The 257644-nt window shown below is 39.5% G+C and overlaps 13 protein-coding genes, 6 long non-coding RNA genes, 1 other non-coding gene and 6 pseudogenes across 66 annotated transcripts; 11 read left to right on the top strand and 15 right to left on the bottom strand.

The window, feature by feature from the left end:
* The first annotated feature begins 6893 nt into the window (after nucleotides 1-6893).
* On the top strand, nucleotides 6894-10228 carry LOC112174184 (B3 domain-containing protein Os01g0723500). Of its 16 annotated transcripts, none has more exons than XM_040509019.1 (6): nucleotides 6894-7068; nucleotides 8485-8599; nucleotides 8764-9179; nucleotides 9286-9390; nucleotides 9490-9578; nucleotides 9832-10228. In XM_040509019.1, exons 2-6 carry the CDS (start codon nucleotides 8532-8534, stop codon nucleotides 10072-10074), a joined length of 921 nt encoding a protein of 306 aa, XP_040364953.1. In that variant the 5' UTR covers nucleotides 6894-7068; nucleotides 8485-8531; the 3' UTR covers nucleotides 10075-10228. The 16 variants fall into 16 exon arrangements, with proteins under 16 accessions (XP_040364953.1, XP_040364957.1, XP_024167684.1 ...); XM_040509023.1 differs by having other exon boundaries at nucleotides 6898-7068; nucleotides 8789-9179; XM_024311916.2 differs by lacking the exon at nucleotides 6894-7068 and adding an exon at nucleotides 7399-7554.
* A 3901-nt stretch (nucleotides 10229-14129) lies between these two features.
* LOC112170889 lies at nucleotides 14130-14974 on the bottom strand (annotated as a pseudogene).
* A 742-nt stretch (nucleotides 14975-15716) lies between these two features.
* LOC112168789 (B3 domain-containing protein Os01g0723500) lies at nucleotides 15717-17971 on the top strand. 2 transcript variants are annotated; one of them, XM_024305705.2, is made up of 4 exons: nucleotides 15717-15990; nucleotides 16849-17134; nucleotides 17226-17374; nucleotides 17623-17971. In XM_024305705.2, the coding sequence occupies exons 1-4, from the start codon at nucleotides 15895-15897 to the stop codon at nucleotides 17869-17871; spliced, it is 780 nt and encodes a 259-aa protein (XP_024161473.1). In that variant the 5' UTR covers nucleotides 15717-15894; the 3' UTR covers nucleotides 17872-17971. The 2 variants fall into 2 exon arrangements, with proteins under 2 accessions (XP_024161473.1, XP_024161474.1); XM_024305706.2 differs by having other exon boundaries at nucleotides 15732-15990; nucleotides 17232-17374.
* A 13221-nt stretch (nucleotides 17972-31192) lies between these two features.
* On the top strand, nucleotides 31193-34589 carry LOC112173714 (B3 domain-containing transcription factor VRN1). The gene is made up of 4 exons (XM_024311394.2): nucleotides 31193-31451; nucleotides 32915-33587; nucleotides 33670-33869; nucleotides 33959-34589. The coding sequence occupies exons 1-4, from the start codon at nucleotides 31392-31394 to the stop codon at nucleotides 34280-34282; spliced, it is 1257 nt and encodes a 418-aa protein (XP_024167162.1). The 5' UTR covers nucleotides 31193-31391; the 3' UTR covers nucleotides 34283-34589.
* A 2835-nt stretch (nucleotides 34590-37424) lies between these two features.
* TRNAD-GUC lies at nucleotides 37425-37496 on the bottom strand. Its single transcript has one exon. It is a non-coding gene; the product is annotated as a tRNA-Asp (tRNA).
* Nucleotides 37497-37930: 434 nt separating this feature from the next.
* On the top strand, nucleotides 37931-38623 carry LOC112172415. Its single transcript, XM_040508305.1, has one exon. The coding sequence runs from the start codon at nucleotides 38108-38110 to the stop codon at nucleotides 38483-38485; it is 378 nt and encodes a 125-aa protein (XP_040364239.1). The 5' UTR covers nucleotides 37931-38107; the 3' UTR covers nucleotides 38486-38623.
* Nucleotides 38511-44405, bottom strand: LOC112172413 (pentatricopeptide repeat-containing protein At2g15630, mitochondrial). 2 transcript variants are annotated; one of them, XM_040508303.1, is made up of 3 exons: nucleotides 42367-44405; nucleotides 41548-41627; nucleotides 38511-39178 (listed from the first exon to the last, which is right to left on the bottom strand). In XM_040508303.1, the coding sequence occupies exon 1, from the start codon at nucleotides 44355-44357 to the stop codon at nucleotides 42483-42485; it is 1875 nt and encodes a 624-aa protein (XP_040364237.1). In that variant the 5' UTR covers nucleotides 44358-44405; the 3' UTR covers nucleotides 38511-39178; nucleotides 41548-41627; nucleotides 42367-42482. The 2 variants fall into 2 exon arrangements, with proteins under 2 accessions (XP_040364237.1, XP_040364238.1); XM_040508304.1 differs by lacking the exon at nucleotides 38511-39178 and adding an exon at nucleotides 40336-40466.
* On the bottom strand, nucleotides 39920-41537 carry LOC112172414 (transmembrane protein 45B). Its single transcript, XM_024309744.2, has one exon. It carries the CDS (start codon nucleotides 40951-40953, stop codon nucleotides 40063-40065), a length of 891 nt encoding a protein of 296 aa, XP_024165512.1. The 5' UTR covers nucleotides 40954-41537; the 3' UTR covers nucleotides 39920-40062.
* A 786-nt stretch (nucleotides 44406-45191) lies between the features above and the next one.
* LOC112174149 lies at nucleotides 45192-46695 on the bottom strand. The gene is made up of 2 exons (XR_002925865.2): nucleotides 46281-46695; nucleotides 45192-45393 (listed from the first exon to the last, which is right to left on the bottom strand). It is a non-coding gene; the product is annotated as an uncharacterized LOC112174149 (long non-coding RNA).
* Nucleotides 46696-52400: 5705 nt separating this feature from the next.
* On the top strand, nucleotides 52401-62494 carry LOC112170891 (annotated as a pseudogene).
* Nucleotides 62495-63915: 1421 nt separating this feature from the next.
* Nucleotides 63916-152338, top strand: LOC112169292 (disease resistance protein RUN1). 27 transcript variants are annotated; one of them, XM_040507527.1, is made up of 14 exons: nucleotides 63977-64971; nucleotides 65228-66341; nucleotides 66511-66792; nucleotides 66917-68192; nucleotides 68307-68379; nucleotides 68531-68688; nucleotides 68910-68956; nucleotides 69039-69072; nucleotides 69151-69248; nucleotides 69468-69742; nucleotides 69847-69915; nucleotides 70002-70198; nucleotides 70286-70466; nucleotides 70621-71265. In XM_040507527.1, exons 1-4 carry the CDS (start codon nucleotides 64220-64222, stop codon nucleotides 67457-67459), a joined length of 2691 nt encoding a protein of 896 aa, XP_040363461.1. In that variant the 5' UTR covers nucleotides 63977-64219; the 3' UTR covers nucleotides 67460-68192; nucleotides 68307-68379; nucleotides 68531-68688; nucleotides 68910-68956; nucleotides 69039-69072; nucleotides 69151-69248; nucleotides 69468-69742; nucleotides 69847-69915; nucleotides 70002-70198; nucleotides 70286-70466; nucleotides 70621-71265. The 27 variants fall into 27 exon arrangements, with proteins under 27 accessions (XP_040363443.1, XP_040363442.1, XP_040363445.1 ...); XM_040507509.1 differs by lacking the exons at nucleotides 66917-68192; nucleotides 68307-68379; nucleotides 68531-68688; ... (6 more) ...; nucleotides 70286-70466; nucleotides 70621-71265 and adding exons at nucleotides 145850-147205; nucleotides 147320-147392; nucleotides 147544-147709; ... (5 more) ...; nucleotides 149650-149708; nucleotides 152113-152338 and having other exon boundaries at nucleotides 63916-64971; XM_040507508.1 differs by lacking the exons at nucleotides 66917-68192; nucleotides 68307-68379; nucleotides 68531-68688; ... (6 more) ...; nucleotides 70286-70466; nucleotides 70621-71265 and adding exons at nucleotides 145850-147205; nucleotides 147320-147392; nucleotides 147544-147709; ... (5 more) ...; nucleotides 149301-149495; nucleotides 149650-149771 and having other exon boundaries at nucleotides 63916-64971.
* LOC112169306 lies at nucleotides 71315-78267 on the bottom strand. 3 transcript variants are annotated; one of them, XR_005800968.1, is made up of 8 exons: nucleotides 78182-78267; nucleotides 75083-75091; nucleotides 74266-74733; nucleotides 74097-74147; nucleotides 73671-73817; nucleotides 73536-73592; nucleotides 71647-71713; nucleotides 71315-71548 (listed from the first exon to the last, which is right to left on the bottom strand). It is a non-coding gene; the product is annotated as an uncharacterized LOC112169306 (long non-coding RNA). The 3 variants fall into 3 exon arrangements; XR_005800967.1 differs by lacking the exons at nucleotides 75083-75091; nucleotides 78182-78267 and having other exon boundaries at nucleotides 74266-74847; XR_002924615.2 differs by lacking the exons at nucleotides 75083-75091; nucleotides 78182-78267 and having other exon boundaries at nucleotides 71647-71727; nucleotides 74266-74847.
* On the bottom strand, nucleotides 78352-79442 carry LOC112170892 (annotated as a pseudogene).
* Nucleotides 96897-97819, top strand: LOC121049653. Its single transcript, XR_005800969.1, has 3 exons — nucleotides 96897-97012; nucleotides 97108-97186; nucleotides 97273-97819. It is a non-coding gene; the product is annotated as an uncharacterized LOC121049653 (long non-coding RNA).
* Nucleotides 110925-111623, bottom strand: LOC112169304. The gene is made up of 3 exons (XR_002924614.2): nucleotides 111567-111623; nucleotides 111157-111223; nucleotides 110925-111058 (listed from the first exon to the last, which is right to left on the bottom strand). It is a non-coding gene; the product is annotated as an uncharacterized LOC112169304 (long non-coding RNA).
* Nucleotides 152339-156656: 4318 nt separating the features above from the next.
* On the bottom strand, nucleotides 156657-157226 carry LOC121049951. The gene has a single exon (XM_040508442.1). The coding sequence runs from the start codon at nucleotides 157224-157226 to the stop codon at nucleotides 156657-156659; it is 570 nt and encodes a 189-aa protein (XP_040364376.1).
* A 1757-nt stretch (nucleotides 157227-158983) lies between these two features.
* Nucleotides 158984-164149, bottom strand: LOC112169309 (annotated as a pseudogene).
* A 49-nt stretch (nucleotides 164150-164198) lies between these two features.
* On the bottom strand, nucleotides 164199-169727 carry LOC112169300 (annotated as a pseudogene).
* An 814-nt stretch (nucleotides 169728-170541) lies between these two features.
* On the bottom strand, nucleotides 170542-173282 carry LOC112169299 (diphthamide biosynthesis protein 3). The gene is made up of 3 exons (XM_024306320.2): nucleotides 172999-173282; nucleotides 171588-171879; nucleotides 170542-170698 (listed from the first exon to the last, which is right to left on the bottom strand). The coding sequence occupies exon 2, from the start codon at nucleotides 171842-171844 to the stop codon at nucleotides 171596-171598; it is 249 nt and encodes an 82-aa protein (XP_024162088.1). The 5' UTR covers nucleotides 171845-171879; nucleotides 172999-173282; the 3' UTR covers nucleotides 170542-170698; nucleotides 171588-171595.
* Nucleotides 173283-175049: 1767 nt separating this feature from the next.
* LOC121049952 (protein FAR1-RELATED SEQUENCE 5-like) lies at nucleotides 175050-177890 on the top strand. The gene is made up of 5 exons (XM_040508443.1): nucleotides 175050-175087; nucleotides 175260-175500; nucleotides 175702-177534; nucleotides 177619-177699; nucleotides 177852-177890. The coding sequence occupies exons 1-5, from the start codon at nucleotides 175050-175052 to the stop codon at nucleotides 177888-177890; spliced, it is 2232 nt and encodes a 743-aa protein (XP_040364377.1).
* Nucleotides 177891-179246: 1356 nt separating this feature from the next.
* LOC121049902 lies at nucleotides 179247-179734 on the bottom strand. The gene is made up of 3 exons (XR_005801594.1): nucleotides 179638-179734; nucleotides 179451-179507; nucleotides 179247-179326 (listed from the first exon to the last, which is right to left on the bottom strand). It is a non-coding gene; the product is annotated as an uncharacterized LOC121049902 (long non-coding RNA).
* Nucleotides 179735-180635: 901 nt separating this feature from the next.
* On the top strand, nucleotides 180636-181382 carry LOC121049953. Its single transcript, XM_040508444.1, has one exon. It carries the CDS (start codon nucleotides 180636-180638, stop codon nucleotides 181380-181382), a length of 747 nt encoding a protein of 248 aa, XP_040364378.1.
* A 2667-nt stretch (nucleotides 181383-184049) lies between these two features.
* Nucleotides 184050-184790, bottom strand: LOC121049954 (annotated as a pseudogene).
* Nucleotides 184791-198682: 13892 nt separating this feature from the next.
* Nucleotides 198683-203530, top strand: LOC121049771. The gene is made up of 6 exons (XM_040507883.1): nucleotides 198683-199006; nucleotides 199099-199212; nucleotides 199413-199543; nucleotides 201879-201971; nucleotides 202513-202782; nucleotides 202879-203530. Exons 1-5 carry the CDS (start codon nucleotides 198718-198720, stop codon nucleotides 202747-202749), a joined length of 864 nt encoding a protein of 287 aa, XP_040363817.1. The 5' UTR covers nucleotides 198683-198717; the 3' UTR covers nucleotides 202750-202782; nucleotides 202879-203530.
* Nucleotides 203531-206617: 3087 nt separating this feature from the next.
* LOC112169291 (disease resistance protein RPV1-like) lies at nucleotides 206618-211118 on the top strand. 2 transcript variants are annotated; one of them, XM_040509612.1, is made up of 5 exons: nucleotides 206618-207256; nucleotides 207509-208613; nucleotides 209181-209462; nucleotides 209568-210914; nucleotides 211026-211118. In XM_040509612.1, exons 1-4 carry the CDS (start codon nucleotides 206748-206750, stop codon nucleotides 210891-210893), a joined length of 3222 nt encoding a protein of 1073 aa, XP_040365546.1. In that variant the 5' UTR covers nucleotides 206618-206747; the 3' UTR covers nucleotides 210894-210914; nucleotides 211026-211118. The 2 variants fall into 2 exon arrangements, with proteins under 2 accessions (XP_040365546.1, XP_024162073.1); XM_024306305.2 differs by lacking the exon at nucleotides 211026-211118 and having other exon boundaries at nucleotides 209568-211017.
* Nucleotides 211119-233376: 22258 nt separating this feature from the next.
* On the bottom strand, nucleotides 233377-235297 carry LOC121050267. Its single transcript, XR_005802515.1, has 3 exons — nucleotides 235094-235297; nucleotides 234487-234636; nucleotides 233377-234313 (listed from the first exon to the last, which is right to left on the bottom strand). It is a non-coding gene; the product is annotated as an uncharacterized LOC121050267 (long non-coding RNA).
* Nucleotides 235298-257644: the final 22347 nt, after the last annotated feature.

Here is a 257644-nt window from a genome sequence, read left to right on the forward strand (position 1 = left end):
CTAGTAATATCTTTTTTTTCATCACTTAAAACTCAGTTCATAGCCATGACTTAACACCATTCACCTTTTAAGCTTGGATACTCTTATGAACATTCTTCTATTTGTTAATAATCGTGCAATTTACAATACCACAGGAGAACTATTATCAAAATCAATTTCCCTAAACCCAAATCAGGCTAGCAACATAGTCTACTCTAGCAAAAAACAAAAACAAAAAAAAAAACACCATAAAAAGAGACCAAGATAACAATTAACGATCAATTCCATGAAGTGAAGCAATTAAGCCAAACTAAAAAGAAACAAAAAGAATAGGAAATAGAAATTGATTTTCGATCATTATTTTCTCGATTGTTCTTCTCTATATTTTTTTGTCCTTTATTCCATTTTGCAATCTTTAACATTCTACCTTAATCAAAGTTGCCCAATAATATAGGGACGAGTGGGGGCACCTGCCCCCAGTGGCTTTTCATTTTTTGGGAACTAGCTTCATATTTTATTGAGAGCAAACTCAGACCAAGCAGAGGATGCTTCCTCCGATACAAACTTATAGTGGGAAAACAGACCATCATGTCACTTCAAGTCTTCAATAGAATTTTTGATGCGGGAAGCGTGAACACGATAGTAAGAGGCTCCGTCAAGCATCGAAAGCCATATGAGATGAGCTAGAATCCACTAGCAATTAGTGGCACAACCGTAAGAAACATAGAGAAATTTCTCTAATATTTGCTTTTTTATTGATAACTTGCATGAAAATTACAGTCTAAGAGGTGCCTTATATATGGCACATAGCATAAACCTAATACAGCTAGAAAACATAAAGAACAATTTATTGTAGACTAAAACTAGGAAACCTAATCAAACCTGATTAAATAAAAATCGGAAATAAAATCCTAGATACTAAAGAATATTACGTTTGGAATCTCAGTCAAGATTTTGCTCGAGAATCCCGATATATCCAAAAGAGTAATTTATGATTAATTCCATCATTAAGAAGCCTATTTGAATACTAATTTCCAATATTCAAATTATTCTTCTTAATGTGAAGACGCTTCTTTCTTTTCGAGATTCTTTATTGAAATTGGCTAAAATCTCGTCCTACATCAATTTTAGAGCCACATTATCACCCTCTCTCCAACATTGGAGCATTCATTGAGTTTCCCCAAGAAAGAAGCCACAATCTCAAACTGTACTTATTGAACAATAATTGCAGCTCACATGCACGTTGTGGCTTTAGCTGGAGTCTCGAAGATCCTACTTTTCTTGTACTATATATATATATATATATATATATTGGAGGCTGCTGTTTCTAAATTTAAGCAAACAACCAAAAAAAAATGATGTTCTTTTCACTATTTCCCTTTGCTAGTTACACTGAGGAAAAGCTGTTTCATGAGACATGAATCCTGCAGACGAGGTTCACATTTGATGTATTATTTTGAGGGGAAAAAAAAAGCTTTAGTTGCTAATTCTACCACTAGGGTTGGACCCATTTTTTCCCTTCGTTAATTGTTCATCCTCTTCCTACTCTTTCAACGATTCTACAAAATGCTCCTTGGAAAAATCTAGAAAAAGATCAAATCAATTCCAAAATTAAGAGGAAGTTTAGACTTTATATTTCCTCATGCGATCGGATTAGTTGGTTCTAGGTTATTGGAAACTGCTGCCATGATCTTGCTATACATATACTCACTGAAATTTTTTGTATTCGTCATAATTTTATTTTGGGGTAGTTTATTTTTTTCCGCCCCCATAGCAAAATATTTATGCGTCCGCCACTGGCTGTAAGAGAATGAGGGAGGGGGAAGGGGGGAGAAGAGAAGGTGTAGATTTTATTTAATTTTTTTTATCTTTCATTTTGTTCAATTTTTAGAAGGGCAAAGTTGAATTTAAAAACTTCCAAAAATTGTTAGAGGTCCAAATATCATTTTAGGAGGTATGAATATAATTTCCCTTTTAGTTTAAAAATTGCCAACTTGCTCCACTAAGAATTTTTTAACCTCATTTACCCTATCTAACATATATTGACAGTATTGGTCTCTCTCTCTCTCTCTCTCTCTCTCTCTCTCTCTCTCTCTCTCTCTCTCTCTCTCGACTTCCCTCAGCACTCTCACCATGAATCCAATCCTTCTCCTTCTCCTCTTCTCCCTTGTGGCCACCCTCTCCCACGCCACCACAGCCTACCCTTCCATTCTGGGCGCCACCCCCGTCGACGTCTCCTCCGGTGCCATCGCCACCAACCTGATCCCTCGCCGCGAAGTCCAAAGAAACAGCCAAATCTTCGACATCAGCCACCACTACAGCCCCGACATGCCGGCGTTTGACTCCGTCGACGGCGTCGACCAGTTCCTCTAGCTCCCCAACAGCATGAAGAACGACACCATTGCTAAAAACTCTGAGATGAAGCTGCCCACCCACACCGAAACCCATGTCGATGCCCCCGGCCACATCTTCGATCACTAGTTCGACGCCGGCTTCGACGTCGATACTCTAGACTTGGATGTCCGCCATCAGAGACGATCTCAACCGTCATGGTCCCCCAAGCTAGCCCTAAGATCGGAGCACTGCATCTGGATTCCACTCCCTTTACAAACCACTCCCTGACCACTCCTGCACCGGCCTTACACTCCAGAGGGTGCCCATAACACTTTTTTTTTTTTTTGGTATACTGTGAGCTTCCGGAATGGGGAAGGGAAAAAAAGAAAAAAAAAGTGAACGTGTACAATTGAACATATAAGTTGATCAATTGTGTCTGTAGTGTATTCATTTTGGTTTTGAGAGTTTATGCAATTCACTTGAGAGCAATAATATGATTATTGGAGAGCAATAATAAGATTATTGGAAGGCAATAATAAGATTATTAAGGGGCAATAAAATGTTTATTGGGGCAATAATAAGATTATTGGGGGGCAATAATAAAATTATTTATTTGGATAAACCTCTGAAAGCTTTCAAAATTCAAAACATCTTCATTTTTCACTAATCATTGATCCCCAATATACTTGTTATTGGGGAGCAATAATATGTTTATTGGGGAGCAATAATATGATTATTGGGAGGCAATAATATGATTACTGGGTATTATTGGGGGGTAATAAAATCAGACGCCGGAATCCGGTCACCGGTCCGGTAGCCGGATTAGGGATTCCGGTCACCGGTAGCCAGATTCTGGTCACCGGTCGCCAGATTCCGGTCATCGGTCGCCGAAGTCCGCGGCCGGCCACTGGTCATTGGAGCCCGGCAAGGTCTCTAATCACTTCTCTCACTAAGTGACAGAGAAGGAGAGGGCAAAATTGTCCCAAAAATAAATAAAAAAGAATAAAAAAGCATTTAATTGGGTATTAGGGAAATAATCTCTTAGAGTGTTTGGGTAAATGGGCAATCTCTTAGAGTATTTGGGTAAGTGGGCAATTTTTAAGCTAAAATTGGGTAAATGATCATTTCCCATTTTTTCTATTTTTTTTTTTTTTTACAAAGTTTGGGACTTTTGGGGTAAATCGAACAAAATTGCTCCGCCAAAAGTGAAATTTTTGAAATTTATAAGGAACATTGATAACTTGGTATCAACCACGTACACAATCATTCGAACATTTAGACCAGGGATTTTCTCAGGGAAAAAAAAGAAAAAGAAAAAAGAAGAAGAACATTTAGACGAGGGGCGAGTGCTAGGAGCCAACAAATAGTAGTGTACCCTAAAATTTGGGACCAAAAGCAGTTAGCGGTGACCATGGAATGTCAGCGGTGCCGGTGACCAGGAGTATGTTTCTTCAGCTTGAGTCAAAGCATGGAATGTATTTGCACGTACCCTCAACATTTTCCGACGTTAGCCTTAATTATGAAAAGAGCAACGGCGGACCACCCGGCAAGTCCCATTTATATGAAAAGAGTTCGTTGTCCAATAATATGAAATCCTTGAATATGAAATATAGCCGCTACATTCTATATGTGCTTGAAACTATCTTGTCCTTCACTTTTCTTTTCTCTCTTTTTGAAAAATTATATAGGAGTGAACTCAAAGATCCACAATCGGCATTCAAAGATAAAACATTTATATCAAGATGCCAAAATGGTACACTGTTTTTGACCAAAATGACATTTTTGAAATTTTCAAGAGACTTGGACAAATGTGGGGAGAGGATAAGAGGTACCAATGCCATGATCGTTCTAGCACTGGAATTCCATTTGTACTGGGATTGACCTTTTCCAACGACTTTGTCATCGAAGATATTTTACTTGTAACTTTGGAAAGTGGAAACCCTCAGAAGTCCTATTAACAAACTCTGAGCAAGAATTTGGGGTGAATTGCTTGACATTAGAGTAAAGAAATAATCGAGTAAAATTAAAATGCTAAACCAGTTTACAGATACTGGTATGCAATAAGTGACTAATAATGGGGTACCGGTCAAACAAGAACAGCTAGCTATCTGTTCCTGAAAACAACATTCAAGAAAAAGAGACCTACCTCAACTTTAAGTATATCTTTGAAAAATATATTCATCCTATTAAAGGAGGTTGGTATTTGCAGAGGATAATAATAATTACCCCATGATAGCTTACATGAGTGTGTGAGAGTTTCCTTTCTGGGAAAAGTGACAAATTAGCAAAATGGTAATGTAGTCTCCTCACTTTGATGATACTCAAGTAGTGCTTCTTGGGCAACCTGAAAGAGCGGCCATGTGACACATTTACTAAACCTTCTAGCAATCTGTTCAATCATAGCCCATTGTCTTTTTCAATATTGCACAACCACATGCCTCTTCAGCTGGTTTGGTTTGGAGCTCAAAAATCTTCAAAATCCAAAGCTATCTGCAATAAATAAGAGTAATGGCAGAGAATTAAGAAAGGGTCACATGCATAATTGCATAGCTAGAAAGCATTTCAATCAAATTATGCTTTCTTTTTTCTTTAGTTGAGTTAGTATCCTAATAAAGGTCTATTACCTAAATTCTAAGCAGTTTTAATCATCAGAGAAATCCATTGAAACATATAGGTTAACATAATCAATGTTATCTTATAGATTTTGAAGGGCTCAATTTTCACTTGAGTATCAAATTTTTTGGCTTGCAAGTAAAAGTAAAACCTTAATTTACTTGAATGCTTTTCTTCAATAGATGTGCCCTTCTGATTCAAATTCTGCAATATCTTGTTCTGATCCTTCTGTATAGCTTATGGCACCATTAAGTTTTGTTTTTTTGTTTTTTGTTTTGGCTAAAATATGATTGGAGAGAGAGCCTCCCAACCTGATTTATTAAAAGAGCTGGATAATACAAACAGTATAAGGGAGGACATCGCTCAACCACTAAATTATACATACTCCCTGTGGCTAGTTTACTAGCAGCTTGAACATGACCCATAATTAACCTCTTCATGGCCTCCACAGTAACCACACAATTATCATGCTTCATTTTGTTTCTAGCTCTCCATATAAACCACAAAGTAGTGGTAAAGCAAATAAGCCAAACTTCCTTTACTTGGGAGCTACGATGGCACCATTAAGTTTGATCACACACACACACGCACATACATACACGAAGATATGTATATAAGCACTCCATGTAATTCATACATTGACTTTCACAAAGTTAGTGTTTAGCCTAAAACCATAAATAAAATAACAGTAATGTTGTGTTTAGATGTCATTGGATACTCCTCAGTATGTGTCTTTTCCTTTATTTTCTTTGCTGTATTGATATGTACCCAAAGAAGTTGACATAATGTAAAAATAAATAAATAAATAAAGGTGTCTAAAGAAGGGGACCTGACCATTTTGATCATGATAGGACTGAAGCTTACGACAGGATGAAATATCAAGTTCAAGGCTTTAAGCTCCGGCTCTTGCTTGACAAACTAGTCATCGATCTCGAAGCTTGTGACGTTGTTATGTATTTGGTCTACCCGGTTTTTTTAAGTGGTTTCTTCTAGATTGATTTTCTTGTTCTTTGATTTCAAGTGACCTGTTAGCTATATTAAAGTTGGTTCCTTACTTAGCTGGAGAATGTGTTAGCCTTTTAGATTTCATTTCAAATATTGCTAATTATGAAGACCATTGAGATGACTTGCTTAATTGGCTGTCAATTGGTATAGCTATCAGGACGTACTTTTGATGATGATCATGTATTTGCTAAAATGCTCAATATGTTCACTCACTATACCACTCTATATAGGCTTAAGTGGGTAGTAATTATATAGACATTTCTGCTTGGTACATGATTCTAAATTTTCTCCACTCTCCCCATATGGTACCTTGGCAATTACAGGTGGCATGGAAGAATTGTGTGCATCACATTTCAATGATGCAATTTCGTTGCTCACATATATTTCGTGAAGGTAACCAGGTGGCTGATGCATTGGCCAATTTTGGCGCTTCTGGTACGGGCTTTACTTGGTTTGATTCATCTCCTAGTTTCGTTAATCAATTTTGTTTAAGAGATAAATTGGGTCTCCCTAATTTTCGTTTTAGATGATTTCTTTTGTTTTGGAAGGTAGGATGTTGTCTGTCATTCTTCATCAGTAGTACTTTACTTCTGGAAGGTGCAGGATAAAAAATAATAATAATAATAATAATAATAATAATAATAATAATAATAATAATAAAAGTGGGGTTAGTTTCATCTTGTTATCTTGGGTTCGGGTTTGCAATAATTTAGGCACATTAATCTCCCACTCAAATTGAAGCAAAATGAATTTGAAATCTCATGGGAATGCTATGTTACTTGCGGCAATTCTAGCTGTCATCTGGAGTCTTGGGACCACACACACACTGTGTGATAGAGTAGGTTCATACAATTTTTCCATGTATCCATATATGTACACTTACCCTTGAATAAACCATACATTGATACATAATAATAGTAATGAGGCATGCTTTTCGATCAGGACTCTGCCCTTTTTCTTTTTTCGCTTTGCTTTATCGAAAACCCAATGACCGTACGTGACATTTTGTGCCATAATGGAAAGGAATGGGTAAATGTATTCTGAGAAAATCAAGTATACTAGTGTAGATGTATCAGACACTCTCTCTCATTCTCTCATTCACAAGTTCAAGGGCTTGAAACTGCTGTCTCAGATAATGTGAGTTTAGGATTTCTTCATCTGCCTGATTTATCATTCCTTGGTTATTTTTGGTTTCAGGTGGTCTGCTTTCCCCTGGTGTTTGATTTGTTGTTAATTTCCCCCAACTTAGCTGCAGATTATGTTAAAGCTTTTTATTTTCATGTTAGACAAGCAAATTGTAAAAACTCACCACTTAGATAAGACCTTTTTTTTTTTTTGAATAAGAGAGGAAAATTTCCCCCAAATTTATTAATAAAAGAAGAAAGAAGAAAGACTAACTAGATAGGGTGGGACATGAACCTAACCCCTCTAGTAAGAAAGTTGAAAGACAACTGACCAAACAACCAAGCAAAAAACTACCGAAAGCGAAAATTAGGAAGCCCCATAAATCTCTATTGCAAAAAGAAGCAACAAAATCCGGGGGCGAGTCCCACCAAACCACTTAGATAAGACCTTAGCTAGCTAATACTTTATGTATATGCAAGTTTGTCATGGATCATGTTGGTAAGTTCTGCATAGAATTCAACTCCAGTAGTTGAAGCTGTTTTCTCTTGTTCATATTTGCTATCCGAAGTATGTTGATTACCTTCTTTGGTCCATAACAGCATCGAAGTTTAGTCCCCATTTCCTCGGACCTCAATCAGAATCTAGTTTTCCACTTCTTTCTTTCTTGAAAGCCTGCCTTTTTGTTTCCTTATCTGATGCACAACATGTGGCTCTGCTGCTGTATTCCTTTCCTCTTGTTACTCATTTTGGTCCTTATGGATATCAAAATGAAACCACTGAACAAATTTTCATGTCTCTGGTCATCCTTGTGTGTAAATGCATCAAATTCTATCTCTACCCGTTTTATGTTTTTCAATTTATTTATTTGTTTTGTGTACCGAATCAATTATACAAGTATGAACGTATCAGATGCTATCTGTACCAAGTTTCTGCTTGTTCTTTGCTTAATTTCAAATGGTCTGCTTTTGCTGGAACTTAATTAGCTGCAGGCTATGTTATGCCTGTTTATTTACTTCTCTTTAACTCTTTTAGTGTTAGAATAGCAAAATGTTGAAATTCACGATGAGATCCTTAGCTAGGTACTAGTACTACTTCATGTACACGCAAATTTCATCTTTGATCATGTTGATAATTTCTGCATAAGAATTCAAGAAGTATTCTCTTGTTCTCTTTTGCTAATGCAATTTGGATATGATTAATTTGCTCTTGGGGTGTCCAATTTTGTTCCTACGTTTTCTCATAATCTAATCTAGGACTTCTTCCTATAATTCCTGTATGATTTTACTCTTGAGTTTGCTGTGCCACTTTGGACTTTGAAATGAAGCCATCAAGCAATATCACCCGTATCAATTTGGTCATCCTTAGTGTGTATGTGCTCAGGGCTGGGGTTATCTAATTGTTTTCTTACCCATAATGTTTGCTGTACAGAGACTCACTACTGATTTGACTAGGGAGAAAAATGGTGAGACCCAAGAATGGTATCAAAGAAAAGCGGCCTTCATTTTTCAAGGTTATTATTCCAGGCTATTCCACTCAACATTTGGTAATCAACTTTAACCACCTACTGTGTCTTTGACTAGCTTTTCGCTTTGTGTTAACTGCTGCTCTCTGTTACTGTTTAGTTCATAATCTTTTCTGTGGGTTCCTTATGTTCTAAGCATATTTAAATCCTCTATCAATTGCATATTCACAAAATCTAAGTTTCAGCCTCCTTTTTGTTGTCTTATTGAAGAGGATCCCACCACCATTCTTGGAGTTTATAAGGAATGACCTATCTGATGAAGCAACCTTGAACTCGAACACTTGTTCAGAGAGGTCTTGGAATGTTAGAGTACGTAAAACAAAAGGAGGTGTGTATTTCAAGGATGGGTGGCAGGGGTTCTTAAAAGATAACTCTGTGGAAGATGGTGACTTTTTGGTATTCGAGTATGAAGGAAACATGCATTTCAGCGTACAGATTTTTGACAACAGTTGTTGTGAGAGAGACTCTTTTCCTGACATTGAAACACACACAAAATCCACCTTTGCTGAGTGTAAGAAAAGGCATCCTGGTAGACAGAGGAAATCAGATATCGGTTGTTCTAAGCGTCCCCTCGCATTGAACTCTAGAAAAGACAATTCAGGTAAGTGGACTACAGTTAGATGTTGCTAACTTGCTATATACAGATACTGGATGGAACTCGCATAACAATGTCTAATATGCTATTTTTTTTTTTTTTGTATGGGAAGTTGCAGATAACATAGCTAAGAAAAGGCTTCCTGGTAGACCAAGAAAATCCCATATCCGTCGTTATAAGCGCCCCTGCCCATCAAACTCTGGCGAAGACAATTCAGGTAGCCGACTGGGGTTATATATACAGATTAATACTGGATGGACATCAAATAACAATGTCTGATGACTCTGATCTGCTATGTTTGGTTCTGTATGTGAAGTACCAGATGACATAGTTGAGGAATCTGCAAAATCTTTCAAGTCCAACTATCCTCATGTCAAAAAAGCCATTAAAGAGACTTTTTGTGTGGTAAATTCCTTTGACTTTGTTTTCATTCCGTTTAGTTAGAATTGAGGCCATCATAACTTTTTTGTGACTGAGGCCTAATAGGGTTAATTCAATCTCCATTATAACCGAAACACATAGTAGACCTATTTGATGTCACTTATCAAATCGTCTCTATAAATCTTCTTATTATGAGATTTTTTTTCCCTAATTTGATTGATCGGTGTTGCTTAACCATTTGAGCTTAGTTCCCTCTCTCTGTGACTCATGCATGCAGTACTCATTCCCCACATCCTTCTATAGGGAGCATCTCTCTGGGGGCAACTATGAAGTTGTTTTCCTGAAAATTGCAGGGGGGAAAAGATGGTACCAAGTGAAGCTTGTACGATCCCTAAGAACGGCATACTTGTCCAAAGGGTGGTCTGAGTTTGCATGTGCTAACCAAATCAAGGTCGGAAATATTTGCGTATTTGAAGTTGTGGAAGAAAACAAATTGGTGGTTCACGTAGTCCAGCAGTAATCAATTGTTAAGAATATCTTAAGCTTTTCAAACTATTTAGACTTGCCTTGCTTTGCTTGTGGCGTGGCTCTGATTAAATTGTCTGTTGTATTGGATTGCCTTGCACTTTCCTTTAGTATTATGTCGGATTTCTAAGAAGTTGGATATTGGTGCATGATTTATGCTTCAATGTTTGTATATTTTTTTTTTTTTAAGGAAATCAACCTCTCCTCTTCATCTCTTTCTTTAGACAAAAACAAAGTCACAATTAACAATGCTTAAGTAACCATTAGATAATGCTATAGAAATACATTGTCAAACGACAGACAACACTTCAGCAACAGGCGCTTCTGAGCAAGATTAATTTCTAGCAGAACTATAGGATTGCCATGATGGTTAAGTATAACATCTTCATGTGAAGCTTTTTTTGCTTTCAGCTGCTTGATATCATGACTCAGCATGCTTTGGAATTGCTTTCCATTTGATTGGGAACTCATTTAACTCATGAGTCATGATCATGTGTGAACAGGTAGACACATTTGAAGTAGTGAATCAGATGAACTCATAGCTAGAGAATTAGAGATTATGTGCGAGGAAGAGAACAAAACTGAGGAATCAAGCACCTTACCATGCATATATATATATAGATCAAACAGCGCGATAAAATTATTCGTGATTTTTCTCCAGGAAAGTATAATGTTGTTTTCTTGAAAATTTTGAAGGGAAAACATGGTATGTAGTAATCATGTGTAAATTAAGGGTGGTGTGCTTTATGCTAATTGCTTGCTGAACAAGTGAAGTTTGAGCTTCACATTTAAACCAAGTAATCACATGAGGAACTGAGGAAGGAAATTAAACCATCATACTGTACTTGGATTGTTTCTGTTTTACTCAGCATGGAAATTGACAAATTAAGGGGTGGATTCTAGATGTCAGATATTAATCAAAAAATTGTTTGTAATGCCTGCCTTCTGTGGTGTCAATTAGAAATTGGCCAAGAAAAAAAAAAACTCGGAATACATTATGCCCAAGACAATGGCAGGCCTTGTGAAGTTGTAATTAGCAGGCCTTGAAAAGTTGTAATTAGGAATAACCTTGGGTTGTATTACTATTCTAAATTTCTATAGGTGAATCAAAATGTGCTAAAACGCACAAAATATTTTTGGTGTCAGGTGGCAATTATGGATTTATGGGTTTAGATAAAAAAAATAATTACTGCTTACCCATTACTCTACTGTACTGCTCAATGCATTATTAGCTAGCATAGGTCACAAATCAGAACCGTTTGACTGGGCTGGACCGCACTCGGGATGCCCAAAGTCTGTGGCTTTGTTTCTTGTATACTGTTTCTCAGTTCACATGCTCCTACAGTCCTACGTACTGCCTTGACTGCTGAAAAAGTCTGGGTCTTGCGTACTGCTTTAGACTTCTCAGCTTTATTCAGTTTGGCATGTGAACCTTTCATATTCTATATTTCCTGCTTTGTATTACTCTTTCTAGCGACAGCCTATATAAATTGGGTATCCCCGGCCCCTTCCCTTCGTTCCTATCCATCTTCGTTTGCTACTCCAATTTGAGACCAGTTGGAAATGGAGAGAAGAACATCCAACAAGAAGGGTGTCTTGCCAGTTTTTGTGATGTTCTTCTCCCCATTTTCCAATTGTTCAAGATTGGTATATATAAATCTACCATAAATGAAATCCAACCTTGAAGCCCTACCATTATGTCTGTCTTGCATTCTGAGTTTTCAGTCTTCTTTTCTTTCTTGGTTTTTCTTGCTGATATCTGAGAGACCTTCCTACCCTAGGGACTAGGGTATCTTACTAGACATGGACTGCTTGGTCTGAAACAGAACATTGGAGTTGAAAAGGGTGGTTCGTATTTGAGCTTCTCATCAAAAAGGAAACTTTTCCGGTTGTTAAGTACCAGATCCCTGTATTGGTATACTTCTCCTTCTAGAGGTCTTTTAAGGAAAAGCAGTTAATAGTTTGGTAATTGATGTTGTGGCAAGTGTGCGGAAGAAATGTGAAGATTGAATTAGCTTGCTGGTGCAAGATTCGCTGTTACTGTTCCAATCATGTGAACGAAGTTTTTCCATTACTATCACAAAAGAAAAAGGTTAGAAGTGTAGGAATTGACTGTGGATTTTATGAGACAATTTGGATTCAAAGGGACCAAACAAAATATGGGTTAGGCGTTTAGCAACATATCATAGAATTAATGTAAATTGGATTTAACCTCGTTTAAAATGTTTCAATCAAGACGAAATCTAAGGTAGTGATGTTAAGAGTACCAATCCTCCAGTAGCTCCTGTTTCTCCGGAGCGAAATCGAAACTTCGCGTAGCAAGCGGCGACGCTCCAATTCCGTCTGCAGCAGGGCGCTCCGGCGCTGCCAGTGGAAGAAAGACGAGGCTTCACCTCCTCCGTGGGTTGCGGAGGTGGTTTGACGGAGGAGAAAGCCGAAGGTTCAGATTGCTTCGGGTTTGTACACGCACCTGGTTTTGTTCTGGGGCGACTCTCAGGCTCGACGAGGAGAAGGCAGCTACAGGCTTCGAGGTCTAGAGGAGGAGCGTGGCCGGAGACGTCCTTCAGGCGAGGAGGAGACGTCCACTAAGGCTTTGGTTCATGTTTGCAGGGCCAGATAGTTGCAGCGAGCAGTTTTGGTAGGCGGTGTGATGGTTGCTATGGCCCCCTGCTTGGGGAGGCCACCAGACTGACGAGGGGATGTTGGGCGGCTTCTTGGAGGTTCCAGATCCGGTCGGCAAGTAGACCTGTAAATGGACCGGATTTTGATCCAGACCCGCTCCAGATCCGTGACTATTGGACGGGTTTGGATCGAACATTTTGATCCGTTGATCCGTTAATGATCCGAATCCGTTAACCCGTTTAATAAACGGATCGGATTTGGATTTAGGTCGATTCGATCCGTTAATGATCCGACCCGTTTTCGTAATAATAACATATTATTTTTTATTAATATATTATTATTTTTTAAAAATATAAAATATAATGTAATTTTACTTTTGGTGATACTTTTCATGTAGATCATATTATTTTAATATTTTATTAATATCTTATGAGGTATCATGATATAAATTTAATATTACTATTTAAAATTTAAAAATATTTGAAATTATAAACGGATCGGATTAACGGATCGGGTATCCATTAATCCGACGGATACAGATTTGGATCGAGGTATCAATGATCCGTCGGGTTAACGGAGCGGGTTTGGATCGAATTTTTTTTTTTAGTAAACGGATTTGGATTTAGGTCGATCCGATCCAAACCCGGTCCATTTACAGGCCTATCGGCAAGGGTTTGGGAACGTAGGGTTTGAGCAGCGGGTCTTGGGCCTTTGCCTTCATGGGCTGCCGAGTTGCAGTCCAGTGAATTGGGCCTAATTAGTCCAATTCCCCTATTTTCTCACTCTTGGTCGGGCTTGGGCTTCTTGGGGGTGGTCTGTCAGTCTGTCCTGCACCTGTTCCTAGCATGTTGCCGTGGGTGTGTTGCGACGTACACCAGAAGGGTCTTAGGCATCAAGATGTTCAGGACATTGGTTCAATTTTAGGCAGTGTAGAATTAGAGGGTTTTTACTTTCTTTTTTTTTCAACAGTTCATTTAGGATTTTAGTCTTTTAGACTTTAGTTTTCTGGATTTCTTTCGGATTTAGTTCTCTTCGTGAGCATGCATTGTAATATGAGGGGTGTTCTGTACTCTTCATCAATGGATTAGTCTTCCCTTGCCCTCAAAAAAAAAAAAAATCAAGACGAAATCTAATCTTTTGGCCAATTTCTGTTCTTTTAACATTGTCTAACAAGTACATTCCTGTATAAAGAAATAGTAACATGCATGTCCAAAACAAAACAGAGAATAGCATTGCGGTTCAGGTATATGGTCTGAGGTTGCACATAAAGATAAGAATCAACAGAGAATAGCATATCACTAGTAAAAAACTTAAAATTCATCATAAATCATAATCATCCTGCGAATTAATCACCAAACAAAACTAAATAACATGGATATAAAAATCAACCAAAACTGTTCCTAATAAGTCTGCCTTGACCTCTCTTTCTCACTGATTTGTGGAGTCAGCTTCTAAAGTAGGGCAAGGTTCGATATGAAGAGTTCTCCCATCTGTAATCTCGCCCCAAGCGATATGACACCGGGGCTTATGCTGCTCGACTCTTTGAATGATCGCCACTTTGTCACCTATGTTAGTGCAAACTGGAGAGGTGATGAGTCGCAACTTCACCCTACTATCCCTCACAGCAACAACCTTTGCTTCTGTGGCCTTGGATCCAATATTTAACATCACAATGTCATTCCTGTTTAACTTTGATACCCCTTTCTTCTCTGCTGATCCCCTGGTCATGTGGTAGTGCTAATAGTGCACCTCAAGTTGTGCATACACATCAGGGAGTGAGCCAACATCACCAACAACTTGACCCACCAATTTATCGCCTCGAGTCAAAGCAGGATCCAAGGTTGTGCCGACCCCAGACCTCCTGGCACAGCAAACTGCAACTCATTTTCCTCAGCAAAAAAGGAAACTATTCTAGAATACAATGGCGTGCACCTCAAGAAATTTCCTCTCTCGTCTTTGACAACAAGACCGGGACGAACCTCGACCAATTGGTTAAGTTTCAAAACACCCCTAAGAAGGGTTCCACCAGCCACAGCACCTTCTATGTCATCAATCCCAAACCCAGATTTGTTGACATCAAACGAACGTATGATCCTCATATAAGGAGGCGAAGCAATGTCCCTTTCCGGAATGGGGATTTTCTTGACAATGTCACAACACTTGTCACCGCAAGTTCGAAGAAGAAAATCCTCATTCCGGAAAGGGACTTTGCTTCGGTAAACACTTGTAAACAATTGGCCCAATTTTCTTGACAATGTCACAACACTTGTCATGCAAAGTCCCTTTCCATGGCTTCTGTGACAAGGTCTTGTTTGATCTTCTAGGTAACGTAATGAAAGCCATGTAGAGCTATGGGTAAAAAGGTTACACGAGCTTCATCTTTCGTGATCTTGTGTTCTGATTTTGTAGGATGGTTTGTATTTTACATTCAAGTATGACGATGTTTATATATAGCCAACCAAAATCTAAATAAAATTTAATTAGGAACCCTTAATACCTTGTGCAACAAGAAACAATCCAATTCTTTAATTCTAATTAGGAATCCTGAAAAAGTACTTTTTGCATCTGTTTTTATTGCTCCTAAACTTCCATCTCCCTCAGCGTTCTTTAATTACTGGTACTTTTTGCAACAGAAAATGTATTTCTACTTGTACTAGTGCTTATGGTATAAATGTATATTTTGAGACCAATTCTAACGAGAATGTGCTATCCCTAAGTTGGGATTACATGTTTTTGAAAAATCATCCAAAGGGCTTGTTTTGTGATATCCATTATCCCTGGTTACAATCTTCACGAGACACCGGTTATTTAATTGCATTTCCATTAATGAGTTTGAGTTCTTTAATGTAATAGAAGATATGCTCAGACAGTTCCCCAAAATAAAAAGATATGCTCAGATATGTACATATGATATACTGACATACATAAACCAGCTGAACTGATGGGTCAGTCCTTAGTAATTTCTGGGCAGTACTTTTTGCAGTGCCAGCTGTTAGAGATCTATGCTATTGCCATTGGGTGATACAAAAGCATGTCCTCAGTCTTTAAATACTTTCTGATGAGTGGAACCGTGTGCCTTTCTTTAGTCTCCAATAACTTTACAAGTTCTTATTCTGAGAGGTTGTAGTAACTAGCATATTCAAGTCCATCTTCAGAGTGAAGAGAAACCTCGAGTCTCACAGAGCATCCAAGAATGGCGAGAACAACATTCAACAATGGTGGTATGGAGGAAAAAAAGGGCCCTACGTTCTTCAAGATCATAAAAAGCGGTTTCAACACTGAGGATTTGGTAATTTCAACCCCTACTACCATGCCCATGTCTTTAATTTTGTTCATTATTCTCAAATATTGATTTTTCTCTGCAACTGAGGTTTTTACCTGATTATATGTCCTTGTATGTGCCTTTATAGGTTCTAGATAACACTATCACATTCAAAATAAGCTTAAAATGGATGTTCTCTTCTTTAGCCTGCAATCATAACTTTTTTTGTTTCCCTTCATTTTTGATGCTGTTGTAATAAGAAATCTGACCGTGCTTGCCATTTGATTTCTAAAACCATTGTAATTACAAATTATGCTTAAATACTAAGAAATCTGAGGAAAAAATAGTAGCAGCTAAGAAACATATGGGGACTCATAATATTTCTGTGTTGGTTTTACTTACACTGAAAACTCAGTTCTTTTTTGGGCCATGGTAATGAAACTCACTTTGCATACCAATAGTTATAAAATGTTTTAACTAATTCTTTCTTGTGAACTACTTGGATATTTACAACTTTGCAATACCTTTGAAAGGGGATGGTGGAAAAGGACTAAAGTTCTAACAGATCTTGTAGGGTTCTTTATAATGATGTAATTCATAGGGCGATGGGGTTGAACTAAATTAACTTCCATATCAGTCTGTATAGGCTTAAGTGAATCTAAGTAATTCAATTAATTTATAATCTCATTTGCTGGATAATTTATTTTCCTATTGTTAAGGTTGAACATGTGCCTCTTGTGTAAGTTAATACTGTATTGTGAGTTTGTGACAGGCCTAATGAACATTTTGTATTCATGTATGGTCATTTTGCTATTTGCTAATGCACATCCTCCAATTGCATAATCTGAAATTTTAGTTTCTCTTTCCTTTTTATTGTTTTTGAAGAGAATCCCACCCAAATTCCGGAGACACCTGTTGAATGAACTCTCCGACAGGGCAACTTTGAATTTAATGGATTCTTCAAATAGTTCATGGACTGTTGATGTGAGCCAAACAGAAGGGGAGATATATTTCAAGAATGGATGGCAGAAGTTTGTAAGAGATAACTCCTTAGGTAACTTTGAATTCTTAGTATTTAGGTATGAGAGCGATATGCAATTTAGCATTGAGATCTTTGACAGAAATGCGAGTAAGAGGATCACGTTTCCAGATGTCAGAACACACAGACGAGGTGAAAATTCAGTTTTTGAGTAGAATTTTTATACATACATATTACTGGAAACAACCTTAGTCTCTTATAATATTTCATTTATGTATGGAAGCTGCAGGTATACACACTCAAAGTTGTCAATCCAACAAACTCAAAGAGGTTAAAGAAGAGGAGGAAGATTACCAAGATAACAAAGAAGAAGAAGCTGCCACATTGCACAAAACTTTTACAAGCATTGTTGGACAAAACTTTTATAATTTGGTAAGCAAGCCAACCTTATACTTTCTTTTCAACTTTCCTTAGTATTCAAGCTGCAAACAAATTAACTGGCAACAAGTGGTCTACTTAGTTTACACATTACACATGTCGCATAATCTAGACACAGTTATCTCTCCCTATTCAATGCCATCAATTTAATCATACATATTTATCCAGATATATTTTATATTCTTTGTGAACTTCTTGCTCTAGTTGTTTTTGTTTATAGTTTTAGCTTCAAAATCATGCAGGCAGTTCCTACAGACTTTTCTGTGAAGTACTTTCCTCTGGGATACTACACCATTGTCCTGAAAAATTCAGAGGCAAGAGAATGGGAAGTAAGCGTTGTGCCTAATGGGAAGGATGCTTCCTGTAATACGGTTAAACTTTCTGCAGGATGGGCTGCTTTTAGACGTGACAACCAAATCAACTCCGGAGATACTTGCACATTTGAGCTTGTGGAAAGCAAAACAATGTTGGTTCACATTGATCCTAAGTGATCAGTGTGTCAATTCACTGTTTTCTTGCTGATTAGACAAACCTAGTATGTAGTTAGTGGCTTGAAAACTACTTCTCATACTGTATTCAACTGGTTGGCAATTTCAGTATGATATATGATTAAGCTGTTTTTAAAATACTATATATCTAATTGCTTCTCTATTACTTTAATTGCACATCTATATATCGTCTATGGTTGGTTGGATTAGACTATATATATACATATACAATGGTAAACTGCTCTTTTTTTTCTTTTTTTTTTCAATATACAATGGTAAACTGCTTAGCAAACTATTGTCATTCCATGAGTAATTTTCAGCTTTTTCACCTTTTCCCTGTTGATAATCATTTTAGTTCTTAACCAAGTCCATTCCAAATCCAAATTTGTCATGCTCATTGCTTTGGTTTTGGGATACTAATATCAAACAGGCATCATCTCATAACAGTGTGGGTGAAGTATTGATAACTTCTAAGAGAGTAAATATCTAGTTCATACATATATGTATCTGAATATCTGATTATACTGGACCAGTGTAAACCACTCGCCGAACTTGCTTTGTTAAACATTATAGAATTCTCCAATAAGTTTCCCCAACCAAAATAAATACAAAATTCTCCAACAAAACTAAATACCAAAGGATCACACACACACACACACACACACACATATGACGAGGCTATAACAAGGCTCATGAGCTCAGCTTGCTTTTAATTGCTACTGCCTTGTACATCCTGCAACACCAAGATTTTTGTCACAACTACGTCCAAACTGTGAATGCCAGTTCTGATCAAATTGATGGTTGCTTAAAACACAAACCTTTTTTCCTTGTACTTTTCATGAGTCGTGGGCTCATGGGTGCCCTTTAGAACTAGAGAATTATTTCCTGACGTGTGTTGAACTTGCATATAAGATTTCAATTATTTCCTCTGAGTTCTTGGAGTTATGGATGGTATCAATACTCTGATATATTTACAGTTGTTTGTTCGGCTCTGAGGACATTAAGACCAACATTTATAGTGCCACCCTTTACTTTCTTCTCTGCAACATTTTACTACCTTCTGATTTCTAGGAGCTTGTTTGGCTGAAAATGGCGACCCACATTCATTGCCTCCTGCTCTGGGATTCTTGCAATCTGGACAGCTGATTATTAGTCGGCCCCCTTTTTATTTTCTTTATCAAAAGTGTTACTCAGCCTTCATATTGCGTATTACTCGATCCCCTCTTTACTTGAGCAAGTTTTCCATTGGAAACAGTTGCAACTTTGGGTCAAGTCTTCGGGAGAAGCACTAGTTGGGGAAACAATGGCAAGAAGAGCATCCACATCCCATGATGGTGGTGTCGACGAGGAGGAGAAGTGGCCTACGTTCTTCAAGATCATAAGGCCTGGATTCAATACTGAGCATCAGAGGAATTTGCGGTTACCAAATTAAACTTCACATCAGAGGAGTGTTCGGTCTTCTCTTCGAGCAAGGAATTCGCATATAAATTAAAACAGTCAAAACCAATACATTTGACCAGTGGGGTGCGAACTATACTTATTATATGTTATTGAATATACGTGTAAATTAATTAGGTTTATTACCAATCTTATTGTTCACACTTCACACGTATACTTCTGTAAATATCATCCATGTCAAAAGAATAAGACACACGATAACTCAATAATTTGCTTTCCCGTATTCTTTCACTTGATATCAAAGCAAATATCTGTTTTTGAACATTAACCAGGGTTTAGGAGTAAGATTGGCATCGCTTTACAAGTTCCTAACTTTATCGGGGTTACTTCTGGATTGTTGATTCTGGTGTTTATAACCATATGACTTATCAATGTGATAATCGTACAACCTGTTATTTCTTATTAAGGTTGATCTAGTAGTAGAACCTTTCATAACTAATTTCACAAGTCAAGTATATGTGATTTGTATGCTTCAACTTGAGGGTGAGTGTTGAGGTGAGTCATATTTAACATATATAATTAGATCTCTTTTTGCCTCATTGAGAAGCACGAATAACTTCCTTAAAAAAAAATAATAAAAAATAAAAAATAAAAATAAATAAAAAATCGCTCAGTAAAGTTGGAGCTGAGTATATCGAAACCCTAGGGTTTTGGTAGCAGGGCGGTGGTGAACTCAGTCCTCTTCCTACTTCTAGGCTTCTTCAGCGTTGCTCTTTTTCTGTGAGGCGCACGGGTAGCGGTGTTCTGGCCTCGAGGTTTTGTGCTTGCATCGGTTCGGCGTCGCTTCTTTTGGCGGCGAGTATTGGTCGTTGGTGTCATTAAGCATGAAGTGACCGGCGAGCGGTGGTGAGATCTGCTAGGTCGGAGACGAAGGTGGTTCAATCATCAAGGTCAATCCAAAGCGGACTTGCTTTGATTTTTCAGCGGATTTTGGGTTTGCTTTCCAAGATCGACCCAAGGCGGGGTCTTCTCTAGTGTGCTCTAATGGTGGAAGGCCACAGACGCCCGCCGGAGCGGTGATGGGTGGCGGTGGCTTCTCACAGGATCAGTTCCGCTTAGGGGTGTAAATGAGCCGAGTCGGATCGAATACCAAGGTGGTCATGTTCAGCTCATTGGCTTTTTATCGAGCTCGAGCCTGGCTAAACCTTGAATTTTTTTTTCCATGCTCAAGCTCGGCTCGGCTTGGATATTTTTCTTCAGCCCGAGCTTAGCTCGGCTTGATTTATTGGACGAGCTCGAGCTTGAATAAACTTGGCTTGGCTCATTTGACTTTAAATTTAAAAAATAAAAAAGGAAGAAAGAAAATTTAAAATAATAATCTAAATTTTGTTCAAGTAAATCCAGAATCTGTGTCTGGCCCAAACTCGAGGTTACTTGCTCTAGTTGAAATAGGGTTTATATTAGAGATATTCTCGAAGAATCTTAGGAGATATCCAATCAATGTACGATTATGTTTTCATGTACAACTCTATCTCTATGCTTGTAATCCTCTATATAAAGAGGCCCCTATTATCAATGAAATGACGACTCAATTCTCTCCCAATTCAGTTTTCCTTCAACACGTTATCAGCATGAAGCCCTAATCCTAAAACCCTAAAATAGTAGCATTCAAACCCCAGCAACCACTGACCCCCACCTTAAAGCTCTCAATCCCAGGAGCCCAGAACCGCCGACGGCGTCACCGGAACCTACCAGAAAAGTACCAAACCGGCCTCCAGAAGATAAAAACAATCCCTGCCCGGTTCGCATCCTCCCACGCCGCCTTCAACCTTCAAACTTGGTCACCATCTACGCCTTGATTCCAGGATCCAGGAACCGGAGTCATAATTTCCAGAACCGGTCAGATAATCACTGGACCGGCCAGTCAAAGTTGCTGCAACATCACGTCAGACCGGCCAGCCCAGTTGCTGCATCTGCCCAGTTGGCTGCCCTGCCCACTTCCAGCCTAGCCTAGTCACCGGCCACCACAGCCCCTTAGCGCCCCCTGCTCGCTTGCAGCCTCCGGCACCGACGCAGCAGCTTCGCCTTGAACCAGAAAACCAGAAAGAAAGAAAAAACCCAGAAATGGGAGAAGACGTCTTCAGCCAAGAGGAAGGGAAGAAAGAAAAAGAGGCGGCCAACCAAGTGGCGGGGCCCAGTGCTAGAAAAAAAAAACAGAAAGCTTGTGGCCCACTGCAGAAGAAGAAGAGAAAAAGAAAAAAAAAAAGGGCCCCGCGGCCCACCTACTCCCAGAAAGCGTGCCCAGAAGAAGAAAAAGAAAGAGAAAAAAAAAGGAAGTCAAAGTCATCTTTTGGTCAAAACCCAGAAAAAATGTATTTTTTTCTTTTAGTTTAACTCTTTTGCTTTCGTAATTTCAATTTCTCTTCTTTTCTCGGGGACTTACAAACTCCCTTCTTCTACCCCCCTTTCTTCATCATAGGGGAGACCAAATTAAGCCGAACTGTGGGGGTTCGTGCTCACTTCAAGCCTAGAGCTTATTGAGATCTCCAAACTTAGAGTTTGTAGATAATTTATGATCGACCACTCACGTCATTGTTTCGATCTAATCCAATATCTCTTGGAATCGAATTGCTTGGAAGTGGCTACGCTCGGAAATTCCTAATTTCTTGGAAACGACTACACTCAGAAATTTTATTTGTTTTCGTGGTAGCCTTTTTCGCTCCGAAACTAACCCTAATTTCTTGTTCTCTTTCAGGATGAGTAACCTGAACAAATTGGATTTTGCTCCATTGGGAACAACTGGCTCTGAATATCACAGGCGGGTTCGTGATGTTCGCCAACATCTTAAGGCCGATGGAATCCTGGATATGATTCTCGAGCCTAGCCAGGACGTGCTAACTGTTGAGCAAGCTCAAGCTTTGGAAGCAAATAGAGCATCCTTAGAGGCAAATAAGGCTAAAACCATCATCCTAATGACTCGTCATATGGATGATTCGCTCCAGTATGAGTGTATGAATGAAGAAGACCCCAGAAGGCTGTGGGTCTCACTCGAAGAAAGATTTGGCAACTTCCGTGACTCCCTGCTTCCTGACTTAGAAGTGAGATGGCATAGTCTCCGCTTCTGTGATTTCAAGTCAGTTTTTGACTACAACTCGGAAGCACTTCGCATTAAATTCTTAATGGAATTCTGTGGTAAAGAGATCACAGATGCGAAGTTGATTGAGAAAACTCTCTCTACCTTCCCTGTCTCTGCATTGATGGTTGCTAAGAACTATCGAATTGATGTTACTGCAAGACGGATTACAAGGCTTCATGAGCTCATTAGAGCTATGAATGTTGCTGAAAAGCATAACAACATCCTTGTGAAGAACTATAATTCGAGATCCGTGGGAACAGAGCATATTCCGGAATCCAATTATAGTCGCGCCCCAAAGAGAGGGCGCCAAGAGCGAAACCCTAATCTTAGGGATACATTTGGACGTTCTGCTCCATATAATCGCTCTATTTGGAAAGGTAACCGCCAAAATAGGTGAACACGAAACCGAAGAGGTCAACTTGGAAAGAGAGAGGGAGGCAACGCCTCTGGCCATGTTGGTGGCACCACCAACACTAAGAGCCATCTAAATGACGCTTTCAAAACACCTCAATCAATGGAGTTCGAGCAAAAAGATGTATGTTCTCGATGTGGAGTGTCTGATCATTGGGCACACATTTGTAGAGCTCATGAAGAACTAGTCACCGCCTACAAAGCATATTGTGAAGCAAGAGAAGCTCATTATGTGGAACAAGAAGATCAAGAAGATGATCTAGAGTGAAGGGTTGAAGACTACAAATCTGGCTGGGATCAATTGATCGCCAATTCTGTTTAAGTCTTTATTTTTCCAAGAGATGTAATAGGCAATTGCCATATACTTTGTAGTAAATGCCAGTGGCTTAGTCTTTCTTCAAAGTAGGCTCACCCACAGTAAGTGTAATGTCTAGGAAGGTTATGAGATTAGTGGTACTTAAGCGATTCTTGCTCCACCGACATCTCTTTACTCACCTGATCACATTTATTTTGGAATTACCGAAATAAGTTAGACGACTACCATTGTTTTGCATTAGCTAGCATTTTGGATTAGATTTTCTTTGGTTAAAGAGGCAATGATGTAACTCCGTTGGCTTATGAATAAAATTTCGAGTTCTTTTCATTATGACTCCATTTTGATTCTGAGCATATAACTTTGTGACAATGATGGCTGGGACATCAATATTAATTCAAGGACATGGAATAGCCCAAGTTCCCCTTGCCAAAAGGCACCTTGATTACTGTCGCAAAAACTCTATACGCTCCTAGGACAAATCACACCTATGAGTAGTCAACGGATTTCATGCGAAAATGCATGTAGAGAACGGAAATGAGTTCCTTTGCAATACCTCTAATGATTGCTAACAAAGGCGCATCTTAGAGAAGTTTATGTGTCTCTCTAGAGGACTCTATGTCACTATTCGAGCTATTAATCCAATAAAAATTATGAGAGAAGATCTCTTGGATTTAGACACATATTGGCTTTGTCACGACATGATAGGTCATCCTGGTCATGATATGATGATCTGTCTACTAAAGACTTCACATGGACATCTTTTCTCTCGAGCAAAATGAAGCATGAATCAAAAGTTGATTCCTGGACTAAGTGTGACCGACGCTGCTGCCTAGGGCACCACCTCCGTCCACCACCAGCTTAGGGTTGGCGCAGTCCCTATCCATAACGCCATGGATGGTGTCTATCATGGTGATGGCGCCCCAGGTGATGCTACAATCACCAACTTGCTTCAAAATAGCGTTTCAGACGCTCAGGCCTAACTAAAATTCTCATTGGTTGCTTCTAAAGCATCTCGCTCGTTTTACAAAGCCCATTCCTTAGGGAAATTAGGACTGAGACCGTCCTATGCAAAGGATATGAAAATTCTCATTATGTTCTTACATAGAATCCATGGGGATTCTATGGACTGATTTAACCAACTTGCGGATGTTTAAATATCTCATGATATTGGTTGATACGCAAACACGCTGGTCACCTGTTTTGCCATTGTCCATTTGTAATGCTGCTTACGCTGCACTCCTAGCAAATATCATATGACAACGGGCTCACTCCCCGGATCATCCTATTCTGTCAATTGGACTTGACGATGCTAGCGAGTTTACATCAAAAAATTTCGATGGTTATTGCATTGGGACTGATGTTGGACATCACATTCTCATGAATTCACCTAAATGGTCTCGCATAAATGTCTACGATGGTAGTCTGGACATTGGTAATGCGCACCAATCTCCTTATATCCGCATGGGGTGATGCAATATCGCATGCAGCTATGCTAATTCGTCTACGACCTACCGCCACTCAATCTACCTCTGCGTTACAGCTAGTGACTGGGTACAAGTATCGTACCTACGCACATTTGAGTGAGCCATTTATGTGCCAATTGCGCCGCCGCAGCGCACTATGACGGGTCCTTACAAACGAATGGGCAACTACGTTGGATTTAAGACTCCAACAACCGTCTGTCACTTAATGCCCTTGCTAGGCGAACTCCTTACCGCTAGATTTGCAGGTTGTCACTTTGATGAGACAGTCTTCCCGTCGTTAGGGGGAGATAAGAACACAGATGTTCAGTAGGAACGACAGGAATTGTCGTGGCCTGTCCCCACTATGTCTCATCTCGATCCCTACTAAAGTGACGAGATCACACAAATATGCTGCAAACATGCCTGCAAGGAAGGATGTCCCTACGAGAGGACGTAGCGCCACCCTACATGGAGGTAGGCATGGCGCCAACGCCAATGAGAGTGGCACTCTGGCGTTACAGGTCATGGCCCCAGCTAGTATGCATGGGAGGCCCGTGGGTTCGAAGGATGCTTTGGCACAACCTAATCCTTGGATCATCGACACTCAAAATCCGTCTCATGAGAATCTTCCTGGTTATGGTTATCGTTGGGGGACGCCTTAACGTCAGAACCTATTCATGAGAATATAGAGCTCTATGAAAATTACACTAGTGTACATGAGACGTGGGATAAAAACTCCATTATAATTGATGATGTAGTCACGCACTTCGTTGCATATGAGTTTGTTGAGTCCGATGATATCGAACCACGCTCCGTTGATAAATGAATGCCAATGTAGAGAGATTTGGCCTAAATGGAAAGATGCGATCTAGGTTAAGTTGGATTCTCTAACGAAGAGGAAGGTTTTTTGAGCCAGTGATGCCAACACCTCCTAACATAAAACCTATTGACTAATGGGTCTTCGTTAGAAAGCGTGATGAGAAAAAGAGATGGCAATCTTGCCTTATGGCGCAAGGCTTCTCACAAAACGCCCTGGAATCGACTACAATGAGACATATTCTCTCGTAATAGATGTCATTGCACTCCACTACCCTGTTAGTTTGGTAGTTTCCGAATAACTGAACATGCAGCTTACAAATGTGGTCACTACGTATCTCTATAGGGATCTAGATATGAAATATACATGAAGGTTCATGGTGAACTTCATTTACCCAAGTCAAGTGGCTCTAGACCAAGGAGCGCGTTTACAATAAGGTTGGAATGCTCACTAAAGTGACTACTTGATTGGAAAAGGATATGCCCACGCGTTTCCATAACAAGTTTCGGATTCTATCGCGGTTCATGTTGGACATGATCTTCATTAGAAGCCCTTAAAGAGTTAAGGGAAACCGCTGAATACTTGAAATCCGATTTTGAGATGAAGGATTATAGGAGAACACGATTATGTCTCGGTTTGGAACTTTAGCAGCGTATCGATGGATGCTTAGGCATTTTGACAAGGTCAAGACTTCTGATAGGCTATTTCTATACACCTAAATAGATGCACAAAAATGCCTATAACTTAACCCTACAAGAATGTCGAAAATAGTATAGGTAAGTAGGGATCGTTCCCGCAAGAGATTGTGGTCTAATCACTAATCTAAAGACTCAAAACTAAATACACCTAAACTGTCCAGTTATAAAGATCTGACTGGCAGACGACTCTAAACTATTCTAAATGTCACGAAAATTTACAGACAGACTCTAGACATGATAAACTAACTACTGACAAAGTTTGATAATTTTTGAAGGTGTTTTGGTTGACGAACTAATTAAATAAAAACGAAACACTGAACGACTCCGAAAATAAAAAGACTTGATTCAGGGTTTTGAAAATCAAAGATAAAACAAGTTAGAGGAATTGCATCCACCACTAATCAATCAAGTAAACGAATCATGTTCAACCTAATTTCATTTATTTATGGATGAAGATGCTCAAGTTAACCCAACGCCTGAATTAACCTATTGTTCTTCCTTACTTGTATGCTAGGTGAGAGACGCTCTACACCTAATCTATTTTCTAAAATGCAACCTAGGTTGACGCAACTCTAGATTTAACACAAAGAAATCATTAAGATTAAGAAAAACGAGACATCACAAGACATCATGAGTACGACGCGTCTCAATTAATCTAGGAACCTAATCACTCGCCTTATAGACAATTTACTACTCTAGAACTCTCAACGGAACCCTCGAAGCAAGGCACAGGCAATGATCATTCTTAGCAATAGAATCCTAAACATGCAATCTAAGTTGCGCACCAAAGAAAACATGCAAAGGACTCATTAATGTGAAAATAGAAATTAGGTTCTCATCCAATAGATAAACAAAACTAATTGAAAGTCATAATAAGTTTACAATCATGATTTGGGGCTTCAAGCCCTAACTAAAGAGTTAGTTCAACATAGAAGAAAACAAAACAAAGAAGGGGAGGAAGAGAGAGGAGAAGAGAGAAGAGAAGACAAGAGCTGCTGCAGATTGATCTCCTTTTATATCCTTAGAGGTTGCCTTCATCTTTCTGTTGTGTAGGAAATCCAAAACCTAAAAGAATTAGGGTTCACGTGCTTAGGTGGAGTTCTCCTATTGGCTCTTGAACTTGATGACTTATTCCAACCATTCACATCGCCCATTAAGTCAGAATATGATGCACAAGCCCGTCCTCGGGCTTTTCGGTGTGATTTGGGCTTCAAAACATAAATTCCCGTTCAACCTCAGATTCGCGCGCAGCCTGACCTTCTTGTACTAAATCGGCCATAACTTCTTCTAGAAAAATGATATTGACGAGCCGTAAAAAGAACTGGAAACTAGACATCTGGTGCTTTCCATCAATATAAAGATCAACATCTGGTTCATTGTGAGCTGGTCTCATTGATCTGTCAAAGTTGATTTGATCTGCACAGGCAGATTTGCCGATTTTGCCTTTCAATCCCTCTTTTACTTCTTTTCTCCTTCTTTGCTTAAAATACCTATAAAACAAGTAAACAATGTAAATAACTAGAAAATATACTAAACTAACAAAGAAAGTATAGAGATTAACGTTATTAATATCGCATAATTATGCTCCTATCACCTTCAAGCACCCCCATGATCGTCCGTAGTCTTGATCCTGAAAAGGATCCTCTTCATTGAAAGGATGATAATGAAGATGTGCTGGAGGCAGTAGTGCCTTACTTGAGTACAATAGGCGCATTATTGTACTTAGCTCAATGCACAAGACCAGACATCTCATTTGCCATGAACTTGTTAGCTAGATATAGCTCTGCGCCAACGCGACGCTATTGGATTAGTGTAAAAGATATTTTTCGATACTTGAGATGTATGATTGATATGGGCTTGTTCTATCCGTACAAAGAGATGATGGATTCAGACTCATCACACACCAGGAACGCCGCCAATACTGGCCTGCGTCCACTATCCCCATCCCAAAACGACATGTGTTTTGGAAGGTTTTGTTGATGTTAGGTATCTCTCTGACCCATACAAAGGTCATTTCCAAACTGGTTAAGTGTTCACCATGGGTAAAGACTGCGATATCTTGGAGGTCTACAGAATAGACTCTAGTCGCTATATCTTCGGACCATGCAGAGACTATTGCTCTTCACGAAGAGGTTCGTGAATGTATATGGATTGGATCCATAATTACGCATGTTCGAATAATTGTGGTTTGAAGTCTACCATAGATGAGCCTACGAGCATTTAGGATAATGCTGCTTGTTTTGAACAAATGAAGCAAGGCTACATCAAAATGACAACACCAAGCTTAATTAGCAACAACAGACTCTCCTCAAGATCAAAGTGAACTAGGTTCGATCTGAGGACAGTGTGGCAGACTTGCTCACTAAGTCATTGCCTAAATTCCACTTTCGAGAAACATGTTGGTAACATCGTTTGCGGAAGTTATCCGAACTCTCATGACCGTAGTCATCAGGGGGAGATGCAGACATCAGGGGGAGATGTCTACATATATGGTCTCGAAAAGTGAATGGTGTGTTGTGCTCTTTTTCCCCTTCGACCGAGGTTATTTTTGTCCCACTGGGTTTTTGTTACTCGGCAAGGTTTTTAATGAGGCAACGAGAGGAGCACCACGTTTGGGCGACACAAGGGGGAGTGTTCAAGTAAATCCAGAATATGTGTCTGGCCCAAACTCGAGGTTACTTGCTCTAGTTGAAATAAGGTTTATATTAGAGATATTCTCGGAGAATCTTAGGAGATATCCAATCAATGTACGATTATGTTTCCATGTACAACTCTATCTCTATGCTTGTAATCCTCTATATAAAGAGACCCCTATTATTAGGGATGACAATGGGGCGGGTTGGGGATGGAGATCACAATACCATCCCCATGCCCAGGGTTATTCTCTACCCCCATCCCCGCCCCAATTCCCAATAAAAATATATTGGGGATTCCCCATCCCCACTGGGGACTAAGCCTCCAAACCTGCCCCAAATCCCCAATAAGAATTTAATAAATAAAATAATTTTTTCTCATATTGCCTTTTTTAAAATCAAAATTTACAACAAATAAATTTAAAACATGATTAAATTCATAAATCATAATTCAGTGAGTTCGAAAGTCAAAACACCATTAAAGTAAAGTAGTAAATATATATATATATATATATATATATATTTATGATTTATATTATAAAAAATAAATTAAAATATATATAAATTAAATATATGTATATATTATTGGGGCGGGTTTGGGGATGAGAATCACAATACCATCCCCGCCCCATCCCCAATCTTAAATAGCGGGGATTGGGGATCCCCATCCCCATTCCCCATTTGTCCCCAAATTCTCCCCCCATTAGGGGCGGGTATCCAATGAAGCTCCGCCCCGCTGGGGATTTTGCCATCTCTACCTATTATCAATGAAATGACGACTCAATTATCTCCCAATTCAGTTTTCCTTAAACAAATTTGAATTTATTGGAATATATTTTACTTAAATTCTCATATTCTCTTCCAATTGAAAAGAAGGTAATTAAAAGAATTAAAGATTTGAGATTAGAAAAATTATATTTTTATTTATACTATAAATTTTCATGAGTCGAGCTTGTTAAAGCTTGAGCTACCCATGAAAAAACGAGCTACTCACGAGCTAGGTGAGCCGAATATATCCATGTTCAAGCTCGGCTTGTTTTTTTGTTGAGCTTAATATTGAGCTCAAGCTCGGCTCATTTATCTTACAAACACGAGTCGAACGAGCTAAAATCGAGCCGAATACGAGTCGAACACGAGCTGTATCTAGCCTATTTACAGCCCTAGTTCCGCTTGGCATGAGTTTGGAGGACAAAGGATTTAGGCAGTTGGCCTTTGGGCCTTTGGCTTTCTGGGCTGTGGTTGTAGCCTGGTGAATTGGGCCTAGGCTAATCCAATTCCCTTTTCTTCTCTCTCACTTGGGCTAAGCGTGATTTGGTCCTCACAATGATCCTAATTCAAGGCTCTTCCCTGCAGTGACTGGAGGACTACACTAAGATGGTCTCTAAGCCCCAAGCTAATCACGACAGATGTGGAGAGTTAGGTTGCACGTGTTTCGAATAAAATTGAGTTGTTAGTTTTCTTTGCATTTTCCTTTTGGATTTTAGTTGTTGCATTTTCTTTTTTGGACTCTAGTTTTTCATTCCCATTTGGATATTAACTTGACTGACTGGTTGAGCCGTGAATGTAATGGGTGATATTCGGATTTCCTAGCTTAATTTTGTACGGTCATTATGATATTTTGATCACAAGAATATACATTCTTTTTCTCTTTAAATAAAAAATAAAAACTTCTAAATGGGTAAATTTGCTAGCTTGTTTCATATATTTAGACGACTTTTTGCCCAACAGAAGGGAAAAAAAAAAGGAAAAATATTCCCCCGCAAAACAAAAACATATGTATTGAAAACGACAATCAAGGAGCTGTTGGATTTGTATTAAGAGATGATCATGGTCTACCTATCTTAGCTTCTGTCAAAAAAGTTGGTCACTTAAATGTTCTGCTTACAAAAGCTCTAGTCCTCAGAGCTGGCCTCCATTATGCCCTAATTTATGATCATTCCAAAATTCATGTAGAGAGGAGATACGAAAATTCTAAATGACTGAATAAATAATGCTACAGGTGTAACTTATCATATCAAGCTGCTTGTTCATGACATCAAGTACCTGTCAAACCGATATCAATATATTGAATTCAAGCATATTTGGAGAGAGATTTGTTGCAGACATTTACCAGCTTAAGACATTCAATTAAAGCTGGAACACATTCAATTAAAGCTGGAACAGAGATCTACCACTATTTGCTACTATGACTTTTAAATTTTATTTTTTTACGGTATAAGTTGTATTAGAGGTTTTTCTTTGTAAACACTTTTTCACTAATCCGAAAAAAAAATAATAATAATAAAGAAATCGAACAAAGAAAAAGAAGAAGAAGAAAGTACATGAGTTTTGATGATGACATAAATGAGTTTTGTCAATTGTTAACCCGACCCGTACGAAATGGACCGAGTCAGGCGATGGACATGGACCCAGCTTCGACTGCTTCAACTATTAGGTCAAGTACTAGTTTAGTCTTAGTGTAGTTATAGAAGGCTCTTTTTTTCTTCATTCAAAAACCAAGGGTTTGACTCCTCTCACGCTCAGATCTGGTACACCCCCTTCCTTTCCTCACCCTAATTTCTACTCAATTTCAATGCTTTGCTTCTAATCCCCAAAATTCTCTTCGCCCAAAAAATAATCCCAAAATCAAAAACCCCCCAAGAGATAGTGAAATGAAGCGCCCTTATTTTGAGAAGCTGATTCTCTCTTCTACTCTCAAAGCGAAACAGCTGGTACCCTCTTTCTCTTTCTCACTATCAGTCTTCTTTTTGTTAGTGGGTTTTTGTTATTGGTAATTGTTTGCTGATTGTAGTTTGATATTTTGCTTCTTTTGGTTACTGGGAAAATTGAGGGAGAGAAACCCAGATAGGAAATTAGGAGAATTTCTTCCCTTTTTGCAATTTTTCAAGAACCCATCAAGGGAAAAACCCTTAAAGATTTTAGTTTTTTTTTTTTTTGGTTGGATATAACGTAAAGGTTGAAGCTTTGGTGTCCTTTTTTGCTGAGATTAGGTAAAACAAATTGTCATAATTGGGGTGTCAAACTTGTGGGATCATTTTATTTCAACTATTTGTTTGGTTGCAGTGACAGTAGTTGAATAGTAAGTTTAACAATAGTTTCTAAAGCTCAGTCAAAGTAATTGTGTATAGGACTGAAAAGATGAGATAAATTTAGATTTTGATATGTTCTTGTACTGTTTTGTTAAATAGGAAGTTATTCTGAAATTGAAATTACTGGCACCAAGAAATTGAAAATTGATGGTTTGGTCAGAGAGGAATTTTAATCAAGGTAGAAGGATTTTGAGCATAGAATCGTAAACTAAAACAGGGGTTTTAGTAAACTCTACATTGAAACAAAACCATACCCGGGGTTTTTCAAGTACTTTTGTCAAGCTCTAAGTAAACATGTTATTTATTTATTTTTATCCGCGCCCCCCCCCTCAAACATGGATTTTTCAAAATAAATAAAGTGTATATAATTTATATGGTCAATGCCCTGTTTAGTGGAATAGTGGCAGTGATCTTACTCTGTTTCTAGTCAATCTATGTGATTGTTTAGAAGCATATCTAAACGTGAACAGCTGCAAATAGTAGTTAGTGCTGCAACTTTTCTTGCCAGTTATGTCTCTCAGAAATTTGCTGGTTTATTTTGTCAATCCAAATTTGAAAAAATAAAAAAACACAGCTTTGTGTCTGTATTACTGTGTGGTCTTTTGCTGTGTATATGAACACTTGTGGTTTTATCATTGGCATTTTTGAATTGTTTGGACATATTTTGTTCCTAGAAAAAAAAAATATATAATATATTTTTGCAACTTTTCTTTTATCACATTGGACACTTGATGCATATTCTATGAAAAAATTGTAATGATTCCTACCTACAAAATCATAATTACATAATTGGAGGATGACATGCAGTCTATCAAGTTGGGGTATATGTGTTGGTCCCCTTGCCCCTCTTTGTATGACAGTGTTCATTATTTTTGCTGTGTGATTCATAACTGATAAATAATTGTATCACTTGGAAGAATTCTAATTTATTTATGCAATGCTGTTATATTGGATGATATATCTGCTCTGCATGATTATTGGCTGAACAGATACTGATGTAGCATATTATCTGTTGACATCTAAAATTTTACCTGATGGTATGTTTTATTTTAGCAAAAGACTAAATTTGATTTGTGTAATTGTAGAAAATACCAGAAAATTTTGCCAAGAAACACAGAGATGAGTTTTCGACATATGTTACGCTCAGTGTTCCTGGTGGTCATGTTTGGCGTGTAGGATTGAAGAAGGCCGACAATAAGTATTGGTTTCAAGATGGTTGGCAGGATTTCATTGAGCGTTATTCCATCCGCACTGGATACTTTTTGATATTCAGATATGAAGGGAATTCATCTTTCACTGTTCATATTTATAACCTGACTACTGCTGAGATTAATTATCCACCTAATACTCTCAGTGGTGGTGGAGGGACTGTTTACGGTAACCATTATCAAGTATTTGAAGAAATTGAAGATGAGGACTCAGTTGAAATCTTGGGTTCCTCTCCTTCATCCATCGTTACTAGTTCTATGAGAGACAGGCTCTTTGGGGACAGTGCAAATCAACTGACTCCTGGAAAAAATTATAGTCCTCCATCGCTGCAGAATTTGTTCAATGGTGCTAAGCATAACTGGACTGATGCTGGGAAGCTTCATACACCGAAGGTTGCTGCATTACAAGAAGGTAATAATTCTACGCAAGATAATGGTACTCAGCATAAGAAGAGTAAAAAGACTCTGGACGAAATCAAATCGTGTACTCCAGGTGAAGGTACAGAAAGCGTAAAGAAGACTGTCAGAAAAAGGCGGAAACGTGATCCTAGTAAGTTCATTGAACTCATTCATTTGAATACATTCTATTGATGCGGAATTTGACTCTGGTTATTGTTTCGATAAAATTGCAGATGCGCAGGAGTCATCTGCTCAACATGAACAGGATGTAGAAATCCGTTTCAGATTTTATGAAAGTGCATCTGCAAGGAAGAGAACTGTGACAGCTGAAGAAAGAGAGAGGGCTGTAAATACTGCCAAAACATTTGAGCCGGTTAATCCTTTCTGCAGGGTTGTCCTTCGACCATCATATCTATATAGGGGTTGTATAATGGTGAGTATTTCAGTACGATGCATTATGACATTGCTTGTTGATTTCAGATTGTTACATCTTGGCTTACAGTGTATTCTTTTCCTATGCAGTATTTGCCATCCTGCTTTGCTGAAAAGAATTTAAGTGGGGTTTCAGGATTTATAAAACTTCAATCTGCTGACGGTAAACAGTGGCCTGTTCGATGTCTTTACAGAGGAGGGAGAGCAAAATTAAGTCAGGGATGGTATGAGTTTACGGTGGAGAATAATTTGTTAGAGGGGGATGTTTGTGTGTTTGAGTTGCTCAAGACGAAGGAGATTGTGCTGAAAGTTAATGTATTTCGTGTCCAAGAAGATGCTGGATTTGTAACCCAATCATTTGTGAACCAACCTTCAGGGCAAAATATAATTCAGGCTATACCGCTTAGAAATTAGTGACCACTGGGCTGGTAACGTGGGATGTCTAAAGTGTATCAAATATCTCTTTGCGTTTGGAGTAGTGATCTGATTTGTTCTTGTGGAACTTAGATCTATTTAGTACTTGGAACTATTCAGGATGACTTAGTGTAACTTTTTTTCATTGTTTAGGAGTTTCAAGTCAATTTTTTCTTCACCAGCACTGTAAATAGATTGTGCAATACTATGATCCTAATTGGCCCTTTTCTTTCGTATGGTGTGTATGCTCGCCCTTCCTACTTGCTCATTTGCGAGTGTGCCTAGGGGAGAGCTTTTCTTTATCTCATTTTGCTTCTTAATTCAAGATACTATTCTGATTTTACCAGTTCTTGATTCGACCACATTTTCTCCTCTCTTTTTTTTTTTCATCCTAGAATTTACAATAGTAAGGGTTACTAATCAAAATTCATTGTTTTTTGTTTGTAGTTTCACAAACCAAGAAGAATGTCTTCGTTCTTTCTCCTCTTTTTTTCAGTTCCAAAAAAAAAAAAAAAAAAGGAAGAAAAAAGAAGGCTGGTGCCACTTGTTTTGGTCCAAGTGCATAACATTATACTAATTCATTAGCTGCATTCCACGAACGTATTAACAACATGCTTAGCTCTTGGGGAATATAATTTAGATTTCTGCTGGTAATTGTAAGCTCAACTTTGACAGAAAAGGAGTTTGTAATATGGTCAAAAAAGATTGAGAATCTCTTTACCATCTTTCTATTTCTTTATTATTTTTTATTCAGACCCACATTGGCAGATCGCAGATCACTTTACACCCCAGTATTCTCAATGACTAAAGGAAAAAAGCCTCCTATTTTCTACTTGAGGCTAAGTTTTGTTTTGGGGCAAATTTTCCAGTGTTCATAAGTATTTGGTAACCTCTTCTTCTTTTTGCCCTTTTTGGTTGAAATAGTTATTTTGTAATTAACCACATGATGGTAGATCCCTCGAATTAAAATGATTAGATGCTAGGATGGGATTTCTATTAAGAACATATTAACCTTTTTGGTTGCAGAAAATTAAACTACAGAAAAGGGAAAGGTTTCATCTGGGCTGAGTCAGCTGAAAATGATGTGTACAAGTAGTTTGTTTTCACTTCATACTTTTGTGTTTTGTTTTCACTTCATACAATTCAGATCTAAACTTTGTCAAGGACTGCAGCAAAAAGCAAAATGAGTGACAGCTTGTTTGGATTGTGGGACATTGAGAAAAGAAATCTGAGGTTAAAACTTTCTGTGTGCCACTCCATCTTAAATTACTGAAAATTTTTCTGGCTTGTAGTTTGTACATAATATATCAAACCATTGTACACTATTTGATCATCTTAGCATGGAAAAGAGTACCTAAAAATCGGTTTGGTAGGTTTGAAAAGTTGGTAATGCAACACCAGAATTCTGTTCTTATGTCCAACAGCTGTGCTCTTTAAAGAGGTGGTAGGCTACTAAACTGGACTTAATGATAGTCACATACAGGTCCTCTTTTTAGTCTTTTGAGTTTGTCTAAAAAGAGAGGTTGGCCTTAAGTAGAAACCTGAATTATCAAAAACATTTGCACCAAAATATTGATCATAACATCTGTTATAAAATATCTATTCACATTAGTTCCATCAATCATGTTACCTCCGTAAGAGATGAGATCAGTGATATGGTTATACGTCTAATATTAATCAAAATTCATAGGCACACATTTGCATTTGAGACATTGGAATAATGAAAAGATGATATATTTTGGGTGATTTACCTTTTTATTTATTATAATTTGCCATTGCTATCCTATTCGAGTAATGTGTGAATGCTTTTAATGTGGTTTAGCTTTCCTTCTCTTTGCTTTTTTATTTTTTATTTTTATCTGAATGTTCTTCTATTATTTTTCTCTTGGGGCTCAGATGCTTTTCTTCCTTTTCTCTTTCTTTTGTTTAAGAATGCTTTTGTTTCTCTGGAAATTATTCTATGCACCGACGGTGTAAGTGACCCAACACTTATAAAATAATCTCAACCCTTGATATTTATTATCAACTTTATTTTTAATAAACAAAAAGTGTATTTAATGAAATCTAACCATTCATTTATGTTGGTGCAAGTGCACGAGTGTTTGTATATAGTTGTAAGAACTTGCCCTTCTTTGGAGTTATGAATGGATTTCTTAGGAAACATAGTAACAAGTTGAGAGGGTCCATCATAAGTTCTTGATCATGACATTTTGTAAGTATATAATAACTAAAAAGTGACTTGCTGCTATATGTCATACTCAATATTATTCTTGAAGATCAGCAGCATTAATAAAATTTCCCTCCCAGGAAAAAAGGAATCAAAACATCTCTAACACTGCAGAAGATGGCATTTATTTTTTGCTTCTGCAGAATACCCATCACATCTTAAAAGCAATTGTAAGGGTTTCAGGATTCATCATCAACCCAAAATTGCCTCCTGCAATTTACTTTTGCTTACCCTGTGCATTTATGAAAGGCATCAGGCAAAAAGTTGAAGGGCAGATTTTTTTGGGTATTTGAGCAAAGCAATAATGTCAAGTTGTTGAAACTGGTGAACCAATACACACCGACCTTCAAAGAAAAATTGGCAAACCATATTACTAGTCATTAACTTTTTAGTCAAACACTCAAAACTAGAACTCTTAACTGGTTATGGAATATATGATTTGAAGCCTGAATACTTCAGCCACAAATTAATCCTCCTACCCTAGTCTATAAAAATGCATTGTAAGATTGAAAACTGGAAATTGTTTGTTGAGTTGGGTTTATTGCCTATAGGGAGACCAACTGAACCCAAACATGGCCTTAAGCCTTAAGGTGAAGGATACTTACCCTGGTGACCATAGACCTTTCTTCTGATTATGACATTTTGCTTCCACATTGTAAATATCTACTCTTTCAAGTTTCAATCACAAAAGTATTAGGTGAAGAAATATAGTTTTATACGCTATTATTTATTCAAGATTTGTTTATAAATCATTCGTTTATAACATGGCGGGTTTCTCTTCTGGGGTGCATGGTTTTTCGCTGATTGATCGGTCATCAAATAGACGAGAAGAGACGAAAAACAGGAAGAGATTGCAGAGCTGAAAAATATATATTTTTAAAAAATAAAAATAAAAATAAAAAGTGAAAAAAAAATCGCCGTTGCCGGGGATCGAACCCGGGTCACCCGCGTGACAGGCGGGAATACTTACCACTATACTACAACGACTTGGTTGTTCATTTCTGTCCATATTTCACTTTTCACTTATTAAAAAAGGAATTTTTTTAATTTTTTTGTTTTAAGAAAGAGTAAAAGGGAAATTTTTGTGTTATTTGGTCATTAAATTCATTTGATGAAGAACACACAATTTCAAGCTTTGGTCATTTAATTTTTTCTATACTCTTATAAGTTAAGAATAGGAAATATGGTGTTGTGTTTGAGTTTTGGAAGCTGGGGAAAATTAGACGATATTGCTGCACAATTGATGATGGATGGCAGGCTACATCGCTCTAATTTGTAGGCTCATAGTAGTCCAAATTTGGGCTAGCCCAATAACGTTTTGCTGCACACATCACATCAAAGAAAATGAATTGTATTTGCCTTTTGTAGATAGAGTAATACAGACCACCGGTGGATTATCAGTGTGTTCTCTTTTTTTTTTTTTGGTCAATATCAGTGTGTTCTCTAATCCACTGGTTTTCCAACACACACTGCAGAAAAGGAAAAAGGGTTCCTCATACCATTACTTCTTGCTTCCTTCAATTTTCATTACCAAATTGAATCTTTTTGTAGCGTCTAAATCCTTGTATTCTTTGTCTATTCCTTTCAGAATTTTCACAATGGCAACAGCCTCAGTAACACTCTCACCAGCCATGTTGAACACCACAGCCACAGTTGCTAAATCTGTGAGGAAACCAGCAAACCAAGTCCACTATATTTCAGGGCTCAACTCATTTTCTGGACTCAAAGCTCACAACACTGTTGCCTCTCTTGGTCTTCCTCAGTGCACTGACCAGTCCTTTGCCAACATAGTGAGCTCCTTGAGAGCTCCTTCACAGAACCGAGGCAGAGGTGGAGGTGCACTCTCATCTACCTGCAATGCAATTGGTGAGATTTTCAAGATTGCAGCAATCATGAATGGACTCACTCTTGTTGGAGTTGCAGTGGGATTCGTTCTTCTTCGAATCGAAGCCTTCGTGGAGGAGTCAGCTGAGTGAGAATTCTCAGAGACCCTTTAGTTGGTTTTATCAGTTGTTTATCAAGATTCTATCTGTGTATTATTTCATTTTCATGTGATGTAACAAAGGCTTTATATTTTCTTCTTCTGGTAAACTGAGTTGGATATCTCAGACAAACTAGCAATATGCATCCAATCTAACAAGAAGTCATATGAATAGCATTTTAGTTGGTGTCAAGAATCATATCCTACCTCTATCACACTATGAATACAATTCCATTGGCTACACAAACCAGTAAAATAAGATATGAAACAAATTTATCTGTCATTCTTGTATATGCTTGCATCTTTAAGCTTGAGATGCTTCAAATTGAGCAGCTTTCTAGTAAGTCAAGACCCTATAACTGAATGTTTACACCATAGGAGGGGCTGTATTACCACTTTTAGATTCATCTTCTTCCCTTCCAAGCTTTCTTCCTTTGTTTGGTTTGGTTTGGTTACAAAACTGTTGCCAATTTCTCATTATTTCCTGGACTGTTCTGTTCACTTGTTTCCCCGCAACAAAAATCACTTGACAATTTCAAAACCCCATCAGCATCATCTCAAGCTTTTGTTTGTCATCTTGACAACCCGTTCAGATACCTATATCTTCTCTTTCAACCTCTTAGGACAACCCACTTCACCATTTCATAATTTCTTGCAAGAATGACAGCTCTTCACATTCTATCCATTGCTGCACAAAAAGCACAGTAAGGAATGAGTTCTTGATTATATTAGCAATCCAAGGTTTTTTATATAGATTTCTTAAGGAACAAACAAGTAGAACCTGGCCATTAGCCAACAACAACAGAGCATAAAGCATACTAAAACTTAAGCTACTGTCATCTGTTTAAAGAAATAACAGAAAATATCATTTAGGACAAGGCATGCTCCACTGCAAGTAGCCTCGAAATTTTATATTGCTAGTCAGATAATTCATCCATTAGTGGCATAAGTTGGTCCAGTTAGGAGAAATTCGATAGTTTAAGCATTTGAGCGTGACATTTTTGTATTCTTGTATATGGTTTTGTAATATCAGCCAGCAAGTTGTGTTATCATATCTTATTGGGGACGAAGGCATGCCAAATTTTCTAGTTCACTCACAAATCCAAGTCATCATAGGCTTTAATATTTTGTTGAGAATATATACATCCCACATGGGAAAATGTATATATTCTCAACAATATTAGACTTCCATCAAGTATTGCTCAGCATTTAGCTAATATACCAGTAAAATAAAGACCACTACTTAGCTGCAGACAAGATTGGGACTCATATAAAGTTATTTTTCTCAAAGAATGGCATTTGCAAACCTCCTGCAGTGTTCATGCATGTAGGGTAGTTACTTCTACATGCGGTTCATGAAGGTACAATGCTACTTTTCAATTTCTCCATAAACGAAAAGTCATAGATGTTTAGGATAAAATATATCATATAGTGGGAAACTATCAAAGGTTTATTTCTCTCATTAAAGCTCAAGGAGACATAACCAGCACAGTTTTGATACATTATTCACAAGTCAAGAGTCATTATTGTCGTAGAAAGGACATGAGCTACCCACATTAATTACTAAGTTTTCTAAGGATGAGCTTCCTTGAAATCATTTATGACTATAGGGACATCTGCTCCTCTGCTAGTATGGAGTTGCTCATACTCTATTGATACTCTTGGAATGCATTTGCCAGCAAACTTCAGGCATGTACATGCTGTGAATATCAAAATCCCAGAAAGTATCCAACTAAATTGCAAGTTGGCCAATGCCCTTGCCCTAAATTCTGACTCACTTGATCTACAAGTAACTGATGATCCAAGCATGTTATCACTGCTACCCTCGATGAGACTGACAACACAGCCCTTCGGAACAAACTTAGGAACCCAGAGCATGAATCCCATGTTCATAAACCAGCAACCTTGGAATACAACTGAAATAGACAGAACAAGTGCTGCAGGAAGACTGGTTTGGCAACAAGTTGCTGCTAAAGCTGCCATGACAGAAGCAAACACTATGAGCTGTAATAACCAATGGTAATGCCCTTCAAGACCAACATGGTCAGTGGAGTGGAAATGGAGAAGGAAAAGCTCTTGGCAGAAAACAGAGGCCGTAAGCAATCCAACGACCCCAGATAGGATTTGAAACGAATTAATAAACTCAGCAGAAAGCGTAAACCCTGCAAATATGGCAAGGTGGAGGAACATGGTTGCATGCTCCAAATTATGGAGCTTGAAGGAGAAGTTAAGAAAAGGGAAGTCTAGAACTTGCATAATAATCGCAAATACAGAGAAAGATAAGATGAAAATGAGTTCCAGGTGTTTAATAATGGAAAAAGGGCAGTTCAATGGGTACCAAAACCTTACTCTAAAGTTACTGGGGCCTTTGAGAAAATAAGATCTGATAGTGTTGATGGTGTGCCATAAACCAAGAAGGGTGAGGGCAAAGCCAGGTACTATGTGCCCAATGAACGTGCCCATCGCAAGCTTTTCTCCACAGATCAGGGTTTCTGGTACATGATCTGGAGATGCTTAATTCACAATCTCCGAACAGAGCTTAAATACATGAAGCCATTGCAGGTGGCACTGAATACTAAAAGCAGAAAACGTACATTCTGGAAAATTTTCAAAGCATTTGGTGCATGATGCATGTATTTCCACACACATAATTGCACAAGACGACACTCAGCTATGAGTGACACTCCAAACAATGGATATCCTAAATGGAAGTGTCACCTCATGAAGAAGATTAATGGTATTACTGTTACTTTCAACTGTCAAGACCATTGAATGGAGTTGTTTGGATTCCAGGCTGATTAATTTAATTTGTTTCTTATAATAACTTGGTTTTCTTTTGAAGCATGTAGACTATCCTTGGTATTTATGAATTAAAGGTCCAGAATCTTCAACAAAGGACTATAGGAGTGCAAGTAGTGGAGTGTGAAGTGGTTTCAATATATGAGTATGGCAAATAAGATATTCCCACTTGTTCAAGATATGTCATTATCTTGTGGACTTATTCAACAATACAATAGCATAATGATAGCAAAAGTTGTAAGATTCCTGGTATATTACCTTGCCACAAAATGAGTGTACCAAAGATGATTGATTTCTGAGTCCAAAACGCACATAGTAAAAGCTAAACCTCTTAGCACCTGAAAAAACAAAAACAAAAAACAAAAAAAAAGTTTTAAGCTTGGGAGCATTATCGATGAAAAAGTCGGGACAATTAAGAAAGCTGAATCAAAATCACATTACTGAGTTCATTTTTAATTATGTTAACGCTTGCATACACCCTCTATTCTAGTTCTTTTTTGTTGGAAATGTTAGGAACTCTTAGGATTCCCCTGTTTTTACCAGGTAACAATCCGGAGGCAATTAGAAATCATGATTATCATTGAAATAGTTTAATTTGTTTTGAGTTATAACTTGATTTGAGTCATTTTAAACTAATCTGACAAGAGTCATATACTCATCGCAATTAATCCAGTTTATCTTCTTTTTGAAGTAGTTATGTGTTATTAGAGTTGGAACTGAAAGGAAACAAGCGACTGGATATGCCTGCTCTAAAGCATGTATCAAGATCTATAAAAGTTATTGAACTACAATTAAATAGCAAAAATACATTCACTGCAGAAAATGGCTGATTCTCCGGCTGTAATTAACTTGGCAACATTACTCTCTTTATGGAGATTGCCTTATTTTCATCAATTCCAATCATATCGAAACTCAAGTATAATGTGTATGCATGGTGTAGCTCAGTGCCAACAAAGAAATAAAGAACTACACAAAAGAGGCTACATAATCTAAAAGTAAGATGTTCTTCATAAACCCAATCACAGTTCATTCTGAATCAAGTTCAACAATACTATTGAATGCGATACTGATAGGTACCTGAGCTGAGCTTGTCAGGTCATCTTCAAAAAGTAACCAAAAGAATCTTCCAGAACCAGAATTTGCGTTCGAGAACACCACTATCATTAGAAGTACAATACACGGAGAGAGCCACTTCATGAATCGCCCTTTTTGAGAAATTCCTCAACATTCTCAATTCCCTCAATCAGAGAGTAATATGTGCTGTCATCGGGAGTAATCCCTCTGCTCACCATTTCTTTAAGGAGCTCTTGAGCAAGATCACCTTCTTGGTTTTTGCATAGACCCTTTATAAGAGCATTGTAAGTTAGAAGTGTAGGATTGAAACCTCTACTCAACATCTCGTCTCGAACTTTGAAGGCATCATTCATATCACCTCGTTTACTATGTCCACTAATGAGGGTGTTGTAACTAATGTAATCAGGCTTAATTCCTCTTCTCTTCATCTCATCCAGAAGTTCCCGAGCGTCCTCAACTTTCCCTGTCCTGCAGCGCCCTTGCATTAGGGTATTGTAAGTGACTTCATCTGGATTAACCTTCATTTTATCCATCTCCCTCAAAAGCGAAAATGCACGCTCCATATTCCCATTAGCACAATGACCATCAATCAAGGCATTGAACATCACAAGATCTGGTAGAACACCCTTACGCAGTATCTTCTCAAACAAGTCATCTGCCTCATTCATTCTCTTCCTTTTACTCAAAACATAAATAAGTGATGTATAAGTTTCCTTAGTGGGCTCTATCCCTTTGCTCAACATTTCATCGTGAAGGATAAACGCTTTCTTTGCATTCCCAGACCTGCAATAGCCATTAATCAGGATATTATACGTAATGGCATCAGGAACCATTCCCTTCTCTTCCATTTCTCTAACCATACAATCAGCTTCATTCACCCTACCTTCCATAAACAATTCATGAATCAACAAATTGTAAGTTGACACCGTCGGCATTATACCCTTCTTCACCATCTCATCTCTATAACCGTAGGCCCTATCCAGATCACCCTTATTGCAATAACCATCAATCAGGGTATTATAAGTAACAGCACTCGGAAGCAACCCAATTTCCAGCATTTTATCAAAAAGACCAGACGCTTCATCAAGCCTTCTCTCCTTACACATCCCACTAATAAGCAATCCATACGTGTAAGAATCTGGCTTAACTCCTCTCCCTTTCATAGCACTAAAGATCATCTGAGCCCCTCCAACTCTTCCTCTCAAACAAAACCCATGAATGATAGTATTATAAGTAACAACAGTAGGCTTAATCCCCAAAATCTCCATAAACCCAAGAAACTCCTTTGCCTTCTTTAACTTGCCTTCTTTGCACAACACATTAATCATGATGTTAAAAGTACAAACACTGGACTTGATTTTCAACCTAAACATGTCAGCATACAAAACCCAAGCCCTCTCGGTTCGATTCAATTTCGAAAACAAACTCAACAATTCATTACAAGTCTTAGTCCTAGGCATAACATTGTCACTCGTCATCAAGCTAAAGCACTCAAAAGCGTCATCAGCCCTCTTCAATTCACAGCAAGCACTTACCAGCAAATCCAAAACGACGCCGCTTTGGGCACCCAAACGCACTCGGGCACGAGCCAGCGAGTCGAAAACGTCTCGAATCGGAGCAATGCCGCTGCCGACGAGTTGCTTCAGGAGCCCCAGGGAGGATTTTGGGGAAGGCAGGGCGGCGAGAATGGCGACAGCGAGGCATTGGGTTTCGATTTCAAGGCGGAGAAAGTCGATGTGGGATGTGAATTGATGGACAAGGTGAGGGGTTTGGTGGAGATGGAAGAGGGTTTGGGAGACTAGAGAGGAGGGAAGGTTGGGGGGAAGGTGTTCGATGAATTGCCACTGACAAGTTTGGATGGAGTTGAGGAGAGAGTGGTGGGTGATGGGTGGAGGAGGGTCTGGTTGGGTGAGTGAACAGAGAGATTGGGTTTGGATGGGTCTGAGATTTTGGGGTTTAAGGGTCTGAGGGTTTAGGAGTTTGTGAGATTTCATTGTTGGATAAGTCTGTGATCTTTGTGAACGGGGAGAGATCGTGGGGGAATGGATTTATGCTCGAGGTACATGTGAGGCGGTAAAACGATATTGGTAATATGACCAATCCCAAAGGTAACGCGGGGTAACTCCCAAGTAAAAACTGATTTTTGCAGATTAAACAATTGTGGCTGTTTTTCTGTAGAAGATAACGTGTATATATACAAATTGTCGCGAAGAATATAAAAATAAAACATTGTTTACAGTTAGATTTATGGTACAAATTCTAATCCTAAAATCGTTGTCAACCGATCTTTCAAACAATTAGAAATACAGTTAGATTTGTGAAAAAGAGTTATCAGAAGAACCTCTAATTGCCATTCTTTCAAAGTCTTTTTCACAATACTTTGAAAGAAAATAGAACTCATGTTCTACCTTAAAAGTTAAATCTAAGCTAATGAAGGACAAATGTTCTAACCGTCTCATCACCGACCAAAAATGTGAGTTAGGTTTAGGCAATCATGAGACAAGTTATATTGACTTTATTGATGATCGTATGACAGAAGTAATTCAACCTGACGTAAATGATTCGAAATTTTTTTACTTTACTTTAGCATTATTCATATTCAAGAGATGTAGTGGAAGTCAGGTATCTACATACAATCCCTTTAGTTTACACTTCAGGGTCACCACTACTCTTTCCACCAGTGTTCTCATTCAGGATTTCTATTGACTGCAAATAAGGAAAGATAACTAGTCCCTTGCAATTCCATCTTACATTGAGATCTAAAAGCATTCGCAGATAGTGACTAAAGTGATACCTTTCTTATATTGGCATCACATTACGTACATGTATTCAATAAAATATATGTCAATCAATCAGGTTAAGCTCAATAATTATTATAAGAATACCATCCATGTATCTCAAATAAATTCCCTTTCATGTTGAATACAAAATTTCCCACTCCTAACTTGCACACTTAATATTGAGTTAAAATCTAACAAAACTTGGGAAGAATCCTTCCACCACTTGGCCACCTCCTCCATACAAAGCCATCTGCAATACAAAAAGCTTGCACAGAATTAGTACAGTGCTTGGTATGTATACCAAATTTTGAACTTGCATGAAATCCAATGAGTAGAGCACCAATGACCTAAGTTATAAGTTCCACTCTAGAATAATGACTTCCGGTTTAGTTTTTTTTTCAACATCAGCTTAAATTTTCCGATCAAACTCAATGCTGCAGCACAACTTAAAAGGGAAAAGAAAAAAGTAATGGCTACTTGGGGTGCTGATATAATAATTTACATGTTATAATAATTTTTACCCAAACAACATTCTAAATCATTTTGTTTTTGGTGAAGGATTTAGGGAAATAAAATACTGTAATAAAAGAATGCCAAAGTATACCTCCCCGGCGTGCAAATTATATCTAGCAAATAAAAACATCCGGTTCAACAGTGAATAGACCAAGACAATTCTTAAAAAATAAAAACATAAAAAGCAAATTCAAATTGCTTATCAATTCAACTGTTAAACGCTACATCCAGAAAAAGCACTAATTTCATTACAAGGACTACTTCACTTCCCCAAAGTTCCAATCACACATTCCATATAAGAAGAAACAAAAAAGGAGCTTCTTAGGGATATTTATAGCATATCGGCCCATGTAAGCCAAACAGAAAACTCTTCAAAACAACACCAAATCATCATATTCTGCCCATTCATCCCAGCAAATACGAATTAAGCAATACACTAAACTGCCTTACTATAATCACCAAATTCATTCTTTGCACACCCATTTAAGCTCAAAACCAGTAGTGATGTCAAACTATAACACAAAATTAGCAAAGAATCCATTGTTTATTTGATGAACGGAGTTAACAACAGTAAATGCAATACAGTACGGGTAAAACTGAGTGTCGTAATAAATAAAATTTAACCTGAAATCCTAAGCGACGGTGAGGGATTGTTGCTTGGAGGGCTCAAAGGGTTTGGTGGGTTTCTTATCCATGAAATCTTCGATGTTGTAAACGACGGTGATGTAGAGTGTACAACTAGGACACCGAGCAATCTCTTCCCCCAATTTCAGGTCTTCCTTGGTAATCTGGAACAAGTCTCCACATGGGCATGGGTTATGGGTATGTGTATGCCTGGAGCTCGTCGTTCCACTCATGTTAGTCTGCCAGGTGAATGCGGCTTTCTCAGTGATTTCATCTGCCTGATCGATAACGAATGGTTTCTTGGATGCCATTTCTAGGTCGCAAGGAACACTTCTCTATTACACCTTGATTTATAGCTCATATATTTTTGGAGATTAATTTATTAGCTGGGCCAGTGAGTGGCCCTAGTTGATAATTAATGAATCATTATTTCATCTTGAGAATCGCATCTAAGGCGACAGTAAAGATACTTCTCTATCACACCTAGATTTATAGCTCAGATATTTTTGGAGATTAATTTATTAGCTGGGCCAGTGAGTGGCCCTAGTTGATAATTAATGAATCATTATTCCATCTTGAGAATCGCATCTAAGGCGACAGTGAAGATATTCCACCTTTTCCTACCACCGCAGGGCCAGCATAGTGGCCTGATGTTTTTTAAATAAAACATGATTAAAACTGATGCTGTTTTAGATGCTAAAGTTGCAGCAGATATGGTGGTTTCACTTGGTCACACGTCATGATGTCAATAGCCATGATCCAATCATCCTCTTCGGCACAAGACTCGCGAAGGATTAAATGACAGCAAACAGTTTGCTATTTTGCATCTGATTTCGCCAAGTACTATAGGCCTTGATTTAGCCAGGAAAGCGACTCCAACACCTACATTTGAGAAAATCAACAGAGAGCCAGCGAACAAGGCAGATACTTGTTGCTATACACATGGCGAAGCTACCACCAAGGAAGAGAAGGATCTTCATTCGCGATCAAAGCAGTCTCCTTCGCATGGGGGGCACGCTAAAGTTCTGATCTCCTACAACCTGCCCAAGTTTCGCCAGATCCATGGGAGGCAATAAAGTTGGCAAAGAAAGCGTCAATTCATAACAAAGGCAATTCAGATTATGGCATTCAAGCTTTATGGCCTATTTAGAGGCCTATATGGAAACAGTCAAGCCAATACAAGTGGCTTTGGAACAACAACATTATAAGAGTAGTGCTGATTCAAGACCTCTTCAGTCAAGATGAAGACCTTTGACTTCGAGGTTTGGGGGGCAATGTTTGGACCCAAAATGAGCATTTTGGCCTAACAAGGTACGTCTTGGAGAAATTGGGCCAATGTCAGTGGCTCAAGCTATATATTGTCGACAAGTTCGAAATATATATTTAGAGGCTAAATAAAGCCTACTATGGAAGCATGAAAAGTCAACTTTAGCACATTTTCCTACTTCGACTAGGAGAAACCGAGCTAAACAAGGAAGGAGGGGCGGAAGACTAATCAAATGAAATCCAAATGAGCTAAAACTGTCCAAATTAATTCTAGACATCCCAAGGATAATTTCTTATGAAGAGTTCTAGAGCTAGTTATGAGTGGTAGGCATTCAAGCAATCAGTCCAATTTTCTGCAGAAACAAAACTGGAAAACTGGACCTGTAAGAGGTCCAGCAGCTTTTCCGGCCCAACCACTATACCAAAAGCTCTGAAATTTTACCAGAATGATCTACACTCATAGTGGAACATTTGTTATGAAGAAGTCATGGTCAAAATATGAATTATTGATAGAGATATAATTGAAGGAATAAAGGAGCCGAAAGTGCTTCCTTATCTCCAAAATTCATCATTCCTTATCTCTGAAATTCATCATTCCTTATCTCCAATTATGCTTCCTTATCTCCAAAACTCATCATTCCTTATCTCCACTATCATTTGTTTAAAGCCAACTACTTTGGCATGGTAGCCTATAAATAGAGGTTACAATGAAACACTTCAACACAATTCATCAACAACAATCTCTAAGATTAGCCAAGCCTCTCTAGAGCAACCCCTCTCTTTCTCTTACCGGTGATCACACTCCAGTCCTAGTCTTCTCAGAAGCTGATGGTCAGTGCCACCAAACCCTCTGTTAAAGTGCTTCGGTCCTAGTCTCCTCAGGAGCTGACTGTAGTACCGCGACCACAACGGTTACGGAACCAGCCAAGCAAGGGTAACGCCCTCGCAAACCAGCTAAGCTAAAGTCACGCTTTAGCAAGTTCTCCTCACTTCCTAGTGGTTTTCACTCTGCTCTATCTACAACATTGAGTATTGATTGTGTGATATTGAAGAAACTAAGCAAAAGTCCTCATCACGAGGCACAAAGACCCCAGCGACGAGGTTGGTGCTCTCCTCGTCTACAATCACTTAAAAGAAGTCAGGTCAAGGGACACCCCCGACGACCGCACCCAAACGGTGCTGGCACACCCGCGCAACAAAAGAGACTGTTGACCAGCTGCAGCAAAATTGGAGCCAAACAATAATAACCACCAAAGAGACTTAAATAGAGGAAGTTGGGTTTAAACTCACTGGTTCCATAATGGTGTCATAGGTGTCAACCCCCTGAACTTTGGGCCTAAAACTAGACCGGTCCTTAAACTTTTTTTTTTTTTAATCATATTGGTCCATGTACTCTCAAACAACATCACCCGAGTTCAAATTTTGAATCCGGGTCCAAAAATGACGTCATTTACTGAGTTGGAGCCGACATGGGCGCCCAGACTTCAGCTTTTTAAAACCTGAAGGAGGACAGAATGGACATTTCTAATTTTTTTTTTCTCTATATTCTCTCTCTCTATCTCTCATCTTCTCTATATCGGAGACTCGTGAATTGGAATTGAGGTGGGACAATTGAGGTTGCGTTGCCTCTGCGCCGTTGGAGGACGAATTGACGACGTTGGGGTCGTCCTTCCTCATTCTGACGGCGTTGGTTTCTCATCTCTCAATTTCTCTCTCTCTCTCTCCCTCTCTCTCTCTGTTTGAAATCAAAGCCCCCTCTCCGCCTTTGAGAATCGATCACGAAATCAAGAAGGTGAGGTTGAATTTGAGGGACGCGGAGGCGGTGGTGATCAGTGGTGGTGGTCGTCTCTCACGTTTGGGCTTCAGAACCTAGAAACACAAATCATCATAACCTAATTGATGGGGTCGGGAAGCTACGTCAGAAACGGGTTGTGGGGTAGGGCCGGCCTGGTTGTCGAGGCGCTTATCCGGGAGCGTTGAGGTGCTGGGCTCGGAGCGGGTTCAGGCTTTATGGGAGCAGATCCAGAGTTTTGTCATGACGAACTGGGTTTCTGAGAAATCCAATTGGGTTTTGTCATGACTAAATTCAATTTCAGTGAAAGCTTTGTCTCAATCTGGGTTTGTGATTCAATTTTAGAGCCCAATTTCTGTGTTTCAGGGTCCAGTTTCGAGTAGCAACAGTGGGGTTTCGAGCTCTACAAGAAGTCCTCCGATGAGAATTGTTTATAGGTGCATAGTTGCAGCACAAGATTTTCTATGAAGAATTTGTTATCAAGGCTTTCTACGAGGCTGAGAAAGCACATAGAGGGTAGTTAATTTTGATTTGATTGCTCTGAGTGGTTTTTATTTTAGTTTGGGAATTTGGTCAATTGGATTGAGAAGTTATGTTGCATCTTATTTGCAGCATTGTGTTGAAACAGTGGTGTGCTCGCATTGATCGGCGCCAATTAGAAATTTGAGAGGGTGTAGAATTTGGTTGAGAATTTCATTGTAGTGGGTGGTGGGAGCTTGTGAGGTGTGAAAGAGAGTTGGGTCACTGAGTGGGGAAGAGAGGATCAAAATTCAAAGCCTAGTCGGAGAAAGAAATCGAAAATAAAAAAGAACCAGTGTTTCTGGCGGCGGTGAGGGGTGAGGCCAAATTGGGTTTGAGTTTGGTTGTTGATGGGTTCGGAATGGCGTGGAAGAAGAAGAAGGAAAGGGAATTGAATGGGTTAAGAAGAAGAAGAAGAATGAAATCCTCTGATTTTTTTTTTAAATCTTTTTATTGTGAGAATGTCCAATCTACCCTCTCTGGGGGTTTAAAAATCTAAAGTGTGGGCCCACATGTCGGCTCCAACTCAGCAAGTGAAGTCATTTTTGGACCCAAATTCAAATTTTGGACTTGGGTGATGTTGTTTGAGAGTACAAGGACCAGTCTGATTAAAAAAAAAGTTTAAGGACCAGTCTGATTTTAAGCCCAAAGTTTAGGGGGGTAAAATGAATTTAATCCAAAATTAAATCTGCAAGATACTAGAGCTAAGTGTTGTCTTTTCCTTAAGCTTTCGTACATAATTTTTCTTGGAGGTTAGATATGATCAGGTTTAGTTCATCAAACTCAACTTCTGTTAATTATACGTTCACTATCCTCTCGAAAGGGTGTTCAAAATTTCAAATCAAAATGCATTTATACTTATGTGATCAAACCAACCCTATACCTTCATAGCAGGGATTTGGGATTTTAAGAAGCTTCATCTTTGATGGTAAGAGGGACTTGAAGAAAACATACATAATATGCATTTTTTCTTTCGTGCCATGTAAGATGGATTGCAACCACATTTACGACAATGTCCATATGTGAAATGTCTTTTTCAAAAACAAAATTTGCACGCGCGAACATAGCCCTTCCACACGCATGTACGCGTGTGTAGGAAGGCTAGTATGAAATTAAACAAATGAAAATATAAGATAGAGTTTAAGATGAGTGAGTAAGTAATACATATATATTTTTTAGAGTTAAATACTGTTTACTCCCTATACTTATAGGGTTTCATCGTTTCAGTCCCTCACGTTCGAATTTCACCTAAAAACTCCTCGAACTTCCAATTTCCTCCCAATTAGTGTCTGCCGTCAAGCTCCGTCTAAATTGTCCGTTAAATTGCTGATGTGACATCAATTTCAGGCCAAAATGTCTATTTTACCCTCACGATTTTTTTTTCCAGTTTTTTTTTTTCTCTTATTTTTTTCTTTTTTTCTTTTTCCTTTTTCCTTTTTTCTTTTTCCTTTTTGTTTTTTTCTTTTTCCTTTTTCCTTTTTTCTTTTTTCTTTTTTCTTTTTTCTTTTTTCTTTTTTCTTTTTTCTTTTTTCTTTTTTCTTTTTTCTTTTTTCTTTTGACCTGTTCTTTTTTCTCTCTCTCCCCCTCTCCGTCTTTACCCAACTCTCTCTTGATCTTCTTTCAACTGAAGAAGGAGGAGAATCTGGACTTGCTCGCCATAACCTCATGGAGCTCGAAGATGTTGGATGCTTCACCATCCTCATCATCGACGATTATGAAATCAGCGAAAATCCAAACCAAACCATCTTCAGATTCTTACCTTCCCCTAAACCAAATCAAATCCCTATCAATACCAACCTCAACCTAAACCAAATTGATCAAATCCAACAAAGTCCAAATCTTTACAACTCCTCATATTCTTATCTTCATGAATCGGTCCAGCCCAATCTCAATTCCGACATGTGTTTGTAGGGGAGGCGACCGAAGAGATTCGAGTCGCGGCGGGGGATGTGGAGGTCGTGGTGGAAAGACTAGAGTCGCTGATCGGCCATTTGCCTAGAGTTTCAAGGTGGACATTGACTCGATCCACACGGCCGGTGCCTGAGCCGGTTGCCGAGAAAGCCTCATCCTCACCGATCTGGGTTGTGAGATTTGGTTAAGAATCTGGGTTGTGGGATTTGGTTAAGAAAGTGGGTCAAGTACTGCGATGTGGATGTTGTTGGTTTTGGTGTTGAGCTTGAAGAGGTCGAATCAAAGAGTAATGAGGTCGAATTACAGAGAGGAGATCAGAGAGGAGCAAGAGAAAGTCTTGGCCGACGACGTTGTTTGGGGTCCTGGGCCGCATGCGCTCCGACAAGGGCTGGTAGTGGGCCGCGGTGGTTGCGGGTTTATTCGAGGTAATGGGCGGCGGGGTTTCCGGGACGAGAAGTTTGCGGCGCTTGGGGAGTTGGGAGGTTGGGGTGGACTGTTGTTCTTCTGGTTCTTGTTTGTCTTGGGATTGTGAATTTGTGGATTGGGAGACAAAGAAGCGATCGAGTTTAGGTTGAGAGGTGGCGGTGGGAGTGGAGGTGGTAGTGGAGGAATTGCGGTTGAGAATCCAATCGATGGTTTTGAGAGCTAAGTTGCCGCAGGTGGCAGCGAAGGCTTCGGTGGCGAGGTTGTTGGGAAGCCCATGCTTAGCGGCTGCTTCATTTGCATCTCCACATGGTGGAAGAGCAAGGGTAAAAAGAAAAAAGGAAAAAAAAACAGAGAGAAATTAAAAAATAAAATAAAAATAAATGCTGAGGGTAAAATAGACATTTTGACGTGAAATGGACGCCACGTCAGCAATTTAACGGACAATTTGGACGGAGCTTGACGGTAGGGACCAATTGGAAAGAAATTAAGAGTTCAGAGACTTTTTAGGTGAAATTTGAAGGTCAGGGACTGAAACGACGAAACTCTATAAGTATAAGGAGTAAATAGTAATTAACTCTATTTTTTAACATAAAAATGTGTGAAGGTCATTTTTGAATTAAACAGCGACTAGGCCAAAATCAACCTAATAATTTGATTAATGGGATGACTTTGTATGTGATTTAGATCATATGAAAAACAAATAAGGCTTAATAGCATGAAGCATGGTGTGGGAGCTAGAAACACACTGCGGTGAGAGAATTTGATAGTTTTTGGATTTGGGGTTTCTAGAAAATTGGTTTGACTGAGATTGTGGAAGAAAGTGGCTAAAAGTTGGGTTTATGCTTGAAGTCTTGAATGTGTGATTGTTGAAGGTGTTTCAAAGTTTTCTGAGTTTTGCTCGATTGTGATGGATTCCCTTTACATTGGCAAAACTGCCTTTTTAAAGACTCCATTAGATTTGATGTTTCAGAACACTTTGATTTCTGGGTAAAGAAAGGTCTTCTTAATCTATGCATAATATTTGCCTTAAATTTAGGAAAGAGATGCTTTCTTGGGAGATGAGGATTTTGAATAATGCAGGGGTTATTGTAGCAGTCGACATATATTATAGTAGAAGCCACCGTAGTGACAAAAAACAGGGAACGAGGTATATTGAAAGTTGGAGTTCTTTGTTTAAGGAAGGGGGAACGATTCCCTTAACTGGTCACAAGGTTTCTTTTTCAATGACTAACAGAGGAAATCAATTGTACTTAGGAATTTTGGCTAACTTTGTGTATCAGGTTGTTGCGGGGAAGAAGGTGAGTTTAGAACGAAGAAGAAAAAAGGAAGTTGGGCTTTTCTTATATGGGCTTTGGATGAGAGGTTGGCCCAATTCTCATGTTCACCATTTCAGTCATTGGGCTTGGATTTCGGGCCCAAAATCGAAATCACCAACGACACTATATCAATAGAAGAGCATTATGTGTTTCCATAACCTACCACACCACACCCACTTCTGCAAACCCCAAGAGTGTAGTTGCTTGGGTCCACATGCATGACATGCGGTTCTTCTTGATATGTAACTTTTTGTCTTTCTGAATATGGTTTGCATGTTTCCTTTTTAAAGTTGAAATGTGCGTACGGCATGTCTCGTGCTTTTTTGTGTATCAACCAAATGATATTTAAAAAATTATTTAAGGGTCAAATAAAACAAAGATTGGGAAATTTTCAAAAAAAAAAAATAAATAAATAAAAGAATAAACTTTTTAGTCTTTGAATTTCGTATTTGCCGGAAAACAAAAGCAAAGCGGCACTTTGAGAAACCAAAGAGCAGAAAACAAACCAAACCAGTAAGGCCAGACAGAGAGAGATTAGAGAGCAGAGCGAAAGAAGAAAGAGAATGAGAGATGGTAAAGCAAGCAGAGCGTGATGCAAGGCCTCCACCACTAACAGCAGCAACTACCCGCTCTTCTCTCTGTCGCTCTTCCCAAGGACAATTCTTCTTCCCCAGGGCCGGCCCTGTGAGTTTAGAGGCTCAAGGCGGGAAAAAATTTGAGGCCCCAAAATAAATGCTCAAACATTACAAAAGAAAACACTATCCCAATTTCAAAGTATCACTGAAATATGACTCGTCTTGCATTTTTAGATGCAAAGGTACTAATCAAATTTACATAATCAAGTTTTCCAACAATATCTTTTTCAATAGATATCATAACCAAACCACTCAATCTCTCTTGTGACATAGTAGACCGAAGGTAAGATTTGATCAATTTCAACTTTGAAAAACTTCTTTCTGCAGAGGCAACTGTGACTGGTATAGTTAGCAAAATCCTATAAGCAATCCAAGCATTTAGATAACAGCCATCAACTTCTTTTATATAATTCAACACATCAATAGCTCTTTTTGTTTCATTGGGTAAATCTTCACTCAACATTCGTAAGTCATGATATAGATCATCTTCATTAAGATCAGAAATCTCGCCATGCTTCAATAAATTTGTAAGGTTAGCACAAAAACTCTTCAAACTATCTCTATCTGCAGACCTTAACTTGTCCAAATCAAACAAAAGCCCAAAATTCTCTTCAAAAGTCTTAAATTGCTCAAACCTGGTTTAGAAAAAAAGAAGAAGATGAAGTTCAATAAACTATATAAACATGTCACACCCAAAACAACGGCTTCTCTGCTTGGATTCTTTTTGCTATAATCTGCTTAGATATCATTAAGTTGAATAAATCAAGTGGTAGGTACAGAGTTGTTCAATTTGAAGAAACTCACAGCTATGATCTTGTAATACAAGAGTGTGCTCACAGTTACTTGGTCAGTGACATGGTCAGTTATGTGACCAGTTATATGACCAGTTACAGTTACTTGGTCAGTGACATGGTCAGTTACTTGACCAGTTACATGACCAGTTACAGTTACTTGGTCAGTGACGTAGTCAGTTACGTGACCAGTTACATGACCAGTTACTTGGTCAGTGACATGGTTAGTTAGATGGTCAGTTACGTGACCAGTTACATGACCAATTACTTGGTCAGTGACATGGTCAGTTACGTGACCAGTTACATGATCATCAGCTTGCTCAAAACATCATGCTCATTAACTGATTATATTAAATTTGAATGAAATTGTGCTAACCTGGTTTTGAATAAAGAAATAGCTTGATCAACTATGTAGAGAAAATAGTTGACTTTAAAGGATTCTGCAGCTAATTGTGTCACCGCTTCGCTAGAGTTTTCACCAAATTGTCTCTTTTTGAATTGTCCGTTTTTCCATGAATACCGGTTCAATCCCCATCTCACTTGCAATCTCTTTAGCTTCAATCAAGGACTCCTCAAATCCAATTTCTCTAAACTTTTGAAGAAAGGAAAGAAGACGTTCCAATTCTTTGATGGCAGTATCAACATGCATATCTTCAGTTTGCAGAACTTTGCTGACATTGTTAACAGCATGTAACAATTCATACCATATAATCATACCGAACAAGAACTCAAAATTCTGAAGATTATATGTTGCTAAAGTCTCAGCATCACTTTTTGTCTTGACATCTTCTTTACCATTCACCAAGTGAATCAAAGCTTCTCTTATTTCTGGAGCTTAAAACCATCTCCTCTCTGCTGCTTTGCGTCTCAATCTGATGGAACTATGGAAGTATTGATAACAGAGGGTCATGTTGCGTGTACGAAGACACAAAGTGGTTTAGATTGATTTTTTTTTTTTTTTTTATTGCAGGCCTACATAATAAAATTTTTATTGCCGGCACTGCTCTTCCCCCTCTAAACCCGACGACGATGACTCCGCTCGACTCGCCGCCCCAACTCCCTCCACCGCGCCATTCTCTACCCTCCCAACTCCCTCCTCGTCACTCACTCCGCCTCTTTCCTCGCCCAGGGCTTCTCTCAGCTTCTCTCCGACAAGTATAACCCCTTCCCCTTCTTCAATTTCACTCTCTCTTAGGGTTTACTCTATATCGTTCATTCTTGCTTTATTTATCTGTTAAACCTAAATTAGTGATGCTGTTAGTGTTTTGGTTACTGTGTTGAAATTGGAAGCATGTAACTTCATACTATGCCTCAATTTATATTTAGGATTAGATTTTAAAATGGCTATGCTTTCGATTCGAATCATGCAAAATTCATGTGTTTACGATTGTGAACACATTTGAAAGCTATGTAGTCTAGCCGGAATTATTTTTGTTTATGTTGTTTGTCTGGAAATTGAATTGCAGATGTTATGGGGTGAGGCAAGAGGCTGCGGTGGCATATGGTGCTCTTTGTGCTGTGGTTTGCTCAATTCCTATAACTTCAAATGGAAGACAGAACCATGTTATGCTTGGGAGCTTGGTTGACCGCTTCATTGGTTGGGCGCTGCCGTTGCTTAGCAATATCAGCGCCGGAGATGGGACCGCGGAATTGGCATTGGACGGCCTGCGAGAGTTTCTTAATGTTGGGGATGTTGGCGGGATCGAGAGATATGCTTTGTCAATTCTTAAAGCGTGCCAAGTTCTTCTTGAGGATGAGAGAACCTCCTTGAGTCTGTTGCACCGCCTTCTCGGTGTTTTGACTTTGATTTCATTGAAGTTTTCTAGATACTTCCAACCTCATTTTCTTGACATTGTTGATCTGCTTCTCGGGTGGGCGTTGGTACCGGACCTTGCCGAATCAGATAGAAGAATTATAATGGATAGTTTCTTACAGTTTCAGAATCATTGGGTGGGTAGTTTGCAGTTTTCTCTGGGATTGCTGTCGAAGTTTGTAGGAGACATGGATGTTTTGATTCAGGATGTAAGTCATGGAACCCCACAACAATTCCGAAGGCTGCTCGCGTTACTTTCATGCTTTTCAACAGTATTGCAGTCCACTGCTTCTGGGTTGCTGGAAATGAATCTACTTGAACAAATTACTGAACCCCTTAACAGAATTATTCCTCGGTTGTTGGGATGTTTATCTATGGTTGGAAGGAAATTGGGTGGTTGGAATGGATTGGGGATTCATGGAAGTGTCTGACTCTGCTGGCAGAAATTTTTTGTGAAAGATTTTCCACCTTTTATGCACTCGCAGTTGATATTTTATTTCAAAGTTTGGAAGTGGACAATAGCAACCAAGCAGTGGGAACTGGAAGAATTACCTCCTTCCAAGTTCATGGAGTTTTAAAAACTAATCTGCAATTATTATCCTTGCAGAAGTCTGGGCTTCTCCCAATCTCTGTGCAGAAAATACTGCAATTTGATGCTCCAATCTCTCAGTTGCGTTTGCATGTAACAGGCAGTTCGGCTGCCACTTATATATTCTTGCTTCAACACGAGAATAATGAAGTTGTTGAACAAGCACTGACTTCGTTAACAGAGGAGCTGGAGTTATTAAAAGGGATGCTGGAGAAAGCCCTGGGCCATGATGATGGGGTTCTCGAATGTTCTAAAACATATTCAAAACATGAATTGTTTGCATTGATTAAATTTGATTTGAAGGTTCTGCTGTCATGTGTTTTCTTAAGTGGGGGTAATAATTATAGTTTGATTGGCCAACCAGACATTGCAACCCTATATCTTATGAGGTCAGAAAAGTTGGTAGGGTTTATTATTGAGAAATTTAATCCTTTTGACTTGCCTATTATGGAATATGTGGATTTGCAAGTCAATGTTTTGAGGATGTTTGACAGGCTAACAGTAGTTAAGAAAAGTACCTGCTCTTTGTCATATCAGAGTAGTGGCAAATCATCAATGGATGGTACCTCTGATAAATTATTTAATAGTGAGTCTTTGACCAATGAACATTCGGTTGTGGTTGTTGAGAATCTGAGAAATTACAGTCTGTTTTTTGTGAAAGCTCTCCATGCTCTTCTCCTCTTGCAGTTATTTAAAGTAAATGTGCTGGATTGGGTACAAAGATTTTGTGAGAATGTTATTGTTTTTAATGAGAAATCAGACACAGAAACTTGTTTCTATGAAGTGTATGGTAATGATAGAATTATTGGGAGCGTGCTTTACTCAATTCTGGATGCTGCATCTGATAGGGAACCAAAAGTGAGGTCACATGTTGCAATAGTATTGGAGCTGTTACTACAGGCAAGGCTTGTACATCCTCTTTACTTTTATTGCATGGCTGAAGTGGTGTTGGGTAAACTCGGTGATCCTGATAATGATATAAAAAATGCATTTGTTAGACTGCTTGCTATTGTTGTACCTACTACATTGTATGCATGTGGGCTTCATGATTATGGGACATCTTCTTCATCTAGGGCCGGTGCTGTTCAGGTAGGCAACAGTTCGAACCTGCAGTGTAAGCAAGTGTTTTCCTTGAAGCAGCTCCCTCAGCAACTTCACTCGCAACAACTAGTGAGCATATTGAGTTACATATCCCAAAGATGGAAAGTTCCTCTTTCTTCTTGGATCCAATGGCTTATTCATAGCTGCAGAAGTTCAAAAGACCTTGTTCCACGTCAACTGGAGGAAACAGGAAATGTTGCCACTGGTGTGTGGTTGGACATCAAAATGGATGATGGTTTTCTTGAAAAACATTGCTCAGTAAATAATCTGGCTGGTGCTTGGTGGGCTGTCCAAGAAGCTGCTAGATATTGTATTTCCACATGGCTTCAGACTAACCTTGGTGGGCCAACCCAGACTTCTGCAGCACTAGAGCGAATGCTTTTGGACGTTGCGCACCTATTACAGTATGATAGTGAACAGACCTTTTGGAACTCGAGTATGATAGTCTTCTGGTGCTCATTTGCTACCAGTGGTTACTTTTACATTCATCAGGTCCTTGCAATAACTGAAGATCTACATGATGTTCACAGTCTAGGAAAGGAGGCTGCTGCAGTTCATCGTTCTCTTGTGGAAGACCTTTCAAACCTTTCCCTCATCCCATATTTAATGTTTTAACATCTTTGTTTTTAACTTTTTATGTTTTTTCTTTTTTTTTCTTGTTCTTTTTGTTTTTTGGTTTTTGTTTTTCTTTGGTGTTTGCTGATTGTAGTTTTATTTGTTCCTGGTGTTCAGGATGATAATTGTTTCTACATAGTATGATTTACTACGTATGTTGATAGCCACCTCTATTAGTAATTTCCGTATAATATGCGAATAATACATGCACTGATATATTTTACGTACTTCATATTTTTGAACGGTATTCATTAAATTTTCCATACTTTTCATTAAAAAAAGTAATATAAATGTATTATAACAATTTTTTTTATACTTTTTTTCCCTTATTTTACACATCATAACACAAAAATGATATTAAATTAATATTTTAGAATTTAAAAATTTGTTGATTAATGAATTAAAAATGCTTTGCTGAACTTTTCAGTGAACTATTCAATGACATTGTCTGATAATACACATGTATTTTTCTTGTAGTATACAAGTCCCGTACTTTATTAACTATGACCGCCATATATGCTGTTTGTTTACATCTTGGGCAGGCAGATGCAATTCTTCTTCCACTGGAAACAGTATTGTCCAAAGATGTAGCGGCTATGACTGATGCTATGTGTAGGGAAAGAGACACCAAGATGGAAATATCTCCGATTCATGGACAAGCCATATACCAGTCTTATTCTTTAAAAATCAGGTATTCTTTAAAAATCTGGGAGGCCAGACCTTAGATCCCTTGGTGCTCTCACTTACTTCATCTGTGATGGGACTCTATTCTATGTTGACCAGGCTTGCACGAACTGCAAGTCTCCATTCTGGGAATCTTCATAAAGTATATAGTCAGCCTTGTCATATATATATTGATATCAAATAGAATAGCATGTTTAGCTAAAAACAAACTCTTTCTCTTTTATCTCTTATAGGCTCTCTAGGAGAAAGCCAGGAAGTAGAATTGCCAGTAACTGATGTATCAAGGCCAGATCTTGCTGCTGATGCTGCTGGATTTGATGACAAGGAGAGAGAGAACCTCTCCGTGTCAAATGGTGAGAGTACCAAAGATTTCGTTGGCGTTGGACTTCCTTTGGAAAATAAAGATGGTTATCGCCACCAGATAGTATCTGCAGTAGTAGTACAGATTCTGGCATTACCTTGGCTGAAATGAGTCTTCCAGGTAGCTTCAATGATGAATAAGATATAAAGCAACAGCTTTTGCATGGACCTAGTAGCAGAGATGCTATAGATTTTCCAAATATCACCCCTTACTCTCAAGCTGATAGCCAAGAAATGTTGGATTCTCTGCACAGATCAAAATTTACAGAAGCAGATAACACTCGTATTGGTTCTTTCAAGTCAACACCTAATGAATATCCACTGGCTCCAACATCACCAAGTGATGAACCTGTCCGTGTCTGTCCTGATACTTCACGTCCTTCTAACAGGAACAGAGAGGTGGTGTTTGGGGGTAAAGATGAAATATCCTCACTGAACAAGGTTATAATTAAAGATGAAACTCGTGACGCTACACATGCTTCGAGTCGAGTGGGCAGGGGTAAGCATGCTTATCCCATAAAATCTTTTACCTGCACTGTCTGTTTTTCCGTTTCTCGTTAGTGTCTATATTTGCTGTTTCTATCTAGCCCTTGCTCACCAAAAGTGCTTACCTTGGTATTATTTTGCTCACTTTTTTTGTTTTTTTAATTTATTTTTTCTTCATTTTTTACATATATTTGGAATAAAAAACACAATTAATCGGTTAATTAAGTGGCAAAGATGATTATGGAGTATTGGATGGCATCAAGTGCTAAACTAGTATGCGCATTACGAGATTAAAAATATTCGTCAATGAGTTGAGAGGGAAGGAAGTGGACAGCAGTTCTTTCTGTTGTCGGGTTTGAGAAACTTCAGCTCAATGATAAGGAGCAAGTATAATCCCAATGTTCCAGTTCAATTAGCCATTCAAGGGGTAGAAGGAGAATTAATTTAACACGGGGTGCAACAGTAGATCACTTGGTTTACGAAGGCTAACTTTCCTTGTCCAACTCTTCTATGCTTACATTTTGTTCTTCCCTCCGTGTAACAAATTGTGGAATACTTAATTTAAATCAAGATTCCATCTCCCAGGACATGAAATTAGTTGTGAAAACTTTTTGGTATGTAAATTTTACATTTACAGGGCAAAATGTATTCCGCTGAGAAAATAGAAAATGAGGATGGGGGAATGATAGTTCTATTGTAATGGGACATGATGAATATAACTTTATTTTTTGGGCGAAGTGTAAATATTCTGCGTCAACTTTTAATCTATGATGATGCATAATTGCTCTCAAGTCAGTCTTACTCTTGCCATACCTTATGTGTGTATATTTTGGTCTTTTTACTAGGTAAAAACCCTTGTGCAATGTCAGTCTTGAGACTAGTTCAGATGAAACTAGATGGTCGGGATATATCTGAAAACAGGTAACTGCTTCTTCTGGAGATCTTATTATGTTAGATTGTTGGTAAATGGTAATAATTGATATGACTGTGGACCTTTGTGTATTCTCAGAGAAATCAGTATCTCCAAACAAGTGGACTATCTACCTAAGCAAGCCACTAGTGCAGACAATCTTTGCAACATGTATGAAGGTTGGACACCATGGATTTGAACTTGTGAAGCTGCTGCCTTCTATATGTATGAGGCGTATTAATTTAGAATGGGGTTGGTTAATTCGTTTTTGCCTTGCAAAATCAGAGAATTGAGAATGGAGCTTCTTACACTGGGCAAGGCATTAATTGCTTCAGCAATCCCATCTCTTTTGGCTTCACATCTCCTGTTCATTTAAATGAGCAATGGTGATTCGTAAGAAATGGCCGTCAATGTCTAATAGCTGCAGTTGTTGGTGATATCTGGTTCATTAAACCTTCCCCTTTCTAGAATGGCCAGCTATGTCTTTAGGTGGAGGATAACTTGAAATTTTTCAAGTGTTATCTTCTAAATTGTGGTACCTTGGGTGAGATTATACATGTGGCTTGAGAAGCAGTCTCGTGTGGAAACTCGTGTTAGTTTGTATTTGGTGGTTGCTAAGCTGTCTTCCCTGCTTTAATGCCCTATAAAGATGGAACAACTTTCCAGACACCATTGTGGCAGATGGCAGGAGAATGCCATGTGAAGCACTTCGAAGAAGATTTCGGATTTTAGCAGCAAGCTGGCTTAGGAGTCTGTATCACAAGTTTACTACCATTGTGAGTGATTACTGTTTGTCCTCTTCTACCATGCTTAGTTATATTTTCTGGCATTGTTCTTTAGTGTTCAATGGGTAATACATCTTTAGCCAGGTTGTCCGGTTCTTTTTGGCAATTACTGATCTGAGGATGTCTTCCTCATTTTGTCGGCAATCAGCTCACTTTTTCACAGGTTGTATTTGGTTTAGAAGATCTTACCTCGCATGGAGGAATATCAAAAGTATCAAAATCCACAATATAGGAAATTCTTAATTTCGTCAATGGCATTTGTCGACCAGCTCTTCCTTTTCGCTCTGGGAATCTCTTTTTTGATACTGGCCGGGAAAGTTCAACATCTTTTCTCTTTCTACTTTTGGAATAGTAAGTTAAGAATGTAGCTCTTATTAAAGAGAGATCAATTGCTAAATAAGGTTCTCTGATAAACTAGTATTCAGTCCTACTCTGTGATATACCTTTTACATTTTAAGTTAATGGAACAAAAACGGATTTCAGCTGCTCGATCCTCTGCTACTTAATATATAAACTTTCTATACTAGTGTAGTTTTCTCTTCTCCAATATAGATTTACTGTTGTCCCTTATTATCTGCAGAAATTCAAACTGCAAATAAAAATAGACTAATATATTTTCGGTCCAATTTATTACAACTGATATTTTAGTCTCAAGTATGTCCTAGGTAAATTGGTAAATCCAATCCGTTGGTCCAAAAAGAACTCTTTATCTTATTGTAAAGGAATTTTTTTTTATTAGTCTTGGACTGGAGGGCAGTGAAGAAGTAAAGTATAACTTTCTTGGTAATGACTAATGCCACTGTTTTCTCCATTCATTCTTTAAAAATGGTAATACTACTAGCTTGCTGTGGTTTCGGACTTTTTAAACTTTGGATAAGAATCAAGAAACTAGACACATCACGAAACCGACCAATGTGGCCGGGAAATACATATTTCTTCTTGTGCCTGTACTGTGTGCATGCTTCTTATATAATTATCGACGATAACTAGTTCCTATATCTTCAAAACAATCCAAGTTTCAGAACAATATCTCGCTCTCTAATTTCAGAAGTACTTGAAGTTGAAGATTTCTCTATCTTTGATCTACACTTGATGAAGATTTCGAGTCATGTCTGTGCTGGTGGATATATGGAGTAAAGAGACCAAGGAGCAGAGCCAGAAGGATCAAACCCTTTCGTGGAATGCCTCGGCCTCATCAAGCACTGATGTTGGGGTTGACCAAGAGAAAGGAGGGATGAGCTCGTCAACCTTGTTAGCTCCTGTTTTCTGCCGAGTTGTGCGTGTCAACTCACTTTTGACACGCTGTTCGTCTGAAGCCTTTGTTACCATGCTTGTGGAGCGGTTTAGCCCTTGAAGATGTGAAGTTGTTTCATTTTTGCTCGACTTTGTGCTAAGATTTGCAACAATGAAAGTACATATGGTATGTTTAAGACCCCATAGAACGTCCCAGTGTGATATTGTGGAATTATTGACTTGAGAAAACCAGTCTGAACTATGTAATTAAGTCAACACTACTCTAACAAACCAATTAAGCTAGCTAATTACTGGAATTATACAACTTCACTTGACAGAAAACTAAAAACAAACAATCCAGTACTATAAGAAAAGTAAGGCAGAGGTGGCTCGTGGTAGACACTTCTGTTTAAGAATTAAGATAGGGACCTAAACAATTGCATTCTTTACAAAAAGCTGCATTCTTTACAAAAAGTTTGCGGCCATTAGCCATTCTTTACAAAAAGCTGTTCTTTACACTTGTGTCTGTCTCCCACTTTCGCTGAAGGTGCCAGGAAACTGCTTTGCACATTGCCAAACCGAAAGGCCGGATCCGATATATATACATATAACAAGAGATATAGTCCTTAACAGAACCACTGTGCCAGGAAACTGCTGTGCACATTGCCAAACCGAGAGGCCTGATATATATACATATAACAAGAGGTATGGTCTTCGACAGAACCAATACCATCCACCCATGTGGGTTTGGCCGAATGTTAGCAGGCTCCTCAGTGAGGTCCTGCGTTCGATGCTCCGCATGTGTAAAGAACCCGATGGGGAAAGCTTTAACCTTAACCCCTCTCCGGCTCGGAGAGGTGACACTCCCTGCCACCTTTCTTCTATCAAAAAAAAAGAACCAATACCATCCTAAATTCTTTCAATTCAGCCTCCTCACTCATCCTCAATCAAACACCATGGATCTGAGCAAACCTCAATTCGGAGCCTCTTCCTCTTCTTCTTCCACCCATTCGTTCACACACGATGTCTTTCTGAGCTTCAGAGGTGAGGATACGCGCTACAATTTCACAGGCCATTTGCACAGCAATTTGGTTAACAAGGGAATTAAGACCTTCATAGATAATGAGCTTACAAGAGGAGAAGATATAAGAAAGGAGCTCCTGGAAGTAATTGAAGGATCAAGGATTTCCATTGTTGTATTTTCTGCCAACTACGCATCTTCAAAGTGGTGCTTGGATGAACTTGTCAAGATCTTTCAATGTAAAGAATCCAAGCAACAAATCGTTTACCCAATATTCTACAAGGTAGATCCGTCGGATATACGACACCAGAAGGGCCAGATTGGTGAGGCAATTGCTCAGCTTAGCAAATACAAGGATAACTTAAAGAAGGTGGAGAATTGGAAGGCAGCTCTAACACAAGCAGCAACTTTGTCTGGGTGGCACATCTTGGATGGAGGGTATGTATATTCAATCTCAAGCATCTCAACTTTATAATGCAGATTTTAACACATTCCGCCTTTAGCAGATCGTTAACTTACTTAACAGATTACATAATGTCTAATCTTGCCCATGCCTCAATTGTTTCACTAACTAATGGACTACAATTAGAGTATAATCTTGAATATGATTTAGTCCGTCATTGATCCGTCCCCTAAAAAACTAGACATGTAGGAAAGTTTAAACTAAATGTTTCATATGCTTTTACATTTGCAGACTTGAAGCGAATGTCATTGATCAAATTGTTAAAGAGATAGCAACCAAAATAATGAAATGCACCCCTTTAGATGTGGCATCATATCCTGTTGGAATAGAATCTCGTGTGGAAGACATACTTAAACTGTTAAATGTAGAGAAAGACGCTCCTCACATGGTAGGGATATGGGGAATTGGCGGACTAGGAAAGACAACACTTGCAAAAGCTGTTTACAATTCAATTTGCCATAAGTTTAAACATAGTTGCTTCCTGGCAAATGTTAGAGAAGAATCACTTTCATATGGAGGTCTTGTCAAGCTACAGAAAAAATTTCTTTCTAAGATTATAGAGAGGAATCCACCTAATGTGACCGATGTGGATGAAGGAATCACTGTGCTGAAGCAAAAACTAAGCCAGAAAATGGTTCTCTTAGTTCTTGATGATGTGGACCAATTGGAACAGTTAAGAAAACTTGCTGGAGGGTGTGATTGGTTTGGTCCAAGAAGTAGAGTTATCATAACAACAAGAGACATGAATTGCCTAAGTGCACATAAAGTCAATTCAATATATGAGGTCAAGGAATTAAATCATCAAGAAGCTTTAGAGCTCTTTAATTTCTATGCCTTCAAAAAAAATATATGTCCGGATGATTTTTCTAAACTTGCAACTGATGTAATACGTTATGCTAAAGGGATTCCGTTAGCTTTGGAAGTTTTGGGATCAGATCTATGTAGTAAAAATAAGGATGAGTGGAAAGATGCATTAGAGTATTACAACAAATATCCTAACCAAGACATTCAACAAGTTCTCAAAAGAAATTACGAGGCATTGGAGGATCAGATGAAAGAAGTTTTTCTTCATATTGCATGTTTCTTTAAAGGTCAGAAACAAGGCTATGTGATAAATGTCCTACAATGCTGTGACCTCAATCCTATGTATAGTCTCAAAGTCCTCGTAGAAAAGACCTTAATTAAAATTGTGAAAGACAGTGACAATGACGATGAGATTTGGATGCATGACCTTCTAGAAGACATGGGAAAAGAAATTGTTCGACAAGAGTCTTCTGATGAGAAAGGACAACGCAGTAGACTGTGGCTATATGAGGATGTTCGCTACGTCCTTGAGGAAAACACCGTAAGTGATATTTAAATTATTTAGCTTTATGATATTTAATACATCATCCCTTATAAAATCTTTTTTTTTTTTTGTGAAAATCCCTTATAAAATCTTGAAGAATTTTAAAATTGAATGAAAATATTTATTATGAGAAGAAGTTGCTTAATTTAATGCAATTGTTTATTAGGGAACGGAGAAAATTAAAGGCATCATGGTAAGACGTGGCTATTCACAACTGATAACGTTGAACGCCGGAAGCTTCACAAACTTGAAAAATCTTCAAATTTTTATAGTCGTTGATCTGACATTTCGTGGAGATGGCGTGGATTATCTACCCAACCAGTTGAGGGTCCTCGACTGGATGCATTGTTCATTACGATCGTTGCCAACGAATTTTAATCCGACGAAACTTGGTATGCTGCACATGGGTGGGCCCTGCACGACTCCACTAGTGAACGAGGGATTGAAGGTATTTGAAAGAATATATTTGATCACTTTTTATACATATTTTAACTTATCGATCAATTCAACCTTTTTTTTTTTTTTTTTTTTTTAAATTTTATTTTTGGGTTCTCTTTCTCCCATGCAAACAGAATCTGCGAAATTTGAAATCTCTCAAATTGTCGGACTGTGATGGCCTAACAAGAATTCCCGACTTGTCTGGATTAACAAACTTACAGTATTTGGAGCTATTTAATTGTGATGATTTAGTTGAAGTTCATCCTTCGGTTGGCCGTCTCGATAAGCTTGTCTTTTTGGAACTCAGCAGTTGTGCAAAGCTGCAGATGTTTCAAGAGAGGATCAACTTGAAATCTTTGCAAACTCTGAATCTCTCTGGTTGCCCGCTTAAGTTCTTCCCTGAAATCGAGGGAGACATGAAGTCTTTGGCATTTCTGGATCTCAGTAAGACTGCCATCAAAGGCTTACCTTGCTCTGTTGGAAACCTCACTGGCCTTAAATTCTTGATTCTAAATTGGTGTCGTAATCTTGAAAATGTACCATCGAGCATCTTCTATGGATTGCAACGTCTGGAGTATCTTGATCTTGGGGGCTGCTCTAAGCTTGTTACATTTCCAACAAAGTCAGAATCACTTCCTCCTCCACCGGTCTTTCCAACTAACCTCACTTATGTGTGAGTTTTTGTTGGTCATTGGAAAGAATTTCAAAGCTGTCAAGAATTTTGGAGGGTAAAGATTCAAAAATGTTCGGTTGGTTGGACTTGACTGATTGCCAGAGATTCTGCGACAATCTGGCTCGTGGAGTGGTATCAGAGGTCGAAGTTGACAAGCGACTATTTCATCTGGCCAAGAAGAGAAAGAAGATGACATCATCACCATTCGCGGGAACCAAAGAATTGATGGGAGAGGAAGAGAAATTGACGGCTCTGTTGACTCTTTTTTTCTCCTGTGCGAAATCTGAAGAATTCCAAGTAGAATTTTCTGCACGTGCTCCGCTTCCAAACTGGTTCACCTGCCGTCAGGATGTGAATTGGGATGTGAATAGTGAAGTGATAAATAAAGAGCATGAGTTTTGCATTGAAATTCCTCAAAACTCCAATTGGGACAACAAAGGGTTGGTTCTCTGTATTCAATGGCGTTCTTTGGCGCGCTCTCGTCATTCTGTTTACATCAATGGAATAAAGTTTGATGAGAAAATGATGTGGCCTTCTACAGTGTGGGTGCACTATATTCCATTCGTTACAGTAATAAGGAGGTTGAGTGACTGTGGGATGCCGCCACCTGATATGTTTCGAGTTATGTTTCGTCTTGAATATGAATATACACGCACAAGCCCTTCGGGGAGAAGCTGGGGAGTCCACCTGATCGATGATTGGTGGGTGTAGGCCGATGGCAGTCCAGCTGACTTCCAGTAGGGCCATTATCTTTCTCTTTTTGTGTGTTTTGAGGCTTCTTTTATAGCCTACTATATATCATTCTCAAAATCAAAATCATATTTGAATCAGAAACGCATTCTGTTGTCCAGGTACAAAACACTTACCTCGGAAGAACTACTCCTTTGAAAACATGATGCTCGATCATCATCATACAATGTTAAGGTACTCATTCCCTGTCCCTGAGATAATGGCACGTACATATGGTGTGTATATATCATATATTGTTTCTAGTTCTGAACTTGCCATGTGTAGCAGAACTAGTCTAGTTTGAACACTAAAACTTTTCTGAATTTCCTCGACTTACTTGGTTCAGGAGTTCAATCTAGAGAAAATGATTGAGTGAGTCTTTGGAATCAAACCGCAATGGAGTTGATGAGACCTACACCGAGGGTCTCTATGTCTGAATTCCTTGTCTGTTCCAGAGCAGTAAAGACGCACACATTGATCAATATTTCAGAAATAAAAGCAGAGGTACGCAAAAAGCCTTACACTTGAACCGATCTTTTGGTTGAAATCACGTTTTAGCTTGGCTTAATTTAGATCTGCTAGTAACAATTATTAAGTGGGCTGCTTATAAATTGCTCAAGATTGTATTTGGTAATTGGACCTACTCTGCACTATGTTTGTAGCCTTTGATTTTTGATTGTTTCTTTTTTTCTGGGGAAAAATCCTTATGCAATGTCTGTATTAAGTTGAGTTGCGAAGGAACTCGATGCTCCAGATATGGCTGATACAATAGGTAATTGCTCTTTTTGGGTGAATTAGTTAGCTAGTTGCTAATAGTGGATTTTATTAACACTGGAACTTTTGTGCGTATTCAGAGCAAGTGGATTAGGTACTTCATTAGCAAGCAAGGTTGGACATACCATGGATTTCATTCAGTTTTTCCATGCATAGTCAGACAAAGCTCAAGAGGGTTTGGTCTCTTTGCAGCTTTGGTAGCATAGTGAATTCAGGTCCTCTTCTCTGGTCAATTGTCACTATCCCATTCACGAGTGTAATGGATTCTGCTTCACAAGTTTACTTCCAATGTGAGTGCACAGTTGGTCTTTGTTCTGTTTATCTTTAAAAATAATACTGGGAAAGAAAAATTTGCTAACTAAAGTCAGCCTTTGTTCAACCAGGTTTGCCAGACCTTCTGGGTTCTAATGTCTACCTGAAATTAGTTCAGCACGCTTTTTGCTTGTTTTCATTTTCTTTTAGTATAGAAAATAATGTTTGTGAGTTAATTTACCTTTGTTACTGTGAAGTTCTTGATGAATAATCTGATTAAGATGAGAGGAAAACAGCATTTGGGCATCCTAAGAAGAAGGCAATACATGCCTGTTGCAAGTTTGAGTCATCCTTGATAAAGAGGTTCAAAGGGGTAGAAGAGTTGAGGAAAACAGCATTTGGGCCTCTTAAAAATGTCTGCCCAGATTGAGGAGGACATTGATGCAAAAGAGTTGCAGGCGGGCGGAAGCATTTCAGCAAGAGCTTATATTGGAACAACATGGTGATCGATCAACATATATAAAATGCTGAGGTGAACCATATATTCCCTTTGAATTAACAATTAGCGATGGTTTATGAGTTGCTATCATCTGATTAATTATGACTAAATTCTTATCTTTATCTAAGCTGGTACAGATTTTTAAGGGCCCAGCAAGTGTGGATGATATGCTCAACTTGAGGAAGTAATTTTTCTGTTCAACTGTGGTACAGATTTCTGCTTCCATTGGAGCTTTTAGTGGAGACAGTCTCGTTTGACAACTTTTAAACTTCTTTCTTTGTTTATTTTGTAGACAGACAGATCTAATTAGTGGGATGCCAAACTCATCGAGATTTGATTAGTTTAGGACTGGGTTCTACTCTACACTCATCTTTGCAACTCTTGATATTTGACAAGGTGAAAATCAGCAATGTTGTCCTCTTAATGCAAGCTAAGATGAATCTAGATCTCTGGTTGAGAGTCGAGACAATAATGAATCACTGAGTTTAGGTAACTTCTTTTTCTATAAGTGACTACTGCAGACAATCTTTGCAATATGTATTAAAGGTTGGTCTTATGGGATTTGAACTTTTGAAGGTGCTGTCTCCTAATTACATGCGCACAATGCACTGTAAAGTGCTTTCAAGAAGATTTTGGATTTTTGCTAGCAGCCTTGCCTGGTGTATTACATCCCGACTTTTCCAGTCAATTCTCAGCATTACCGGAAGCAGTCTGGAAGTGCCAACATGGATTCTTCATCGTACATCTGCATACCAATGTGAGTAAACTGTTTTTCTTTGTTCTGTTGCAGTTTGTCATTGCAATTCTTTCTTCCACAATCACTTTAGGTCTTTGATTACTATATATGTTCAGCAAAGTTGTCCAGTCCTTTTGGCAATCGTTGATTTTAGCTGTCTACCTCATTGCTGTAGGCAATCAGTTTGATTTTGCACAGCTCGTGTCTTAGAGAGACCATGATCCTACCTCTGCAGTAAGAATACGAAACCTGCACGACTACTTTAAATACTCAATATAGCCAAAACCTCCAACACATATTGTCCCAACTGGTGCAAGGTTAACAATTTACAGAGTGTTGCAGCTCTATCTCTGGAAGAATTGGTGCAGGAGAATATTATGATGGAGTTTAGCGACTGGATCAAAGGTTTTCTATAAGCCTTGCTCTTGGTACAATCATGAATGCTGAAGTCTCTAAGGGTCTTCTTATTCAAGCTTAGTTAGTCCGCAAAGAGCCTATTCTGTGACACCAGCCGGGACATCTCAATGACTCATGTCTAGCTACAAGGAAGTTAATGAAACAGCAGATAACTCGCCAAGCTCGATCATCCTTAGCCATTGATTTATAACTTTTGGCTAAAGAAGTCTTACGGATTTGTAAAGACTGGGATTGTGCAATATTGTAAATGCAATGCTAGTTCCGTTCGCGCTTAGGTGCCAGACTTCATGAAAGAAAAGAAAGGGAAATGCACCCTATGTAGTTGAATTTCAGATGTTGCAGCTTTCTGTGCCACATGAATTTTTTTTTATATGAGAACTGATTCCTTTTCCTTTCTTCCAAATTATTGTTGTATATCTGGGGAAAATGTTGAGACTTGAGAATTCTAGAGATAGGTTAAATAAACAAGGTATAGATAGTATACTCTTACAGTTCAATGTGTCAAAAGGAAACTAAATCTGTGAACTTGATATATATACTACTACCAGTGCTATTGGACAACGTTCATAACACTACATTTAAACATTACTCGACCATATATGTGCATAATAACATAAATCCACTCCATTCTTCAGCATTTAGTGGTCTTCAGTCCTAGCAACTCTCCTAATATGGTACTCAATCTCCTGGATTCAACAAAGCAAAGCATCAAGGACTGAGGAAATCATGCATTTTATAATTGATTCAACCAAACTGAAGCTATGATAGATGATGAAAAACAAACCTCTTCCGCTTCATCTTCTTCTAACCTCTCTCTCCATCGTCTTTAAAAACATATCGAGGTTCAAAATCTGAAAGAACACAGCTTTAGAAGGTCTCAGCCAATCACGCAGCTAGTAATAACTATTTGATGTACTGAGGCATTTTTTTTTTTTAGTAGAAAGAAGAAAATTACAACGAAAAGCCCCTCGGGCAACCAAAGCTAAACTTGTCCCAATAAAGGGCAGAGAGTGCCAAAACAGGGAGAAACTGCAACCAAACTCTAGGAGGTTAAGATGAAGAGTGAAGATTCATCCATTAGTCAGACTCAAGGTCAACCAGATCAAAGTACAACTTTGCAATCTGATCAAGAGACTACACGTGTTACAAGTTCAAGTCATGACTCAAATGATGGAAGCCAGCTAATGATGGGAGCCAGCTAATAGTACCAGTTGCGTCAACGAGCCAGTAAACACATGTTATACTAATCCAACCATTCAGTTAGGAATTAGTTAGTGGAAATTAGGCAATCTGTTATGCATGAATAGTATAAAAGCCAATCAGCATTTTGTAATTAGATTAGCTAAGCATTTTTTCCTGTAACAAACACTCAGTGAAATACTCAATATCGTTTAGCTCTCTCTCTCTCTCTCTTCCTTCGTCTTCTTCCTCTGTTCTCAGGTTCTAGGGTTCTCAGTCGTATCTTCACAACTCCATAATTTCCTGATCCCGGAGACGTAACAGCATCAGCTAAGAAGTTCGCTTCCCGAAAAACATGAGAGAAGGAGCTACTGTCGAAGGAATTAGCAATAGAAGCTATGTCTTGGAGTAGAGATTTTAACATCCAGGGAGCTTCACACTTGAGGTTGACACAGTTGATGATTAGGGACGAGTCACCCTCCACTAAAATATGGTCTAGGTTGAAACGCTTAGCCGCTAACAGGCCATTCTTTAGAGCGGTACATTCAGCCAAAGGAACCGTTGAAGATCCAATTGTCCTCGAACCAGCAACAATGGGGTCACCAAAGTGGTTTCTAATAACAAAGCCCATAGCAGCAAGGTTGGAAGAAGAAACAGACCCATCAAAGTTGAGCTTGACAAAGTTTTCAGGCGGCGGGTGCCATTTAATGACTTCACTTAAGCTATTGGAAGTCGTAACAGAACGGGGGTTATGGGTCCTATAGGCAGCACAAAAGGAGGCTGAAGCATGCACCACAGAAGCCGGACTGAACCCCGAGTCCCTGAACAAAACATCATTACGCTGTTTCCATATTTGCCAACAAAGAAGCAAACATTTTTCCAAAGCATCCATTGGAGCATTTTGAAAATGTAAACAATCCAATCATCAAAACAATTAAAGGTAGTAGGGCTTTGATTCAGATTAGCCATAGACCAAACATCCCAAACTTTTGGGCACGATCGAAAAATATGATCTAAATTTTCCACATCATTATTACACAGGCCACAAATAGGATTGATACCAGCATTGAAGCAAGCAAGTCTAGCTCTTCTTTTTAGTCTATCTCTAACAAGGAGTGAAGCAAAAATTTTTGCTTTGGGGGGAATATTGAGCTTCCAAATTTTGTTCAGCAAATTAGTCTTAGGGTGAACATTCTGATTGCATTGAAACCAGGTGGCTGACTTGATGGAAAATTTCCCATCAGAAGTCGGTCCCCAAACAAATCCATGAAGTTTATTAGAGGTCCCTTTTATGATAGTTCAGAAATCAATCAAATCATACGCATAATTATTCTGTTTGATAGCCATATTCTTTCTAGTACTGCAAACATCAAAACATAAGCATAAGAGTAAAAAGCCACATTTTTTCTGGTAAGATTCAGCCCCAATTATTCAGTTTCAGTTATTCAATAATATGCTCAAATATGAAAGAAAGAAATATAGTATTATTTTTACCTCCATTGCAATAATCCATTGGGAGCAATTTGATCCATATATACCACAACGATCTCTCTGCAAGCATTGAAACATATAAAAATCTAATATTTTTCCTTTTGTTTACAAATGTAAGTAACTAGGGACTTGACTTACAGGACTCAGAACACACATACGTTCTTCTGAGGTTTGAGCATCAACTGGTTCATACATAAGCAACACGGTATGTGAGTCTTTCCACAACCAGTTTCTAGATACACAGTTATGTTCTCCAAAGCTTTCTTACACAGTTCCAATTGATACCTTCAAAACCAACACATAAAAATCAATAAACAAAACAAAAAGACTCCACCTTTACTTCCATTTTCAGTAATCAAATTTCAAATGAACCCAAGCCAATATCTGATTAATTGAGCCAAACTTTTTGTCAATATTGAGTACCAGCTGTCCAATGTGTGAATATATAGTTCCAAATGATACCAAATACTATCAACATGCAATGTATATTCGTTCTGTTTGAACCATTTTGGCCCTTGAAATCAGGCATGATTGGGTTTTGCAACTAAAAGCGACTAAAATCACCTCCTTCTCATTGCCATAGAGTGGAGCACAATCAATATGCCGATATCCTGCCTGCAATTAGAAGAATCACAAAAAGACTGAAATTTGATCTCATTCGGGTACAAAACTCAACAATCCTAAGTTTATTTTCTTCAATCTCTGAGAAGACTGAGTAAAAGAGGAGGAATACCTTGATGGCGGTGGCGGTGGCGGTGGCGACGGCGTCACCGACCAAGCCAGGGCTGGACTGCCAGGTCCCTAAGCCCAAAGAAGCATCTTAGCTCCAATTTTCAGAGCCAGACAGAATTATGAAACTCTGGTAGAGCTGAGGGGAGGAGAGCGAAAGGAAGAAAAAAAATGGGCACATACTAAGGATTGCCTCTTATACCTAGGGGAATGGCATTGGGTAATTTTAAAAAAAATAAAAAATAAGGGGGCAAAATCGCCCCAACAGATGAAGGCAGATGTTCTTGTATAACATTCATTGCACTTTCAAATGAACCGGTTCTGCAGAAGGATCCTTCAAGATATACTTAGATTCGACAACTTGCTGCAATTGTTGCTCTGCATAGCTATAGTTATCAACTTGACCATTTCCATTAGCATCAGGCACCACAGTCTCTAGTATGAATTACTCTACTCACCATAGAATTAGCCACTGCAAAACCATGAGTATCATAAAATGATCAGTAAATGGAAAATACTAAATTTTACATTGTTAAAAAGAAAGCTCATCTACTCATCGCAAATCAAGTTGCTAAGAACTTGTGGTTTTTTTGGGGTGTGGGGGGGGGGGGGGGGGGGGGGGGTGGTGGAATGCTATTTTAACCAAAAATAGCTCAAAAGAGGGCTTTTTCTTATGAGACCATAATCAAGTACGAACATAATTTTAAGTCAAAGCTGCTAAGCACTCAAATACTAAACACAAAGTAGAAACCAATAAGAAAAACACTTTCCATTACTAAACACAACATCATCACTTTTCTGATGCTGTCAGGATAGCTCACCTCATCAACCTGCAAAAATATAGCTGTCTATCATCAATCTTGTGCATTTCCATATATTTCTCCTTATGTAAGAGCATCTTTAGCAATGCTTGTAACGTCCCGAACCTGAATTTACCGGTTTACTAGTCATTTGGACGGTAAACAGCCTTTACTTTCACTTTTACTTTCGGTTTAGTACTTTTTGTGGCCCTAAAAGTTGACCTTTTGTTCGGGTCAAAATTTGAGGAAAGGTTCTTCATGGAAGTTGTAGAGGACGTTAAACCGAGCGCGTGCATATGTGGTACGTAAAAATCGGACTTAGTATGCGAGAGTTATGGCCAAAAATGTAAAGTTACTGTTCATGGTAATTTTTGATTAAAATAGAAAGTTACCTAGGGTAGGTTTCCATTTCCGGAAACCCACCCTTCCCCTTTCTCTCTCCCCCCCCCCCCCCCCCCCCCGAGCTCTCTCTTCTCCGGTTCGACCATTTCCTTCCTCCCTCCGATTTCCGGCGATTCCGGCCACCAACCGGCGTGACACCGGTCACCAGAGGAGCGCTTCCTCCCTCCGAGCACCCCAGCAGCCTTGGTTTTCCACGATTTGGCCGGAAAACCACGGATCGAAGCCTAAACCACTCCGGCTGCAGTTTGGGACTTTTGCCGATTCCCGGCGATTCCGGCCACCTCCGGTCCCCATTTCTTCGTCGAAGGTTTGGTTTTTACCACTGATCATTTCCCCTATGGTCTTGTAACGCGATTTGAAGTGTAGAGGCCGGATCGAATTAGGGTTCTTGAAATTTTCTGGGTTTGTGTTCTTGGATTGATTTCGACTGTTTCTAGTTGTTATTTGGGAATGTTGTAGTTGAGAAGTTGAATCAGTGTGTTGAGTAGGTGCTGCTGCCAAAGTTTGGTGGCCATCGGAGCTGGTGGCGGTGGCGGCGGTGCCGCCACTGTGGGCGGCGGTAGCGGCGGCTAGGGAAGCTTTTTAATTTCATTTTCTGGCTAGTTAAATTCTATAATTATCATAGGGCATATATGTGAAGTTTGGTGAATTTTGGAGGAGTTTGGAATTGTTTGTGAATTTTCGAAGTTTGGAGTTTTGTGGTGGAATCATGGGACATCCGGCCGTCGGATTTCCCTCGTTTTCATTATTGGAATATGTAAATTGAGGAATTGGAATTGTGGAAGAGATTTGGGGTGAATTTGAGAAGTATTGGAGATAGAGATTTTCAGGTTTCGTTTAGGTTCGTAATTATTTTATCGAATTGCCGTTTACGGAAATTTAATTGTGTACAGGGCAATGTTGCGAGCTACGGCTAGATAAAGGAACTCGTTTGTGTGGTCACCCAATAGTACTGTGAGTGGACCTTTGATTTTAATTGATGCATGCAAATTAAATTCCGCATGTTTTAAGATATTGATTTATCAACTTATTTATCGAGCATTTTATTTTGTTTGGTTTATGATTGATTTATTGGTTTGAACATTTGAATTAAATTTCGTTATGCTCGATTTGAGGACTTTGACTCATGCGGATCAATTTATACTATTTATTTATTTCTACTCGACGATTTGAGATTATTAATGAGTTTCGAGGAAGTATAATTTTATACTTATTTATACCTTACTTATATTTGAACCTGAGTTGAGCTTGGCGTGCGGGGTCACGTCTTTATACATTTGGATTTTTACTTTGTGAAATAAGTGGGGAAATTATACAGTTTTGCTTGGCTTTCGACTATCTTCTTTTTCACCATACGCGGGTCATGTGTTTAGGTCTCCTCCTCACTTACTTTGTGTTTGTGGGTGGCAGTGAGGTAGCTTTCTCCTCCTCACGTGGGTGGTAGTCGAGGTTATATTCTCCTCCTCGCACAATCTATGTGCGAATGGTAGTTGAGGTTATTAGTTCTCCTCCTCGCACAATCTATGTGCGAATGGCAGTCGAGGGTAGGTAGAGCCTGAGGGGCTCCATTCCCGTATGGTGAACCCATTTCCCCTATGTTCTTTGATTGTTGTTCTTAGCTAGCGGGGCTAGCTCGATTTTCATTTAACCAGCGGGGCTGGTCTTGTTTTCCTTGAGTATCGGAGTTCCAACTTTTTCTTTTAAATCATATGGGACTAGCGGGGCTAGTCGGTTTTTATGAGTGGAATTTCTCTTGTTTTGTTTTCGTTAATCATTGCATGCATCGGGAATTTCCAAAAGAAATAAATGTGGGAAAGTATAAAATCCATTTGGTTTATATTTGTTTATTTTTGTCCACTCACGCTAACGTTTTTATGTACTTTCCCCTGGGCCCTTCGTTTTCAAATGCCCAGTTTGCAGGCGTTATTAGTTGAGGTCGGGCGTACGTGGTTCGAGGCATAGTTGACGAATAGCTTCCGCACTTCTTTGTTTGGCTCTGATCTATTGTGGGTTACTGTTTTGGGTAGTCCACTTTAGGGGTGACTCGACCAGTTCTCGGTAGAGTTATCACTAAGGTGGGCCCCGCAGGGCCACCTCGGGTTCCAGGGTGGAATCCGGGGCGGGTCCTGTCAATGCTAGCCATTTTTTAGTCAAATTTTAGCTAAAGTAGCTAAAAAGTTATTTTAGCTAGCCACTTTAGAATTACGTCTGCATCAATGCTCTCTATTTTAACTAGTTTTGAATTTATATTATTTTTAAATGAAGATTAAATAGTTTAAATGTATTTATAAATTACATAAAATAACTTAAAAGGAATGTTTTAAATTATAGAGAGCCTCATCCCGCTCTCTATATTTAGGAGCGAGATAGCTAAAAGTTATAATAGAGAGCCACTTAGGAGTCTGGTGCAGCTGCTAAAATAGATAAAAAGCTAAACATGCTCTCCAAAATAGCTAAGGAGTCAAAATAGAGAGTCTGCTAAAGATGCTCTAATAGCAACAATGAATTTGACTAAAGCAACTGAATGTTGTGCATTATGATCCCCACCACTAACAGTAACATCAAAACCCTTTATATCCCCTCGTATAAAAAAAAAACAAAAAACAAAAAACAAAAACCCTCTATTTCCCAATCTTTCTAGAGACAGCAATATCAGAGTTCACCGAAACAAATGCATATAACAAATTCCAAGCATCAACAGCCATTTACAGAACTCACATCTTGAGACATTTGAGTAACACTACATGCCAAGCTTGGAGCCAGCTCTTGTTGGAGAACTCCACTGAATCCAAAGAGGCTCTACACGAACCTCTTTGGAGAGGCTCTACACTACCTGCCAAGCTTGAAGCCAGCTCTTGTTGGAGAGGCTCCACTGAATCCAAAGAGGCTCTGAAGAAGCAATTCTCCACGAACCTAAAGCAACCAGAAGCACAATTCAGATATTCAATCAAAAAACTCCTCCATATGTGTAAACACAATCACAATCTTACTGAAAAAGAAAAAACCAAAGGCTTTCTGAGCTTCTCTGCAATCAGATTATACAACAAACACAGCAGACAATTATGAGCAAATTGAAGAAAACCCCTCAAAACTATCAACCCTAATCAAACTTCAAAGCTGTTAACATCAATATAATTGTTTTCAATAATGGACCCATATCAATTTCTGTACTAAATTCAAAGTCGGAAGTTGATCGATACCATAGAAAAAATAAAAAAATCCTACCCAAGGTGGTGTTCTTTGTCAAGCCTCCGATGAATATCTTTCTGCACAAAAAGATTGATGGAGCAAATTGGATCATTCGCAAAGCAAATGGTGAAGCACCAACCTTGTCGCGAAGCAAACACTATGAACTGCAATAACCAATTGTAATGCCCCTAGGAACAAACTTAGGAACCCAGAGCATGAATCCCATGTTCATAAACCAGCAACCTTGGAATACAACTGAAATAGACAGAACAACTGCTGCAGGAAGACTGGTTTGGCAACAAGTTGCTGCTAAAGCTGCCATGACAGAAGCAAACACTATGAGCTGTAATAACCAATGGTAATGCCCTTCAAGACCAACATGGTCAGTGGAGTGGAAATGGAGAAGGAAAAGCTCTTGGCAGAAAACAGAGGCCGTAAGCAATCCAACGACCCCAGATAGGATTTGAAACGAATTAATAAACTCAGCTGAAAGCATAAACCTGCAAATATGGCAAGGTGGAGGAACATGGTAGCATGCTCCAAATTGTGGAGCTTGAAGGAGAAGTTAAGAAAGGGAAGTCTTAATAATTGCAAATACAGAGAAAGATAAGATGAAAATGAGTTCCAAGTGTTTAATTTTGGAAAAAGGGCAGTTCAATGGGCACCAAGACCTTACTCCAAAGTTACTAGGGCTTTTGAGAAAATAAGATCTGATAGTGTTAACAGTGTGCCATAAACCAAGAAGGGTGAGGGCAAAGCCAGGTACTATGTACCCAATGAACGTGCCCATTGCAAGCTTTTCTCCACAGGTCAGGGTTACTGGTACATGATCTGTAGATGCTTAATTCACAATCTCCAAATAAAGCTTAAATACATGAAGCCATTGCAGTGGCACTGAATACTAAAAGCAGAAAACGTACATTCTCGTAATTTTTCAAAGCATTTGGTGCCTGATGCATGTATTTACACACACAGTTGCACAAGACAACACTCAGCTATGACTCCAAGCAATGGATATCCTAAATGGAAGTGTCCCCTGATGAAGAAGATTAACGGTGTTACTGTTACTTTCAACAGTCAAGGCCATTGAATGGAGTTTTTTGGATTCCAGGCTGATTAATTTAATTTGTTTCTTATCATAACTTGGTTTTTTTTTTTTAAGCATGTAGACTATCCTTGGTATTTAGGAATTAAAGGTCCTGAATCTTCAACAAAGTTGTAAGATGCCTGGTCTATTACCTTGCCACAAAATGAGTGTACCAAAGATGATTGATTTCTAAGTCCAAATAGCACACAGTAAAAGCTAAACTTCTTAGCACCTGAAAAAAAAAAAAAAACAAAAACAAAACAAAACAAAAAGTTTAAAGCTTGGGAGCATTATCGATGAAAAAGTCGGGACAATTAAGAAAGCTGAACTAAAATCACATTAGTGAGTTCATTTTTAATTATGTTAATGCTTGCATACACCCTCTATCCTAGTTCATTTTTGTTGGAAATGTTAGGAACTCTTAGGATTCCCCTGTTTTTACCAGGTAACAATCCAGAGGCAATTAGAAATCATGATTATCATTGAAATAGTTTAATTTGTTTTGAGTTATAACTTGATTGAGTCATTTTAAACTAGTCTGACAAGAGTCATATACTCATCGCAATTAATCCAGTTTATCTTCTTTTCGAAGTAGTTATGTGTTATTAGAGTGACTGGATATGCCTGCTCTAAAGCATGTATCAAGATCTATTAAAGTTATTGAACTACAATTAAAAGCAAAAGCACATTTAGTGCACAAAATGGCAGATTCTCCAGCTGTAATTAACTTGGCAACATTACTGCCTTTATGAAGATTGCATTATTTTCATCAATTCCAGTCATATTAAAACTCAAGTATACTGTGTGTACATGGTGTGGCTCAGTCCTGATAAAGATATAAAGAACTAAACAGAAGAGGTTACATAATCTTACAGGAAGACGTTCTTCATAAACCCAATCAGCTTCACTCACCCTACCTTCCATGAACAATTCATGAATCAACAAATTGTAAGTTGACACCGTCGGCATTATACCCTTCTTCACCATCTCATCTCTATAACCGAAAGCCCTGTTTAGATCACCGTTATTGCAATAACCGTTAATCAATGTGTTATAAGTAACAGCGATCGGAAGCAGCCCAATTTCCAGCATAGCACTAAAGAAGGGTAATAAGCAATCCATACGTTTAAGAATCCGGCTGAACTGCTCTCCCTTTCATAGCACTAAAGATCATCTGAGCCCCTCCAACTCTTCCTCTCAAACAAAACCCATGAATGATAGTATTATAAGTAACAACAGTAGGCTCAATCCCCAAAATCTCCATACAAGAAACTCCTTTGCCTTGTTCAACTTCCCTTATTTGCACAACACATTAATCATGATGTTAAAAGTACAAACACTCGACTTGATCTTCAACCTAAACATGTCAGCATACAAAACCCAAGCCCTCTCGGTTCGATTTAATTTCGAAAACAAACTCAACAATTCATTACAAGTCTTAGTCCTAGGCATAACATTGTCACTCGCCATCAAGCTAAAGCACTCAAAGGCGTCATCAGCCCTCTTCAATTCACAGCAAGCACTTACCAGCAAGTCCAAAACGACGCCGCTTTGCGCACCCAAATGCACTCGGGCACGAGCAAGCGAGTCGAAAACGTCTCGAATCGGAGCAATGCCGCTGCCGAGGAGTTGCTTTAGGAGCTCTAGGGAGGATTTTGGGGAAGGCGAGGCATTGGGTTTGGATTTCGAGGCGGAGAAAGTCGACGTGGGATGTGAATTAATAGACAAGGTGAGGGGTTTGGTGGAGATGGAAGAGGGTTTGGGAGACTAGAGAGGAGGGAAGGTTGGGCGGAAGGTGTTCGATGAATTGCCACTGACAAGTTTGGATGGAGTTGAGGAGAGAGATTGGTGGGTGATGGGTGGAGGGTCTGGTTGGGTGAGTGAACAGAGAGATTGGGTTTGGATGGGTCTGAGATTTTGGGGTTTAAGGGTCTGAGGTTTTAGGAGTTCGTGAGATTTCATTGTTGGCTAAGAAAGATGGGTTTGTGATTTTGTGAAGGGGGGGAGAGGAGAGCAATGGGTTTTGATCAGTGGGGGAATGGATTTATGCTCGAGGTACATGTGAGGCGGTAAAACGATATTGGTTATATGACCAATCCCAAGAGTAACGCGGGGTAACTCCCAAGTAAAAACTGATTTTTGCAGATTAAACAATCATGGCTGTTTTTCTCATTTTCTGTAGATCAGTAGATGATAACGTGTGTGTGTGTGTATATATATATATATATCCTCAAATGAGCTCGAAGAGAATAAAATTATTGCGTAGAATATAAAAACAAAACATCGTTTACAGTTAGATTTATGGTGCAAATTCTAATCATGAAAGCGTTGTCAACCGATCTTTCAAACAATTAGAACTATAGTTAAATTTATGAAAAAGAATTACCAGAAAAACCTCTAATTGCCATTCTTTCATATCATTCGTTGCTAAGTCTTTTTCGCATTACTTTGAAAGAAAATAGAACTCCTGCTCTACCTTAAAAGTTAAATCTAAGCTAATGAAGGACAAATGTTCTAACCGTCTCATCACCGATCAAAAATGTGAGTTAGGTTTAGGCAATCATGAGACAAGTTAGACAATCATGAGACAAGTTATATTGAATTTATTGATGATCGTATCACAGAAGAAATTCAACCTGACGTAAATGAGTCAAATTTTTTTTACTTTACTATAGCATTATTCATATTCAAGAGATGTAATGGAAGTCAGATATCTATATACAATCCCTTTAGTTTACACTTCAGGGTCACCACTCACCACTACTCTTTCCACAAGTGCTCTCATTTAGGATTTCTATTGACTGCTAATCCACTATGATGAACAGATAAGGAAAGATAACCAGTCCCTTGCAATTCCATCTTACATTGAGATCTAAAAGCATTCGCAGATAGTGACTAATGCTTAGTTTGGGATTGCTGTGCTGTGAGGGAAAAACTTCCGAACTTGCTGTGAGGGGAAGCACTTCCGAACTTACTGTGAGAGGAAACACTTCCGAACTTGCTGTGAGAGGAAACACTTCCGAACTTGCTGTGAGAGGAAGCAGCTGAGGTGTTTGGTAAACTGTTTTTAAAAGTGTTGTGAGAACGAAAAGCACAGTAAGTGATGTTAAAAATTATTTAGCTTTATGATATTTTAATACATCCTTGCTTACAAAATCTTGAATAATTTTAAAATTTAATGAAAATATTTATTATGAGAAGAAATTGCTTAATTTGATGCAATTGTTGTTTATTAGGGAACAAATAAAATTAAAGCCATAGAGTTGAGAGTAGTTGAGAATTCACAAAAGATACGGTTGAATGGCAGAAGCTTCACAAACTTGAAAAATCTTCAAATTTTTAAAGTCGATGAAGGGATGCTTTGTGGAGAGGGCGTGGATTATTTCCTGAACCAGTTGAGGGTCCTTGACTGGATGTCTTGTTCATTACAATTGTTGCCAACGAATTTTAATGGGTTAATGCTTATACACCCCAAATCCCTGAGAATAGTTATCATACACCCCAGTGTCTTACTTTTCTTCCTCTTTACACAACTTTTTCTCCCTTTACTTCCTACCTACCCATCTTGTCAAAACCCCTACCAATAGTACCCTTCTTGGTTGTCCTTGTCAGTTTAGGTTTTTAGCTTTCTACTTCATTTTTAAAATTTTGTTGAAATGTGGTGGGCCCATCAGAGTTTTATTTGTTTAAATATGCAGTGTTAACAGTCATCCTCTACTTTTCAAAGGTAAACAGTACAAAATACTATTCATAATTTCGATCGTTGACAGACTTGAGTTGGTTGTTATCTGTAAAAATACTAGCAAAGAATTGCAAAAGAAAAGAGAAAAATTGAGAAAATTGAAATACTATAGAGACAGTCTTAATAGAGAAACTCCTCACTACTGGGATATCATCTATAGACTTCAAACCAGAATTTACAAATTAGAACAAGATATTGATAATCTCTTGTATGTTCTGGAAGAGGAACAAAAACCTCTTGATTATTTGAGCATTAGTTAGATCCGCACATCACTGGTATCAAAGCTTGTAAAGAGCTCAGCAGGGGAATCCCCAATGGGGACAATGTCTGATTTGATAATAGAGAGACTGAATTCTCTATTAAAATCTTCTGATGAAAAATATCAGAACATGCAGAAAGAAATATCTAGATATCAAGATCATCTAGAAAAAATACCTGTTATAATCCACCAGTTAGAAAAATTGGAAAACAAATTGGATTATATCAAGGAACTTCCAAAAATGGAAGAAGAAAAGCTAACAAGTGTTAGTAGAAAAATCAATGAACAGCAAAAAACGCTGGATTCTATGAAAATTATACTGAAGGACAAGAAAGTGCCTACAGTAAAAACAAAGAAGGCTAATGGGTTCAAACCATTAGAAAGACCCGAAAAGAATCCTGTTCCAAACATGATTTTTCTGGATCCCTCAACTAGTTCTACTAGTATTCGGTATGAAAATCCGAAAGAAACTCGAGATGTCAAAATGATGAGCATCTTCGGAAAAAAGAAAGGAGTACAACTCTTAAATGCTGAAGAATTCGAATACAACGAAATCGAGCATGAGGTAAAAAATGCCTCAATTCCAAAGCTAGATTTCAAACAAATCTACAAAAGGGGAACATTTGACTTGATGGATAGCCATCATTTCAAATTATTGGAATTTACAACCCCTTCCACAATAGGAGAAACAGATCTCTTGATGATCACTCCTGCTGAAGTTGCCAGAGCAAAAGCAAAAAATTATCAATTTATACACATTGGAGCAGTCCAAGTAGGCATAAAACTTCTTGCTCAAGAAGGCATAAACTGTTCAGTTCTATGTGTCTTACAAGACAATAGACTAACAGATTTTCAAGCTAGTCTTTTGGGAACCCTTGAAGCATCTTTATGCAATCAAGTGGCTTATTTCAACTGCTTCCCAAACTTCTCAACCAGCTTGAAGGATGCAGCTCACTGTCTAAGACTGAGAGTCAAGACAGATGGCATTTCTATGAAAAAGATATGCAAGAATTGGCAATAGTATACAGAATATACTATAAACTGATGAGTACCACAGTAGAGCCAAAGACAAGGATATCAAATATCCCTGGTCTTACTACTGGATTCCTCACCAGTCAGAAGAACCATTCACAACAAATTCACAAGGTTACTTGGAATGAAGTAACTTTTCCTATTGAATGGAAATTATCTGGTTTGAAGCTACCAGCAGAAAATGCAAAAGAAAAAATCTATGAAAGTAGAAAGACTGGAGAAATCAGTCTAAATTTTGACAATCATAGAAAAAGTGATGTCTGTCCTGAGAATATCAAGATGAACAAAAATCTTCTCAGAAGAAGCTACAGCACTAGAGAAACTAGTGTTAGTGGTACAAAAAACTCTGAAGAACCATCAGAGTCTATCATTGAAGAAGAATTGGAAGCTGATCTAAACAGACCAGTAAATATGCTTAGAGCACAAAAGCTCTATGATCTTTATGATGAAGCTGAGAATTGTGAAACTCCTGAACGATTAGAAAAACTAATCGAAGAAATGAAAAAATTCAATCCAGGAAAGGAAAGAAAACTCCTTCCGTACCAGGATATTGAAATGGAAGAAGGAGAAAGCTCCAAAACTTCCATCATTAGAGAAAAAGGAAAGCTTAAACTCCCTGTACAGAAAGCCCCTACAGGCAAAAATGGAGAAGAAATTCTCAAAGATTTGTCCCAGAGTACCAATTTCCAACTATGGAATTTGGCTAGATCTGGATAAAGCTCTAGACAAGAGAAAAACTCTTGACCAATGGGTAGATAGCCTGATGATGGCCTCTGCTCTTACCCTTGGAAAATTTGAAGCTCCTAATCTTCAGATGTACTTTGAAACTACTCTCACTAGGGTAGCAAAGAAGTATTACTTCTCTTTCAAAGAGACAACCAGAGGAAAAGAATGGTTGAAGGAGATCAAAACTTCGAAATCTCCGTATGATTTTGCAATACCCCTGTACGATCAGTTCTATGGAGATCTCTCAAATTTGAGTGAAAAGGCTACAGAAACGGCCAAATTAAATATCTATGCTCTCAAAATCTGTGACATGAGATATTTTGAAGAATACTTGAATGAATTTCAAGAATATTACTGTACAATTGGTGAACTAGAAAATACTGATCTAGTTAATCTGTTGCACAGAAAACTCTCTGAACCATGGAGAACAGCTGTGAGAGAAAGCATAGCTGAAAAACCAATTGAAAGATTTTCAGTTGGAGGAGTTGCCGACAGAATCCGGCAATTACTAAAAAAGCAATGCAAAGCTAATCTTAGAGCTAAGATGGCCAAAAAACAACTCAAAGGAGTTGAAAATTTCTGCTATGGAATACTGGATATGCCTACTAACTGGGGATGTCATGAAACCAAATTCCACAGAAAGAAGAAAGAAATGAATTACTCTAAAAAATTCAAAAAGAGTAATAAAAAAAAAATTGGAAATTCAAGAGAAGTTCCAATTACAAGAAACATCAGGATGAAGATCCTAAAAAGAAATTCTTCAAGAAAAAGAAGAATACTCATCAGCATAAACAACCAAGCATGAAAGCTTGCAGATGTTGGTTATGTAAAGCTGAAGGGCACTATGCCAATGAATGCCCGGAAAAGGGTAAAAGATCTACTAAAGCTCTCTTTGAAGAATATGAGCATATAGTAGAAACGGCAAACATGAAAGGCTACAAAATAGCCTATTCTGATGATGAAGAAGACTACAGGTCAGTTTACTCTGCCTGGTCTGAAGAAAAAGAATCATCTGAGTCTGAGACAGATTCTGAAGTAGAGTACTTCGAATCCAGACAAATGAATGTTTTGAAAATCAAAAACTGGGAAGAAAGTAAGACAGAATCCTTAATGTCTTCTTATCAGGTGAACCCTGGTACATTCGTTTGTGACTATTGCCTATGTCATGAAAAGAATGGTCTCCCTATGTTTTGTGAGGAGTCAAAAAAGACTTATCACAAAGAATGCTTCATAGCTGAAGCAAGAAGAAAAACCAAGAATGGTCTTGTCAGCCAATTGGTAGAATAAGAATATGAAGAATATTTCTCTGAACAAAAAGAGAAAAAGGTAGAAGCCTTGTTCCAAGAAATTATGGAACCATCTTCCTCAAAATAAAGGAAGAAATTATCGATGAAGAAAAAATCGATAAAAATGAAAATTTTGAACTGGTTGAACCACCAGAAATTGTTCCAGAAGAATGTAAACCATTCATTCCAAAGGAACAGGCTCAAGAAAATGAGCTTCAACAATTGAAGGTCGTCTCTACTAGTAGATACAACAACTACATAGAGATTGGACTAAAATTCCCTGATCACGAAAAATATCATCTACATGCCTTTGTAGATAATGGATCAGGATTTACTGTTGCAAAGAGATTTGCAATTCCAGAAGAACTCTGGAAAGAAGATAAAAAAAGAACTACTACTGGTGTCACATTTGATGGAAGTCATCTCACCATGAATAAAGTAGCAAAAAATGTTCATATCACCATTGGTGGAGGAACATTTATCATCCATAATGTCTGGCAATCTGAAGGCCAAGGCTCAGATTTCTTGTTGGGAAATGATTTTATTCTCCAACAGAGATTTATTCAGGATGAAGAAGCAATAGGCTTCAGAAAAGGAGAACGGGTGTTCTTGGCAGATAGGCTTACACAAGCCAAAAGCATAGTAGGTCCAAACTTTACTACACAATATCAGAGATCGCAACAGAATGGTGGTGATCTTACCCCCTACAAACCCAAATTTGAACCCATACTCCAAATCAAATAACAAGAAGAGTTACTTGTTGAAGAATCTTCTAAAGAAGAAGAAGAAGAAACTAGTGAAGAAGAAGAAGCTAGTTTCATCCATGAGCATAACCTCAAGCACTTCCAGAATAAGCTTGAGTCCCAGAAAATTCCTACTCTTAATAAAATCAAGAAACTACTCGGACAGAATATCGATGTAGACCCTCAGAAGTTTTGGGGAAGAGACCCAGTGGTCTGTGAATTGAGATTACATGACATGAATGCCATCTGTCATGTCAAACCTATTCCTCAGTACAAAGAGGAAGACCAAAAAGAATTCAGAAAAGATATTGAAGATCTCCTGAACAAGAGATTAATTCAACCTTCCACTGCCCTCATCATGCTCCAGCATTCTACGTGAGAAAGCATGCAGAAAATCTAAGAGGAAAAGCTAGAATGGTGATTGACTACAGAGATGTCAACAAAAAGACTGTCAAAGACGGTTATCAAATTGCTCAAGTAAGAGTATTGATCAACCAACTCAGAGGAGCTAAAGTCTTTTCAAAATTCGATGCAAAGTCGGGTTTTTGGCAAGTCAAGATGCATCCTGAGAGTGTACCTCTCACTGCATTTGGAACACCATAAGGACATTACGAATGGTTAGTAATGCCTTTTGGTCTAAAACAAGCTCCCTCAATCTTCCAGAGAAAGATGGACAACATCTTCAAGCATGTTGCAGAGTTCTGCGTCGTCTACATAGATGACATCCTGGTCTTCTCCAAAAACAGAGAAGAACACATGAAACACCTCTATGAGGTCGTAAAGCTGATAGTTCAGCATGGAATTATCCTAGGAGAAAAGGAAATCTTCTTTATCCTCGATGAAGTTGATTTCCCAGGAATAAATATCAAGAATGGAGTGATAAAACTCCAACCTCATATCCTTGAGAAGATCTAGAAATTCCCAGATAGAATTCCTGATGCTAAGAGTCTAGAGAGATTCCTTGGTGTCATAAATTATGGGAGAGATTTCATTCCCAAAATCTCAGGGTTAACAGCAATGTTATCTCCTAAGACAAGTTCCAAAAGAAAATGGAACTTCACAGAAGATGATGAAAAAATTGTAAAGCAGATAAAAAATCTCTGCAAAAACCTCCCTCCTCTTCAACAACCAGAAGAGAATGATGAAATTATCCTCCAAACAGATGCGAGCGATAATTATTGGTCCGGTGTGGTTCTGGCAAAAACGCCTGGAACTAACATTGAAAAGATCTGCAAATTTTGTAGTGGCAAGTTCAGCCCTGCAGAAATGAATTATCCCACAGGGGAAAAAGAAATTTTGGCTGTTAAGACAACAATTTTAAATTCTCCAGCTTTTCTTGGAAAACCCTTTACTGTTCGCACCGATTGTGCTAGAGTAAATAATTTCAAAAATTTCAAACTTGATAAAGCTGCTGACAGAGGAAGATTAGCTAACTGGCAATTATTTCTTAACCAATATGATTATGTTGTTGAATTAATTGCAGGAAACAAGAACTATCTTCCAGACGCCTTGACCAGAGAATTGGCAATGTTCAGCCGAAAAGATGACGACGAAGGTCGTAACCCCAGAAGCAGAAGAACTGGGAAAGAACATGAACCTGAAGAGGATCCCATGGAAACCAAAGAAAAAATCCTCAAAAGGTTTCTGCTAAGTCATAAAGGACTAGCCACAACTGATTAATCCCAGGGTAAAGGATTGGCTAGCCCGTCTCAAACGGCAGACAGTAAAGGCTCATCAAGACCGTTGAAGGCTGTTGCTTTACCAAAAAGCAAACCTACTCCAACTGGAGTAATAAATGTTTTTAATTATGAACTTCAAATATTCGACACTCCTGTGTTCAGAACTGGCAGGAGACTAGCCTACCACCCACTACAAGAAATTTGGGTATATGCAACGGGTTTATTTGCAAGGAGTCAATATTCCTTGCATTTAGTTTGATAATACCAAGAATTATACAAGTCCTTGCATTTAGTTTAGAGATAATGCCAGGAACACATAAAGTCCTTGCATTTTGTTTGTTAAAATATAAAAAATGATAAAGTCTTTGTATTTGCTTTTCATTTCCTTGCATAATTGGTTGGGCGGGATCTTTGCCGCTCTTAGTTTAACTCATTATTATTTTTTTTTCACTCTCTCTTCCCGAAGTTCCCGTCTTTCTCCATCTCTCCATTCTCTCTCCTCTCCCACTTCTAATTCGCCTCAGGGCCAAATTTTAGTCTTATTTCCTCTCATACCCAACCAAACCAGTATCTAGGGTTTCTCCACTTCAAAGCCACCCTCCGATCTCCGATTTCCTCTTATTCAAACCCTAGAACCCTCTCTTCCCCTTTCCAGTTTCAATTTCAATTTCAAATTCGATCGCAGCGATTCCCAATTTCATAAATATGATCACAGCTCCGGCGACGCCTAGAGATGTATAGCAATTTCAAGAAGGCTATTACCCAGATATTCAACGAGTACTTGCACTGGGCTGTGGAGATTCGTATCATTTTGGATTACGACTGGCCCGGCCCGGCCTCCAACGGCGATGCGGTGGTGGTTACCAGTCTAAAGACCAATCCCGAGGACAGTAGAGGCGGCAACGGGGAGGATCCGGAGCAGGCAATGCTCCGAACCAGGCTTAATTTGCCTGTCAAGTTCCTTCAGTTCTTTACTGGTTAGTTTGTTTGCTTCTGATAATGGCTTGATTTTACTTTGTTGTGTTGCTATGTTTTGAATGTTTGGTAATGTTGATTGTAGCTAGAGTGCTGGGATTTTTGTTTTAGTTATTGCAGGAACCCCAAAATACCTCAGTTCCCCCGAGATGAATAACCAAGCCTAAAATACCGAACACCCCAATCTAGCTATGCCGTCTATCTTCTCAAGTTCTCAGTGCATATTTGTGACCCCAACTTCTTCACTCTTCCGACTCAGGCCCGAGATACCAAGCTCTGGGCCATGACAAAATCGGAGATTTTGGGGCCAGAGACCCGTACCCGACAGAGATAGCCAGTGAGTTTGGAGACGAAGTACTGGGCTTCCAGAACATAGAGCACAAGATCCTCATCCCAACTGTGTCTGCTTCCTCTCTTGCCCAGCAAGAGTGCACCCCTGTTTCTCCTTTACAGCAAGAGTACTTGAAGAGGATGCTCAACAGCTCCTCAGGAAGATCAGGTTCTTCACTCATGAAAATTTGCAAAATGCCCATAAGGTGTTCGATGAAATGCGTGACTCAAGTTTCGTTCTTTTTACTCTTTATAATGCGTACATAGTTTTGAGGACCCTTTTTGTTTTGCTTCAAGAATTTTGGGTTGTTTCAAATTGTGCTTCTTTTTTGTGTGTAGGTTGCTTCTTTTTGTTTTGCAAAATGCCCAATCAAGTTAGAGCAGAGCTATGGACATCTTCTGTTGGTAAACTTCTTGCAATCTTTTACGACTTTTTATTGAGGCACTTGCAAAACCATTTGTCAATGACAATACCGACTTCCATTGTTGCAGGAGGATTGACTATGAATGATTTCTTGTAGCTGCTAAAATAGATGAGATCAAAACATCGGATCTCCTGCCCATGAGAATAGCTTGGGCTTGGTTGAACCATCGTGTAATTGTGTATTATGGATTTTGTCATTAACACAGAGGTCACAAAGACTAAAAGTTTTTGTAGAAGTTTTTGTCAGTGCAGATCTAGCCTTAAATCGATGCCCTGACACCACTCTCAGTATCTCCTTGTCCCTCTATCTCTCCTGAGTTTAATTTGATAGCTTTTAATTAATGGTTTAGGTTTGACTTTAATGGATTCTGGGTATCATTATTTGGTTTAATATTATTTTGGTGTAAATGCAATGTGCTTAAGGTTTGTCAGATTGCATTTGAATTTCAAGATTTTGATTTTTCTTTAATGCAGTATCATGCTACACGTACTCTCTTTCTCAGCCCTCAAGCTTCTTAATTGATAAAGGCTTTAATCTTTTGCACCATAAGCTGTCTAGTGGGCCTCCAAGTCTCTTGCAACTTTATGTGGGTAAGTTTTCTGCAGATAGATTATTTCATTGTCTGAGTAATGTTGAGATGATATGATATAGTCCTTGCTAGATTTTGGTGTTGTGTATGAATTTGACAGTCATGTTGGGGGTATGTGAAAAAGTTCAATGCTTTGTTAGTGTTAGATAGAGTCATGGAATCAAGGTGGACATAAGTTGATTTATCTTCTAGTCTTCTACAGTAATAATTTACTATTGAAAAATTGAGTTGCCTTCTAATGGGAACAAAAGGATGAAAATTATCTTCGTAACACAAGGCTTCTTGAATGGTAATGGATGCTCTTACCCATTTTGCATCCTTTATCTTTAATAGTTCAATGCAGGGGAAGAACATACCATAGAGCTGTCCTCTAGAAATATTTTAACGAGCTCCAAGGCAAGTTATTAAATAAATATGCTTGACTAATTGTTCTTTGTTTTCTTCTATAGTTTGCTGCCAAAACAGGGGTTTAAAAGCTATGAACATATTCTCTAGGCAAGTTATGAAGCTTTATACACCTAATCTCTGTGATATATGAATCTTATATTTTTAAATTTTATGATTACTTTGTTCTTCTTTCTAATAACAGTTTTTACTACTACTCGTCTACTCTGCTGCTCTGTGCCTCTTCTGCTGTCTCTGCCTCAAACTTTCTATAGGACTGTAAGTTCACTAAGTTGTAAAGCTTATTATTTTCAATTGTGCATCTTTCTTACTTTATAAATTTTATGAATGATGATGAATGATTCTATTAGCTATGCATAAACTAACATCTATCTACGAATCTATAATATGCTATTTTGTATAATAAATTGTGTGATTTGACTCATCATGCTTATGAACATAAATGTTTTTGCTAAATAAATAATTTGGAGAACTAATTTAAATGGTGTTTCATTTACCTGACCCACTCAGGAAATCCTTATAAGTACATTATGTATTAATTTGTTCTATATATGATTGTTGCAAGAACATGCAGGGCTATTGCCTCTTCTAGAAATGAGTTACGTTGGGTGTTATCATACTTTGCAAAAGATGAAGTAATGTGCAATTTCTTTGTTATAGTGTTTAGGTCTGGTGTTAGTGTCATTGGAATTTATAAAGCGTACGTTACTTGATGTGTTAGATTAACTAACTCATGAGAACTAGAGGACTGACAATAAAATGGAAGTGTTTGGAATGAATTCAGCACGCTTTTAGCAAAATCTCTTTCAATTATCTTGCTAGATGTTCCTTTTATGTTTATCTTGACTACTTAGAAAACTGAAGCTTCTTCTTTCATCTTGTATATCTCTATGCAGTATTTAATGCCAAGATCACCTCATGCAGTTAGGTGAGCAATCAAAGCTTAATTCGTATATGTATACATGAGGCTTGATTGAAATTTAGGAAACTGATAAATATATTACTGGTACATTTGAGCATAGATTTTTCTTTCTCAACTTAGATTTCAGGATTGAGTTTTACTATAAGTTGAAGATACGGATCAATGGTTATGAAAAATAACAGAATTTTAGGTATACAAGTACAAAAGCTCTTTCAAAACTGCAAAATATATAATTCATCATTCTTTTAGTGATTGCAGTTGACAATAAATTTTCCATGATCCAGTAGTTTATTCTAGCTAAGTGATTAAAGTTCTCATCTTTACAGGTGCTCAATAAGAATGAGGCCGCCAGCTAGAAGTGTTCTGTGGTTCTGAAGGAAAAGCTTTGTGATTATCTCAAAAGTCACTGACATAGAAAAGAAGTCTTCAGCTAGAAATGTTTTGGGAAATGCTTTGTGATTATCTCTGACATATATAGATAAGATGTAGACAAATTATCTCAAGTTCTGTTTCAAAAGCATGTAAGCGTCATTTCTTTAGATATGGAACTAGAAGTGTTTTGTGGTTAAGTGAAATACTGCTAAATTGCAATTTTTGATGTACAAATGAACTAATTCTTTTCAATTCAAGGAATAAAAAAATTCTGGAATAACAATTGGGGTATTTTCTTTTATTCATTTTTTTTTAAATATTTTTAAAACTAAATGCAAGGAATGATATGCAAGGAATTTTCCTTGTATATCAATTAACCATAGTTAACCTCAGGTGTTCAATTCCTTACATTTGAGATGAATAATTCCTTGCATTTATGAACTCAAATGCAAGGAATTTTCAAGTCGTTGCAATTGCTCTTTTGCAAGGGCCTCTTTGCAAGGACTCAAATGCAAGGAATATTCCTTGCATTTGGGTTAATGCAAGGAATTTCCAGTTTTTTACAAGGAAAAAATTCCTTGCAAAATGTCATTTTTCTTGTAGTGACCAGAAAGCAATTCTGGATAATCTCCTATTTGCTTTTCAGGAAAGAAGCAGTGGTTTGATGTTTCCAGCACTCTTTGCACTTGTTGAGGAACTCTATGAAAATGGTAGACCACAGTTTGAAGAACTTCATACATAGCAGAGTGCTGTAAGAAAAGAAAAAATTCACTTCCTTGAAAGCCCAGAAAGTGCTAGGGTCCCTATCATGGCACTTAATGAATCAGACTGGCATGAATTTCATAGTCTGATAGGAAGTCATAATTCTAAAGACCGAGTTCCTCCAACTCTCTTTATCATTCCAGGACCATATGTTGGAAGATACTTAGTCAATGTTCAGAGTGAACATCCTCAAGAACACAAGCTTTGGCTTGTTGAAAATGGTTTTGTCCATAATCTGTGGACTAAAACAAATGATGATCTAAAAGGTTTGCCTCCCATCATTGTCAATACAGTCAAGAACATTAGAAAAAATGACTGCATGCTTCGTCTGAAGTTCAGATCCACTCCTCCAGAATGGAGTCAAAAGGCAAACGGAGAGATTGAGTATATTTCTCCATATCATTATGTGAGAATTATTCAAAGAAAGTATCTTCAACCAGCCTGTGTTGGGTACAATGGCCAGCCAAACTCAAGCATGCCATGGATAAAGGCCATGGCCCTGGAATACATCAAAAAGATCATCTTTGAAGATATCAGCAATACATTCCTAGCAGCAGGAGAAAAAAACTATTATCACTACCTACGAACATCCTGACGTAGTCAGCAGTGACCTATTCCTATCTCTCACCAAAAAAGAGATAGATTCGACACTGGCATGCTTACAGTGGGTGGAAAAACTTGAAACTGACAACCACTACAAAATGTATGTTGATACAGAAGTCGAAGACAATGCTACAACAGTTCGAATGGCCCAGGCAGACAACGACTTCTTTGTCTTTGGCCACAACTCAGAGACTGACGACAACATGTAGCAGTTGGTGAAGAAAAAAGCACCAAAACAAAAAAGAAACTGTTACCTTTTTCAAAAGATACTTTTGCTTTTCAGAAAAGAAGAAGGTGAAAAACATTTCACCTAAATGCTTTTGCTTTTCCCTGTCCGACCTCCATCATCAGGAGCACTCAGAAAAGCAGAGGGTCACAGAGTTGTTCTGTACATTTTTAGGTTTTGAATTCAAGTTTGAGTTCCGCTTCCTATATAAGGAGCTTTAAGTTCATTTGTAAGGCATCAGAAAATTGAGCAGAAGAGTCTTCTCTCAAAGAGTAAGAAAGCCATAGTAGCAGTGTGCTTCCCTTCCTAGAGAAGTAGTGTGCTTTCCTTACAAGTAAGTATATGTTCTCATTCTTATGGATAGCTAAACAGCCTTGTGCTGTTTACCTGAGAATGAGGCTCTGAATGTTTATCATGTATGTATATTTGAATAAATGAATTCAGGTGGTTGCTCACCCACTTCTTCAACAAATATAGTTGTCATTACATTTCCTTAATTATAGTTGTCATTATGTTTCACTATCTAGTGCATGCATCCTATAGAAATCCAAAGTTCTAATCGTATTATTCACCTTGAAAAAATCAGTTTTAAAACCAAAAACTAGGACAAGCAGCAGTGATTCCACCTGTTAAAGTAGCCATTAGGTGAAAAACTTAGACATGTTGAAGGCTAGTCTTGTTTTTGTTTTTGGTGTTTAGAGCAAAGTTTTTTTTAAACGAATAATATCGCTAAAGCCACGGGTCGACATAGGATACAAAATGCATTATTTTGAAGAGACCTATCCCTTTTAGTCTTTTCCAAAAGTAATAGTGTAATACAAAAGTGTTGGGCAGTCGGGAAAAATACCGAGACTTTTTTGGGTATACGGGAAAAGACCCAATTTTAATCCGAGGAAACTTGGTATACTGCGCTTGGGTGGGCCCTGCACGACTCCTCTAGTAAACGAGGGATTGAAGTTATTTGAAAGAATTCGATCACTTTTTATACTGCTGCATTTCAACCTTTTTTTTTAATTTGATTTTTGGGTTCTCTTTCTCCCAAACAGAAAATGCGACACTTGAAATCTATCAAATTGTGGGGCTGTGATGGTCTAACCAGAATTCCCTACTTGTCTGGATTAACAAGCTTAAAGTATTTGGAGCTGTCTCATTGTTATGATTTTGAAGTTGATTCTTCAGTTGGCCGTCTCGATAAGCTCGTCATTTTGGAACTCACCCATTGTGAAAAGCTGCAGATGTTTCCGAAGGTGATCAACCTGAAATCTTTGGAAACTCTGGATCTCTCTGATTGCCCGCTTGAGTTCTTCCCTGAAATTGAGGGAGACATGAAGTCTTTGAATCACCTGGATCTAAGTAAGACTGCCATCAAAGAGTTACCTTGCTCAGTTGGAAATCTCACTGGCCTTAAATCCTTGTCTCTATGGAGCTGTGATAATCTTACAAATGTACCATCGAACATTTTCTATGAATTGCAACGTCTGGAGAGGCTTAATCTAGGGAGCTGCTCTAACCTTGTTACATTTCCAACAAAGTCAGAATCACTTCCTCCTCCACCGGTCTTTTCAACTAACCTCCCGAGATTACAAGTTGATCTGAACGGCTTTTGCTACCGGCTTGAAGAAATTTCAGAATTTACACGAGAAATAGATTTCTTATCTGTGGGATTTTGTGAGTCACTGGAAAGAATTTCAAAGTTGTCAAAAATTTTGGAGGGTAAAGATTCAAAAATGTTCGGTCTGTTGGACTTTGTTGACTGCTGGGGACTCCGCGACAATCTGGCTCCTCGACTAGTATCAGGGGTTGAAGTTGACAAGCGACTATTTCATCTGGCCAAGAAGAGAACCGGAAAATTGATGGAAGAATTCACGTCATCACCGTCTTTGGTGGGAACCAAAGATTTGGATGAACTGATGGAAGAGGCGGAAAAATTGATGGAAGAGGCAGACGAGGCAGAGGAATTGATGGAAAAGGCGGATGAATTGATGGAAGAGGCGCAAGAATTGATGGAAGAAGAAGACATACCATGGATTTCATTCAGTTTTTCCTAAGAAGAAGGCAATACATGCCTGTTGCAAGTTTGAGTCATCCAGATTGAGGAGGACATTGATGCAGAAGAGTCGCAGGCAGGTGGAAGCATTTCACCAAGAGCTTATATTGGAACAACATGGTGATAGATCAACATATATAAAATGCTGAGGTGAACTATATATTCCCTTTGAATCAACAATTAGAGATGGTTTATGAGTTGCTATCATCTGATTAATTATGACAAAATTCTTATCTTTATCTAAGCTGGTACAGATTTTTAAGGGCCCAGCAAGTGTGGCATGATATGCTCAACTTGAGTAAGGAATTTTTCTGTTCAACTGTGGTACAGATTTCTGCTTCCATTGGAGCTTTTAGAGGAGACAGTCTCGTTTGACTACTTTTAAACTTCTTTCTTTGTTTATTTGGTAGAGAGACTGATCTAATCAGTGGGATGCCAAACTGATCGAGATTTAATTAGTTTACGACAGGGATCTACTCTCCACTCATATTTGCAACTCTTGATATTTGACAAGATGAAAATCAGCAATGTTGTCCTCTTAATGCAAGCTAAGATGAATCTAGAGATCTGGTCGAGACAATAATGAATCACTGAGTTTAGGTAACTTCTTTTTCTATAAGCGACTGCTGTAGGCAATCTTTGCAATATGTATTAAAGGTTGGTCTTATGGGATTTGAACTTTTGAAGGTGCAGTCTCCTAATTACATGCACACAATGATCCATGTAGAATGCATTGTAAAGTGCTTTCAAGAAGATTTTGGATTTTTGGTAGCAGCCTTGCATGGTGTATTACATCCCAAGTTTCTGGTCAATTCTCAGCATTACCAGAAGCAGTTTGGAAGTGCCAACATGGATTCTGCATCGTACATCTGCATAACAATGTGAGTAAACTGTTTTTCTTTGTTCTGTTGTAGTTTGTCATTGCAATTGTTTCTTCCACAATTACTGTAGGTCTTTGATAGTGTACCTACATGTGCCCGAACGAGCATAATTAGCTATAATGAGTCACGCTCATTGTACCGCCAGAGGTACCGACTCCCACCAAAGGGATGACCTGCGAAGGCACGGCCAGGCGGGCTACTGCTCGAGCCCTGGATCGTCCCCAGATCACCGATGACGCACCGCCACGCGCCGCGTCAAGATAGCATCAGAAGCTCCAGACGCTGGGAATCGAAGCACATCAGTCCCACATCGGAAATAAGAAGAAGATCAACCTTCTCCTCACCTATAAAAGGTTCTCTCCTCTCTCCTCATTAATTACACATTTACTACTCATTTATTGCTATGCTGCTCATACAGTGACTGACTTAGGCATCGGAGAAGTGAAGACCGCCCAACGCGGTCTCCCTCTGACGCCCTGTCTCTCGTGTTGCAGCAAGCGGAAGTCATCTAATCCTCGAGTAGTGGTCCGCCCACCAGACCCACGTTAAGCGAAGAGTCGGCTACCGCCGGATCTGAGCATTAACATTGGCGCCGTCTGTGGGAACCCTTGAACAAAAGGTCACCACACCACCACCATGACTAACGATAGCGGGGGAAACGCTGAAGAGCAGGCAGATCAATCCGCCATTCCCCAACCCACCAACCCAACGGTAGGCATTAACCGCGCGCTATTCACCACCCCTGTAAACCCCGGCGGTGAGACAAACCCAAGTAGCAGCCCCCCGCCAGGCCAAGACCTCGCCTCTCTATATGAGCTGGCACTGGCGGATCTTCACAAAGCAAACAGAGAGCGTGAACAAGAACGCAAGGAAAAGGCCGAGGCCCAAAAGCAAGTGGCCATGCTTGTGTCCCGCTTTGATGAGCTAAAGAGAACGCTGGAGGCAACCGCCAACCAGGCACGAAGTAAGCAGTCACGGAGCACCAGGCACAGCCGACCTGGTACAGGAACATTAATACCAGCACCAATCGTGCATATGCAGGTCCCGCTGCGCCCACCAGAGCTAGCGGGAATGGGGCCGCCCCCTGTACCCCAGCTAATGTTGGAACAGGAGGCAGAGTCATCACTGCACATTCACCGCTCGAGACCTAGGGCAAGAATCGAGGGAAACCCACCCGCTCCCAGGCGAGGATCAGTTCAGCGGAGTACCCGGCTAGACCCCGCCGACGATGCAACCGCTCAAATACTGGAAAGGATGCAGCAGTTGGAACAAAGGTTAATCAGGGCGAAATCAGGCACCCCAGTGCCAACTTCAAATCCACTTTTTGCGTCCAGGCCAGGACCATTTACCACTACAATTTTGCTGGCCATCAGACCGGCGTACGCAAAGACTCCAAAAATGTCACATTACAGCGGTAAGACTGATCCCTTCGTCCATATGGACACCTTCAAGAAAGTCACCAACAATAAGGGATTCGATGACGCCACCCTGTGCCACTTGTTCAGTGAAATGCTGGACAATGAAGCAATGAATTGGTTCTTCGAATGCCCGCCGGGGTCCATTGACTCATTCCAAGCATTATCGCACGCTTTCCTTTCCCGGTTCATCCTACTGTCCGTCGGGCACCACAATACAAGCCAATTGTTCAACGTCAAGCAGGGTACGGAGGAAACACTGAAGGCATTCGTCACAAGGTGGTGAGCGGCACCATCTCAATGCCGTGATCTTGATAAAACAATGGATTCGGCGGCTTTTAAGCAGGGACTTCTCAAAGGGCCATTTCTCTATCACCTCAACTACAATCATCCAAATGCGGTATACGACCACCTCATGAGTGAGGCGATCATTCATGCCCAAGCAGAATTCATCACATATGGAGAAACCCCACCGCCACCAGCAGCACTAGCAAAGTCGACGCAACCCTCCTCCAGGCAGCAAGGGACCGCGAACAAAACCTCCAACACACCGCCAACTGACAAAAAGAGGGAGTGGCAGCAGGGCCAGTACCAGAACAAGCGACAGAAGGACCAACACTACAAGGGGAACCGCCCATCCCATGGGGACAACCGCAACAAACATACGGAGTCTTCCCAGCGGTATGCAGTATTTACAGTCCTCACGGCCTCGTATGAAGAAATATACAATCAGTGCAAGGATCAGATCCCACCGCCGCCTCCGGGAAAATACCCAAAAACAGGAAAGCCAAGAAACACCGGCAGGTGGTGCAAATACCACGAGGACAGCGGTCACAATACCAACAGTTGCAACGCTCTCAAAACAGCCATTGAGACCTTGTACCGTGATGGCAAGTTGGAGCAATTCAAGGTGCGCCAACCGACACCTGTGATCTCCGACATTGAGCCCATGGGCCGCATCAACACAATTGACGGAGATGCTCCAATCACCAACATGTCTCACAGAGCTAGAAAGCGTTATGTGCGAGCTAATCACCCAAAGGAAGTCTGCAACATCCGCTACGAAAGATCCGCCAAACTCCCAAGGTCTGGTTGGGAGCCTATTACCTTCTCAGAGGAGGAGGAACGCGGAGTACATCTACCCCATGACGATCCTTTCTTGATCGACACCATTCTCGGCAAAATGTCAGTGGGAAGAATCCTAGTTGATAGCGGGTCCGCTGTCAACGTTATATTCAGTGGTTGTTACAACGACCTTAAGCGGAACAGAAAATTGCTCCAAGATCATGAACCACTGCTCAGTTTCTCCGGTGACGTCACGCAACCGCTGGGCTCTAACTATATGCGGCTAGTTATCGGTACTAGTCCATGTATGGCTGAAATACATACGGAGTTCATAACTGTCGATTGTTTCAGCTCATATAACGCCATCATTGGTCGGCCAGCGCTCAACAAACTTAAGTGCATCATCGCTGGGTACATGCTGCTCATGAAGTTCCCCACACCCAACGGCACAGGCTGTGTCAAGGGAAGTCAACAGTTGGCACGTGAGTGTTATTCTACTACCATAGCACAATCAACCCGCCGCCATGAGATCCTAGCGGTAGGCAGTCGGGCACAGCCACCAAATATTTTTGAGGACCCCAGGGAAGACGAAAAGAGGTAAACATCATTAAGAGTCGTCAGCATCTCTGACAAGCACCCTGAGCAGACAGTCCGCATAGGTGCTCAATTAGACCCAGAGCTGGCGGCGGAGCTCACCTAGTTCCTACGTGACAACGCTACGGTCTTTGCCTGGTCATATGCAGATATGCCAGGTATCTCCCCTGAAATCATCACACACAAGTTGAGCATCAAACCATCCTTCTACCCTATCAAACAAAACGCAGAGCCTTCGACGAAGAGAAGTACCGTCCTATAAGAGAGGAGGTTGCCAAGTTGCAGGGCATTGGGTTCATCCGCCAGGTCATCTATCCCCAGTGGATTTCCAACTTGGTTATGGTCAAAAAGGCTAGCGGCAAGTGGAGGATGTGCGTCGACTTCAAAAATCTTAACAAGGCGTGCCCAAAAGATAGTTTCCCACTACCCCGCATCGATCAGCTGGTCGATGCAACCGCTGGACACGAACTCCTCAGCATGATGGATGCTTTCTCCGGCTATAACCAGATCAGGATACATCCCGACGACCAGGAGTGCACCACCTTCAGCACCAACAAAGGCCTGTATTGTTACAATGTGATGCCTTTCTGTTTGAAGAACGCAGGGGCAACTTATCAGCGACTGATGAACGCCATGTTCGCGGAGCATCTGGGCAAGATAATCGAGGTTTATGTAGACGACATGTTGGTCAAGAGTATAAAGGCCAACGGACATGTGGCAAACTTAAAAATCATAATAACCATCCTCTTAGCCTACGGTATGCGCCTCAACCCAGAAAAATGTTTCTTTGGCGTCACCGCCAGCAAATTTCTGGGGTATATTGTCAGTGAACGGGGCATCGAGGCCAACCCTGACAAGGTGCAAGCCATCCTCGACTTGAAGGACCCAGAATGGAAGGTGCACGTCCAATGCCTCCAGGGCAAGCTAACCGCCCTGTCTCGATTCATCTCCAGACTGACTGACAGATGCGCCCCATTTTTCAAAGTCCTTAAGACAACCCACAAGAAAGTCATCGATTGGAACCTAGAGTGCCAAGCGGCGTTCCAAGGCCTAAAGGAATACCTGGCGGCAGTTCCACTCCTTTCCATTCCTGTGCAAGGAGAAACATTATACATTTACCTAGCGGTATCACAGTCAGCGGTGAGTTGCGCCATCGTCCGGCGGGAAGGCCAGGATGAGCTCCCAGTGTTCTATGCTGGTAGGGGCATGAACGGAGCAGAAACACGGTATCCTCCCTTGGAGCAGCTTGCTCTCGCACTCATCGTCGCCGCCAGACGCCTCCGCCAATACTTCCAGGCCCACATAATCCATGTATTAACCAATCAACCGCTGAGACAGGTAATGCAGAACCCTGAACATTCGGGGCGCTTCAGCAAGTGGGCCATTGAGCTCAGTGAGTTTGACATAGATTACAAACCAAGAACCGCCATGAAGGGCCAGGCGGTGGCAGACTTCATTGCTGAGCTCACCGAGTGTCAGCCCGAATCCAAGATCGATGTACCACCTGGAACGGAAATGGTGACAGCTGAGGAGCCGTCTCCCCAACAATCTGACTGGAACCTACATGTGGACGGCTCCGCTTGCGCCAAGGCCAGCGGCGCCGGAATCATCTTAACAAGACCAGGCGGGCTTAGTGTCGAGTACGCATTGAAATTCAACTTCAAGGCCTCAAACAATATGGCGGAATATGAAGCACTCATTGCCGGCCTACTCCTCGCCATCGATTTAGGGGTGGATAGTGTCAACATCAGCGACTCTCAGTTGGTCGTTAACCAGGTCAACAACAGCTTTCAGGCTAAGGACCAGCAGTTAGCGGCATACTTAGGATACGCCAAGACGTTGCTCAAAAAATTCAAGTTCCACACCATCACACAAATCCCTAGGGAAAAGAACGCCAAGGCTGATTCACTGGCAAGACTGGCAACTGCCCAGCCACACCAGAGTCCAGAGGACACAAGGGTGGAGTGCCTGGACAAGCCAAGTATCACAAAAACCCTGGCAGAGATCTTCAACATTGAGGCTAATCCTAGCTGGATGGACGAAACTATTCAGTACAAACGCAACGGGACATTACCAGAGGACAAGATCAAAGCGCGACAGCTCCAGCGGAGAGCAACCCGCTACAACATGCAGAGCGGCAAACTTTACCGCCAGGGATTCACTTACCCCAACCTCCGCTGTCTAACCCCAGAAGAGGGAAAGGTTGTGCTGGCAACAATACATGGCGGAGAATGCGGAAATCATTCAGGTGCCAGATCCTTGGCTAATCGCACAATGCGACAAGGCTACTTTTGGCCTACACTTGGTGATGACGCCCGGCGGATAGCAAATTCTTGTCACAAATGCCAACAATATGCTGATCTTCCGCATGCCCCGGCGGAACCTTTGTCGGTTATCGTCGGTCCTTGGATTCACTCAACGTGGGGCCTAGATTTGATGGGAAAATTCCAAACCTCCAAAGGTCAGTTCAAATACATCATGGTCGCCATCGACTACAACAGCAAATGGATAGAGGCGGAGCCCCTGACGGCAATAACTACTGCCAAGGTAATTCACTTCCTCTAGAAGAACATCTACTGCCGCTACGGTGTCCTACATGTAATCATCACAGACAACGACACACAGTTCAACAATAAGGAACTCATCTCTTTCACCGCCAACCTGGGCACCAAGATGTGTTTTGCATCAGTCGCTCACCCCCAAACCAACGGCCAGGTCGAAGCGGCAAACAAGATAATCAAGAAGCTGTTACAGAAGAAGCTCGATAAGGCCAAGGGTTTGTGGGCGGAGAAGCTCCCGGAAGTTCTATGGGCCATCAGAACAACCCCAACTTCCGCCAAAGGCGAAACCCCCTTTTGTATGATGTTCGAAACTGAGGCTGTCCTGCCTATCAAGGTAACCCAACCAACCGCTAGGGTCGACGGCTACTGCCCCGAGACCAACAGCGACGGTGTCAACCTCGACAGGGATCTCCTAGAGGAAAGGCGAAACCCCCTTTTGTATGATGTTCGAAACTGAGGCTGTCCTGCCTATCAAGGTAACCCAACCAACCGCTAGGGTCGACGGCTACTGCCCCGAGACCAACAGCGACGGTGTCAACCTCGACAGGGATCTCCTAGAGGAAAAAAGAGACGCAGCCCATTTGCGCAACCTTTAGAACAAGCGACGGGTATCGCATTTCTACAACTCCAGGGTCAAGGCCAGCAACCTCCAACTGGGGGACTGGGTAATGAAGGAAGTCATACCACCACCAACAAAACTCGGCCCAACTTAGGAAGGTCCATACAAAATTGTAGAAGTCATTAGCCCAGGCACCTTCTACTTAATGGACAAGGATGGCGTCACAACGACCCACCCTTGGAATACCGAACACCTTCGGTATTACTACAAATAGCCATGCCACTACCCAAGAGCATCTTGACTTAGCTAAATTTTGTTCAATATTTAGCTAAGGGAAGCTACCCAACGGGTACGACCCCGCTTTTGTAAACACTGTTCAGACAGCTATCAATGAAACGAGGAATTATTCAAACCATTGTTACCAAGTCTAGCACTGGGGGCAACTGGCAACGCCAGTCAGCGGACTACGTTCGCTACATTGTGCACTTGGACCAATTTTAATTCCTTTAATGTTTCATTCATGGCCAAAAACAAAATTGTCAAGACCTCTAGCGGTACACACATCATCACAAACTCAAAAAAAAAAAAAAAAACAAAGTATAGGAGCTTAGGTTCCGAAATTTCATTTATATCCCAAGTCAATTACATCAAATATTTATGCCTCAGCGGCTACAAAAACTTTCCTACTCCTATTTTCAGGGGTTGGCGGGGTTGGCGAGGTCGGCTCCGCTACCTTCAGCATCTCCACTGGCGGCCCGCGGCGGATGTGAACGGCTCGTCTGGTCGGACCCTAGGGCGGTGGGACTGGGGGTCTCTATCGTGCCATCCGCCCGGGTGTGGGCCGCCAAGAACCCAGCACAAGACACCTCGGACTGGGTAGGCGTCTGCTGAGAGTCGCCCTCCAGGAGTCCGCCACTCTCCCCGCTACCCGAGAAGGCTCCTTCAACCTGACCAGGGGCGGCAGCAGGGGCGGTACTTGTTGTCGGCGGAGCTTCCTTCGATGGCTGCACAACCGGCATCGACGCTTTCGCCCATTCGATGGCGCCCTTCTACTGCAGCATTTCCACATTAGCTAGGGCACCGGCCTTCGCTTCTTCTGTTAGCGCCTTCTTGTACTCTGCCGACTGCTTGTATGACTCAACAGCGGCTGCCGCAGCATGGCTCCCCTCAGCCTCCAGGCGAGCGACTTCACCCTCTAGTCGCTTAACCTCGGCTTGTCTGGCGGCGGACTCCCGCTGAAGGATCTCAACCTTCTTATCCTAGGCGGCCACCCGATCCCACAGCAGGGACATGTCTTGCTCCAACTTGGAGAACTGTTCGTTCTGCTCCAAGTGCCGCTCAATGGCAACGGACAACTTGCCACGGGCGTCTACCGCATCGCAGTCAGCCTTTGTCAAGCGTCGCTCGACATCAGCCAAACTTTCCTGGGCCTTCCCCAAGTCCCTCTGTAGGCCCGCCACCTCCTCCCTAAGCTCCCACTCAACTAGGGGCTGTTTTGACGCCGCCTGGAACATCTCATGTAACCCAACGACGACGTACCCAAAGGCTGTGCTGAAGGGCAATTCGTTGACGGTGGTCAACCGTACAATCCCTTCCAGGCCGCCAAACCCCAACCGCTCACAGAGGTGATACAGGAACTCCCGTTCACCGTCATTTAGGAACTCGGCGTAGGCGGTGAATGAGTCCAGGCCGCTCGTACCCGCCGCTCTCGCCACGTCAGGGGGAGCCTCGGGCGGAGCCTGCCTTGACTTCTTCGGCTACTCGCAGGCCCCAGTTATCTCCACTTCCTCCTCTTCCCCGCCCGAGTAGGGTTGACGTCGTTTTCGCTGAAGCGCCCGCGTGCTTCCAGCAACAGCAGGCCTCGAACCCCCCGTCGACGGTTCCAACCTCGCTATGATGACACCCTCCATTGGGCGCACTGCTTTCTTCTGCACCCCGCGCCGTATCGCCGGCGCTCTCTCTTTCCATGGCGCCGCCTCGCTCACCACGCCGGTCCCCGCCTGAACAGCAGGCAGCCCGTCACCACCAAGATGAGAGTGGTGCGGCATTGGCAGCACCACCGGAACCTCGGACGGGCTCAGCGCCAGCGTCTCCAGGTTCACCACCGTCTTTTGAGCCGCCAGCCCAGACGCGTACATGGATTCCAGGAAGTTGTTAATTTCAGCACGGTCCATGGCTTTCGCGAAGGCGTCATGGCTCGCTTTGTTCCCCGGCGGAGTTTCTAAAAAAAAAGGAAGCAACAAACCAATCAGCGTGACACAATCTCACCAAGGGTGTGGTACAGCGAAGGGTACTTACCAACGGCACAAGTCAGTTGCTGATCCACCAACAACTCCCAGCCTGTAAGGAGACGAAAGTCCAGCAAGTTACGATTTAGCCAGCAACCTCTGATGCGTGCCACGCGGCACTCTTCCTCACGAGTCAGGTTGTACCGCAACCCCGCTGCACAAAAAGGTCATTATCAGTACAGAGTACAAGGCAGTAAAAAAAAAGAAAGAAAAGAAAGCCCCGCCAGACATGTTCGGCGGAGACCGACAAACGACCTCGGATAGGCTGAAACTCCGACTTAATTCTAAACGTCGGCTCCCCCTCGTTGGACCCCGCTTGGTATTCCCACCCCGTCGTGGCAACGCAGAAGGTACCCCACCAGTAGGACATGGAATCCCTCAAGTTCTCTATCAACTTGGGTGCTCCTTGACGGCTACTCAGGTTTACCTGCCCTCTGCAACCTTGGCGTTTCACGTACACCAGTTCGTAGAAGTGCAGCACCTCCGCCACAGTCAGTCCCTCGCAACCTGACAACCGCCATAGCGAGTTCAGCGCCAGCAGCAACCGCCACATGTTGGGGCAGACCTGCCCAAAGGCAATGCCAAACTCGCACACCAAGATCTGAAGGTTTGGCACCAGCGGGAAGGTCACTCCCTCGGGGAATATAGCCTCGTGCACGACGGCGTGGCCCGCTAGCAGGATCGAGGCCTTCTCCTCCACCGTCGGCGGACGCAGCTTCACCACGCCGGGCAACCAGAACACCCGCTTCAACCGGTTGACGGCAACATCAGTCATCCTACCTCCCTCCTCATCAACAGGGGTGCCGTCCTCGAACACCCACGCAGACTCGTTATCCTCTCCCGCTACACCTCCCCCCCCCCCCCAGCGGAACCGCTGGCTGCGCTATTGCTTTCTAAGCGCTCTTCGTGCATGGTGTGGGCAGCGGCAGCCTCCCCCGCCCTAGAACTCTCTGGACGCGGTGCACGACCCATAACTACGTCCCACGGTATGGTCTGTAGCACCTCAAGCTCTAGTAGTTCTGACAGTGAAGTTCCTGCACGGGCAGACGGACGCAACGAGTCAATAAACTTTCTATCCGCCGCGCTGAACGACACTTCAGATCCGGAATCATCACTGCTCGAAATCTCTATGACGTCGGCCATCCCAAAACCCTAAAACCCAAATCAGTTAGCTCGCACAAGATCTAACCTATACCCATATCAGTTAGTACCCAAGAACATCAAGAACAGTTACCCAGAAAATACCAAAATAAGAACAAGCACTCAAACCCAGATTCGACCATCTAGCAAACCCCTAAAAGCCCCAACTCTGTCAAACACAGCAACCCATCCCCAAACCCACTCTCACACCCTCATAGCACGTCAGCGAACAACAGATACCCAAAACCCAGAAACTCGCCATGACAGACATTTAATGAAACAGGGATACAGATCAGAGTACCAACCTCAACGATGGAGTCTCTGGTATGAGTTTTAAGCACTTGTCTTTGAGGCCGGAGGTCGTCGGTTTTTCCACGTATGGTGACTCAACGATATCGCCTCGGTCTTCTTCTACGATCTCAGACGCAGAAAGCTTGAAGACGACAAGTATAGTTCAAAGTTTAGAGCAAAGTGTCAAATATCGCTAACTTCCCCCCCTTTTATGTCAACGTCAAACAGTCCTAGGCCGTCCACTGAAAAATGACATCATGTGTCAGCCGTACACGTGTCCCACGACTCCAATTACTCTAGGGATTAACCGAGGCGTCGCCTCGGTTACAAAATCCATCATTACTTAGCATTAATGGCGAGGTGACGGCTAGGCGGAGGAGACACGCCTCCGCACGCTAACCCTCTAGGGGTTCGCCACGTGTCAACCGCCATCAGATGAAGCATCTAATGGAAACTACCACTTTTGGGAAGAGGGCGCCAATCGTCGGCGGTATCCGCTGAGCGAAACCCCGCTAGCGGAACTTCCCAAGTGTCAAAACATGCTGAGCGAAACCCCGCTAACGTAACTTCTCACTTGTGACTTTCCAAGTGTCGAAGTCCGCTGAGCGAAACCCTGCTAGCGGAACTTCTCACTTGTCACTTTCCAAGTGTTGAAGTCCGTTGAGCGAAACTCCGCTAGCGGAACTTCTCACTTGTCACTTTCCAAGTGTCGAAGTCTGCTGAGCGAAACCCCACTAGCGGAACTTCTCACTTGTCACTTTTCAAGTGCCGAAGTCCGCTGAGCAAAACCCCGCCAGCAGAGCTTCTCACTTGTCATCTTCCTAGTGTCGAAGTGACCGCTGAACGAAACCCCGCCAGTGGACCTTCTCACTTGTCGCCTTCTGAGTGTCGCAGTCTCCTATGAGCGAATCCCCGCTAGCAGAACTTCCACTCGTCAACTTGCAAGAGGCAACCTCAGCTACACGCGACACTGCCGGCAGAGCCCCCTCCATCTTGCAAACCTCGTGCGTTGTTGAGCGCAACCCCGCTCAATAACTACCGCCAAACACGTCTACACGACGCTGTTTCCTGCTACATCCAGCGGGGGGTATCCGCCAGCGGCGAATCCCGAGGCTACGCCTCACTCTGACAACGGCCGCCACGCGGCGTTACAGTCAGATCGTCCCTACGGGACACGGGGACTTGTCAACAGTCTATGACGACCCTGATCAGGTACGTTGAACCCCGTCACTCGGGTACTAAGATTTGGCTCGCTACCTAACACCCTCTGCTCCGCGCAGCTTCCCCTCAACAAACAATTTGCCGACCATCCGGAGGTCCGTCTTGGCTAGGGAGTGGGGGACTCCCTGGCGGGCCTAGCAGGGGCCCACCCGAAAGGGTGTAAAGCGTTCACTCGGTAAATCCATGGTTAACAACGCACTGACGCTAATTATGTTGTTACAAGTCTAGCGGAAGTAGCGCTTCACACCGCCGATCAACTCCCCAACCAAGATTGCCCTCCTTGATTGGGAACTTAGGGGACTTGTACCTACATGTACCCGAACGAGCATAATTAGCTATAATGAGCCACGCTCATTGTACCGCTAGAGGTACCGACTCCCACCAAAGGGATGACCTGCGAAGGCACGGCCAGGCGGGCTATCACTCGAGCCCTGGATCGCCCCCAGATCACCGATGATGCGCCGCCATGCGCCGCATCAAGATAGCATCAGAAGCTCCAGACGCTGGGAATCGAAGCACATCAGTCCCACATCGGAAATAAGAAGAAGATCAACCTTCTCCTCACCTATAAAAGGTTCTCTCCTCTCTCCTCATTAATTACGCATTTACTACTCATTTATTGCTATGCTGCCCATACAGTAACTGACTTAGGCATCGGAGAAGTGAAGACCGCCCAACGCGGTCTCCCTCTGACGCCCTGTCTCTCGTGTTGCAGCAAGCGGAAGTCATCTAATCCTTGGAGTAGTGGTCCGCCCACCGGACCCGCTTTAAGCGAAGAGTCGGCTACCGCCGGATCTGAGCATTAACAGATAATAATATATGTTCAGCAAAGTTGTCCAGTCCTTTTGCCAATCGTTGATTTTAGCTTTTACCTCATTGTGTAGGCAATCAGTTTGATTTTGTACAGCTCGTGTCTTAGAGAGACCATGATCCTACCTCTGCAGTAGGATTAGGAAACCTACACGACTACTTTAAATACTCGATATAGCCAAAACCTCCAACACAAATTGTCCCAACTGGTGCAAGGTTAACAATTGACAGTGTGTTGCAGCTCTATCTCTGGAAGAATTGGTGCAGGAGAACATTATGATGGAGTTTAGCAACTAGATCAAAGGTTTTTCTATAAGCCTCGCTCTTGGTACAATCATGAATGCTGAAGTCTGGGGTTTATTCAATGGTCTTCTTATTCATGCTTAGTTAATCTGCAAAGAGCCTATTCTGTGACACTCGCCGGGACATCTCAGTGACTGATGTCTAGCTACAAGGAAGTTAATGAAACAGCAGATAACTTGCCAAGCTCTATCATCCTTAGCCATTGATTTGGAACTCTTGGCTAAAGAAGTCTTATGGATTTGTAAAGACTCTGGTTATGCAATATTGTAAATGCAATGCTAGTTTCTTTCGCACTTAGGTGCCAGACTGACAGGACCCGACCCAAGAATTACCCCGTAATCCTGGATACGAGCCTGCGGGGCCCACATTAAGCGAAATCCTACCGAAAAATCGGCAGAACCTCCCCTAAATATAGGCTACCCAAAAAGTTCACAAACCTGGACATGATTAAAACTTTAACTTCTACTCAACCCACAATACCATATTTGCATTCCAAGCATAGATTTTACATTCGGAAAGTTCAAATCCCAACACAACCTCCGAAAAAAAACATCAATCCGAACAAAAACATCCATCAAATTAAAAAGGGTTATCAGAGCAACACTAATAACTAAGCCCCACAGGCTCGTATCCAGGATTACGGGGTAATTCTTGGGTCAGGTCCTGTCACAGACTTCATTAAAGAAAAGAAAGGGAAATGCACCCTATGTAGTTGAATTTCAGATACTTTCCACATGAACTTTTTTTTTTTATATGGGAACTTATTCCTTTCCCTTCCAAATTTTAGTTGTATATCTGGGGAAAATGTTGATACTTGAGAATTCTAGAGATAGATTAAATTAATAAACAACGTAGAGATAGTATACTCTTACAGTCCAATGTGTCAAAAAGAAACTAAATCTGTGAACTTGATATATATACTACTATCAGTGCTATTTGACAACGTTCATAACACTACATTTAAACATTACTCGACCATATATATGCATCATAACATAAATCCACTCCATTCTTCAGCATTTAGTGGTCGTCAGTCCTATCAACTCTCATAATATGGTACTCAATCTCCTGGATTCAACAAAGCAAAGCATCAAGGACCGAGGAAATCATGCATTTTATAATTGATTCAACCAAACTGTAGCTATGATAGATGATGAAAAACAAACCTCTTCCGCTTCATCTTCTTCTAACCTCTCTCTCCATCTTCTTTAAAAACATATCGGGCTTCAAAAGCTAAAAGAACACATCTTTAGAAGGTCTTAGCCAATCACGTAGCTAGTAATAACTATTTGATGTACTGAGGCATTTATCCTACTTCCATGAAGTTTATTAGAGGTCCCTTTTATTATAGTTCAGAAATCAATCAAATCATAAGCATAATTATTCAGTTTGATAGCCATATTCTTTCTAAAATTCTAATACTCTAAACATCAAAACATAAGCATAAGCATCAAAACATAAGCATAAGAGTAAAAAGCCACATTTTTTTCTGGTAAGATTCAGCCCCAATTATTCAGTTTCAGTTATTCAATAATATGCTCAAATATCAGGGAAAGAAATACAATATTATTATTACCTCCATTGCAATAATCCATTGGGAGCAATTTGATCCATATATACCACAACGATCTCCTTGCAAGCATTGAAACATATAAAAATCCAATATTTTTCCTTTTGTTTACAAATTGTTTGTACCCACATTTGCATGTCCACTCAGACATAGCTAATGTGCATAGTTATTGAATGACTTCTAATTACAATGAGCCGCTCAACAAGTAATTTGGGCTGGTAGCCAGAAATGGTGGCCGATGAATAATTGGACACTTTGGTTGGTCCAAGTTGAGTCAGATAAAAGTTAGGCTTTTAGTTATCGGCTGGCCCGTAGTCATCAATTCGAAAAGAGAGTTATTATCTAAAAGCCCATCGGCCGATTGTTCAAGTCATTCTAGTCAGTTTCCAACAATTGTTCTCTTTGTTTTCTTTCAAACAATAGTTAATAATTTTCAGCCATTCCAAATTTCAGTTTCGTTGTTATTATCTTTTATTTGCTCCTTATTGTCTTTATGCTTTACTTGTTTGATCATGCTATTTACTGTTCGTAGTCGCATAGTAGCTATTAATCTTGAAGATTTCATTCTTTACGAGTTCACTTTTACTGTTATTTGTTATTATTTGGATCCAATTGACCTAAGCCCTGTGACCAGACAGTTCATATTTACTCATACTCTCACGACCACACCTAACTCACCTGACCTTCAGCCACCAAGACCTTAATCTAGAGGCATCGAACCACAGCCGAGAATAAGTTCCTTCCTCGGCTAACAATTGCTTGATAAGTCAGATCTACATCCACTACACCTACAATTGCATACTTCGTGTGCTGGCACGCTCCGCATTCTATTTATTGAGAAGGACATTTGTTCCTTGATCCCTCGACTATTTTAGCCGAGGTGATTTTCAAAGGCAACACAAATGTAAGTAACTGGGGACTTGACTTACAGGACTCAGAACACACATACGTTCTTCTGAGGTTTGAGTATCAACTAGTTCATACATAAGCAACACGATCCACAACCAGTTTCTAGATACACAATTATGTTCTCCAAAGTTTTCTTACACAGTTCCAATTGATACCTTCAAAGCCAACACATAAAAATGAATAAACAAAACAAAAAGACTTGACCCTTACTTCCATTTTCAGTAATCAAATTCCAAATGAACCCAAGCCAATATCTAATTAATTGAGCGAAACTTTTTGTCAATATCGAGTACCAGCTGTCCAATGTGTGAATATATAGTTCCAAATGATACCAAATCCTATCAACATGCAATGTATATTCGTTCTGTATGAACCATTTTGGCCCTTGAAATCAGGCATGATCGGGTTTTGCAACTGAAAGCTACTAAAATCACCTCCTTCTCATTGCCATAGAGTGGAGCACAATCAATATGCCGATATCCTGCCTATAATGAATTTTGATCTCTGAGAAGACTGAGTAAAAAAGGAAGAGAAATACCTTGATGGCGACGGCACCGACCAAGCCCGAGCTGGACTACCAGGTCCGTAAGCCCAAAGAAGCATCTTAGCTCCGATTTTCAAAGCAAGACAGAATTATGAAACTGTGGTAGAGCTGAGGGGAGGAGAGCGAAAGGAAGAAAAAAATGGGCGCATACTAAGGATCGCCTCTTATACCTAGGGGAATGGCATTGGGTAATTTTAAAAAAAAAATAAGGGGCAAAATCGCCTCAACAGATGAAGGCAGGTGTTCTTGTATAACATTCATAGCACTTTCAAATGAACCGGTTCTGCAGAAGGATCCTTCATGATATACTTAGATTTGACAGCCTGCTGCAATCGTTGCTCTGCATAGCTATAGTTATCAACTAGACCATTTCCATTAGCATCAGGCACCACAGTCTCTAGTATGAATTACTCTACTCACCATAAAATTAGCCACTGCAAAACCATGAGTTTCATAAAATGATCAGTATATGGAAAATACTAAATTTTACATTGTTAAAAAGAATGATCATCTACTCATTACAAATCAAGTTGCTAAGAACTTGTGGTTTTTTTTTGGGGGGTGTAGGGTGCCATTTTAACCAAAAATAGCTCAAAAGAGGGCTTTTTCTTATGAGACCATAATCAAGTACGAACATAATTTTAAGTCAAAGCTGCTAAGTACTCAATTACTAAACACAAAGTAGAAACCAATGAGCAAAACACTTTCCATTACTAAACACAACATCATCACTTTTCTGCTTCTATTCTGATGCTGTCAGGGTAGCTCACCTCATCAACCTGCAAAAATATAGCTGTCTATCATCAATCTTGTGCATTTCCATATATTTCTCCGTATGTAATAGCAACAATCAATTTGACTAAAGCAACTTAATGTTGTGCATTATGATCCCCACCACCAACAGTAACATCAAAACCCTTTATATCCCTTCGTATCAAAAAAAAAAAAACCTCTATTTCCTAATCTTTCTAGAGACAGCAATATCAGAGTTCACCGAAACAAATGCATATAACAAATTCCAAGCATCAACAGCCATTTACAGAACTTACATCTTGAGACATTTGAGTAACACCATCTGCCAAGCTTGGAGCCCGCTCTTCTTGGAGAACTCCACTGAATCCAAAGAGGCTCTACACTTCTGAAGCAGCAATTCCCTACAAACCTAAAGCAACCAGACGCACAATTCAAATATTCAATCAAAAACTCCTCCATACATGTAAACACAATCACAATCTTATTGAAAAACAAAAAACCACAGGCTTTCTGAGCTTCTCTGCAACCAGATTATACAACAAACACAGTAGACAGTTATGAGCAAATTAAAGAAAACCCCTCAAAACTATCAACCCTAATCAAACTTCAAAGCTGTTAACATCTATATAATTGTTTTCAACAATAGACCCATATCAATTTCTGTACTACATTCAAAGTCGGAAGTTGATCGATACCATAGAAAAAATAAAAAAATCCTACCCAAGGTGGTGTTCTTTGTTAAGCCTCCAATGAATATCTTTCTGCACAAAAAGAATGATGGAGCAAATTCAATGCAGGGGCATCTACTCTAAAACCAAAGAGAAAGACCCAAGCTCCACCTTACCTCAAAGACTTTGTGCCCAAGTAAAAGAGGATCAGATCAGTTGGTTTTGCTGAGATTGCTGCTATTGATTTGCACAATTACCTTGCTGATTAAGTGTTGATCACATTGCTGAATAAGTGCAGTTAGCTTTTATTTCTTTTTTGATTGAATGTAATCTTTGCTTTAATTCTTTTTCTTCCTTAAACGTTCGTATTTGATATGCTATTTAAGCCTAACTTTGTAATGTTTTCAGTATCTTATTTTTGAAGAATATAAACAGAAAACGTAGCAACTTTGCTGCTAAAGTGAGTGTTGAGTTCTTTGATTTCTGGTGTGGTGTTGCTAGTGTGTTCAGACCTGTGTCCATTTTGATTTCCTATCAATTTGCTATCAGAGCTCCCGTTGGAACGTGGTGGACTTCCATGGCTCATAACAGGCGTAATGGGGGAGGTTATCGGATGGAGGGTCGAGACCACAACGCTGACATGGAGGAGATCAAGAGAATGATCAATCAACTTGCTGCACGTGTCGCTTGCATCGAAACCCAAAGCCAAGACGGTGATGGTGGATCTTTCGACGGGGAGAGAGACGTGAACCCTTTCGGAAACGATGGGGGTAATAGTAAACGAAGCCTTGATATAAAGGTGGACATTCCTGAGTTTGAGGGAAGAATGCGACCTGATGACTTCATTGATTGGCTTAATACTATTGAGCGAGTCTTTGAATACAAAGATGTTTCAGATGAGAAGAGGGTGAAGATTGTGGCAATCAAGCTAGTCAAGCATGGATCTGCTTGGTGGGAGCAATTGCGAGTGCGAAGAGAACGTGTGGGTAAATCCAAGATCAAAACATGGGAGAAGATGAAGAAGGAGTTGAAGAAGAAGTTTCTACCTGAAAACTACCTACAAAGTAATTTTTTGAAGCTACACAACATTCGACAGGGGAATCGGTTTGTGGATGAGTAAACTGAGGAGTTTGATCTTCTTACCATGAGATGTGGTATGATTGAAGAGGAAGAGCAGATAGTAGCACGATATCTGGCAGGGCTGAGGCGTGAGATCCATGATGTTGTGGTGCTACAACCATTTTGGAGTTACAGTGATGTGTACCAATTGGCAATCCAAGTGGAGAAGTAACAGCGAGCACGTTACAAGCGGGGAGCAAGTGAAGATTATGAACACAAAAGAATAACTTCAGCAAGTGCTCCCAAAACCACACCTATTATTGATTCTAACAAACGTGAACCAATAAAGAACCAAGCTGAACATAAGACAGAAGCTCGGGAGGGCAACAAGGCCAAAAATGTGAAGTGCTTCAAGTGCTCAGGCCTAGGGCGCATTGCATCTGATTGTCCCAACCGAAGGATTGTGAGTTTGGTGGAGGAATTAGGTGAGAGCAGTAGCGTGAGGTTGGACGAACCACCCACCTATGATGACTATGGGGACCAAGATGCAGAAGAAATAACCTGGAGCGATCATGGGGACTCACTAGTTATTCGGCGGGCAATGAACACAAAAAAGGTTGATGATGATTCCGAGTGGCTCTGGCACAACATTTTCACACTAAGTGTACCGCGAATGGCAAGGTATGTAGTGTTATTATTGATAGTGGGAGTTGTGAAAATATTGTTACTCAACATATGGTGGATAAGTTAAATCCGATAACTGAGAGAAGGCCTAAATCTTACAAGTTGTCTTGGTTCAAGAAGGGAAATGATGTTGTTGTCAACCAGAGGTGTTTGGTGTGTTTTTCTATTGGCACTAAGTACCAAGACTCACAGTGGTGTGATGTAGCTCCCATGGATGCTTGTCATCTTTTGTTAGGGCGTCCATGGCAATATGATCGGAAGGCTGTACATGATGGGCACCTAAACACCTACTCCTTTATCAGGGATGGTAACAAAATTATTTTGGGACCATCTAGGTCAGAGCATAAGCCTAAATCAGATCAGGCAGAAGGTGGCAATCTTCTCACTAGGTGCAAATTTTTGAATGACGCAAGAGAGAGTGGTGTGGTCTATATGCTTATGGGAAGAGAAGCTGATGATACTGAACTTAATCACCCTGAAGTAGTAGCTTCATTATTGAGACAATTTGTTGATATTGTTCCAGAAGAGTTGCCTGGAGGATTACCCCCTTTGAGGGATATCCAACACCACATTGATTTTGTACCAGGAGCAAGCTTGCTAAACAAACCTCATTATCGAATGAGTCCTCAAGAATATGATGAGCTGAATAAGCAAGTGACGGAGTTGTTGGAGAAAGGAGTTATCCGGGAGAGTATGAGCCCGCGCAGTGCTGGCTTTACTTACACCCAAAAAAGATTGTACTTGGCGAATGTGTGTGGATAGTAGGGCTATAAACAAAATTACCGTGCGGTATAGATTCCCAATTCCACGCTTGGAAGACATGTTAGATCACTTGTCAGGTGCCAAAGTATTCTCAAAGATTGATCTGAGGAGTGGATACCACCAGATAAGAATGAGACCTGGGGATGAGTGGAAGACTGCATTTAAAACCTGAGATGGCTTGTTTGAATGGATGGTGATGCCATTTGGGCTTACCAACGCCCCTAGCACATTTATGCGTGTCATGAACCAGGTATTTCGTTCTTTCATTGGCAAGTTTGTGGTTGTGTATTTCGATGATATTCTGGTTTATAGCATTGATGTTAACCAACATATGGGACACTTGAGACAAGTCTTTGAAGTATTGAGGGAGCAGAAGCTTTATGCAAATTTCAAGAAGTGTGAGTTCTTAACAAACAAATTAATTTTTTTGGGTTTTATTATCTCCACTGATGGAGTACAAGTGGATCCAAAAAAAAATTGAAGCAATCTTGGAATGGCCTAATCCTCAATCTATTCATGATGTTCGAAGCTTTCATGGGTTGGCTTCCTTTTATCGAAGATTCATCAAGAATTTCAGTTCCATTGTGGCTCCAATGACAGATTGTTTAAAGGCCAGTGTGTTTAAGTGGACAGATGCAGCTAAAATGAGCTTTCAAGCAATTAAATTAGCCATGACAGAGGCTCCTGTGTTGGCTCTTCCAGACTACGAAAAGGTCTTTGAAGTTGATTGTGACGTTTCCAAGTTCGGGGTTGGAGCGGTTCTAAGTCAAGAAGGTAGGCCAATTACGTTCTATAGTGAAAAACTCAATGAAGCCAGACAGCGATACTCGACCTATGATGTTGAATTCTATGCTATCATGCAAGCTCTTCGGCAATGGAGGCAGTATCTTATTTATAAAGAATTTATTCTTTATTCTGATCATGAAGCACTCAAGTTTATCAATGGTCAACAAAACTTGAACAAGCGACATGCAAAGTGGGTTGAAGAGCTGCAAGAGTATGATTTTGTAATCAAACACAAGTCAGGGATTCAAAACAAAGTAGCTGATGCTTTGAGTAGGCGGCAAACTTTGCTATCTCTCATGAAGGTAAGAGTAGAAGGTTTTGAACAGTTGAGAGAGCTCTATGGAGTAGATGCTGATTTTTGTGATGTGTGGGGCAATTATACCAGCAAGGGACTACAACAGGATTTTCATGTCCAAGACGGTTATTTGTTTAAAGGGAGCAGATTGTGTATCCCTGAGAGTTCTTTGCGTTTCTGGATAATCGAAGAACAACATGGTGGTGGTTTAGGTGGGCATTTTGGAAGGGACAAGACTTTGGCATTAGTGAGTGAGAAGTTTTGTTGGCCAAAGTTACAAAAGGATGTGATGAAATATGTTCAGCGGTGTCAAACTTGTCATCTAGCCAAGAGCCGAAGTCAGAATACTAGGCTCTACACTCCTTTGCCTGAACCCCAAGCTCCATGGGTGGATGTCAGCATGGATTTCGTTGTAAGACTTCCAAGAACAAGAAATGGACATGATTCAATATTGGTGGTGGTTGACTGTTTTTTGAAGATGGCACACTTCGTGCCTTGCAAGAAAGCCATGGATGCAAGTCACATTGCAAATCTTTATTTTTGGGAGATTGTTAAGCTGCATGGAATCCCCTCTACTATAACTTCAAATAGAGATACAAAGTTTGTGAGTCACTTTTGGAGGACATTGTGGCGTAAGCTTGGAAGTAAGTTGCAATTCAGTAGTGCTCATCATCCTCAGACGGATGGCCAAACTGAAGTAGTTAATAGAACTTTGGGTAACTTACTAAGGTCTCTGGTGGGGAGTAACAAGGACAGTTGGTGTGAAGCTCTCCCTCAAGTTGAGTTTGCTTATAATAGATCCAAGCATAGGAGCATCGAGATGAGTCCTTTTGAGGCCGTATATGGGCACAATCCTAACAGCCCCATGGATATAATTCCACTACCAGTTGTTGATAGGTTCAGTGGAGATGCACAAGATATGGTACATCACATCAAGAAGCTTCACGAGACCGTACGGCTGAGATTGGAAGCAAGTAATTTAAAGTACAAAGAGCATGCTGATCAACATAGGTGCCAAGTTGAATTCAAAGTGGGTGACTTGGTATGGATAAATTTGAGGAAAGAAAGGTTCCCAAGAGTAAAAAATGGAAAACTACATGATCGAGGTGGAGGACCATACAAGGTACTGAAGAAGGCAGGATCAAATGCGTACGTGCTTGAACTACCTGCTGATATTGGTGTCTCTCCTACTTTCAATGTTTCTGATTTGCAAGCCTATCATGGGGAGAGTGATCTCATTGTGACTGACTCGAGGGCGAGTCCTTCTCAACCCGGAGAGTCAATTGATGGGAAATCAAAATGGACACAGGTCTGAACACACTAGCAACACCACACCAGAAATCAAAGAACTCAACACTCACTTTAGCAGCAAAGTTGCTACGTTTTCTGTTTATATTCTTCAAAAATAAGATGCTGAAAACATTACAAAGTTAGGCTTAAATAGCCTTTCAAATACGAACGTTTAAGGAAGAAAAAGAATTAAAGCAAAGATTACATTCAATCAAAAAAGAAATAAAAGCTAACTGCACTTATTCAGCAATGTGATCAACACTTAATCAGCAAGGTAATTGTGCAAATCAATAGCAGCAATCTCAGCAAAACCAACTGATATGCTCCTCTTTTACTTGGGCACAAAGTCTTTGAGGTAAGGTGGAGCTTGGGTCTTTCTCTTTGGTTTTAGAGTAGATGCCCCTGCATCAAAATTGGATCATTCGCAAAGCAAATGGTGACGCAGCAACCTTGTTGCAAAGCAAACACTATGAGCTGCAATAACCAATGGTAATGCCCTTAGGAACAAACTTAGGAACCCAGAGCATGAATCCCATGTTCATAAACCAGCAACCTTGGAATACAACTGAAATAGACAAAACAAGTGCTGCAGGAAGACTGGTTTGGCAACAAGTTGCTGCTAAAGTTGCCATGACAAAAGCAAACGCTATGAGCTGCAATAACCAATGGTAATGCCCTTCAAGACCAACATGGTCAGTGGAGTGGAAATGGAGAAGGATAAGCTCTTCGCAGAAAACAGAGGCCATAAGCAATCCAACGACCCCAGATAGGATTTGAAACGAATTAATAAACTCAGCTGAAAGCGTAAACCCTGGAAATATGGCAAGGTGGAGGAACATGGTTGCATGCTCCAAATTATGGAGCTTGAAGGAGAAGTTAAGAAAAGGGAAGTCTTAATAATTGCAAATACAGAGAAAGATCAGATGAAAATGAGTTCCAACACTACTACAAAAATTGAATCAGACGATGCCTCTCACACGACGCATCATACTTTTCCGTCGTCTGATTAATTTTTTTTTTTTTTGGACGTCATTTTTACAAAATCTGTCGTCTAATATGGACTTATGAATTTGTTTAGAAGGCGTTTAAGGACAAAACAGTTGTGTGACGCTTAAAAAATAGAGCGGCAAGTTTCCCACCATATAAGTGGTGCCAAACCCCATCTCAAACCCCAAATTCACCCCCCCCCCCCCCCAACATGTATTAATCATACGACGAAAAATAATAAAGCTGTGGTCTGATCAATATGTTTGGCTGAAGGAGGGAGATTTCCCACCACCATTTTTCACTACCTCCCTAAAGAGGGAAGTCAAATTGATTGGAGACATATACCAAATTTAAAATGGCTGCATTCAGACCACATGTTTATAAAATCCTGTTGTGTGAGTCCTTGTTCAAATCGATATTAGTCGGGCTTAAGAAAAAAGCAAAAGCTCCTCACTTTCTCTCTGTCTCTCTCTCTTAGTACCACAACCAAAGCACAAAGCTCCTCCCTCTCTCGACAGCGTTTTCCCAAAACCAAACCCTCGCTCTCCCAAATCCTCACTCCTTCCCTCAGCTTTCTAGGGTTTCAATTTTCAAATCCCCACCATCCTCCATCTGGATCCCCAAATTTCAAATCCTTAATTTTCAATTTTCAAATCCCCCAGATCTGGTTGAAGGTTTTGGTTTGGGCTTGGAGAAAAGAAGTGCAGTAATGCTTGGAGAGCCAACATAAACACGAAGGACATCCAAGACTTCTTCGAGCAGTCAACCAATGATGCTCTCTCCGGCGGTAGTCTCTTTCCGATCCATTACCACCTTTAGGGACTTGATTAGGGTTTCAGGTTTCGCTTCTTTCTCATTAATTGATCCAATTTCCGACGCGTTTGCTGCCTTACGATTGCGAGAAGCGAGTTTGCAAACTCAAAATCGGAAACAAAGCCTTTCAGATCACTATTTCGATATTTCTGATTTCGTTTCTAGTTTTAATTGGCTAGGGTCACCACCCAAATTCGCCTTCCTCTCTCTGTCAAAAAACCAAAACAAAAGATGGGACTGGGATAGCAGTGGCAAATTTCGTGGCTGGAAGAAGTGAAATATTCCGTGGTCCAAAATACCCATACAAGATCGTTCCAAGATTTTTCAAAATCTAGAAACACCTGCCCGAGGGTCACAATGACGACTCGAATTGCTTCGGGAGTCGGAGCGAACTTGCTCGGTCAACACTCCGCCTAGAGAAACTAGGGCGCCATTGCTAACTTCGGCAATCTCGACCCTGAGGTTCTCTTTCTCTTTCTCTTTCTATTTCTTGATTTGCATGACAATTAGAAATTTGAGCAACTAGGGTTTTGGCATCAAGTTCGTTCCACTTGGTTTTGTATACTGGTTGTTGATTTTCTTGTTCGGTTGGTTTTTCAGGTTAGTGAAGAATTGTTGTAGGAGCTGTTTGTTCAAACCAGTCCTGTTGGTATGTATCTGATTATAAGCTTTCTTTGTGTATTTAGTTTCTCTATATCCCATCTATTAATGAAAATAAAAGAAATTGAATTGATTAAGATATGTTAAAACTACTAATGGTACTCTATGCTTATTTTCGTGCAGTTAATATCTATGTTCCCAAAGATAGAATTACTAACCTTCATCAAGGACACGGATTCGTGAAGTTCCGAAGTGAAGATGATGTATTTTTGTGCAGTTAATATCTATGTTCCCAAAGATAGAATTACTAACCTTCATCAAGGACACGGATTCGTGAAGTTCCGAAGTGAAGATGATGTTGATTACATAGGTTTTCATTTTCTCAAGTTATTGAATAGCTCCCTGATTCCTATTATAGATGCTGTTTCTGATTATAAATTTGTTGTTTTGACTGCTATGCAGGCAATCAAGGTGCTTAATATGATCAAGTTTTACGGAAAGGCAATTCATGTAAATGAGGTATGTAATTCTGTTTTCCCTAGCTTCAGAATCTTCTAGTTGTCAAGATCACATGTTTCAGATTTTGATGGTTATGAAATTCTTTAAAAGCATAAGCACAATTTTTTGGGCAATTGTAAACTTATATAATATGAGTAGTGATTCTGATATATAACTTCTGGTCAAGGAAGAAAAAGACTTGCTCAGTTGACTGCTTCATCATTGAACTATAATGGTTTTATTCTTTAACAAAGAAGGCTAGCCTCCAGCACTAGCCCACCTCTAGCCCTTATCTTATACACTAGTCTATTCTTCACTGGCTAAGCAAGGTAAGTGTAGCTGGTCCCAATAAAAAAAAAGAAGTATTCAATTCCTAGCAGGCCCAAAATTAGAGACTGGAATTGGGTATTGGCTTTAGATTTGATTAATTTTCTCTGGTTAGGTATTTTGATTCACTTTGCCTGAGGTTGGCACCTACTTATTTAAGGTCTACAATCTCTATATATAATGAGGTTTTTTATTAAATGAATCTTGTCTCAATTATCATTTTCGTCTTCCTCCCCTCACCTTCTTTCTTTACAAAAATGTTACAAATGAGCACTTAATGATTGATGTTTAAGTTCTTTTTTCATTTTTCAAGTGCAAGTAACCCTTTTAACTAGTAGAAAAAGGATTAAGGCATAACAGTATGTCAACTTAATGTCATTGTCTATTCATCATGCATTTTCTACTACCCATTTCGCATGCAACAAGAGAACATGGGTCGAACTGATATCACTATTACCCATTTCATCTATAAATAAGTTGGTGTATTATCAAGTGAATGAAAAATAATATACGGACAATCTTCTCTAGCTTCATGTATTTTTCTGCTCTTGTAGATTAATGGAAACAATTCGGGTTTTGGATGATGAGTCTGGTTGCTTTGACGAATGATTATATTTGTATCAACTCTATGTTTTGGAAATATAAATTACTACCTCTAATATGATCCTCTAAGCACAGTTGCAACTTTTGGGCCACAACCTAAGAGGTTTAGTCTCTCAGTAATTGATTCTATAGCATGGTGGTATTGCCTTCTGTTTATAGGTTGTTGGTGACTTCCTAATAGATTAAAGTTTCAGGACTCTTGGGCATTCAATAATATATATTACTAGCTAGATTGCATTTTACTCCTTTCTCACTTGGTATATTTGTGCTCTTAGGTATGATCATGTTCTGTTTGTTTGGCTTGAAATAGCATATTATGTTTTGAACATATGGAGGCACAAATCTTACCTTAGAAGGAAGAACATAAAATAGCAGTTATCATCATTACTAGAACCTCTTTTGTTTGGTTGGCAGGTGGTAGTCAATGTTGGCTGCGGCACAGGAATTCTTTCTATCTTTTGTGCTCAAGCTGGTGCAAAATGTGTAAGCACTTTACTTGATCATTATCTTTTGCATTCAAGATATTCAACAAGTTTATGTCTTGTTATGTTCTCTATCCTATACTAAGAGATAACATTTCACCACCATAGTTTCCTCTTTCTTTTATCTGATACTTGATGATTATGATTGGTTCTATTTTATCTAAATATTATTTGTATATAGGCTTCTTAGAGAAAACAATTGGTGAAATTCCTGATCTATCACCAACGTTCAAAGCTGACTGAAATTTTGTTTACTGCAGTTTATAGGAAAGAAAGCTACCTATGCCTTGAACGAGGGTCTGTGAGTAATTGAAGATAGGTCATGTACAATGACTTATTGTATTCTTGTAAGTACTTTGCTTTCCCTTGCACCGACTTATTAATCTGACTTACACATGTATAAGCCAACCAATGGTACTGCTAACTTTTTTAGTTCTGCAGGATTTGATATTGATGAGGAGGTTGATGTTATAATTTCAGAGTGGATGGGATACATGCTTCTGTATGAGGTAGCTATAAAAAATTTTGTATATTATATTCTTAAAATGTTGGTTATTGGATTGTATAATTACAGCTAGTTTATAATTGTGCCTCTGAATATATACATGGGCATATATGGTTCGAAATTATTTTGTTGACATGCTTACTTTTCAACAGAGTGTGGTTGGGAGTGTCATTATAGCCACAGATCGCTGGCTAAAACCCAGAGGTCTTGTACTTCCTTCAAATGCAATGGTAATTTTCTGTCTCTTTGGTCTTTCAATTGTTGTGGCATGTACATCTTTAGTTATAAATACACGGTTGTTGCTTTAATGTCATTGAATTGACAATCATATCAACCTCATATGTCGTTAACTTGTGGATTATGAACTATAGTACGTATGCAGCTTCGTCAATATATTTTTGTACAACATTAGATGCTAAATGAATTTGGTTGTGTCATGCTGATTTTGTTGTTGACTGCTTGCAGTTGTACATAGCACCTATATATTCATGTTGCAGGTTTCATAGCTATGTATGCTATACTTGCCAGTCGCGATGTGGACTATTGTTTGATTCCAGATTCCCCCTTTCTTTCTTTCTTAAAAGGACGAGGTGGACTTTTTGAGTTCATTGAAAAACGACTCAGAAAATGAACATATGGTTATTGTGATTGTTGAGGGAGCAGGACATGATCTTCTTTTAGAGAGCTTGTAATCCATGAACCAGCAAGATGCTTTAAGAAACAAGCAACTTAAAGACATTGGGTTATGGATATCTCAGAGGATCAGGGTATTACATGCAATCCTACAGAGTTAGTGCTTGGAAACTTCCAAAGCTAGACTCCAATGAGGCCATGAGAGCAGCAAAGCTAGACACAAGTAAATTTCTGGATGTATTTTGCTAGGAGAGCACTATTAGATGTACTCCTTTTGGGGATAAAAGATTAACTTTGCACAATCCATTTTGGTGCATGATGTGAATTATAACAATTTCTTCTATATATATATATTGATCAGTTAATTTGGTCTTTTTTGATTCCACATCCAACAAACATAATGCATTCAATCATTCTATTAGGACAACAATAACCGCAAAAAAACTATCGTATGTGCACAATAGTCACAATGACCCAAAAATAAAAACTGTCGTCTGAATGTAAAATAGATAATGGATACTTTGAAAAACTGTCGTCTGAATGAAAATCACACAACGGGCATAAAATAAAGTGACCTCTGAATTGCCTTCACACAACAGTTTCTAAAGTCGTCCGTCCTTTGAATTGCCTTCACACAACAGTTTCTAAAGTCGCCCGTCGTCTGAAGAATAGTCACGCAACAACTAATGCTGTCGACAGGCTGCCGGCATGCTGCCGACATGCTGCCAAGCCCTTCACACGACGGTTCCCTAAAATTGATCTTCATTAGACGGCGCCTTGATAGACGACGCTTTGCCTCCATATCAGACGACGTTTTTAGCCATCGTCTGATTCAATTTTTGTAGTAGTGTATCTTTCATGGGACTCCACAATCCCCCACCCCCAACAAGGAAGCTACCTCTTCCTGTAAATCTATACCAACATTTTTACAGAACACAACTGAAGATTTATCAAAATTCACAAGTTGTCCTGATGCTCTGCATAAGTTTCAATCACATCCTGGATTTCATAACAAGCCTCAAGAGAAGCTTGAGCATATAACATACTATCATCAGCGAAAAGTAAGTGATTAACAAAAGGAGCTTCCTGACAAACCTCAATGCCTGGCAACAAACCAAGATGTTGTTTCTGTTGTAGAAGTGCCAAAAAGCCCTCTGCACCTATCAAAAATAAATAAGGTGATAGTGGATCACCCTGCCTCAATCCTCGGCTAGGTGTAACTAGTCCCCTAGGCTTTGTCCGAAGCAAGAAGGAAATTTTTACCGAGTTTACACACTGCATAACCAAATCAATCCAAACTCAAGTAAAACCAAATCTTTCCAAAACCCTCCCGAGAAACTCCCATTCCATTCGGTCATACGCTTTGCTTAAATCCAACTTTAGAGCCATGAAACCCTCTTGCCCTCCCCTCTTGTTGTGTACGAAGTGAGCAATCTCATTAGCCACTAGTATATTATCTGTAATTAGTCTACCAGGTGTAAATGCACTTTGAAATGGTGAGATAATCTCCGGCAACAAAACCTTGAGCCTGTTTGCAATGGCTTTCGAGCATATTTTGTAAATAACATTGCACAGTGCAATAGGCAGTAAATCCGACATCCTCACAGGATTATCGACTTTTGAAATTAAACAAATATGAGTATAATTCACTTGTTTTAACAAAATCCCAGTATGTAGAAAATCCTGTACGGCCTCTGTCACATCCTTCCCAATATCCTTCCAGTAATGTTGGAAAAAAAGTGGGGGCATCTGGTCCTGGTGATTTTGTAGGATATATTTGGAATAATGCACACCTAATTTCATCGTCCGAATACTGCTCACATAGTTGAGCATTCATTTCCGGTGTTACCCTAGGCTGTATAGCCTCCAAAGTCTGCGACATAGCTTCCATATCAATCGGAGACGCAGTGAACAAATCAGTAAAATACTTCGTGACAACCTTCTCTACACCATCATCATCATCACACCAAACTCCATGTTCATCAAATAATCCATGTATAGCATTCTTACGTTTTCAGTTAGATGCCTTACGGTGGAAGAAGCCCATATTTCTGTCTCCATCTTTTAGCCACATCACTTTTGCTAGTTGCCTCCAAAACGATTCTTCTTGGGAGAGAAGAGATTGTAGTTTGTCCATCAATCTTTTTTTTCTCTTCCTGGATTGACACTGTAGAAGTAGAATCCAACAACTCTTCAAGTCTGACCCGTACTCCAAGCATCTGTTGCTGCCTATGCCTAAAAGTCTCCTTCTGCCATTTGTCTAAGATAATCCGGGTATAAGCAATCTTCTGGACTACCTGGAACATGGGAACCCCTGTAAATTCAGTCTGCCAACATTGCTGCACAAGCGGATCGCACTCTTGATATTGTAACCAAAATGACTCAAACTTGAAACGATGATGCTTTGGCCGCTTAGGAATAGGAACCTCACTAACTTGAAGGAGGATTGGGACGTGATCGGAATCACTAGGAGGGAGGTGAGTGACTTTAACAAATCTGAAAACATCACACCAAGGAGTACAAACTGCACGGTCTAAACTGAGATGGGTTTCTGAGTTCCACCATGTAGCCCTAGGCCCCTGAAAACCCAAGTCTATCAAATCATAGTAGCCAAGCGCCTCACGAAATCCCCTCATCTGCCTCTCTACCCTAGGTGGCCCATCGATTTTCTCTTCATTGTTAAGGATCTCATTGAAGTCCCCAATTACTACCCAAGGCAGTGAATCAATATCCCCCAAATCCTTTAGTAGTTGCCAGGATCGATCTCTGTCATTTGTACGAGCATAGCCATAAAACCCCGTTAGGCGCCTCCGTGGATCACCAGGACCTCCATGAACTTCCGCATCGATGTGATCCACTGATTTCGTGCACACCCTCAGATCGATTTCTGCACGCCAGAACAATCCCAATCCTCCAGCCAGTCCATCACTAAGAACCTCTTTGGAGTTCGGGAAACCTAAAGCCAGGTGCAGAGATCAAAAGTCCTCCTACCTGCTTATCTTCGTCTCACAAAAAAACACAACCTGAGGTTTGTTTTGGGCGATCAAATCTTTCAATGCCCGTTTAGTAGTGTCGTTGCAGATTCCCCTGCAATTCCAGCTAAGAATTTCCATTAAAAATGGTAAAGAGAACTCTCTTTCTAGAACCCTAGAAAGCAAACCCTAACAGAGCAAAACTAGGTCAGAAAAAAAAAACACAAAGTTATTGATTGGAACAAGTTAAGTAATGTTTATCTTGATACTGATTGATTTTTGAAATTTTGCAATTTATCAAAAAAAAAAATACCTTTGTTCTTTCCTTTTTTGTGTTAATTAAAGATCATCTAATTGAAATCTTTGTATATGAAACTTGATTTCATTCTGTAGTGTCTGCTGTAGCTTTTGAATAACTACACCTTTTTTGCACTGTAAAATAGATAGAACAAACCAAAACCCCAGTATTTGTTATGTATTAGATAGTTAAGGAAGCATCATTTACATTAAATAATTCCAATTTATTTTGCATAATACATGTGCATGAAAAAGTTTTGAGTGAAGTCAATACATGAATGTAGCTGTTATATTGTGTGAACTTCATTTTGATTGTTATAAACTAAGGTCTGTATCATTAAGTCTTCCTTTCACTATACTAAACTTCATTTTGAGTTACAGTTCTGTATTTACACATGTATATATGTGCCAGAAAAACGTCGATAGCTTGCTCTTAGCAGAAGCCTTGGAATCACTACCATCTTCCCTTTCCATCTCTAAGTAGTTTCTGGCAATAATGGTCTCGACCTTCTTGGAAGCCATTGTTATAGAGCTCTTAGTGGTGTGGGAGGGAAGCAATGGATGAGTGTATGAGTTGTCTATAAATAGATAGAGGAAGTGCTTCTTTCTTCCCACTCTTTTACTCACTAATTAATTAAGCTAAGAAATATAGCTTGCCCCTTTGCTTTTTGTAGATATAATTCCATAAGCAATAATTGAGAAACTGAAGTTGAGACCTAGCTAGATATATAAGCACATCAACATTGAGAAATAATTGAGAAACCCAAGTTGAGACCTAGCAATAATTGAGAAACTGTAAGTACTTGGACTACTCCCTTCAACACATGACTTTCCCAAGATCTCAAGGACAACAGACATGCAAAGAATTAGGAGCGTATCTCTCCTAATTGCTCGTAGAATCAAAGGAAATAAAAGAAGATCGCATGAAGAGAATTTCAAGGAAACTATCTCACTGATCTTGAGATAAAGGTCTCTTTAATACATATCATATTTACATGATTCTAAATTGATATGCATTGATTTTAATTGATCTCAAAATCTCTTTATATATGCATATCCGATTACATGATCAAAACAGTTTTAAAAAACCTTTCCATGTTTATCTTATTCGGTGATTAAGATACGATTTGTTTGAGGGGGAGTCTTGCTCCTATAAAAGGGTTTTAAAACTGATTTATGAGGTAGAGTTTTGTTTTGCATAAAATTAGTTTTTACTTGAACCACTGGTGTGGTTGTTCAAGTCTTTCTTTGAAAACTCTCAGTATTTTGTTTCATGTATTCCATTGCTTAATTAATCACTTGCATAATTTATTCTCAAGATCAGGGAGAAGATTGAGTACGGGGATGATCGAATACAGATTGGCTAGTAGTCGATGTTGTTCTAGTTAAAAGTTAGAACAATAGTAAAACAAGTTAGCATTTGTTGCTAAGTGAAAGTGTTTGTTGTGAACAAACATTACTTGTATACTGTAAACTTGATTATTTCATATTGGATTGATTCTTCGTGTTGGCTACGCAAAAAGCCACGCAGCGAAGTTTCCTCAATGGAGAGGTTTACACTGCATCAGCAAATTTCCGTGTTATGAATTATATTTCCGTTAGATAAATTCCTATGTGCAAAGTTCTGTACAATTATTGTTCCATCGAGTAATTACATTTGACATCAGAGCAGGTTCTAGAATATTCTAGTAGATTGCAGGGACGATGGAACAACATCGAGATAGGGCTGCTGGTGGATCTGTTAATAGTCCTCCATGGTTTGATGGAGGATGTGAAAAGTACACTCAATGGAAGATATACATGGAATCATACTTGTATGTGCAAGATGAACATGTATGGAACATCGTGGAAAATGGCTGGAAGACACCAATAATCCCAGCTAAAGGTGAGGGCTCATCAGTCTCTATTCCTAAGCCACGAAAGGACTGGACTGACGTAGAAGTACGTGATCTTCAAGCCGACTTCAAAGCCAAAAATAGCATTTTCACTGCTCTCTCTGAACGTGAAAAACTGAGGATTAGTCACTGCGACATTGCGAAACAAGCTTGGGATCTGTTGCAGACTACATATGAAGGAAACAAAAAGGTACGTGCACAAAAACTACAAGGTCTGATATATGAATTTGAAACTATGACCATGGGAGATGATGAAACTGTGGATGACTTCCATGGTAGAATACTAAAGATCACTGGTCAATGTCGTAGTCTAAGTGCCCCTTTTGATGAAGATAAGGTAGTCAAGAAAATACTTAGAGCCTTACCAGAAAAGTTTCACTCTAAAGTCACTAGTATAGAGGATTCTTTTGACATTGATGAATACCCTTTGGATGAACTCATTGGAAATCTGAAAACTTATGAACTGAGACTAAAACCTGAAAAGAAATCCAAAGGTGTGGCTTTCAAGGCTGTGAAAGGGAAAGAAGAGGAAGATGAATCACTTGATCTTGCTCTTCTGACCAAAGAGTTCAAAAAATTTCTTAGAAATAAATCCCCCTCTCAAAATTTCAATGCTCCCAAGAAAAATGTTGTTAACAATGATAACAACGTCAAAGGAAATTTTAGAACAAATAAATCTGGAAGAATAAAATGCTATGAATGTGGTGGCTATGGGCATATTTCTACTGATTGTGGTAACAGGAAGCATGGAAACAGCAACAATAAATCCCTCCTCTCGACATGGAGTGATGATGAACATCAGGAGGTTGAAAATGTTGCCTTCGTGTCGTCTTTTTCACTTGAATATGAAAGTGATGAAGAATTCTCAGATGATGAGACTAATGTCCGCTGCAAACAACTCTATAAAGAGTCAAAAGCCACATTAATCAAAAATGCAGGTTTGGAAGATGAAATTGTAATGTTGAAGGCTAAGAATGAGAAGTTGGAGCTTAAATGGAGGACTTCTCAAAACACTTGGGAACAAGAAAGGAACAAATTCATAGAAGAGCTGCAGAACTCACAAAGTGACAAAAGTTCCCAGACCTGGAAGATACAATGTGATGAACTGAAAAACAAAATCAAGATTCTTGAACTTGAGGTAAAGGGACAACATTCTTTAAACTTAAATCTGCTAACTGAAAATGAATCATTGCAGAAAGAGCTGAAGTCCACTCAAGAGAAGTTCACAAAGTTTGAAATAAGCTCTGCAACAGCATCTAGACTGTTCAGCTCCGAAAAAACTCACCATGATACATTCGGACTTGGATATTCTGGAGAAAGCTCCAAAGGCACACACTTTGTGAGAGAGTCAAATTCAAAAGTGGAGAAAAGTGATCCAGTCACCCAAGTCATCAAGGATAATATCACACGGGCTGACAAGGAACCAAAACCTTCTCAGAATGTCACTCAGGTAAGAATGAACCAAATGCTTTCGACTGATCATAACAGGTACTCAACCTTTAAGTCCTTTATTCCTACATGTCACTACAGTGGTAAATTAGGACATATCAGACCGAGATGCAATGAGAGACATAAGTCAATTCCTTTTAGTGAGGAAAAGCTATCTGTAAAATCTTTACATTGTGAGCTTAAAGAACATAAAGAGCTTATAAACAAATTGGCTAACCTAATCACTAAATCAAACATGCAAAATAGAGATAAACCTGCCTGGATTAGAAAGGATTTGAATACTACTCATTCTAATCACTCTGATTCAACTAACTCTATTAGTGATGTCTGTCTCATGACAAGTGTAAGTACAGATAACCCTTCAACATATATTGAAGCAACCTGCCTAGTAGCACTCACTGCATTGGCAGACAAGCGAAAGGATTTCTGGTATGTGGACAGTGGTTGCTCCAGACACATGACTGGAGACAAAGCTTGGTTCACCTCATTTGAAGATGAAAGCACTACTGGCTCAGTTACTTTTGGTGATGGAAGAAAAGCCAAAATTCTTGCACGAGGAACAGTCAACACTCCTGAAATTCCTAATCTAAAAAATGTTTTGTATGTTGAGGGTTTAACTGCCAATCTAATAAGTGTCAGTCACTTGGCGGACGATTATGAGGATGTTTGGTTCAACAAGCAAAGATGTGTGATTCTTGATAAAAAAAGGAGAAAATATTATGAGAGGTAAGAGATCTTCAGATAACTGTTATCACATTCAATCTAATGAATCTCTAAATGTACAGGATTGCTTGTTTGTGAGATCTGCCGAAGAAACCTTTCGAAATATGGCACATGAGATTGGGACATGTAAACTATCAGGATCTACTCAAATTATCCACTAAACAATGTGTCAGAGGCCTACCAGCACTAAGTGGTAAGACTGATAAGATATGTGGAGAATGCAAAATCGGAAAGCAAGCCAGATCTCCTCATAAATCAATAAACTCTACCACTACCACAAGAGTATTGGAATTGCTACATATGGACCTTATGGGACCAGCTCAAACAGAAAACATTGGAGGTAAGAAATACATACTTGTGATAGTTGATGACTTCTCAAGGTACACTTGGGTTAACTTCCTAAAAGACAAAGCTGAAACATTTGAATCATTCAAGGGTCTCAACCAAAGAATGATAGTTGAAAAACAGTCCACAAACATGTGCTTAGTAAGAGTAAGGTCAGATAATGGAACTGAGTTTAATAATGCTGCTTTTGCTAACTACTTTCATGAGTTAGGTGTTTTCCATGAGTTTTCAGCCCCGATCACTCCACAGCAAAATGGAGTAGTTGAGCGTAAAAATAGAGTGCTGTTAGACATGGTAAGGGTAATGTTGCACTCTACTGGCCTAAGCTCGAACTTCTAGGCTGAGGCAATCAGTACTGCATGTTATACCATAAATAGAGTCTTTTTGAGACCTGGAACTGACCAAACAGCGTATGAACTGTGGAAAGGTAAGAAACCAAACATACACCACCTTTGTGTGTTCGGAAGTCCTTGTTACATATTGAGAGATCGAGAGCAACTAGGAAAATTTGATGCTCGAAGTGATGATGGTATCTTCCTTGGATATTCTATTAATAGTCGTGCTTATAGAGTCTATAACAAACGATCTAGGATTGTTATGGAATCTATTAATGTGTCTATTGATGATTACTACACTAGACAGGAGGAAATTTTTGCAGAAACATCACCTATTTTCAGATCAGAATCAGAAGACTCACCAACTACTGATGAACAGGAAGAGAATGCTGACAATATCTTCGAACCAGCTTTTCAAATGAAAAGAGGGTTCAAGCAAGTCCAAAAAGATCATTCTCGTCAAGACATTCTTGGACAAATCTCTGATGGTCTCAAAACTAGAAGCCAAACTGCTCCACAGGTAAGTGTAGATGAGGTAAGTCGAGGTAATGCCTTACTTTGTTTTATCACAGAAAATCAAATAGCAATGAATGTTATATCTCAGTGTGGTTTTGTTTCCCTAATTGAACCAAAGAATGTCAAGGAAGCTCTACTAGATGATGAATGGATTAGTGCTATGCAGGAAGAATTAAATCAGTTCACTAGGAATGATGTGTGGTACTTGGTACCAAGACCTAGAAACTACAATATAATAGGCACCAAGTGGATTTTCAGAAATAAAGGTGATGAAAAAGGGAACATAATTAGAAACAAAGCTAGACTAGTAGCACAAGGTTATTCACAGATTGAAGGTCTCGATTTTGATGAAACTTTTGCCCCTGTTGCAAGATTAGAATCAGTGAGATTGCTTTTGTCTGTTGCTTGTCACCTAAGATTCAAGTTGTTTCAAATGGATGTCAAAACTGCTTTTCTAAATGGTGTTCTGCAGGAAGAAGTCTATGTGGAACAACCTCAAGGTTTCAAAGATCCACATAAACTGAATCACGTTTACAGACTCAAGAAAGCCTTGTATGGGTTAAAGCAGGCTCCACGAGCCTGGTATGAAAGGCTATCCACCCATCTGGTGGAAAAAGGGTACTCAAGAGGATCAATTGATAAAACATTCTTTGTAAAACATGTGAAAAATGATCTTATCATAGCTCAAGTGTATGTTGATGACATTGTTTTTGGTTCCACATCTAAATATCTTGTAAATGAATTTCAATCTGTCGTGGAGAGTGAATTTGAAATGAGCATGTGTGGTGAACTAACCTTTTTCCTTGGACTGCAAATAAAGCAACTTGATGCAGGTATTTTTCTCTCTCAAACCAAATATGCTGAGAATCTCATCAAGAAATTTGGCCTTGAATCCAAGAAAGTAGTCAATAATCCCATGAGTACCACTACAAAGTTGAGTGAAGATCAGGATGGAAAATCAGTTGATTCCACAATCTATAGAAGCATGATCGGTAGCTTGTTATATCTCACTGCAAGTCGACCTGATATATCCTACAGTGTGGGAGTATGTGCTCGTTTTCAAGCTAACCCTAAAGAGTCACATCTAGAAGCTGTCAAAAGGATCATCCGATATATTGCTGGTACAGTTAACTGTGGAATTTTCTATACCTTCGACACTAATGTGGAAATTGCAGGATATTCTGATGCTGACTGGGGAGGAAACTTAAAGGATAGAAAAAGCACTTCAGGGGGATGTTTCTTCATTGGCAACAATCTGGTTGCTTGGCATAGCAAGAAACAAAATTGCATCTCTCTATCTACTGCAGAAGCCGAGTATGTTGCAGCTGGGAGTTGCTGCACACAAATGCTTTGGATGAAGCAAATGCTTCATGATTATGGCATCCCTCAAGGTAAGTTGTCTATCTTTTGTGACAACACTAGTGCCATCAACATCACTAAGAATCCTGTTCAACACTCTCGAACAAAGCACATTGATCTTCGGTATCATTTTATTAGGGACTTGGTTGAACAAAACATACTTGAGTTAAGCTTTGTGCCCACTGAAAATCAACTTGCTGATTTATTTACTAAGCCTCTTGACACTGCTAGATTTGAGATGTTAAGGAATGCATTGGGGATATGTTCCAAGTATTGATACACACAAATGTCTGTCCTATGTCATTAGAGAATATTGTGATCTTAGTGCACCGTGACCATCCTCCTTAGTGACTTGAACTATCTTTAGTTACAGTATCTATTATTATCATGCCTTATTCTGGACAACTAATTTTGTACTCATGAGTAACCACTTATCCATGCAACCTAGTTTTCCACTTCACTTATAGCTACATGTGGTGGCATGTTTCTTGTTTATTGTAAAGAGAGTATAAGTACTGAAGAAGAACTAGTTCAAATGCTCAGCTGTCTCATTCCCTCTTCTCAAAGTAATCAAGTCCTAGTTGTGGTGAACTTTCTAGGATTTGTAAGAAACGAGAATGGATACAAAATATCTCTCCTCTCAAAGTAACCAGGCCCTAATTGTGGTGAACTTTCTAGGGTTTGCAAGAAACGAGTTGGTGAATGTTCTATGTATGAAATTTGTGAGAATACGAACACTAACTCGACACTCTCTCCCTGGAGCATCTTTGTTATGCTTAGTACCCTAAGATCATCTGGTCTGGGAGCTACTGAGACGGGTCTTGTTACATGAGTATGTGTCATTACAAAATAAAGAAGTCTGACTCAAAGAACTCTATATTTCAGGAACAATGTTTCCTATATCTCTTAGGAGATCTTCTGAGCACCGTCAATACTTCTCTCTTTCACTAAACGTGTTTCTAAGCCCCACATCTTGCTTATACGCACTTCATCACAAGTTTTGCTCCTCTAGGTCTACACATGAGTACTAATCTTATTTGTTGATAGAATACATCATGATTGATAATCTCTAATATAGTTCCTTCCCTATGTGATTTATGCTCACTGTGCTTGAACTATGCTATATTTTCTCTCTTCGATATGACACATGCATTCCTTGCTTTGATACTTAGCAAAGGAAACGATCATGCGATATTATTGCAGATTCTAAGAATATTTTTGCCTCTTCGTTTACCTTCTTTGATTGCCATCTGGTTGCACTTAAATTCCTTATTGATTAAGCCTAAGTTGAGGGGGAGAAGTACATTGCATGCGTATTTCTCGGAAAAATAAATTGTCATAATTCCTCTCCCCTTTGAGACGCTATCCCAACCGGTGTGTCCTTTGGTTTTCTAACCCTACTGGTTCAATATTTATAGCCTCTTCTGTCTCTCTCGGATTTTCCCCTTGTCTGTCTCAGTGTGCCGGTTCGTCCACCAATCTGTTTCTCTCACCATGGTTCGCACAAAGCAAACTACACAACTTGGTGGACATCGCCGCCTGCCTCCTCCAGAGGAATGCCGTCAGGCCGCTGCCAGAGCCGAGATTCTCCATCCCGGCATGCAACGTGCACGCAGTCGCAGTCCTCCTCTCCGCTCCTTTTCTTCTGGTACCTCTTCTGCTGCTCCTCCTCCAGTCTCTCTGGATAGTCTCCGTGATCAGATCATGGTGGCTAACTAGCGCATTGCCTGCCTCACTACGGACATGGATGACATGAATTCCCTTCTAGTTTGTACTCGTCATGCTCTGACCACCCTCACACAGGAGATCCGGAACATGCAGCGCCACCCTCCCGGGTTTGACGCTCCCATTCCATCCAACGCCATGCAGGAGCCTGTCGCACCAGAGGAGAGCTCGGATTCCATTGATGAAGAGGAGTTTCTGGACAATGTCACCAAGCTTATTGAGGAGTTCGACGGGCCCTCCCATTCAAAGGGGGAGAAGTAAAGATTTTATTTGTTATTTCTGTTTTTGCGTTTTTTTTTTTAATTTCTGATGGACAATAGTTATTTATGTTTTGGGTTTGTAAGTGCATAAGCATAGACCTCGCGGGATGCTTAATTTTTTGGATGATTACTATTACTACTATATTGTGGATACTCGGCTTGGATCTGGAAAAGGATGGAAACTGATTCCTTTATCCAAGTAGCATTTTTTTGTCCACAATATGTGTATGTCTGTTAAAATCTAACATGCAAGAATACCAAGATGGAAAATTGTCATGTGTTGAATGGGATTGCCCGAAGGGGGAGATTGTAAGTACTTGGACTACTCCCTTCAACACATGACTTTCCCAAGATCTCAAGGACAACAGACATGCAAAGAATTAGGAGCGTATCTCTCCTAATTGCTCGTAGAATCAAAGGAAATAAAAGAAGATCGCATGAAGAGAATTTCAAGGAAACTATCTCACTGATCTTGAGATAAAGGTCTCTTTAATACATATCATATTTACATGATTCTAAATTGATATGCATTGATTTTAATTGATCTCAAAATCTCTTTATATATGCATATCCGATTACATGATCAAAACAGTTTTAAAAAACCTTTCCATGTTTATATTATTCGGTGATTAAGATACGATTTGTTTGAGGGGGAGTCTTGATCCTATAAAAGGGTTTTAAAACTGATTTATGAGGTAGAGTTTTGTTTTGCATAAAATTAGTTTTTACTTGAACCACTGGTGTGGTTGTTCAAGTCTTTCTTTGAAAACTCTCAGTATTTTGTTTCATGTATTCCATTGCTTAATTAATCACTTGCATAATTTATTCTCAAGATCAGGGAGAAGATTGAGTACGGGGATGATCGAATACAGATTGGCTAGTAGTCGATGTTGATCTAGTTAAAAGTTAGAACAGTAGTAAAACAAGTTAGCATTTGTTGCTAAGTGAAAGTGTTTGTTGTAAACATACATTACTTGTATACTGTAAACTTGATTATTTCATATTGGATTGATTATTCGTGTTGGCTACGCAAAAAGCCACGCAGTGAAGTTTCCTCAATGGAGAGGTTTACACTGCGTCAGCAAATTTCCGTGTTATGAATTATATTTCCGTTAGATAAATTCCTATGCGCAAAGTTCTGTACAATTATTGTTCCATCGAGTAATTACAGAAACCCAAGTTGAGACTTAGCTAGATGTAAAACATAGATAGTGCTTGTGATATTACACGAACCAAAACTGCATGCCACCTCTAACAGAAATTTGGGAAAGTAGATTATAAGATTTTGATAATTAGGACAACTTTCAGAGATCGCTAAATAGCTAGATCACATAAAATAAATGTAAATCTGGAAACAGGTTTGAGTCATATATATATATATATATATATATATATATATATATATATATATATATATAACATACTAAAGAAACCGTTAATTGGTTAAAGGATCCATTGTTCTATACTGTGTTGCTTTGTAAGTTTTATTGGATGTCAGATACTACTTTGTAAGTTTTGTTGTGGATTTTGAATCGGTGAATTAGTTTGTATAGAATTGTTAGTGTTGATGGTTATGTTTACAAAGCTTGGTTTTATTTATTTGAATTATATGTGTTGATGCAGATATGGCAGCTAAGGATGTGACGAGAGGAACAAAGAGATTGTTACAACAATCTGCTGCTGATAGAGTTGATCAAGGAAGAACTGAATATAGTCATATTAGATCAAAAAGATTGAAAACGAGTGTGTATAACTTTGATGGTTTGTGAAAGATTGATATGGTTTAGAGAAAATTTATACATTGTTTTGGTTTTCTGTTGCAGTGTTTCGTCCAGCAGTTGGTGAAGGATCTTACCGATGTCGGAGTGAGAGTGAATCTGCAGGTGACAGTGATGATCTTTTAATTAATTTACTGTAGATAGTTAATGTTGAAATATGTTGGTTTGTAGTGAATTTGTTGTTAGTTTTCTAATTAACTAGCTTTTGAAAGATGGGCTTTAAGAAGTGATGCAGAAGAGAAATGGCTGGAAAGTATCCGAATACCTTCCGGGATGGTCTTGCTTTGTTTTTTCATTGTTGTTGTTGGAAGTAGCTGGAGTTCTAATTTGACAAAAACTTATTGTGGTAATACTCAGTTTTGATTTAGGGAGGAAGGGAACAATAATTATTAAAGCTGTAGACGCTAATCAGATTTAGATACTCAAAAACTTTCGACAATAATTTTTTTTTTTCTTTTCTTTTCTTTTCTTTTCTTTAATAAAATCCCGATTGTGATTCCATCTGAAGTCACCCATTCTTGATCTCTTTATAGTTCTTCAGGCTCTCTCTCAAGATGCATCCTTTGCGATGTTTAAGCCTCCTTATTTCAATTTGCATTTAGTTTGTTATGGGTTTTAATTCTGACTCTGTTTTGCAGGATCTCTTTCATTTTGCTTTGTGTTTTAATTGTCTTCATTTATATAACTGTTGTGGGTTTCAATTTGATGACTGCAGGAGCATTCAAATCTTTGCAAGCAATAAGATACAGAATTTTTGACAGACTTCAACTCAATTGTGGAGATGATTTCGATCAGATCAAGAGGAAGGAATTATGGTACCATCAATGAATTCAGTCAATTTGGATATGCAGATCTTCTTCGTCTGCCGGAAACCAGATTGTTAAGGCTCCTCAACCCCAGATGCCGACGTTGGAGGCGGTGCATGGCTCTCAAGCGGTTACTTTGGCATCAACCGCTGATGCGAAAATGTCGTATCTGGTTAAAGACAGTTGTGGGAGCCCTTTTTTTTTTGAAACATAGTTCGGGCCCAAGCCCAATCATCGCTGATCTGCTTTTTGACAGGCCCATAACCCTTCTTCAACAGTTGACTGCGGTTAATTCCCCTTTTTCTCTCGCAAGGAGAGATGGTTGCCGACCCTAAAATTCCTCATTCTCCGCAAGAGGTTATACATGGAGTTAATCAATCTCCTTCAGTCTACCACCCTTTGGATGATGTGCTCACTGATCTGGCAATTTGGACGAGGTTTCATAGGTCTCTAAGGAGGTTATTCCCAAGTCCAAGCGTCGTAAAGGAGCTTTTAAACAATCAAACATGCAAGAGCAGTAACGGGTGTCCTTTGGACACAACCAACTTGTTTTCCCCCTCCCCCGTCCTCTCCCATTTTGGGTGACAGGTCTGGGTCTTCACAGACAGTGCAGTTTTTGTGGTGTGTTTTGTTTTGTATGGTGGTACTCTTTCCTCGGTTTGGAGTTTTTCCCACTGGGTATTATCTAAACAAGGTTTTAACAAGGCCACCACAGTTTCTGTTCTTCAACGTACCAAAGAAGTTCTAGATTAGGTTGAAGAGAAGAAGTGAAGACATTTTTCCACTTCTTCCATTTTGTGGTTATAAGTATTTTCTTGTGAAAGTTACAGGCAGCGCAGCTAGTTAGTAGCGATGACGCTTTTGTTTCTTGACTTTCATATTAGGTTGTGGATTGTCATTTTGACTTTCCGGTACTTATACCTGTACTTGTATCTCGATTGGGTTTAGCAGTTTAATGCAATGCATTTCCTTCTCTCAAAAAAAAAAAAAAAAAAAAACAGAGCAAAAACTTTATGTTTTTTACAATTGGTCATTTGGTGCTCATAGGTTATGCTATGTAAGAATTTCAGGAATAGGAACTTGATCATTGGCTGTTGTGAAAGTCTGTCCGTGTGTGTTGTTGTTGTTGTTGTTTGTTTTTTGAGGATTGTTCTACTAGTGAAATAACTTTGGTTTCTCCGTTGTATTTTTTGTTTTTTGTGTAGTTAGTGCTTGAAGCCTGGATATATTCGAGTAGTTGAAGAAGAGTTTGGGAATTACATTGTATATATCAAATGTGATTTGGAATCGTGTGTGTGTGTGTATTGTTGTTGTTGTTTGTTTTTTGAGGATTGTTCTACTAGTGAAATGACTTTGGTTTCTCCATTGTTTTTTGTGTAGTTAGTGCTTGAAGCCTGGATATATTCGAGTAGTTGAAGAAGAGTTTGGGAATTACATTGTATATATCAAATGTGATTTGGAATCGTGTGTGTGTGTGTGTGTGTGTAATTGTGTATTGTTGTTGTTGTTGTTTGTTTTTTGAGGATTGTTCTACCGGTACCAGTGAAATTACTTTGGTTTCTCCATTGTTTTTTTTATATTTTTTGTGTAGTTAGTGCTTGAAGCCTGGATATATTCGAGTAGTTGAAGAAGAGTTTGGGAATTACATTGTATATATCAAATGTGATTTGGAATCGTGTGTGTGTGTGTATTGTTGTTGTTGTTTGTTTTTTCAGGATTGTTCTACCAGTGAAATGACTTTGGTTTCTCCATTGTTTTTTTTTTGTTTTTTGTGTAGTTAGTGCTTGAAGCCTGGATATATTCGAGTAGTTGAAGAAGAGTTTGGGAATTACATTGTATATATCAAATCATTCAAATGCGATTTGGAATCATTGATTCTGAGGAGAAGTTCTGGTGACATATGGTAATTTTGCAGCTAATGGATTCAAAAGCTATACTTACCTCAAAGACTACGTATAGTCTTTAGATGGTGTTTTTTTTTTCCTGTTATTCCCTGTTTTACTGTATTTCAAACTTTCACATCAATAAAAAGCTCTCTTTCTCTTCACTATTGTCAGGAAGCTCTCATTGCTTGATATACACTGCATATATTATACTAATAGATACAACTTGGCTCAATTTCAGATCACCAACATTATACAGAAAATTCCACTTCTTATATTAACGGATTAACCTGCCCCTTTCAAAAAAAAATATTAACCTGCAACTTGCATTCTGTCTTTCTTCCCTTGCTTACTACGTTAGCAGGCTCCTCAGTGAGGTCCTACGTTCAATGTTCCACATGTGTAAAGAATTCCATGGAGAGAGCTTTAACCGTATCCCCTTTTCGGCTCGGAGAGGTGACACTCCCTGCCACCTTTTTTCTATCCAAAAAAAAGAACCAATACCATCCTAAATTCTTTCAATTCAGCCTCCTCACTCATCCTCAATCAAACACCATGGATCTGAGCAAACCTCAATTCGGAGCCTCTTCCTCTTCCTCTTCTTCTTCCACCCATTCGTTCACACACGATGTCTTTCTGAGCTTCAAAGGTGAGGATACGCGCAACAATTTCACAGGCCATTTGCACAGCATTTTGGTTAACAGGGGATTTGAGACCTTCATAGATGATGGGCTTCCGAAAGGAGAAGATATATCACAAGAGCTTCTCGAAGTAATTGAGAGATCAAAGATTTCCGTAGTTGTATTTTCTGCGAACTATGCATCTTCAAAGTGGTGCTTGGATGAACTTGTCAAGATCATTCAATGTAAAGAATCCAAGCACCAAATCGTTTATCCAGTTTTCTACAAGGTAGATCCGTCGAAGATACGATACCAGAAGGGCCAGGTTGGTGAGCAATTGGCTCACCTTAGCGAATACGCGGATAACTTAAAGAAGGTGGAGAGTTGGAAGGCAGCTCTTAGAAAAGCAGCAACTTTGTCTGGGTGGCACATCTTGGAAGAAGGGTACGTATGTTCAATCTCAAGCATCTCAACTTTATAATGCATATCCCATTAGCAGATAGTTAACTTAGTTAACAGAGTACATAATGTTTAATCTTACCCATGCATCAATAGTTTCACTAACTAATGGACTAGAATTAGAGTATACTCTTGAATATGATTTAGTTTGTCATTGATTCGTCCCCTTAAAAACCGAACATATAGGAAAGTTTAAACTAATTATTTCATATCCATGGTTTTACATTTGTAGGCATGAAGCGAATGTAATTGATGAAATTGTTAAAGAGATATCATCGACCAAAATAATGAAATGCACCCCTTTAAATGTGGCAACATATCCTGTTGGAATTAAATCTCGTGTAGAAGACATACTTGAGTACTTAAATGTAGGGCAAGACAATCCTCACATGGTAGGGATATGGGGAATTGGCGGAATAGGAAAGTCAACACTTGCAAAAGCTGTTTACAATTCAATTAGCCATGAGTTTGAACACAGCTGTTTCTTGAGGATTGTTAAAGAAGCATCATTTTCAGATGGAGGTCTTGTCCAGCTACAAAACGATTTTCTTTCTAAAATAGAGAGGAATCCACCTAAGGTGACCAATGTTGATGAAGGAATCACTGTGCTGAAGCAAAAACTAAGCCAGAAAAGGGTTCTTTTAGTTCTTGATAATGTGAACCACTTGGATCAGTTAAGAGCACTTGCTGGAGGGTGTGATTGGTTTGGTCCAAGTAGTAGAATTATCATAACAACAAGAGATACAAATTTGCTAAATGCTCATGGAGTCAATTTCGATTCAATATATGAGATCAAGGAATTAAATCATCAAGATGCTTCAAAGCTCTTCAATTTAAATACATTCAAAAGAGATATATGTCCGGATGAGTTCTTTGAACTTGCAACAGAGGTAATACATTATGCTAAAGGGATTCCATTAGTTTTGGAAGTTTTGGGGTCAGATCTATGTAGTAAAAAGAATAAGGATGAGTGGAAAGCTGCAGTAGAGTATTACAACAAATATCCTAACCAAGAGATTCAACAAGCTCTCAAAAGAAGTTACGAGGCATTGGAGGATCAGATGAAAGAAGTTTTTCTTCATATTGCATGTTTCTTTAAAGGTCACAAACAAAGCTATGTGATAAATGCCCTACAAAGCTGTGACCTCAATCCTATGTATAGTCTCAAAGTCCTCGTAGAAAAGGCCTTAATTAAAATTGTGAAATATAGTGATAATGACAATGAGATTTGGATGCATGACCTTCTAGAAGACATGGGAAAAGAAATTGTTCGACAAGAGTCTCCTGATGAGAATGGACGACGCAGTAGACTATGGCTATATGAGGATGTTCGCTACGTTCTTGAGGAAAACACCGTAAGTGATATTTAAATTATTTAGCTTTATGATATTTAATACATCATCCCTTATAAAATCTTTTTTTTGGGTGAAAATCCCTTATAAATTCTTGAAGAATTTTAAAATTTAATGAAAATATTTAGGAAAAATGGTCCGTACGGTACACCGTCTTTGCCTCTTTATAACATTTGGTACCTCAACTTTGAAAAATATCAATACGGTACCTGAGATTCCTGCCCCGACCGAGGAATGGTGCATATTGTTGTTAGCTCTGTTACGGAGGTTGTCAGGTGACATTTTTTTAAGGGCGCTTTCGTCTATTTGTATCTTAATTAATTTTTCCCCCCTAAGCATTCTCTCTCTCTATGTTCTGTCTTTTCTTCTTCTTCCTCTCTTCATGCTCATGAACTGAAAATCACAAGTTCACAACAACCACATATTTCTACATCATTCAAAATTCCAAACCCAAAAAAGTGACGATAAAAAAAAAAAGGAGGGCAGATTGATGTGTATGAAAGCCTACATCATTTTTTGTTTTGTTTTTCTTTTTCTTTCATTTCACCCAAAACCAGTACAAACCTCACCAAGCTTAAAACTTGAATCTCAATATAGGAAAGCCAGCCAATTTTTGGAGATGCAGATTCCAACAAAAAAGAGAGGAAAGAGACAAGTGGGTTTTGGAAGAAGGTAGGCGTTGGTATGAGAGATAATAGAGGCAAATGGAAAGGACGATGCAGAGTGGAATATCAGATCAATTTCTGGGAACAGCTCCGAACCAATTGCGTATATAATTCAAAACCACTAATCACTCACTTTACTATGACAAGTTCCAATCACCCCAAAGCCTACATACCCCGACATTGTTGGAGCTCCAGATGGAACAAGGAGGGGTTTGAGCAAATTGTTTGGAGCTCCCCAAAACCAATCTCCGCGGCCAAAGCAGCACAAAGAAGCCCAGCAAAAACCCACTTCCAAAATCTCATCTTTGCCCGATCCTCATCTTTCTTCAGCTATAAAACAAGTAGCCCAAGATAGTAATGGCGCTGGAGATTCAAGTCAAATGAGAAAGATGGGTTCTTTGCAATCTGTTTTCGATCTTCTTCTTCTTCTTCAACCACTCTGCAATTCCTTAGAAGCTAGAATCTCAAACATAATCACCGATCGAATATCAATCTCTTATGGGATAAAAAAAAACCTCCTGAACTTTGTTTGAAGAGCCAATTTCTCTGATCTGGGCTATGTCCTTGAGCTTATGTAAAAACAAAAACTCATGAATCTGATTTCACATGACTATTCTTTTGTCTGGGAAAGGAGATTTAATTAAAATGGAGAAGATCGATTGGAAATAATTGAATCATTATTTGGAAGAATTTCGACAATATCCGACTTAAGCTCAATGTTTTGTTGGAATTATTCGTTCATCTGGGTTTGTAGACTTCTGGGTTAATTTATGTAAAACCGGTCACCTCCTGACCTAGTGCTACTGATGCTTTTTGTGGTGGTCGGTTTTGCTGAAGCAACCACCAAATTGGTGGCATATTTGTTCTTGTTTCCGGGTTTCGGTTGCAAACAAAGACCCTTTAAGGAACCACCAAGAAAGCTAGAACTGGGTTCTGAAAAATTTATCTTCAACACCAAGACCCGTCTTCACATCCAGAATTGAAAGGGGGAGATGGGTGCGTAGAGAAAATTTCTGGGTGAAGTGACAGTGAAAATGCAAAGGATGCATTCCTGTAAAAAAAATTATTTTTTTATTATATGAAAAAGAATAACTAACAAAAAAAGAGTTTAAAATGTAAATTCATTTTATGTTCAAAATTGCCAGTTGGCAAAAGTCGTAACGAAGCTAACGGCTCTAGATACTTATCTTAAATTGGGTTGAAAATCTCAGATACCGTATTGATATTTTTCAAAGTTAAGGTACCAAAATTTATAAGGAGGTAAAGACGGGATATTGTATGGACTATTTTCCCAAATATTTATTATGAGAAGAAGTTACTTAATTTAACACAATTGTTTATTAGGGAACGGAGAAAATTAAAGGCATCATGGTAAGACGTGGCTATTTACAACCGATAACGTTGAACGCCGGAAGCTGCACAAACTTAAAAAATCTTCAAATTTTTATAGTCGTTGACTTGACATTTCATGGAGAGAGCGTGGATTGGTTGGGGTTGAGGGTGCTTGACATAGCTGGACGCTGCACTCCACTAGTGAACGAGGGATTGAAGGTATTTGAAAGAATTCGATCACTTTTTATACATATTTTAACTTATCGATCATTTCAACCTTTTATTTTATTTTATTTTTGGGTTCTCTGTCTCCGAAACAGAATCTGCGATATTTGAAATCTCTCAAATTGTCGGGCTGTGATGGTCTAACCAGAATTCCCGACTTGTCTGGATTATCAAGTTTAGAGTCTTTGCAGCTGTTTAATTGTGATGATTTAGTTGAAGTTGATCCTTCGGTTGGCCGTCTCGATAAGCTGGTCATTTTGAAACTCTGGAATTGTGAAAAGCTCCGGATGTTTCAAGAGAGGATCAACATGAAATCTTTGGAAACTCTGGATCTATCTGGTTGCAGGAATCTTAAGTTGTTCCCTGAAATTGAGGGAGACATGAAGTCTTTGAATCGCCTGGATCTAAGTGCCACTGACATCAAAGAGTTACCTTGGTCAGTTGGAAATCTCACTGGCCTTAAATCCTTGTCTCTATATTGGTGTGATAACCTTACAGATGTACCATCGAGCATTTTCTATGGATTGCAACGTCTGGAGGATCTTGATATAGGGCACTGCTCTAACCTTGTTACATTTCCAACAAAGTCAGAATCACTTCCTCCTCCACCGGTCTTTTCAACTAACCTCACTTCCAGATTACAAGTTCATCTGAACGGTTGCGACCGGCTTGAAGAAATTTCAGAATTTCCACTAGAAATAGATGGCTTATTTGTGAGTGGTTGTGGGTCATTAGAAAGAATTTCAAAGTTGTCAAAAATTTTGGAGGGTAAAGATTCAAAAATGTTCGGTCGGTTGGACCTCACTGACTGCCGGAGACTCTGCGATAATCTGGCTCGCGGAGTGGTACCAGAGGTTGAAGTTGACAAGCGACTATTTCGTATGCCAACAATGACATCATCACCATTTGCGGGAAGCAAAGAATTGATGGGAGAGGCAGACAAATTGACGGCTCTGTTAACTCTTTTTTTCTCTTGTCCGAAATCTGAAGAATTCCATGTAGAATTTTCTGCAAGTGCTCCGATTCCAAACTGGTTCACCTGCCGTCAGGTTGTGAATTACGATGTGAATTGGGATGAGGATGAGGATGGTTCACTGATAAATGAAGAGCATGAGTTTTGCATTGAAATTCCTCAAAACTCCAATTGGGACAACAAAGGGTTGGCTCTCTGTATTCAATTCGAGTTTATTGGGCTCAATCGTTATTATCCAGTCACTCATTTTGTTTACATCAATGGAATAAAGTTTGATGAGACACGCATGTTTGGGGATAAAGTGTGGGTGCATTATATTCCATTCGTTATGTTGAGTGAGTGTGGGATGCCCCCACCAGATGTGTTTCTAGTTATGTTTCGTCATAAATTCAGAGGAGAGTATTTCAGGGGAAGCTGGGGAGTCCACCTGATCAAAGATTTGGAAGGAGAAGGCCGATGATAGTCCAGCTGACTTCCAGTAGGTTCATTATCTTTCTCTTTTTGTCTGTTTTGAGGCTTCTTTTATAGCCTACTATATATCATTCTCAAAATCAAAATCATATTTGAATCAGAAACGCATTCTGTTATCCAGGTACAAAACACTTACCTCACAAGAACTACTCCTTTGAAAACATGAAGCTCAATCATCATCATACAATGTTAAGGTACTTATTCCCTGTCTCTGAGATAATGGCACGTACATATGGTGTATATATATCATATATTGTTTCTAGTTCTGAACATGCCATGTGTAGCAGAACTAGTCTAGGTTGAACACTAAAACTTTTCTGAATTTCCTCGACTTACTTCGTTCAGGAGTGTTCAATCTAGAGAAAATGATTGAGTGAGTCTTTGGAATCAAACCACAATGGAGTTGATAAGACCTACACCGAGGGTCTCTATGTCTGAATTCCTTGTCTGTTCCAGTTCCAGAGCAGTAAAGGCGCACACATTGATCAATATTTCAGAAATAAAACGAGAGGTACGCAAAAAGCCTTACCCTTGAACTGATCTTTTGGTTGAAATCACATTTTAGCTGCTTAATTTAGATCTGCTAGAAACATCCAATAAGTGGGCTGCTTATAAATTGCTCGAGATTGTATTTGGTAATTGGACCTACTCTGCACTATGGTTGTAGCCTTTGATTTTTGATTGTTTCTTTTTTTTGTAGGGAAAAATCCTTATGCAATGTCTGTATTAAGTTGAGTTGCGAAGGAACTCGATGCTCCAGATATGGCTGATACAATAGGTAATTGCTCTTTTTGGGTGAATTAGTTAGCTAGTTGCTAATAATGGATTTTATTAACACTGGAACTTTTGTGTGTATTCAGAGCAAGTGGATTAGGTACTTCACTAGCAAGCAAGGTTGGACATACCATGGATTTCATTCAGTTTTTCCCTGCGTAGTCAGACACAGCTCAAGAGGGTTTGGTCTCTTTGCGGCTTTGGTAGCGTAGTGAATTCAGGTCCTCTTCTCCGGTCAATTGTCACTATCCCATTCGCGAGTGTAATGGATTCTGTTTCACAAGTTTACTTCCGATGTGAGTGCACAGTTGGTCTTTGTTCTGTTTATCTTTAAAAATAATACTGGGAAAGAAAAATTTGCCAACTAAAGGCAGCCTTTGTTCAACCAGGTTTTCCAGACCTTCTGGGTTCTAATGTCTATCCGAAATTAGTTCAGCATGCTTTTCGCTTGTTTTCATTTTCTTTTAGTATAGGAAATAATGTTTGTGAGTTAATTTACCTTTGTTACTGTGAAGTTCTTGATGAATAATCTGATTAAGATGAGAGGAAAACAGCATTTGGGCCTCCTAATAAGAAGGCAATACATGCCTGTTGCAAGTTTGAGTCATCCTTGATAAAGAGGTTCAAAGGGGTAGAAGAGTTGAGGAAAACAGCATTTGGGCCTCTTAAAAATGTCTGCCCAGATTGAGGAGGACATTGATGCAAAAGAGTTGCTGGCGGGTGGAAGCATTTCAGCAAGAGCTTATATTGGAACAACATAGTGATGGATCAACATATATAAAATGCTGAGGTGAACTATATATTCCCTTTGAATTAACAATTAGGGATGGTTTATGAGTTGTTATCATCTGATTAATTATGACTAAATTCTTATCTTTATCTAAGCTGGTACAGATTTTTAAGGGCCCAGCAAGTGTGGGATGATATGCTCAACTTGAGGAAGGAATTTTTCTGTTCAACTGTGGTACAGATTTCTGCTTCCATTGGAGCTTTTTAGTTGAGACAGTCTCGTTTGACTACTTTTAAACTTCTTTCTTTGTTTATTTTGTAGACAGACTGATCTAATCAGTGGGATGCCAAACTGATCGAGATTTAATTAGTTTAGGACTGGATTTTACTCTACACTCATCTTTGCAACTCTTGATATTTGACAAGGTGAAAATCAGCAATGTTGTTCTCTTAATGCGAGCTAAGATGAATCTAGATCTCTAGTCGAGACAATAATGAATCACTGAGTTTAGGTAACTTCTTTTTCTATAAGTGACCACTGCAGACAATCTTTGCAATATGTATTAAAGGTTGGTCTTATGGGATTTGAACTTTTGAAGGTGCTGTCTCCTAATTACATGCGCACAATGATCTATGTAGAATGCATTGTAAAGTGATTTAAAGAAGATTTTAGATTTTTGCTAGCAGCCTTGCCTGGTGTATTACATCCCGACTTTTCCGGTCAATTCTCAGCATTACCAGAAGCAGTCTGGAAGTGCCAACATGGATTCTTCATCATACATCTGCGTACCAATGTGAGTAAACTGTTTTTCTTTGTTCTGTTGCAGTTTGTCATTGCAATTCTTTCTTCCACAATTACTGTAGGTCTTTGATAGTAATATATGTTCAGCAAAGTTGTCCAGTCCTTTTGGCAATCGTTGATTTTAGCTGTCTACCTCATTGTTGTAGGCAATCAGTTTGATTTTGCACAGCTCGTGTCTTAGAGAGACCATGATCCTACCTCTGCAGTAAGAATACGAAACCTGCACGACTACTTTAAATACTCAATATAGCCAAAACCTCCAACATGTTTAAGGACAAGCATAAATTAACAGGGAGAGGGAGAGATTAATTGTGTGTTTATTCTTCTCACAATGAAGGGTTTATATCGGAATACAAGCTAGTGTGAATGCTCTAAGAAAAACTCAATTTGATAACTAAGATCATCATCAAACAACACCACATGGTTGCTTCAATGATGATATCTGTCATGCTTGTTATCTCTTTGCATGCTTTATGCCACACAAATCTTCATACCTACATTTATACACTCAAGTACCATATCTATACACTGATGTACCTATTACATGATATAGACATTTATACTATAATACATTTATACTACAACACTCCCCCTTGGATATTTCATGTCAATAGTATTGTCTTGGTCGTGCGCTTCTAAGTTGCCTCGTTAAAAACCTTGCCAAGTAATAAAATCCTGTGGGAAAAAACAACCTTGGTCGAAGGAGAAAAAGAGCACAACGCGCGTTGAGTGTGGAGTATGTTTCTGGATACTCCCCCTGATTTAGACTCCTCCTTGTGTCTCCCAAACGTGGTGCTTCTCTCGTTGCCTCATTAAAAACCTTGTCGAGTAATAAAAACCCTGTGGGACAAAAATAACATTGGTCGAAAGGGAAAAAGAGCACAACACACTCTTCACGTTTTGAGACCATATATGTAGACATCTCCCTCTCTGATTGATCTTTGAGGAGAGTCTGTTGTTGCTGATTTTATGCTTGGTGTTGTCGCTTTTGATGTAGTCTTGCTTCATTTATTCAAAACAAGCAGCATTATCCTAATTGCTTGTAGGCTCATCTGTGGTAGACTTCAAACCACAACTGTTCGAACATGCGTAACTATAGATCCAATCTATATACATTCACAAACCACTTCGTGAAGAGTAATAATCTCTGCATTGTTTGAAGATATAGCGACTAAGATCTATTCTGTAGACATTCAAGATATCGCGGTCTTACCCATGGTGAACACTTCACCAGTCTGGGAAAACCTTTGTATGGGTCAAGAGATACCCAATATCAGCAAAACCTTCCAAAACACTTATGTCGTTTTGGGGTAGGGATAGAAAACGCAGGCCAGCGTTGGCGGCGTTTCTAGTGTGTGATGGGTCTGAATCTATCATCTCTCTGTAGGGATAGAATAAGCCCATATCGATCGTACATCTCAAGTTATCGAAAGATATATTTTACACCAATCCAATGGCGTTGTGTTGGCGCAGAGCTATACCTTTAGCTAACAAGTTCATGGCAAAATGAGATGTCCAGTCTTGTGCATTGAGCTAAGTACAATAATGCGCTTATTGCACTTTGAGTAAGGCACTTCTGCCTCTAGCACATCTTCGTCTGATCATCCTTTAGACGAAGAGGATCATTTTCAGGATCAAGACTACGAACGATTATGGGGTGCTTGAAAGCTTGACCTTGTCAAAATGCCTAAGCATCTTTCAACACGGTGCTCAAGTTCCAAACCGAGGCATAATCGTGTTTCCCCAAAATTCTTCATCTCAAACTTGGATTTCAAGTGTTCAGCGGTTTCCCTTAACTCTTTAAGGGTTTCTAATGAAGATCATGTGCAACATGAAAACCGCGATAGAATCCGAAACTTGTTATGGAAACGCGCGGGCATATCCCTTCCCAATCAAGTAGTTACTTTAGTGAGCGTTTCAACTTTATTGCAAACGCGCTCCGTGGTCTAGAGCCACTTGATTTGGGTAAATAAAGTTCACTATGAATTTTCATGTATATTCCGTATCTAGGTCCCCATAGAGATACGTAGTGACCACATTTATAAGCTGCATGTTCAGTTATTTGGAAACTACCAAACTGACAGGGTAGTGGAATGTAATGTCATCCATTACGAGATAATATGTCTCATCGCAGTTAATTCCAGGGCGTTTTGTGAGAAGCCTTGCGCCATAAGGTGAGATTGCCATCTCTTTTTCTCAACACGCTTTCTAACGAAGACTCATTAGTCAATAGGTTTTATGTAAGGAGGTCTTGGCATTACTGGCTCAAAGACCTAGGTCTCATCAAAAAACCCGCGGATCAAGTGGGCCGATGGAGGCCCGCAAAAACCCTGCCTGGCCCGGCCCATAGGCCCGACCCGCCAAAAGCCCGTTAGGCCCGGCCCGTAAACTATTATATTATATATATATATATATATATATATATGTATGTTGATGTGCTCATATTTTCTTATATTTCTATGCCTCTTTCTCTTGGAGTCTTGGTATATATGTGTAGTCCTCCTTATTTATGGTTCATTTACGTTAGTTTAGTGTCTTTGTAGGTGTGTTTCAAAGAAAGAAGAAAAGAAGCTAAGCTGAGCTAACTAACACAGAAAATTGTTGTGCAGAATACCTAACTTCGCTGAATTACTGGGAACTGCTCGGATGGAATTAGAAGCTGTACTCTATATGCACGGAAAGCCCTATGTGTCTAGTTTCTGTGGAAATTTAAGGTTTGCGATTCTGACTTTTCTAGGAGTTATGGCAATTTAAGTGAAGGCAGTTCAGCTTGGAAGGAATCTGTGTGTGTGTGAATTTGTTGTAATTTGGCTTATGGTGAAATTGGAAGTTCTCATACTTCTATATAGAATATGTGCATATATATTCTACATGTCATGAATACGGTTGACCGATTCGATCGGATTCAAAAATATGGTGAAATTAGCTAAATTTTTTACCACACTCATAATTTATTATAATAATGTCATCCAACGGTCGGTTTTTCCATTTTATTTGAATTGATAGAGGTTGTCCTTTGGAGTGTATGATATATAAATATAGGTTTATAAGAGTAATTAAGTTTGACCTAGTTGATCGAATTCGAAACGAGACCCAAATTGGCTGGATTTTTTACAACCACCATAAAACATTACAATCTCTCCATCGAGCGGTTGGTTTCTCCAAATTCATCTTCCACTTCATGGTTGCTTTAGAATGGACCTCAACAATTTAAATGCAATGTATAAGTCATACAACTTTAGGAGGCAAATTGGTATAGGCCAACGTATTTGTAATTAAAATTGAAATTTTTATCTTATGTCCATGCACATCCATTGATGGAACATTTACATACTTGATGTAAAAAAATAAGCATGTTTCGCGGTCGTTATGTCATCGGTCAACCAAGAAGACATATATGTGACAACGGTTGACCAATTCGATCGGATTCGAAAATATGGTGAAATTGGCTAACTTTTTACCACACTCATAATTTATTGTAATAATCAAATCCACCGGTCGGTTTTTTCATTTTATTTGAATTTATAGAGGTTGCTCTTTGGAGTGTATGATATATAAATATAGGTTTATAAGAGTAACTAAGTTTGACCTAGTTGATCGAATTCGAAACGAGAGCTAAATTGGTTGGATTTTTTACAACCACCATAAAACATTACAATCTCTCCATCGAGCGGTTGGTTTCTCCAAATTCATCTTCCACTTCATGGTTGCTTTAGAATGGACCTCAACAATTTAAATGCAATGTATAAGTCATACAACTTTATGAGGCAAATTGGTATAGGCCAACGTATTTGTAATTAAAATTGAAATTTTTATCTTATGTCCACGCACATCCATTGATGGAACATTTACATACTTGATGTGAAAAAATAAGCACGTTTTGCGGTCGTTATGTCATCGGTCAACCAAGAAGACATATAAGTGACAACTGTTGACCAATTCGATCGGATTCGAAAATATGGTAAAATTGGCTAAATTTTTTACCACACTCATAATTTATTGTAATAATCACATCCACCGGTCGGTTTTTTCATTTTATTTGAATTTATAGAGGTTGCTCTTTGGAGTGTATGATATATAAATATAGGTTTATAAGAGTAACTAAGTTTGACCTAGTTGATCGAATTCGAAACGAGAACTAAATTGGCTGGATTTTTTACAACCACCATAAAACATTACAATCTCTCCATCAAGCGGTTGATTTCTCCAAATTCATCTTCCACTTCATGGTTGCTTTAGAATGGACCTCAACAATTTAAATGCAATGTATAAGTCATACAACTTTAGGAGGCAAATTAGTATAGGCCAACGTATTTGTGATTAAAAATTAAAATTTTTATCTTATGTCCACACACATCCATCGATGAAATATTTACAAACGTGATGTAAAAAAATAAGCAAGTTTTGCAGTCATCACGCCATTGGTCAACCAAGAAAACATGCAAGTGACTATGGTTGACTAATCCGATCGGGTTTGAAACTATGGTGAAATTGACTAAATTTTTAACCACACGTATAATTTATTGTAATAATCACATCTAACGGTCGGTTTTCCTATTTTCTTTGAATTGCTAGAGGTTGCTCTTTGGAGTGTATGATATATAAATATAGATTTATAAAAAATTAGTGTCTTTAAAAATTTATTTATAAATAAATTAGTGTCTATATATAAATATAGATTTGTTCCGTTTGGTTGTATTTGATCATTATCCAATGAATTTTCAAAGCTTGATTAAAAAAAAAATATTAGTGTCTTTAAATATTTATTTATAAATAAAGTCCGCAAGGCCCGCTATATATGGACGGGCTTGGATCCTTTGATTTATAATAAAGCCCGGCCCGGCCCGGCCCGCCATTATTTAAAAATGTAACAAGGCCCGGCCCAAGCCCGCCATGAATGGGCCCGTTGACGAGGCCTACAAAGACCTTCCTCTTCGTTTAGAGAATCCAACTTAACCTGGATCGCATCTTTCCATTTAGGCCAAATTTCTCTACGTTGGTATTCATGCTTCAACGGAGCGTGGTTCGATATCATCGGACTCAACAAACTCATGCGCAACAAAATGCGCAACTACATCATCAATTATGATGGAGTTTCTATTCCACGTCTTATGTACACTAGTGTAATTTTCATAGAGCTCTATATTCTCAGGAATAGGTTCTGACGTTGAGGCGTCCCCCAACGGTAACCATAATCCGGAAGATACTCATGAGACGGATGTTGAGTGTCGATGATCCAAGGATTGGTTTGTGCCAAAGTATCCTTTGAATCCACGGGCTTCCCACGCATCCTAGCTAGGGCCATGGCCTGTAACGCTAGAGTGCCACTTTTTATGGCGTTGGCGCCTTGCCTACCTCCGTGTAGTGTGGCGCTACGACCTCTTGTAGGGACGTCCTTCCTTGCAGGCATTTTTGCAGCAAATGTGTGTGATCTCGTCACTTTAATAGGGATCGAGATGAGACATAGTGGGGACAGACCACGACAATTCCTATCGTTCCTGCTGAACATTCGTGTTCTTATCTCCCCCTAACGACGGGAAGACTATCTCATCAAAGTGACATCCGTAAATCAAACGGGAAGGAGATCGCCTTGCAATGGCATTAAGTGGCGGACGATTGTTGGAGTCTCAAATCCAACTGAGTTGCTCACTTGTTTGTAGGGACCTACCATAGGCGCTGTGGCGGCGCAATTGGCACATAAATGGCTCACTCGAATGTGCGTAAGTACAAAATATTTGTACCCAGTCACTAGCTGTAATGCAGAGATACATTGAGTGGCGGTAGGTCGTAGAGGAATTAGCATAGTTGTATGCGATATTGCATCACCCCAAGCGGATATAAGGAGATTGGTGCGCATTTACCAATGTCAGAACTACCATCATAGTTATTTCCGCGAGACCATTTGGGTGTGTATATTGAAATGTGATGTCCAACATCAGTCCCTTTGCAATAACCATCGAAAGTCTTCGATGTAAACTCTCTAACATAGTCAAACCCAATTGACTGAATAGGATGATCCGAGGGGTGAGCCCGTTGTTATATGATATGTGCTAGGAGTATATCATAAGCATCTTTTACAGATGGACAATGGCACAACACATGATCAGCGTGTTTGCGTGTCAACCAACATCATGAGATATTTAAACGTCCGCAAGTTGGTTGATTAGGTCCACAAATATCACCTTGGATTCTTTGCAAGAATGGTATATTTTCTTTAGTGTCCTTTACATAGGATGGTCTCGATCCTACCTTTGCTAAAGAGCAAGCTTTGCAAAACGAATGATATGAAAGTAACTCTTTGGACCAATCTTTGGTTCGTACTTCTTTTCGTTTTGAAGAATGGATGTCCGTGTGAAGTCTTTAATATACGGAGCATCATATCATGACCTGGATATCCCAAACGGTCGTGCCAAAGCCTATATGTCTCAGAATCTCATAAGTTATCTCTTATGACATGGTTTGATTCAATGACTCGAATAGTGGTTGCATGCAACCCACTAGAGCGACACATAAGTTTCTCTAATACTCGTTTATGTCCATAGTCATTAGAGGTGATGTAAAAGAACTTTTGTCCATTCTCGCAATGTGTTTCCACATGAAAACCATTGGCTCTTATATCTTTCAAATAATAAAGTTCGGAATATTAACACATGTCCATGACATTGAATGATAATGCGATACTTTATTAATAAGGAAAAATAGCCAATGATTACATCAAAGTTTCCAAAGTCTATTCCAGAATAAAATCAAACTTATATAAATTGTAGTTTACTCAATCCGTTTGGTAACTCCAATGAAATATGACTAGGAAAGTAGAGAGAGATGTTGGTGGAGCGAGGCTCGCTTAAGTAGCCCGATCTCAATTACTTTCCTAGACATCATACTTTATTGGATACGCCACATGAGAAAGAGTTAATACAATTGTCATTTATTGACTAAGGCACATTTGCCGTTTTATTGGAAAATAGAAATGACTATTCTAATCAAAGTCTGCGGCATCCTCGTGCTCTTCATTTGCAGCTTTGAAGTCCTCAGTGGTGAGAGTGATATCTTCACCATCTTCATCTTCAGCAAGATTGGTTTCTTGCTCTCTCAATTGCCTATACTCCTTGTAGCTTGCAGCTAGTTGGGTACTTGCATGGCATTGCTTGAACTAATGCTCAATTGATCCACATCGATGACACATGTCATTGTGGTTATCTCCCTTCATTTGAGGTGCAGGTTGTGCACATTGTGGATATTCCCTAGGAGGGTTGCTGTTACTACCACGTCTCATGGTGAGACCTCGACGGCCCATGGTGCTACATCGACGGCCCATGGTGTTGCCATATCCACCTCTCCCACGTGTGGAGTTGCCATCACGTGTGTCCGCTCTAAAGTTGCGGTTTCCTTCTTTATTGGGGCGGTTATATGGACCCATTCGTCCTTCATGTCCCCTATTATTAGGGTACTGCTCCTTGTGCCCTCTTTTGGGTGCATTATAATTTGCCTCACGAACGCTCTTGGTTCCAATGGGCTTTGAATTATAATTCTTTACGAGGATGTTGTCGTGCTTTTTAGCTACCGACATAACATTGATGATCTCATTAAACCTCGTAATTCGTCCAGCATTGACTTCAGTGCGATATTGCTTTGATATCACAAGTGCTGCGACGGGGAAGGTAGAGAGAGTATTCTCAATTAGTTCTTCTTCTGTGAGAGGTTTTTCACATAACCTCAACATGACTTTGAGGCGAAGAGCTTCTGAATTGTATTAAGCAACAGACTTGAAGTCGGAGAAGCGTATATTGTTCCACTGAATCTTCAAGTCAGGGAGGAGGGAATCTTGGATATTGCCAAAGCGCTCTTCTAGCGCTACCCATTGGTCTCTTGCATCCTTGATCGACATGTACTCTAATCTGAGAGATTTATCCATGTGGCGTCGTATCAAGATAAGTGCTTGAGCATGCTTTGTGGGTGTTCGTTGGAACACAAGGCCCTGGTTAGGTGCCTGGATTATGGGCAATATCCCTCTCGCAGTGAGATGGTTCTCAACGTCGGTTACCCAGCTATGGTATTCCGAGCCTGTTGAGTCCAGCATTGGAAAGCCGAGTCTAGGTTCATTCGACATCATCGAAATAGTGTTGTCGGAAATGACCGAGAAATCGCCGGAAAGTTGTCGGAAAATGTCCGGAAAGTGGCCGGAAAAGTGTCTGGAAAGTCGTCGGAAAAATGTCCAGAAAATCGTCGGAAAAGTGTTTGGAAAGTGGCCGGAAAAGTGTCTGGAAAGTCGTCGGAAAAGTGTCCGGAAAGTTGCCCTGCAAATGTGTCGGCAGGTGTCTCGGCAGATGCTCGGCAGGTGTCGGTAGCGTCTCGGCAGGTCTCGACAGATGCGCTCGGGAGCTTCTCGGCAGGACTTCGGCAGCGGTTCAGAGTTTCCGGTTGCCGGTTTAGGCGGTTTCTGGCCGGTTCTGACGGTTATGAGGCCGGTTCTGGGCTTCTGGGATCAAGGGCTTTGATATGTGATAGGGTTTGGAGGTTTTTTTGTAAAGTTGGTAAAATGACTTCGATCGGATTATGAACTTCCTCTACCCGTCAATTTCGATTCTAATTCTAGAGCAATTTCGTGCTGATAACGTGTTGAAGGACAAGCATAAATTAACAGAGAGAGGGAGAGAGTAATTGTGTGTTTATTCTTCTCACATTAATGGAGGGTTTATATAGGAATACAAAGCTAGTGTGAATGTTCTAAGAGAAACTCAATTTGATAACTAAGATCATCATCAAACAACAGCACATGGTTGCTTCAATGATGATATCTGCCATGCTTGTTATCTCTTTGCATGCTTTATGCCACACAAGTCTTCATACCTACATTTATACACTCAAGTACCATATCTATACACTCAAGTACCTATTACATGATATAGACATTTATACTATAATACATTTATACTACAACACAACACATATTGTCCCAACTGGTGGGTTAACAATTCAGAGTGTTGCAGCTCTAATCTCTGGAAGAATTGGTGCAGGAGAATAATATGAGGAGTTTAGCGACTGGATCAAAGGTTTTTCTATAAGCCTTGCTGTTGGCACAATCATGAATGCTGAAGTCTCACGGGTCTTCTTATTCAAGCTTAGTTAGTCTGCAAAGAGCCTATTCTGTGACACTAGCCGGGACATCTCAATGACTCATGTCTAGCTACAAGGAAGTTAATGAAACAGCAGATAACTTGCCAAGCTCGATCATCCTTAGCCATTGATTCATAGCTTTTGGCTAAAGAAGTCTTATGGATTTGTAAAGACTGGAGTTATGCAATATTGTAAATGCAATGCTAGTTTCGTTCACGCTTAGGTGCCAGACTCCATGAAAGAAAAGAAAGGGAAATGCACCCTATGTAGTTGAATTTCAGGTACTTGCAGCTTTCTGTGCCACATGAAATTTTTTTTTATGAGAACTGATTCCTTTCCCTTTCTTCCAAATTATTGTTGTATAGCTGGGGGAAAATGTTGAGACTTGAGAATTCTAGAGATAGGTTAAACAAACAAGGTAGTATATTCTTACAGTTTAATGTGTCAAAAGGAAACTAAATCTGTGAACTTGATATATATACTACTACCAGTGCTATTTGACAACGTTCATAACACTACATTTAAACATTACTCGACCATATATATGCATAATAACATAAATCCATTCCATTCTTCAGCATTTAGTGGTCTTCAATCCTAGCAACTCTCATAATACAGTACTCAATCTCCTGGATTCAACAAAGCAAAGCATCAAGGACTGAGGAAATCATGCATTTTATAATTGATTCAACCAAACTGAAGCTATGATAGATGATGAAAAACAAACCTCTTCCGCTTCTTCTTATTCTAACCTCTCTCTCCATCGTCTTTAAAAACATATCGAGCTTCAAAATCTGAAAGAACACAGCTTTAGAAGGTCTCAGCCAATCACGCAGCTAGTAATAACTATTTGATGTACTGAGGCATTTATCATACTTCCATGAAGTTTATTAGAGGTCCCTTTTATGATAGTTCAGAAATCAATCAAATCATAAGCATAATTATTCAGTTTGATAGTCATATTCTTTCTACTACTGCAAACATCAAAACATAAGCATAAGAGTAAAAAGCCACATTTTTTCTGGTAAGATTCAGCCCCAATTATTCAGTTTCAGTTATTCAATAATATGCTCAAATATGAAAGAAAGAAATGCAGTATTATTATAACCTCCATTGCAATAATCCATTGGGAGCAATTTGATCCATATATACCACAACGATCTCCCCGCAAGCATTGAAACATATAAAAATCCAATATTTTTCCTTTTGTTTACAAATGTAATTAACTAGGGACTTGACTTACAGGACTCAGAACACACATACGTTCTTCTGAGGTTTGAGTATCTACTGGTTCATACATAAGCAACACGGCTATGTGGGTCTTTCCACAACCAGTTTCCAGATACACAATTATGTTCTCCAAAGCTTTCTTACACAGTTCCAATTGATACCTTCAAAACCAGCACATAAAAATCAATAAACAAAACAAAAAGACTCCACCTTTACTTCCATTTTCAGTAATCAAATTCCAAATGAACCCAAGCCAATATCCAATTAATTGAGCCAAACTTTTTGTCAATATCGAGAACCAGCTGTCCAATGTGTGAATATATAGTTCCAAATGATACCAAATCCTATCAACATGCAATGTGTATTCGTTCTGTATGAACCATTTTGGCCCTTGAAATCAGGCATGATCGGGTTTTGCAACTAAAAGCTACTAAAATCACCTCCTTCTCATTGCCATAGAGTGGAGTACAATCAATATGCCGATATCCCGCCTGCAATTAGAAGAATCACAAAACGACTGAAATTTGATCTCAATCGGGTACAAAACTCAACAATCCTAAGGTTATTTTCTTCAATCTCTGAGAAGACTGAGTAAAAGAGGAAGAGGAATACCTTGATGGCGGCGGCGGCGGCGTCACCGACCAAGTCAGGGCTGGACTGCCAGGTCCCTAAGCCCAAAGAAGCATCTTAGCTCCAATTCTCAGAGCAAGACGGAATTATGAAACTCTGGTAGAGCTGAGGGGAGGAGAGTGAAAGGAAGAAAAAAATGGGCGCATACTAAGGATCGCCTCTTATACCTAGGGGAATGGCATTGGGTAATTTTAAAAAAAAAATAGGGGGCAAAATCGCCTCAACAGATGAAGGCAGGTGTTCTTGTATAACATTCATTGCACCTTCAAATGAACCGGTTCTGCAGAAGGATCCTTCATGATATACTTAGATTTGACAACCTGCTGCAATCGTTGCTCTGCATAGCTATAGTTATTAACTGGACCATTTCCATTAGCATCAGGCACCACAGTCTCTAGTATGAATTACTCACTCACCATAGAATTAGCCACTGCAAAACCATGAGTATCACAAAATGATCAGTAAATGGAAAATACTAAATTTTACATTGTTAAAAAGAATGCTCATCTACTTATCACAAATCAAGTTGCTAAGAACTTGTGGTTTTTTTTTTTTTTGGGGGTGGGGTGGGTTTGGAATGCCATTTTAACCAAAAATAGCTCAAAAGAGGGCTTTTTCTTATGAGGCCATAATCAAGTACGAACATAATTTTAAGTCAAAGCTGCTAAGTACTCAATTACTAAACACAAAGTGGAAACCAATGAGCAAAACACTTTCCATTACTAAACACAACATCATCACTTTTCTGCTTCTATTCTGATGCTGTCAGGATAGCTCACCTCATCAACCTGCAAAAATATAGCTGTCTATCATCAATCTTGTGCATTTCCATATATTTCTCCGTATGTAATAGCAACAATCAATTTGACTAAAGCAACTGAATGTTGTGCATTATGATCCCCACCACTAACAGTAACATCAAAACCCTTTATATCCCTTCGTATCAAAAAAAAAAAAAAACTCTATTTCCCAGTCTTTCTAGAGACAGCAATATCAGAGTTCACCGAAACAAATGCATATAACAAATTCCAAGCATCAACAGCCATTTACAGAACTCACATCTTGAGTAACACTATCTGCCAAGCTTGGAGCCAGCTCTTGTTGGAGAACTCCACTGAATCCAAAGAGGCTCTACACTTCAGAATTCTCCACGAACCTAAAGCAACCAGACGCACAATTCAAATATTCAATCAAAAAACTCCTCCATACATGTAAACACAATCACAATCTTATTGATAAAGAAAAAACCAAAGGCTTTCTGAGCTTCTCTGCAACCAGATTATACAACAAACACAGTAGACAATTATGAGCAAATTGAAGAAAACCCCTCAAAACTATCAACCCTAATCAAACTTCAAAGCTGTTAACATCTATATAATTGTTTTCAATAATAGACCCATATCAATTTCTGTACTAAATTCAAAGTCGGAAGTTGATCGATACCATAGAAAAAATCAAAAAATCCTACCCAAGGTGGTGTTCTTTGTCAAGCCTCTGATGAATATCTTTCTGCACAAAAAAGAATGATGGAGCAAATTGGATCATTCGCAAAGCAAATGGTGAAGCACCAACCTTGTCGCAAAGCAAACACTATGAGCTGCAATAACCAATGGTAATGCCCTTAGGAACAAACTTAGGAACCCAGAGCATGAATCCCATGTTCATAAACCAGCAACCTTGAAATACAACTGAAATAGACAGAACAAGTGCTGCTGGAAGACTGGTTCGGCAACAAGTTGCTGCTAAAGCTGCCATGGCAGAAGCAAACACTATGAGCTGCAATTACCAATGGTAATGCCCTTCAAGACCAACATGGTCAGTGGAGTGGAAATGGATAAGGAAAAGCTCTTGGCAGAAAACAGAGGCCATAAGCAATCCAACGACCCCAGATAGGATTTGAAACAAATTAATAAACTGAGCTGGCAAGGTGGAGGAACATGGTTGCATGCTCCAAATTATGGAGCTTGAAGGAGAAGTTAAGAAAAGGGAATTCTTAATAATTGCAAATACAAAGAAAGATAAGATGAAAATGAGTTCCAAGTGTTTAATTTTGGAAAAAGGGCAGTTCAATGGGTACCAAAACCTTACTCCAAAGTTACTGGGGCCTTTGAGAAAATAAGATCTGATAGTGTTGACAGTGTGCCATAAACCAAGAAGGGTGAGGGCAAAGCCAGGTACTGTGTGCCCAATGAACGTGCCCATTGCAAGCTTTTCTCCACAGGTCAGGGTTACTGGTACATGATCTGTAGATGCTTAATTCACAATCTCCAAATAAAGCTTAAATACATGAAGCCATTGCAGTTGTACTGAATACTAAAAGCAGAAAACGTACATTCTTGTAATTTTTCAAAGCATTCGGTGCCTGATGCATGTATTTACACACACATAATTGCACAAGATGACACTCAGCTATGACTCCAAGCAATGGATATCCTAAATGGAAGTGTCCCCTGATGAAGAAGATTAATGGTGTTACTGTTACTTTCTACAGTCAAGGCCATTGAATGGAGTTGTTTGGATTCCAGGCTGATCAATTTAATTTGTTTCTTATTATAACTTGGTTTTCTTTTGAAGCATGTAGACTATCCTTGGTATTTAAGAATTAAAGGTCCTGAATCTTCAACAGTGTAAGGACTATAGGAGTGCAAGTAGTGGAGAGTGAAGTGGTCTCAATATATGAGTGTGGCAAGTAAGATGTTCCCACTTGTTCAAGATATTTCATTTTCTTGTGGACTTATTCAACAAAACAACAGTATAATGATAGTAAACGTTGTAAGATTCCTGGTATATTACCTTGCCACAAAATGAGCGTACCAAAGATGATTGATTTCTGAGTCCAAATAGCACATAGTTAAAGCTAAACGTCTTACCACCTGAAAAAAAAAACAAAAAACAAAAAACAAAAAGTTTAAAGCTTGGGAGCATTATCGATGAAAAAGTCGGGACGATTAAGAAAGCTGAACTAAAATCATATTATTGAGCTCATTTTTATTATGTTAATGCTTGCATACACCCTCTATCCTAGTTCCTTTTTGTTGGAAATGTTAGGAACTCTTAGGATTTCCCTGTTTTTACCAGGTAACCATCTGGAGGCAATTAGAAATCATGATTATCATTGAAATAGTTTAATTTGTTTCGAGTTATAACTTGATTAAGTCATTTTAAACTAGTCTGACTAGAGTCACATACTTATCGCAAATATCCAGTTTATATTTTTTTTGAAGTAGTTACGTGTTATTAAAGTTAGAACTGAAAGGAAACAAGTGACTGGATATGCCTGCTCTAAAGCATGTATCATGATTTATAGAAGTTATCAAGCTACAATTAAAAGCAAAAGCACATTTAGTGCAAAAAATGGCAGATTCTCCAGCTGTAATTAACTTGGCAATATTACTGCCTTTAAGATGGTGCATTATTTTCATCAATTCCAGTCATATTAAAACTCAAGTATACTGTGTGTACATGGTGTAGCTCAGTCCTGATAAAGAGATAAAGAACTAAACAGAAGAGGTTACATAATCTTACAGGAAGACGTTCTTCATAAACCCAATCAGTTCATTCTGAATAAAGTTCAACAATACTATTGAATGTGATAGATACCTGAGCTGAGCTTGTCAGGTCATCTTCAAAGAAGTAACCGAAAAGAATCTTCCAGAACCATAATTTGGGCTCAAGAACACCACTATCATTAGAAGTACAATACACAGCGAGAGAGACTTCATGAATCGCCCTTTCTGAGAAATTCCTCAACATTCTCAATTCCCTCAATCAGAGAGTAATATGTGCTGTCATCGGGAGTAATCCCTCTGCTCACCATGTCTTTAAGGAGCCCTTGAGCAAGATCACCTTCTTGGTTTTTGCATAAGAGCATTGTACGTCAGAAGTGTAGGATTGAAACCTATACTCAACATTTCGTCTCGAACTTTGAAGGCATCATTCATATCACCTCATTTACTATGTCCACTAATGAGGGTGTTGTAACTAATGTAATCAGGCTTAATTCCCCTTCTCTTCATCTCATCCACGAGTTCTCGAGCTTCCTCAACTCTCCCTGTCCTGCAGCGCCCTTGCATTAGGGTATTGTAAGTGACTTCATCTGGATTAACCTTCATTTTATCCATCTCCGTCAAAAGCGAAAATGCACGCTCCATATTCCCATTAGCACAATGACCATCAATCAAGGCATTGAACATCACAAGATCCAGCAGAACACCCTTACGCAGTATCTTCTCAAACAAGTCATCTGCCTCATTCATTCTCTTCCTTTTACTCAAAACATAAATAAGCGATGTATAAGTTTCCTTAGTGGGTTCTATCCCTTTACTCAACATTTCATCACGAAGGATAGACGCTTTCTTTGCATTCCCAGACCTGCAATAGCCATTAATCAGGATATTATACGTAATGGCATCAGGAACCATTCCCTTCTCTTCCATTTCTTGAACCATACAATCAGCTTCGCTCACCCTACCTTCCATAAACAATTCATGAATCAACAAATTGTAAGTTGACACCGTCGGCATTATACCCTTCTGTTGAGATATAAAAAAAAATAATAATAATAATTATAAATATTAGTGAACATATGAGGCCAAAGAGGAGCAAAATTCCATAATGCCGTGCTACACTTTGCTGGTGGCTTTCTCTATTATACAAGATAAAGTTCCAGCCAAATAGTGATAAAAAAAGAAAAAGAAAAAAAGAGTGGCAGGGGAGAACGTCTCAATCAAAGATAAGGACGATTCATCTTCAAGAGCCTTGAATAAATGTGACTAGCTATTTCATTCCAGGGGGAAGTCAACAACATTCCCGTTAAACTCTCCATCAGTCCACTATATAAAGCTAACAATATTGACGCGGAGGACACAGAGAAAAAAAGGAGAAGATAGCCGAGGCCCTGCTGCAAGCAAGAAGAATCCAACAACGTGAAGTTCACCACAAAGGTTGAGACTCCCTCCCTTCCATGATCTCCACTTTCTTTGTGTTCACAGGTTTCTCAACGATGCTGCATAAATGAAAACATGTCGGGGCAGCGTCTCCGATGAACATGCCAGGCAGCGTCCCGATGAACATGCCGGGCAGCGTCCCGATGAACCATTCCGGGCAGCGTCCCGATGAACCATTCCGGGCAGCGTCCCGATGAATATACCGGGCAGCATCCCGATGGTCTATAAACAGAACAGTCCCTTCTATCACCAAGTCAATTTAAACAGGGTCTGCCTTTGAAACACCAACACGAACAATCTCCCTTCCTCCCTCGTCTCTTTTTCCAAACCACCATACCATATAGCCTGTCCCCAAATTCCATGCTTGCTTCCCAAAAGCACCAACTCAGATAACACACGGAAAAAAAGAATAAACAAATTCTAAATAGTCAGACTCACCCTCAAATTGAAACTCTGGAGTCTTGACTGCAGTTGCTGTCCTCGCCTTTTATGCCTGCACAAAAGGGTTTATCAAATTTAAAATCCAGTGGGAGTTGACAAAGCACAAAGAAATTGTTTTCGGTGCAAAGAGACTAAGAGAAAAGGACAGAAGACTCACCGTTGAAATCAAAAGTCTGGAACTCTGGAATTTATGACACCACGGCTCCTGTACTTGTTTTGTACCTGCATAAAAAATAATAATAATAAGGTTTTGTCAAGTTAACAAAAGCCTTGAAATTGCAGCAGTTGGTGATTCAAATAAAAAGTAACGTTTTCATTGAACAAATGAGATCAAACGTCGATTACAGAGGTTACTAAAGTACAAAGCAGAAGATACAAAAGAAAAGGAAGCAAGAATGATGTTCTGGTGACATTTGCAGAGGAGAGAGTTCCATCAAATTGCACAAATACAACGAGAATGACAAAAGCAACATGACAAGCCTGCGCTCTCGGGTACGATATGTCGAGGTGCAAACAATTGTAAACAGAAGAAACAAAGTAGAAGCCATGAGGTGGAATAGCAAAACAAAGTTCAAAACTTGATTATGGTGAATTGCTACAGCGTCAAGACCCATTGTCCTTGGGTAAAAATCAAATTCAACTACTCAAAGGCTGCAGCAAATTTTAAGCCAATATTGCCGCAAGAAATCGAAGCGGTGCAGATATAAAAAAAGCTAAAGAACAAAAGTCTCTGGCGGTGACATCTTTGTGTAAAGATAAAGCTTTAACCCAAGTCTTGATCAATGTCAACAAAGTAATTCCAGAAACTCACAAATGCACAAAGCAATATAAAAAAAATGAAAGTTCTGGCAATGTTGCAGATCATGTGGGAAGGTTTAATTAAGCTGAGAACAAAACAAAAGGCTTAATTAAATTGCACAAGTTACAAGCTTGATGAGGTGTTGCCATAGGAACAAATGAAGAAAAGTCTAGCATTGATTTTTATAATCAAGAGTCAATAAAGCTTGGCGGTGGCATGCTCCTTAATCAAAACTGAAAGTTCAATTAAGGGGTATAAGACAAAATGGCAAGGTGTAGTAATACTAAAAGCTTTGAAATAATTATCAAAGCTATGCAGGAATCTTTTGGCGGTGGCTTAAGGTTTGAATATGAGGGTTTCAATTAATTGAAATCAATGTGAGTAGGACAATTGCAGAAATTGACAAAAGCACAAAGCAAAAAGAAAGAGAAGAAAGTGAAAGTTCTGATAACAAAACTTACTCTCGATGTCAGCAATAGTCTATGTATGGCTTCCTTATAGCACCTGCGGAAGGAGGAAACATAAGAAAATGAAAGAAAATTGATTGAAGCTTGTTGGTAGAAGCAAAGAATCTCTCTGGCTCACACACGCACCTGGAGTCAAGGCCAAGAGCCTTGCTTTCAATTCGCTGGCAACCCAAAGTAAACACCGCACTATTGCCTTGTTCGAACTCACCGCGGTTAAATTTAAACACCAGAAGACAAAAATTCAAAGCCCAGAGTCACTGATGGAGAGGATCAAGAAGAAAGTTTCAGTTTTGCTGTACACCAAATCTAACGAAGGAGTGAGATAAAGAACGAGATCCTCACCCAATTTGTGTGCAGAAATCTCAATTGCAGGCTCTGAAATCCTTTTGGGACAAGAATATAGTCGCGGCCCATCTTCAACTCCATCGCCAAACAGATTTCTGTCTCCAAATCCATCTCCGCTTTGGCTTGGCAAGAATGACGTACCAAGTTCGTGTTCACCTGGGTTTGGGGATAGTGGAGATGGAAGTAAAGCAGCTGTGAGAAAGGAAAAATAAAAGACTAAGTGAAAAAAAGCAACTGGGCCTGTGAGACGCTTTGGGTTGCTGAGAAGTTTATTGGTGTCCATAACAAAATTTGATGCCCAAAATAAAAGTTTATGCATGTTCTCGATTCTAGACAAGAAAATTGAGACTCGGAGTTTACTTGGTACATCAAAGGTCCCTGTATTAAATTTGGGGTCAAGAAAGCTTCATTAATCAAGGAATAAGATTCGCGAGGATACAAAAGAAGCCCATTTCAAAATTTGGGCCCGTTGGGAGAATTCGGCAAAGCATGACGCTATGGGTTCCATTTCCAAATACCCAGGCTTTGTTTCGTAAAAAATTGCTCCGGAACCTAAAAAATATCCTTTTAGTACAAAACCAAGAAAAATCCCAAATTCTCAAAATGTATGAACTACAATGGTTTGATCCCTTCACAGGGTATGTAGGCAATTTGGATTCAAATCTGGATGCAACCACAAGGTAAACTGAATCTCTGGTTCTTTTAAAACCAAATTCACCCAAACACCTAACCAGAATTGTTTCGATATGTCACCTACCTGTTGAAACTCCAAAGCCACAAAAACTTGAACTACGAGTAGCTTGATCCCTTCCAGGGTACGTAGGCAGCCTGTAAAATAACCCAGGTGCAGCCGCAATTTTTCACAAACACACACATCTCCATATGTTGACTTTGTACTGGGAATCAAAGGGTTTTCCCTTAAAATGAGGGATTGTAATTAAGAGATTATTGTTATCTTGAATGGGTCGAACCTGCATAATAAAAGCTCTATTTTGTCAATAAGATAGAGCGAAATTGTGTTGGGTATATTAATTTACAATTTTTGCTCAACATAATTTTTCATCCTCCTCAAAAAAAAAAAAAAAATTCATCACCATCTCATCTCTATAACCGAAACTCCTGTCCAAATCACCCTTATTGCAATAACCATCAATCAGGGTGTTATAAGTAACAGCACGCGGAAGCAGCCCAATATCCAGCATTTTATCAAAAAGACCAGACACTTCATCAAGCCTTTTCTCCTTACACATCCCACTAATAAGCAATCCATGCGTGTAAGAATCCGGCTGAACTCCTCTACCTTTCATAGCACCAAAAATCATCTGAGCCCCTCCAACTCTGCCTCTCAAACAAAACCCATGAATGATGGTATTATAAGTAACAACAGTAGGCTTAATCCCCAAAATCTCCATAAACCCAAGAAACTCCTTTGCCTTCTTTAACTTCCCTTCTTTGCACAACACATTAATCATGATGTTAAAAGTACAAACACTGGACTTGATCTTCAACCTAAACATGTCAGCATACAAAACCCAAGCCCTCTCGGTTCGATTCAATTTCGAAAACAAACTCAGCAATTCATTACAAGTCTTAGTCCTAGGCATAACATTGTCACTCGTCATCAAGCTACAGCACTCAAAAGCGTCATCAGCCCTCTTCAATTCACAGCAAGCACTTACCAGCAAGTCCAAAACGACGCCGCTTTGGGCACCCAAACGCACTCGGGCACGAGCCAGCGAGTCGAAAACGTCTCGAATCGGAGCAATGCCGCTGCCGACGAGTTGCTTCAGGAGCCCCAAGGAGGATTTTGGGGAAGGCAGGGCGGCGAGAATGGCGACAGCGAGGCATTGGGTTTCGATTTCAAGGCGGAGAAAGTCGATGTGGGATGTGAATTGATGGACAAGGTGAGGGCTTTGGTGGAGATGGAAGAGGGTTTGGGAGACTAGAGAGGAGGGAAGGTTGGGCGGAAGGTGTTCGATGAATTGCCACTGACAAGTTTGGATGGAGTTGAGGAGAGAGTGGTGGGTGATGGGTGGAGGAGGGTCTGGTTGGGTGAGTGAACAGAGAGATTGGGTTTGGATGGGTCTGAGATTTTGGGGTTTAAGGGTCTGAGGGTTTAGGAGTTTGTGAGATTTCATTGTTGGCTAAGAAAGACGTGTTCGTGATTTTGTGAAGGGGGGAGAGGTGGGGGAATGGATTTATGCTCGAGGTACATGTGAGGCGGTAAAACGATATTGGTAATATGACCAATCCCAAAGGTAACGCGGGGTAACTCCCAAGTAAAAACTGATTTTTGCAGATTAAACAATCGTGGCTGTTTTTCTGTAGAAGATAACGTGTATATATATCCTCAAATGAGCTCGAAGAGAATAAAATTATTGCAAAGAATATAAAAACAAAACATCGTTTACAGTTAGATTTATTGTACAAATTTTAATCGTAAAATCATTGTCAACTGATCTTTCAAACAATTAGAACTACAGTTAGATTTGTGAAAAAGAGTTACCAAAAGAACCTCTAATTGCCATTCTTTCATATCATTCGTTGCCAAGTCTTTTTCGCATTACTTTGAAAGAAAATAGAACTCATGCTCTACCTTAAAAGTTAAATCTAAGCTAATGAAGGACAAATGTTCTAACCATCTCATCACCGACCAAAAATGTGAGTTAGGTTTAGGCAATCATGAGACGAGTTGTATCACAGAAGTAATCCAACCTGACGTAAATGATTCGAAATTTTTTTACTGTACTTTAGCATTATTCATATTCAAGAGATGTATTGGAAGTCAGATATCTATATACAACCCCTGTATCTATATACAATCCCTTTAGTTTACACTTCAGGGTCACCACTACTCTTTCCACCAGTGTTCTCATTCAGGATTTCTATTGACTGCAAATAAGGAAAAATAACTAGTCCCTTGCAATTCCATCTTACATTGAGATCTAAAAGCATTCGCAGATAGTGACTAAAGTGATACCTTTCTTATATTGGCATCACATTACGTACATGTATTCAATAAAATATATGTCAATCAATCGGGTTAAGCTCAATAATTATTAAAAGAATACCATCCATGCATGTATCTCAAATAAATTCCCTTTCATGTTGAATACAAAATTTCCCACTCCTAACTTGCACACTTAATATTGAGTTAAAATCTAACAAAACTTGGGAAGAATCCTTCCACCACTTGGCCACCTCCTCCATACAAAGCCATCTGCAATACAAAAAGCTTGCACAGAATTAGTACAGTGCTTGGTATGTATACCAAATTTTGAACTTGCATGAAATCCAATGAGTAGAGCACCAATGACCTAAGTTAAAAGTTCCACTCTAGAATAATGACTTCCGGTTTAGTTTTTTTTTCAACATCAGCTTAAATTTTCCGATCAAACTCAATGCTGCAGCACAACTTAAAAGGGAAAAGAAAAAAGTAATGGCTACTTGGGGTGCTGATATAATAATTTACATGTTATAATAATTTTTACCCAAACAACATTCTAAATCATTTTGTTTTTGGTGAAGGATTTAGGGAAATAAAATACTGTAATAAAAGAATGCCAAAGTATCCCTCCCCGGCGTGCAAATTATATCTTGCAAATAAAAACATCTGGTTCAACAGTGAATAGACCAAGACAATTCTTAAAAAATAAAAACATAAAAAGCAAATTCAAATTGCTTATCAATTCAACTGTTAAACGCTACATCCAGAAAAAGCACTAATTTCATTACAAGGACTATTTCACTTCCCCAAAGTTCCAATCACACATTCCATATAAGAAGAAACAAAAAAGGAGCTTCTTAGGTATATCCTTATAGCATATCGGCCCATGTAAGCCGAACAGAAAACTCATCAAAACAACACCAAATCATCATATTCTGCCCATTCATCCCAGCAAATACGAATTAAGCAATACACTAAACTGCCTTACTATAATCACCAAATTCATTCTTTGCACACCCATTTAAGCTCAAAACCAGTAGTGATGTTAAACTATAACGCAAAATTAGCAAAGAATCCACTGTTTATTTGATGAACGGAGTTAACAACAGTAAATGCAATACAGTACTGGTAAAACTGAGTGTGGTAATAAATAAAATTTAACCTGAAATCCTAAGCGACGGTGAGGGATTGTTGCTTGGAGGGCTCAAAGGGTTTGGTGGGTTTCTTATCCATGAAATCTTCGATGTTGTAAACGACGGTGATGTAGAGAGTACAGCTAGGACACCGAGCAATCTCTTCCCCCAATTTCAGGTCTTCCTTGGTAATCTGGAACAAGTCTCCACATGGGCATGGGTATGTGTACGCCTGGAGCTCGTCGTTCCACTCCATATCTTCGATCTCCACGTCGTCGTACGACATCGTTTAGCTTCGGCAAGACAGTAGAGTGTAAAGACCTGCCCAAAATTTGACAAAAGCATGGTTACAGGCTGAATTTAAAATTTAAATACAGATTAAAAGAAAAAGAAAATTCACTATAAATAAAAAGGTAAAGAAAAAGTTCACAGCAGAACCAATTTAGCAAATAAATCCCAAAAGAATTCTATTAACCAACAATCATAAAATCAAAAACAAAAGCGAAACAGTTTATAACCATACCGAAAATAAAACAAAGGATTTAAACAAAGCAAAGCATTTGATACACATTGTAACAAAAGGTACCCAAACCAATATCAGCATGATCAGTGAGTTCACATGATAACAGATACCCAACATTATCAATTACAATACCAAATTTGAAAGTAACAACAGTAAGGAAGTTGACATAGAGAAAATAGAATTTAGCACATTAGCAGTTTTACCAAAGTTGAATGGATGCAAACATAAGACCCAAGAAATGCCAAACCACATTTGCTATCAAATGATAGAAAAATCATCCTAGGTTCTATCCACAATGACATCTAAAATGCACAAGAAGTATATAATATAATAATACATAAACCTAACAAGTACAACTATTGTACTTGGCGAAACACAATGAAGATGGTAATGCAAACCCTTTTTAGGCTAATGTCGGCTAGAGAACAGGGTAGTGCAACTAATTGCATTAAGATATGCACCCAACCAGATATATAATGCAGAGAGACAGGTATGAACTTTGCAACTATAGTAAAAATATGGAAACTGAACCAAGTTGAGAGGTAGCAAATCACATAATTAAATTCAATGTCTAGATCTGACAAAGAAGAGTCAACAAAGAAGTATTATGGAAAGAAATCCACCTACAGAAACAGAAAAGAAAACATTCAATAAAATCAAGTTGGTTTAAGAAATCAAAGTATAATTACTTAAAAGAAAAGCCACTCATACAGTAAAGAATAACAGATAAAAATCAAACCACCACAAGCACAGAAACCACATCGTTGTTCATATACTCAATCATCACAAATGAAATACTAAGGAAACTAAATACTTGACGGATTATCGTTTCTCAAGACCATGATTTCAATTCAAAGCATGAACCAAAAGAGCAGTATTGAAATGAAGTAAAATTGTAAAGTAAAGAAGTCACTTACGGTAAGGCAAGGCAATCAAAGACAGTAAACAACCCAAAACAAAGCCCTCCACTTGAGAAACTTTCTCCCCATTCGCCTTTCTACAAATCTGATCAACAGCAGAAAACCAAACTCCCAATCTTTCGTCTTCGCTTCTGAAAATCAATCTAAACCCTCAAATCCAGAAACACCCAATTCGCAGCCTTTTTGACAAAAACTCAAACTCAGCTCTCTCGCTCTTGCTCTGATTCTTCTTTCTCGTTTTTTTTTTTCCTCCTTTTCTTTTCCTGTTTTTTCCTTGGGGTACGGGAGCTGAGTTAACCCTAATTTGGACTGGGTTAACCCTAATTTGGAACCCAAGTGGGTGGTTACCTGATTGACGTGTCAGACATCTAGCCACTCTCAAGCGACTAACTCATGTGAACCGTACATTCAGTCGTTAGTCTAAATACAACCGTCACCGTCAGAAATCAAAATATAGTTGGGAGAAAAAAGGGTTTAGTCAAAGGTTCAATCAAAAGACAAAACACCATCGAAAACCCAGATCCTTTCTGGTTCGAATACCAGATACTAAAGGTTCTATCGAATTGTCGGCTTAACTGATTGGATTTTTCTTTGGTTATACGTCAATTGTTGAATGTACGATACTGAAATAACCAGTTGCAGACCTCTGTGGCTGAAGAACAATGAGAAGGATTTTGGGTTGTTTACGTTTATGGGGATGATTAGATTCAGAGAAGTTGCGATACGAATTTGTTAGTATAGATTTTCAATTTGAAATATTGCTTTCATCTATAAAAGCATCAATGGTCTGTTGCAACTTTCGTAAAGGATATTGACTTCTAGTTTGAATTGATATGGTGAAAAGCTGGTAGAATTTGACTTAGTAATGTTATTTGACTTTAGCATTTGATGTCTTGCACTCTTACATTTCAGAGTTAGCAGTAGTTATCAAATCAATTTTGCAGATGTGAAATCCTTATATCAAAGACCATCAAAAATCCAGATCTGGGAGAACGATCGACGGATTAACTCAGTCCTCCGTGGAAGGGCAACGATCTGGAGACTCATAAATAGGTTTTGGAGGATTCTGGAGACTCGCTAACCCAACAACATCCAGATTCGATCTGGGTTCGAAGTAGTTGCCGATCTTAATTTGGGTTGATAATTTTTGGTCTTCCGTCTCAACAAATATCTTGACCGCCAAAAACTATCAGCGCGTACAATTCACGTGCTGTTAAAAGAACAAGGTGAGTGCCCACCTGGGTGGGCAGAAGAAGCTCCGATTTAAAACCCACGAATCGAAAATTTTGAATAACCTCCCAATATAGCTGGAGTTTTGGACTTTTGCGGAAAACAATATGATGAGTATTTATAAATAAAAAGTTTTTTTTTTAATTAAATCCGGCATATCGAGCCATCTAGACTAGCCGAGGCGGTTGGTCACTACATAGCACCTAAACAGAGACTAAGCACCGGCTCGAGAAGGATTTTTAAAAGGAAAGAACTTCGCTGACTAGGGCTGGTCAGGATGGGCTGACCACACCCAATAAAAAAAAGACAGCTGTCCATTAAAAAAACAAAAAAAATTCTGGTTGAAACCCCCAAAACATCTCTTTTCTCCTTCATTTACCATGTCGGAATCAAATCTAACATCCCCCCCCCCCCCCCCCCCCCCCGCGCACCGTCCAGCTCTTCCCTCCTCAACCCCAGCCCGTACAGTGTTCGACGACCAAGCAGTGGCTAGGGCTCTCCTCCGGCCAGGTCAGCACCGCAGCGTTACAGTGCTCCTCCTCCTCCGCCGCTCGTGGAGCAGAGGATCGTGCCTCTCCCAGAGAAGGTCAAGAAGAGTCGACGGGGACCGAGGTCTCGGAACTCACAGTATCGCGGCGTCACGTTTTATCGGAGGACCGGGAGATGGGAATCGTATATTTGGCCCCCGGCTCTCTCTCTCTCTCTCTCCCTCTTCTAATACGGGTTTCCTTCTGACTTGTACTACTGAATTATAGGGATTGGAAGCGATGGGTATCGAATTATAGGGATTGGAAGCAATGAGTATTGGATTCGAAGCGATGGAGCGATGGGTATTGGATTCGAAGCGAGACAGTGGGTACTGGATCATCAATTAGGCGGTATAAATTCTGGGTTTGGTGTTCTAATCCAAATAGTTCGATCATCAATTCTGGGTAATTAGATTTCGATTTGTGTTCTCGTTTAGCTTCTTGAAACTCTTTCAATGACAAAAGTTGGTTACTTGATTCTAATTTGATACCCTGTTGCAGGTTAATGGATACCCAGAATTGTACGAGCTTGGGCAATCAACTAATAAGTGATTCCGAGGACTTACAAGGTAAAGAGCAGTGTGATGATTCTCATTGTGAGCCTACTGATGATTTGCATGTAGAGAATGAAATTGAAAACAATGAAGAGGCAATTGAAGAGGTCATACTTGGAAAAGAGTTTATAGATGTTGAGAGTGCATATAAGTTCTATAAGAATTATGGTGGCAAACATGGATTCAATGTGAGGATAAGAAACAGTAGAAAAAAAAATGAGAATTTTGTGACATAGGTGTGTTATTGTTGTGCAAAAGAAGGTTTTCGAGAAAAGGACAAGCGTCGTACAAATGCATCTTATTCTCAACCAGTTACAAGATGTGGTTGTCAAGCGCATCTGACCATCCTACTGTAGAAGAATGGAAATTTCCAAGTTGTCTCATTTCAGACAAGTCATAATCATGCATTGATTAGTACTCCAATGAAGCATTTGCTTAAGGTCAATAGAAGTATATCTGAGGCACAAAAAGCACATGCAGATGATGCTGAACATTCTGGTTTCTCCATCAAAGCAGCTGTGCAGTTGATGAGTAGAGAAGTAGGAGGGCCAGAGAACCTTGGATTTTCACAGAAGGATTACATGAATTACATACATAGAAAGCGAATGTCTAAAATGGAAAAGGGAGATGCAGGTGCTATATTGCAGTACTTTCAAAAGATGCAATCTGAGAATTCGTCATATTTTTATTCAATCCAACTTGATGAGGATGACATGATCACAAACATATTTTGGGCTGATGCTCGATCGGTAAGTGATTGTAGTCTGTTTGGAGATGTGCTTTGTTTTGATACGACATACAGGACAAATGAATATGGTCGACCCTTTGCACCGTTTGTTGGGGTTAATTATCATAAGCAAACAACATTGTTTGGTGCAGCTTTGTTATATGATGAAACAACCGAATCTTTTATCTGGTTATTTGAGACATTCCTCTCTGCTATGTCTGGTAAGCAACCAATGACCATTCTTACTGATCAGTCTGTTGCCATGGCTAGAGCAATAAAAGAAGTTTTTCCACAAGCTACTCATCGCTTATGTGTGTGGCATTTTTATCAAAATGCTGCTAAGAATCTCAGTCATGTCTTTCATGGATCTTCAGAATTTGTTGATGATTTTAGCAATTGCATGTATGACTATGAGTTTGAGCATGAGTGGCTATTAGCATGGAATGGACTTCTTGAGAAATATGGCCTCAACGAAAACAAGTGGTTGAATAATTTATTTGAATTGCGGGAAAAATGGGCACTAGTGTATGGGAGACATACTTTCACTGCCGATATGAAAAGCACACAGCGAAGTGAATGCATGAATAATGTGCTTAAGAAATATTTGAAGCCAGAGCATAATCTTTTGCGGTTTTTCGAACATTATGAAAGAGTTTTGGCTGATCGAAGATATCAAGAGTTGATTGCTGAATATAAGATGATACAAACAACTCTTTTCTTAGCAGTAAGTGCACATATGCTGCAACATGGAGCAGAGGTCTATACTCCAGAGGTTTTCTTGCTGTTTCAGAAAGAATTTGTGAGAATTCATAATTATAGTACTGACAAGGTTGGTAAGTCTGGGATGACATCAGAGTATATAGTATCATATAGTTCTGAACATAATGAGCACTTGGTCAAATATGAAGCTTCAACACAAAATGTTAATTGTAGTTGTAAAAAGTTTACGTTTGTTGGGATTTTGTGTGTTCATGCACTAAAAGTGCTTGACAAGAAGAATGTGAAGAACATTCCACCGCAATACATTTTAAAGCGATGGACAAGAGAAGCAAAAATTATGAGTATTACTAGTTATCATCCTACTGAGATTCACGGTAATCCTAAGGAGTCGATTGGCAGACGGTATGGCTACTTGTGCCGCACTTCTCGTGATATTTTAACCGTTGCAGCAGATGATGAAGAGTTAACGAGATATGCACATGAATGTTTGGTTGAGATGCTCAAAGGCTTAGAGTTAATAAAGAAAAATCGCATTGAGAAAGAGGGGAGAAGTTCTAGTGATAGCAGCGAAGTGAATACTACTTTTGGTCAAAGTGAAGAGGTTGAGGGAATAGTTCAATCTAATGCTTGTGAAACAACAATTGTTCATGGAGTTAAAAGAAAAGCTACAATTGGCCGTCCACGTACCAGATTCAAAGACCCGGCCGAAAAAAAAGAGAGTAAAGTACCAAAGAAAAGCACAAAAGCTCCCACAAGAAGGAAAATTCCCATGCAGGTACAATTCTAATCCTTCTATTACGAATAAGTGAGTTTACTTTATAATTTTGCTGAATTACATCTATTTTGAAACCATTTATAGGAATTTGAAAGCATTTTGGTCAGTTTAGAAACACACCAAAATAGTGAACATGATGTTCAACTATCTGGTGTTTTGACTCAAGTAAGAACATCTTCATATTATAACGTTATAATTTTCATGTTTTACTGTCATGCTTTCTTGGAATGGCTAGGCCGATGTCGCATGCAGAGGTGCATTATTTCTTGAAAGAACATTGTTGTTGACTATTCGTTTGTTTGATAAACTTTGTTTAGGATGGGAGATTGGAACTAGGGACCTCGGATGGAGGGTGAACGCTGAGTAGCGAAAAATCACAGTATGATGAAGACTAATGGGGTTGCTTTCTTTGCTGTCTATGGAAGATTCAGTCAACAGTTGATATTTCAAAGTTTAAGTTATTTTGGTTTTTGGTATGGTATCATGGGAAGATGTCAATATTCCTATCTATGTATAAAGCTTTTCTTTATGATAAGAGAGCGAGATTGCTACTTCTCTTTTGCTAGCACTGCATATATTACATAGCTTAAAGATGGTCTTGACAACATCTATGAAATTGGATGGAAATGGTGGCCCCAATTTTTTAGGGAAGATTGATTCCTCATGAAGCTAAACTTCAATCCAGTCCATTAAATATTCCACAAATTTTGGAGCAGAAGCCTCTATTGGTTTCTTGAATGTAAACTCCATCAACACATCTGTACTCATACTTTGGTCCTGCAGACATTGTTGGACAACTGACTGGCGCAGAATCTGTACTCATTGTTTCTGTATGAGGAACACGCTGAACCCAGTGAACACCAGATTCATATTTTAATTTGCTGTATACACGCTTTCCTTTTATCTCCATCCCATAGGTCTTGTATCCTCCTCTTTCAGCCTAAAAGAAAGGAGAAAACTCTGTCAGTTATGTCAAGAGCAAGAGGATATACCTCTATACAATGTCAGCAAAAAAGGATATACCTTTTTTTTTTTTTTTTTGAGGGGCAAATTTCAAGTCCTGCAAATTCTGCAAAATATCTCTAAGATTTTTTCCTCATATCCTTTTCTTTCTCTTTTCACCAGTTTGGTGTTGTATGCAAGAATGGCAGATTTCCTACAAATTTTAGCAATGAAGAACTCTTTAGTTGAAATGAAATCAAAGGGCAAGTACCATCATTGCCAGCATAAATGTAACATTATTAAATTCCAATTATCAGGGGGCAAAAAGAACGGTATAACTTGAAAAGAGGAGCACCAATTTAAATGCTTATAGCCTAATAGAAGGCTCACCAAATCAACAATATTAGATCAAATTAGGCCATAACATACCTTAAGCTTCTCCTCAAGTTCTTTCATTTGATTGGACAAAGACTCAATTTCATACGATATCATTGCTGCCATTTCTTCATCATTGCCATCTTCATCTACTAAAGCTGATACATTGGTTATAAACAAGGACTTTAGCAAGAAAATACCTTCAATATGTTTGAAAGTAAAATTTTACTTCAAATTGCAGCAAACCTTTACTCTCTTCTAACTGCTTCTCACAGTCCTTATATTCCTTATAGATTGACACAACCTGCCCATCATAAACAACAATAGAAAACTGTCTTCAGCAAAATCCAAAATAAACTCAATTAAAGAATCTGGTAAGACAAACTCTGCAGTACCTCATCGAGACCGCCACGGATTGTGCCAACCTCTGGTACTCACTGGGATTCGACACGACATCTGGATCAGCCAGCTTGACCTAATTTAATTTCCAATTTCCTTCTCTATGAGTAAAACTCAAATCTAATAACAAAGCAATAAAACTCGTAGTGAAATATTTACTAAACCCTAACCATTCCAATCACAGTAATTGAAAATCATACCGATAATTCCTTCTGTGTCTTCTCTGCAGATTCCAGCTTCGTAATCAAATACGGCGCCTGCAATTTCAACAACAGTTGACACAAGAAAATTACTTAGGTAACCTCAGTTCGTTTCTCGGCAAACAATTTCCATGGAAACTAAAGCAAAAACTTAATAAGGAAGTTACGAATTGCTTAATGGACTGACCGCCATGCAAATGATTCGTGGAGCTCTGAGATGAGGTTTGGGGATGGCGATGGAAGTCCATGAATTGTCGGTGAAACGGTGTCGTGTTGGGATTGCGAGTAATCGCGGCGGTGCGGAGGTGGTGGTGAGGCCACTCATTGCCGTCGTGGGAAGAAAAGCGCGGCGGCTCTTCTTGACCTTCTCCGGGAGAGGCACGATCCTCTGCTCCGCGAGCGGTGGAGGAGGAGGAGCACTGTAACGCTGCGGTACTGACCCGGCCGGAGGAGAGCCCCAGCCACTGCTTGGTTGTCGAACACCGTAGGGGCTGGGGTTGAGGAGGGAAGAGCTGAACGGTGCACGGGGGGGGGGGGGGGTTAGATTTGGTTCCGACACGGTAAATGAAGGAGAAAAGAGATGTTTTGGGGGTTTCAACCAGAATTTTTTTTTTTTAATGGACAGCTGTCTTTTTTTATTGGGTGTGGTCAGCCCACCCTGACCAGCCCTGGTCAACGAAGTTCTTTCCTTTTTAAAATATTTCCTGGCGGACGTTGGTGACGGAGATTTATCTCCTTGCCGTGTTTGAAAATTGTTGGACTCAGTTCTCTTTTTTCTTTCTTTTTTCCCTAGTATTTGGTGCTGTAATGTCTTGGAAAGGGTCTTGATCGAAGCAATAGTCATAGCGTGTGATACGTGGGCTAGGGATTGTCGAAACGGATTCGGCACACATATCTTTCAAAGCTAATTTCTTCAATTTCAGATCATGGCTAGAGTCGTGAGCTCACAAGTGTTGATTTTTAACGACACAATCACGTGATAATTATCTTTGAAAAAATAAGGAGTATAATTTATACTCATTCTTTACGATAGACTCCCTTAGTGTATATGTGTATTGGAAAAGATTCGAGATGAGGTCACAAATACATGCAGCTAAAGAGGCTGAACATGTAGTGGCACGACTAGATTGTACAAACCTTTCTCAACATGATTGTTCAGACTCCCTCAGAGTATAATCCGCTGTCATGTACCTTCAGCGCTTTCAGATCCAGAAAGGAAAGTTGAACGTGATTCTGCCAGAGAAAGAACTGGTGAAGTTGGCAATCAAAGGCTTAGAGCCCCGCCAACGCAAAAAACAGCATGGAAGCATGTTCAATTCCATGGGGGAACTGATCACAGAAGTAGGAAGTTTCGAGCACTTGCTCAGGGAGATGGACGCTTTGAAAAACGCCTCGAAGGGGACATACATCCAAGGGAAATGTCGAACAGTGGCTACGCTCAGCCATCAATCCAGTTTCTTTGATCCTTACTACAAGAGTGAGGAATCTAGTACAGCAGAGGCTGATGAGTCTGAAGAAGACGAGATAGCTGCCCTGGAACTCACATGGAAAAAGGCTTCAACGCTAAAGCAACTGAAGTTGTGCAAAGAGCCGGTGAAGCTCAAGTCGGTGGTTTTCACCAATTTAGAGTTCGCAAGTTATACTTACGACGCGAACAAAGCGCATGAAATCTTGGATGAAATGATCGCCGCGAAGATGGTGAAAACCGACTTCGGCTCATTTCCCAAACCAGAGCAGCTAAGGGGGAAGAAATACTGCAAACTCTATAATATGTGGAATCATAATACAGCTGATTGTGTTAAGCTGAAGGATCAAATCCAAATCTGGTTAAATAACGGTAGTTTGCAAGTAAAGGCGCCGACAACAGCAGCAGCGTTGGTGGACCTAGATCCCTTCCCAGATACCGGCTTCAACATGGTGGACGTGGCATAGGGTGAAAAAGATCAGCAGAATCAAAGTCCAGACCACGCGGCTAAGGATTTGAAAAGGGTTGGAGACAAAGTCGTGAAGCGGGAATCCAAGACTCGTTTACCCATCGTCCTATGCTCGCGGTGCAAGGAAGAATGTGACACTCAAGCCCTGCATGAGGAAACATCCCAGATTGTCCGCTTTGAATCTCTGCCACCAATACGGTTAGTATCATCCTCTAGAAACTTCCAACCATGCAGCCCAAGAGTACACAGTAGTTCAGAAACTCCTTCTCCAAGGGACTCAAACTTATTCAAAAAGTTGAAGACTGTAAGGGAAGAAGGGCAAGCAGATAAGCGGCAAGGGGTTTTAACCATACCTTACATTCCGCCAGTGTCGACATCCTCTATCAAAGAAGGGAGATGGTATACATAGAAGAAGGGCAAGGCGGTGGAGATGAGCTCTTCAAGGAAGAGAAAACTCCAGCGGAGGTTTGGAGAAGCAAGGCAAACCTTGGAAGCACTAGATCAAGGACTGATCAAACCATCGCAATTACTGAAACCTCCAGAAGAGTATCAGAGACAATTGGAGGCACTGGCCTCCAAGAGATTCGTTTCCTGCAAGTTCGGAAACAGTAACCCAAAGTATCGCACAAAGAGCAAAAGCCACGTGCCCCCAAGAGCAGCGCTCAGGAGAGGTCCCTAGTTCCCGCGAGGCAAGAACCGCCTCCAGCTCTTAAAGTCAATGTTTGGCGGAGAGTATCTCGCGAAGGAAGAAATAGCGAGCCTTCCATCTTTGACAGGATAGGGGGCAAAGACAATCGGTCCGTAATTGTGCAGAAAGTTCAAAGCTTGGTGGTGCTCTCTCAGAAGAAGTGCCAGCGGCAAAAAAAATTTTAGAGTCACTGAACCAGGTTCCCATGATACAGGAGCACGGACAAGCCAAGGCGGTGATCCCCGCAGAGGAATCATTGGTTGCTTTCATGGTTAAACAGTTCAACGCCGATATCCCAGCAGATGAACCTAAGCTCAATCTTGATGATGACATGGACGAAACAAAAATGGTGGATACCTCTTGCAATATGGTTTATGTGCTCCCTGCTAAGTATGCCTTACCAGTCGCTGCGCAGGAATGCGTAGAAGCTTAAGCGATTGGAGAACAGCAGTTGCAGATCACTTCAACCCCACAACGCAGGTGAAAGAAGCAGTGTTCCTTAAGACTGAAGATGCTAACAGCGAGGGTTTCTTCATAAGCTTCACAAGACCCACACCCGCCATGGTACAACACATGCGACCTTTGTATATCATAGCAGAAATTAATGGGACTAAGGTCAGCAAGAGAATGGTTGATACTGGCGCAGCTGTGAATGTCATTACTACCAGAACCATGCATCTGCTAGGGATCAAGAAAGAAAAGATCCAATCCACGTCCCTTACGCTAAAAAACTTCGCGGGGACTGTGACCAAAACATTGCGTTTGATTTTCCTACGAGTCAAGGTAGGTCCAGCAGAAGGGGTTTACGCTTTCTTTGTTACAGATTGCTATGCAGCATATAGCGCAATTCTGGGCCGCGACTGGATCCATAGGAGTTATTGTGTCCCATCCACCCTTCATCAGGAGCTGATCATATGGGACAGATTCGCGAACAAGGCGGAAATTGTTAAAGCAGACCCGCGACCTTTTTCAGTGTCCGCCAGCTACATGGACGCAAGGTATTACCTAGAACCCATCTTGTTAAAGCAACGAGTCGCTCATGCCTATGACATGCGGACGCGAGGAAGGAGTTACAGTGAAGGAGAGTTGGTTTGGAAAGCAGTTCTCTTGCTTGGCGAAAAATTAGATGGTCGCAACAAATGGACTCCAAGATGGGAAGGCTCGTACATCATCTATAAAATCTTAGAGAAATGAGCTTTTCATCTCAAGGACCTGGATGGAGATGTCCATCATAACCCTATCAATGGGAGATACTTGAAGAAATACTTTCCCAATGTCAAGGACTCGAAGGAGTCGTAGACAGTTTATTCGCATAAGACATGGGGGACAATTCTAGTGTTCCTACACTCACAAAGCCCATTCATGAAGGCCTGTTTTTGAGGCCCATAATCATTTCTTTGCTATGCCTAGCAACACTAGGGGCCAATACTATACAATACTAAGCCCATTTAGCCTAAAAATAAAAAAATAAAAAAAATTTCGTTAACTTTGTTTTAGGTTTTATATTCATATTTCGGTTTTTGTTTATCTTTGTTCTTTATTTCGTTGGTTGTTTGTTTATTATTAGAGTCAAAATGAATTTTGGGTAACTATCTTCTTCATCGTAGGCGCATCCAATGGGATGTGATGTCTAAGGTCTAGTTTGGATACGAGAAGTGCTGACAAAGGGTCTCGTCCCCTATCAATCAAGTGAGCTGAGCTCCGCCAAAATCATTCCTCTCTTCACATGGTCATGTTCCAAAGGAGTTACTGAAAGGAGAAGAGAAATATCCCAAAGTCCAAAACGTTTTTTCTTGTATGTTGAGTCACTTTATGTGTTGTTCTTGTTTTTGTTTTGTTTTGAGTCTTAGGATGTCTTTTCAACTGTCTATGATAATTTCATATCTCCAAAATTATGGCTAAAAAAAAAAGGTCATAAATACAACTCTTAGGGGGCAATTCTAAGTGTTCCTACACTCGCAAAGCTACTAAGCCGAGTCAGCGGCTCTGGAAACTTTTTCCAGCTTTGCCCTTGCAGGAAAGGCTGAGCTCAAGGGAAGTGTGAGAGCCACCACCGTGACCGCCACCTCCATCAGAAGTAGTCTTCATGTTGCCAAAGATGTCCTCACCATGCACGGGAAACAGTGAAAGGGTTTCAATCTCCTGGTGATCTACTCCTCTTTGTTCCATGAAAGTTTGTTCTACATTCATCTCAAAGAAAGTAGAACTAGTTCCCTCTCCAGCTGAGATTGAACAATCCCTAGCACTCTTCTCCATGGATCATAACCGCCATAGTTCCCCATCTGCCCATTAAAAGCAATCATCACACCAGCGGAAGAAGCAAAAGCAGGTGCAGAAGATCCAAAGTTAATATACTCATCCTCATGTTTCCAATTGGTAACATTGTCATCACCAACAAGCCCTGATCTTTGCATGGGCACATGAACATCTGAAGTGGACCTCTTCTTCTGCTTCTCCAGAGCCCTTTGGTTCACGAACTAATAATAGACATTCTTGAACTCGATCTTGCCGTACCATTTCAGCTGGAGACAGATCCTCTGAATCTGCTCTATAGTTGGGACCTAACTCCCTTGTTGTAGAAAAGTTCCTTGAGGATTCTTAATGATCTGTAGTGGGAATCCACATAGTACTGCTCTTCCTGCAAAGCATGTTAGCACTACTCCCGGCTGCTTTGTTACTTCCTCCATCCTCTGTTGGATGCCAGTTTTGTGGTTCCATTAGTGATGGATTTTGAGGGAATGCGAGAATTGAAGAGTGATGATGATGAGTAATTAAGAAAGATTGCTGTTAGAAATATTCGAGTTGATGAAATGATTTTGGGATTGGAAATTTGGTTTTATAATGTGCAGGAAGATATAGGCATGCAAATATCCACCCTTGGATAAAGCTCAATTTCAAAACCGATGTCAGTAAATTGTGATTAGTGATTCCAAATCTCGGGGAAAAAGGGACTAGCAGCATGTGAGGAACGGTTTTTGAGGAGTTAGCTATTATTAGAGGATTAATAGCATGTGAGGAGATTGAACGGTTTCGAGGAGGTAATTGTTCTATTCACGAGATTATTTTTTCACGACCGTTGTTTTTCAACGAGTGATTAGTGCCTTAAATCTCAGAAAAGAATGAATTATTGGCGTTAAGAGTTTTGAGTTGGGAGCCAGCAAGTGGATCCAAAAGATACATATTTTCTCAAAACCCTCGCCGCAAGGCTCTTTTTGACACGGAGCATATTTTAAAATTTCATATTATTTTCCATATACAACTATGGGGGCCTATATTTAGGGCCTTGCAAGACACAATTATCAGCTTCTCACGGATATTTGGATATCAGTGTAAGAAAATATTATTATATTCATAAAGTGGCTTTTCGGCCAAAATCAGTACATTCATTACAAAGCCAAAAGTGGCTAGAATACAAAACAGGAATCTTCAGATATCTTCTTAATCTTTTCTCAAGTGGAAGCAACTATGGAATCCAACGTCGGGTTAAGCCGCACCATTATCTCAAGGAGGGGAAGACTTCAGGGAAGGAAAAAGAGGAGTAACGGAGCCCCCGCGCCCCCTTTACATGGAAGCGGCAGAGGAATACAACATAGGCTTGGCCACCGCCATTATCCATGAGAAGGGGAGACTCCAGTGAAAGAAAATGGACCCTCCAAGCCCCCTCAATTGGAAGTAGATATGGAATCCAACGTCGGGTTGAGCCACGCCATTATCTCGGGGAGGAGCAGAGAGTGAAGGAACCGAATATCAGCTTGAGTCTCTGTGCCCTTTCTAGCCATGGTAACCACCATTAGTTGGACGTGAAGTATAGGAACAACCATTCTGTAGCTTGAACCCATTCCTTCAAAGAGTCAATTCCTTCTCATCCCTCCAAGATTCTATCAAGAAGAGAAAAAGGGAGAAGGAGGTGAGAACCAAAGCCCCTTCTATCTGGAGGGCACAACACGGGTCGGGTCTAGAAGGAAGGAAACAGAGGAGGAAAGACGACCACAAAGTGGCCTTCCTCCCTTTCTCCGTTTCGCTCCGCGTGTGGGATTCTAACAAAAATGATCTCACATGATCGTGGATCCCACACTCGGAGCCTCCTCGAGTTTCTAAACCAATCTGAAGCTTGGCATTGTTGTTGCAAGATTCCAGAAAGGCGAAACAAGGGCTTGCCTAAGATTACGGCATAAGGCCTAACCCAGGCTTAAGATTACGCCATAAAGCCTAAAATTTAGAGGCTAAAGGTCATTTCATGAGGGGAAGATTTGTGAAGAAGGAGAAAAAGAAGCAAGGACTGAAAGGCCATTCCTAGAATATTTCAGAAAAGTTGTTGTGAGTATTCCATTCCCAAAATACAACTATTTATAGGGACTTCAGGCAAATCCCCACCCTTGGATGAAGCTCAATTTCAAAACTGATGTCAGTAAATCGAGATTAGTGATTACAAATTTCGGGAAAAAAGGGACTAGTAGCATGTGAGGAGCGGTTTTTAAGGAGTTAGCTATGAAAAGAAGGGATTAATAGCATGTGAGGAAACTGAACGGTTTTTGAGGGGGCCTACAAAGATTGGCCCGCAAACCTCAATTTCAAACAAAGTTCCTCCACGTGGCGTTTCGCCGCAATGGCACCAGCTTCAGCCTAAGTGGCCCGTTCTCTGACACGGGCCAGGTTGCGGCCCATTTCTTCAGAAGCAGCCAAAGGTTCATCGAGTTGAGCTTCTTCTGCAACAATCACATTCTCAACAAAGCTAAATGGGTTTGGAGGTTCTCGATCTAAAGTTTGAAGTCGGACCTTTGGATTTGTAGTTCCCGCAGGCAGATGGCTCGCTCATTTAAAATACCGCGGGAGATGTCTATTTCTCGAGAGACACTATTCAAAGCCTCTTGAGAGTCGTAAGCTTGGGCGTTTGCGGCCGATTGACGTCGGCGGGCCCTACCAAGTTCATTCAGCAGAGAATCGATATCACTAAATTGCCACGGAGTCAAAGGCTTCTCCTGGCGAAGATACCTTGGAGCTTCCAAGACTCGCGGGAGGATGTCAGTCTCCAATACCCGAGGACCCAGATGTTCGTGAAGCACCATCTTAGCCTCATCCACAGCAGAAGGAGGAGTTACCTTCAACACCCTCATCCATCTCTCGAATCTGGTAGGAGGAGGAGGCGGCAGAGGCGCCACAGGATCACGAACCACCAATTCAAAAGGGTGGACAACTTCCTCAGTTTCTTCATCTTCAATAGGTTGGTCTATCCCTTCAGCCACAGGAGAATCTGAAAACTCAACTGGAGGCTCACCATGGGCAAGTGGAGCAGATTCAAGCACAGGGCCCTCGACTTCGACGGTTGTCTCATTTATTTGCGAGATTTGGGGGGCACCACCACCGTCAGTATCATTTTCCATCTCTGGGGCGACTGTCCCGCCGATAGGACCCTCAGCGTTTGTAGCCACCTCCTCGGTACAAACAGAATCCTGGTCATATTCAGAAATGTCAGAGAGCGGGGTTGGATAAAAAAGGGAAATGGAAAGCATTGGCCAACAGTGGCTTACCTCTCGAGCTGTCGAGTCAATATCTGGTACGTGATCATCAAGAGGAAAAGGCCTCACCTCATTCACCTCTAGTGCTGCGAGAATCTCTGTCATCATCAATTCCTCATAAGCGGCAGAAGCCTCAGAGTGGCTTTCCACGCTTTCATGCTCCGAGGAGTCATCATCGGAGATCTTTATTAGAATGGTAGGACATTGCAGATGCTCTATAGATGTAGGAGACGGAAGAGGCGCCACGGGGTTAGTTGATGCTTGAACTAGTGAGAGAGTTGGCTCTTCTGTAGCGGCTGAGGATCCAGCCTCGCTCAGGTGAGAAGGATCAGTGGTCCTCTGACGGACCTGTCAAAAGATACATAATGAAGATCCTGCCCAGATTCTGAAATTTAAATAGAATAAGACGGGGCCCGAGTTTACCAATGGCATTCCCAGAGGTTCGTCATCTTCAAAACTCTTTTCGACAGATTGAGATCGATTGCGTTTGCAAGCAAAGACAGCAGTGGCCTGTACGAGAAAAGAATCACAATTCAAAAAGGGGGAAAGCACCAAATATGCAAGTTTGGGATCGTTCTTAACCAAATTACCTCAGCGGGATCTTCATCATGAGAAGACTCTCCCTCAGGAGTCTCCTCTGTTATTGCCTTTTGTTTCCTGGCTTGAACAGAGGCTGTCTTGCTCCAGATAGTTTGTTGCAAAACACACTCAGGAATAAGAGCGGGGAAATCAAGATAAGGAAAGACAAAAACTTACTGTTGCCCTAGGCTCATGGATTTGTATCCCTGGACGCGATGAGCGAGAAGGTAGAATAGGTCACAGGGGTTGTGCTGCAGGGTTGGAGAAGCGCTCAAGAAACTCGCGGTCCTCCGGACCAGGACTACTCATGCCACGAAAGATCAGGACAAAGAGTTCGTCATGTGGCAGGTCCCAACAGTTCACGGACACTTCTTTCCACCAATCAGCATAATCATCGTCGACATCGTTAAAGGGGTACATCGCTCTGACCTAAGGAGGAATCATTATCAAAGTAAACTGACTCTAAAAAGGGGCAGACCCAGGTGGGGCTAATCTCCGCCAAGAGGTGTAGTAATTGGCAGAATCAACAAGAGGCCAGGGTACCAACTGGGCCAACCCAATTGGCGAGCGAAGTGGTTAGGAGCATAGAGCTCATAACTTATGCGGTCGGTGGCAAGACGAATATCCAAGCAGGAGATGAGGCGACGAAAAGCCAGGAGGGCTCTTTCGCTATGATCCCGTCCACTGGGCAGAAAGCCATCGTCAAGGGGAGGACGGAAATGCCTAGAAAGGACTATTTTTGGGTCCGGCATCTCTCCCAGCAAGTACAAGTAAATAAAACACTCGGAGTAGGGAGGAGCTCGATACCTTACGTTGCGGCAAAGCCAGTTCCCCAAAAGGGAATCGACTGGAGGTTCCTTTGGAATATCATCACGACAGAAGCGAGGGAAATAAATCTGCAGCCAAAAGGCAAGGATCCAGAAAGGGCCACTAATGTCGGTATCGAAGGGGTGCATTACGGCCCTATAAAGGGAGGATATAACGCACCCAATACAGGTTGCCCAAGGCCAACGCAAGTACCATTGTAGAGAGCAGTGGCCAGAGAATTCCAAAGCCCAGTAGGTTTGTTCGAAGAAATGCAAAAGATAAATTTGAAAGCCAGAATTTCAGGAATGCGATACCTCCTGTATGATCACGCTGGGTGCAGTAATAGTCGCGCCAGAATGGGTAGGATCTGCTGTGATGCCCTCGACCAGCCATATCCATTCTCAAAGAAAATTGAATGCCATCAAACTGACCATGCACATAAGGGTCAAAGTTAATAGGCAACCCCGTAATGGTAAGAACATCCAGCAGAGTTATTCTCATCTGCCCAAACTGGAAATCGAATGTATTGTTGGAGGTGTTCCAGAAGCAAAGAGTGGCGGCTAGCTGTGCAGGGCTAGTATTATGGGGAAGAAAGAAGCATAGATTGATGGTTTGGGTGATACCCACCGCATCCCATCGGGCCAAATCTCTCGCTCGGACCTCCTGATACCAAACCTTTTCCTCGGGAGCGATGGTAGGCCAGAAGCCCACTTTCCTCCTTGGTCCCCAACTGCTAAAATCACCAGGTACCTGCCGAAGAGCCGCTATAGGACGGCGGATGGGAAGCCCATAATAGGCCATAGCATCATCTGGCAAACGATCGCGAGGTGTGGGACCCAGACTCGCTTGACTATCACCGCCACCAAAGCCCATCAGTCGACTTCTCTCCTCTCCGGTCTGACTTCTACATCAAACACTGATGTTAGTCTGCCAGGTGAATGCGGCTTTCTCAGTGATTTCATCTGCCTGATCGATAACGAATGGTTTCTTGGATGCCATTTCTAGGTCGCAAGGAACACTTCTCCATTACACCTAGATTTATAGCTCAAATATTTTTGGAGATTAATTTATTAGCTGGGCCAGTGAGTGGCCCTAGTTGATAATTAATGAATCATTATTCCATCTTGAGAATCGCATCTAAGGCGACAGTGAAGATATTCTACCTTTTTCTACCACCGCAGGGCCAGCATAGTGGCCTGATGTTTTTTAAATAAAACATGATTAAAACCGATGTTGTTTTAGATGCTAAAGTTGCAGCAAATATGGTGGTTTCACTTGGTCACACGTCATGATGTCGATAGCCATGATCCAATCATCCTCTTCGGCACAAGACTTGCGAAGGATTAAATGACAGCAAACAATTTGCTATTTTGCATCTTATTTCGCCAAGTACTATAGGCCTTGATTTAGCCAGGAAAGTGGCTCCAACACCTACATTTGAGAAAATCAACAGAGAGCAAGCGAACAAGGCAAATACTTGTTGCTATACACATGGCGAAGCTACCACCAAGGAAGAGAAGGATCCTAATTTGCGATCAAAAGCAGTCTCCTTCGCATGGGGGGCAGGCTAAAGTTCTGATCTCCTACAATCTGCCCAAGTTTCGCCAGATCCATGGGAGGCAATAAAGTTGGCAAAAAAAGCGTCAGTTCATAACAAAGGCAATTCAGATTATGGCATTCAAGCTTTATGGCCTATTTAGAGGCCTATATGGAAATAGTCAAGCCAATACAAGTGGCTTTGGAGCAACAACATTATAAGAGTAGTGCTGATTCAAGACCTCTTCAGTCAAGACGAAGACCTTTGACTTCGAGGTCTGGGGGGCAATGTTTGGACCCAAAATGAGCATTTTGGCATGACAAGGTACGTCTTGGAGAAATTGAGCCAATGTTAGTGGCTCAAGCTATATATTGTCGACAAGTTCGAAATATATATTTAGAGGCTAAATAAAGCCTACTATGGAAGCATGAAAAGTCAACTTTAGCACATTTTCCTACTTCGACTACGAGAAACCGAGCTAAACAAGGAAGGAGGGGCGGAAGACTAATCAAATGAAATCCAAATGAGCTAAAACTGTCCAGATTAATTCTAGACATCCCAAGGATAATTTCTTATGAAGAGTTCCAGAGCTAGTTATGAGTGGAAGGCCTTCAAACAATCAGTCCAATTTTCTGCAGAAGCAAAACTGGAAAACTGGACCTGTAAGAGGTCCAGCAGCGTTTCCGGCCCAACCACTATACCAAAAGCTCTGAAATTTTACCAAGATGATCTACACTTATAGTGGAACATTTGTTATGAAGAAGTCATGGTCAAAATATGAATTCTTGATAGAGATATAATTGAAGGAATAAAGGAGCCGAAAGTGCTTCCTTATCTCCAAAATTCATCATTCCTTATCTTTGAAATTCATCATTCCTTATCTCCAATTATGCTTCCTTATCTCCAAAACTCATCATTCCTTATCTCCACTATCATTTGTTTCAAGCCAACTACTTTGGCATGGTAGCCTATAAATAGAGGTTACAATGAAACACTTCAACACAATTCATCAACAACAATCTCTAAGATTAGCCAAGCCTCTCTAGAGCCACCCCTCTCTTTCTCTTACCAGTGATCACACTCCAGTCCTAGTCTTCTCAGAAGTCGACGGTCAGTGCCACCAAACCCTCTGTTAAAGTGCTTCGGTCCTAGTCTCCTCAGGAGTCGACTGTAGTACCGCGACCACAACGGTTACGGAACCAGCCAAGCAAGGGTAACGCCCTCGCAAACCAGCCAAGCTAAAGTCACGCTTTAGCAAGTTCTCCTCACTTCCTAGTGGTTTTTGCTCTGCTCGATCTACGACGTCGAGTATTGATTGTGTGATATTGAAGAAACTAAGCAAAAGTCCTCATCACAAGGCACAAAGACCCTAGTGACGAGGTTGGTGCTCTCCTCATCTACAATTACTTGAAAGAAGTCAGGTCAAGGGACACCCCGACGACTGCACCCGAAAGGTGCTGGCACGCCCGCGCAATAAAAGAGACTGTTGACCAGCTGCAGCAAAATTGGAGCCAAACAATAATAACCACCAAAGAGATTTAAATAGAGGAAGTTGGGTTTAAACTCACTGGTTCCATAGTGGTGTCATAGGTGTCAACCCCCTGAACTTTGGGCCTAAAACTAGATTGGTCCTTAAACTTTTTTTTTTTTAATCATATTGGTCCATGTACTCTCAAACAACATCACCCGAGTTCAAATTTTGAATCCGGGTCCAAAAATGACTCCATTTGCTGAGTTAGAGCCGACATGGGGGCCCACACTTCAGCTTTTTAAAACTTGAAGGAGGGCAGAATGGACATTTCTAATTTTTTTTTCTCTATATTCTCTCTCTATCTCTCATCTTCTCTATATCGGAGACTCGCGAATTGGAATTGAGGTGAGACAATTGAGGCTGCGTTGCCTCTGCGCCGTTGGAGGACGAATTGACGGCGTTGGGCTCGTCCTTCCTCATTCTGACGGCGTTGATTTCTCATCTCTTAATCTCTCTCTCTCTCCCTCTCTCTCTCTCTGTTTGAAATCAAAGCCCCCTCTCCGCCTTTGAGAATCGATCACGAAATCAAGAAGGTGAGGTTGAATTTGAGGGACGCGGATGCGGTGGTGATCAGTGGTGGTGGTCGTCTCTCACGTTTGGGCTTCAGAGTCTAGAAACACAAATCATCAGAACCTAATCGATGGGGTAGGGAAGCTCGGTCAGAAAAGGGTTGTGGGGTAGGGCCAGCCTGGTCATCGAGGCGCTTATCAGGGAGCGTTGAGGTGCTGGGCTCGGAGCCGGTTCAGGCTTTACGGGAGCAGATCCAGAGTTTTGTCATGACGAACTAGGTTTCTGAGAAATCCAATTGGGTTTTGTCATGACTAAATTCAATTTCAGTGAAAGCTTTTTCTTGATCTGGGTTTGTGATTCAATTTTAGAGCCCAATTTCTGTGTTTCAGGGTCCAGTTTTGAGTAGCAACAGCGGGGTTTCGAGCTCTACAAGAAGTCCTTCGATGAGAATTGCTTATAGGTGCAAGGTTGCAGCACAAGATTTTCTATGAAGAATTTGTTATCAAGGCTTTCTACAAGGCTGAGAAAGCACCCAGAGGGTAGGTAATTTTGATTTGATTGCTCTGAGTGGTTTTTATTTCAGTTTGGGAATTTGGTCAATTGGATTGAGAAGTTGTGTTGCATCTTATTTGCAGCATTGTGTTGAAACAACGGTGTGCTCGCATTGATCGGCGCTAATTAGAAATTTGAGAGGGTGTGGAATTTGGTTGAGAATTTCAGTGTAGTGGGTGGTGGGAGCTTGTGAGGTGTGAAAGAGAGTTGGGTCACTGGGTGGGGAAGAGAGGATCAAAATTCAAAGCCTAGTCGGAGAAAGAAATCGGAAATTAAAAAGAACCAGTGTTTCTGGCGGCGGTGAGGGGTGAGGCCAAATTGGGTTTGAGTTTGGTTGTTGATGGGTTCGGAATGGCGTGGAAGAAGAAGAAGGAAAGGGAATTGAATGGGTTCAGAAGAAGAAGAAGAATGAAATCCTCTGATTTTTTTTTAAAAATCTTTTTATTCTGAGAATGTCCAATCTACCCTCTCTGGGGGTTTAAAAATCTAAAGTGTGGGCCCACATGTCGGCTCCAACTCAGCAAGTGACGTCATTTTTGGACCCGGATTCAAATTTTGGACTTAGGTGATGTTGTTTGAGAGTACAAGGACCAGTCTGATTAAAAAAAAAGTTTAAGGACCAGTCTGATTTTAAGCCCAAAGTTTAGGAAGGTAAAATGAATTTAATCCAAAATTAAATCTGCAAGATACTAGAGCTAAGTGTTGTCTTTTCCTTAAGCTTTCGTACATAATTTTTCTTGGAGGTTAGATATGATAAGGTTTAGTTCATCAAACTCAACTTCTGTTAATTATACGTTCACTATCCTCTTGAAAGGGTGTTCAAAATTTCAAATCAAAATGCATTTATACTTATGTGGTCAAACCAACCCTATACCTTCATAGCAGGGATTTGGGATTTTAAGAAGCTTCATCTTTGATGGTAAGAGGGACTTGAAGAAAACATACATAATATGCATTTTTTCTTTCGTGCCATGTAAGATGGATTGCAACCACATTTACGACAATGTCCATATGTGAAATGTCTTTTTCAAAAACAAAATTCGCACGTGCAAACGCAGCCCTTCCACACGTGCGGCTAGTATGAAATTAAACAAATGAAAATATAAGATAGAGTTTAAGATAAGTGAGTAAGTAATACATATATATTTTTTAGAGTTAAATACTGTTTACTCCCTATACTTATAGGGTTTCATCGTTTCAGTCCCTGACGTTCGAATTTCACCTAAAAACTCCTCGAACTCTCAATTTCCTCCCAATTAGCCCCTGCCATCAAGCTCCGTCTAAATTGTCCGTTAAATTGCTGATGTGGCATCAATTTCACGCCAAAATGTCTATTTTACCCTCACGATTTTTTTTTCTCTGTTTTTTTTTCTTTTTTTCTTTTTTCTTTTTTCTTTTTTCTTTTTTCTTTTTTCTTTTTTCTTTTTTCTTTTTTCTTTTTTCTTTTTTCTTTTTTCTTTTTTCTTTTTTCTTTTTTCTTTTTTCTTTTTTCTTTTTTCTTTTTTCTTTTTTCTTTTGACCCCTTCTTTTTTCTCTCTCTCCCCCTCTCCGTCTTTACCTAGCTCTCTCTCCATCTTCTTTCAACTAAAGAAGGAGGAGAATCTGGACTTGCTCGCCGTAACCTCATGGAGCTCGAAGATGTTGGATGCTTCACCATCCTCATCACCGACGATTATGAAATCAGCGAAAATCCAAACCAAACCATCTTCAGATTCTTACCTTCCCCTAAACCAAATCAAATCCCTATCAATACCAACCTCAACCTAAACCAAATTGATCAAATCCAACAAAGTCCAAATCTTTACAACTCCTCAGATTCTTACCTTCACGAATCGGTCCAGCCCAATCTCGATTCCGATATGTGTTTGTAGGGGAGGCGACCGAAGCGATCCGAGTCGCGATGGGGGACGTGGAGGTTGTGGTGGTAGTGGTGGAAAGACTAGAGTCGCCGATCAGCCATTTGCCTAGAGTTTCAAGGTGGACATTGACTCGATCCACACGGCCGGTGCCTGAGCCGGTTGCCGAGAAAGCCTCATCCTCACCGATCTGGATTGTGGGATTTGGTTAAGAATCTAGGTTGTGGGATTTGGTTAAGAAAGTGGGTCAAGTACTGTGATGTGGATGTTGTTGGTTTTGGTGTTGAGCTTGAAGAGGTCGAATCAAAGAGTAATGAGGTCGAATTACAGAGAGGAGATCAGAGAGGAGCAAGAGAAAGTCTTGGCCGACGACGTCGTTTGGGTCCTGGGCCGCATGCGCTCCGACAAGGGCTGGTAGTGGGCCGCGGTGGTTGCGGGTTTATTCGAGGTAGTGGGCGGCAGGGGTTTCCGGGACGAGAAGTTTGCGGCGCTTGGGGAGTTGGGAGGTTGGGGTGGACTGTTGTTCTTCTGGTTCTTGTTTGTCTTGGGATTGTGAATTTGTGGATTGGGAGAGAAAGAAGCGATCGAGTTTAGGTTGAGAGGTGGCGGTAGGAGTGGAGGTGGTGGTGGAGGAATTGCGGTTGAGAATCCAATCGGTTGTTTTGAGAGCTGAGTTGCTGCCGGTGGCGGCAAAGGCTTCGGTGGCGAGGTCGTTGGGAAGCCCATGCTTAGCGGCTGCTCCATTTGCATCTCCACATGGTGGAAGAGCAAGGGTAAAAAGAAAAATGAAAAAAAAAAACAGAGAGAAATTTAAAATAAAAATAAAATCAATGATGAGGGTAAAATAGACATTTTGACGTGAAATGGACGCCATGTCAGCAATTTAACGGACAATTTGGACGGAGTTTGACGGCAAGGACCAATTGGAAGGAAATTAAGAGTTCAGGGACTTTTTAGGTGAAATTCGAAAGTCAGGGACTGAAACGACGAAACTCTATAAGTATAGGGAGTAAACAGTAATTAACTATTTTTTACCATAAAAATGTGTGAGGGTCCTTTTTGAATTAAACAACGACTAGACCAAAATCAACCTAATAATTTGATTAATGGGATGACTTTGTATGTGATTAAGATCATATGAAAAACAAATAAGGCTTAATAGCATGAAGCATGGTGTGGGAGCTAGAAACACACTGCGGTGAGAGAATTGGATAGCTTTTGGATTTCGGGTTTCTAGAAAATTGGTTTGACTGAGATTGTGGAAGAATGTGGCTAAAAGTTGGGTTTATGCTTGAAGGCTTGAATGCGTGATTATTGAAGGTGTTTCAAAGTTTTATGGGTTTTGCTCGATTGTGCTGGATTCCCTTTGCATTGGCAAAACTACCTTTTTAAAGACTCCATTAGATTTGATGTTTCAGAACACTTTGATTTCTGGGTAAAGAAAGGTCTTCTTAATCTATACATAATATTTGCCTTAAATTTAGGAAAGAGATGCCTTCTTGGGAGATGAGGATTTTGAATAATGCAGGGGTTATTGTAGCAGTCGACATATATTATAGTAGAAGCCACCGTAGTGACAAAAAACAGGGGACGATGTATATTGAAAGTTGGAGTTCTTTGTTTAAGGAAGGGGGAACGATTCCCTTAACTGGTCAAAAGGTTTCTATTTCAATGTCTAACAGAGGAAATCAATTGTACTTAGGAATTTTGGCTAACTTTGTGTATCAGGTTGTTGCGGGGAAGAAGGTGAGTTTAGAACGAAGAAGAAAAAGGGAAGTTGGGCTTTTCTTATATGGGCTTTGGGTTTCAAATGAGAGGTTGGCCCAATTCTCATGTTCACCATTTCAGTCATTGGGCTTGGATTTCGGGCCCAAAATCGAAATCACCAACGACACTATATCAATAGAAGAGCATTATGTGTTTCCGTAACCTTCCACACCACACCCACTTCTGCAAACCCCAAGAGTGTAGTTGCTTGGGTCCACATGCATAACATGCGGTTCTTCTCGATATGTAACTTTTTGTCTTTCCGAATATGGTTTGCATGTTTCCTTTTTAAAGTTGAAATGTGCGTATGGCATGTCTCGTGCTTTTTTGAGTTTTAAAAACTAATCTCCAGTTATTATCTTTGCAGAAGTCTGGGCTTCTCCCAATCTCTGTGCAGAAAATACTGCAATTTGATGCTCCAATCTCTCAGTTGCGTTTGCATCCTAATCAGGCAGTTCGGCTGCCACTTATATATTCTTGCTTCAACATGGGAATAATGAAGTGGTTGAACAAGCACTGACTTCATTAACAGAGGAGCTGGAGTTATTAAAAGGGATGCTGGAGAAAGCCCTGGGCCATGACGATGGGGTTCTTGCATGTTCTAAATCATATTCAAAATGTGAATTGTCTGCATTGATTAAATTTGATTTGAAGGTTCTTCTGTCATGTGTTTTCTTCAGTGGGGGTGATAGTTATAGTTTGATTGGCCAACCAGACATTGCAACCCTATATCTTATGAGGTGAAAAGTTGGTAGAGTTATTATTGAGAAATTTAATCCTTTTGACTTGCCTATTATGGAATATGTGGATTTGCAAGTCATTGTTTTGAAGACGTTTGACAGGTTAACAGTAGTTAAATTCTTAAGTACATGCTCTTTGTCATATCAGAGTAGGGGAAAATCATCAATGGATGTAACCTCTGATAAATTACTTAATAGTGAGTCTTTGACGAATGAACATTCGGTTGTGGTTCTTGAGAATCTGAGAAAGTACAGTCTGTTTTTTGTGAAAGCTCTCCATGTCTCTTCTCCTCTTGCAGTTAAAGTAACTGCGCTGGATTGGGTACAAAGATTTTGTGAGAATGTTATTGCTTTTAATGAGAAATCAGACACAGAAACTCGTTTCTATGAAGTGTATGGTAATGATAGAATTATTGGGAACATGCTTTACTCAATTCTGGATGCTTTACTCAATGCTTTACCAAAAGTGAGGTCACATGTTGCAATAGTATTGGAGCTGTTACTCCAGGCAAGGCTTGTACATCCTGTTTACTTTTATAGCATGGCTGAAGTGGTGTTGGGTAAACTCGGTGATCCTGATAATGATATAAAAAATGCATTTGTTAGACTGCTTGCTATTGTTGTACCTACTACATTGTATGCATGTGGGCTTCATGATTATTGGACATCTTCTTCATCTAGGGCTGGTGCTGTTCAGGTAGGCAACAGTTCTAACATGCAGTGGAAGCAAGTGTTTTCCTTGAAGCAGCTCCCTCAGCAACTTCACTCACAACAACTAGTGACCATATTGAGTTACATATCCCAAAGATGGAGGGTGCCTCTTTCTTCTTGGATCCAACGGCTTATTCATAGCTGCAGAAGTTCAAAAGACCTTGTTGCACGTCAACTCGAGGAAACAGGAAATGTCGCCACTGGTGTGTGGTTGGACATTAAAGTGGATGATGGTTTTCTTGAAAAACATTGCTCAGTAAATAATCTGGCTGGTGCTTGGTGGGCTGTCCAAGAAGCTGCTAGATATTGTATTTCCACACGGCCGGCTTCGGACTAACCTAGGTGGGCCAACCCAGACTTTTGCAGCATTAGAGCGAATGCTTTTGGACGCTGCACACCTATTACAGTATGATAGTGAACAGACTGATGGGAACTTGAGTATGATAGGGTCTTCTGTGTCAAAGATAGCCAGGTCTATAGAGTCACTCCAAGCTTGTGAATGAAGTTCCCTTACAGCTGAAGGGCAGCTTGAGAGAGCAATGGGGTGGGCCTGTGGCGGCCCAAATTCCAGTGCAACTGGAAATGGTTCAAGCAAGACTTCTGGATTTCCTCCTGAATTTCATGACCGTCTCACGAGGCGGCGACAACTACTTTGGCAAGGTAGAGAAAAGGCATCGGATATTATAAAAATTTGTATGTCACGAGATGGCCTTTTCAGGTCTCCGGGAGAGATCTACCCGGCCAGGTCTGGTGGTGATTGTAGAACGTGGCAGCAAGCTTACTTGAATGCACTAAAAAGATTGGATATCACTTACCACTCTTTTGCTCGTGAGTTTGTAATATTAAAGTGATATTATTTTTGGCACCTATTTGATGTCCATACGAGTTGTGAAAGTATAAACTCTTGTTTCATGTATTAGGCACTGAACAAGAATGGAAGCTTGCACAGAGCACAATGGAAACTGCTTCCAGTGGATTGTCTTCTGCAACCAACGAACTTAATATTGCATCTCTCAAAGCAAAGTCAGCTTCAGGTCATACCTTCTCTTTCATAGATGCTAAATATCTTCCACTTACATTAGTAGTAGATATTTCTTATGAAAATAAATGAATACATATTGTTATAATTCTATCATGTTCACAATCGACACACGGACAGACAGACAGGCAGACACAAAACCATCAGGATTATGTATCTATAAATCATCTGATATGCTGGTTTTATACTCGACAGGTGATTTACAGAGCACGGTTCTTGCTATGAGGGATTGTGCATGTGAAGCCAGTGTCGCACTGATGGCATATGCTGGTGTTTCAAATTGTCATTCTACTTTAACTTCTGAATGCGGTTTTATGCTTGAAGAGGTAAAGTTTACAAGTGACATCCTTTGAAGTTTTATTATTAAATATTAATACAACTTAATTGGTATTTGTTCCAAGGTTCTAAAAAACGCTAGGCGCTAGTCGGGCAGAAATCCGGGGACTAGCCCCCAGGGGCCTAGATGGGGACTAGGCGGTTTTTAAAAAAAATAATTTTTATTTTATTTTTATAACATATAATTATATAAATACAAATATAAAAGGTATTATACTATTATAATGTTTAAAAATAGTGAAAAATACTTGAAATATGGATAAAATGTTCAACAACAATGAAATAATTAGTTCTTAGAAATAAAAAAAAATTACAAATTTTATTCTTACAAGGATATATATATATATATATATATATATATGCAATCACATTTACCAAAACAGAGCATATATAATTCCATAACAGAGCATAATTAATTTGAGCATACAAGTATACAATTACAACCTGTCAATTGATTATATTCCCATTCACAAAGGCCAAAAAGAGCGATTCAATTAATCAAGTCCCATCCAAAACTGCCGAATATCATTATTTCAAAGGAGATACATAACCAAAGGTTCATTATAATAGTACACAATTAAAAGGGCATAAGTGTGCTAATATCTCTATTTGCATATACTAATGGTACCTGGCATCAGCTCGCTTGTTGGAAACAATTTCTGCAACATTGCCTCTCTTTCAAACAGAAAGTCCTCAGCAGTAAGAGAGTCACTAAGTCCAGTGTCTTCAACAAAGACCCGAGCAGCTTCTATTGCTTTCTTTCCCATCATTTTTTGCTTTCAAAGCCCAATCAAAAGTTTTATGGTACCTAGCAAGTATAATTTCCTGGACTTCAATATAGAACTTCTTTGTGTCTGAGATAGCAAAAATCATATCAAACCATCCATTTCTTTCCTAGAATCTGGACATGAACTAGAAGCCTCAAACTTAAGAACCAAGGCATTGAGCAAACTAAAAAAAACAATAAAATGTCTATAGGAGAAATCAATTATGAGCAAAAAATTCCAAAATACACATAAAACAGAAAAGACATATTGAACTAAACTTGATCCACACAATAATCGAAAACCAAGACCAATTGTAAATCTGAAATACAATGTTAGCAATAGATATGATTTTTAAACAACGGTTCTATATACTAATCAGCGGTTCTATATACTAGTCAAAACAGCCAAATAGCTCCAAGAATCAGAAACACCAAAGCCCAACAACTTAACAAGAGATTCAGAGACTCACTAAGCTTGAAGAACCCAGAAATTGAACCAAGTCTTCTGCTTTGTTGCTTGACAGCTTGAAGAGGAGTCAAAGCGAGCAAACCAAGAGTGAAGAGCCGGCGCCTTTGACTGGAAAGTGAAAACCCAGAAAGAGTTCGTGAGATTATGAGAATCATGATTCATGAAAGCCAGAAATTCGATAAACCCAGAAGTTTGACTTACCAGCAAGGCAGCAAATCAGCAATGTCACCGTTGTCACGACGTCACGGGCGACTCGGAGTCGGAGAAAGGCTGATAATAGATGGCCCGTGCGGCCGAGAGAGAGAGAGAGAGAGAGAGAGAGAGAGCCGAGCCCTATCTTCGATTTGGGTAAATTGGGATTAAGTATGAAGAGTTAAAAAAAAAAAAAAAAAAAAGGGACTGAAATGCCTAGTCGCCGACCTGCCCAGCACCGCCTAGGCGGCCGACTTTCTGCCCAGCGCCTAGCTTGTTCGACTAGATAGAGAGAGAGAGAGAGAGAGAGAGAGAGAGAGAGAGAGACCAAAATCGGAACGGGGTGGTGGCACCTAGCGCCTACGCGGCAGCCTAGGCCGATTTTTAGAACCTTGATTTGTTCTAATATACGCATCAGGGACAAATATTCTATATGAATATTGTTTCTTTTACCCATGTGGTCTTAGGTTCAAACATCCTCATGGTACCTATCGGGCTATTTGCTAGGGTTTCTTCACTTCCTTGTCGCATAAAGATTTGTAGGGTTTGGCAGGTTGCCTCAATTTCAACCCCTGGTCTGCGAAACGGATTCTGGGATCAAAAAATTATAAAAATATGAATGTTCTTTCTTTTAGCATATTTATTTGTCCCTAAGACACAAAGGCGATTAATAGGTTGCTTACTAACTTCATAATATATATATATAAATGAAACAGCATTGTACATCTCTAGTATGAACCCATTTATCAATTTAAGTCGTGGTCCTTTGTTTTCATCTGCGATTATGATTTAAGGGCTGCTATCCAATGTGACTTAATTTCCTTTGTATTTTTATTAACTCTCCCGTTGTGTTGAGAGGGATGGTTTCTTATATGGCTAATACTTTTACATTCATCAGGTCCTTGCAATAACTGAAGATCTACATGATGTTCACAGTCTAGGAAAGGAGGCTGCTGCAGTTCATCGTTCTCTTGTGGAAGACCTTTCAAAGGTTTCCCTCGTCCCATATTTAATGTTTTAACATCTTTGTTATCTATGTTTTTTTTTTTTTTGGTTTTTTTTTCTTTGGTATTTGTTGATTGTAGTTTTATTTGTTCCTGGTGTTCAAGATGATAAATGTTTCTACATTGTATGATTTACTATTTATGTTGATAACCACCTTTGTTAGTAATTTTCTGTATAATACACGAATAATACGCGCACTGATATATTTTTCGTACTTTGTACTTTTGAATGGTATTCATTAAATTTTCCGTACTTTTAATTAAAAAAGTAATATGCATGTATTATAACCAATTTTTTACTTTTTTTTCTTCCATATTTTACACGTCATTGCACAAATGATATTGAATTAATATTTTAGAATTTAAAATTTGTTGATTAATTAATTGAAAATGCTTTGCTGAACTTTTCAGTGAACTGTTAAATGACATTGTCTGAATAATACACGTATTTTTTCTGTATTATACATGTCCCGTAGTTTACTAACTATGATAACCGCCATATAAGCTGTTTGTTTACATCTTGGGCAGGCAAATGCAATTCTTTTTCCACTGGAAACAGTATTGTCCAAAGATGTAGCTGCTATGACTGATGCTATATGTAGGGAAAGAGAGACCAAGATGGAAATATCTCTGATTCATGGACAAGCCATATACCAGTCCTATTCTTTAAAAATCAGGGAGGCTTGCCAGACCTTAGATCCCTTGGTGCCCTCACTTACTTCATCTGTGAAGGGGCTCTATTCTATGTTGACCAGGCCTGCATGAACTACAAGTCTCCATGCTGGGAATCTTCATAAAGTATAGTCACAGTCTTGTCATAAATTATATATTGACATCAAGGAGAATATATAGCATGTTTAGCTAAAAACAAACTCTCTCTTTTATCCCTTATAGGCTCTTGAAGGACTAGGAGAAAGCCAGGAAGTAGAATCGCCAGTAACTGATGTATCAAGGCCAGATCTTGCTGCTGATGCTGCTGGGTTTGATGACAAGGAGAGAGAGAACCTCTCCATGTCAAATGGTGAGAGCACCAAAGATTTTGTTGGCATTGGACTTCCTTTGGAAGGTAAAGGATGGTTATCTCCACCAGACAGTATCTGCAGTAGTAGTACAGATTCTGGCATTACCTTGCCTGAACTGAGTCCTCCAGGTAGCTTCAATGATCAAGAAGATATAAAGCAACAGCTTTTGCACGGACCTAGTAGCAGAGATGCGATAGATTTTCAAAATACCACCCTTTACTCTCAAGCTGATAGCCAAGAAATTTTGGATTCTCCGCACAGATCAAAATTTACAGACGCAGATAACACTCATATTGGTTCTTTCAAGTCAGCACCTAGTGACGTAAATGAATATCCACCGGCTCCAGCATCACCAAGTGATGAACCTGTCGGTGTGTCCTGATACTTCACGTCCTTCAAATGAGAACAGAGAGGTGGTGTTTGAGGGTAAAGATGAAATATCCTCACTGAACAAGGTTATAATTAAGGATGAAACTCGTGATGCTACATATGCTTATAGTCAAGTGGGCAGGGGTAAGCATGCTTATCCCATAAAATCTTTTACCTGCACTGTGTTTGTTTTGCCTTTTCTCCTTAGTGTGTATATTTGCTGTTTCCATCTAGCCCTTGCTCACCAAAAGTGCCTACCTTGGTTATATTTTCCTCACTTTTATTGTTTTTATTTTATTTTTCATTTTTTATATATATTTGGAATTAAAAAACACAATTAAATGGATAATTAAGTAGAAAAGATGATTATGGAGTATTGGATGACATCGAGTGCTAGACTAGTAAGCGCATTACAAGATTAAAAATATTCGTCAATGAGTTGAAAGGAAGGAAGAGGACAGTAATTTTTTCTGTTGTCTGGTTGAAGAACCTTCAGCTGAATCAGCTCCATGATAAGGAGCAAATATAATCCCAATGTTCCAGTGCAATTAGCCATTCAAGGGGTAGAAGGGGAAATAATTTAACAAGGGGTGCAACAGTAGATCACTTTGTTTATGAAGGCTAACTTTCCTTGTCCAGCTCTTCTATGCTTACATTTTGTTCTTCCCTCCATGTAACAAATTGTGGAATACTTGATTTAAATCAAGATTCCATCTCCCAGGACATAAAATTAGTTGTGAAAACTTTTTGAAATGTAAATTTTACATTAACAGGTGTATGACTTATACAGAGCAAAAGGTATTCCGCTGAGAAAATAGAAAATGAGGATGGGGGAATGCTAGTTCTCTTGTAATGGGACATGATGAATATAACTTTATTTTTTTTTGGACGAAGAGTAAATTTTCTGTCTCTACTTTTAATCTATGAAGATACATAATTGCTCTCAAGTCAGTCTTGCCATACCTGTGTATATTTTGGTCTTCTTACTAGGTAAAAACCCTTATGCAATGTCAGTCTTGAGACGAGTTGAGATGAAACTAGATGGTCGAGTTATATCTGACAACAGTTAACTGCTTCTTCTGGAGATCTTATTATGTTAGATTGGTTGTAATAATTGATATGACTGTGGACCTTTGTGTATTCTCAGAGAAATTAGTATCTCCGAACAAGTGGACTATCTACTTAAGCAAGCCACTAGTGTTCTCAATCTTTGCAACATGTATGAAGGTTGGACACCATGGATTTGAACTTGTGAAGCTGGTGCCTTCTATATGTACGAGGCGTATTAATTTAGAATATGGTTGGTTAATACCGGCATCACCAATAAGGTAAGCCCCAAAATCACCTCCAAATTTGGTTTCTTCTCATCTTCTTCGTTTTTGCCTTGCAAAATCAGAGAATTGAGAATGTAACCTCTTACACTGGGCAAGGCATTAATTGCTTCAGCAAACTCATCTCTTTTGGCTTCACATCTCCTGATCATTTAAATGAGCAATGGTGATTATTTCGTAAGAAATTGGCTGTCAATATCTAATAGCTGCAGTTGTGGGTGATATCTAGTTCATTAAACCTTGCCCTTTCTAGTTTCTAGAATGGCCAGCTGTGTCTTTGGTGGAGGATAACTTGAAATTTTTCAAGTGTTATCTCCCTCTAAATTGTGGTACCTTGGGTGAGATTATGCATGTGGCATGAGAAGCAGTCTCGTGTGGAACTCGTGTTATCTGTATTTGGTGGTTGCTAGGCTGTCTTCCCTGCTTTAATGCCCTATAAAGATGGCACAACTTTGCAGACACCATTGTGGCAGACTGGCAGGACAATGCCATGTGAAGCACTTTGAAGGAGATTTCAGATTTTAGCAGCAAGCTGGCCAGGTGTAACACAGTTGTTCGCCTGTGGTCAATTCTCAGTATCACGAGAAGCACTGCTACTCCCAACAAGGAGTCTGTATGACAAGTTTACTACCAATGTGAGTGATTACTCTTTGTCCTCTTCTACTATATATGCCTAGTTGCATTCTGGCATTCCTCTTTAGTGTTCAATGGGTAATACATCTTTAGCCAGGTAGTCCAGTTCTTTTAAGCAATTACTGATCTGAGGATGTCTTCCTCACTTTGTAGGCAATCAGCTCACTTTTGCACAGGTTGCATTTGGTTTAGAAGATCTTACCTCGCACGCAGGAATATCAAAAGTATCCAACATCCACAATATAGGAAATTCTTAATTTCGTCAACGGCTTGTCGACCAGCTCTTCCTTTTTGGTCTGGGAACCTCTTTGTTTGATACATGCTGGGGAAGTTCAACATCTTTTCCCTTTGTACTCTGGTATAATAAATTAAGAATGTAGCTCTTATCAAAGAGAGATCAATTGCTAAATAAGGTTCTCTGATAAACTAGCCAGATATTGGTATTCAGTCCTACTCTGTGATATACCTTTTCCATTTAAGTTAATGGAACAAAAACGGATTCCAGCTGCTCTTATGCTACTTAATATATAAACTTTCTATACTAGTGTATTTTTCTTTTCTCCAATATAGATTTACTGTTGTCCCTTATTATCTACAGAAGTTCAAACTTCAAAATGAAAATAGACGAATGTAAGAATTTTCTCCAAGGAGCAGTCAGAAGGATCAAACCCTTTTGTCGAATGCCTCGGCTTCATCAAGCACTGATGTTGGGGTTAACCAAGCGAAAGGAGGGATAAGCTCGTCAACCTTTTTAGCTCCTGTTTTAGGCCAAGTCGTGTGTTTCAACTCGCTTTTGACACGCTATTCGCCTGAAGCATCTGTTTTATTGCTTGTGGAGTGGTTTAGCCCTCGAAGATGGGTAGCTGTGTCAATTTATTTCTTCTGCTTTTTGCTTCTTATCTTTTTCTTTGCTTGACTTTCAACACAGTAACAGTGCGAAGGTTTGTAACAATGAAAGTACATATGGTAAAAATTTAAGACCCCATAGAGTCTCAGTCTACGTGATAATGTCAAATTATTGACTTGAGAAAACCATTCTGAACTGTGTAATTAAGCCAACACTAAAACAGAATCTAACCAACCAATTAAGCTAGCTAATTAGTAATTACTGGTATTATACAACTTCACTTGACAGAAGACACAAAACAGAAGTGTTGTGATAAGAAAAGTAAGGCAGGGGGGAGCAGGGGACCCAATAGTCCATGGGAACGGGAAAAAAAAGTTTGCAGCCACTCTTGACTAACTATGTGAACGCTCATATGTATTCACCCTGAAGGTTCCACTGATGCTCTAGTGACTCACAACTCGATTACTTTCGTTAAAGGTAACAGGAAACTGCTCTGCACATTGCCAATACCATCCTAAATTCTTTCAATTCAGCCTCCTCACTTATCCTCAATCAAACAACATGGATCTGAGCAAACCTCAATTCGGCGCCTCTTCCTCTTCATCTTCTTCTTCCACCCATTCGTTCACACACGATGCCTTTCTGAGCTTCAGAGGTGCAGATACGCGCCAAACTTTCACAGGCCATTTGTACAGCAATTTGGTTAACAAAGGAATTAACACCTTCATAGATAATGATTTTACAAGAGGAGAAGATATAAGAAAGGAGCTTCTCGAAGTAATTGAAGGATCAAGGATTTCCATTGTTGTATTTTCTGCAAACTATGCATCTTCAAAGTGGTGCTTAGATGAACTTGCCAAGATCTTTCAGTGTAAAGAATCCAAGCAACAAATCGTTTTCCCAATATTCTACAAGGTAGATCCGTCAGATATACGACACCAGAAGGGCCAGGTTGGTGATGCAATTGCTCACCTTAGCAAATACAAGGATAACTTAAAGAAGGTGGAAGGTTGGAGGGCAGCTCTTACGCAAGCTGCAACTTTGTCTGGGTGGCACATCATGGATGGAGGGTACGTATGTTCAATCTCAAGCATCTCAATTTATTATGGAGATTTAAACATTCCACCATTAACAGATAGTTAACTTAGTTAACATATTACATAATGTTTAATCTTACCCACGCATAGATAGTTTCAGTAACGAATGGACTACAATTAGAGTATAATCTTGAATATGATTTAGTCCATATTGATCCATCCCCTAAAACACTAGACATGTGGGAAAGTTTAAACTAAATATTTCATATGCTTTTACATCTGCAGGCATGAAGCGAATGTCATTGATGAAATTGTTAAAGAGATATCAACCAAAATAATGAAATGCACCCCTTTAGATGTGGCAACATATCCTGTTGGAATAGAATCTCGTGTAGAAGACATACATAAGCTCTTAAATGTTGTGGAAGACGATCCTCATATGATAGGGATATGGGGAATTGGTGGAATAGGAAAGACAACACTTGCAAAAGCTGTTTACAATTCAATTAGCCATAAGTTTGAACATAGCTATTTCCTGGCAAATGTTAGAGAAGAATCATTTTCACATGGAGGTCTTGTCAAGCTACAAAACAATTTTCTTTCTAAGATTATAGAGAGGAATCCACCTAGTGTGACCAATGTTGATGAAGGAATCATTGTGCTGAAGCAAAAACTAAGCAAGAAAAGGGTTCTCTTAGTTCTTGATGATGTGGACCACTTGGATCAGTTAAGAAAACTTGCTGGAGGGTGTGATTGGTTTGGTTCAAGAAGTAGAATTATCATAACAACAAGAGATACGAATTGCCTAATGGCTCATAAAGTCAATTCAATATATGAGGTCAAGGAATTAAATCATCAAGAAGCTTCAGAGCTCTTCAATTTCAATGCCTTCAAAAGAAATATATGTCTGGATGACTTCTTTGAATTTGCAACTGAGGTAATACGTTATGCTAAAGGGGTTCCGTTAGTTTTGGAAGTTTTGGGGTCAGATCTATGTAGTAAAAAGGACAAGGATGAGTGGAAAGATGCATTAGAGTATTACAGAAGATATCCTAACCAAGAGATTCAACAAACTCTCAAAAGAAGTTACGAGGCATTAGAGTATCCGATAAAAGAAGTTTTTCTTCATATTGCATGTTTCTTTAAAGGTGACAAACAAAACTATGTGATAAATGCACTACAATGCTGTGACCTGAATCCCAGATATGCTCTCAAAGTCCTCGTAGAAAAGGCCTTAATAAAAATTGAGAAAGACAATAGCATTTGGATGCATGACCTTTTAGAAGACATGGGAAAAGAAATTGTTCGGCAAGAGTCCCCTGGTGAGATAGGACAACGCAGTAGACTGTGGCTTTATGAGGATGTTCGCGACATCTTTGAGGAAAACACAGTAAGTGATATTTAAATTATTTAGGGACAATTCTGAGGTTCACCCTTGGGTGAATGAGCCTATTCACTATCTCTTACGATTAACGCATAATAACTTTATAATTTTCTAATCCAACCATTCATGTTGTATAACATAATACAAAAATTAGCTCGGTAAAAAATCAATCAAATTGAAGATCTTTTAGTTATTCATTTCTATGAAATACATGGACTGTTCATTATAATAGTTGTAACTGTTGTTAGAACCGTCCATTTGTTTGATTCAATTAAATAATTAAATGATTTCCGATTCGATTGATTTTTTACAGAGATGATCTTTAAAGGCTAATTTAAGATGTGGATGGTTGGATTATAAATTTATTAAGTAAAAATATGTTAATTGATGATGGAGGTGAATATGCTTGTTCACCTTAGGGGTGAACCTAAGAATTGTCTATTATTTAGCTTTATGATAGGATTGATATGTAATACATCCTTTACTTATAAAATCATGAAGAATTTTAGAATTTAATGCAAGTATTTAGTATGAGAATAAATTGCTTAATTTGACGCAATTGTTGTTTATTAGGGAACGGATAAAATTAAAGCCATCGTGGTAAGAGGTTTCTGTTCACAAAATATATGCTTGAACGACGGAAGCTTCAGAAACTTGAAAAATATCCAAATTTTTAAAGTCGATGATGGGATACTTCATGGAAAGAGCCTGGATTATCTCCCCAACCAGTTGAGGGTCCTTCACTGGATTGATTGTTCATTACGATCGTTGCCAACGAATTTTAATCCAAGGAGACTTGGTATACTGCACATGAGTGGGCCCTGCACGACTCCACTAGTGAACCAGGGATTGAAGGTATTTGAAAGAATTCAATCACTTTTTACGCATATTGCTGCATTTTAATTTGTTATCATTTCAACCTTTTTAATTTGATTTTTCGGCTCTCTTTCTTCCAAACAGAATATGCGATATTTGAAATCTATTAAATTGTCGTTCTGTGATGGTTTAACAAGAATTCCCGACTTGTCTGGATTAACAAGCTTAGAGTATTTGAAGTTGTCTTCTTGTAAAGATTTAGTTGAAGTTCATCCTTCGGTTGGCCATCTCGATAAGCTCGTTAATTTGGAAATCAGCGGTTGTTTTAATCTCCAGATGTTTCTAAAGGGGATCAACTTGAAATCTTTAGAAACTCTGGATCTCTCTGGTTGCCCGCTTAAGTTGTTCCCTGAAATTGAGGGAGACATGAAGTCTTTGAATCGCCTAGATCTAAGTAAGACTGCCATCAAAGAGTTACCTTGCTCAGTTGGATATCTCACTGGCCTTAAATCCTTGTCTCTATTTCACTGTGATAATCTTACAAATGTACCATCAAGCATTTTCTATGCATTGCAACGTCTGGAATATCTTGATCTACATCTCTGCTCTAACCTTGTTACATTTCCTACAAAGTCAGAATCACTTCCTCCACCTGTCTTTTCAACTAACTTGACGAGATTACAAGTTAATCTGAACCATTGCGAGCGGCTTGAAGAAATTTCAGAATTTCCACGTGAAATAGATGGCTTATTTGTGATTTGTTGTCCGTCATTGGAAAGAATCTCAAAGTTGTCAAAAATTTTGGAGGGTAAAGATTCAAAAATGTTCCGTGAGTTGGAATTGAATCACTGCCGGAGACTCTGCGGCAATCTGGCTCGTGGAGTAGTATCAGATGTTGAGGTGGACAAGCGACTATTTCATCTGGCCAAGAAGAGAAAGAAGATGACATCATCACCGTGTGCAGGAACCAAAGAATTGATGGGAGAGGCAGAGGAATTGACGGCTCTGTTGACTTTTTTTTTCTCTTGTGCAAATTCTGAAGAATTCCAAGTAGAATTTCCTTCGAATGCTTGGATTCCGATTCCAAACTGGTTCACCAGCCGTCAGGATGTGAATTGGGATGTGAATAAAGAGCAGGAGTTTAGCATTGAAATTCCTCAAAAGTCCAATTGGGACAACAAAGGGTTGGCTCTTTGTATTCAATCGTGTTTTTTTCAGGTCACTCATTTTGTTTACATCAATGGAATAAAATTTGATGAGAAAACCATGTATAGGGATATTGTGTGGGTGCATTATATTCCACTGGTTGCAGTAATAAGGAGGTTGAGTGAGTGTGGGATGCCACCACCAGATATGTTTCGAGTTATGTTTCGAGTTATGCCGCCACCCGATGATATTCTTTTTTTCAGAACGCCTTTGACGGGAAGCTGGGGAGTCCATCTGATCAAAGATTTGGAAGGAGAAGGCTGATGATAGTCCAACTGACTTCCAGTAGGTTCATTATCTTTTTCTTTTTGTGTGTTTTGAGGCTTCTTTTATAGCCTACTATCATTCTCAAAATCAAAATCATATTTGAATCAGAAAAGCATTCTGTTGTCCAAGTGTATGCAGATTCTGCTGCCACTGAGGGTGACATTGACACACCAAGTTATAAAACACTTGCTGACTTGCCTCGGAAGAACTACTCCTTTGAAAACATGATGCTCGATCATCATCATACAATGTTAAGGTTGTTATTCTCTATCTTTGAGATAATGGCACATACATATGGTGTATGAAGAAAAACAAGCTAGAAACTTGTGGAAAGTTTTCTTGTATATTACTTCATTGAAAGAAAACAAATCACACGGATACAATATAAAGGCAAAGAGGAAACAGACTTTCATGCTTTTAACCTCAACTCTAACAGCTAAACCCATGCTAGCCATGCTGCAGCTAACAACTAAGGTAAGGTATTGTAATACGTACCCTGCAAATTTGTGATACAAACTATATGATTAGTTAAGATGAAATTTTTGAGATTAATTTTATTATCTCGGTAATCATTAAGGGTGCCTAGGATAAAATTTTTCTGAAATTTTCATGAGTGATAATGTCCAATTTGAGGACTGGGTAAGTTGGTATTAAAGTTCCTATCACCGCTTAATCTTGACCATTGAAATTAAGTATATATAAGTTGAGACCAGCTGAGGAAGGGGGAGAAGCGTCTTCTCGCTTAGTGAACATACGCACAGTCTCAACTCTATCCACTCACCGACTCACCGACGCCGCCCAAAAACCAATACTATTAATCTCTCTGATTATCATGGGTCAAGGAAGGAGGGAATAGAAAAAAAAGGACGGAGAAAGACTGGGTCTCTCGGGAACCCTTGAGAAATTCCCCTCTCTCTCTTCTCTTGCAATTTATCATGCTAAGACTGGCATCACCATGTTTGATTCTCGTGAAGAACTCATCAGCTAAGCCATGGTTTGATGAGGAAACGTTGAGGTACACACTCCCTCCTTTTCAACTAGAAGGAAGGCGATATGCAAGAGCAACGGCTATGTTAAATTCCCCTGATCAAAGGTAAACTTGTTGAAATTCTGGTAATTTCAATTCGGGTACGGGGTGTTACAGGTATGAACAGTGAAAGATAGTGTACGGTGAACATCTAACAGCTAAGGTAAGGTATGACCGTATGAACAGTAAAAGATAATGTACAAATCAGAAACCAAACCATGCTAGCCATGTTGCAGCCATACTTCTACTGCCAATACTCTCCCTCAAGCTGGATCAAGGGGATTCATTGATCCAAGCTTGCCCAGAATTTTGTGAAAATGAGTAGTAGGAAGTGCTTTAGTGAAAATATCAGCCAACTGATCATGGCTTCAAGTGTAATGAGTATCAATTAGCTTGGATTAAACTTGAGCTCAAATGTAGTGACAATCAACTTCTATGTGTTTGGTTCTTTCATGAAAGATTGGATCAGAAGCAATGTGCATTGCAGCTTGATTGTCACAGAAAAGAGACATTGGCTGACTACTAGGATACCCCAAATCAGAAAGAAGGCCTTTTAACCAGATGAGCTCACAATCAATGGAGGCCATAGCTCTATATTCAGCCTCTGCACTAGAGCAGGCAACAATATTTTGCTTCTTGCTCTTCCAAGTAACTAAGTTACCACCAACAAACGTGCAGAATCCACTAGTAGAGAATTGCCTGCCCAATCAGCATTAGTGTACCCCATGATATGAGTGTTTCCATTGTTTTTCATCAAAATGCCTCTACCAACTAAGCCTTTGAGATAACGAAGAATTCGTTTGACAATGTGCAGATGAGCCAAAGTTGGAGCATGCATGAACTAACTTACAATGCTTACAGCATAAGCAATGTCAGGTCAAGTGATTGTGAGATAAACAAGCTTACGAACTAAACGTTGATAGGCACTGAGATTAAGAAGGGTTTCACTCAACACATCAAGTTGCAGCATGCTGTCAAGGGGAGTGCGAGCTGGTTTGCAATCCTGCAAATTAGTATCTTGTAACAGATCAAGAACGTATTTTCTTTGGTTTAGAAACAGACCTTTCTGAGAAGTGGCCACTTCTATACCAAGAAAATGTTTAAGACTTCCCAAATCTTTGATAGCAAACTTGCTTCAAAGAGATTGCTTGAGAGACTGAATCTCTTCAATATTGTCACTTGTTACTATCAAATCATCAACATAATAAGCACCACAAGTTTACTGGTTGAACCAATCCTAACAAACAATGAAGAATCTGCATTGCTTATGTGAAAACCAACTTCCTCAAGTACAAAACTGAGATTGGCATACCAAGCACGAGGAGATTTCTTTAAACCATAAATAGACTTGTGAAGCTTGCATATTATCTCAGGATCATGTGATTGAGGATGACCTGAGGGCAACTTCATATAAACCTCTTCCTCAAGATCACCCTGTAAAAAAATATTTTTTACATCCATTTGATATAGAGGCCAAGCATGATTGACTGCAACTGATAACAAAACTCTCATTGTACTCATTTTAGAAATAGGAGCAAATGTCTCATTCTAGTCTACTCCATATGTTTGAGTAAAGACACAAGCTACTAAACAAGCCTTATGTCTCTCCATAGAACCATCAGAGTGAAGCTTTGTTTTGTAAACCCAACGACTACCTACAGCCTTCTTTCCTTTAGGAATTCAAACAACACTCCATGTATTATTGTCATGGAGAGCTTGAAGTTCATCTGCCATAGCTTGCTTCCATACATCAATATGATTAGCTTCCTCAAAACTTTGAGGTTCAAGAGTACTATCAAGGACACTCAGAAAAGCAGAGTGAGCAGGGGAGAATTTCTTATAGGATATGCTAGAAATGCTAGAAATCCTAGTAAAACACACTTATTAGCTCTAGGATCAAGTTTATCACGTTGATGAGCTTGGATATGAAGAAAACATGTGCAGCCAAAGACTTTCAAGTGAGATAGATCAATCTTTCTACCTTTCAACACTTCAAGAAGGGATTTGAAACCAAGCACTCTACTAGGGAGTCTATTGATGAGATATGTGGTAGTAAGAACATCTTGAGACCAAAATTTTTTGGGAACATTCATTTGAAACATAAGCGCTTTGGTTTTTTCAAGAAGGTCTTGATTTTTCCTCTCGGCAATCCCATTCTGTTGAGGAGTACTAACACAGCTAGTTTGATGCACAATGCCTTGTGTGCTCAAGTAATGTGACATGTTATTGGACATATACTCAAAACCATTATCAAGTCTTAAAACATGAATAGATGAAGAAAATTGAGTAATGACAAGTTTATGAAAATCCTTAAAAACATCCACAACTTCACTTTTGAATTTCAATAGGTACAACCAAGTAATCCTCATAAAATCATTTACAAAGGTTACAAATCCATCATAAGATTCAAGGACTGGACCCCAAATGTCTGAATGCACTATTTCAAAAGGATTACTAGCTCTAGAAAGAGAGGAAGTAAAAGGCAGCCTAGAAGATTTTGACAGATGACAGACATCATATTGATTGTCTGCTTTGCAGATATTTGGAAAAAAAAAAAAAAAAACACTTTCTCTGAAGGATGAGCCAAGCGTTGATATCATAGATGATGATCTTGTGCTGATCTTGAACTCACTTGGAAAACCTTGGAATCGAAAACATTCTTGGACAGATAATAAAGACCATTCAAAAAGAAACCTTCACCAATCGTCTTCTTGGTGATGAGATCCTGAAATATTATGACATTATAAGGAGAGAAAATGACAAGGCATTTCAATATGTTGGTAATTCTTCCAACAGCTAGGAGTTGAAAAGGAAAGGAGGGAACATAGAGAGCAATTGACTCAACAAGATTAGAGAGTAATTTTATTTTTCCTTTTCCTAAAACTGAGGCACCTTTGCCATTTGCTACAGACATTTTAGAAGAATAAACATTTTTTCAAAATCATGAAAACTTGTAAGTTTATTTGTCATGTGATCTGCAGCTCCTGAGTCTATAATCTAATAGTCATCCATAGCACAAACATTGAGAGCAGTAGAGAAGGATTTTAAAGTACCTGAAGCTTCTTCATATGGAATACAGTTAGTTTCTGCAAGAAAGCCAACAAATTTTCCAAGGAGTGCAGTGTGATCTTCACTCCCAGACATGGTTATCTCTTCATCTCCACTATGCATCTGCTTCTTGCTGAGATAGGCAGCAAATTTATTGATTAAAGAAGTCGGATTGGAGGTGAAGTTCAGCATACCCTCAGAAGAGAGAGAGGAGGCTGCTGCAAGGTTTGCTCTTGATGGATTCCAACTCTTTTGAGAACCTTTGCCTTCCTTCAGACACTTTGGCTTCTGTTCAGGATAGAGAACCCAACATCTATCCTTGACATGTCCAACACCCTCACAGTAGCTGCATTTCAAGTCAGGTCTCTTGCCTTTGTACACTTTAGCTTCAACTTGCCTGTGATTAGAAGCATAAGCTCTAGTTTCAGATGCACCTGTCTTGGTCTCCATATTCATCACCTTTTTTCGAACTTCTTCTCTTTGGATGGTAGCACACACATTGTTGAAAGATGGTAGCTCAGTATTCATAAGAATATGACTTCTCAAATCTTCATAATCTAAGCTTAAGCTTGCAAGGAGTTGAAAAATCTTGTCCTCCTCAGCTCTTTTTAACAAAACACTAGCCTCTGTTGTATGAGGTCTATAAACATCTAGCTCATTCCACATACTTGTAAGGCTACCAAGATGTTGAACAAAGGGTTTACCTTCTTGTTGAAGATTAGCAATATCTCGTTTGAGTTGAAAAACCCCGAGCAGCATTATTCTGATTTCCATACATCTCTTTAACATGATTCCAGAGATGCATAGAGGACTCAGAAAAACTGAAAATTTCTGCTATTCTGCTCTCCATATAGTTGAGTAGCCAAGACATAACAAGTTGATCCTTGCACAGCCAAGAATCATGTGTAGGAGAATCAGCTTTAGGCTTCTGAATAACTCTATTGACATAGCCAAGCTTGGACTTTCCTCCAAGAGCAAGTGTAACAGCTCTAGCCCAAGAAATATAGTTGAATTCATTCAACAAAACAGAGTTAAGACTTTGGTTTGGATTAAACTCAACATCGGAAGAATTTGAGAGGGGTTCGTTAGCTTTAGAACCAGATTTCCCAGCCATATTAAGCTGGCAAGCTCAGGAACTACACAAGAAAAAAATACAGAGTCAGGCCTTGAATTCCTGCTCTGATACCATGAAGAAAAACAAGCTAGAAACTTGTGGAAAGTTTTCTTGTATATTACTTCATTGAAAGAAAACAGATCACATGGATGCAATATAAAGGCAAAGAGGAAACGGACTTCCATGCTTTTAACCTCAACTCTAACAGCTAAAGCCATGCTAGCCATGCTGCAGCTAGCAACTAAGCTAAGGTATGAACAGTGAAAGATAATGTATAAATCAGAAACCAAACCATGCTAGCCATGCTGCAGCCATACTGCTACTGCCAATAGTGTGTGTGTGTGTGTATATATAACTGCCAATAGTGTGTGTCTATATATATATATATATATATATATATATATCATATATTGTTTCTAGTTCTGAACTTGCCATGTGTAGTAGAACTAGTCTAGGTTAAACACTAAAACTTTCAAAATTTCCTCGACTTACTTCATCCAGGAGTTAAATTTAGAAGAAATGATCGAGTGAGTCTTTGGAATCAAACCTCTAGAGCATGATCGATGGAGTTGATAAGACCTACATCGAGGGTCTCGATCTATGTCAGAATTCCTTGTCTCTTCCGAAGAAGTAAAGACGCACACATTGAACAATATTCCAGAGATAAAAGGAGAGGTACACAAAAAGCCTTACACTTGAACTGATCTTTTGGTTGAAATCACGTTTTAGCTTGGCTTAATTTAGATATGCTAGAACATCCAATAAGTGGGCTGCTTATAAATTGCTTGAGATTGTATTTGGTAATTGGACCTACTCTGCACTCTAGCCTTTGATCGTTGATTGTTTCTTTTTTCTTGTAGGTAAAAATCCTTATGCAATATCTGTATTAAGTTGAGTACGAAGGAACTAAATGCGCCAGATATGGATGATAAAATTGGCAATTGCTTTTTTTTGGTGAATTAACTATGCTAGTTGCTAATAATGGATTTCATTAACAATGAAACTTTATGTGTACTCAGAGCAAGTGGGTTATGTACTTCATTAGCAAGCAAGGTTGGACCAACCATGGATTTCATTCATGCCATGCCTAGTGACACACACCCCAAGAGGGCTTTGGTCTCTTTGCAGCTGGTCCCGATCCTCTTCTAGTCAATTGTCACCATCCCATTCACGAGTGTAATGAATTCTAAGTTCACTTCCAATGTGAGTGCAGAGTTGATCTTTGTTCTGTTTTTCTTTAAAAAAATACTGGGAAAGAAAAATTGGTGTTTGCGCTTGTTTTTTACACGTCGACCTACTAAGCTCTCACTGTTGGATGAGAGAGAATTTTGGCTGAGATTAAGTAAGGGCCAAGAATGAAGTTGCTCGATCATTCGGCTGAGAATGAAACTAATTGGCCATTCAGCTGAGATGAGGAAATTAGTCAAATAAACATTAGGTCAACCGAGAATATAGAATTTAGGTCATACGGCTAAAATGAAGGTGTTGACCGAAAACAGAGTTTCTCGGTCACTCGATCGAGATTATAGTTTTGAGTCGTATGACTGGGCGTTGTTCGGTCACTCGACCGAGATTAGAGTTTTGAGTCTGAGATAAAGACATCGTTCAATCATGCGGCCGAGGTTTGAGATTTTGGGTCGAACAACCCAAAAGATGATGAAAGTGGATCACACAGTTACATGGTTCGAAAATCCAAGTTCAAATGAGTGACTACGCAGATGGGCTGAGAAGGAGCTTAGATAGGCTCGGCCAAGCCCAATTGACAAACATCGACCGAGGATTCCGTTCAAGGAAAGAATCCTCACAAGGAAAGAGTTCAAATCAATTAAGGATTTCAATTGTGAAGATTCTAGATATCAGCCGAATCATAACATTTATGGATGAATCAACCCAAAATGGAAGATGAATCCTACTTGAATTCCATGTCTGTAGATACCTCTACTAGCAAGCTAGTTTGGCTACTTCACCAAGCATAAGTAACTCTCTCTTAGCGGGCCCATAAGCCATGGTGGGGCCCAACCAAGACATACACCTTGTAACCCTATGTTCAAGCTACGCCACGGTATCCGAAAATGGCAAATACGTCACCGGGAAGCCACTTTCCCGGCCTTGCCAAGTTGCCTCCATAATAGGCTTTTCTATACTAGAATAGTGATATTTGAGTCCCACATCTAAGAAAATGTAAAGGAGATGGCTTCCTTCACCTATAAAAGGAATGCCTCCTCCCATCTAAACTCCACTCCATTACACACTTTGTAATCCTCTTGGGCCGCAAGGCTCAACACACTAGTGCAACATTCAAGTGGACGTAGTTTCCCGTTAAGGCGGGAAACAAACCACTATACTTCGCTTGTGTTGTCTCTCTCTCTCTCTCTCTCTCTCTCTCTCTCTCTCTCTCTCATTCTTTATGCTAACTAGAGACCCCCGCGGACTCTAACGTTAACATTGGCGCCATCTGTGGGAAGCCAACACAAAGGCTTCGTCACCAACTACGAACTTTGACCCGAAAAGCGTCGAGTCAACACTCGTTTAACATCAAATCATGGTTGGTCAACTCCCATCGGGGCCGGTCAACGCCTGTAAGGCTTGGTCAACACCGAACTAGTCCGGTCAACGCTAATCAGCCAAGTCAACGCAGGTCAATTCTGGTCAACGCCAGCTAGAAAGGTCAACGCTGACTGCCAAAGGCACTTCCGCTAGCAAGCTTCACTGCACCATTAAGCAGCTAGACCAGGTCACCGCCGGACCGCCAGCCCAGCCTAGCGCTGGCATGCCAGCGCCCACTGCAAGCACTGCCTCCGCTGAGCTCACAACCATCGCTGACTAACAGCAGCTACCGCCGGTCAAAGCACCACCAGCAAAACCTCCGCTGAGCTCAAGCACCGCCGAACCCGAAGCTCAGCCGAGCTCCAGGCCTGCTGCGAAGCTCCGCTGAACTCAAAACCTCTGCTGAGCTCCGAGCTCCTCCGAACTTCATCTCCGCTGAACAGTTCAGCCAAGTCCTCTGGACGCAACAGGGAGTCCAGCGGCGACGTAGACCGCTAGCAATACCCAGCCGTCTTCTTCCGCCAGCGACCCCTACAGCTAGAGTTCAAAATGCTGGCAACAAAGTTTCGTTAAGCTCCACCAGCGGGCAGTTTCTTCCACTGAGCTCCGAGCTCCACTGAACTCAAACTCTCCGCTGAACGAGTCCATCAATGAGTTCCGCTCCGCCAAAATGCTCCTTTGCTTGGCATTAGCGTTGAGCTTATCCACTGGGCTTCATCGCCGAGTAGTGGCAGAGTTTCCTCCGCTGAGCATCACCACTACTTCTCAGCCGATCAAACATCTGGGCAACCATATATCCAACTTTTCTTTGGATGCAAAGAACCTGGGTCCTGAAGCATTTTCCCTCAACCTCCTCCTCGAAATATTTTCTTTGCTTTCCGCTGAGCAGGCATAAAAGAGTGATCACCGTGGCAGCACGCAAATGCCAAGGAAAACTACATGTGCCTTGTTATCAACTTATGGACACCTACGCATGTGCTATTAAGGAAATTCGATTATTCCTATGGAGCATTCAACCTCAACTACAAGTTGACGTACATTATCGAAATACTTTATCCGCCACAAGCAATGGACCGTCATGCTCGGCCAACTCCGCTAGCCTCCAAATCGGCATAAGATAAGTAACCATATCTTATCTCTTACGCTCTTGCAATTAGAGCCTTTTCCATGACTATACATGTCTCCATGACCCTTAAGCATGCCTACAAAATGTTATTAGCAACTTTACTACAAGTACATGCTACACACATACATGCTTAAATTCACTTTCATGTGACGTTCATCTAGAGGCTTGTGACACTTACGACTTAATTAAACATGCTCGGATAAACGACTTGCTCAGGTTACGACTCGCTTGGTATCAAGTATGGCCACGACTTGCGCTTGGGCCATGCCCCGCATTCTCGCACAGCGCCTACACACTCAACTACACCCAACTTGCTCGAACAACCAAACTTGCTCGATCATGTCCAACATGCTTTACTTAAGCCCCAAGTTCACAAACGCTTCATACGATGTCATCGGGACTACTCCCACAATTTTACATGGACGCCCATTACACTTGCCACTATCTATTGTGCGTGTTATATGGCCATAAGATCCACATATACAACTACCAATATTTTACATGTTCATACACATTAATGAAATATTGAATTCTTCTACCATTTGTTGTTCGCTACAAATCGAATTCTTTTCGCATTCCATTAATACGAACGGTAACCAATACAACAAGCATTCTACATATGCGTGTTTTTGTCTTTGTTATACAGGTTGACGAGTCCCTTCTTGCTTACGGAGTTGGGGGACTTGTAGGGGCTCCATGCCGCCTGGTTACTTATGCTTGATGACTTCATGATTATAACTTCCCAACCAAGAAACTCCTCTTACTCGGGGACTTCGAGGACTTGTAGATACCTCTACTAGCAAGCTAGTTTGGCTACTTCACCAAGCATAAGTAACTCTCTCTTAGAGGGCCCACAAGCCATGGTGGGGCCCAACCGAGACATACACCTTGTAGCCCTATGTTCAAGCTACGCCACGGTATCCGGAAATGGCAAATACGTCACCGGGAAGCCACCTTCTCGGCCTTGCCAAGTTGCCTCCATAATAGGCTTTTCTATACTAGAATAGTGATATTTGAGTCCCACATCTAAGAAAATGTAAAGTAGATGGCTTCCTTCACCTATAAAAGGAATACCTCCTCCCACCTAAACTCCACTCCATTACGCACTTTGTAATCCTCTTGGGCCGCAAGGCTCAACACATTAGTGCAACATTCAAGTGGACGTAGTTTCTGGCTAAGGCGGGAAACGAACCACTATACTTCGCTTATGTCGCTCTCTCTCTCTCTCTCTCTCTCTCTCTCTCTCTCACACACATTCTTTATGCTAACTAGAGACCCCCGCGGACTCTAACGTTAACAACGTCTTAGAGAGCAAGTTGGCCTAGGTTTTGATCTGTATATATAGGAGCTTTAAACTCATTGTAAAGGGTCCTGCACCACACAAACAAATCAATAAACAACGTTTACTCACAAACTTTTCTCTTGCTATCTCATAGGTACTTTGCCTTCGATTCAACTTTCACAACTTGTTTTTATTTCTAGTTTCTTATTTCAATTCAGTACTTTACATTCAAGCACTTTACTTTCTTGTTCATTTACTTTATATGCACTTTACTTTTCGCACTTAGGAGTAGTTAGTAACATAGAATTTTCGTCCGTTGTTCTCTTTCAGCCAGTCTGGATTGGATCAATGCGATTCGCTGTTCACACACATATCATCTCACAACGCTTTGACAACCGAGTCCACTTCACCTTCGTCTTCACCGTGATTTGCGAGTACCTTCACCCAACAGATCTCTCGCTTGTCACCAGAACCTTTGAGTTTACCCAAGAAGTGAACGTGATAGAAGATCCCGGTCAGGATTGACGCCTAACGAAGTCCTTGCAACAGAGGCATCAGAACCTAATGGCCGAGAGGGTTCCTTCCTTGGCCTACAATCATTTGTTAAGAAGTCAGATACAAGCGCAAATCAGATCTGAACCTCGCTCGGCCATTCGGCCGCGAGTTGGCACGCTCGCGCATCAAGAAGGACGATTCAACCACAGGTCCCTCGGCCCTCATTTCGACCGAGACGATTTTGAGGCAAACAATTTGCCAACTAAAGGTAGCCTTTGTTCAGCCAGGTTGTCCAGACCTTCTGGGTTCTAATGTCTACTTGAAATTAGTTCAGCACTCTTTTTGCTTGTTTTCATTTTCCTTTAGTATAGGAAGTAACGTTTGTGAGTTAATTTACCTTTTTGTTACTGTAAAGTTCTTGATGAATAATCTGATTAAAATGAGAGGAAAACAGCATTTGGGCCTCTTAGGGAGAAGCAATACATGACTGTTGCAAGTTTGAGTCATCCTTGATAAAAAGATTCAAAGGGGTAGAATAATGTCTGCCCAGATTGAGAAGGACACTGATGCAGAAGAGTTGCACGCGGGTGGAAGCATTTCACCAAGAGCTTATATTGGAACAACATGGTGATCGATCAACATATATAAGATGCTGAGGTGAACTATATATTCCCTTCGAATTAAGGTGAAAATCAGCAATGTTGTCTTCTTAAGGCAAGCTAAGATGAATCTAGAGATCTGGTCAAGACAATAATGAGTCACTGAGTTTAGGTTACTTATTTTACTAGTGCAGACAATCTTTGCAATATGTATTTTAGGTCGGTCTTATGGGATTTGAACTTTTGAAGGTGATGTCTCCTAATTACATGTGTGCAATGATCTATGTAGAATGCATTGTTAAGTGCCTTCAAGAAGATTTTGGATTCTTGGTTGCAGCCTTGCAGTGGCGTAGCCAGAAACATTAACTAAGAGGGTAAGAATTCATATTTTAACGATTAAACAAAAATAAAAATTTCATCAAATAACATAAAATTTATACACTAATTGTTATAAAAAAAAATTCCATACTTCAGTTTATTTATCATTCTTTTGATAAAAGAAAAATCACAAATCATTACAATACTTAAATATAACAAATTTCTCTAAACCTATTATAAATGTTCACGACGATTGCTCTTATTTTGATATATATATATATATATATGTAATCATTATCAATATAAAAAACATTCCAATATACTTTTCTTAGTATATGTAATCAGGCATTCATCCACATATCTCACATTTGGTTTCGCAAATCATTTTCTATGATCTTTATGGAAGAATAAATTAAATTCATTAATCTCTAAAAGTTTCTGAATTATGCAAAGGGTTAAGGGAATTCTTTAATTTTAATTGAATTGAAGTTATTAACAAGTTAAAATAAAGGTTAATATTGATGGGGTGGCAACGCCCCTCTGATGGGATACTCAAGGTTAATATTGATGGGGCCTTCCTCTCCACTACAAGGCAGGGAGGCTTAGGTTTTGTTATCCGAGATTCTAACGGCTCCATGTTGGTGGGGGGAGCTATGCCTCTTCGAAATCTGCTGTCGGCTGAGCATGCAGAGATTTTAGCATGCCAAGCAGCTGTGAGGTTTGTTTTGGACCATAACATGATGCCGGCTGTGATTGAGACTGATTCGTTGTTAGTGAAACAACAAGCTGCTATTAATTCCAGTTCGAATACTTCACTACTGGGTAGGCTATACGATGATATTAGTGAGGTATTGAGGTCGATTCCAAATGTGAAAATTATCCATACAAGGAGGGAGGCAAACCAGGTGGCTCATCTTCTTGCAGATCATGCCAAATCTCTCTACAGGGAGGCGTTTTATGTTTCAGCACCTAGCTTTTTAGCAGCTGCTCTTGCAGCTGACGCTATTACTATGTAATCTTTCACCATTTCAATAAAGGGTTGACTCTTTTACTCAAAAAAAAAAAAAAAAAACTTACTCTCTAGTTATATCGAAGTCTTTGCTGAAAATTAGAAAAGACATGATGAACTCTTTGATCATATATAAAGAGATGCAAGAGAGGGTGAATTTGCTCATTCACCCTAGGGGTGAACCTAAGAATTGTTCGGAGATAAATGAAAAAAAAAAAAAAAAGAGTAAAAAATCTAAACATATACATTGATAGTTGATCAATGAACAAAATATAGTAAGAAATTAAAAAAAATGGTGACGTTGTGCAGCTGTCCAAGCTGTAAATAACTGGTTATATTTGAGAAAAATCAATCAATGGGCCAAAACTGTTCGACATTGTTTTGTATCAAACAAAAAAAAAGACTACTGTTCGACATTGTTTTGTCTTCTCTATCAGAAGGGTCAAACAACATAATTAAGTATAATATTATGTGAGTCTATAACATTCCAACCAATCAGGAACTATTTCAAAATATTGAGAAGGGTCAAATGACCCTTCTCGCCCTATTGTGTCTACGCCATTGCAGCCTTGCATGGTGTATTACGTCCCTATTTTTCCGGTCAATTCTCAGCACTACCAGAAGCAGTCTGGAAATGCTAACATGGATTCTGCATCGTACTTTTGCATACCAATGTGAGTACACTGTTTTTCTTTGTTCTGTTGTAGTTTGTCATTGCAATTCTTTCTTCCACAATTACTATAGGCCTTTAAAAGTGGGGATAATGACCACTTACACAATTTTAGGATAAAATTGCCCATTTATCCAAACACTCTAAGAGATTGCCCATTTACTCAAACACTATAAGAGATCATTTCCCTAATACCCAATTAATTATTTTTTTAATTTCTTTTTATTTATTTTTGGGACATTTTTGCCCTCTCTTTCTTTGTCACTTAGAGAGAGAAGTCATCAGTGTAAGAAAACCATAGTTCATGCTCACAATCATATGCATACAAGCTCGACAACAATCAAACAAGGATCAAGGCTTACCTTCAGCGATCACTGGCATGAATTCCATCTCCTGCAGCTGCACAACACGATCACTTGAAGATGGCCTTCTGTTACTTACCAACCTTGCTTCTCAATAGACAGAACTAATGCAAAAACGTGGTGGTAACAGGGACCAAGTTCATATATTTATATAGGATAGTTAACCCTTAGATTCCTTCCATTAAGGTAATTCTTAAGGGACAAGTCTCCTAATTAGAATCCTAATGTATCACAATCTTGTAGCCTTTCTTGTAGACTAAGTAATGGATTACTATCCTTAATGAATTGATACACTGCCTCATTAAGTTACTAGTATTGATTCACAGTTTGTATCCATGTTAAACTAGGTTTGACATTTAGCTAATGATCAATTACTTTATGATGATATGTGTTAAGTCCATATTTGATCTAACAATCTCCCCTTTGGACTCACACACATCATGCTCAATGATTTGCACCAGAAAACATCAAAACCTACTTAACTTACTGAAGTGTGCGCCAGATGACAAACTCAAATCGAAAATCCATTCCAACATGGTCAGATCACAGTCACTTATGCAGAGCAAGAAACATAATACATTTTATCAAAAATGCAGAGTTTCAAAACCACAACATAAGCTCCTGCAATCCACATATGTCAAAACCAGAAGTGATGCAATATGTGTTAATGTGTATCAACAAGTAAACATATATTAGGTCCTACTGTATGTTTCTAAAACCAGAAACTCAAGCAATTTACTGAATATTATTGCTTGAACTGTAACATCATGCTATACATGATTTTAAGCTATCTGATAGCAAGTATAACTTTAAGTACAAAATCAACACTTTTCAGAACATTCAATAAAAGCTGCAGCAATAACCAAAATCTGAAAATACCTTAAGAAATTTTATTGATAATAATAAACTGCCATTACAAACAAGTTGTGACAAATAAACTGGAAAATTACAACTCAAAAATACAAGAACTCATAAACCTTAAAATTTTAATTGCTCCAACTGGACTAACTCCCTACTGAATCTAAGTATCTACGTTAGCTAAAACTCCAATGCTTGCTACATGCTTCTGGAATGCTGCTACTGACAAGGCCTTGGTGAAGGGGTCTGCTAGCTGTGAATTTGTGTCAATGCTCAAAACAGCTATTTCACCATGTTTTACCCTTTCTCTAACATTGTAATACTTTAAATCAATATGCTTGGAATTATTTGATCTCTTACTGTTCTTGCTAAAGAAAACTACAGCCTCATTGTCACAATAAATCACAAGTGTGTCAGCCACAATGTGACTCAATACTTTGATCTGCATGAGAAAATTCCTAATCCAAAGTCCTTCACACACAGTTTCATATACTGCAATAAATTCAGCTTGCATAGTAGAAGTTGAAACAAGAGTTTGCTTCATGGTTTTCCAAGCAACTGCACCTCCTGCAAGCATGAATACATATCCACAAGTTGACTTCTTGGAGTCTGGATAATTTCCTGCAAAATCAGAGTCTGAAAATCCAACAAGTTTCAGATCCTCCACTTGCCTATAAACTAGCATATAACTCTTTGTTTTTTGCAGGTATCTCAACACTCTCTTCCCAGCTGTTCATGGCCTGGATTAGACTGAAATCTTGACAAAATCCCAACTGCAAAAGACAAGTCTGGCCTAGTGCAGACTTGTGCATACATGAGACTTCCTACAAGTCTGGCATAAGGCTTTGAATCCATATTCTCTTTCTCAACATCACTTTTGGGACTTTGCTTCATGGTTAGCTTATCTCCTTTAGACATAGGAACTTCTCCAGCTGCACACTTTTCCATACCAAATCTCTTCAAAACTTTGGTAATATAATTCTGTTGAGACAAACCAAGTAGTCTATGTGCTCTATCTCTTTTAATCTCAATGCCTAGTACATAGGATGCATCTCCTAAGTCTTTCATGTCAAAATTCTTTGACAGAAAATTCTTAGTGTCTTTAAGCAGTTTAATGTTACTGCTAGCCAAAAGTATATCATCCACATAGAGTACCAGAAAAATAAAATTGTTCCCAACTGTCTTCAAATAAACACACTCATCCACCAAATTTTCTGTAAATCCAAAAGTAGAAATCACATAATCAAATTTCTTGTACCACTGTCTAGAAGCTTGTTTTAGGCCATAAATTGATTTTCTTAACTTGCATACTAAGTTTTCACTTCCAGCTTGCACAAAACCTTTTGGCTGCCTCATATAAATCACTTCATCTAGTTCACCATTCAAAAAGGCTGTTTTAACATCCATCTGGTGCAGCTCCATATCAAAATGGGCCACTAAAGCCATGATTATCCTAAACGAGTCTTTTGTAGAAACTGGAGAAAAAATCTCAGTAAAGTCAATGCCCTCCTTCTGTGTGAAACCTTTGGCAAGTAACCTTGCCTTATGTCTCTCTACATTGCCATTTGCATCTCTTTTGGTTTTGAAAAACCCATTTACAACCTATAGGCTTCTGATTAGGGTTAGGCTCAACTAATTCCCAAACTGCATTTTGGCTCATGGAATCAATTTCTACTTCCATTGCCAGCCGCCACTGATTTGATCCACTACTCTCAATGGCTTGATTAAATGTAGTTGGATCATTGTCTTCTGCACAATCCATTTCAATTTCTGCTTCTTGCAGATAAACAATGTAGTCACTCTCTTCCCCCCCCCCCCCCCCCCCCCCACCCATAAGTTGGTTTTCTTGCTCTATGTGATCTCCTAGGCCGGGGATTTTCAGGAATGGGTTGAGCTACTTGAGGATTTTGAGGTTCTGCATCCATTACTGGTTCAGGTAAATCTGCAGGTTCAGCTTGATCACCATCAAAATGCATTTCCTAATCAATTACTTGATCTTGTGCATTTTGATTTTCTGTAATAATATCAACTGCTAATGGTTCTTTTTCTAAAGGCAATACTACACTCACATTTTTATCTGACACAATTTCCTCAAAATCTGAGGTTAAATCCTCAAAGTTTGTATTGTGAACTTTCTCACTTAGAAACTTTACTTGATGAGTTTCAAAGATTCTAGGTGAATGGTGAGCAGAATATAACATGTAGCCCTTAGACTTATCCGTATATCCAATAAAATAGCAACTAACAGTTTTGGGATCAAGTTTATTCAAGCTTGGATTATAAATCCTAGTTTCTGCATGGCATCCCCAAACATGGCAGTGATGAAAACTAGGTTTCCTGCCACACCAAACCTCAAAAGCAGTCTTTTCTATAGCTTTACTAGATGTCCTGTTGCAAATATAATTTGGAGTCTTTAAAACCTCACCCCACAAAAATTTTGGCAAGCCAATTGTACACATCATGCATCTAACCATATTCAAAAGAGTCCTATTCTTTCTCTCTGCAACACCATTCTGTTGTGGATTGTAGGGTGTTGTGTATTGAGCTTTAATACCATTTTCTTGTTAAAACAAGGCAAATGGACCCTTTTGTTGGCCGGATTCAGTGTACTTGCCCTAAAACTCACCACCTCTATCTGAGCTCACTGTTTTGATTTTCTACCTCAGACTTACAGATTTGAAAGGTTTTAAGTGCTTGTGCCTTTTCTGAAAGTAGATAAATATAACTGTATCTAGAAAAGTCATCAATGAATGTGATAAAATACACATTCCCATAGATAGTTTGATGCCTAAATGAGCCACATATATCAGTTTATATGAGTTCTAACAAGTTTTGGCTTCTATATGCAGTCTTCTTTCTTAAGTTGGTTATTTTTCCCTTAAAGCATTCCACACAGTCTGTTAGGTCAGAAAAATCAAGTTCATTTAGGATTTTGTTTTTCACCAAAATTTTCAGTCTCTCTTTTGAAACATGGCCGAGTCTTCTATGCCATAAAAATGCAGACTTTTCATTTAGTTTGGTTTTTAACACCTGTTAAAGTGCTAGTACTGTTTGTGTTATCTTCAACAAATAAAATTTCTTGTTGAGCCATTGAACAATTTAACTGTAAATAATCATTCGAGATAACACCAGAACCAATTTGAACAGAATTTTTAGAAATAAGAATTCCATTACTATCAATAACAAGTCTACAACCAGATTTTACTAAAAGAGAAACTGAAACCAAATTCCTTCTCATGGAATGTACATAAAAACATTGTCCAAAACTAACAATTTTCCTAATCCTAGATCAAGCTTTAAGGTGCCAATAGCCTTGACTGCCACTCTCATGTCATTGCCCACACACAGGTTCGCTTCATTACTTTTTGGGATTCTCCTCCTTATGAATCCCTGCAAATAATTAGTAATATGAATAGGTGAGCCTGAATCTATCCACCAAGATTGTGGTTCAACATTTATAAGATTAATTTCTAAAGAAAAAACTGTATTAGAAAAAATCTTACCGTTTTTGGCTAACCAGTTCTTATAGCCAATGCAGTCCTTTTTCATGTGTCCTACTCTTTTACAAAAGTAGCACTTGAACCTAAATGGCATGTTTTCCTTGGCCACTGCAGCTGTTGAACTCTTAGTTATGGCTTTGGTAGGCTTGAGCTTGTTCTGGGGCTTTTTCTTCATAGGCTTCTCTATGAGGTTTATGGCTGTAGCAGGTTCCTTTTCTTCCTTGATCCTACCTTCCTCATCCACACAGATGGATATAAGTTCATCTAAAGTCTAGTTTCCCTTTTGAGAGTTGTAACTGGTTCTAAGATGACTAAAACTATTAGGCAGGGAATGTAGTGCATAATGCACCACCTATTCATCCCTAAACCCCATCAATAGCTCCCTGAGTCTGCCATTTATGTTGATCATCTTCATGATATGCTCTCTAACTCCCCCTGAACCCGTGTACTTTAAGTCATGAAACTCCTTAGTTAGCCTAGTTGCTTCTGCTTTCTCACCTTCTTTAAATTTTGCAGCTATAAGTTCCAAAAAATCTGATGCTAGCTCAAGCTCCTCTATACTTCCGCTGACATTCTTAGACATGGAGGTACGAATGAAGTTCTTAGCCATTCTATTGGATCTATGCCACTTCTTGTAAAGATCAGTTTCTTTCTTGGTGCTCTTTTCATTCAACTCTGTAGGCTTATCCTCAGTAAAGCAATAATCTATGTTCTCATGCATTCCCATATAATTCTTTACCGAATCTAGCCAAGCTCTATAGTTTGTTCCAGTTAACATCAAGTCACTGTTCAAATTCATGTAGGAGTTACCTAAGGAGCAAAACAAAATTCATGTGAGTTCTCAATTTGTAAAGAAGTTACTTTAAGTTTTCTGTGTCTTTTATGAACTTTGAGTAACCAAAACAAGATCATACAGAAAACTTAATATCCATACTTGCATTCATGTCAGTCCATAACCAAAAACAATGTTAAGCAACACTTTTGAGCAGAAGCATAACATCCTGGAGTTCTTTATCAATATGCCATGTTCAATGAAAATAAGTTATCCAAAGAAATTTATCCACATCTTTAGACAGAAGAAAAATTTCTAAGTATCCGGATTTATTTTCATCAAGCATGCATACTGCTGTTTTGTATTCTAAAACCACACTTGACCACTTATTTGGAAGATAAAACTGAAGCTTAGTTTTAAAACACAAAACACAATTTCAGTTTTGCTACACCATATGTTCTTTGTCAACATCAATGAAGGATGCTTTGTGCATCATAATCACTTATGCCAACAGAAAACTACAAAACATATGAGCTCTTTAAATTTATATTCTATCCAGATTCATCCTTGTAAGAACATAAGCTCTTGCATCCGTCAAATTTTTAACAATGTGAAAACAATTTCTGGGAGATTTTTATTCTTTATACATTATTACATGATCACAGATACAATACCATATCATCAATCAATTCAACATGCATATCTACAACACATATACACATTCAAGCACAATTGTTTCGATTCTAAGAAACCACAGTACAAACAAGAAATTGTAAATTTCATCCGGTCACCATCTACTCTAGCCTAACGCACGCCGGGAATGCAACTAGGGTTCTTCAGCACAATAAAAAACTTAAAATCATGCTTTGAATCGAAACTGATTTTCACAGAAAAACTTGATTTTGCTTTTTCCCCAATTTGCTGCTAAAGTCTCAGCGGAAGCATGAATTCGATATCCAGATGCAGCAAAACAGTTCTCTTGGCATCTTGATTCACAGCAATTGGGGTTTTGAATCCCCTCTCGAGATGAAAACAACTCGCGCGTTTCCGAATCCAGTCCATACCCTCTTCTTGATTGAAACTAACCGCTGTAAGTACAACGGTCCTTTGTTCTTAAGGCTTCGGGTCGGATTTTGGCCCTGGCTCTTGTGTTTTGCTGTGACTGGGCCAAGAGATGTTAACAGCCAGTGGCCTGTTAACCCGTAAAGCAAAAGAAATGTTTTTTTTTTTTTTTTGCAAAACCCTAAAACGATTTCATGTCAAAACTAAAATCATATTTGTGAGCCTATGCTCTGATACCAATTGTAAGAAAACCATAGTTCATGCTTACAATCATATGCATACAAGCTCGACAACAATCAAACAAGGATCAAGGCTTACCTTCAGCAATCACTAGCATGGATTACATCTCCTGACGCTGCACAACACGATGAAGATGGCCTTCTGTTACTTACCAACCTTGCTTCTCAATGTACAGAACTAATGCAAAAACGTGGTGGTAACAGGGACCAAGTTCATCTATTTATATAGGATAGTTAACCCTTAGATTCCTTCCATTAAGGTAATTCTTAAGGGACAAGTCTCCTAATTAGAATCCTAAGTCTCCTAATTAGAATCCTAATGTATCACAATCTTGTAGCCTTTCTTGTAGACTAAGTAATGGATTACTATCCTTAATGAATTGATACACAGCCTCATTAAGTTACTAGTATTGATTTACAATTTGTATCCATGTTAAACTAGGTTTGACATTTAGCTAATCATCAATTACTTTATGATTATACGTGTTAAGTCCATATTTCATCTAACAATCAGAGACCTTGCCGGACTCTAGTGACCAGTGGCCGGCCGCGGACTCCGGTGACCGGTGACGGGAATCCAGCGAATGGTCACCAGAATCAGGCAACCGGTCGCCGGACTGGTGATCGGATTCCCGCGTCTGAATTTATTGCCCCCGAATAATACCCAGTAACCATATTATTTCCCTCCAATAACAAGTTCATTTGGGATCAATAATTAGTGAAAAATGAAGATGTTTTTAATTTTGAATGTTTGAGTAGGTTTATCCAAATAAATAATCATATTATTGCCCCCCAATAAACATATTATTGCCTCCTAATAATCATATTATTGCCCCAATAATCATATTATTACCCTCCAATAATCATATTATTGCCCTCAATAATCATATCATTGCCGCCCAATAGACCCCAATAAAAGCCAATTACACTATCTTCATTAGTAAATTAGTTTCCAACTCTCTCTCCTCTATCAGACCCAAAAAAAAAATAAAAAAATCTTCCTTGCCTGCAGCAGCTTGCATCCCAGGCTGGGATTCCGGCCCACTACCTTTCCAGCCTTGCCGCTTGCGGGCATAGCAGCATCCCACCCCCTCCACCCACCGCTGCTGCAATAGCCCAGTCAGCGCCCCCCTCGCCTGCCCACTGCCCCGTGCCCCCATGCTCATCACCGCATCAGCGCCTCCAGCTGTCTACCACGAGCAGCAACGCGATCCCTGCACAATGCACCCCCCAACAGTCCACCGATCCTACCTAGCCAACGCCCTCATCGCATGCGCAAATTCCAGCAGCTCTGCGTGGCCCTGAAGATGATGATAGGCTCTTTTCGGAGAAGCCATGGGTTTGTGTGAGAGAGAGAGAGAGAGAGAGAGAGAGAGAGAGAGAGAGAGAGAGAGAGAGAGAGAGAGAGAGAGAGACGGAGAATGGGGGATGAGAGAGCAAGAGCAGATCAGGGAGAGTGGAGAGTGGAGAGAGACAAAAGATGCACATGTAATTAATTAATTGAGTTAAGAGCAAAACTGTCATTAAATATTAAATTGGGTAAATGGGAATAAAAAACTCTTAGTGGAGTAAGTGTATATTGGCCCAAATCTAGGTAAGTGGTCACGACCCCTTGAAAGTAATATATGTTCCGCACTTCCGCAAAGTTGTCCAGTCCGGCCTTTTTGGCAATCATTGATTTTTGCTGTCTACCTCATTGTGTAGGCAATCAGTTCTATTTTGCACAGCTCGTGTCTTAGAGAGAGACCATGATCCTATCTCTGCAGTAGGAATACGAAACCTAGACGACTACTTTAAATACTCAATATACCCCAAACCTGCAGCACAAATTGTCCCAATTGGTGCTAGGTTAACATTGACAGAGTGTTGCAGCTCTGTCTATGGAAGAATTGGTACAAGAGAATATTATAAAGGAGTTTAGCAACTGGATCAAAGGTTTTTCTGTAAGCCTTGCTGTTGGTCCAATCACGAAAGCTGAAGTCTGGAGTTTATTCAAGGTCTTCTTATTCAAGCTTAGCTAATCTGCAAAGAGCCTATTCTGTGACACTTGCTTGGACATCTCAGTGACCATAGTTAGTAATTTTTCGTATTATACGCGAATAAAACACGTACTTACGTTTTTTTCAAAAATACTTCCGTACTTCATATTTTTGAAAGGGACTTGTTAAATTTTTCGTATTTTTGAAGCTAAAAATATTATACACGATTTTTACATTTTTTTTTCCGTATTTTAGACACACACACACACACACACACACATATATATATATATATATATATATATTTTTTTTTGAATAAATAGCTGGTGCGGCTACCCTCAAGCCTTGATTAATAAAACTGTCGAATACAAAGGGGGGGGGAGGGGGGGGGGGGGCAATTGAGCCTAAACCCCTGATTACAATAAGCATCTAAAGTATTTTCCGAAATAATATCAGAAATCTCTATAGGAGACTTGTATTCTAACAAGCACCAACTAGCAAAGAGTGCCCAAATAGCTACTCCATTTGCTTTAACATAGCGGAAAGATAACTCGATATGTAACATGATTACAACATAGTATAATTACCAGCTTTAGTACAGCTTTCCTACTATGTTCTCACCAAAAAAATCCGACGACACCTAGTCTCACCCTGCCACTAGGCGGCAGCGCCCATTTGACGAAGCAAATAACTCGCCGCCAACCTAGAGTAGCCAAGGCACCCTGAAGGTGCATGCTGGGTCCAAGCCCTCGTTGCCCTACCACTAAGTGATAGGGGATTATTGCTAGCATAAAGCTACAATTAAGTAAATATAAGTAACAATAAAACATAAAAGAAAATAAATCTAGAGCCACAGGCCAAGCCTAGGCCTAATAACTATTAGGCCCAGCAAGGAACAAACAGGATTCCAGCCCAAGCCGACAACCCAGCCCCACTAGCGCCTCCACCACCACAGCGCCACCATCGTCGGGCCTCTACCTTGTCCCTACCTCCGCCCAAATCCCAGCCACCCTAACAGGCAGATCGGCAACCGATCTGAACCCAAGCAGCTAAGACATTAGCAAAGAAGATGAAAAACCAGCAACACAGCTCGATGCCATAGCTGCGACAATGCTAAACCTCCATCTCCACCCTCTGACCAGCCTGTCCCCATCCATCCCTTGCCAAGCACTGCTGCCTACCCGACCATCCAACCCACTCAACCTGAGATCCGTTCGGATCCAATCGGGATTGAGTGGTTCAGTCTCAACAGCGGCCCAAACTCGGCCACCACCATCCTTGCCATCTTGAAGGAACATCACCACGAAGGCCAGAACCCGTCCGGCTGCACGCGCCACTAGTCGACAAGGCCAGAGGCCTGCGCTGACGAGGGTATGCCGCCGAATGAGGAAGAGTTTTGACAGGGAAACCCTAGATTTAGAGAGAAAAAGAGAGCCCTGAAGTATTTTACACATATTATTGAACAAAAATGAATATAAATTACTATTTTTTTAATTAAAAAAAAATTAATTATTTAATTAATTAAAAAAAAATTGCCGAACTTTTCAACGAACTATTTGATAAAATGTCTGAATATGTCACACCTCGGACCCGATGTCGGTGAATTTTAAGCACCTGACCCTGAATCTGAGGTGTGAGTGTTACAAAGCAGAATGTAAATAAAATCTTCCTTCTAGGCTCTTCATTCTAGGCTCATCCAACCCACTTCGGCTGGTCAAAACCTAAGTACTTCTCTGCAAAAGGTATTAGAGATGGGTGGGTGAGCAAAACCACGCGCTCAGTGAGTAGATCATGTAATATGCCAGTAAAGTCATGTCATTTTACACACGCTAGAAAGTAGTATATCGTATACACGTCAATTCAGATCAATTCATCACAATGCATCATCCCTTCTTATTGATTATCCTTCAATTTAGTGTACCCCATGGGAACCCTAATGGCCTTCTCTTGCCCTATACCACTGTATGACACATCCTTACCTCGGCATAATCAATCAAGAAGTTCTCATGTTCCATGACCTGGTCAAACAATGGATCCAACACAATATATATATAAACTCTGCATATTTTGCAAATAGACATGCTTCACTTTAAAATAGAGAGATATTTCGTAAATAGATAAAATCATGTTTTTCTGCCATTTTTGTAAATAGATAAGAATATTTGAAACATATTACACAAACCCACTCACTTCCATAATATAAATCACCTCCTAGAATACCAATCGTAAACCGAGCCTTCTAGAAAACACCGTTGGATCTAACTCAAACCTCCATGAATAGAAATAGAACTTCAAGATAAATCTGTAGCCTTTCGCGGATTCTGATTAGGAGTTACGGATCAAAAGTTATGATCCACCCAAATTTTACAGAGACAGAAGCTAGAGAGAGAGAGAGTATCTCTCAGCAAAATGGGATGATGTACTGGAGAGGGGGCTGGTCCCTATTTATAGGAAAAGAGAACCAATGGAAACGGACCAAGTGTCTTAACTCTTAATAAACCACCAAGAAGGCAAGAAGCTTGTAACATTTGTCAAGCTTCCATTACTTTTCTTCCCTTCACTTGACAAATGTCCAGATGACTCGTGGGATTGCAACTGACACGTTTGGCTGCTATTCTTGGTCACCAAGTAAACCCCTTGACCATGAGAAGGCGCCACATCACCAAATAATTCACATTCATCTAAACTTCAAAAATTCCTTAAAAATAGCTCGGAAACCCGAAAAATTCACCGAAAAATGCTGCGAACTCGTGGCAACCTCTAGTTTCCATTTCTAACCTCAAAAATAAAATTTGACCAACTTCAAAATTCAGGATCTCATAGAATACACATACGTATTTTTCGCGTACTATACACGTGCCCTTTTTCACTAACAATGTCAGTGACTCAACGTCTAGCTACAAGGAAGTTAATGAAACAGCAGATAACTTGCCAAGCTCAATCATCCTTAGCCATTGATTTGGAACTTTTGGCTAAAGAAGTCTTATGGATTTGTAAAGACTGGGGTTATGCAATATTGCAAATGCAAATGCAAGGTTGCCCAGTGGTGTAGCCAGAAACATGAACTAGGAGAGTTAGGATTCATATTTTAACGATTAAACAAAAATAAAAATTTCATCAAATAACATAAAATTTATACACAAATTGTTATAAAAAAAATTTCATACTTCAGTTTATATATCATTCTTTAGATAAAAGATAAATCACAAATCATTACAATACTTAAATATAACAAATTTCTCTAAACCAATTATAAATGTTCACGATGATTGCTCTTATTTTGATATATATATATATATATATATAATCATTATCAATATAAAAAACATTCCAATATACTTTTCTTAGTATATGTAATCAGGCATTCATCCACATACCTCACATTTGGTTTCGCAAATCATTTTCTATTATCTTTATGGAAGAATAAATTAAATTCATTAATCTCTAAAAAATTTTGAACCATGCAGAGAGTTAAGGGAATTCTTTAATTTTAATTGAATTGAAGCTATTAACAAGTTAAAATAAAACTTAATCTAGTTATATCGAAGTCTTTGCCGAAAATTAGAAAAGACTTGATGAACTCTTTGATCATATATAAAGAGATGCAAGCGTGGAAAAATGATTAGGAGATGAATGAAAAAAAAAAAAAAGAGTAAAAATCTACACATTTTTTTTTTGAAAAAAAAAAAGAGGATCAAAGGATTTCACTCCTACTCCCATGGTGACTCCAAAATAATAATTGATATACGCGATAATAATTGATTAGCTGATCAATGAACAAAATATAGTAAGAAATTAAAAAAATGGTGAGGTTGTGCAGTTGTCCAAGCTGTGGATAACTGGTTATATTTGAGAAAAATCAATCAATGGGCCAAAACTGTTCGCCATTGTTTTGTCTTCTCTATCAGTCGGGTCAAACAACATAATTAAATATAATATTATGTGAGTCTAACATTCCAATCAATCAGGAACTATTTCAAAATACTGAGAAGGGTCAAATGACTCTTCTCGCCCTATTGTGTCTACGCCATTGAGGTTGCCAGACTTCCAAAAGAATGAAAAGATAGGGAAATGCACCCTATGTAGTTGAATTTCATATAGTTACGGCTTTGTGTGCCACATGAACTTTTTTTGATATGGGAAACTGATTCCTTTCCCTTTCTTCCAAATTTTTGGTTGTATCTATTTTTGTTGTATATTTGGGAAACATGTTGAGAATGCTAGAGATAGATTAAATAAACACGGTATCTCGTTGGAAATCCTACGAAATGATGGTCTTCTCAGCATCTGTATTTTTATTGCTGTACCTAGTTTTTTTTTTCTGTTCTGAGAGTAGTATCTGCCCTTTATTGGAAGTTTGGGCTCAGTTGTTCCATCTTCTTGGGCTTGCTCTATGTCAAGTCCAATATCCAAAAATAATAAAATAAAAATTAGCATCCAAAAATAATAAAATAAAAATTAGCACGATCTCACTGAATCTCTGGAGTTGAAGTTAAAACAGCCAGCTGAAAAGAATTACCACAAGCCGTATTAGATCTAGATGCATATATTTGTAATTCCATTTGCTTCCTGTAGTTTTAGAAGTTTCTTGTGGTTACGACAAGACAAAAGAAGTTCACTCTTGAAAACTGACTATTGTGGCTCTGCTTTTTTGAATCAAAAGCTCAAAGATATACATATCAAATATAATGTCACGAGAAAAATTCAGCTACCATCCCCAAACTATGCTGCCAAGGCCAATTTGATACCCGAACTCTCAAAAGTATCAATGTGATACCCAAAGACATATTTTGATATCAACGTGATACTTCCGTCAAAAAGAGGATCAAAGGGTTTAGGGGTTTATGGTTTAGGGTTTAGGGTTGACTTAAGATTTAAATCAGAATCAGAAAATCAACCAATAGCTAAAGCATACGCGGCTGAACCTATTTAAGAATACCAGCCACGGGGCCAAGAAGCAGCAGATTCTAATATGTCACACAAACTCTAACAGTTCAATGTCTCAAAAATAAACTAAACCCTATACTACTAACAGTGCTATTTGACAACATTCATGACACCACATTTAAACATTACTTGACCATATATATGCATAATGACATAAATTTACTCATTCTTCAGCATTTAGTGGTATTCAGTCCTAGCAACTCTCATTATATGGGACTCAAATTCCTGGTTTCAACTAAAGCAAAGCATCAAGGATTGAGGACATCATGCATTTTATAATTGATTCAACCAAATTGCAGCTATGATGGATGATGGAAAACAAACCTCTTCCTCTTCCTCTTCTTCTAACCTCTCTCTCTCCATCTTCTTTAGAAACATGTCGGGCTTCAAAATCTGAAAGAACATGTACTTTGTAATCCCTATATATAGGGCTCCTATTCTCAATAATGAATACACAATTCTCTCATCAATCTCTCTCAAATTCTCTCATTCTAAAACACGTTATCAACACGAGCCCTAACCACAAGAAAAAACCCAAAACTGAAAGAAAAAAAAAAAACTCCTTCACCGATTGGTTTAACTATCCCTGCACCTAGCCCCTTGCTAGCCCACCTGCTCCTGCAGCCCTCTCGGCCAGCATACCTACCAGCACGCCCCCGCACCCAGCTCGCTGCCCCGCAGCCTCGATCCCGTGCGCGTGCTCCTCGTTGCCCCTGCAACTCTGCCGCAAGCCCCTGCTGCTCCTTACAACCACATCGGCCAGCCAAGGCAGCTAACCAACCTGCCATATCTTAGCCTAGCTCCTTGCAACCTCTCGGCCGCACCTACCATCCATCTCGGTCCAAGTTTCTGCCATCCTCCGCTATCCTTTTTCCGGTTTTGACCAAGAACACCAAATCACCTCCAAGTTCAAAATTTTAAAGTTCCAAGCTTCAATTAACCAAGTAAGTTTTAAATTAAAGTTACTGCTTTTGAAATTTAATTTCTCTTCTTTTTCTCGGGGACCTATAACCTCCCTTCTTCTACATCCCACACTTCTTATAACGTGGGTTCGATTCTTGAAAAGCGGAATCGTGGGGATTCACGCTATTAACGAACTAAGAGCGTTCGTTAGACTTCGGACTAAGAGCGTCCGTAAGCATCGATTGTGATCATTCAAACATCATTGTTTCGGTCTAATCCAAAATTTCTTGGAAATCGATTTCTTGGTAGCATAGCTCGGAAATCTTATTATTAGTTGTCGTGAAAGTTTTAACTTCAAAACTAATATGCTTCTTATTTTCAGGATGTCAAAGCCGAAGCTTGACTTTCCTATACTTGACTCAACTAGTTCGGAATATCATAGTTGGGTCACGGATGTTGAGAACCATCTCACTTCAAAAGGGATCCTACCTGTAATTCAGGCACCAAATCCCAAGCTCATATTTGAGCGTACGGCTACAAATAATGTCATCACTCTCATCTTGATGAGACGCCACATGGATAAATCACTCCAATTGGAGTACATGGCAATCAAGGATGCTAGAGAATTATGGGTTGCGCTAGGAGAACATTTTGGTAATGTCAAGGATTCCCTCCTCCCTGACTTGAAAGTTCAATGGAGCAATCTACGATTCACCGACTTCAAGTCCGTAGCTGAATATAATTCAGAAGCTCTACGCCTCAAAACCATGTTGGGGTTCTGTGGACAACATGTCACGGAGCACGAGCAGAAAGTATTACTCTTAGCCTTAGTGAGAAGAACAAGATAAATGCTGCTAAATACTCCGCTATGATGGCTCCTATTGTTGTGGCCTTAGAACATCGTCTGTCTTCCACATCTCGGAAACCTGAAACACCTCATGAGGTATGGTTCCATGGGGAGTATAAAGATCGGTTGAAATCAGCCATCATAGCCTTCAAGACACCTCCGGCATGTGCTACAGCACTTGGAGATGCTTGGCGTCCATTTGATACCATTGCTGCCTCCTTAGCATCTTATCAAAGGAAGTCATCAATTTGTTTAAGAGAAGTCGCACCACAATTGGCTCTACTATCATCATCTGATGTTCCAATGCCTGGTCTTGAAAAGCAAGATACAGTCTCTGAATCTGACAGAGGTCTCAGTGCTAATCTCCAAGGAATTGTTACCATTGCTTCTTTCGCTGCGGATGCGGCTATCATATCAACCAAGACTAAGCGTAAGAAACTTGTTTTTCTTGGTTCTGATGGTCAAAAGTACACATATCTTTTGAAAGGCAGGGAAGATCTCCGGTTTGATGCCAGAATCATGCAGCTCTTGCAAGCTATCAACTGTTTTCTGCATTCCTCAGTGGCAACTCATAGTCACTTTCTTGGTATTCGCTATTATTCTGTGACTCCAATTAGTGGCCGGGCTGGTCTTATCCAGTGGGTGGGTAATGTGATTAGTATATAGTGTTTAAGTCTTGGCAAAACCGCACCCAACTAGCGCAGCTCTCAGCAGTAGGTGGTGGCAATTCAAAAGGCTCTGTTCCTCCAGCTGTTCCGCGACCTAGTGATATGTTCTATGGTACAATCATACCAGCACTCAAAGAGAAAGGTATAAGGAGAGTAATTTCACGAAGAGACTGGCCTCATGAGGTGAAGCCTAAAGTTCTCATGGATCTTATGAAGGTGACTCCTTGACAGCTTCTTTATCAAGAACTCTGGTTTGCCAGTGAAGGGTTCAAATCCCTTCAGCTCGAAACAGAAAAGGTAAATACAAATCCCAAGAAACTGTTCAATGATTTGTTTAGGTAATAACCCCATTGCATTACTTTATATAACAATTCATGAGAGTTATATGATCATTGATGGAGTGCACAATCTTTGAGGAGCATCCCTCGCAAGTCATGAGCTGTTACTTGATGATTTATGTGGATTCTCTAAAATTAGACTTGTTTGTAGCTGTGCTCTGAGCTAATTTCCTTGTCCATTTACTTGTTTGGGCTTTTAGCCTTCATTTGTCAGGAAAAAAATATAAAAAAATTGAACCTCGCAACTGGGACCTCGCACTGTCACAAATATAGTGTTTTGATGCGAGTAATTTTAGATGTAGTCCTCGGTAGTTGTTTGTTTTGCTTTAATGTCTTTATTAAATGTTGTTTAGAGAGTCTAAGAGAGGTAGTTGTCTGATAGCTGTGTTAGCATTTAATGTAATATGAGAATTAGGAGTCTTTAATTGTTGTTTGTGGGGCTCTAGAAAAGTCTAGGGAATTTCTGGTGGTATTTAAAAAGGGGTTTAGCCCAGACTTGTAGAACTCAGTTCTGAAGCATCTTTATTCAAAGTATTCCCAGATCGAAATTCTTCAAGGCTTTTCCTGATTTCCCTTAGGGATCTTGGCTCCAACGGTGATTGGAGTAATCTTCCCTAGCTCTAAGTGCCGTTTTACACTTAGCTGCTGGGTTATTCTGTTTTGATTTACATCATGTTTACTGAAACTGGGTTTAAGTTATATTTTGTGGTGTTGAATTAGTAATTCAATTTGAAAGGTGAGCTAGTACCATAAAAATGTATATTCTAGTTTCATGATCATTTTCCTTTTTCTTTTTGATTTATTTTAGTAGGTGACGTGACATTGTGATCTATTGTCACATGCCGTTTTTGTTTAATATTTATTTTATTTATTTATCTATTTTTAGGAATTTACACTCCTGTACTGGTAAGGTATACAAAATGTTGTAAACTAATTAATGTTACTTGATACGCTTTAAAGTGTTGCTGCCATGAGCATGGTGGGCCACATTTTTGGTCTTGGGGATAGACACTTGGATAATATCCTCATGGATTTCTGTAGCGGTGATGTGGTACATATTGATTACAATGTTTGTTTTGATGAAAGGCAAAGACTAAAAATTCCAGAAATTGTACCCTTCTGCCTTACACAGACCATTGAAGCTGCATTAGGGATGACTGGAATAGAAGGTACCTTTAGGTCAAACTGTGAAGTGGTTATTGGTGTTTTGAGGAAGAACAAAGACATACTTTTGATGTTACTAGAAGTGTTTGTTTGGGACCCTCTGGTGGAATGGACACTGGGAGATTTTCATGATGCCGCAATTGGCGGTGAAGAAAGGAGATTTTCATGATGATGCTGCAATTGGCTGTCAGTCTGAGTTTATTTGCATCTCGTGTGCAGGAAATTCGTGTCCCGTTACAGGTGTGTTTTCAGTCTAAGAGTAAAAGTTCTTTATGCCTTTGTTATGGTCTTAGTTCTGATAATGTTTGTTGGTTTACCACTATTGTTACAATTATAAGCAATTTGGATTGTTTCTGTTATACTCATAACACTCCCGTCATATGTGGATCTATCATCTTTTCACAGCCTATATCAAATGAAACCTATATTGGGGTTTTGTAATTGTTGGTATTCGAATTTAGGATGTCTCAGCCTGGGATTTGAACTCAGCATTGACTTTTGTTCTTTTTTTTAACCCGGATCGCTTAGGATTTCAAGATGGCTGGAAACCCATCTTGACCATACTTAGATTTTGAACTTAGTACATTATATTTATATGTGACCGTGTGTATTTCTTTTATGATATATCTGAAAATCTACTGAAGTTCTAGTCTTTTCTTACCACTCTATTTCAGAATCGGACAAATTTATTTGTTTTTAGTCTCTCTGTCCATAACACCAGTCCTTTGATTAAAGTGCATTTATATACATAGATGTGGAACTTCTTTGATTATGTCATTGATATATTCTGCGTCTTTTAATTGTAACCGGGAACATCATGATCTTTTAATTTCATGACAATCTCACGAGGCGGCGACAACTACTATGGCAAGCTAGAGAAAAGGCATCGGATATTATAAAAATTTGTATGTCTATACTGGAGTTTGAGGAATCACGAGATGGCCTTTTCCAGTCTCCAGTAGAGATCTACCGCCAGGACTGGTGATGGCAGAACGTGGCAGCAAGCTTACTTGAATGCACTAAAAAGATTGGATATCACTTACCACTCTTTTGCTCGTGAGTTTGTAATATTAATTAGTAATGATATTATTTTTGGTACCTGTTTGATGTCCATACGAGTTCTGAAATATAAACTCCTGTTTCATGTATTAGGCACTGAACAAGAATGGAAGCTTGCGCAGAGCACAATGGAAACTGCTTCCAGTGGATTGTATTCTGCAACGAACGAACTTGGCAATGCATCTCTCAAAGCAAAGTCAGCTTCAGGTCATACCTTCTCTTTCACACATTCTAAATATCTTCCACTTACATTAGTAGTAGATATTTCTTGTGAAAATAAATGAATACATATTTTTATAATTCTATCATGTTCACAATCGACACACAGACAGACACAAAACCATCAGGATTATATATCTATCAATCATCTGATATGCTGATTTTATACTCGACAGGTGATTTACAAAGCACGGTTCTTGCCATGAGGGATTGTGCACAAAGCCAGTGTTGCACTAATGGCATATGCTGGTGTTTCAAATCGTCATTCTACTTTGACTTCTGAATGCGGTTTCACGCTTGAAGAGGTAAAGTTTACAAGTTACTTAATTGGTATTTGTTCTAATATACGCATCAGGGACAAATATTCTATATGAATATTGTTTCTTTTACCCATGCGGTCTCAGGTTCGAACCTCCTCATGGTACCTGTCTTGCTACTTGCTAGGGTTTCTTCACTTTCTTGTCTCATAAAGATTTGTAGGGTTTGGCAGGTCGCCTCAATTTCAACCCCTGGTCTGCGAAACGGATTCTGGGATCATAAAATTAATAAAAATATGAATGTTCTGTTGAAGGATATCGACATAATGTGTGCCTCTACAAACTAGGGTTTAGAGTTGTAATAGGAATGTGTTTTAGACTTTTAGGTATTCAATTGTAATCGGATTCTATTACCTTTTGGGTACTTTGTAACTCCCTATTTAAAGGGCTCATATTATCAATGATAACACACAATTCTATTCTCCTACAACACGTTATCAGCACGAGTTCTAACCCTAGCTTCAGAAAAAGAAAAAAAAACTTTTCTCTCTGCCGCCAACCCAAAACAAAACAAAAGAAAAAAAAACAAAAAAAAAGGGAGAGGCCGAACCTCAGCCTCACCGGCCACCGAACTGCAGCAGCAGCAGCCCAGGCCACCGAGCAGCAGCAGCAGCAGCCCAGGCCACCGAACTGCAGCAGCAGCAGCCCAGGCCACCGAGCTGCAGCAGCAGCAGCAGCGGCCGAACCTCCCCCTCAGATTTCCAGTCGCCCAGTCCGCCACCGCGCTGCTCCTGCTGCACGTCCCTACCAGCCTACCGCGACCCAGCAGCCCTCCAGGATGCCTGCAAACCCAGCCCGGCCGGCCTCCTCCCCAGCGCCCCCGCGCCCAGTCCGCTGCAGACTCGGAGGAAGAAGAACAGAGGAAAGAGGAAACGAAGAAGAAGAAGACCGAAAAAAAAAACAGAAAAAAGAGGGACCCGGCTGGCCCAGAAAAAAAAAGAGAAAAAAAGGGGAGAAGGGCTGGGCCCGAAAAAAAAAAAGAAAAAAAGGGTAAAAGAAAAAAGAAGAAAAAAAAAAAAAAGGGGAAGGGAGAAGGGCAGTCCATCAATTGCCAATTTCCGACCAGATTTCGGCAATCCAAATTTAGCTACACGCCTGCATCAACACGCTCGTGTATAAAGAATCGTGAAGCAAACCTTCAAATTGCCAAGTAAGTTTTTACGATTAAAGTTCCTGCATTTTTTGTCTTTTAAATTCTATTATTTGCTGCAGGTTTTGAAAAATACGAACATAGGTTCGATTAATTAATAAGCGGAATTGTGGGGATTCACGCTAAAACGAACTAAGAGTGTTCATAATATTCGGACTAAGAGCGTCCGTAAGCATCAAACTGTGACCATATTAAAACATCAATGTTTCGGTCGAAATCTAAATATTATTGGAAATCGGTTTCTTGGTAGCATTAAGGCTCGGAAACCTTATATTAGTTGTCGTGGAAGTTTTTACCCCGAAACTAATTTGTTCTCCTTCATCTTTGAATGTCGAATGCAAACATGCAAAAACTCGACTTCACTAAACCGGATTCAATTGACATTTGTTATCACCGATGGATAAATAACGTCAAGAATCACCTCACTACTAATGAGATTCTGTGGAGTAGAGCTCACAGACTATGAATTAATTGAGAAATCCTCTCAACCTTCCCCGTCTCAGCACTAGGCTTGTGTGCAATGCTAGATGGATTACGAGGTTTCATCAACTTATGTCATTTACTGAGTAAGTTGACAACATACTTGTGAAAAACCATAATTCAAAGGCCCGTTGGAACTAAGAGCGTTCACGAGGCGAATTATAATAGCGCACCGAAAGAAGGGCGCAAGGAGCGAAACCCTAAAAGTTAGAGGATAACAAAATGGACTTGTGGGTCCATACAAACCGCCCTACAAAGGAAGGAAAACCTCGAGATACGTAGACACGTGGCAACATTGGCCAACGTGGGATCCATGGAGGATGTCCAAATGCACAAGGTGCATCTCAATTAATGGGTGAGGTAATGCTATAGATATGGATCTTCAGAGCATTGGTTTAAGCACTAAAATGCGAGTGACAAAACAAAAGCTGCATAATACAAGGTGTATAAAAGATATGAGAAAGCATGAGGCTCATCTCGCAGCCGAAGGAGATGATGGAGATGACAATGATGTCAATCTCATCATTACAGACTTCAAATCTAGCGAGGAAAACAACAATGTTGATGCCGCAGATTTTGATTAAATAGTCTTTCATTTTCCAAGAATTATGTAATGGCAATTGTGCCTTAATGAATAAATGACATTTGGTTGAACTCTTTCTCACTAGAATATGATGTCTAGGAAAGTAATTGAGATTAGTGGTACTTGAGAGAGCCTCGCTCCACCGACATCTCTCTCTACTTCCCTGGTCATATTTGATTGGAATTACCAAAAGGATTGAGTGACTACAATTTGTCTACATTTCATTTTATTTGGATTAGATTTGATCAAGAAACTTTGATGTAATCATTGGCTATTAATAAAGTGTCTATTCTTTAATGTCTTGGACATACCTTAATTCGAACTTTATTATATAAGAGCCAATGATTTTCATGTGGAAACACATTACAAGAATGGACAGAGTTCCTTTGCATCACCTCTAATGACTACGAACATAAACGAGTATTAGAGAAACTTATGTGTCGCTCTAGTGGGTTGTATGCAACCACTATTTGAGTTATTGAATCCAACTATGTCATGAGAGACGACTTATGGGATCTTGACACATATAGGCTTTGACATGATGATCTGTGTATTAAAGACTTTACACGGACATCCATTTTCAAAACGAAGAAAAGTAAGAACCAAGAATTGGTTCGAGGAGCTGCACATGGGCCTCATGGCGCCATGATTGTGCAAAGACCGGCCACACATGGCCAGTGCCGCCTACCCCCTGCGGCAAATACATAGCATTGACGCCATAAACTCCTCTATCTACTTCTCAAGTCTATTGTGACACTATGGCTTCACCAAAACCTTTATTGGTTGATTATAAAGCCCATGTTTCGTTCTGTAAAGCCTGTTATTTAGGATTGAGACCCAAATAACTGAACATGCAGCTTACGAATGTGGTCACTACGTATCTCTATTGGGATCTAGATACGGAATATAATGAAAGTTCTTGTGGACTTTATTTACCCAAGTCAAGTGGCTCTAGACCACGGAGCGTATTTGAAACGAGGTTGAAATGCTCACTAAAATGACTACTTGATTGGGAAGGGATATGATGAACTATGCCCACGCGTTTCCATGACAAGTTCCGGATTTGCAATTGTCGCGGTTTATAATTGGAACCCTTGAGAGTTAAGAGAAACCGATGAACACCTGAAATCCGAGTTTAAGAGGAAGGACCTTGGGAGAACACGGTTTTGTCTAGATTCAGAACTTGTATACCGTGTCAATAGACATTTTTGATAAAGTCAAAGATGCACCATGGTCGTCCGTAGTCTTGGCCCTAAAAGGGATCCGTTTCGTCCCAGGGATGATGACGAAGACGTGTTAATAGCAGAAGTGCTTATTTATGTACAATAGGCGCATTATTGTACTTAGCACAATACAAGACCAGACACCTCAATTATTATGAACTTGTTGGCTAGACATAGCCCCGCGCCAACGCAACACCATTAGATTGGTATAAAGACAATCTTCCGATATTTGAGAGGTACGATTGATATGGGCTTGTTCTATCCCTACAGAGAAAAGAGATGACGGAAGTGTGGGATCGGACCCCACAAGGCAGAATGCCACCTTCCGTGCTCCTCCTCCCCTCCATCAAAATGACAACAAGCACTTCTAAATACTGAAGTGAGCCAAATCCGATAAGAGGATAATGTAGCGGACTTGTTTACTAAGTCGTTACCAAAATCCACCTTCGAGAAACATGTGAAGAGCATCGGATTGAGAAAGTTATCCGAACTCCCATGATTGTAGCAATCAGGGGGAGATATTGACATCAGGGGGAGGCATGATGTCTACATGTTCGTTCTCGAAGAGTGAAGGACGTGTTGTGCTCTTTTTGTCCTTCGACCAAGGTTATTTTTGTCCCACAGGGTTTTTGTTACCTGACAAGGTTTTTAACGAGGCAACAATCAAAGCGTCATCACCAAGTTTGAGCGGCACAAGGGGGAGTGTTGAAGGATATCGACATAATGTGTGCCTCTACAAACTAGGGTTTAGAGTTGTAATAGGAATGTGTTTTAGGTATTCAATTGTAATCGAATTCTATTACCTTTTGGGTACCTTGTAACTCCCTATTTAAAGGGCTCCTATTATCAATGATAACACACAATTCTATTCTCCTACAACATGTTCTTTCTTTTAGCATATTTATTTGTGCCTAAGACACAAAGGGGATTAATAGGTTGCTTACTAACTTCATAATATATATAAATGAAACAGCATTGTACATCTCTTGTATGAGCCTTTCTATCAATTTAAATCGTTGTCCTTTGTTTTCTTCTGCGATTATGATTTCTTAAGGGCTGCTATCCAATGTGACTTAATTTCCTTTTGTATTTTTATTAACTCTCCCGTTGTGAGGGATGGTTTCTTATATGGCTAATAGTTTTACGTACATTCACCAGGTCCTTGCAATAACTGAAGATCTACATGATGTTCACAGTCTAGGAAAGGAGGCTGCTGCAGTTCATTGTTCTCTAGTGGAAGACCTTTCAAAGGTTTCCCTCGTCTCATATTTAATGTTTTAACATCTTTTGTTCTTTTTGTTTTTTGGTTTTTGTTTTTCTTTGGTGTTTGCTGATTGTAGTTTTATTTGTTCCTGGTGTTCAGGATGATAAATGTTTCTACATAGTATGATTTACTACGTATGCTGATAACCACCTCTGTTAGTAATTTTCCATATAATACGCGAATAATATATATCAATATTTTTTCCATATAATACGCGAATAATATATCAGTATTTTTTGTACTTCGTACTTTTGATTAAAAAAATAATATACATGTATTATACCAATTTTTTACTTCTTTTTTTTCCGTATTTTACACATATAATTGAACAAAAATGATATTAATTTAATATTTTAGAATTTAAAAATTAGTTGATTAATTAACTAAAAATGCTTATGCCGAACTTTTCAGTGAACTGTTAAATGACATTGTCTGAATAATACACGTATTTTTTTCTGTATTATACACATCCTGTAGTTTACTAACTATGATAACTGCCATATAAGCGGTTTGTTTACATCTTGGGCAGGCAAATGCAATTCTTCTCCCGCTGGAAACAGTATTGTCCAAAGATGTAGCTGCTATGACTGATGCTATGTGTAGGGAAAGAGAGACCAAGATGGAAATATCTCCGATTCATGGACAAGCCATATACCAGTCCTATTCTTTAAAAATCAGGGAGGCTTGCCAGACCTTAGATCCCTTGCACTACTAAAAAGAATTGCATTTGCGACGCCTATTTTGCGACGGCAAATTGGGCTTTTGTGACGGAAAAAACTTTTCGCGACGGAAAATTGAGCCTTTTGCGACGGAAATGTTGGCGTTGCAATAGGTGGCGTCACAAAATCCATTTGCGACGGTAAAATGCCGTCGCAAAAAGTATTTGCCTCGGAAAACTGTTGCAGTCGCAATGGCTAAACTATTTGCGACGGATCCTTTGCCGTCGCAAAAAGATATTTCATTTTTTTAAAAAATTGGGGTGAATTTGTTGCGACGGATACTTTGCCGTCGCAAAAGAATATTTCATTTATAAAAAAAAAATGGTGTGAATTGCACACCAAAGCTAGTACCATCTAAACCACTCCAAAGAAACATATTACATATATACATTAATACATATATACAAGAGTTGAACTATATAGAAACATGATCAAAACCCTTACAGCAAGGGATAATGCCCAGTGGCACCAAAACATCAAAACTAAAGAAGGAAATTTACAAAGACAGAACTCTTAACACTCGGGTACTCTTTTCACAACCCTGCTACCTAAGTATCTGCAAAGAAACAAAAAAAATAAAATAAAGGAGGCATGAGCAACTAAAGCTCAGTGAGTAGCTAAACAAAAATAAATGAAAACGTAAAGACTAACAATCAGTACTCCAAATGAAAAGTAAACAACACCAAAATTTATCACCCAAGTCATGATCAACCCACTGGTATTAATCACAGAAAAATCTAAACTCCAACACAACCAGTTGCCACAGCAAACTCAGACATGAAAATAATCAGGCTTCCAAAGCCCCCGAGCTACCACAGCTCAATGACCGTGCCACTAATCATGGTCACGTCATATGTAATGTGCACATTGCAAACACCACTCTCTTGTTGACTAGAGGATTGAAAACACAATTAATTTTAAGGTAATTCTCAAATCATGATCCATAACAATTGCAGCACAATAAAACCATCAAATTCACAATTTGAAACACATACTGAGTTGATGACTAACAGAACATATAATCAAGATCCAAAACCCAATACTCCAAAGTAAAAACCAATAAGGAGATTAACAAAATAAAGAAAATAGATAGAGGATACCACAAAGTAGAAACATGAAACCCTCACCCTTGACTTAGTACCCGAGCTTCTTAATACCCAAACCAGAAACAAGCTTAGTTTGTACTCTCTTTCAAAACCAAGGTCTAAATTCATCTCTTCCTTCTCTCTTCAATCCCCCGTCTCAAAGAAAAGAAATCTGGAACTATGTAGTACCCTCCCCAAATCCGTTTCTCGATGGGAAACAAAAGCCCAAAAAGAAAAGAAGACAAAGGCAAAACGGTGGAAGGGATAGAATTTAGGCTAGGTGGGCTTCTAGGTTTCAAACACGTCATCTCAACACCCACTGATGCTAAGCAAACAAACATAAAGTTAATTTAATTAACAATCTCTATCAATAACAATGAATAAAGAGAACAAGATAAAGGTACCCAACTGACAAGATAAAAGAACTCATTCTAAAAACAACCTTAGGTAAAGAAAAAAAAAATCAGTTTCAGGATTTCAGTCTTCACATGATAAGAGAATATAAAACAAAACCCAATGTGAGAGTAATATACTGATGCCATGTGCCAAAAAATTGAACACTAGAGGATCACTTGGCAGAAATGAAAAGGAGGCAAAGCAAGAAATTACAAGGCCGACCAAAATGCACCAGGGACATAACCAAATACTTATGCAATAAACCAGAAACATGTGATTGATAAGCAAAGCTGAACAAATGGCATAACTGTAGGATTCAACTTACCTCTCCATTCATCTCATAAGCAAGTAAAACATCTGCTTCTGGGCTTGTGGCCTGAATCAATGGAGTTGATGCCTTGTAGGGGCCTCCATTCTCCTCCTATAAGATGTAATCATTGCTCTAACTATTAGAATGAAAACAGATTTCTTCTTGCTAAGAAAATGTACTCTTTATCTACCAGAAAACATCTTAAAACCAAAGAAATGACTTCAGAGCACATATTAAGTATGCAAGCATGTACCTTACACCTATCAATGCTTGCTGTTTAAAAACTAGTTTAAACTATACACTGAAAACAACATATCATTATCATATATGCAAGTTGAGGCAATCATGCTTGGATTTTAATGTCAGGGAAGGTACTGATGGACATAACCAAAGTGTTAATGATCTTATCCAACAGAATGGGGGCAAAGGTTTCTTTCAAGGACCCATTATGACACGTGGCTCACTTGGTCTGGTTGATTGAAACAGGTCCCCAAGAAAATAATTCAGTGGCCCAGCCCATTACTATAATCTGTAACCGAGAACCAAAAAAACAAATCTGCTGAGGGTACTTGCACATGGATACCATGAATGCACAAACTATTAATATCATGCACTCATTCCATATCTCCACCAACGAGAGATATGCATAAAACCTAATAATTACACCTCATTTCATTTATGGAATTGGAGCATTGAGATAAGAAACTCAATCATGGATACCTATAATCATATGTTAATGGCTCTCCGACTTCTATTGATCTTGCAGCAAACACACCGACACGTGTTTCCCCCTCAACTTGCCTGCAAAAAAACCAACTTACATTATTGATTAGCACTTGGGACCTAATAGTGGGTTAACATTTTATTCTAATGAGCAGATAGAGAATTCAGTTTAAACACTTGGGACCTAAATTAGTTAAGATGTAAACAACTATGGTATGCACTATGTTTATAGGACTGTTATGTTTAATGATTGGTCTGACCATAAATGTTGGCTTAACAAATTATCATATACATATTCATGTTTAAACACGAGCATATAGGATATACATAACCACTTCAATAATTATAAGATTAAAAACAACATTGAAAGAGCAAATTATCTTAACAAAATCTGGAAGTGGGTAATATCTCAAATTGCAAAGCAAGATATAAGTAGTACTGTCAAACCACACTAACCACTTTTCAAGGACGCAGTTCGGATCACAGCTGTGATTTAGAAATCATGATGGATTTCCTTTAAAAGTAGCGTTGATTGTGAAGTCTTTTCGAATTTCACACATATAGAAATTCTTCACTTCTTTGTATTTCATGTCCCAAAGCCTTTGTTCGCACAACTCATCATTAATAACTAAAAAAGCAGGAAAAAGTAAACCGTGCATTTATTCTTCACTACTATATTCACTTATTTTTTCACAGTCCCTTAAAACTATCCCTCATATGACTACCGACACATCAAATAACACAACTTGCGTAGAAAAGGTCCAAGTCATATCACATCCTTACTGATAGCACGTACATATGTACTAGAGGTAGATCATTTTGACCTTTTCTGATAAGATTGTCCAATTTACATGCACTCATGCAGTGTTTGGTGTTCTACCCAAATGGATAACAAACTCAACATGTTTTCCACTAGATTTAGTGGCGCCTGTCAACTTCGGTATTCCCACAAGATTCAAGTTGTGGTAGAACCTGAAAAAGCAGGGAATGAATCAAGCTCATTCCAAAATGGACCAAGTCTCAATTCCTTGAGACGGGTGAATGCGTGTGGGGATCCTTTTGCTAATCCACTGTTATATGTTCTAAGCAATGAGACCAAAAATTGATTAACTGTGATATGAGTCATGGTTCCCAACATAGAGAGCTCAAAAACCTCATCTTTATCACTGAGCAGTACCTAAAAACTCAACTCAAAATTTAATCCCTAATCTGATCCCAAAACCCTAACCTAGAACGATCCAAATTTCACCTAAACAGCGCATAATCAAGGAAATTAGAGCAAAACCCATATCAAAAATTGGACAATAAGATAGAAAGTTGAGTACCTGTGGGCCCAGGCGTCGATGCCGGAGTTCTTGGCAGAGAAGACATCGTGAGCGGTGATCTTCTACTTAGCGCGGTGGAACTCGGCGTCGGGGTCTGCGAGGTCTTTGTACTTCTTGGAATCTTCTTGAGACTGGTAAAGCTAGGCTTTGAGCTCCATGATCGAAAAGGCTCCGACGCCGTCGCGCGGTGCTTCTTGGCATTATGGTCGACTCCGTCAGCCATCCCAGTGATTCCACCACCACCATATCGTTATAGAGTGATTAATAGAGGAAATAGGAGAGGTGGTAGAGGTCGGGGTGGCCATGGAAGAGAAGATCGATAAGAGCAGAGAGCTGTAGCGAGAGATAGAGAGAGAGAGAGAGAGGAGGATGAGAAGGAAAGTGTAGCCACAGATCTAGATCTAGAAAAGTTTTTTCTTTTTTTTACTTTTCCTTAACAATTTATGCGACGGCGTGGCAAAACCGTTGCAATTGGTTTAAAATTATACGACGGCAACATTATATCCGTCGCACAAACATGCAAATATACTACGGAAAAATATCCGTAGCACATGCCGTCGCAAAAGCTGACTTTTTGCGACGGAAAAGTTTTCCGTCGTAAATTTCCGAAGCGAATGCAATTGTTTTTAGTAGTGTTGGTGCCCTCACTTAACTTCATCTGTGAAGGGGCTCTATTCTATGTTGACCAGGCTTGCATGAACTGCAAGTCTCCATGCTGGGAATCTTCATATAGTCACAGTCTTGTATTAAATTATTTATTGACATCAAGTAGAACGGCATGTTTGGCTAAAAACAAACTCATTCTCTTATATCTCTTATGGGCTTTTGAAGAACTAGGGGAAAGCCAGGAAGTAGAGTCGCCAGTAACTTATGTATCAAGGCCAGATCTTGCTGCTGATGCTGCTGGGTTTGATGACAAGGAGAGAGAACCTCCCCATGTCAAATTGTGAGAGCACCAGAGATTTTGTTAGCGTTGGACTTCCTTTGGAAGATAAAGGATGGTTATCGATCGCCGCCAGATAGTATCTGCAGCAGTAGTACAGATTCTGGCATTACCTTGGCTGAAATGAGTCTTCCAGGTAGCTTCAATGATCAAGAAGATATGAAGCAACAGCTTTTTCACGGACCTAGTAGCAGAGATGCTAAAGATTTTCAAAATACCACCCCTTACTGTCAAGATGATAGCCAAGAAATGTTGGATTTTCCGTAAAGATCAAAATATACAGAAGCAGATAACACTCATATTAGTTCTTTCAAGTCAACACCTAGTGACCTAAATGAATATCCACTGGCTCTGGCATCACCAAGTGATGAACCTGTCAGCGTCTGTCCTGATACTTCACGTCCTTCAAATGAGAACAGAGAGGTGGTGTTTGGGGGTAAAGATGAAATATCCTCACTGAACAAGGTTATAATTAAAGATGAAACTCGTGATGCTACGCATGCTTCTAGTCGAGTGGGCAGGGGTAAGCATGCTTATTCCATAAAATCTTTTACCTGCACTGTGTTTTTCCTTTTCTCTGTAGTTTGTATATTTGCTGTTTCTATCTAGCCAAGAGTGCCAACCTTGGTATTACTCTTCTCACTTTTTTTGTTTTTTATTTATTTTTATATTTGGAATTAAAAACACAATTAAATGGTTAATTAAGTAGAAAAGATGGTTATGGAGTATTGGATGGCATCTAGTGCTAAACTAATAAGCATATTACAGGATTAAAAATATCCGTCACTGAGTTGAGAGGGAAGGAGGAAGACAGTAGTTCTTTTTGTTGTCTGGTTCCAAGAACCTTCAGCTCCATGATAAGGAGCAAATATAATTCCAATGTTCCAGTGCAATAAGCCATTCAAGGGGTAGACGGGGCAATACTTAATTGTGGAATACAAGGGGTGCAACAGTAGATCACTTTGTATTTGAAGGCTAACTTTCCTTGTCCAACTCTTCTATACTTACATTTTGTTCTTCCCTCCATGTGACAAATTGTGGAATACTTGATTTAAATCAAGATTAAATTTGTGAAAACTTTTTGGAATGTAGATTTTACATTAACAGGCGTATGACTTATTCCACTGAGAAAATAGAAAACGGGGATGGGGGAAAAGCTAAGGGCTTGTCCGGTAACGTTTTTAAAAATGATTTTTCAAAAATCGATTTTGAAAATAAAAACTAGAAAACAAGATTGGATTTTTGATATCCGAAAATGTGTCCGGTAGCTTATTCCGAAAATAATTTTAAAAAATGAGAGAAGATTGCGACTAGAGATGAGAGAGAGACCTAAGAAGAAGATAGCGACGTGAGAATATGGAAGAAGAGAGCACAATCTTTTTTTTCTTTGTTTTGGAAATATATCTCCATGTTTTCTAAAATATGAGAATGAAAATGTGAAAACGTCTATTTGTCGTTTTCCTGTTTTACGAGTAAAATAAAAAATTATTTTCAAAAATTATTTTCTGCATTTTTGAAAACAGACCAACGAACGCATTTTCAAGCCATTTTCATTTTATAAAATGAAAAAGATGACTTGAAAACGTTACCGAACGCCACCTAATTCTCTTGAAATGGGACATGATGAATATAACATTATTTTGTTAGACGAAGAGTAAATATTCCGCGTCAACGTTTAGACTACGAAGATACATAATTGCTCTTTAGTCAGTCTTGCTGCACCTTATCTGTGTATCTGTTGGTCTTTTTACTAGGTAAAAACCCTTATGCAATGTCTGTCTTAAGACGAGTTGAGATGAAACTAGATGGTCGAGATATATCCAAGAGCAGGTAACTGCTTCTTCTGGAGATCTTATTATGTTAGATTATTAGTAATAATTGATATGATTTGGACCTTTGTGTATTCTCAGAGAAATTAGTATCTCCAAACAAGTGGACTATCTACTTAAGCAAGCCACTAGTGTAGACAATCTTTGCAACATGTATGAAGGTTGGACACCATGGATTTGAACTTGTGAAGCTACTGCCTTCTATATGTATGAGGCGGATTAATTGAGAATGGGGTTGGTTACACCGGGCAAGGGATTAATTGCTTCAGCAATCCCGTCTCTTTTGGCTTCATATCTCCTGATCATTTAAATGAGCAATGGTGATTATTTCATAAGAAATTGGCCGTCAATGTCTAATAGCTGCAGTTGTTGGTGATATCTGGTTCATTAGACCTTGCCCTTTCTGCAATGGCCAGCTGTGTCTTTGGTGGAGGATAACTTGAAATTTTTCAAGTGTTATCTCCCTCTAAATTGTGGTGTCTTGGGTGAGATTGTGCATGTGGCTTGAGAAGCAGTCTCATGTGGAACTCGTGTTGGTTTGTATTTGATGATTGCTAAGCTGTCTTCCCTGCTTATAATGATGGTACAACTTCGCAGACGCCATTGTGGCAGACTGGCAGGAGAATGCCATGTGAAGCACTTTGAAGAAAATTTCAGATTTTAGCAGCAAGGTGGCTTGGTGTAACACAGTTGTCCGTCTGAGTTCAATTCTCAGTATCATGAGAAGCACTGCCACTGCCCACAAGGAGTCTGTATCACAAGTTTACTACCAATGTGAGTACATGATTACTGTCTTCTTCTACTTTGTGTACTTGCATTTTCTGGCATTGCTCTTTTGTGTTAAATGGTAATACATATTTAGCCAGGTTGTCTAGTTCTTTTGGCAATTACTGATATGAGGATGTCGTCCTCATTTTGTAGGCAATCAGCTCACTTTTGCACAGGTTGCATTTGGTTTAGAAGATCTTACCTCAGCATACAGGAATATCAGAAGTATCAAACATCCAGAATATAGGAAATTCTTGATTTCGTCAATGACATCTGTCGACCACCTCTTCCTTTTTGGTCTGCGAATTTCTTTGTTTGATAGTAAGTTAAGAATGTAGCATTCTTATTAAAGAGAGATCAATTGCTAAATAAGGTTCTCTGTGATACACCTTTTACATTACAAATTTGTAGTCTCGGGTATGGCCTAGGTAAATTGGTAAATCAAATTTGTTGGTCCAAAAAAATTCCTAGTCTTATTCTAAAGGAATTTTTTTACTGGTCTTCTACTGGAGGGCAGTGAAGAACTAATGGCCACTGTTTTCTATATATCCATTCATTCTTAAAAAATGGTAATACCACTAGCTTGCTGTGGTTTCGGACTTTCTCGACTTTGGATAAGAAACAAGAAACTTGACACATCACGTAACCGACCAATGTGGCTTGTTTCTATCAAAGCCAACAGGTATTTGTTCTTCAAGCGTGCCTGTACTGTGTGCATGCTTCTTATATAAATATCGACCATACCTAGTTCCTATCTTCAAAACAATCCCAAGTTTTAGAACAATATCTCACTATCTAATTTCGGGAAGTACTTGAAGTTGAAGATTTCTCTACCCTTGATCTATACTCGTTGAAGATTTCGAGTCATGTCTGCGCTGGTGGATATGTGGAGTAATGAGACCAAGGAGCAGAGCCAGCATAAGGATCAAACCTTTTCATCGAATGCCTCGGCCTCATCAAGCACTGATGTTGGGGTTACCAAATGAAAGGAGGGATGAGCTCGTCAACCTTGTTAGCTCCTGTTTTCGGCAGAGTCGTGAGTGTCAACTCGCTTTTGACACTCTATTCGTCTGAAGCCTGAGTTTCCATGCTTGTGGAGTGGTTTAGCCCTTGAAGATGGGTAGTTATGTCAATTTATTTCTCCAACATTTTGATTATTATCTTTTTCTTTGCTTAACTTTCAAATCAATGACAGTGCTAAGGTTTGTAACAATGAAAAAACATATGGTAAGTTTAAGACCCATGGAACGTCTCAGTGTGATATTGTGAAATTATTGACTTGAGAAAACTAGTCTGAATTATGTAATTAAGTCAACACTACCAGAGACTCTAACAAACCAATTAAGCTGGCTAATTACTGGAATTATACAACCTCACTTGTCAGAAAACTAAAAACAAAAGTGTTAAGATAAATCAACAATCCAGTACTATAAGAAACGTAAGGCAGAGGTGGCCTTTGGTAGACACTTTTGTTTAAGACA

The sequence above is a fragment of the Rosa chinensis genome, chromosome 6 (assembly GCF_002994745.2).
Source record: "Rosa chinensis cultivar Old Blush chromosome 6, RchiOBHm-V2, whole genome shotgun sequence".
In the NCBI taxonomy this organism is placed as follows: Eukaryota; Viridiplantae; Streptophyta; class Magnoliopsida; order Rosales; family Rosaceae; genus Rosa; species Rosa chinensis.

What these genes read in the sequence shown, in the direction of transcription:
- LOC112174184 (XM_040509019.1), top strand. Translation starts at nt 8,532, where the DNA reads ATGGTATCAAAGAAAAGCGGCCTTCATTTTTCAAGGTTATTATTCCAG. An exon ending in GCTATTCCACTCAACATTTG is followed by an intron (nt 8,600 to 8,763) that starts GTAATCAACTTT and finishes TCTAAGTTTCAG; the next exon opens with CCTCCTTTTTGTTGTCTTAT. An exon ending in CTCTGGCGAAGACAATTCAG is followed by an intron (nt 9,391 to 9,489) that starts GTAGCCGACTGG and finishes CTGTATGTGAAG; the next exon opens with TACCAGATGACATAGTTGAG.
- LOC112168789 (XM_024305705.2), top strand. Translation starts at nt 15,895, where the DNA reads ATGGCGAGAACAACATTCAACAATGGTGGTATGGAGGAAAAAAAGGGC. An exon ending in TGTCAGAACACACAGACGAG is followed by an intron (nt 17,135 to 17,225) that starts GTGAAAATTCAG and finishes TATGTATGGAAG; the next exon opens with CTGCAGGTATACACACTCAA. An exon ending in GACAAAACTTTTATAATTTG is followed by an intron (nt 17,375 to 17,622) that starts GTAAGCAAGCCA and finishes AAAATCATGCAG; the next exon opens with GCAGTTCCTACAGACTTTTC.
- LOC112173714 (XM_024311394.2), top strand. Translation starts at nt 31,392, where the DNA reads ATGAAGCGCCCTTATTTTGAGAAGCTGATTCTCTCTTCTACTCTCAAA. An exon ending in CTCTCAAAGCGAAACAGCTG is followed by an intron (nt 31,452 to 32,914) that starts GTACCCTCTTTC and finishes GTGTAATTGTAG; the next exon opens with AAAATACCAGAAAATTTTGC. An exon ending in TATATAGGGGTTGTATAATG is followed by an intron (nt 33,870 to 33,958) that starts GTGAGTATTTCA and finishes TTTCCTATGCAG; the next exon opens with TATTTGCCATCCTGCTTTGC.
- LOC112172415 (XM_040508305.1), top strand. Translation starts at nt 38,108, where the DNA reads ATGGCAACAGCCTCAGTAACACTCTCACCAGCCATGTTGAACACCACA.
- LOC112172414 (XM_024309744.2), bottom strand. Translation starts at nt 40,953, where the DNA reads ATGGGCACGTTCATTGGGCACATAGTACCTGGCTTTGCCCTCACCCTT.
- LOC112172413 (XM_040508303.1), bottom strand. Translation starts at nt 44,357, where the DNA reads ATGAAATCTCACAAACTCCTAAACCCTCAGACCCTTAAACCCCAAAAT.
- LOC112169292 (XM_040507509.1), top strand. Translation starts at nt 64,220, where the DNA reads ATGGTCTTCGACAGAACCAATACCATCCACCCATGTGGGTTTGGCCGA. An exon ending in TGGCACATCTTGGATGGAGG is followed by an intron (nt 64,972 to 65,227) that starts GTATGTATATTC and finishes TTACATTTGCAG; the next exon opens with ACTTGAAGCGAATGTCATTG. An exon ending in ACGTCCTTGAGGAAAACACC is followed by an intron (nt 66,342 to 66,510) that starts GTAAGTGATATT and finishes ATTGTTTATTAG; the next exon opens with GGAACGGAGAAAATTAAAGG.
- LOC121049951 (XM_040508442.1), bottom strand. Translation starts at nt 157,226, where the DNA reads ATGTTGAGGTTATGTGAAAAACCTCTCACAGAAGAAGAACTAATTGAG.
- LOC112169299 (XM_024306320.2), bottom strand. Translation starts at nt 171,844, where the DNA reads ATGTCGTACGACGACGTGGAGATCGAAGATATGGAGTGGAACGACGAG.
- LOC121049952 (XM_040508443.1), top strand. Translation starts at nt 175,050, where the DNA reads ATGGAGCGATGGGTATTGGATTCGAAGCGAGACAGTGG. An exon ending in GATTCGAAGCGAGACAGTGG is followed by an intron (nt 175,088 to 175,259) that starts GTACTGGATCAT and finishes ACCCTGTTGCAG; the next exon opens with GTTAATGGATACCCAGAATT. An exon ending in GTGGCAAACATGGATTCAAT is followed by an intron (nt 175,501 to 175,701) that starts GTGAGGATAAGA and finishes GTCTCATTTCAG; the next exon opens with ACAAGTCATAATCATGCATT.
- LOC121049953 (XM_040508444.1), top strand. Translation starts at nt 180,636, where the DNA reads ATGTACCTTCAGCGCTTTCAGATCCAGAAAGGAAAGTTGAACGTGATT.
- LOC121049771 (XM_040507883.1), top strand. Translation starts at nt 198,718, where the DNA reads ATGGGGTGGGCCTGTGGCGGCCCAAATTCCAGTGCAACTGGAAATGGT. An exon ending in CACTTACCACTCTTTTGCTC is followed by an intron (nt 199,007 to 199,098) that starts GTGAGTTTGTAA and finishes TTCATGTATTAG; the next exon opens with GCACTGAACAAGAATGGAAG. An exon ending in GCGGTTTTATGCTTGAAGAG is followed by an intron (nt 199,544 to 201,878) that starts GTAAAGTTTACA and finishes TACATTCATCAG; the next exon opens with GTCCTTGCAATAACTGAAGA.
- LOC112169291 (XM_040509612.1), top strand. Translation starts at nt 206,748, where the DNA reads ATGGATCTGAGCAAACCTCAATTCGGCGCCTCTTCCTCTTCATCTTCT. An exon ending in TGGCACATCATGGATGGAGG is followed by an intron (nt 207,257 to 207,508) that starts GTACGTATGTTC and finishes TTACATCTGCAG; the next exon opens with GCATGAAGCGAATGTCATTG. An exon ending in ACATCTTTGAGGAAAACACA is followed by an intron (nt 208,614 to 209,180) that starts GTAAGTGATATT and finishes GTTGTTTATTAG; the next exon opens with GGAACGGATAAAATTAAAGC.